The following is a 288,358-nucleotide window of genomic DNA, read 5'->3' on the forward strand; positions in this document are numbered from 1 at the left end:
GTAAGCACTGAATATATTGGAGATTACAGATCCAGCTCTTCTAATAGGGGAAATACCATAAGTACATTTAAAAAGTGTCATTTAAAAATACAAGTAGTGGCTGAGTGCAGTGGCTCACATCTGTAACCCCAGGACTTTGGGAGGCCGAGGCAGACAGATTACTTGTCGTCAGGAGTTTGAGACCAGCCTGGCCAACATGGTGAAACCCCGTCTCTACTAAAAAAATACAAAAATTAGCCGGGCATGGTGGCAGGCGCCTGTAATCCCAGCTACTCAGGGGAGGCTGAGGCATGAGAATCTCTTGAACCTGGGAGGCAGAGGTTGCAGTGAGCCAAGATCACGCCACTGCACTCCAGCCTTGGGGACAGAGCGAGACACTGTCTCCAAAAAAAAAAGAATTACAAGTTGTCTGAGCAGGAAGAACCTATCTCCAGCTGAAAAGACTCTCAGGAAGTAGTATTGGGTTGGGGTTTGAGTAATGCACTGAATTTGCAAAGGCAAAGAGTGACACAAGAAGGATGAGGCTCTATAGATTAAGAAATCAGTATGAGCAAGAAATAATAAATGCTGGGCATTATTATGAACCAACAAATACACCAAATAGGCTAGAGTGTAGGGCTTATAAACAGGAGACAACTAAAAGAATGTGATTCTAATAGAAAACAGTAATTCCCCAAACTTGCTAATCATCTAAGGAATTTCTTGAATATGTATTTATAGATGCCACCCCTAGAGACAGCTGGCTTGGGAAGCCTGAGATGGGATCAGAATTTGATCAGCTCTACATTATGTGCTTTTTCTGTTGTTGTTTCTCTAAAGAATTCATCTTGTCTTCCTGTTTTCTTTATTCTTACTAATATGCAAATGATTTTTACAGCTCATGCAGTCCTGTAATCATGATTATTGCTATGCTGCTTTGCAAAAAATAAAAACAAAAAATTCATACCAAAACAAATACAGACTAGATTTGGGGTGGGGAGGGGAAATAAGTGAGTCTTAAAAGTAGTTTTGTTACTTGTAACAAACTATATATATAGAAACTTTGTACAACCTAGGGTGACTATTTCCAAAGACTGTTACCTATTTGTTGAACAACAGTGGAGAACTACTTAGCCTAAATGAGGAGGAGGAATATTGTATGCTTCCATCGTAACCGTATGTGGGTAAATGGACAAGGTCTGTCATCTATTTAGGAACTTGTTTTGCATGCCCCCCACTCTGTATTCATCTTTTGTTGTGCCTTGTTTTTTGAATGTCCTTTAAAAAACACAACACAGAAACTCACTAAGATTGTGGAATTACAAAATTCCTTCAACCTTAGACTCTTAATTAGGATGCCCTCAAATGGACTTGTTTTTAATTTTTATTTATTTATTTATTTATTTTTGAGACAGGGTCTTGCTCTGTCTCCCAGGCCGGAGTGCAGTGGCATGATATCTCACTGCAAACCTCTGTCTCCTGGGTTCAAGTGATTCTCCTGCCTCAGCCTCCCTAGTAGCTGGGATTACAGGCGCCTGCCACCACGCCTGGCTAATTTTTGTATTTTTAGTAGAGACGGGCTTTTGCCACGTTGGCCAGGCTGGTCTCAAACTCTTGACCTCAAGTGATCCACTCGCCTCAATCTCTCAAAGTGCTGGGATTACAGGCATGAGCCACTGCACCCGGCCAACTGGACTCCTTTGAGTCCTTAGGGAGTCAATGTGTGTGTTGCTGCTTATTTAAATACAGTTCAGTTGGAGCCCCAAGAGTGCCAATGTGCTCCTCACAATTCCCAAATGCCTCTGTCTTCCTGAACACCAGAAGTGGTGGGCACCTGAGTGGGAAATTTCAGGCAACTTAATTTAGTTCCTCAGTGCCTACTCTTGAAGAACTGGGTTTTCATTCTAGAGGAGAAACTCAGGGAAGGGCGTGTTTCCTATCACAGGTTCACATACTAATTTTTAAAAACTTTTATTGGTGTGACTTATGCCAAGGAATTATGAAGACTTCTTCCTTGAGTATTGCATGAAGGCTACAAAGTTGGAACAGGCATGTCCTGGGTATGAAAGTTTTAATTTCCCTACCTCATTTATTTATTTAATTTAGAGATGGGGGTCTCACTATGTTGCCCAGCCTGGCTTCAACCTCCTGGGCTCAAGCAATCCTCCCATGTCAGTCTCTCAAATAGCTGGGACTACAGGCCCACGCCACCATGCCCTACTTCCTCATTTATTTTAAATTTTTTGTACCACAGTCTCTCTCTTTAATTTTATGACTGCTGAGTTAATCCTAGACTCTGTCTTAAAACTAAGAATTGACATATTGGCAGGAACAGCTGAACATTCAAGATGTTTTTGTGATTCCTTTTTTAAAAATCCTCTTTTGTACCTGTAATATCTACAATATATAATCTTTCTTTATCGACTTAAGGAGGAAGGAGAAAGGAAGAACCTGACTTCTGTGTGAAGGACCTTACTGCAATGTCGATCAAGACTGTTACTCAAAGTTGTATCTCTTAGTCATTGCACCTGACCTGATCCGAAACATATATATATATATATATATATTTATATGCACCCCTAGAGACAGCTGTATATATATACAGTTTTGCCAGGTTGTGCGTTTTTTTCTCGAGTTGTAAGTGAACACAATAGCACTTGTTTACGTTGTCAAGGGGACATCTTTAGAGAACACATTTTCTCACTGTTGAGCTAATAATGCTTTGTGAATGTATGATCTAAGGAGAAACCCTTGTAGTTATACCCGATGATGCTGTCTGTTGGAAAGTAAATTCTGAATGTCTTTTTCCAAAAATAAAAACTAAAAACATGCTTTCAATAAGTTCTTTCCCCTCTCTGGCGAGGGCTAAATTTGCTCAGCATTTAATACGTAAAATTGGCTAACAGTGTCTGCACAGCCAGAGAGAAGCTGTCTAGCAAATCGGGTCAATGACACACAGGAAACAAACATCAAGAAAGGGGTCCTAGATTGGTGCAGTCAGGAGGCGTTAGGTGACCAAGGGGTCGTGGACCCAGAGGATAGGACCCAAAGACACAAGCGTCGCGCGCCCAAGGCTCAGCGCGCCTGCGCAGGGTAGCTGCCGTTCAGCCCGCGGCTCGGGGGCGGAAGCACGGGAGCCCCGAGTCACGTGGCTGCGGGCGGAGATGCGCGGGGCGTGGGACGTGCTGCCGCGTCCTAGCTGGCTTGCAGGGCGGTGGCGGGGCGTGTGTCCTCTGTTAAGAGTGCTACTCGCCCGGGGTTGATCTGTGCATGCCACTTCTGGGTCAGACGGTGAGGTCGGCGTCTGCGAGGACGCGGCGTTGGAGGAGAAGCACAGCCGGAGACAAGCCGGGCGCCCCTTTGGAGGCTAGACGGCCCCAGCTTCTCGGGGATCATGGCATTGCTGGTGGACCGAGTGCGGGGCCACGGGCGAATCGCCGCCGGGCTCCTGTTCAACCTGCTGGTGTCCATTTGCATTGTGTTCCTCAACAAATGGATTTATGTGCATCACGGCTTCCCCAACATGAGCCTGACCCTGGTGCACTTCGTGGTCACCTGGCTGGGCTTGTATATCTGCCAGAAGCTGGACATCTTTGCCCCCAAAAGTCTGCCGCCCTCCAGGCTCCTCCTCCTGGCCCTCAGCTTCTGTGGCTTTGTGGTCTTCACTAACCTTTCTCTGCAGAACAACACCATAGGCACCTATCAGCTGGCCAAGGCCATGACCACGCCGGTGATCATAGCCATCCAGACCTTCTGCTACCAGAAAACCTTCTCCACCAGAATCCAGCTCACGCTGGTGAGTAGCTTCAGCTTCCCAAGGCGCCGCTCTCCCGACCCACCTCCTGCTCTGGCCCCGGGAAATTCGAACGCACACTGGTCTTTCCCTTCATCTTGAAATCCACAAATGAGTCATCTGTGGGCATGTGAACTTTTAGGCTTATTTTGGGGAGGGGGAAAAGGCCATCTTGTCAACCCAGAAGAGTGGGCTTGTGTGAGTTTTAGTAGCTGCCATTTGATGGAAATCGTTAAATGCTGTGATCGATAAGAAAAAAAGCTGTATTGGGTGGTACAGTCCAGTGTTATCAGAATATCTGCAAAAGCTCAAACTGAAAAACAGCCTTTCTCTCCCAGGGGAATCAAATCATGTATGATAAAACGTGAAAAGATTTAGCATAAAGTAGGTCTCAAAACGTCTGCAGCACCATACTGCAGAGCTGTCTGCATCTTTAAATAAAAGGAGGTGGACTCAATTTTAGCACTTAGTCACTTATTATATTTAAGGTCTTTTTCTTCTTTTTTTCTTTTTGAGACGGAATTTCACTCTTGTTGCCCAGGCTGGAGTGCAATGGCACGATCTCGGCTCACCGCAACCTCCACCTCCCGGGTTTAAGCGATTCTCCTGCCTCAGCCTCCCGAGTAGCTGGGATTACAGGCATGCGCCACCACGCCCGGCTAATTTTGTATTTTTAGTAGAGACGGGGTTTCTCCATGTTATTCAGGCTGGTCTCGAACTCTGAGCTCAGGTGATCTGCCCGCGTTGGCCTCCGAAAGCGCTGGGGTTACAGGCGTGAGCCACCGTGCCCGGCCTTATATTTAAGGTCTTTATGCTTTTATTGTTTTATATTTATGCTTATGCTGTTTAGACACTAGTTTGGGGATGCATTAACTCACCTTTGTATTCATGTGGTATTTTCTTGCAAAGTGCAATATATTTACCACAAATTTAAAATGGAATTAAATGTGAATATCAATATAGATTTGTCATATTTCACGTTTAGGAAATAGGATTAACAACCAGTTTTCCCAAGTCAAAAAAGAAAACATTTATACAGGTTCATTGTTTCCCAGTTATGTGTTTATCATTAGCCTTGTAAGACGTTGTGAAAGGAATACTAAATTTTTGTCTCTTGAATTTAATCTGAACAACATTTACCTCTTTTTCGTTACAGATTCCTATAACTTTAGGTGTAATCCTAAATTCTTATTACGATGTGAAGTTTAATTTCCTTGGAATGGTGTTTGCTGCTCTTGGTGTTTTAGTTACATCCCTTTATCAAGTGGTTGGTAATTTTTTTTTCTTTATGTGCCTTTTTAGCAGATTTCATAAATTTTGAAGCTGTATTCCAAGGTTTAGAAAATACAGTATAGAGACAATAGACTGTTGGGAAGAAAGCGTAATTGCATAAGTTGTCTGACTCAAGGTGAAGAGAAGAAAGGAGACAGAGAAACTTGGGTGTGTGATGCTCACCAAATACCTACCTGTTTGTAAGTGTATAATATCCATGCTTAACAGTCTCAGCTTGGGGTGAAGTTATTTTCTGGGAAATCTTTACAAAATACCTAGTAAGACTTTTTACTTCCTAAGTTTGTTATGTTTTCTGTTTACTTTTTACTTTTAACATTGTTGTGAAGGAGTGAGTATACTTCCAGAAATCTGAACAGTAATGAAAAATTTCAGATTTTTAGATGTTTTTGCCTCAAAAATTATACTTCTGTTACAACTTGTTTATTGGCTTTTAATAATTTGTCTAATATAGATTATTATAATATTATTAATATAATAATTTATATTAATGAATATTTTTCCATTTGTGCAAGCACAGTGCCTTGCCTATAGCAGATATTCATTAAAAATATGTTCATGGATTCACTTACTTCATTACCATAAAATCCTAACAAGTATGGTTTTTGATTCTTATTTAGTGGAGAAAAAATAACTTGCTGTAGGGGACAGTGAAACGGTATTCTCTCTATACTGAAAACCTTGGTCTGGAAATTCTGGGTGTGCCTGCATGGGGAATCAAAGCCAAAATGTGTAACCAATTTTACTTTTTTCACAAACATCCACTGGTTATTAAACTAAGGCATTCTTGTTCGAAATTTTAGGAGTTCAGTAATAGAGCCCTGGCATCTTAAACATTCTAGTAGTGATCATGTCAGAGACAGTGTTTGAAAATATTCTACAGTGAAATACATTTTCTAGTGGCAGAGAAGCAGTTTAAATAAAAGAAGAGGCTAGTGAACATTCCTATTCATCTTTCTTATTAAATGCACTTGTTTTTGCCGAGTATCGGCAATTTATTAAACAGAGCAAGAAATTGTACTCCTTATACATAATGGATTCAGAGTACTCACCATCTCTGTCACTATGACCATTTTTGTTCACACAAGTCTCAAAATTGCTATAGATTAGAATCAAAGGATTCTATATCCCTAAGGTAGATATTTGAAATGAGATTGACCAAGGAATGATTGTAGATCAATGGACAGTTTCGTATCAGTAAATGGTAAAGGTACTATTACAAAATCGGTACATTCCCAAAACATTCCTATTAAATAAAGTTGTATCTGCCCACAGTATCTTGGGATAATTTCTATGTTGTTTCTCTTATACTGCTGGAGACATTAAAAGGAGTTAAAAGACAAGTGACCAGCTATTAGCTTGAGTTGTAGAAAGATGGTTGACTCATTCATTCATTCAGCAGACATCTTTTCTGCATTATGTTCACCCTTGAGGATACAAAGATGAAAAGCAGCTACAGTCCAGCAGTGTAGAAACACAAGGAGACAGCTGTTCACAGTAGCATATGTACCCCAAGGTAGGAGGAAAATTCTGAGGAACACCAAGGAGGAAGTGGCAGCTCTAAAAGAGGGGCGGTGAGGTAAGACTTTACGGAAAAGTTAACAATTTAAATTGAAGGGCACACAGAAATGAGCTCAGCAGGGAAGGACAGCTGGTCTTTTCCTTGCAGTGCATTTGAAAGTCTGGAGCATTTTTGGAGAACTTGATTTGTTTGGTGAGGCTAGGCTGTAGGTGCATTGTGAGAAGACAAGGCTGAGGAGTGGGTGAGACCAGATGTCAGGGTCATGAAGCCATGCTAAGGAAGTGTATCTTTATTGAGCACGCACCAGGAGAGCAGTTCAGACAGGGACTGACTTGATCATTCCTCTGTCTTTAGAAAAGTGACTGATGGCAGTGAAGGGTGGGTAAGAGGGAAGGAAGGGTGAAAGGCAGAGCAGTCAGGAACCTACCCGTACTTCACGGGACAGGCAGGAAGGGCCTGAGCTAGGGCAGTGGGAATGGACAGGGAAAGGTTAAAAGGCACTCCAGGGGCGTTTTGGGGAACATAGGAGAACCTGACTGAATGTGAGAGTGAGGAAAGTAAGGCTCTGATCCCTAAGGGAGATTATATCATCAATTATTGGAACCACACAAAAGGAGCCCATTTGTAGAAGAAAGGCACCAGTTGATTTTAAACAAGTTCCTGCAGATTATATAAGTAGAGATGGCCAGGAGACTGTGGCCAATATAAGGTTAAGGATGCTCAAGCGATGAGGGAAGAGCAGTAGATCTCAGCAAATAGTAAAAGACATCAGTCAGAGCGATGAAAGAGGAAGGCTGGCATCTGCCTTAAAAACTCTTAAGTGCAGGAGGCAGTGAGGGAGGAGTACAAACCAGAGGGTAGTTCTTCCAAGCAAAACTTGCAGGTTCTGCAAAGAGGGCTCGCAGGAAGGGCCACAGGGAGTCTGGACATGGCCATGGAGGTCATAGTGCCCTTAGGAGAGCATTAGAGGGGTGGCAGCAGGAGCCAGGCTATGCTGCATTGAGGGACAGTGGAGGCCTGAGAGCCCGTGCTGTTCCAGGCAGTCCTGTGGCGAAGACATGCGGCTGCCTGGAGAGGCTGCAAAAGGAAAAGGGGGTGAGCACACACCCTCTGTATCCGTTTTTGCTTGCTGCTGTGCCCCGAGGAGCAGGCAGCAGAAGAATCAGTTCTTTGTCCTTCATATTCACAGAGGACTCTTAGTTAAAGCTGGCAGGAGTATGGTTCAAATTCCCTGCTCTTCTATTTTTGTCTTGATGAATTTCTATAGACTTAGAGTTTATGTAACAAGATACCCAGACCTACAGGAACAAGAAGTATGTAGAAGTCATTCAAAAGCCTAGCTGTTCTTGCCAGATCTGATCCAAACAGTCCTGTTAAAGCTTCTTCAAAGCCTCTTTTTCAGTTATATTTGTGAAGCATTTTGTGGACAAATGGGATTTGAGGTCTTGAGATGTTGTTTCTACTGAATGGTATGGTATTTTAGGGTTAGTGATTATCCAGTGTATCTAGGTGTATTGGTGGGGGATGAGGAATAGTATCCACAGAAAAGTCATCCAGAGAGAGGAAAATTTCTTCTACCATTGATTGGGTTTTCCAAAGCAACTGACAAGACCACATACCTTTTCAAGCCACACACATTGGCAGCCATCTCTAACCTGCCCCCATGCCCCATTGTCATCGTGTCCCCCCAACCTCTGTCTTCGTTTTTTTTTTTTAGACAGAGTCTCGCTCTATCACCGAGGCTGGAGTGCAGTGGCGCGATCTCGGCTCATTGCAACCTCCGCCCCCTTGGTTCAGGTGATTCTCCTACTGAGCCTCCCGAGTAGCTGGGACCACAGGCACGTACCACCACGCCCAGCTAATTGTATTTTTAGTAGAGATAGGGTTTCACCATGTTGGCCAGGCTGGTCTCGAACTCCTGACCTCAGGTTATCTGCCTGCCTTGGCCTCCCAAAGTACTGGGATTACAGGTGTCAGCCACTGCTCCTGGCCCCTGTCTTCCATTTTTAAAATTTTGCCATTTTTAGAAAGAAATGAAGTCCAACACTGCATCTGTATTCCTAATCACCTGAATTTCCATTTCTCCCTTATTTTCCCAAGATCTTTTATCCTTGTAGGCCCTTATATGCATTTATTTTTCCCTATTTACTAGGATCAGGTAGAAGGAAATAGAGGACTTTTCTCCTCCTTCTAAGAATTAAGAAGAAGCTAGATTATCAGAAATTAAATTTATAGAGCTATTTTCATCCATGGTGCTTAAAGGGCATTCATATAGCTTACTGGTCTTTGAACTCTTGTAGAATAATTAGACATTTTATCTTCCCCTAGTCTATACCCCACATTCCCATCTTTGTGACTCTAGTTGTCGCATCTTTGATTATGTGATACTATTTCTTTTGTGCCAGACATGTTTTATCTCCTAATTTTCAGTGGGTAGGAGCCAAACAGCATGAATTACAAGTGAACTCAATGCAGCTGCTGTACTACCAGGCTCCGATGTCATCTGCCATGTTGCTGGTCGCTGTGCCCTTCTTTGAGCCAGTGTTTGGAGAAGGAGGAATATTTGGGCCCTGGTCAGTTTCTGCTTTGGTAAGTTCTAATTGTTTTGATATCTAAGAAACAGTATAATAGTAACTCCTCCATTATTAATGTAATTTTTAGTTTTCAGAGCACTATGTCTGATCCATTCTCACATTTATCGTCATAATCACCATATAAGGAGGTAAGGTAAGGATTCTTTTTCAGATGAAGAAATTGAGGCACACAAAGGTGAAGGGACTTGCCTAGAGTGAGGCAGCTACTCAGTGGCAAAAGCAGAACTACAATTAATGTCTTCCGATGCCTGGTTACTGTTCTGACCATGTCAAGCTAGAGCCCACAAATAATTTGGACATTTAGATTAAGTTAAATTTTTTTACAATGAAAACATAGCTTTATAATCACTATATCGATTTTGAACATACATAAAAATATAAAGAAAGTGAAGGGGCCAGGCACAGTGGCTCACTCCTGTAATCCCAGCACTTTGGGAGGATAAGGTGGGCAGATCATTTGAGCCCAGGAGTTTTAGACCAGCCTGGGCAACATAGGAAGACCTCATCTCTACAAAAAATTTAAAAATGGGCAGGGTGTGGTGGCTCATGCCTGTAATCCTGGGACTTTGGGAGGCTTAGGTGGGTGGATCACTTGAGCTCAGGAGTTAAAGACCAGCCTGGCCAACATGGCGAAACCGTCTCTACTAAAAATACAAAAAAATTAGCTGAGGCTGGGTGCGGTGGCTCATGCCTGTAATCCCAGCACTTTGGGAGACCAAGGCAGGCAAATCACCTGAGGTCAGGAGTTCAAGACCAGCCTGGCCAACATGGCAAAACCCCGTCTCTACTAAAAATACAAAAATTAGCCAGGCGTGGTGGCACACACCTATAATCCCAGCTACTCAAGGAGGCTGAGGCACGAAAATCACTTGAACCCGTGAGGCGGAGGGTGTAGTGAGCTGAGATCACACCTCTGTCTCAAAAAAAAAAAAAAAAACAACAACAACAACAACAGAATTAGCTGGGTGTGATGGCATGCTCCCTGTAATCCCAGCTACTCAAGAAGCTGAGGCACGAGATTTGCTTGAACCTGGGAGGTGGAGGTTGCAATGAGCCAAGATTGTGCCACTGCACTCCAGCCTGGGCCATAGAGCAAGACTCTGTTTCAGAAAAAAAAAAAAAAAAAAAATCAAAAAATTAGCCAGGCATGGTGGCACATGCCTGCAGTCCCAGCTACTTGGGAGGCTGGGGTGGGAGGATCACTTGAGCCCAGGAGGTCGAGGCTGCAGTGAGCCAAGATAGCACCACTGCATTTCAGCCTGGGCAACAGAGTGAGACCCTGTCTCAAAAAAAAAAAAACCAAACCAAAACAACAACAACAAAAGAAAGTGAAGGGCCCCTGGAACCCTATCACACTAAGGTAATTACCTTTACCATTTCGGTGAGGATCATTTCATGGATCTCTTTTTTATAAACACATAGGTACATATGCATGTGTGTATAATTTTAGATATGGAATGATATCATAGATGCTGTTTTTATTGCAGATTCCTCTTCCCCAGCCTTCCTAGCCACACACTCTTCCACATTCCATTACCCCCTAATCCGTGCTCCTTGAAGTCATGTTAACTTTCTAAGTGCTTGTTCTTCCATATTTTTCTCCATGCCGTATATATCCATATAAACACACACACACACACCAATTAAACATCTATTTCTTTTCTTTTTTTTTTTTGAGAAGGAGTCTCACTCTGTCGCCCAGGCTGGAGTGCGTGGTGCAATTCTTGGCTCACTGCAAACTCCACCTCCTGGGTTCAAGCGGTTCTCCTGCCTCAGACCCTAGCTGGGACTACAGGTGCACACCACCATGCCCAGCTAATTTTTGTGTTTTTAGTAGAGACGGGGTTTCACCATCTTGGCCAGGATGGTCTCAATCTCTTGACCTCGTGATCCACTCGCCTCGGCCTCCCAAAGTGCTGGGATTACAGGCATGAGCCACCGTGTCCGGCCACATCTGTTTGTTTGACAAAAGTGGAATCCTATTACATATGCTTTTCTGTATCTTGCTTTCCTGACTTAATATCTCCTAAAAATCTCTCCAAAGCATTCTTTTCAGGGTCTGTTTTGTTGTTATTTTGTTTTGTTTTGTTTTGAGACAGAGTCTCACTGTCACCCAGGCTGTAGTGCAGTGGCGTGATCTCTGTTCACTGCAACCTCCACCTCCTGGGTTCAAGTGATTCTTGTGCCTCAGCCTCCCGAGTAGCTGGAATTACAGGTGTGCGCCACCACGCCTGGCTAATTTTTTTGTATTTTTGGTAGAGACGGGGTTTCACCATGTTGGCCAGGCTGGTCTTGACCTCCTGACCTCAAGTGATCCACCCACCTCGGCCTCCCAAAGTGCTGGGATTACAGGCGTGAGCCGCCATGCCCAGCCAGTGTCTATGTAATAGCCCCTCTGCATATTCACTTTTTTCCCAGTTCTTTACCACTACGAACAATATTGTGATAAACATCCTTGTACATCATGTGTTCTCATGTACTGATAACTTTTTTTCCTATGGAAATGAGTCCCAGGAGTGGAATTGGCAAATCAAGGGCATACGTATTTTGGGGACTTTTATTTTTTAGAGACAGGGTCTGGCTATGTTGCCCAGGCTGGCCTCAAGCTCCTGAGCTCAAGTGATCCCCCCAACCTCAGCCTCCCAAGCAGCTGGGACTAATGCTTTGGGGACATTTTAAGTTAGAATGTATAATCCTCCTATGTCTTAGTCAGTTCAGGCTGCTATAACAAAACTACAATGGACTGGGTGGCTTAAACAACAAATAACTCATTTCTCACAGTTCTGAAGTCTGGAAGTCTGAGATCAGGCTGCCGGTATGGTTGGGTTCTTGGTGAAGGCTCTTTTCCTGCTTTATAGATGGCAGTCTTTTTGCCATATCCTCATCTGACAACAAGGAAGAGGAGAAGCAAGCTCTCTTGTATCTCTTCTTATCATAGGGACTAATCCCATTCATGAAGGCTCTACCCTTATGCCATAGTCACCTCCCAAAGGCCCCACCACCCAATACCATCACCTTGTGGGTGAGGATTTCAACATAGAAATTTTGGGGGGACACAAACATTCAGTCCATAACACCTTACTTATCAGGAATTCCTGCTTCCCACAAGAGTTCCCACAACTCTTGGAACACAGTCAGTGGGAATATCTTTTTTGTTGGTCGCATGAATTTGTCAAGCACCTATATAGCCCTTAGTCTGTTCCCAGCACTATTCAAAGCACTACGTAAATATTAACTTATTTAATCTTCATAACTTTATTAGGTTGATGCTATACTATTTGTATTAGTCCATTTTATGATGTTATAAAAGAATACCTGAGACTGAGTAATTTATAAAGAAAAGAGGTTTATTTTGACTTATGGTTCTGCAGACAGTACAAGAAGCATTAGTGCTGGCATCTACTTCTAGTGAGAGCCTCAGGAAGCTTACAGTCATGGTGGAAGGTGAAGGGGGAGCAGGCATGTCACATGGCGAGACAGGGAGCAAGAGAGAGAGGGGAGGAAATGCCAGTCTCTTTTAAACAGCTAGCTCTCATGAGAACTAATAGAGCAAGAACTCACCCATTACCCTGGGGAGGGCACCAAGCCATTCATGAGGGATCCAGCCCCATAACCCACACACCTTCTACTAGGCCACACTTCCAACATTGGTGATCAAATTTCAGCATGACAGTTGGAGGGAACAAACATCCAAACTATATTACCATTGTTATTATTTTTACTGATAAGGAAACCGAGAGATAGAGAGTTAGTAACTGGCTTGCAATCCCACAGCTAATAAGCAGAGCCACAATTTGGATACATGCCTTCTGGGTCCAAAGTCTGTGTTCTCCAGTGCTCCGCTCTGCTTCCCCTAAGTAGACCAGTAGTTGTTTCAAATTTATATATTTTACCATATACACTTTTTTTCTAAAGTAGAGGTCATTGGACCATCTATCAGATAATATTTCCACTTTGCAAAAGTCCTAGCCATCCTGGTTATCTGGTTTCAAACCATTGCAGCCTAGAGACCTTATACTACAAGGAGAGAGGATTTTTTTGGTAGCCTTCTAACAGGTTTTAAAATGAGGACAGCAGCAGAAAAGCCATTAAAAAAAAAAAAAAAGGCAAAGAAACCAAGACCACAGCAGGCTGAGGCCATTTAGTGTGAGGGAAAGTCATCTTCATTCCTTAATGTCCCTAGGAGGCATCCTTGACTCAAAGTAGAGCATTGTGTCAACTGCCTTTTTTTTTTTTTCCATATGAAGCCAGCATTACCCTAATACCAAAACCAGGAAAGGACACAACCAAAAAAGAAAACTAAAGACCAATATCCTTGATGAACATAGATGCTAAAATCCCTAAGAAAATACTAGCTAACTGAATCCAACGATGTATCAAAAAGATAATCCACCATGATCAAGTGGGTTTCATACCAGGGATGTGGGGATGGTTTAACATACAAAAGTCAATAAATGTGATAAACTATGTAAACAGAATTAAAAACAAAAATCACATGGCGCGGTGGCTCCTGTAATCCCTGTAATCCCAGCACTTTGGGAGGCCGAGGCGGGCGGATCACAAGGTCAGGAGATCGAGACTAGCCGAGACCATCCTGGCTAACACGGTGAGACCCTGTCTCTACTAAAAATACAAAAACAAAATTAGCTGAGCATGGTGATGGGCGCCTGTAGTCCCAGCTACTCGGGAGGCTGAGGCGGGAGAATGGCGTGAACCCACGAGGCGGAGCTTGCAGTGAGCCGAGATCGTGCCACTGCACTCCAGCCTGGGCGACAGAGCGAGACTCCAAATAAATAAATAAATAATCGCATGATCATCTCAATAGATGCAGAAAGAGCATTTGACAAAATTCAGCATCGCTTTATGATTAAAACCCTCAGCAAAATCGGCATACAAAGGACATACCTTAATTTAATAAGAGCCGTCTATGACAAACCCTCAGCCAACATAATACTGAATGGGGGAAAGTTGAAAGCATTCCCTCAGAACTGGAACAAGACAAGGATGCCCACTCTTACCACTCCTCTTCAACATGGAACTAACTTCTTTATATTCTTCAAAGTCCGTAACAAAGACCCTAACAAAGTAGAGTAATTGTGTTTTTAATGATGTGCCAAGTATCAAGACATAGGTACGTAGCATTCTGTGAACTCAATAAAATTAGCAATGATATATTTGAGATATATTTCTAGAAACTCAAAATCTCTAAGCAAATTTCTCTATGTTGGCTATTTAATAGACCTCACTATTGTAAATTAAATGAGGTATTACTGTATTTACCTAAGTAGGACACAAATCTAATTCCTCTGGCCTTTTTAAGACTGCACTGATTTTAAAACTGATAAAACTTACATGGGGCTGGGCACAGTGGCTCATGCCTATAATCCCAACACTTTGGGAGGCCAAGGTGGGAGGATCACTTGAGCCCAGGTGTTTGAGAACAGCCTGGGCAACATGGTAAAAGCCTGTCTTTACAAAAAATAAAACAAAATAACAAAACCCCACACAGGACAAAAAGCATCTTCAAATATGACATGTTTTCTTTGGAACTTAAACTTCTTAATAGTTTAGATCATGAATATTATTTTATCTAAACTCAGAAACAAAATGATTCTATAACTTTTTGGATAAAATTATGGGATAGATTTGAACAGAACTTTGTATGTGTATATAGTGGTCCAACCCATTTGTCCCCCTGTGCCCAGCCAAGTTATCTATAAAAAGGAATAATATTTTTACAACTACTTTGTGGATGTATGTGAAAATTAAATGAGTGAATACATGTAAAACAGAACAATTATTGGTGCATAATAAGTGTTATGTAAGTGTAAGCTGTGATCATCATGACTTTTATTATGTCCTCAAGTAGTTTCTAAGCTCTTTGAGGGCAGGAACTTTGTACATATTGCGTTCCTCACAAGGCCTGGCCTAACTTTGTAGATATCCAATGAATGCTTATTGAGTTAAATAAGAATAAAAGTGAGGCCAGGTGCAGTGGCTCAGGCCTGTAATCCCAGCACTTTGGGAGGCCAAAGGGTGCAGATCACCTGAGGTCAGGAGTTCGAGACCAGCCTGGCCAACATGGTGAAACCCCATCTCTACCAAAAAATACAAAAAAAATTAGCTGGGTGTGGTGGCATTGGCCTGTAATCCCAGCTATTGGGGAGGCTGAGGCAGAAAAATCACTTGAACCTGGGAGGCAGAGGTTGCAGTGAGTCGAGATTGCGTCACTGCACTCCAGACTAGGCGACAGAGTGAGACTCCGTCTCAAAAAAAAAAAAAAAAAAAAAGAATAAGAATGAGCAATTTAATAGAAAAATATCTTGGCCAGGCGCAGTGGCTCACGCCTGTAATCCCAGCACTTTGGGAGTCCGAGGTGGGTGGATCACGAGGTCAGGAGTTCAAGACCAGCCTGGCCAAGATGGTGAAACCCATCTCTACTAAAAATACAAAAAATTAGCCGGGCGCGGTGGCAGGCACCTGTAGTCCCAGCTACTCAGGAGGCTGAGGAAGGAGAATCATTTGAATCTGGAGGGTGGAGGTTGCAGTGAGCCAAGATCATGTCACTGCACTCCAGCCTGGGTGACAGAGTGAAACTCCGTCTCAAAAAAAAAAAAAAAAAAGAAAAGAAAAGAAAAAGATCTCGAAGGATGTATGCCAAGATGTTAATGTGTGGGTGGTTGGGATTGTAAGAATTCCTTGTATTCTTTTTGCTTTTCTTTATTGTCTGATTTACAATAATAATAATGCATATGTATACTTTTTCTTTAGATTAATAAGAAAAATGAACCTGGAAATTCACAATCACAGAAAGGATGTTACTGCAGTATTTTTTTGTTGATTCTTGTGGAAAAAATTACGTTTTTTCTAAACCCTGTTCATTCTGCTTTTTTACTTGCAATTCTTACTGTCTCCCAAATTCTCTTTCTTTTTTTTTTTTTTTTTTTTTTTTTTTGAGATGGAGTCTCACTCTGTCGCCCAGGCTGGAGTGCAGTGGCGCGATCTTGGCTCACTGCAAGCTCCGCCTTCCGGGTTCATGCCATTCTCCTGCCTCAGCCTCCCAAGTAGCTGGGACTACAGGCGCCCGCTACTGTGCCCAGCTAATTATTTGTATTTTTAGTAGAGACGGGGTTTCACCATGGTCTCGATCTCCTGACCTCATGATCCGCCCGCCTTGTCCTCCCAAAGTGCTGGGATTACAGGCGTGAGCCACCACGCCCAGCCCTCTCTTTCTAATCTTATTTATTAATGGTTGATATTTGAATTTTTTAAAATGCCGAATGAAATGTATCTTTGCTTGATTATTATGATTGCAGTGCTTTGCATTAATGGTTCTTTTGGTTTATTTGTAGCTTATGGTGCTGCTATCTGGAGTAATAGCTTTCATGGTGAACTTATCAATTTATTGGATCATTGGGAACACTTCACCTGTCACGTATCCTTTTCATATAACTTACAAATGCATCATCTTTTATATTTTCCAAAACTTTTACATTCATTACCTTATTTGAATCTCACACTAACTATTGCATGGCCTAAATTGAGTAGAGAGAGTTATTTTTAGCCTTTTACTGTATCTTTACACACTAAAGGATTTTAAAGAAATATGAACTGAAGGGGCGAGTGTGGTGGCTCACACCTGTAATCCCAACACTTCAGGAGGCCAAGGCAGGTGGATCGCTTAAAGCCAGGAGTTCAAGACCAGCCTGGATAACATGGTGAAACCCCGTCTCTACAAAAAATATATAAATTAGCTGGGTAAGGTGGTGCACGCCTGTAATCCCAGCTACTCAGGAGGTTGAGGTGCAAGAATTGCTTGAACTGGGGAGTTGGAGGTTACAGTGAGCCAAGATTGTGCCACTGTACTCCAGCCTGGGCAACAGAGCAAGACTCTGTCTTAAAAAAAAAAGAAAGAAAGAAATATGAACTGAGGAAGTGGGTTAGCTTTTTGTGTCATGAATGTTTCTGAATTTTCTTATGTAATAGTTGACCTTTTCCCTTACAAAAATTAACTCAGAGTACCGTTTCTTACAGACAGTGAGATTAAATATTTTTTGAATGAATAGTGAGGTGGAGGTTTGGATTTTCAAACAGTTTTCAGGTATTTATAGTAACAAAGTAGAGGAATGGTTAACAAATAACAAAAGATAATTTCAGGCCACTGGCATCTGGCTATGGAGTATGTGTTTGTACTTATTTGGATATGGGTGTGCCTGTTTTTCTCAATATTATTTCAAGTCAAGAAATGAAGTCATTGGCCGGATGCCACGGCTCACGCCTGTAATTCCAACACTGTGGGAGGCCGAGGCAGGAGGATTGCTTGAGCCCAGGAGTTCAAGACCAGCCTGGGCAACATAGGGAGACCCTATCTCTACCAAAAAAAAAAAGAAAAAATAGAAATGAAGTTATATGTTAAAGGTCAAATTCAACTGTCCATTTATACCATTCTGCTTGTCATCCTGTTTCTCTTCACATTTCACTCTGCCCCCACCCTTAGGCAAATGCAACGAATGAATTTCCCCAGGAAGTAAACAAGTAGGATATTTGCCAACTGTCAATAAAAAACAACAATGATAAGTTTTTTAGAAAACCAATACCTAACAAATATTTATTTTGTGTCAGACACTGTTAGAAACATTTTGTATGTATTAGTCCATTTAATTCTCACAGCAGCTCTGTGACGTAAAGTCTGTCATTTTAGTTTATAGAAAAAATAGAGGCACAGAGAGGTTAACCAACTCACTTAAGGCACAAAGCTGACAAATGGGATGTCCAGATTTGAACCCATGCAGTCTAGTCCCCAAATTTGTACATCATACTACCCAATCAAGGCATCCAAATATGTGCTCTGATTTAAAACATTAATTTATTCAATAAGTATTTATTGAATACCCACTAAACCATTCCTTGATATAAAAATATTTATATACTGAACATCTACTATGTGCCAGGCACCGGGGATACAGTAATGAACCACATAGACAAAAGTCTTTGCTCTCACAGGCTTGAATTCTGGTGAGGAAGACTAGAAATAGAAAACAATTAAATATTTATATACAGTGTTGGATAGTGTTAACTGCCAAGGAGTAAAAATAAAGCAGGGAAGAGAATGTGAAATGTCATAGACAGCATTGAAGTTCTAGGCAGGGCTAGTTAGGAAGGCCTCAGTGGGAAGACAACATTTGAGTAAAGACCTGAAGGAAATGCGGTTGCTCCATGCAGATCAGGAGGAAAGAACATTCCAGGAAGAGGCAAGAGCAGGTGCGAGGCCCTAAAAAAAACAAGGAAGCCTGTGTGGTTGGAGCAGGTTGAGCAAAGGAGGGAATGTGGTGGACTGAGAAGTAACACAGAACTGAATTGAGTAGGGTGTTTACGTAAGGACTGTTAAACTGAGTAAGATGGGAAGCCATTAGCATTTTGAGCAGAGAAATAACATGATTTTACATACGTTCTAATAGAAGCACTCAGTGGGCTGGGCGCAATGGCTCACACCTGTCATTCCAACACTTTGGAAGGCCAAGACAGGAGGATCCCTTGAGCCCAGGAGTTCGAGACCAGTCTGGGCAACATAGTAAGACCCTGTCTCTACAAAAAGTTTTTTAAAATAAAATAAATCATAGAATCACTCAGAGCTCCTGTGTTGAGAATAGACTTAAGAAGGATTTCTCAACCTCTGGGCTGTTGACTTTTTGGGCTGGACGGTTGTTAGTGCAGGCCTGTTTAGTACCCTGTAGGATGTTTTCAGCAGGCCTGGGCTCTACCACCAGATGCCAGTAGCATACATACCCTTTGCCCAATTGTGACAACCAAAAATGCCTCCAAAGATTGCCCACAAAGCAGAATCACCCATGGTTGAGAACTACTGGACTGAAAGAGGCACAGGAAACTCAGGAGACTGCTACGATATTCTAATTTAGAAGTCATAGTGGCTACCAGTATAATAGCAGTGGATATAGTGAGAAGTGATTGGATTCTGGATATATTTCTAAGAAGAGCCAACAGGTTTTGCTGCCTAGTTGGATGTGGAAAAAGAGAAAACAAGGCTGATTTACATGGTTTTTGACCTGAGCACCTGGTAGAATGGAGGTGCCATCAACTAAGATAGCATAGCCAGAAGGAGGTTTGGGGCTGGTGAGGAAGATCAGGTGCTCAGTTTGGGGAGTATTTTTTTGTTGTTTTTGAGACAGGGTCTTGCTCTGTCACCCAGGCTGGAGTGAAGTGGTGCGATCATGGTTCACTGCAACCTTGAACTGTTGGGCTCAAGCGTTCTTCCCACCTCAGCCTTCCAAAGTGCTGGGATTACAGGTGTGAGCCACTGCGCACAGCCAGGTGCTTAGTTTTGGATAAACAAGTCTGAGGGTTCAAAGGTGACGTCTCAGTAGGAGGCATCACAGGGAGTCAGCAGTATGAAGCTGTGGTTTAAAGTGGTGAGACTAGTTGAGATTACCAAGCAGACAAGTAGAAGAAAATAAGTCCAAAGATTGAGTGTTGGGTTTGAGTCCAGTATTTGGAATTCGGAGAGATGAGAGAAACTAGGTGGAGGATGAGAAGGAGCAGTCAGAGGTGGAAGGAAGGAGGAGAGTGGCACAGAACCAGAGTAAGGAGGAGGAGGCAGGGTCAGTGTCTGTGTCAGATGCCGCTGGCAGGCCAAGTTCAAGGAGACTGGTCAGCATTGAGGGACTGAGTTAGGTGGAGGGCACTGGGTTTGACCAGAACATTCTGAGGGTTGGGGTGACAGCCTGCCTGGAGTGAAGTGCAGAACTGGAAATACCACATGTAGACTGCTCTTTTGTTGTTGCTTTTACAAAAGGATTCATAAATAGTTTCTTTAAATTTGACTTCCTTCTAGTATAAATGTACTTAAAAGAGAAGCTGAGGAATAAAGAAATTTAAAGTGTTAGAGCCAGTGCACATGAAGATAGCTTATAATTGAAAATAAAACATATTATGACTATTGCCAGCAACCTTGGGAAGATCCTCTGTGTCTCAAGAAGTCACCTTCATGGGATCAAGCCACCACATGCACCTGGTGACACGGCCTGTGCTCTCCTGAGGCACTGCTGCTGCCCAGCGGGAACCTCCAGGCTGCTTAGGTGGGCTTGGAGGTCAGACAGGTCCAGGTGTGAACACCGAGCTCTGCCACTCCCTGTGGGCCTGACTAGTGTGGGAACTCTCAGGGTCTCACTCTGATCACTTATGAAATGCATGAAGTGGAGGAAGTACGATCTATGATGTTGGGTGGTTGTATTTGAGAGAATGTGTCAAGCACCAAGCAGGTGTTTATGATACATAAGTACTGCTGTTGGTAATGTTATTATAGCTAGCACATATGGTGCTTACTATATGCTAGAAGCTTTGTGTATATTAACTTACTTAATCCTTACAGTAACCCTGGGAGGTATTATTTTGTTCCCCTTTTATACAGTGAGGAAACTAAGGCATAGAGTGGTGGCTGTTTCTAGTGTTGTAATTAGGAAAAGCACATAGGCACACATCGTACATCTGAAGAACAAGAAAGTACTCATTTATATAGAAAAAATAATTATATTTAAATATAAGTAATTGTGTGTGTGTGTGTGTATGTGTGTGTGTCTGTGTGATGGAGTTTCGCTCTTGTTGCCCAGGCTGGAGTGCAATGGTGTGATCTCAGCTCACTGCAACCTCCGCCTCCTGGGTTCAAGTGATTCTCCTGCCTCAGCCTCCCGAGTAGCTGGGATTACAGGCGTGCACCACCACACCCGGCTAATTTTGTATTATTAGTAGAGACGGGGTTTCTCCATGTTAGTCAGGCTGGTCTCGAACTCCTGACCTCAGGTTATCCGCGTGCCTTGGCCTCCCAAAGTGCTGGGATTAGGATTAGAGGCGTGAGCCACCGTACCTGGCCACAAGTAATTTTTAAATGGTGTGTGTGTGTGTGTTTAGTTTGCTTTTTAAATGAACAATGATTTGGAACCTTAATCCAGGGGCATGTTACTGGCAGTATTTTGGATTAGAACATGTGCTTTGGAGTTAAATAGACCCATTTATGTTTGGACTCCAACTCTGCTACTTAATAGCTCTGTAATCTGGGGCATGTTAACTTAAAATCTCTGAGCCTCTACAACCGTAAATAGGAAGAGTGAGCCTGCAGTGAAGGTAAACGTGATGCCTAACTTCGACGATTTCATGTAAATCGCCCAGCATGGTATTTGGTATATAGTTGGTGCTCAATATTACTCCCTCTCCCTCTCCCCCTTTTCCCTCCTAAACTCGTTAGCTCTTTGGTACCTTATAAATCTCACTTCATTTCCCAAGGAAACACCACTGTAAAACATAATTATAAATTGCTGTACAAAATACCTTCCCTGGACCTTGTTTGAATGTCTTTCCTTTTATATTGTATCCCTTTTCTTTTTCGGAGGTCAGTAGGAATGGTTGAGGCAGTCTTGTGTCTCTGATTAATCAATCGCTAAAACCTACCTGAAGAAACTAAGAAGTTCCCATTATTTTCTTTTTTTAGACAGTCTTGTTCTGTCGCCTGGACTAGAGTGCAGTTGTGCATTCTTGGCTCACTGCAACCTCCACCTCCTGGGTTTAAGCGATTCTCGTGCCTCAGGCTCCCGAGTAGCTGGGATTGAAGGCGTGCGCCACCACGCCCAGCTAATTTTTGTATTTTTTGTAGAGACAGGGTTTCACCATGATGGCCAGGCTGGTCTCAAATTCCCAGCCTCAAGTGATCCACCACCTCAGCTTCCCAAAGTGCTGGGATTACAGGCATGATCCACCGCGCCTGGTCCCATTGTTCTTTATGTGGGATGGGCTGCTTTTGGGTTGTTTTATGCAGTGTGAGTGTGTGTGTAAATATAACATCTATCTTGTTATTCCTTTTTATCCTTATCCAAAAACCTCAGCTATAACATGTTCGGACACTTCAAGTTCTGCATTACTTTATTTGGAGGATACATTTTATTTAAGGATCCACTGTCCATTAATCAGGCCCTTGGCATTTTTTGTACATTATTTGGCATTCTCGCCTATACTCACTTTAAGCTCAGTGAACAGGAAGGAAGTAAGAGTAAACTGGCACAACGCCCTTAATTGGGTTTTTGTGGAGAAAAGAATGTTGTCCCAAGAAGATAAAAAATATTGTTAAGTGTGCAAGTTATTAAAAAAAAAAAAAATTGGGCCAGGCATGGTGGCTCACGCCTGTAATCCCAGCACTTTGGGAGGCCAAGGCCAGCGGATCACCTGAGGTCGGGAGTTCGAGACCAGCCTGACCAACATGGAGAAACCCCGTCTCAACTAATAATACAAAATTAACCAGGCGTGGTGGTGCATGCCTGTAATCCCAGCTACTCAGGAGGCTGAGGCAGGAGAATCGCTTGAACCTGGGAGGCGGAGGTTGCAGTGAGCTGAGATCGTACCATTGCACTCCAGCCTGGGCAACAAGAGTGAAGCTCCGTTTCAAAAAAAAGAAAATTGGTGACTGATTCAATGATGGAATGATTTGTCGGAATTAACACAAAGGAAATTTTATTCATATAATGACTTTTTTTTAAGAGTCTCTTTTTTAAAAAAACTTAATTCTCTAAAACCAAAATGGTTCATGCTTCTTTTTAAAAATGATTGTATAAAATGTATGGGATGGTTAGCCTGGTGTGGCGGTGCACACCTGTAATCCCAGCTACTCGGGAGGCTGAGACATGAGAATCACTTGAGCCTGGGAGGCGGAGGTTGCAATGAGCCAAGATCGCACCACTGCACTCCAGCCTGGGCGACAGAGCAAGACTCTCTCTCTCTCTCTCCATATATATATATATGTGTGTGTGTATATATATATATGTGTGTGTGTGTGTATACATAAATATATACACATATATACACACACACATATACATGTGTATATATATACCATCCCATATGTATGTGGGAGATATATATATATGGATATATATATGGGATGGTTTGGTTGGTCCCAGCAAAGTACATGAAAATTAAAGTTCTGTGATAATGACAAAGGAATTGCTGTTATTGTACTGCAAATGTGCTGTGGCTTCTCAGTGTTCATACTCTTCTAAGGAAGGACACACAGTAGCTCTCTGCTTGCTGATAGATGGTTTCCCAGTGTGAGATTTGTTATTTTGATCAGAGTATTCAAATCAGAATTTAAATCTAGTGTTTCTATTTTAGTTTAGCTTCCTGATTTATATAAATGAAATCTCATTTATAACGTATAATAAAGATGACTGTAAGACAAAATCCAATTCTAAAAGTATGATTTTTTTCTAGTAGAAAATTGATGTAAGAAATCATACATTATTCATACATTTATAGGTCATCTCTTTGAGTTTTCAGTGAACTACAGAAACTATATGGAGTTAAAAAACAAAATGGCAGCCAATCTCGGTGGCTCACACCTGCAATCCCAGCACTTTGGAAGGTTGAGGTGCACAGATCACCTGAGGTTGGGAGTTCAAGACCAGTCTGACCAACATGGAGAAACCCCGTCTCTACTAAAAATACAAAATTAGCCAGGCATGGTGGCACATGCCTGTAATCCCAGCTACTCGGGAGGCTGAGGCAGGAGAATCGCTTGAACCCAGGAGGCAGAGGTTGCGGTGAGCCGAGCTCATGCCATTGCTCTCCAGCCTAGGCAACAAGAGTGAAACTCCATCTCAAAAAAAAAAAGCCCTATGTTTAAATGGCTCAAAGAAAAGACTATAAATGGAATTGAACATGTTTGTTAGCTGTTTGAGCATTTTATATTGGTAAATTTTTTATTTTTTTATTTTTTGTCTTACAGTCGACCAGGCTGGAATGCAGTGGCACAATCATGGCTCACTGCAGCCTCAACCTCCTGGGCTCAAGCAATCCTCCTGCCTCAACCTCCCCAGTAGCTGGGACTACAGGTGCACACCAACACACGTGGCTGATTTTTATATTTTTTGTAGAGACAGAGTTTTGCTATGTTGCTCAGGCTGATCTCAAACTCTTGAGCTCAAGCCATCTGTCTGCCTCAGCTTCTCAAAGTGCTGGGATTACAGGCCTGAGCCACCACACCTGGCCAGTAATTTCTTAATCCTACCTCCCTGCTTCTGTTGCCTAGCCCGTACATTTGAGTCTTCCGTAGAGCTTTCTGTGGTACTGAAACACTTGGAGTGAACTGCAGACTTGGAGTCAACTACATCCAACCTTTCTAAGGTGGCTGGGGAAAATTCTTGTACAGCAAGTTGGGACAAAATAGCCATACAGATACTAGGCAGAAAAATTGGGATATTAGAGGAAATACATGATTTCCATTTATGGAGTGCCACATGTCTGCAAAATATATTTCTGCTTTTCATCTTCTTGACATCTGCATATTAAAAGCAGTTGTTGATAATTTCATATAATAAATTCAGACATATCATTACTCTTGTAATAAATAATTCATTTTCTAAATGTTATTTATCAACTTTGATGGACAAAACAACTCTTAGGAGAACAAAGACCAGCCCGGGCAACATGGCAAAACCCTGTCTGCAAAAAATACAAAAATCAGCTGGGCCCAGTGGCACGTGCCTGTAGCTCCATCTACTCAGGAGGCTGAGGTGGGAGGACTGCTTGAGCCTAGAAGGTGCTGGTTGCAGTGAGCCAAGATCGTGCCACTGCACTTCAGCCTGGGCGACAGACTGGACTCTGTCTTGGAAAAAAAAAAAGGGAAGAGCCACAAAATATACCTTTTGGTAAGACAGTAAATTTTATGTTTTATGTTTTTTAACACAATAAAAATATATATACACACATATAATATACCTTTGGGGTTTTTAGGATTTTTTTTTCCTGGACTCTGAAATGAGAAGCCTCGCTAAAAATCTGTTTTGGAGAATTCCAGTCTGTCAGTCAGTCTCTTGTGTAATTAGTACGTGTGGCTTCCTGCTTTGTTTTAAATATTCTTTGGTTCTTCTCATTTTACAAAGATATATATTTTTTTGTGCTAAGAAGGACAGAGCAATTAGTTTTTACCAGATAAGCCTTGAGTATTATGTTTGTCTAAGAAACATTCTCTGTGTATGTTTAAATTGTAATTATTTCCCAAAAGCTGAGGAAAATGTTTCAGCACAGTGAGGATTTGACGTCTGCACTGAGAACAGCTGAGTTAATTTGTGCCATTTAGAAATTCTTAACTGTAGGCTGGGCACAGCAGCTCACGCCTGTAATCCCAGCACTTTGAGAGGCCAAGGTGGGTGGATCACCTGAGGTCAGGAGTTTGAGACCAGCCTGGCCAACATGGCGAAACACTGTCTCTACTAAAAATATAAAAATTAGCTGGGCATGGTGGCAGGCGCCTGTAATTCCAGCTACTCGGGAGGCTGAGACAGGAGAATCACTTGAACCTGGGAGTTGGAGGTTGCAGTGAGCCAAGACTGCGCCATTGCACACCAGCCTGGGTGACAAGAGTGAAACTCCGTCTCAAAAAAAGAAAAAAAAAGAAATTTTTAACTGTAAATAGAACTTGGGGAGGGTGTTACAATATATGTGTCAGTAGGAATGCAGTAAGAAGACTGGAGTAAGACAGGATGGGGTTACGTGTATGTAAATGAATAAAGTAAGTACTGCTAAAACTTGAGTCTGATAAACTTTTTTGCCCTGAAGATAATCATCCCACTGAAAAGAAAACTCCCAGGGAAAATGTGCCGGATACTAGGACCAAGCACGGAGACAAACCACATACAGTGCTTTCAAAGAAAACATGCTGTCCTTTGTTACCAGTGTAACTGTAATTATTGTTTATTCTGTGTTAAGTGACTGAATTTCAGTTTTTACCTTTTAAAAATAAAGAGAACCTCTTTTTACTTCTGTATTGCATATGAGAGCCGATGGAAGAAGGATGGCATCTGTGTAACATATGCATGGTAACGCTGGCGTGTTCAGCTGTTCATATTTGGCCTGTCCAAATAAGCAGAAATGAATGAAACAAAATTCCATCTCCTTTTAATAATAACATAAAGGAGAAATCTATCTCTGTGAAATGAAGTAAGCATTCTTTTGTTTCACTTTTTAAAATACTTTTAAAATCTTGCTGTTTTCAACCTATTAATGACTTTTTAAAATTGTATTTCAAAGCAGAAACATTAGGTTGGGCACGGTGGCTCACGCCTGTAATCCCAGCACTTTGGGAGGCCGAGGTGGGCGAATCACCTGAGGTCAGGAGTTCAAGACCAGCCTGGCCAATATGGTAAAACCCTGTCTCTACTAAAAATACAAAAATTAGCCAGGTGTGGCAGTGCATGCCTGTAGTCCCAGCTACTTGGGAGGCTGAGGCAGGAGAATGGCTTGAACCCAGGAGGCGGAGGTTGCAGTGAGCCGAGATCACGCCACTGCACTCCAGCCTGGGCAACAGAGCGAGACTCCGTCTCAATAATAATAATAATAATAACAAAGCAGCAACATTAATCAAGCACTCTGTATGCACTCCGTCAGTAAATACTGTTGGGTGAATGACTATGCAGAATGGCCAAAGGTGAGAGTCTGATTAAAAGAAAGGAGACCTTGGCCAGGCACGGTGGCTCACGCCTGTAATCCCAACACTTTGGGAGGCTGAGGCAGGCGGATCACCTGAGGTCAGGAGTTTGAGACCAGCCTGGCCAACATGGTGAAACCCCATCTCTACTAAAACTACAAAAAAATTAGCTGGGCATGGTGGTGGACGCCTGTAATCCCAGCTACTTGGGAGGCTGAGGCCGGAGAATCCCTTGAACTCGGGAGGCTGAGGTTTCAGTGAGCCAAGATCATGCCATTGCACTGCAGCCTGGGCAACAAGAGCAAAACTGTGTCTCAAAAATAAATAAATAAATAATAAAAGAAAGGAGACTGGATTCATTAGATGTGGTCTGTTTTGTCTTTCTGTTGCCAAACTTAAACTGGATTGTACCTGCTAATATCAGGAATATAATGATAACTGCATTCATTCAGCAAAAATTTATTGAGCATATACTGTGTGCCAGGTACTATCCTAGGCATTATGGATATAAAACAGTTTTTATGTAGAGACAGTCCTGTATTTCCTATGATCTTAAGGAACATTTGTCTAGTATTAGAGATAGGACTAATTAAACAAAAACAAGACAAGAATAATTAAACAGCAAACTCAATGAATGCTAAAGGGAACATGGTTCTGTGAGCACATAACAAAAGAATCTGGCCCAGGCTTGGCACTTGTGGAGGGAGTCCATGAAGAAAGTTTGAGCTGCAGTCATAGATATATAGAAGTTAGCTAGCTAGGCAGAGGGAGGGTATTGCATTCTGGAAAGAGGGAATAGCACATACAAATGCCCAGTGGTTGGAGGAATTGTGATGATTTTAAAGAACTGTAAAAAGGATGGAGTCTGGAGACTAAATTTGGGAGTGGGGAGATATGGTGTGTCATGCATCTGGAAAGGTAGATAGGCCTCAGGCCATACAGTACCTGGAGGCTATGGTAAGCATCTTTAGTAAGAGCAAGGGGGAGTGTTGTGAGCACTGTCACAGTCAATTTCTTTGTTTTGAAATTAGTGGAGGAGAACCAGAGAGATGCCAGGAGACCAGTTAGTTGGGAGATGACTGTAGTTAGAGATGGTGGTAGCTTGAAAGGTAGGGGAATGAGATAAGTGGAAATATTCAAGAGAATTGAGTAGCTGGAATCAACTGGACTGGAGATGGATTGGAAATGGAGGGCATGAGAAGGGGTGAAGTTAAGGATCACACTTCAGCTGGGCGCAGTGGCTCATGCCTATAATCCCAGCATTTTGGGAGGCCGAGGTGGGTGGATTGCTTGAGTCCAGGAGTTCGAGACCAGCCTGGGCAACATGATGAAACCCCATCTCTACAAAGAATACAAAATTAGCTGGGCATGGTGGTGTGGGCCTGTGGTCCCAGCTACTCAGGAGGCTTGAGGCGGGAGGATCTCCTGAGCCCAGGAGTTTGAGGCTTCAGTGCGCTATGATCACACCACTGCACTCTAGCCTGGGTGACAGAGTGAGTCCCTGTCTCAACAACAACAAAAAATCACACATGTCTGATTTGCACAGCTTGATAGAGAATGGTGCCATTCTCTGAACTGGGAAACACAAGAAGAGGACTGAGGAGAGGGATGAGGCAGAGGAATATTATGAGCCTTCTTGATACTGAGATATCCAATTAAAGATGTTGGCCAGGCATGGTGGCTCAGGCTTGTAATCCCAGCACTTTGGGAGGCTGAGGCAGGCAGATCACTTCAGATCCGGAGTTCGAGACCAGCCTGACCAACATGGTGAAACCCCGTCTCTACTAAAAATACAAAAATTAGCTGTGTGTGGTGGCGCATGCCTATAATCCCAGCTACTTAGGAGGCTGAGGCAGGAGAATCGCTTGAATCTGGGAGGCAGAAGCTGCAGTGAGCTGAGATTGCACCACTGCACTCCAGCCTGGGTGATAGAGAGAGACTCTATCTCAGGAAAAAAAAAAAAAAAAAAAAAAGATGTTAATCAAATAATCAGTTTATAGAGGCCCAGAACTCAGGAAAATGTTTAGTTGGAGTGGAGATAAAACAGGAGTTTCTGGGGTATGCCTGATAAGGAGGAAAACAGACCAAGATGAGCTTGCTGAAGAAGATAGCATAAAGCAAGAACAGACTATAACTGAAGTTGAGGAACTCTGGTATACGATGATAGAACATAATGCTGCAAAAGAAACAGAGAAGGAACAAAGAGGCAGGAGGAAAATGGGCTGGGCACTGTGGCTTATGCCTGTAATCCCAACACTTTTGAGAGGCCAAGGCGGGTGGATCTCTTGAGCTCAGGAGTTCAAGACCAGCCTGGGCATCATGGCGAAACCCTGTCTCTACAAAAAATATAATAATTAATAGTTTCGAAAGAAAGAAACCTGCCAAGCAAAAGGCCGGTCTCAGCCCGGGAGCTAGTAGCATGCAGTGGAACAGGTCTAGCCTGGACAGCAGCACTGGGGACTTCCAGTCCAGACTCTGCCATTCACTGGTATAGCCTTTGGCAAAGCCTTTGGGCAAGTTGCTCGACTCTTACTTCTCAGTTTCTTCACCTATAAAATGAGGGCTTTGATCCAAATAATTTCCAGGGGACTGTCCAGTGCCAAAATCCCCTGATTCTGCTTTTTCAGATTAAAATTATAATTTCTCATTTGCTTATAATAAAAGCAGATTGAATAAATTAATCAGAAGGGTTTGGTTTGTTTGACCTTTTTTTAAATTTTTATTTTTATTTTTTATTTTTTGAGACAGAGTTTCCTCTGTCTCCCAAGCTTGGTTGCTGTGGCTCAATCTCAGTTTACTGCAACCTCCGCCTCACGGGTTCAAGTGATTCTCCCGCCTCTGCCTCCAGAGTAGCTGAGATTACAGGCACCCACCATCATGCCCGGCTAATTTTTTGTATTTTTGTAGAGACAGGGTATCACCATGTTGGCCAGGCTGGTCTTGAACTCCTGACCTCAGGTGATCCGCCCGCCTCAGCCTCCCAAAGTGCTGGGATTACAGGTGTGAGCCACCACGCCCGGCCTGTTTGACCTTTATAAGATCAATTTTTTTGTTCACAAGCATTTCTTTACTCATAGATACCATTTTTATAACTTATATGAGACGCATTTAATGTAATCATATTATTTTCTTATATTAGAAGATAGGATTTCTTCTGATGTATCCAAGTTACTTTATACTTCATATGAAGTCATTAGGAGGTGAACTATTGCCAATTTAATGAATTATTCATGAGTATTTGGGGAATGTTTTTGTTATGCTGCTTTTAATTTGGAAAGCAGCATATCACTCAAACTATAGTAATTCACATTTTTCCATTTAACTAAAAATGTCTCATAACTACTCTGCCACAAGAACAAGCATGGATATTTATTTAACCAGCCAAGACTATGCATTTCTAAATATTTATTTTTTTCAGTTATCCATAGACTTTTCCTTTTGAAATCCAACGATCTGTATCAACCACATGTCTTCATTTTCCTTTTCCTGTTTGTCTTACTCTCCCCACAAAAAAAGTCAGTTTCCTGTTTTCTCAATTTCTCAGTTTAAAATTAGAGCCCTATGGCAGGTGCCATGTACAGCTGCAAAGGTGGCAAGAAGCCCTGAGAAAGCTCAAGAAGCAGGTCAAGGGGGTGGATAAGGAAGATGGGACGTTCAAGCAGAAACAAAAAGAGGAGCTAAAAGTGAAAGTCCCCCCGCCACCAGCGCCACCAGCCACAGGTGGAATTAAAGAAATCTGGCAAAAAATAAATTTTGTTATCTGTGTTTGGGGCGGTCCTTGACTCCATTCCTATTTAAACATCTGGATTCTCTGCCATAACATCTTTTGCCACCTATAGCTACAATAAAGTGTCGTCTTGGAGTCTGTTGTACATTTAAGAATAAAGTTTCATAAGGAAGTAAAAAAGAGTCTACAGTTCAGTGCAGGATAGGGATTGGTGAGCCTTAATTCAGGAGGTGGGAGGCTCAAAATCAACTACTCTGTTGAGGAGATGGAATCTCCTGGAATCTCAAAAAGGATTTCCTTTAGGAATCATCAGACTCATCTGTCTCTTCAAGTCTTTCTCTGCTTGGAGTTTTATTTTGTTTTGTTTTAGAGATGGGTTCTCCCTCTGTCACCCAGGCTGGAGTGCAGTGGTGCAATCACGGCTCACTGCAGCCTCGAATTCCTAGGCTCAAGTGATTCTCCCACCTCAGCCTCCTGAGTAGCTGGGACTACAGGTGTGCACCAACAGACCCAGGTAATTTTATTTTTTGTAGAGACGGGGTCTTGCTATGTTGCCAGGCTGGTCTTCAACTCCTGGCCTCAAGTGATCCTCTTGCTTCTGCCTCCCAAAGTGCTAAAATTACAGCTGTGAAACACCGCGCCTGGAGTTTAAAAGCAAGATTAACCTTTTTGGACTGGAGTTCTTAGAGAATTATGGTGTGACTCATTGACCATATTTGTTAGGATCAGCATTTTTATATGATTTAACACAAAATTATACAGAAAAAAGTGCAAAAATGTTGTAAGGCACAGTTGGTTTCCTAAGCAAACGCCCATTCATATTCTTTGTTCATCTCCACTCTAGAGGCTAGAAATGCTAAATTCTCTTTTTACCTTGTTGCCTTGTAGAGGGATGATCATATGACATCTCACCAATGGCACATAATTCAAAGTCTGCTGAGGATTTCTAGGTTATCCTGATTAAAAGGGACAGATGTGGCTGGTAGTGTCTATTACCACCTCCTTCCTGCCTTAAATGTAGCTGCGGATGTCCAGAATTGTGCTAATCAGCTTATGACTATAAAAGAGAGGTGAAGAGAGCCAGATCTGACAGTGGTGAGCTGACCAGGCACAGTGGCACACCTGTAACCCCAGCACTTTGGGAGGCCGAGGGAGGAGGATCATTTGAGCCCAGGAGTTTGAGACCAGCCTGGGCAACATGGCAAAACCTGTTCTCTGTGAATAACTTAAAAATTAGGTGGCCGGGCGTGGTGGTTCACACCTCTAATCCCAGCACTTTGGAAGGCCAAGGTGGGTGGATCACCTGAGGTCCGGAGTTCGAGACCAGCCTGACCAACATGGAGAAACCCTGTCTCTACTAAAAATACAAAATTAGCCAGGCGTAGTGGTGTCTTCCTGTAATCCCAGCTGCTCGGCAGGCTGAGACAGGAGAATCGCTTGAACCAGGGAGGCAGAGGTTGCAGTGAGCTGAGACCACGCCATTGCACTCCAGCCTGGGCAACAAGAGTGAAACTCCGTCTCAAAAAAAAAATTAGGTATATTGGTGTGTACCTGTGGTCTCAGCTACTCAGGAAGCTGAAGGAGGAGGATTGCCTGATCCTGGGAGGTCGAGGCTGCAGTGAGCTATGATCATGCCACTGCACTATATGCTGGGCAACAGAGGGAGACCCTGTCTCAAAAACAAACAAAACAAACAAAAACAAGCCAAAAAAAAAAAAAAAAAGTGTTGAGCAGCTAAAACAATGCCGTTAGATGCCCTATCTCTTAAAAAAAAAAAAGAGAAAAGAAAAGAAATTGGGTCTTGTGGCCGGGTGCAGTGGCTCACGCATAATCCCAACATTTTGGGAGGCTGAGGTTGGTGGATCACTTGAGCCCAGGAGTTTGAGACCAGCCTGGCCAACATGGCTTCTTGTTCTAGATGAAAAGTAAACCCCTATTTGGCTTACTCACTTAAAAAAATAATAATAATTAGAGACAGGGTGTTGCTATGTTGCCCCGGCTGGTCTCACTCCTGGGTTCAAGTGATCCTCCTGCCTCAGCCTCCCAAAGTGCTGATATTACAGGCGTGAGCAACCACGCCAGCCTGGCTTAGCCACTTTTAATTATTACTTGTAGCTGCAAGAATGCCAATGAGCATTTAGGGTAAAAAAGGGCAAGAATGGAGGACCTGCTCTGTCTGTTGGACTTTGGAACTCAGGAAGCAACAACTAAGCGTACTCATTGTCTTAGTCCATTTTCTGTTGCATAGAACAGAACACCTGAAACTGGGTCATTTATAAAGAAAAGGAATTTATTTCTTACAGTAATGGAGGCTGAGAAGTCCAAGGTACAGGGGCCACATCTGGTGAGAGACTTCTTGTTTCTGGGAACTCTCTGCAGAGTCCTAAGGTGGCGGAGGGCCTCACATGGTGAGGGGCTTGAGCATGATAGCTCAGGTCTCTCTTCCTTTTCTTATAAAGCCACCAGTCTCACTGGGCAGAGCCCTCATGACCCAATCACCTCTTAAAGGCGCCATCTCTCAATATTGCCACATTGGCCAACATGGTGAAACCCCGTCTCTACTAAAAATATAAAAATTAGCCGGGCATGGTGGCGTGTGCCTGTAATCCCAGCTGCTCAGGAGGCTGAGGCAGGAGAATGGCTTGAACCCGAGAGGCAGAGGTTGCAGTGAGCTGGAATCACGCCATTACACTCCAGCCTGGGTGACAAGAGCGAAACTCTGTCTCAAAAAAAAAAAAAAAAAAGGCCAGACTTGGTAGCTCACACCTGTAATCCCAGCACTTTGGGAGGCCAAGGCAGGAGGATCACTTGAGGTCAGGAGTTGGAGACTAGCCTGGCCAACATGATGAAACCCTGTCTCTACTAAAAATACAAAAATTAGCCGGGCAGGGTGACGTGTGCCTGTACTCCCAGCTGCTCAGGAGGCTGAGGCAGGAGAATCGCTTGAACCTGGGAGGCAGAGGTTTCAGTGAGCCAAGATCACGCCATTACACTCCAGCCTGGGTGACAAGAGCAAAACTCTGTCTCACAAAAAAAAAAAAAAAAGGCCAGGCATGGTGACTCACGCCTGTAATCCCAGCGTTTTGGGAGGCCGAGGCAGGCGGATCACTTGAGGTCAGGAGTTGGAGACCAGTCTGGCCAACATGGTGAAACCCAATCTCTACTAAAAATGCAAAAATTAGCTGGACGTGGTGGCGGGCGCCTGTAATCCCAGCTACTCACTCAGGAGGAGGCTGAGGCAGGAGACTCATGAACCCTGGAGACGTAGGTTGCAGTGAGCCGAGATCACATCACTGCACTCCAGCCTGGGAGACAGAGTGAGACTCCGTCTCAAAAAAAAAAAAAAGAAAAATTAGCCGGCTGTGATAGTGTGCACCTGTAGTCTCAGCTACTCTGAAAGCTAAGGCACGAGAATCGCTTGAACCCGGGAGGCGGAGGTTGCAGTGAGCTGAGATCATGCCACTGTACTCCAGCCTGGATGACAGAATGAAACTGTGTCTCAAAAAAAAAAAGACTAGTAGCTAGCCCCACCCCTGCCATTTTTCCAAACTCCAGAGAGTGGGGTGTGTGGAAGACAGGGACTGGTCTGGTGGCATGTAGATTCATAAATGGCGTCCAAACCTGGAGCTGTTGCTGGCTTGGAATGAATGAACCAGTTCCAGCCAGGAACAGACTTTCCCACCAAGTGGGAGGTGGCCTACCTGCCCTTCACCATCGTCTTTGTGCTCTCTGACACTGGTCATCCTCAGTTACCCAATAAACCCCTTGCCCCAGCCCCAGCCCTAGTCACCCCTCATTCCTAGTAGTACCCCCAGTTCTGCTTCAAGTTGAGTCAGCAGATCAAGAAAGCACTATCACCAATGGTCGCAAGGTCATGCTTAAGTCTTGGAACTGGCCATCAGTGTGAAAGTTCAACAGGTATTCAGTAAGCAGATCTAGGAAAAACTCACTCTAATAATGTTCCAGGAATTTCCTAAGACCATAGTGGGAGCCAGCTGCATCAGAGGCCTCCCAGTGCCATAAGACCATAGGACCATGGACATTGGTGAGCAACTGTGTGCTGGGAGGAAATGGCTGCTTATTGGCATGGAGTTATTGAATGCAGAACTTTTCAGCCAAGCACAGGGCTATTCTTCTGAAATCATAACATCATGAGGACATCCACTGCTTGTACTCAAATAGCATTCCTCAAAGGGATGTCAAAACTGTGACTCTCTCATACCTCCAAAATCTCACTGCTGTTCTGAAACTCAAGAGATTTTGCCAAGGAAACGCTGACATTCCTTCTGTCCACTCCTCTCCCCACACTGGACTGTGTGGCCCCAGAGAGGAAAGACAAGGGCTGTTACCATGGAGCCCTTGAATTTCATTATTTATCTCCCAACACAACTTTGGCCTCACCCTCTTCCCCAGTGTGAAGATGCACAACCCAAGTGGGACAGTCTGAATTTCCCCACCCTCAGGTGTCAGAGAATCAGAGGAAGTCATGCTGCTTATCTAGAATCTACTAGAAACGGAGTTCACCCAAAGAATGACCATCACAGAATTTATGAACTACTCCTAGATCATGCAATTAATAAGTCCTCTAGACCAGTACCACTCAAGGTAGGGTCTGGGCCCCAGTGCCAGTCCATAAACAGTTTGCTGCTGGCTGGGTGTGGTGGCTCATGCCTATAATCCCAGCACTTCGGGAGGCCAACGTGGGCGGATCACTTGAGATCAGGAGTTCGAGACCAGCCTGGCCAACATGGTGAAACCCTATCTCTATAAAAAGTACAAAAATTAGCCAGGTATGGTGGTATGTGCCTGTGATCCCAGCTACTCGGGAGACTGAGGTGGGAGGATCACCCAAGCCCAGGGAGGTCGAGGCTGCAATGAGCCACTGTGGTGGTGAACTGCACTCCAGCCTGAGTGACAGAGTGAGATCCTGTCTCAAAAAAAAGGGCGGGGTATGGGATTTGGGGTAGTAATATCAATAGCAGACAAAATAGAATTTGAGGCAAAAAGTATAAATAGGATCAAGATTTTTTTTTTAAAGAATAATCCACCACGAACATAGCAATCATGAACAACCCAGAAAACAGTATGAAAATTAAAAGGAAAATTGAGATTTTAAATACTTCTAGTAGAGGTGATACAGCAGGCAGCAGGGAAGTTAGTAACCTTGTCTAATAGGTTATCTGTACTCAACAAGCATAGAACACACACTCCTTTCAAGTACCTGACGAATGTTTATAACAGTAAAGATGAACAGAGATCATATTATAAATAGTTGGAAGATTTATTTTTTATTTTGTTTTTTAGAAACAGGGTCTTGCTGGCCAGGCGTGGTGACTCACGCCTGTAATCCCAGCACTTTGCAAGGCCGAAGCGGGTGGATCACCTGAGGTCAGGAGTTTGAGACCAGCCTAGCCAACATGGCGAAACCTCGTCTCTACTAAAAATACAAAAATTAGCTGGGCGTAGTACTGGGTGCCTATAATCCCAGCTACTTGGGAGGCTGAGGCAGGAGAATTGCTTGAACCTGGGGGGCAGAGGTTGCAGTGAGCCATGGTCGCACCTCTTCACTCCAGCCTGGACAAAAGAGCAAAACTCCATCTCCAAAAAAAAAAAAGAAAAGAAACTGAGTCTTGTGGCCGGATGCAGTGGCTCACGCCTGTAATCCCAGCACTTTGGGAGGCCAAGGTAGGTGAATCACTTGAGCCCAGGAGTTTGAGACCAGCCTGGCCAACATGGTGAAACTCCATCTCTACTAAAAATACAAAAGTTAGCTGGGTGTGGTGGTGTGCCCCTGTAATCCCAGCTACTCGGGAGGCTGAGGCAGGAGAATCGCTTGAACCCAGGAGGTGGAAGTTGCAATGAGCCACTGCACTCCAGACTGCATTCCAGCCTGGGCGACAGAACAAGACTCTGTCTCAAAACCAAAAACAAAAAACTAGGTCTTTCTCTGTGGCCAATGCTGGAGTGCAGTGGCTTTTTGCAGGCACAATCATAGTGCACTGCAGCCCTGAACTCCTCGGCTCAAGTAATCCTCCTGCCTCAGTCTCCTGAGTAACTGGGACTATAAGTATGCCCTACCATGTGTGGCTATATTTGGTTTTAAATGAAAAGATTTTTTTCTGTACATTTATTTAAATTTAAAAAGTACTTAAGCCATCTTTAAGAAACTTAATGTTGAGAATGTTCTAGAATAGTGAGTCATTAGATTTCAAAATATTGGTATTGAACCAGATGGTCTTGTGGCTTCAAAGAAGTCTCTGAAGTCACTCCAGGTGATATTAAAAGTGCAGTGCTAGGACTAGACTGTCTGACCCAAAATATGTGGCTGGAGCCAGAAAGGATATAAGCATGGTTTGAGAAGGAAAAAAAGCTTAACAAGGGGGAATTGAGGAAGCCATTTGCAAAACTTCACAGGAAAGTTAAATGAATGAATGAATAAAATGTGATTAATAAATATGGGGGCCAGGTACAGTGGCGTGCATCTGTAATCCCAGTGTTTTGGGAGGCCAAGGCAGGAGGTGCACTTGAGGCCAGGAGTTCAAGACCTGAGCAACACAGCAAGACGCCCGACTCTATACAAAATTTTATAAAATTAGCCGGGCATGGTGGTAGACACCTGTAGTCCCAGCTACTTGGGAAGATGAGGCAGAGGATTGCCTGAGCCCAGGAGTTTGAGGTTATAGTGAGCCATGACTGTGCCACTGCACTCCAGCCTGGGCAACAAAGTGAGACCCTGCCTCTAAAAGTAAAATTAAATTAAATTAAAAATAAGTGGATAAATATGGGTTATGCTGTGAAGCATAGAGGGAGGGATGAAGAGGGACATTTTAAGCCACTTCTCTGTCCCCAGTTTCTAATATTATTTCTAAAATGCAGGATATCTAGTTATTCCAGACCAGTTATATTTTTATTTAAATTTGCTCAAAATTTTTATTTTTAAATCTTAACAATTTCTAAAATCACACTTTTTAATTTATTTTGTATTTTTTTGAGACAGGGTCTCACTTTGTCACCAGGCTGGAGTGCAGGGGCACAAACATGGCTCACTGCAGCCTCGACCTCCTAGGCTCAAGTGATACTCCCGCCTCAGCCTCCAAGTAGCTGGGACTACAGGCATGCACCACCACACCTGGCTAATTTTTTTATATTTTGTTTGTAGAGACGGGGTTTCACCATGTTGCCCTGTCTGGTCTTGAAACCTTGAGCTCAAGAGATCTGCCCGCCTTGGCCTCTCAAAGTGCTGGGATTACAGGCGTGAGCCGTCCTGCCTGGCCTAGTCACATTTTTTTTTTTTTTTTTTTTTTTGGAGATGGAGTTTCACTCTTGTTGCCCAGGCTGGAGTGCAATGGCATGATCTGGACTCACCGCAACCTCCACCTCCTGAGTTCAAGCGATTCTCCTGCCTCAGCCACCCAAGTAGCTGGGATTATAGGCATGCACCACTGTGCCCAGCTAATTTTGTATTTTTAGTAGAGACAGGGCTTCTCCATGTTGATCAGGCTGGTCTCGAACTCCTGACCTCAGGTGATCTGCCCGCCTCGGCCTCCCAGTGTTGGGATTACAGGCATAAGCCACCGCGCCCGGCCAGTCACACTTTTTAGTCAAGATTTTTAAAAATGTCTGCATGATTTTCTGAGAGCCTTACCTCTCTTGTGATTTGAAGCATTTTCTCCACCAGGCCTAAGGCTGAAGGAATGTAGTTTGCTGCCCTTCAGTCTATGACAAGGAGGTCTGTTTCCTCCAACGCCTGCCTTTTAGACAGAGCGTTGATTCACAGGGAACAGAGGCAGACCTGGGGCTGACACTGAATGAATGCTACTCACAGCAGTAAGGGGAAAAGTGGGAAGGTCTTGTTTATGCTGTGGTTGGTGTGGATGTCTTTGGGGAAGAAAAATTCAGGATGAGTTTATTAAAGCATTATTTTTGAAAGTATAAGATTTGTGATTGTAATATAAACTTAAATCACTTTGGGAATGAATAAAAAAATCTATGTGACACAAATTAATCATCATTCTCATTGTAAATTTGGCAAAGTATTTGTAATTAGGACTATCTGTCATACTGGCACTGGGCAATTAATTCTGAATGTTCCCATGCTGAAGATTCTCTCGAAAAGGGAAAAAACAAGATCCTTTATTTGTATAAGTACAATCAGTTTGCTGAATAAAACCTTTATAGCTACAATTGTAACAGGATTGTTTCTACATTTTAGCTTGGAGATCCCATGACTACTCTGTTTTGCTAATAATAAACCAATACTGTGCTACAGAGATGTTTCTTTCATTAATGTGTTGCCTTGCCTTGCCTTGCCCTGCCTTGCCCTGCCTTGCCCTGCCCTGCCCTGCCCTGCCCTGCCCTGCCCTGTCTTGCCTTGCCTTGCCTTGCTTTCTTTTTTTGAGACAGGGTCTCACTCTGTTGCCCAAAATGGGATGCAGTGGCATGATCTCGGTTCACTGCAATCTCTACCTCCCAGGCTCAAGTGATCCTGCCACCTCAACCTTCCAAGTAGCTGGGACCACAGGCATGCGCCACCATGCCAAGTTAATTTTTTGTATTTTTTTTGGTAGAGATGGGGTTTCTCCATATTGCCTAGCCTCGTCTTGAACTCCTGAGCTCAGGCAATCTGCCTGCCTCGGCCTCCCAAAGTGCTGAGATTATAGGAGTGAATCACCGTACCCGGCCTCATTACTATGTTTTCTAAAGTTGTTTCATTCCTACCTTTCTCCTCGAAGCCCCTCAGCTTAAATATTCAACAAACCATGATTCTGACCTCTACTCTTTCTTTATTCTCTTAGTAGCTCTGTGAGAGCAAAAAACTTATCTGTCGCCAGTGGGTAAAACAGTGTTGCACACAGTTTAGACATTGTCTTTATCATCTCTAAGCTGATAATTCTCATATCCAAGTCTTCAGTTCTATGCTCTTGTCCATAGTTTACTGTTGTTCTTTCAAGAAAAAATGGTGTCCCATGAGAAAAGCAGTGTACTGCAGCACAGAATTCAATCTCTAGAAAGGTTATTCTTGAGATAACCAACGTATATACTTTGGTGTGCAGAAGTGCTTATATGTGCTTTCCATTGTATCACACAGAGTACTAAAAAGATGTGCACTCAAGGATCAAGACTAAATAAAATTAATAACTGTGACTGCTTCTTCAAGGACGTTCTTCAGTGAATTTTAAGAAAAACTGGCTTTTTAAACTGTTGAGTACATACTGATGAACAACGACTGCTAATACAGCTAGTGCCACGGCTTTGATTCATGCCAAGGTAACAACAGTTTTACCTACCACTGCTTTTGTGCCATCATGCAAAGGTCCAAAAAGTGCAAAAAGCAAGTAAAATCTTAGTATTATTATAAGAGCTCTGACCTCATGAGACCTTTTTGGGGGTCCATGAACTACACTTTGGGAACGGCTGCCCTAAGCTTTTAAGGTCCCTGTCCTCATAGAGCTTAAGAAGACAAACACTTAACAAGTAGAGAAGTGACTAAGATGACTTCAGAGTATGATCAGGTCCATGAAGAGAATAAACAAAGGGAATGTGATGGATAAACTAGGGGTTGGGGGGCTGGGGGGGTGCGGCTTTTGAAAGACTTCCCTAAGGAAGTGACATCTGAGCCCAAAGCTCAAGAATGAAAAACTAGGTCTGCCATGCAGAAAACTCGGAAGAAGTTTCTGGAAAGATGACATAGCAAGGAAAAAAGTCTGAGGCAGGAATGATCTTGGCATTTGGGAGACAAGAATGAGAGCAGTCAGGCTAGATAACAGCAGTATTTTTATGGCCCTTAAAACTCCTTCAAGGCTGGGGGCCATGGCTCACGCCTGTAATCCCAGCACTTCGGGAGGCTGAGGCGGTTGGATCACCTGAGGTCAGGAGTTTGAGACCAGCCTGGCCAACATGGTGAAACTCCATCTCTACTAAAAATACAAAATGAGCTGGGCATGGAGGTGCATGCCTGTAATCCTAGCTACTCAGAAGGCTGAGGCAGAAGAATTGCTTGAGCCTGGGAGGCGGAGGTTGCAGAGAGCTGAGATCGCGCCACTGCACTCCAGCCTGGGTGACAGGGCGAGACTCCATTTCAGAAAAACAAACAAAAAGAACAAAAAAACTGCCTTCAGTGAGGATTCCATGTTATTATCATTAAAAATGATATTAACATGTTTAATCCTTGCAACAACCCATTTTACAGATGCAGAAACTGATGTCAGAGCTAGAATACCAATGCAGTGCAGCCACAGAACCTACACTCATAATCTTTAAAGCCTCTTTTAGAGAAAATCACTCAATGGATTAAAACTGCCTTGTTAATGCATATAAAAGTGTGTGTGTGTGTGTGTGTGTGTGTGTGTGTGTGTGATCTTATTTATCCCTCTTTGCCTTAGGTCTGGGGAACTGGAAGCTATCAAAGCCATTCTGACACCTTGTTGGAATCTATCACTTGAGGGAGGAACAGTAGCCATAAGCTCAGTGAAAAGGAGTTTGTGAATAATTCCCCTGAAAAGTGTCTCTCTCAATTTGAGCAGTCATAGATGCATTGCTTCTTTTTGAACCTCTGTCTTATTCTAATTGAGTTACAAACAAACAACAATGAACTGTGGAAATGAACAGTCCACTCTGTGACAAGTTCCTCTGTATAGGTTGGTCATTGTGTGACTTTTCTAACTTCCATTATGGTCCAAAAAGGGGGTTACAAGGGTATGATGGCTGTTGTCAGATCTACACAGACAGGCAAGAAGGATGTAATTCCCTCTCTAGGAACAAACATCAATCACCCTCAGGGGTGAGGGAACCCAGCTGTCAGCTTTGGTAGGAAAATGCAACCTTCTCCAGAACAAGGAAAATAAGACTACCCACCACGTCACATTCTTGAGGTGTTTGTGCTGATCCTTCTCTTTAATCTTAACATTGTGGAATCTCCACGGCTTTGCTTCCTCTCAGCCCGCTCTCACCCACTCCACCCATTCCAATCCACAGGCACTGGGTGAAGGACGGAACTTAGCTCAAAAGGTCTCTATCGCTTGAGGTCGGGCTTGCTCCTTCATGGTAGGCATTCCATCATCTGGATTGCAACAGAACTGCAAACCACATTGCTTTCTAAGAGACTAAACCCAAGAGACTAACCCCAGTCCAGGGCATAGCCACCTGCATCTCAGCTCTAATTACAGACTGTACCTTCTGCTCATGAAGGAGCCCTGCTCTAACTTCTGGGAATTATACGGTTGCATTAAGGTATGGACACATTCCTTTTCTCTCTCGACACCAAAAAGGGTACTATATCTGCTTGATCAGTAGTCTACCTCTGACTTTAAAGTACTTACTAGAGTGTAAGTTCCACAAGGGCAGGATCTTGTCTGTTTCTGTTTACCTTTGTATCCCCAGTACTGGCACAATGCCTGGTTCTTAGTATGTGTTCAATAATTATCTGTTGAATAAACGATTAAATGAGTGATTTAACTGGACACGAAAACAGGCATATCAGCTGGGCCCAGTGGCTCACACCTGTAATCCCAGCACTTTGGGAGGCTAAAATGGGAAGGTCTCTTGAGCCCAAAAGTTCAAGACCAGCCTGGGCAACATGGCAAAATCCTGTCTCTACAAAAAATACAAAAATTAACCAGGCATGGTGGCATGCACTTGTGGTCCCAGCTACGCAGGAGGTTGAGGTGGGAGGATCACCTGAGCCTGGGGAGGTCAAGGATGCAGTGAGCCATGATCGTGCCACTGCATTCCAGCCTGGCTGACACAGTAAGACCCCATCTCAAATAAAATAAAATAGGTATATCAGTATAGTGAAAAAATTAATCATCCATTTGGTCTTTTATTCACTATTCCACAGATTTCATTGAGCACTGATTATGTCAGGCACTCTTTTCTTTTCTTTTTTTTAGATAGAGTCTCACTCTGTCGCTCAGGCTGGAGTGCAGTGGTGTGATCTCAACTCACTGCTACCTCCGCCTCCTGGGTTCAAGTGATTCTCCTGTCTCAGCCTCCCAAGTAGCTGGGATTACAGGTACCTACAACCACGCCCAGCTAATTTTTGTATTTTCAATAGAGATGGGGTTTCACCATGTTGGCCAGGCTGGTCTCAAACTCCTGACCTCAGAAGATCTGCCCGCCTTAGCCTCCCAAAGTGCTGGGATTACAGGCATGAGCCACTGCACCCAGCTGTCAGGCACTCTGAGATGCTAGGAATACAAAATTCTTAGGCAAAGCAATCTAACCAAGGGGACTTTCCCAACTAATTAGACTCAAAGAAATAGTCTTTTATTCAGTCAGGAGCATGAGTCCTGCATACAGCACCCTGTATTATACTCTGAAAATTAGGAAGAAGTGGAAGATAGTACCTTTCACCACAAAGCTTTCAATTTAGAGGCCAAAGAGCATGGCCAAATATTAAAAGGTTATGCAAGGACACAGATATGAACAAGAAAATATTAACATACCACCAGCTGTACCAAAATGCTGCACTTCTCTGAGTAATCAAGTGATCCTTACTCATGGTATCTCAGTCAGATTTCAGACTAGCAAGATCAGCCTTGCTAATCTCTCTTTTAGGAACTCAGTTCTTTTCCTTCTAATGCCTCATTGCAGTTTGCAATTATGTATTTATTTGCTTCTTGTATTTCTCCTTTACTATACTGCAAGCTCAAAAAAGGCAAAGGTTATATATGTTTTAATCAGGCTATATTTTAAATGCCTTGCACTGTGCCAGTAAATATTCATTAAATATATGAATTGCTGGGTATGATGGTGTGAGCCTGTGGTGCCAGCTACTTGAAAGGCTGAGGTAGGAGGATCGCTTCAGCCCAGGAGTTCAAAGTTGTAGTGCACTACAGTCATGCCTCAAATAGACATTGCACTCCAACCTAGCCAACATAGCGAGACCCTATCTCTAAAAGTAAATGAATTAATTAATGAATTAAGGGTCACAGCCGAATTCATGCTTAAAATATTTTGATACTTGGCCAAGAGGATAGTGGTGGTAAATCAATAAACTGGTTGATGGTGAACTTCTTTTTTGTTGTTGTTGTGGGGTTTTGTTTTTTATTTTTTGAGACAGGGTCTCTGACCCCCAGGTTGGAGTGCAGTGGCACAATCACAGCTCATTGCAGTCTCAAGCCACCCTCCTGGGTTCCAGCAACCCTCCTGTCTCAGCCTCCCAAAGCACTGGGATTACAGGCATGAGCCATCCCGCCTGGCAATGATGTGTGTACTTGTGACATGATGCATAGGATTTACCTTTCCACACTCAGTTAATAACTGTTTTCAATTTTGCTAGAAAAGTTCTGGTCTAGTTTGGTCTGGACTCTAGTTTACTTTTCTTTCTTTTTAATTTTACTTACTTTTTATTTTATTTTTATGTGTTTATTTTTTGAGACGTAGTCTTGCTCTGTCACCCAGGCTGGAGTGCAGTGGCACGATCTCGGCTCACTGCAACCTCCACCTCCCAGGTTCAAGCGATTCTCTTGCCTCAGCCTCCCGAGTAGCTGGGACTACAGGCGCCTGCCACCACGCCCGGCTAATTTTTGTGTTTTTAATAGAGACGAGGTTTCACCATATTGGCCAGGCTGGTCTCGAACTCCTGACCTCGTGATTCACCCACCTTGGGCTCCCAAAGTGCTGGGATTACAGGTATGAGCCACCGCGCCTGGCCTAACCTTACTTACTTTTTAACTGTGGCAAAGACTCTAGTCTTCTTTTAAGAGTAACTACAATTTACTTTTTAAAATTATTAAATAATTTTCTATCATACTTTTATGTGCTGTGTTTTATGGATTATGTGTTTTATGTGCTGAATTTATGTTTTTAAATCACTTTTTAAGTTATCTGCATCACTTTTAAGCAAGGTGATGAGAAATAAGAACCATGTCGCTTTACTTTTAAAGTGAATGACCACCTCTAAGCTTGAAAACATCACAGTTAGACTGTGTCATTTTCTGGTCCTTAGGTGGAGCCACTGCTATTGCAGGTTTCCTAAACCTAAACCTATTTATAGAGAAATTCCTCTTCAGTCATTTTATAACCAAAGCCTCTTGTAAGTATTTAACATTACATTTTAGCTCCGTGAATTTCACTATATAGGAAAGATCCTGAGAGAACTAACAATATAAAATATGTAGCCAATTCATACATATTTTAACATTCAGAAATGCTGCTTATTAGAATTTGAATTTATTTCTCAGACTTTTCTGAGAGATTAGAAGGGCCCTGTTGTGTTTAACCCAAAGACCAGTTCAAAAACTAGGGAGGGAACTGTTTAAGAGGAAGGAATGACTAACGTCTGAAGGTCAGAGGACTAAAATCCTGGGGATTGAACAAGTTGCAACACATGGGTTTTCCCTCCAAAAAAACAAAACAAGCCGGGCAAAAAAAAAAACAAAAAACAAAAAAACAAAAAACATTCTGTGCTGGCCCCAGTAATTACTTTTACCCTTGCTCTTTCATTTCCTCTTCTAGTGATAAAGGAAGCTGCAGTTGCTCAACTTGTGAACTGAAAACATGGGACAGCAATGACACAGGAAAATGGGCAAGTCCAGGCAAAAGCCCATGTGGTGGCCGGAGTCTGGGCCCACCTGCTTTCCCATCATTTTCCTTTCCCATGTTTGTTCTTTTCGCCTTGATTTCTTATCATGTTCCTGTTTTTTTTTTGAGACAGAGTTTCGCTCTGTCACCCAGACTGTAATGCAGTGGCACGATCTTGGCTCACTGTAAACTCCTCCTCCCGGGTTCAAGCAATTCTTCTGCCCCAGCCTCCCAAGTAGCTGGGATTACAGGCGGGTGTCACCATGCCTGGCTAATTTTTGTATTTTTAGTAGGCACGGGGTTTCACCATGTTGGCCAGGCTGGTCTCGAACTCCTGACCTTAAGTGATCCACCTGCCTCGGCTTCCCAAAGTGCTTGGATTACAGGTGTGAGCCATCACAACCAGCCTGTTACATTTCTTTAAAAATATTTTCCACCACCCCTTTTTCCTTGTATCACACCTCTCCATTAAGCCCACAAGTTAAAGCATTGATGAACACTTCTGCTTCAACTCGGGAATATTAATACAAAAAAAAGACCCAGCACTCACTGAAGTACAACACAAAGCAAATTCCTTTTACTACAAATTCCTTTTTCTACAGCTCTTTCCAATGGATTGAAATTGTTCTTAAATGAAATTTTTAAACATATAAAATTGGGAAACATTTTAATTTTCATAGAGACCTATAAATCCATGTTTTCCCAAATTTAGCCCTGTCGAGGGTATGGGAAAACAGGTACCCTCTTACATTCATCATGAGACCATAAATTGCATAGCCACAAAAATGCTCATGCCCTGTAACCCAGAAAATCCACTTTCAGGAGTTTATCCTAAGAAAGTAAAGATGTGCAAAAAGATTTTCTTTGTAGATGGGGTCTCACTGTCACCCTGGCTGGAGTGCAGTGGCAAGATCATAGCTCATTGCAGCCTCAAACCTCCATGGTCAAGCCATCTTCCCACCTCAGCCTCCTGAGTAGCTGAGACTACAGGCTTATGACACTGAGTCTGCCTAAGTTTTTTTTTTTTTAATTTTTTTGTAAAGACAAGGTCTCTCTTTGTTGCCCAGGCTAGTCTTGAGCTCTTGGCCTCAAGTGATTCTCCGGCCTCAGCCACCTGAAGTACTGGAATTACAGGTGTAAGCCACCACGTCCAGCCCTGCATAAAGATTTTTGTGCAGAGAAGTTTATCACAGCATTATTATTATCATTTTTAGAGACAGGGTCTTGCTCTGTTGCCCAGGCTGGAGTGCAGTGTTGCGAGTATAGCTCACTGCAACCTCCAACTCCTGGGCTAAAGCAATCCTCTTGCCTCAGTCTCCTAAGTAGGTGTGCACCATCACGCCGAGAAACAACATTATTGATAATAGCAAAAAAATGGGAAAGCAACTAAATGTCCAACAGTTCTTGGTCCACCCGTCTGTGTGACTCACCAGTCTTCTGGAAAGGCCTGGGATTTTTAACCTTATGCTTGCCACCTAAACCTCTGCTGGATGAGTGAGGCCCTAGAGATCAATAAACCTCTCTAGTTAATGATTACTACTCTTCTCCCATTTCTAAGTACACACAGCTTGGTTTCCCCACCTTTATCAACATGCTGCTTAGAACATCTAACTATTTTCAGTTGTAACTCCTTCCACCTTCCACTGTAAGAACTATAGTTTTTGGGCTGGGCGCGGTGGCTAATGCCTGTAATCCCAGCACTTTGGGAGGCCAAACTGGGTGGATCACCTGAAGTCAAGAGTTTGAGACCAGCCTGATCAATATGGTGCAACCCCGTCTCTACTAAAAATACAAAAAAAACAAATTAGTCAGGTGCGGTGGCATGTGCCTAGGTGACAGAGCGAGACTCTGTCTCAAAAAAAAAAATAAATAAAAATAAGGAACTATAGTTTTTGTTTTGTTTTGTTTTGTTTTTTGAAACAAGGCCTTGCTCTGTCACCGAGGCTGGAGTGCAGTGGCACCATCACGGCTCACTGCAGCCTCGAACTCCCTGACTCAAGTGATCCTCCTACTTCAGCCTCCTGAGTAGCTGGGACAGTTTCTTTTAAAAATTATGATTATTGGCTGGGCACGGTGGCTCACACCTATAATCCTAGCACTTTGGGAGGCCGACACGAGTGGAACATGAGGTCAGGAGATCAAGACCATCCTGGCTAACACGGTGAAAACCCGTCTCTACTAAAAATACAAAAAATTAGCCGGGCATGGTGGTGGGCACCTGTGGTCCCAGCTACTCGGGAGGCTGAGGCAGGAGAATGGCGTGAAGCCAGGAGGTGGAACTTGCAGTCAGCCAAGATCACATCACTGTACTCCAGCCTGGGTGACAGAGCAAGACTCTGTCTCAAAAAAATAATAATTAAAAAATTTTTAAAAATTATGATTATTGTATTTCCCAGGGCAGAGCATCCAAGTTAATAGGCACTTAGCAAGTTTTTATTGAATGAGTGAATAAATGAACGAGATGTTTACAATCTGCCTTGAATATAATTAGCTCTACTTCAAACTGTTGGCCTATATCCCTCAGCAGAAACAAATCATTTACATAGTAATCCTATGGGGAAGAAAATGACTGTGATTCATAACATTTAAAATTTTAAACGAAACAACAGTAATGGTTTGGTCATCTATTCCTTCAACAAATGTACTAAGTACCTTCTATGGACCAGATGCGAAAGCCCTGGAGATGGAATCATAGAATTAGAAATTAAGAAAACTGTATGGATTATGCCTATAATCCCAGCACTTTGGGAGGCCAAGGCAGGCGGATCACCTGAGGTCAGGAGTTCAAGACCAGCCTGACCAAAGTGGAGAAACCCCATCTCTACTAAAAATACAAAACTAGCCGGGGGGGAGGGGGGTGGCGCGGTGGTGCATGCCTGTATTCCTAGCTACTCAGGAGGCTGAGGCATAAGAATTGCAACCCAGGAGGCGGAGGTTGCAGTGAGCCGAGATCACGCCATTGCACTCCAGCCTGGGCAACAAGAACAAAACTCTGTCTCAAAAAGAAAAAAAAAACTGTACGGGTTAAGATGTTTAAACAATTAGAGGCCAGGCATGCACGCCTGTAATCTCAGCACTTTGCGGGGCTGAGGCAGGACTGCTTGAGCCCAAAAGTTTGAGACCAGGCTGGGCAACACAGGGAGATCCTGTCTCTACCAAAAATTTAAATATTAGTCAGGTGTGGTGGCGCTTACCTACAGTCCTAGCTACTTGGGAGACTGGTGAAGGAGGATTGCTTGAGCCCAGTAGGTCGAAGCTGCAGTGAGCTGTGATTGTGTCACTGCACTCCAGCCTGGGCAACAGCAAGACTCTGTCTCAAAAAATTTTCTTAAAAAGGCTGGGTGCAGTGGCTCACATCTGTAATCCCAGCATTTTGGGAAGCCAAGGTGGGCGGATCACCTGAGGAGTTCGAGACCACCCTGGCCAACATGGTGAAATCCACTAAAAACACAAAAATTAGCCAGGTGTGGTGGCAGGTGCCTGTAATCCCAGCTACTCGGGAGGCTGAGGCAGGAGACTCACTTGAACCCAGGGGGTGGAGGTTGCAGTGAAACGAGATTGCGCCACTGCACTCCAGCCTGGGTGACAGACTGAGACTCCGTCTTAATAATAATAATAATGATGTTAAAAAAACAATGAAAGAGACTGATTTATACACCGGAATATCAGTTCCTTAATTTGGAAAGGTGGATCTACCTGAACAATGCATTTCCCCTCCATGAGCATCTCCTACTTTGCATCAAGGTACCTGTGAAATTAGATAGGTTAGCAGGAAGTTTATTTATTTACTTATTTTTATTTTTTTTTGAGACAGAGTTTCACTCTTGTTGCCCAGGCTGGAGTGCAATGGTGTGATCTCAGCTCACTACAACCTCCACCTTCCGGTTTCAAGCAATTCTCCTGACTCTGCCTCCCAAGTAGCTGAGATTACAGGCACCCATGTAGCTGGGATTACAGGCACCTGCCACCACGCCCAGCTAATTTTTGTATTTTTAGTAGAGATAAGGTTTCACCATGTTGGCCAGGCTGGTCTCAAACTCCTGACCTCGTAATCTGCCCACCTCAGCCTCCCAAAGTGCTGGGATTACAGGCATGAGCCACTGTGCCCGGCCTGGTTAGCAGGAAGTTTTTAAGGGCCATATAATCAGAGGTAAGGGAGTGGACTAATTTAGGAAGCTATTTCTTTCCAGCTATGGAAAGGCCTAGAAATTTTTATGTATTTTTCCGGTGAATTGATTATTCCTATGCTAGACAATCACGATCAAATTCTTACTATTTAATTGCCCTACTCCCTGTTTTTTTTTGAGACAGGATCTGGCTCTCTCACCCAGGCTGGAATACAGTGGTGAGGTCATAGCTCATTGCAGCCTCGGCCTCCCAGGCTCAAGTGATCCTCCCATCTCAGCCTCTTGAGTAGCTGGGACCACACACATGCACCACCACACCTGGCTAATTTTTTTAATTTTTGTAGGGATGGCGTCTCCCTATGTTGCCCAGGCTGATCTTGAACTCCTGGGCTCCAGCAATCCTTCCACCTCAGCCTACCAAAGTGCTGGGATGACAGGTGCAAGCCACTGCACCTGGCCTAATTCTCATTTTTATATATTAATACTTCCTGTATATAAATGTGCTATGGAGTGGGCTGCAGTGGCTCCTGCCTGGCCTCAGTTACTTGGGAGGTTGAGGTGGGAGGATCGCTTGAGCCCAGGAGTTTAAGACCTGCCTGGGCAATGTAGTGAGACCCCATCTCTACATCCAAATAAAATAAAATAAAATGAAACAAAATAAAACAAACTAAATAAAATAAAATAAAATAAATAAAATAAAATAGTAAAAAAAAAAAAGAGAGAGAGAGAGAGAGATAATTTTTGTACCAGGAATGAAAAGGGAGCCCAAAAATCTAAGCAGTGAGCAGGTGCTGAAACCAAGGGACTCACAGAGCAAGCCAAACAGGATTAGACTTTATTACTGGGGACTGGGCTTGAACCTCTGGGCTGCAGCATCAGAGGCTAACAGAATGGAGAGTTAAAAGGTGGACAAAAGACTTGGGGCTGGAAAGCAGCAGATGTGAGCAGAATTGACAGAACAGCACATGGCCAGGATATCCCTCCCCGCTAAAATACTAGGATACTGACTTAGAAAAGCAGAAGGTCAGGGAAATCTAAAAAAAAAGACTGACATTTCTATTTAAGAGACATTGCCTAAATTGCTGATTAAATAAACAGATCCAACCAGATCTAAATAATATTGGACATTTAATTAGTTTTCCTATTACACTGCAGGTACAGCCTCAGGAATACTTATAGGCAAAATTAAAGTGCTACTTTTCTATCTGCCTCTCTGAGTTGGAGTGAGTTAAATGTGCAACCCCCACATTGTATATAATAATCTCTTACAATCTTGTTCATAGTGCCACCTATGGTCACGACCAATTAGAGCTGGTAAGGCAGCGGCACTGTTTGCTGCAGCCAATAAGGGTAAATGTACTATGTTGCTAAGACTCTCAGCCAATGAGTACGCTCCTGAGCTATCCTCAGCCAGGCATGCACTGCAAGATGGGTCATTTGTGCTTCTTTGGCTTAACTTTCTGCCATTGACTTTGGGTTCTAGGGAACAGATTGACCCCAAACATCTGACATAACCTATGTAAGTGACAGTGTTGGCTTAGAATAAAGAAACAAAGACTATCATGGCATTTTTTTTTATAAAGCAAGTGTTACAGTGACCTGTTTTGGGGACTGCCAGAGGTTAGTTGGCAGTTGCCTTCTAGATCTAGCCACAGGAGAAAAAATTAAAGAGCCATATGACTGTGAGGCAGATCCTCATCAGGGAGGAGGCGCAGTGTCTTTTTAACCACTTTGAAGACCAACAGCCAAGACATCTTGAGCTAGTTGTAGTGGACAGAGAGTTCCAAACACCTCAGCCACCAGGAAAAGGGAGTGGCCAGGAAGAGGCTGCAGGCTCAAGGGCAGCGATTCTCCCACCCACTCAAGGAACCTACTGAGCATCGAACCACTCCAACTTGCCTTGGGAGGAGGACTTGAATGCTACCAAAGACTGCTCAACAGGCCTGCAAGGCAGGACTACTTTTGTGAGAATTTGAAGACCATGCCGACCTGTCATTTAAAGACATCCATCTCTGCCTAAGCTGTCAGATTTGCCAAGTTCTGGGTTGTCTCATAATTATTTACTCGGTACAGAATAATACCAGCCATGATCCTCAGTGGTAAGTAGCAGAAATCAACTGTATTTGTTTGCTAAGGCTGCGCTAACAAAGTGCTGTAAACCACGTGGCTCAGAACAACAGAGTTTATTATTTCCAGTTCTGGAGGCCAGGTCTGAAATTAAAATGTCGGCAGAGCCATGGTTGCTCTGAAGCCTCTAGGGATGGATCTATTTCAGATCGCTCTCCTAGCTTTTGGTATTTCCTTTGATTTGTGCAACATAACTCCAATCCCCACATACTGTTCTCCCACTTTGTGTGCATCTGGATCCAAATTTCCCCCTTTTATATGGACAGCAGTCACACTGGATTAGGGGCCCACCCTGCTCCAGTATGACTTCATCTTAATTGCATCTGTAACAACCTAAATATGGTCACATTCTGAGATACGAGGGATTAGGACTTCAACATAAGAATTTTGGGGTTCACGGTTCAACCCATAACACCGACCTTGTATGCTTTAGGGAAGAAATGTATTTAAATGATTTTGGCTTAAAGAACCATTGGAAAGCCTGAAGTAGCAGCTTGGAAAATGAGCAGGTACAGGGGAGGCTGGGTGCAGCTGTTTCCTCAAATCATGCCCCAAAGCAGCCCAGTGAGGACATCCTGACCTCTGCAGGACCCTGGGCACCACAGCTTGGACTATTCCAGTATCTCTGACCTGCTATGCTGCGACTCCCAACTACCTTCGGGCACCCCACCCAAGAATGGAGCTACTAGATCTTGGCTTTTATACCACTAGTTCCCAATTTTAAGTCTAGGCAACAGCCTCTGTCCTAACCGCAAAGGAGGATAGGAAAGTAAGTACAGTCATGTGTCACTTAAAACAGGAATATGTTCTGAGAAATGTGTGCTTAGGTGATTTCATTGTTGTGTGAACATGATAGAGGTGTACTTACACAAACTGAGATGGTAGAGCCTACACATTTGGAACATGTGGTGTAGCCTATTGTTCTAGGCTACTATCTGTACAGCATGTTACTGTACTGAATACTGTAGGCAACTGTCACACCACGGTACGTATCTGTGTGTTTAAACATATCTAAACATAGAAAAGGTACAGCAAAAATGCAGTATAAGAGATAAAAATGGCACACCTATATAAAGCACTTACCATGAATGGAGCCTGCAGACTGGAAATTGCTCTTGGTGAGTCAGTGAGTGAGTGGTGAATCAATATGAAGGCCTAGGACATGACTGTACACTACTGTAGACTTTAGAAACACTGTACACTTAGGCTACACTAAATTTATTTAAAACACTTTTCTTTCTTCAATGATAAATTAGCCTTAGCTTACTGTAACTTTTTTTTTTTTTTTTCTTGAGACAGGGTCTGGCTCTGTTGCCCAGGCTGGATGGAGTGCAGTGGCGCTATCTTGGCTCACTGCAAACCTCTGCCTCCTGGGCCCAAGCCAACCTCTCACCTCAGCCTCCTGAGTAGCTGGGATTACAGGCACATGCCACCACACCCAGCTAATTTTTGTATTTTTTGTAGAGATGGGGTTTTGCCATATTGCCTAGACTGGTCTTGATCTCCTAAACTCAAGCAATCTGCCTGCCTCCACCTCCCAAAGTGCTAGGAATACAGGCATGAGCCACCATGCCCGGCCAACTTTTTTACTTTATAAGCTTTAAAAATTTTAAAAAACTTTGTAATAACACTTAGCTTAAAACATGAACACACTGTACAGCTGTACAAAAGTATTTTCTTTCTTTATATCTTTATTCTATAAGCTTTTTCTATTTATTTATTTATTTTTAAGACAGAGTCTCGCTCTGTCATCCAGGGCAGAGTGTATTGGCGTGATCTCCGTTCACTGCAACCTCCGCCTCCCGGGTTCAAGCAATTCTCCTGCCTCAGCCTCCCAAGTAGCTGGGATTACAGGTGTGTGCCACTACGCCCAGCTAATTTTTTTTAGTAGAGATGGGGTTTCGCCATGTTGGCCAGGCTGGTCTTGAACTCCTGACCTCAGGTGATTCACCCACCTCGGACTCCCAACGTGCTTGGATTACAGGCGTGAGCCACCGCACCTGGCCTATTTTTTTTCTTTTTAAACATTTTTGTTAAAAACTAAAACACAAAAGCACACCTAGGCCTATACAAGGTCAGGATCACCAGTATCACTGTCTTCCATCTCCACGTCTGGTCCCACTGGAACGTCCTCATGGGCAATTCCACTCATGGAGTTGCCATCTCCTATGATATCTAGGCCTTCTTCTGGAATACCTTTTTTTTTTTTTTTAAATAAGTAGAAAGAGTACACGCTAAAACAAAAACAAATAGTATAGTAAATACATAAGCCGGTAACAGTGGCTTATTATCATTATCAAGTATGCGTACTGCACATAATTGTATTTTTTTTTAGATGGAGTCTCGCTCTGTCGCCCAGGCTGGAGTGCAGTGGCGCGATTTCAGCTCACTGCAAGCTCCGCCTCCTGGGTTTACACTATTCTCCTGCCTCAGCCTCCCAAGTAGCTGGGACTACAGGTGCCCGCCACCATGCCCAGCTAATTTTTTGTATTTTTAGTAAAGATGGGGTTTCACTGTGTTAGCCAGGATGGTCTTGATCTCCTGACCATCGTGATCCACCCACCTCGGTCTCCCAAAGTGCTGAGATTACAGGTGTGAGCCACTGTGCCCGGCTGTATGTGCAATTTTTTTATACAGCTGGCAGCACAATAGTTTTGTTTACAGCAGCGTCACCACAAATGTATGAGTAATGCCTTTCGTTACAGTATCAAGACAGCTACAATGGCAACAGGTGATAGGAATTTTCAGCTCCATTATAATTTTATGGGACCACTGTCGTATATGTGGTTTACATTGACTGAACCGTTGTTATGTGGTGCATGACTGTATTTGGGCCATAAATATCTCTTCATATTGCTGGGAATAGGCCTCCATTAGGACTATGATCACCCACTCACTCTAGCTTATTAGAACACATCCCTATTATTATTATTATTATTTTGAGACACAGTCTCACTCTGTCACCCAGGCTGGAATTCAGTGGTGTGATTTCGGCTCACTGCCACCTCTGCCTCCTGGGTTCAAGCAATTCTCGTGCCTCAGTCACCCGAGTAGCTGGGATCACAGGCATAAGCCACCATGCCTGGCTGACATCCCTAATATTAAATAACATATAATAAGATTGAAAAGGACAACATAATTACAGATATAGTAGAGACATACATCAAAAGATCATATCTAAAAAATAGAAAGTTGTGATAAATAATTTTCTAGAAAAATATAAACAAAATTGACTTCAGGAGAAATAAATCTAAATAATAATAATTATTATTATTATAGTTATTATTGTTATTATTTTGAGACAGTCTCACTCTGTTGCCTAAAGCTGGAGTGCAGTGGCACAATCTCTGCTTACTGCAACCTCCGCCTCCTGGGTTCAAGTGATTCTCATGCTTGTAATCCTGAGTAGCTGGGATTACGGGCGCCTGCCACCATGCCTGGCTAATTTTTGTATTTTTAGTAGAGATGAGGTTTTACCATGTTGGTCAGGCTGGTCTTGAACTCCTGACTTCAGGTGATCCGCCCGCCTTGGCCTCCCAAAGTGCTGGGATTACAGGTGTGAGGCACTGCGCCCGGCCCAGCGGCTAATTTTTTTAAAAAATTGTTCATAGAGACAGGGTTTCACCCTGTTGGCCAGGCTGGTCTCAAACTCCTGACCTCAAGTGATCCGCTTGCCTCAGCCTCCCAAAGTGCTGGGATTACAGGCGTGAACCATTGTGCCCTGCCCTAAACAATAATTATTTAAAAAATTAAAAATGGTAGTCAAAAATCTCTAATACCAAGACATCTTCAAGCCTAGTTTCATCAAACCTGCAATGAACAGATAATTCTAGTTTTATACAAACTGTTTTGGAGAATAGAAAAAGCTACTCAACTCATTTTATAACACCATTAAAACCTTGATCTCAAAACTGGACAAGAGTATATAAGGAAAGAACAACACAGACCAATCTCTAAAACCTACACAAAAAAGCCCTAATTTAAAAAGATCAATATAAAGGGTTCCTTATTGGAGTTTTACTGCAACCAGATGTGTTTTGGTGACTGTACCATGTACTACCCTTTTTCTTTGGGAAGCAGCCTCCCTCAATGACATCTAATCCGAATCCATAATCTTTCAGTTCTTTTAGTTAGTCAGTTTGTTTGTTTTTTTGAGACGGAGTTTCGCTCTTTCGCCCAGGCTGGAGTGTAGTGGCACGATCTTGGCTCACTGCAACCTCCATCTCCCGGGTTCATGCAATTCTCCTGCCTCAGCCTCCCGAGTAGCTGGGATAACAGGCACCCGCCACCACACCTGGCTAATTTTTGTATTTTTAGTAGAAATGGGGTTTCACTAGGTTGGCCAGGCTGGTCTCGAACTCCTCCTGACCTCAGATGATCCGCCCGCCTCGGCCTCTCAAAGTGCTAGGATTACCGGCATGAGCCACCGCACTTGGCAGTTCTTTTTTTTTTTTTTTTTTCCTTTGAGATGGAATCTCGCTGTGTCGCCCAGACTGGAGTGCAGTGGTGCAATCTGGGCTCACTGCAAGCTCTGCCTCCCGGGTTCATGCCATTCTCCTGCCTCAGCCTCCGGAGTAGCTGGGACTACAGGCGCCCACTACCATGCCTGGCTATTTTTTTTTGTATTTTTTTTAGTAGAAACGGGGTTTCACCATGTTAGCCATGATGGTCTCGATCTCCTGACCTCGTGATCCACCTGCCTCAGCCTCCCAAAGTGCTGGGATGACAGGTGTGAGCCACCGCACCCGGCCAGTTCTTTTAGTTCTTAAAGCAGTCTCATTTTAGTTATTAATATTGACTTCTTCATTTTGAAACTTCAAATAATATTTGGTTCAAAGCTTTCCTCCTCTTACCAGAGCAGGCTGGACCTGTGGCCCTAGTGACCTGGAAATGGAAATGGGGGTGTGGGATGTAGGGCATAGGTCTTCTTGTCACATCCCATTCTGTCTTCCCAATTATTACTTGTGGTACTCAGAATTCCAAGAATGACTCCGAGTGACCTTGCCTATGGATGATCCCCTCCCCTTTAAGTGTGGGAGGAACCTGTGAATATGAGGAGATATTACTCCCATCATTCTGTTACATTACATGGCAAAAGGGAGATGATCTGGGTTGGCCTCATCAAATCACATGAGCCTTTAAAGTCAGAGTTTTTTTCTGGCTGATAGCAGGAGAGTAAGTCAGGTTCGAAGCACAAGGGCGATTCAACACCCTGTTGCTGGCTTGAAGATGGAGGGGAGTGTGTGGCAAGGAATGCAGGAAGCCTTCAGGAGCTGAGAGTGGTCCTCACTGCTAGCAAGAAAAAAGGGGACTACTGTCCTACAACCGCAAGGAACTGAATTTGGCTGACAATTTGAATAAGCTAGAAAGCAGGTTCTTCCCTAGATCCTCTAGCTAAGAGCCCAAGCTGGCCCACACCTTGATTTAGGCTTTATGACACCTGGAGCAGAGGAACCAGGTGAGCCTACCTGGATTTCTGATATATGGACTGTGAGCCAAAAATTTGTGTTGCTTTAAGCTACTACATTTATGGTAATTTGTTACACAGCCATAGAAAACCACACATGACTCCTGCCATCCCAATACCAGTTGGGGTGGCAAGGAGGAAGGAGAGGAAAATTACATTTCTATACATAATTGTCCTTCAAAATTAGTTGCCCTTTTATTAGTAGGACATAACTGTGGTTCATTGTATGAACAACCTCAACTAGATGATGGGAAACATTTCTGTCCCTTTCTGTTGGTTGTCCCAGTTTCTCTGATTATTACCAATTGACCATCAGTAACCTCCATCTGGCAGGTGTCCAAATGATATTTCTCCAGAAAGACTCGTGGCATGGTCCTGGTAGGAAGTTGAGCAGTGGTATATGAATGAAGCTCAACTTCTTTCTCCCTAGTCCAGCACATTCTACCAATAGATAGTCTATGTCTTTTGCTTCTAGGGTTCTATTACCCAGGTAGTGGCCATTTTAGGAGTTACCAGCAGAACTGCTTATACTCCTTCCATCTTCTCCAGGAACCACTTAATCTGGTGGAAACTCCAGCAACCTTTCCACCCCAAAGAGTGGGGATGCTGTTCAACTTCACTACCTTTCTTCTGCCAGCTGAGTGGCTCTGTAACTTTCAGACAACATATGATCACAGATCTCAGATTTAGGTCAGCTGGGAGATTATAAACTCTTCATTCCACCAAAAGATGACTTCTATTATTCCTGGTCCTTTCTTAAAACTCTCAAACGTGGCCGGGCGCAGTGGCGCACGCCTATAATCCCAGCACTTTGGGAGGCTGAGGCGGGTGGATCACCTGAGGTCAGGAGTTCACTACCAGCCTGACTAACATGGTGAAACATGTCTCTACTAAATATAAAAAATTAGCTGGGTGTGGTGGCACATGCCTGTAATCTGAGCTGCTTGGGAGGCTGAGACAGGAGAATCACTTGTACCTGAGAGGCGGAGGTTGCAGTGAACCGAGATCAAGCCATTGCACTCCAACCTGGGCAATAAGAGCAAAACTCCATCTCAAAAAAAAAAAAAAAAACTCTCAATGGTAAAAGTTATCAAACCAGTTCAGCCTGTATTGCCCCTGTGGGAACCAGAGTCTCCAGCCAAGAATTGGGCCTTATTTGAACTTAGCTTTAGAGAATTGAGCTTTCTTAACAGGGCAATATTCCTACTAAAATCTCTGAAATATTTGTTATCTTCTAAGAGCAGGAACTCAATTATGCTCCCATATCATTGTGTAATATTTTTCCTCTTAAAAATTCAGCTCATAAATGTCCAAAAAAAGAGATCTATTGTAACTAAGTAGAATTTTATCTGAGTAAAACAAGGAAGGTCAATATTAGAAATCTATCAATATAATCTCACCACATAGACAGATTAAAGGAGAAAAGCCACAGGATCATTTCTAGATGCATAAAAAAGCAGTGTATAAAACTGAACACTCATTCATACTTTTTTATAACCTCAAAAAACCAGGAATAGAAGGAAACTTTTATGTAATAAAGAGCATCTACCTAAAATTTACAGCAAACGTCACATTTTAAAAGCATTTTTACAAATGTCATGAATAAGATGAGGATACCCACTATCATTGCTACTATTTCATTCTAATGGTTGTAAGAAAATGAAAAAGAGGTTTAAGGAAGAGACAAGTTAGTGATTTTTGCAAATGATATTATTAACATAGAAAATCCAAGAGCATCTACTGAAAAACTAATAGTACTGTATAATAAAACAAAATGCAGCCTGTAATCCCAGCACTTTGGGAGGCTGAGGTGGGTGGATCATGAGGTCAGGAGTTCGAGACCAGCCTGGCCAACATGGCAAAACCCCATCTCTAGTAAAAATATAAAAATTAGCCAGGTGTGGTGGCATGCACCTGTAGTGCCAGCTACTCAGGAGGCTAAGGCAGAAGAATCCTTTGAACCAGGGAGGCAGACACTGCAATGAGCCAAGATTGTGCCACTGCACTCCCGTCTGGGTGACAGAGTGAGACTCTGTCCCAAAAAAAAAAAAAAAAAAGAAAGAACAAAAAAGCAGTATTGCTGGCTGGCTATAAGATCAAAACACAAAAATGAGCAATTGTTTCATATGTCAGCAATAACCAAATAGAAAATAAAATTTTAGGGCCGGGCATGGTGGCTCACGCCTGTAATCCCAGCACTTTGGGAGGCTGAGGTGGGCGGATCATGAGGTCAGGAGATCGAGACCATCCTGGCTAACATGGTGAAACCCTGTCTCTACTAAAAATACAAAAAAATTAGCCAGGCGTGATGGCAGGTGCCTGTAGTCCCAGCTACTCCAGAGGCCGAGGCAGGAGAATGGCATGAACCCGGGAGGCGGAGCTTACAGTGAGCTGAGATCGTACCACTGCACTCCAGCCTGGGTGACAGAGTGAAACTCCATCTCAAAAAAAAGAAAAGAAAATTTTAAAAGGTATAATTTAAAAACAGCAATAAAACTTATAAAGCACTTCAGAAAAAAGCCAGCCAAACATACAACAGCTTTAAGGAGGAAACGATAAAGCATTATTAAAGGATGTTAAGAGAGACCTAAAAAATGGAGTGATATATCATGTTCTTATCTGGGAAGAATTCATACTGAAAAGAAGTCAAATTAGTCTAACAATCCAATGCAACGAAAAGCAAAATCCCAAGAGGATTCTTTTTGTGAATTAGACAAACTGGTTCTAAAAGTTAACATCCAGGAAGAGCCAAAACAATACTGAAAAAGATAAGGAGAACTTTTCCTGCTACATATTGAAACTTACTCTAAGGTTTACTATTCTATTGCCCAGCAAGTCCTCTTATAGGTATGCAGCCTACTGTCCGTGTTGTTTATGGATTCATAAATTTACAGTGAATGTATAAAACACAGACTTAGTGGACAGGCATCAAATTGATCATTATCAAGAGAAGGGAGGGGAATGGGATAAAGAATAACAGTGAAATTTTAATTTTTTAAGCAATGTTTCATTAAAAAAGTATATTTAGGCCAGGCTCAATGGCTCACACCTGTAATCCTAGCATTTTGGGAGGCCAAGGCAGGTGGATTGCTTGAGTTCGGGAGTTTGAGACCAGCCTGGCCAACATGGTAAAACCCCATCTCTACTAAAAATACTAAAAATTAGCCAGGCATGGTGGTACAATCTTGGCTCACTGCACTCCAGTGTGGGCAACAGAGAAAGACTCTGTTTCAAAAATAAATAAATAAATAATGAAAAAAATATGTTTGATGCAGGAACGACAAATGTGAATTCTGGGTAGTGGTTTCTTTTTTTCTTTTTTTTTTCTTCAGAGCAGAACTTGAGGTGGTTTCTTTTGTTGAATATTAATTGTTCTGTGAATGTTTCTGCATGTTTCAGTCAAACAAAAAGTTGATTAATTTTCAAAGTAAAAACAAAAAGTCTTTGTATTCACTATTTGCTGGGATTTTGCTTTTTATTTTTTACTTTATTTATTTATTTATTTTTTGAGATGGAGTCTCGCTCTCGCTCTGTCTCCCAGGCTGGAGCGCAGTGGCACGATCCCTGCCTCCCAGGTTTAAGCAATTCTCCTGCCTCAGCCCCTGTAGTAGCTGGGATTACAGGCGTGTACCACCATACCCAGCTAATTTTTTGTATTTTTAGTAGAGACAGGGTTTCGCCATGCTGGCCAGGCTGGTCTCGAACTCCTGGCCTCAGGTGATCCACCCGCCTCACCCTCCCAAAGTGCTGGGATTACAGGAGTGAGCCACCATGCCCGGCCTATTTTTTACTTTTTTATTTTCCAGGACAGAGTCTTGTTCTGCCACCCAGGCTCGAGTGCAGTGGCGCGATCTCAGCTTACTGCAACATCTGCCTCCCAGGTTCAAGCGATTGTGCTGCCGCAGCCTCCCGAGCAGCTGAGATTACAGGCTTGCACCACCATGCCTGCCTAATTTTTGTATTTTTAGCAGGGACGGGGTTTCACATGCTGTTCTCAAACTCCTGACCTTCAGTGATCTGCCTGTCTTGGCCTCCCAAAGTACTGGGATTACAGGCATGAGCCACTGCGTCCAGCCCGGATTTTGCTTTTTAAATAACACTACTCAGTTCCAGATGTTTGGAAAGACATATGGAATTTGAACTACTTCTGTAATTTTAGATAGTCTCATAAATATTGTGAAACTCAGCATTCTAAACACGGTTTCTGAGCTAAATCTTGTTTAGTTTTCACCATGCTTTAAAGATTAGTTGTGGCCAGGCACAGTGGCTCACGCCTGTAATCCCAGCACTTTGGGAGCGTGAGATGGGTGGATCACCTGAGGCCAGGAGTTTGAGACCAGACTGGCCAACATGGTGAAATCCCGTCTCTACTAAAAATACAAAAATTAGCCAGATATGGTGGCGCAAGCTCGTAATCCCAGCTACTCGGGAGGCTGAGGCAGGAGAATCACTTGAACCCAGGAGGTGGAGGCTGCAGTGAGCTGAGATCGTGCCACTGTACTCCAACCTGGGTGACTGAGTGAGACTCCATCTCAAAAAAAAAAAAGAAAGACAAAAGATTACTTATGACTAATAAATACAAGTACAAAGTGGCCCTTGGGTCAAGATAAGTCTATTGTAGACTTTTTTTTTTCCTTGAGACATGGTCTCACTCTGTCACATAGGCTGGAGTGTAGTGGCAGGATCACACCACAACCTATCTGGGCTCAAGCCATCCTCCCAGCTCTGGCTCCCAAGTAGCTAGGACTATAGGTGAGTGCTACCATGGCTGGCTAATTTTTTTTGCAATTTGTAGAGACAGGGTTTCGCCATGTTGCTCAGGCTGGTCTCAAACTCTTGGCCTCAATAGATCCTCCAGCCTTGGCCTCCCACAGTGCTGGGATTACAGGTGTGAGCCTTGTTTGCAGAGTTTATGTCCCAAAGAATATAAAGACACTCAAAGTATCTCAACCTCTTGGAACACCTCTTGGGCATCAAGAACAACACTACTAAAAATAAGCAGTTTGCCTCTAGAGAAACTTCAAGTACGCACAACATAAGGGCAAAGTGACACAAGATAACTGTGGAATGCAAGCAAACAGCAGCAGCTGGTCTGTATTTTTTTAAATGGCAAAGTCACAAACAATAGCAACTGCTTTTAGAGTGAGCAGATAGTTTGCTTTCTTTTTTTTCAAATGGAACTCACTTTTTAAGTGATGACATGCACTTGGGGGTAGGTAGGTGTGAGTTCATTTGTGTTTTGAAATCCCAAATTAATGAGCATGATAAACTGCTATTGCTGGCCCTGTCTGACTCTCTACTCTGAGTAATTGGTGGGTTCCCCCCAACCTTCTCCTAACCCCCACCCTTTCCCTTTCCATTGACTTGGGACAGTCCTTGTCGAAGTGCCAATCACAGTGGGGAGGAGGAGAAGGGGGGAGGTCACAGTGCATGGGGTTCAAGGTCACAGTGGGCGGAGCAACGGGGATCACCAGGGAAGTAAGTCAGATTCCCACTGCTCAAGTCCAGCTGTCTGCCACGGCAGCGCAACCCTTGGCGGACGACCCAGGACGCGCTGACGCGGCAGTCGCGCCATCTCTTCTTGACTGCATTTATCTGAGCTGTTTGAAGCCGTGTGACACATCAGGACCCAGAGGCTGTCTGATCACATTATTGGGCTGCCTGCTGTCTTCGGGTTAGGAGATCCTGGTTGGCCTGAAGGGAAGAAGATCAGAGGAAGACCTATCGAGGATGGGTTTCTCCTGCTTCTCCTCGGGGCCGGTGCTGCCCAGGATCCACTTCCTGGCCTCGGTGTACTCGGCCTCCCACTGTGCCAGGGACTTGACTGGAAGGGCGGGCCTGCTAGCGGACTTGGGGCTGCTGACCACACCGTTGCTGGTGGGCCTTTTGAGGATGCCGACCTGTGGAGGGGCTCTTGGGGGAAAACTATCGTCCTGAATCACAATGGGCACTTTGGGAGATTTGGATTTCCTGCTCTCTTTCTGTGTGATCTTCAGTTTTTTTTCCAGACGTCTATTTCCCCACTGTCTGCTGCCTCCACTCAGCTCTCAGCGACCTCCTCATATTCCATCTTACTCGCCACTTTCCAGATCGCTTGCTTTCTTATTTCCACATTTTCTCTGACTTTTGCAGTATTCAATATTATTACTTGATTCTGATTTTTCAGACATCACTATATGGTCCTTGGCTTTTTGGTCGTTCCTCTCATTCCTTTGCTGTTTCAAGCTCTGTTCCCAGCCTAAGCTTTTTACCACTGAATTCTGTTCTGTGACACATTACTTAAAACTAACCCAACTTTTCATTCCCTCCAGACTTTTTTTGGTAAGCAGTATCATCATGCTTTAGGTGGACACTGAGTCATACTGCTGTGGTAGTGCTGGCACACGTAGTTTTGAATACCAGGTTCTTGAGTGAATCCTTTTTGCTTCTCTCTTTCTCTCCCCCACCCCTGCTTCTCCCTTCTGCCTTCATTTCTGATCCTTCTTTTCTGGTTCCATTAGAAAAGGACTAATCTTATCAGTTCTGCCTTTTTTTCCTGCTCTAATAATTTTGTCAAGAGAATTTTTTCAAAGCACAAGGCTAATGAGAAGGCGGAAAGTCGGTCCAGAAGGCAGCTAGCCCGACTATTCTGAGTCTGAATCTACTCTTGGTGGTCCTGTTAAAATACAGTTTGAAGCAAATCACCTGTTTTTATGCTCCTAATGTCTACTCTGTCAAAAGCCCAAATTTCCTTGCTTGGCATTTAAGGAGACTCCAAGTTCTTAAAACTTCTTCTTGACTTTCATGCAAGTCAAACAGATTTATTTATTGTATCTCAAACAGTCCTCTTATATTTTCCTTTCTGTATTTTTTGATAGTTTTCTTGTGCCTGGAATATTCTCTGCTTTTATTTAAGTCTCACCATCTTTCAAGACACAAAATATGTGTGATCTCTGAGGCCTTTCTGAACTGCCCCTAGCATTTACTAAGCAATTAATTCTGTCTCTGAACTTTTATAGCACAAACCCATTCGTTCACTTGATATTTAACAAATATCAACCTCTATCACTTATCTCTTTTTTTTTTTTTCTTCTGAGATGGAGTCTTGCTCTGTCACCCAGGCTGGACTGCAGTGGCTCGATCTCTGCTCACTGCAACCTCCGCCTCCCGGGATCAAGCGATTCTTCTGCCTCAGCCTCCCAAGTGGCTAGGATTACAGGCGCCTGCCACGGCGCCCGGCTAATTTTTGTATTTTTAGTAGAGACAAGGGTTCACCATCTTGGCCAGGCTGGTCTCGAACTCCTAACCTCGTGATCCGCCCACCTCAGCCTCCCAAAGTGCTGGGATTACAAGCGTGAGCCACCGTGCGCAGCCTATCACTTATCTTTTCATGCTTACATTTTCTCACTGCTTGAGATTTTCTTTCATCCAGGGTCAAGCACTGAGTCTATTAGAAACCCCACTGTATTTGATCTGATGAAGATGAGATAATCTTTTTAAAAGCCACATATTAAATCTCTTAAGTTAATAATATTGGCGATCAACTTAAATCAACTGAGTGACCACTATGTTTAAGGAAGTTTCCTTTCTGGTAGGCTGGGAAGCGGGAGAAGGGAAGGATATAACTTTATTAAAAAAAAGCTGCAGAAGGGAAGGATATAACTTTATTAAAAAAAGGTCCTTGTTCACAAGGAGCTAATCACTTACTGGCCAGAGAAGAAAGGTGTTCCTTCTTTGCAATGGCTGTGTTTTTGGGTTTAGCTAACTCAATTCTTTATGTCCTCAATTTATGAGACCGCATCAAAAACGTTTTTGCCACATCTCTGTGGGCAAGTAGGTGAGTCAGAATGAGTGCATAATATATAAATATATATTTTAATGATAATGAATGTGTAGATTAACAAACCCAAACTTTTTTTTTTTTTTTTTGAGAGTCTTGCCCTGTCGCCCAGGCTGGAGTGCAGTGGCATGATCTCGGCTCACTGCAGCCTCCGCCTCCCGGGTTCACGGGATTGTCCTGCCTTAGCCTCCGGAGTAGAGTAGCTGGGATTACAGGTGACCGCCACCACGCCCGGCTAATTTTTGTAGTTTTTAGTAGAGACGGCGTTTCCCATGTTGGCCAGGTTGGTCTTGAACTCCTGACCTCAAGTGATCCACCCGCCTCGGCCTACCCAAAGTGATGGGATTACAAGCGTGAGCCACCGCGCCCAGCCAAACCCAAACATTCTTAAAAGCGCGGAGTAACCGCTCCCCTCCCCACCAACGGTAACCAGCGTTTTTCTTCTCCAACCAGAGCAGCTGTATGCACCGGTGTATAAGCCTGCCTTAAGTGCTATTTTTAATCTTTTTTAAAAACAGGCCTTAAAATAACTCATTTGTGTACAACTCCAGCGGCTGGTGGAGTGGGCTTAATATATTAAACAGCTGTTAATTTTGGTTTCTTTTTGGTAACAGCGACACGGAGATCCATATTTGTCGCGGTTTCCACCGCGAGCGAGAAGTGTAAACACAAGAAATACAAACATAGCGCAACGGCTAAAGGAGTGTGACAGCGCCAAACCTGGCTGGCTCCGCGCCGGGCCGAGCCCCACCCGCTCAGCTCGCGGCCAAGACCCCCACCCCGCCTCAGAGCCCGCCGCGCCCGCGGGGCGACACCCCCCACTCAATCATCCGGGAGGTGGTGCGGCCGAGCCCCGGACTCAATTGGCGGAAGCGGGGCCGGTTGTGTGCGCGCGCACAAATGCCCGGATGCGACGCGACGACCCGCGCGCTCCCCTCGGGCGGTAGGGGGCGAGCACCGAGGCACCGCGGCGAGCTTGGCTGCTTGTGGGGCCTGTGTGGCCCTGTGTGTCACGATGGAGCAAGAAGCCGAGCCCGAGGGGCGGCCCTGACCCCTCTGACCGAGATCCTGCTGCTTTCGCAGCCAGGAGCACCGTCCCTCCCCGGATTAGTGCGTACGAGCGCCCAGTGCCCTGGCCCTGAGTGGAATGGTCCCCGAGGCCCAGGGCGTCGTGCTTCCGCGCGCCCCGTGAAGGAAACTGGGGAGTCTCGAGGGACCCCCAACTCCAAGCGCGAAAACCCCGGATGGTGAGGAGCAGGTACCGGCCTGGCAGCGAGCAGTTACTTTTGGGTCTGGGCTCTGACGGTGTCCCCTCCATCGCTGGTTCCCAGCCTCTGCCCGCTCGCAGCCTTTGTGCGGTTCGTGGCTGGGGGCTCGGGGCGCGGGGTACGGGGCACGTGGCTTTGCGGAGGTTTTGTTGGACTGGGGCTAGGCAGTCGCCGCCAGGGAGGAGGGCGGGATTTCGGACGGCTCGCGCGGCGGTGGGGGTGGGGGTAGTTCGGAGGTCTTCGCGGGAGTCCAGGGTAAAGGTCACGTGGGCTGGGGGCTGCGGGGCCGCTTCGGCGCGGGGGGTCTGGATGATCGCAGGTGCCTGTCGGGTCACTAGTGTGAACGCTGCGCGTAGTCTGGGCGGGATTGGGCCGGTTCAGTGGGCAGGTTGACTCAGCTTTTCCTCTTGAGCTGGTCAAGTTCAGACACGTTCCGAAACTGCAGTAAAAGGAGTTAAGTCCTGACTTGTCTCCAGCTGGGGCTATTTAAACCATGCATTTTCCCAGCTGTGTTCAGTGGCGATTGGAGGGTAGACCTGTGGGCACGGACGCACACCACTTTTTCTCTACTGATCCAGGTAAGCACCGACTTGCTTGTAGCTTTAGTTTTAACTGTGCTTTATGATCTTTATATATGATGTATTTTCCACAGATGTTTCATGATTTCCAGTTTTCATCGTGTCTTTTTTTTCCTTCTTGTAGGCAAATGTGCAATACCAACATGTCTGTACCTACTGATGGTGCTGTAACCACCTCACAGATTCCAGCTTCGGAACAAGAGACCCTGGTTAGTATTTTTGTCTCGTGTAACTTTTAAGAATAATTTATTTTATGAAGTGATAAACTAAATTTTATATACCTCAATTGTAGCATGGCTCTGTAAATGAAATTGTATGTGCATAGCTTAAAGTGTGCTACCTCTGGCGTAACTGCGTGGAGTTAAAAACTGTTAAGAACTGGTCAGTATTTTCTTAGCCATTTGCCACATTTGCTTTAAAAATTAGTTCCATTACATTGTTAAGCGTGGTTGAAGTTATGTTTGTTACGTGACTGATTTTTTTTTCCTTTTTGACCTCCCAGTATTTAATTTTTAAAAATGGTTTCTAAAAGTCACAAAAATTATTCATGCTTGTTTTAAAGATTTTTGTCATTAGAGAAATTTTAAAGTAAAACCTGAAAATTCCAGTCTTTTTGCTCCATGTTTCCTTTTAGATTTTTTGTGTGCATACCCACATATATTTACATTTGAATTTAAATCTATGTTATTGTCCTGTTTGTTGTACTAACAAGATGAAACTATAGTTGTTCTGTGACTTGCATCCTTGTCAATAAATAAAGTCTACGGAATTCTTTTTAATGGCTGCATAGTATTCCACAGCATGAGTATACCATTTTAAAAATTATTTATGCCTTTACTGATAGCTTTTTAAAAATTGCCTCCTGTTTTTGAGTATTACAGATAGTGCTGCTTTGTACATGCATCCCGTGTGACTATTTCTGTAAGAAAGATTTTATAGAATTATAGGCTGGGCGAGGTGGCTCACCCCTGTAATCCCATCACTTTGGGAGGCCAAGGCAGGCCGATCACCTGAGATGAGGAGTTCGAGACTAGCCTGGCCAACATGGTGAAACCCTGTCTCTACTAAAAATACAAAAATTACTTGGGCATGGTGGCGCACGCCTATAATCCCAGCTGCTGAGGAGGCCGAGGCAGGAGAATCACTTGAACCCAGGAGGCAGAGGTTGCAGTGAGCCAAGATTGTGCCATTTCACTCCAGCCTGGGCGATAAGAGCGAAACTCCGTCTAAAAAAAAAAAAAAGAGAAAGATTTTATAAAATTAGAACTCCTGAGTTCTCAATTTTACTCATATTTGATTGCTACTGGTAACTTGCTCACCAAAAGGCTCTAACAGTTTCACTCCTGCCAATACTGAATATGACCAATCTTTAATTATTATTATTATTATTTTTTTTTTTTTGAGGCGGAGTCTTGCTCTGTCTCCCAGGCTGGAGTGCAGTGGCGCAATCGCGGCTCACTGCAAGCTGTCTCCCCTGGGTTCACGCCATTCCCCTGCCACAGCCTCCCGAGTAGCTGGGACTACAGGCACCCGCCACCACGCCTGGCTAATTTTTTGTATTTTTAGTAGAGACAGGGTTTCACCATGTTAGCCAGGATGGTCTCGATCCCCTGACCTCGTGATCCGCCCGCCTCGGCGTCCCAAAATGCTAGGATTACAGGCGTGAGTCACTGTACCCGGCCTCTTTTATTATTATTACTATTTTTTTGATAAAAGGTACTGTGCCATTGTTTAAATTCATTTTTCTCTAGTTTCTTGGTGAGGCTGGGCACCTTTCCTTTTCTGTTTTTTTTTTTTTTTTTTTTTGAGACAGAGTTTCACTCTTGTTGCCCAGGCTGGAGTGCAATGGCGAGATCTCAGCTCACTGCAACCTCTGCCTCCCGGGTTCAAGCGATTTTCCTGCCTCAGCCTCTAGAGTAGCTGGGATTACAGGCACGCGCCACCACGCTCAGCTAATTTTGTATTTTTAGTAGAGATGGGGTTTTTACATGTTGGTCAGGCTGGTCTCGAACTCCCAACTTCAGGTGATCCGCCTGCCTGGGCCTCCCAAAGTGCTGGGATTACAGGCGTGAATCACTGCACCAGGCCTCTGTTTTGTTAAGTCATTTATTTCTTCTGGGATTTGCCTGGTCTTATCTGTCCATTTTCCTTTTAGTTTTTTAAAATTTTTCTTAGTAATTGGAGTAGCTCTATGTGTTTCAAGTATATTTAACTTTTGTTGTTTACTAATGTAGCATTTAATTTTATGTTGTCTTTTCCCCATTAAGAACAATTCTATGAAGTAAAATTTGTTGGCTTTTGAATTTCATATCATGCTTTGGAAGAACTCTCCTGTCCCAAGATCTTGCAAATATATTCCTATATTTTCTTCTAGATTTAAATTTTTCAAATATTTAGATCTTCACCTGTAATTTATCTTCTTGTTCTTCAATGTAAGATTACAAATGCTATTATCTTTTATAGCCGTTTTCTCATTAATACATGTCTTTTAAGTCACTAATATACTGATGACTTTCCGTTATAGATTTTTTTTTTTTTTTTTTTTTGAGACTGAGTCTTGGTCTGTTGCCCAGGCTGGAGTGCAGTGGCGTGATCTCGGCTCACTGCAACCTCCGCCTCCTGGGTTCAAGCAGTTCTGCCGCAGCCTCCCGAGTAGCTGGGATTACAGACACCCACCTCCACACCCGGATAATTTTTGTGTTTTTAGTAGAGATGGGGTTTCACCATGTTGTCCAGGCTGGTCTTGAACTTCTGACCTCGTGATCTGCCTGTCTTGGCCTCCCAAAGTGCTGGGATTAAAGGCGTGAGCCACTGCGCCCAGGCCACACCTGGGTAATTTTTGTATATTTAATAGAGACGGAGTTTCGCTGTGTTGGCCAGGCTGGTCTCAAACTCCTGACCTCAGGTGATCTGCCTGCCTTGGCCTCCCAAAGTGCTGGGATTACAGACCTGAGCCACTGCACCTGGCTTCCATTACAGATTTTTACTTCGAATTATTTTATCTAATTTGAAGCTAATATAGCATACAATACACATTCAGGAGAAAAAAGGTTATTTTTAAATCTTTTTTGAGAGAGTTCATTCTTTAGCCTGAAAGTAAAGTGCGTATGTAAGCACAGTTAAAAAAAAAAAGTGATCAGAAAAATTAATAATTCAATTCTATATGTATTTTAAATTTTTCAGTTGTTAAATGATATTTGTTTTATTGATTAGCTGGAAATAGGCAATTTTTAAAAATCTGTTTTTAAGGCATCCCCAATGGGGGTGCTGTCAGATTTTAAAGTTAGACGCAGGACCGGGGCATATCGAAGAGAGGTGCAGAGGTACCAGTTTGTGTGGTAGTGGCAAGCTGTAAAGATACTTGAGTTTTGCAGATTTTGATAAACCAAAAGGAAGGGAGAAAGTGTGTAAGTATATTACATTCCCCTCCCCCATGGCAATTATTTTCTCAATACCATTTGTAAAACCTCTAGATAAGGGGCAGGCAAATGTTAGCCTGTCAGTCAACTTTGGCCTGTTACCTGTTTTTGTTTTAGTTTTTAAATTTTTTTGTAGAGGTGGAGTCTCTCAGTGTGGCCCAGGCTGGTCTTGAACACCTAGCCTCAAGCAAAGCTCTAGCACTGTCTCCCAAAGTGCTGGGGTTATAGGCATGAGCCACCTCGCCCAGCCAGTTTCCTTTCTTTCTGTAAAGAAAATTTTACTGGAATGCAACCATGCCCGTTGGTTTACATAGTAGCTATGCTTTTTACTTAGATAGAACCATTTGTATGAAAAGCTTAAAATACTTACAGTCTGGCTCTTTACAGAAAAAAATTGACCCCTAATCTAGTTGGCAGGCTCCTTGAATACAGGTCATATGTCTTATTTATAATTTTTTTTGCAGTACCTACCACTGTCCAGTGCATAGTAGAAGCTCGATAAATGTTTGTCAAGTAGATATTTGAAATGTAGACTAAGTAAGAGGCAGCATGATATAGTAGGAAGAAAATGCTGAGTTGTAATTGAGGGACCTGGGTTGTTATCTCTGATCTGTTCTTAATTACCCTTGTCAGCTTGGGTTAGTTAGTTAGGTTCTCTAGCCTTCAGGAACCTAATCTTTAGAAAGAGAAGATTGATAACAGGACCCACTCTAAAGATTTATTCATTTCTCTTTGATTCTCTAAGTTAGCTTGCAATAAGCTCATTGGATCTCAGTAATTTATGGTTGGTTGTAAGGCAGTAAGCAGGTAATATAAATAGCTGAAGGAAAAAGTAATCTTTGCTGTTTTGGATTGGATACTGTCTGTGATCACAACTGATACTTGATGATTCCATGATACTTGCATAATAATTAGATCCTCCCCAGCATTTTTTCCAAATCCCCTTTATTGAACTTGATGGATATGTTTGCTGCAGGGCCTATAGTTCTGGGATAATTTTGGAAGTATAATAGCAGTTCTTTTCTCTTTATAGGTTAGACCAAAGCCATTGCTTTTGAAGTTATTAAAGTCTGTTGGTGCACAAAAAGACACTTATACTATGAAAGAGGTAAGCTGAATCAAGAGATAAGTAGTATCTTACTAGTTACATATAGCCATACTTAAAAGTTTTCAAGACCATGGGGAAAAATTGGCCATATAGAAGGATTTTTCATTAAGCAGCAACATTTAGTTTTGTGGTCATTTGGACTATATTTTAAAGCTGAAAATTCTAATTATACTCGAGTTTCATTTCTCAGCTAGGAACTCAGATAAATGGAAGCCCTGTAGGGGTGCTTGACCATTTTATGCTGTGAACCCTTTGGTAGACTCCTCAGAATCATGTTTTTAAATGTATGAAATAAAATGTATAGAATTACAAAGGAAACATACTAAAATACGGTTACCAAAATAGTAAACTAGTTTGTGATATGTGTGCTTTTGTTATTAACACAATAAATACTAAGATTCAGAAGCAGGTATAATAAATATAGTGTTTTTTTGTTTTTTGAGACAGAGTCTCGCTCTGTCACCCAAGCTGGACTGCAGTGGCACGATCTCGGCTCACTGCAACCTCCGCCTCCTAGATTCAAGCCCTTCTGCCTCACCCTCCCAAGTAGCTGGGATTATAGGCGCCTGCCACCATGCCTGGCTCATTTTTTGTCTTTTTAGTAGAGATGGGGTTTCTCCATGTTGGCCAGGCTGGTCTTGAACTCCTAGTCTCAGGTGATCCACTTGCCTTGGCCTCCCAAAATGCTGGGATTATAGGCATAAGCCACCATGCCTGGCCAATAAATATAATTTTGATATAGTGAGGAATATAAGTCATATTTTGAAATGTTTGCCATAAGCACAGTATGATAGGAAAACACCTCTGATTTTTGTTGGTCATGAAATCACAGGTATTAATACTGTTGTGATTTGTTGCCTACATTTATAATCGAAGGAAAAGCTAAATTCTAGTTAGAAGTTTGTGAAAATAAAAATAGAATTTTTTTTCCCCATCCAAATTAATGGACCCCTTGAATTCTATCCAAGGACTTCTTGGGCATCCCTGGATCCCAGGTTAAGAACTTCTGCACTAGAGATACATGAGTACAGTATACTGATCTTTCTGGGATAGAGGTGAGCTGATTCATGACCATATATTCTATTTAATGGATCCAGCATTTTAGTGCATTCCCCACCTTTAAATTTGTGCACAGAAGCATGATTTTCAGTGAGAGATTGAGCCACCTTAGGCAAAATTTCAGTGTGATTGAAATATGCCTGTTCTCTGTCTCTCCCATTTAGTTTCTGGGACTCAGATTACTTAAAACATTTACGTTTCTTTCTTACGACAGTATAGTGGGGCAGGAAGAGCTTCCATTTTTCTTTTTCCTCTCCAGCTATACTTTTAGAAACTTCCTTAAAGGATGTTTGGTAGAATAAATCTAAGTTCTCTTCCTTTTTCCTTTCCCACTGCTGGACAGCAGTCTGTCCAATCCACAGTCACATAAGAATATTCCTTTAAGGCCGATGCCTGCTTAGCCAGTTAAATCCAAAGACAGTGTTTGTAGGAAAGGGACAGGTTAAATGGTATTTTTAGGGCTAATTTAGGATTGACCTTATTATCATTGTATAATCAGTTAAGGAAACAAAAAAGCGTGGATTTAGCAGTAGATAGAAATGAGAAAATTGGCCAAGGCCATCATAAAGACTTAGAATGCTTATACGAAACTATGTAACAGTAGTGTATGTATTGTCTGATGTAGTTCTCAGTTATAGGATCTTTGTTCTGGGACACACAGGAAGGTAGTGAAAGCTAGTATGGGTAGTAAAAAGAGCATTGGATTAAGAGTCAGAAGAGCTGGGGCCAGTTTCTTCTTTTTTTTTTTTTTGTGACAGTTTCTCACTCTCTTGCCCAGGCTAGAGTGCAGTGACATGATCACTGCTCACTGCAGCCTGGACCTTGTGGGCTCAGGTGATCCTCCCACCTCAGCGTCTGCAGTAGCTAGGACCACAGACTTGTACCACCACGCCTGGCTAATTTTTGTATTTTTTTGTAGAGATGGAGTTTCACTATGTTGCCCAGGCTGGTCTGGAACTCCTGGGCTCAAGGGATCTGTTACCTCAGCCTCCTAAAGTGCTAGATTTACAGGTGTGAGACACTGTGCCCAACGCAGTTTCTTCATTTCTAATACAGTGATAATAATCCTATGAAATATCAGAATGAGATAATACTTACAAAAGTACATTGTAAACTGTAAAATGCCGTATGTATTTAGGTAGTTGTTAATAGGTTTATATCTGGATATCTTAAAAATGTATTGCCAACTTCTTGTCTTAATGCAGCACAGGGAATATAATTTAACTTTTATTAATGGTTCAAAGTCATTATTTTGATTATTTATCATAATATAGAGTAAATTGATACCTTAGAGGGTTTATTTCATTCTCAGAATTCTCTCAAACTGTTTTGTAGCTGTCATTGATTGATTGTTTTTCTGTCTTCCTCCTCTGGTGACCTCAGAGGCTATTGGGGTTTATAGTGTTCATGACTATTTACTAAGTGGCTCCAGACCACTGCCATATTTTAGTTGATTTTTGTTTCTGCAACTTTTTGTGGCTATCAGTTTTTTATTTTGCTGCCTTTTTCCCTTCCTAATATGTTAGTATCTAGGTATCTGGGCGGAGTTAAAGTCTACAAGGAAAGAAAAACCTCACATTTTAAGGTTTACTTAAATAAATAGAGAAGCAGTTATTTCTGCTTCCATCAAATTAAATGGAAAAGGCTTAAAAGTAGCTTTTTTTTTTTTTTGAGATGAAGTCTCACTCTTGCTTAGGCTGGAGTGCAGTGGCGCAATCTCGGCTCACTGCAGCCTCCACCTCCTGGGTTCAAGCAATTCTCCTGCCTCAGCCTTCCTAATAGCTGGGATTACAGGTGTCTGCCACCATGCCCGGCTAATTTTTGTATTTTTAGTAGAGATGGGACCAGGATGGTCTTTATCTCCTGACCTCGTGATCCATCCGCTTTGGCCTCCCGAAGTGCTGGGATTACAGGTGTGAGCCACTGCGCCCAGCCGAAAGTAGCTTCTAAGTACAAAATGGTTGTTGTTCTACATAGTTGTGGATATGGTTCCTGGTTGTTTACCCCTGTTCAGGTAAATAGGATATTATTAAATGTATTTAAAACTAACATTTAGTTTTCTTTAATGCTCAGAAATCATATTTCTATTTCAGGTTCTTTTTTATCTTGGCCAGTATATTATGACTAAACGATTATATGATGAGAAGCAACAACATATTGTATATTGTTCAAATGATCTTCTAGGAGATTTGTTTGGCGTGCCAAGCTTCTCTGTGAAAGAGCACAGGTAATTCTTCAGTTTAGTCCATTGTAAAAAGCCATTTGGGCTAACATTTCAGTTCACCTCTACCCTCATTCACTTTTGTCAGAGAAAAGCTGTTAAAACATATTAAAGACATGCTGAAACTTAATTTTTTAGCTCTGTGGCATATTATTTGAGAACCTGAGCTCTGGCATCTTAGAAACCAGTGTTTGAAACCTAGCCCAGTCATTTACTAGTTTTGTGACTAGGTAAATTAACCTTTTTAAACCAGTTTCCCCATTTATAAAATAGGGATAATTAAATACTTCATGTGGAGGTTAAAGCTCTTGAAGAGAGACGTTGTATAAAAAAAGCATAGTTTTTGGCACGTACAAAGCATTCAAGTATTAGCTGTACCTATTATATTATAACTTTTCATTCCAGTCACTTCCAGAAACAGTATACCACCAAGTGGTAAAGGCTTAAATTTGAGCCTTAGTTATTTTGGAGATCATTTTCATTGTCACCTATCATTATGGCACTTAACCAGCAGAATTTAACCCAGGTAATATTTCTAGAAATAGGACTGGTGTGGTGGCTCACACCTGTAATCCCAGCACTTTGAGAGGCCGAGGCAGGTGGATCACCTGAGGTTGGGAGTTGGAGACCAGCCTGACCAACATGGAGAAACCCCGTCTCTACTAAAAATACAAAATTAGCTGGGTGTGGTGGCGCATGCCTGTAATTCCAGCTACTCGGGAGGCTGAGGCAGGAGAATCACTTGAACCAGGTAGGTGGAGGTTGTGGTTGCAGTGAGCCAAGATGGCGCCATTGCACACCAGCCTGGGCAATGAGCAAAACTGCATCTGAAAAAAAAATTTTTTTTATATATATATTTCTAAAATTATTCTTTTGTTTGTTTGTTTTGAGAGGGAGTCTTGCTCTATGGCCCAGGCTGGAGTGCAGTCGCATGATCTTGGCTCACTGCAACTCCGTCTCCTGGGTTCAAGTGATTCTCCTGCCTCGACTTCCCAAGTAGCTGGGATTACAGGTGCCCGCCACCATGCCTGTCTAATTTTTGTATTTTTAATAGAGACAGGGTTTCGTGATGTTGACCAGGCTGGTCTTGAGCTCCTAACCTTGGGTAATCCACCTGCCGTGGCCTCCCAAAGTGCTGGGATTACAGGTGTGAGCCACCACACCCAGCCTACATTTGGAATTCTTTGTCACATTTGGTTTACCACAGGCAATCTATGTTGAGCCTTAGCATCCATTACATTAATAAATGGAATGAATACGTTCGCCTGAAACAATTAACTAGCTTCTGCTAGTATTTAATGCTCAATAGTATAGCTGAAAAGATGATAATTAAATGGGATTTTATTTTATTAAAAAAGATAACTTCCTCAGCTGAGCAAGGGATTTTATAACTTTAAAACAACCTCGTTATTATAAACATAGTATATATTATTATTGAACATTAGGAGATGACAGAAAACTAAGAAAAGTAGAGGAAAAAAAAAGGACTATAGTTTGTTAACAAAAGGTATTTTTACCAGTCATTTGTGTATTATGTGCAACTGTGTGTTTTAACCTAGTTATGAATATAGTACTATATTTAATTTCATCTAGCTTCTTAATTTATATTATAATTTGTATATTATATATTATAATATACATATAATTATATGTAATATATATTATAAATGTATCTATAATTATCATTTTTTATTGATGAATCACTTCTGTTTAATATCCATATATGTTGTCATTTTATACGTGGCCTTGGTATATATGGTTTAATTTTATAAATTTAAAAAATAACTATATTGGTATATTGGTGATTTCTTTACCTATTGAATATTGAATCTTCTATTTTTTTTTTTTTTTTTGAGATGAAGTCTTGCTCTGTTGCCCAGGCTGCAACCTCTGCCTCCTGGGTTCAAGCAATTCTCTTGCCTCAGCCTCCTGAGTAGCTGGGATTACAGGTGCACACTACTATGACCAGCTAATTTTTTGTATTTTTAGTAGAGATGGGGTTTTGCCATGTTGGCCATGCTAGTCTCAAACTCCTGACTTCAAGTGATCTGCCTGCCTCAGCCTCCCAAAGTGCTGGGATTACAGACGTGAGCCACTGTACCTGGTCTGAATATTGAATCTTTGGATAATGTTTGGAAGTATGATTTCCTTGGACTTGAATTCTAAATGTTGAGAGATAAGAAATAAGAGAAATTACTGACTTGAAAAGGATATGAATTAAAAATATTGTGGGTTTAGGTTGCTGTATCCTTATTCCCAAGGGTGAAAAAGGATAGTTGGGATTCATATTTCCTCTTAATTGAGTGAGGAACAATATTTTGTGACAAACATTCTCATAAGTCCTTAGTTTAAAAACAAAAGGAAAAATCCATTTTGACATCAACGAATACTGGGGTAAATGAATTATCCTCCTGTTAGGATATAAACTTCATCAGGGCATATACGTTTCTGTTTCATTCTTTGTTTTCCCCCGTGTCTGGTACATAGTACCAGTGACTGGTACAAGGTAGGTTTTCAGTCTGTATTTATTGAATGAATGAGTACTGCTTTAACTGTTAATAAGTTTTTTTTGTTTTTTCTTCCCTGAGTCGGAGTTTTGCTCTTGTTGCCCAGGCTGGAGTGCAATGGCACGATCTTGGCTCACCGCAACCTCCGCCTCCTGGGTTTAAGTGATTCTCCCGCCTCAGTCTCCTGAGTAGCTGGGATTACAGGCATGCGCCACCACGCCCAGCTAATTTTGTATTTTTAGTAGAGATGGGGTTTCTCCATGTTGGTCAGGCTGGTCTTGAACTCCAGGCCTCGGGTGATCCGCCTGACTCGGCCTTCCGAAGTGCTGGGATTACAGGTGTCTGTGAGCCACGGTGCCCAGCCTCTGTTAATAAGTTTTAAGATCAAGAAAGGAAGTTGAAGCTTGATGAAAGTCAAGATTATAATCAAATTCCTATTTAATGGATTTTGCGTAACTCAATACTTTTTTTGGCAGTTTGTATTTAATGGATTTTGCATAACTCAATGCTTTTTTTTGGCAGTTTGCTACTAAGCACAGAGCTAAAAACATTCCTGTTTGAAAATAAGTATGTTCAACCTCTTCCTGCTTGCATACTCATTTTTTTGGGGTCTTCTGGTAAAGTCCAAACAAAGCACATTTCAGGAATTGGCAGTGTGAAATCTTTCAGCTAGAGAGACTTCAGTAATTATTAAAAGTAGCTGTATGTAATCATTGTGCTACTAATTATTGTGCTTTTAAGTGCCTACAAGCTTACCAATGATAAATTTGGTTTTGAATGTGTGCAGTAGTTCATACTAAGTATGTATGTAAAAGTCTGGTTAAATCCAGCTTAATACAAGTTTTTATTTTAAAATGTACATCTCTTGTTATTTTTTTTTTCTGTCTACAAGGAAAATATATACCATGATCTACAGAAACTTGGTAGTAGTCAATCAGCAGGGTAAGTTAATTTTGAGCATCATGGATAAATACCATAAAAACATTTTAAAGACATTTTTGTTTATGTGCACATGTTTTATAATTGTGATTCTCTTTAAAAGTTGCTTTAATTAAATATTACAATAAAAGTATGATAAATTTATTAGAAGTACATATGAACTAAAACCACATTATACTGAGGTTCTAATGTAAAGTTAAATATCCTGTTACATCAATTTAAGACTTGGGATATCAGAGTTAGGATTTGTTTTGAAAGGTTATAATTTCAAAAGCTCCTGTTTAGGAGTGATCTACCTTGAAAATGTATTGGAAGGCTTTGGGAAATAATATTGTTACCTAGGTAGGACCATCTGTAAGGATGAAGGATGGGTCTTTTTCTTTGGTTATAGACAAAATTTTGTTTACCAGTTTGTGGAAGTGGAATTTTATGTTCCTACTTCCAGTTCTTAACTGGTTATTTTTGGGTCACATCTCTTTAATAAGCTGATAAAAGCATTGGGTTCTTGTTCCAGAAAGATGCACATGTATGTATACATGGATAAGTCAGTAAGTGTTTTACAACCTACTTTTCATGAGAAAAGCCCTGATTTATGTGCTTGCTGACTTCCATAGTATAATACTCTCATTTGAAGGCTAAAAACAAACATGGAGTTGGGAAGAGATGTACACAGTTTGCTTTTTTTTTTTTTTTTTTTTTGGAGAAGGAATCTTGCTCTGTCACCCAGGCTGGAGTGCAGTGGCATGATCTTGGCTCACTGCAACCTCTGCCTCCCAGGTTCAAGCAATTCTTCTGCTTCAGCCTCCCGAGTAGCTGGGACTACAGGCATATGCCACCATGCCTGGCTAATTTTTTTATTTTTAATAGAGACGGGGTTTCAGCGTATTGGCCAGGCTGGTCTCGAACTCCTGACCTCGTGATCTGCCTGCCTTGGCCTTCCAAAGTGCTGGGATTACAGGTGTGAGCCACTGCACCCGGTCCCACAGTTTGCTTTTGAGTGCTGGTTAGAGCTGTCTCTAATACACTACACCCCTCCTAAAGCCCATCCTCGAACTACAGTTAAGAAATGCTGTTAGGCCAGGTGTGATGTCTCATGCCTATAATTCCAGCGCTTTAGGAGGCTAAGGCAGGAGGATCACTTGAGCCTAGGAGTTCAAGACCAGCCTGGGCAGTATGGCAAAATCCTACCTCTGCAAAAACTACAAAAATCAGCTTGGTATAGTGGTGCATGCCTGTAGTCCTAGCTACTCAGAAGGCTGAGGCAGGAGGATTTTTTGAGCCTGGGAGGTCAGGACTGTAGTGAACTGTGATCATGCCATCCAGTCCGGGTGACAGAGCAAAGACCTCATCTCTTAAAAAAGACAAAAAAAAAAAAAAAAAAAACACCTCTCAGGAGCTTGTTTAGTTCCTAGAATGGATTGACCACTCCCTTGTACTTCCTCTATTCCATATTCAGATTTTATCGTAAAATTGCTTTGTTATACTTGTGGGTTTTTTTGTTTGTTTTTGAGATGGGCTCTCACTCTGTCACCCTGCTTGAAGTGCAGTGGTGATCTTGGCTCACTGCATCCTCCACCTCCAGGGCTCAAATGATCCTCCTCCTCAGCCTCCCAAGTTGCTGGGACTACAGATGTGCTCCACCACGCCTGGCTAATTTTTCTGTATGTTTGGTAGAGATGGTGTTGCTATGATGCCCAGGCTAGTCTTGACCTGAGCTCAAGAGATATTCTCGCTTCAGCCTCCCAAAGTGTAGGGGTTACAGGCGTGAGCCACTGCGTCTGGCTGTTATGCTTGTTTATATTTTTGTTACCTATGTCCTATTCAGGTTTGCATTCTGCATCATAGACTATAGTGTTTTATTAATATGGTATTTAATAAATGTGTTGAATTGAATACTTATTCTTCCAAAGTTAGGATTTAAAGCCCAGAAAAGTATCTCCATTTTATCCCAAAATAAAAGTAGTTATTAGGCTGATGATTTGGCATTTTATTGTTTTAAAGCTCTTTAAGAAATTGTATGATAGCTAAATATACAATCGTAGTATTTGTAGTAGTATTTTGAGTTTTCTGAAGTATGTATCCCTGATGTATTCATTCCTTCATTTGTTTAAATAAACTTTGGCACGTTACTAGAAAAATTGTATTATTGAGATGGAAACTTACAAATTACTTATTTGCAGTCTGAGTTTGATTTAGATATCAGTAGAATTAACTTCAGAACGCCTATTCCATGTTCTCAACTTTGTCACTTTTTTTTTTTTTTTTTTTTGAGATGGAGTCCCACTCTGTCACCCAGGCTAGAGTGCAGTGGCGCGATCTCGGATCACTGCAACCTCCGCTTCCTGGGTTTAAGTGATTCTCCTTCCTCAGCCTCCCGAGTAGGTGGGATTACAGGCGCCTGCCCACCACGTCCGGTTAATTTTTGTATTTTTAGTAGAGAAAGGGTTTCACCATGTTGACCAGGCTGGTCTCAAACTCCTGACCTCAGGTGATCCACCCACCTTGGCCTCCCAAAGTGCTGGGATTACAGGCGTGAGCCACTGCACCCACCCGGCCTAGGGCTTCCTTTATATTACATCTTTTTTGTAGCATCTGTTTATACTAATCCAAAATTCCTGGACAATATAACCTATTATGTACAACTTAAGAAAATTAGTGTAATGCCTTACCCATAGTCTAAAGAGAAAATTATGATAATGCATAATTTCAAAATGTTAATGTCCAGGCATGAGTTCACTGTTAAGATGAAAATGTTTCCAAGGGGATAGTAAAGGGTATTTGATGATGATTGTCTGTATATCCCAAATCTGAAACTTTGACTTTTGAGCTCAAAGTCTGTATATCCAACTGCAAATGAAGACTATGTGCCTGAATACCTCCGTTTGTTATCTTCCCATTCAATCTGTTTATCTTTCTAAAGTTTCTCTTTTAGTGAATGATACCACTCATGTATTCACCCAAGGTAGAATCTTGGAATCATCTTAACTCCTTTCTTCCTTGCCTTCTGTATCAAATACCAGCTCTTGTTGGTTTTTACCTATTTACTTTCTCTGGAATTTGTCTTCCATGCCTTAGTTTAGGCTTTAATAGCTTTTAGTTTGTATTATTGCAATTGTCTAATACTGGTCTTCCTGCCTCTGCCCTCTTTTTCTTATGTTTTGCCAGAGTGATTTGTCACTCTTCTGCTTAAAATTACCATTTAGGGGTTCATTATTGCTCTCTGGATGTAATATTTCAGTTTTATTTCTTGGACTAAAATCCTTTTTAATGGTGAGTGGCTGCAGCATCGCATTAGGGAAGATTCTGAAGTATCTGCTGGGAAGAATGCAGTGATAAGGGAATGACAGCATGAGTCCTGCTTTGGGTGGACACACAGGATCCTTTACAATCTGAACTTGCCTACCTTCCGGTAATAATGAACTGCTTGTGGTGTCCTGCAACAGGAGCTGTTAGTTTGCTTTTGGATACTTTTTCACATGGCATTTTCTTGGTCTGGAATGGCCTTTCCTAGCCCTATTTTCACATTGTCCGACAAAATATTTCCTGATTCTTTGTTTCTCAGACACTCCCTGTCCCTACCAAAATAATGACTGTCCTGTCTCTCTGCTAATTTATCTAGCAGTCTTTTAATGTCTTGATTATACTTTACTCTTCTACATTAAAGTTGAATTATTTTATTTACATCTGCAACATTTAGTATGAGGGTGCCACCTGGAAAATACATGTTTAATGTTTATTGAAAGGTTAAATTGCGTAAGGGTTTGTGTTAGACTGATAGCATATCTACTGAATAGTGCCCCCGCCCTGCCACCAAGTTTCTGATTCTTTTTCTTTTCTCTCAGAATCATCAGACTCAGGTACATCTGTGAGTGAGAACAGGTGTCACCTTGAAGGTGGGCGTGATCAAAAGGTAATCTAAGTAAATTTCTCATTCTAATGTAATATTATTTGCAAATTGGAAAGGTTATTTACAACAAGTTAGCTTACTGGTTACGTTAAGTTTGTTGTATTTTATTTTTTTCCTAAATGCTTAGGACCTTGTGCAAGAGCTTCAGGAAGAGAAACCTTCATCTTCACATTTGGTTTCTAGACCATCTACCTCATCCAGAAGGAGAGCAATTAGTGAGACAGGTATATATGAGTATTTATTCGACGCATTCACACAGCTTTTTGATATTCTTTCTCTAATGAAATTAGTGCTTTTAGACTTAATTAAATTGTTCCCTTTTTTTGGTTGAGATGAATTAACCTCTGAGTTTTTTTCATTCTTGATTTTATTTGATTTACAAATTGCTTATTTAGCAATATTTTTCTGGCTGACTACAGCAGGCACAGTTTACTGTGCCCCACTGGAGTTTACAGTTAGCCAACTCTCTGTTAAGATAGTAGGAGGTGGCTGGGGTGTGGTGGCTCACGCCTGTAATCCCAGCACTTTGGGAGGCCGAGGCTGGTGGATCACAAGGTCAGGGGTTCGAGACCAGCCTGACCAATGTGGTGAAACCCCATCTCTACTAAAAAAAATAAAAAAAGTAGCTGGGCCTGGTGGCGCGCACTTGTAATCCAGCTACTCAGGAGGTTGAGGAAGGAGAATCACTTCAACCTGGGAGGTGGAAGTTACAGTGAGCCGAAATCGTGCCACTGCACTCCAGCCTGGGTAACCATGTGAGACTTCGTCTAAAAAAAAAAGATAATAGGAGGCAGGCGTATAAACTCTATTTTCACCATTATTCTTCGTCACCTTAACAGTTAAATTTTTAAATTGTTGTTTTTAATAAATGGTAGTACATACCTATGAGTTTTAAAACAGAAAGTAAATAGCATTTTAGAAATGAAGAGATAAGGGCCGGGCGCAGTGGCTCACACCTGTAATCCCAGCACTTTGGGAGACCGAGGCGGGTGGATCACGAGGTCAGGAGATCGAGACCATCCTGTCTAACACGGTGAAACCCCATCTCTACTAAAAATACAAAATATTAGCTGGACATGGTGGCGGGTGCCTGTAGTCCCAGCTACTCGGGAGGCTGAGGCAGGAGAATAGCATGAACCGGGGAGGCAGATCTTACAGTGAGCCAAGATCACGCCACTGCACTCCGCCTGGGCGACACAGTGAGACTGTCTAAAAAAAAAAGAGAGAGAAAATAGTTGAGAACAGTTAGTAGAGGAGAAGACTGTTGCCTGAGGAAGTCACAGTAACTAAGACCGTATGATTCAGATGAAAGAGAATGTCAGATCAGTGAAACTAAATAAATGAACCCAGACCAGAATCTTGTACATGCGGGCAGAAGACAGGAAGGGCAGAGGTGTCCAGGGCAGAGGTGGAACTAGAACAAATGGTAGTTAACTTGGGGAAAAGGTGAAGTTACATCTGTACCTTATGCCAAAATGAATTTCAAATGAGTTTAAGAGTTAAATGAAAAATAGAATACAACATATTTGAAAGATAGTCACTTTAAATTTGACTGTTAATATCTGTATTACTTAAAAGGTCTTCCCAAATCAATAAGGAAAACATTAAAACTTCAAATAGCAAAAAGGGCAGACAGTTCACAGAAATTTCTCACAGTAAATACAAATGACTAATAAATATGGGGAGAGGGTGAATTTTGGTGATTTTTAGCTTTACAGATAGTAAAAAATGCCAAAAGGGTGTCCTTTTGGTCTATCAAATTAGTAAAAATAAAATTTTTACTCATCCTTACTCATCAGTGCTAATAACTTGTGTATTAGCACTGATAAACTGTTGGTCTGTAAATTGGTAAAAGTGGGTAAAAATTGATTAAATTTTTCAGATTATAAAAAAGCTTAGATGGCCTAGTGCGGTGGCTCATACCTGTAATCCCAGCACTTTGGAATGCCGAAGCGGGTGGATCTCTTGAGGTTAGGAGTGTGAGACCAACCTGGCCAACATGGTGAAACCCCATCTCTATTAAAAATACAAAAATTAGCCGGGTGTGGTGGCGGGTGCCTGTAATCCCAGCTACTTGGGAGGCTGAGGCAGGAGAATCGCTTGAACCTGGGAGGTGGAGGTTGCAGTGAACCGAGATCGCACCACTGCACTCTAGCCTGGGGTACAGAGTTAGACTCCATCTCAAAAAAAAAAAAAAAAAAAAAAAGTCTTAGAGTTCTTAACATTATCCTAGTAACTCCATTTCTAGGAATCTATCCTAAGGAGGTAATAAAAAATTTAAAGATTTATATGTAGAGATATTAATTACAGCATTATTTATAATTGCAGCCCGGCCAAGATCACCTTTTTAGAAATAGGGAATACGAACATGATTAAGAACTCACGTGCAGAATTCATGATCTAGATAGAACATAAAAATCCCGGCTGGGTGCAGTGGCTCACGCCTGTAATCCCAGCACCTTGGGAGGCCGAGGAGGGAGGATCGTGAGGTCAGGAGATCAAGACCATCCTGGCTAACACGGTAAAACCCTGTCTCTACTAAAAATACAAAAAAAAAATTAGCCGGGCACAGTGGTGGGCGCCTGTAGTCCCAGCTATTCAGGAGGCTGAGGCAGGAGAATTGCTTGAACCTGGGAGGTAGAGTTGCAGTGAGCCGAGATTGTGCCATTACACTCCAGCCTGGGGGACAAGAGTGAGACTTTATCTCAAAAAAATAATAATCCTTTCTCAAATCTTTGATACTATCTCATTTTAATTTTTGTCATTCTCATGGGTGAAAAATGATATCATTTCACTTTGCATTTCTTTGATCCCTAGGAGATAAGAGTTTTTTTTTCTATTACTCAAGTAAATGACTCAAGATTTTTCATATGTTTATTAGTCATATGTATTTCTTCTGTGACTTGCTTTTTCCTGTTTCCTTAAAAAAAAATACAGTCTATCTTGATTTGATAGGACTTTGTATAATATGTATGCTATGGGTAATTTTTATTATATATGTTGCAGATATTATCTTCGAATTTGACCTTTGCCTTTTAACTTTTGTTTGGTATTTTATTTTGCCATGTAAACCTTGACATGGTCTAATCTTGATAGTCTTTTTATTGAGGGCTTTGCAGTATTATGAAATACTTCTCCACCCCAGCATTATAAGAATATTTTGTTATAGGTACTTGAATGGTTTTGTTCTTTATATTTAGATCTTTAATCCACCTGGAATTCATTTTTATGTCTAGTATAAGGTAGGATTCTCATTTATGTCTAACAGATTTGTCTAACATTCTGACCCATTCAGAGATAATTTATTATTTAAAATAAAATGGAAAATTTTTACTGGTTTTGATTTCTGTTTAAAATATAGGGTACTGAAGAGCCGGGCTTAGTGGCTTAGGCCTGTAATCCCAGCACTTTGGGAGGCTGAGGCAGGGGGATCACTTAAGGCCAGGAGTTTGAGAACAGTGTGGCCAACATGGTGAAACCCTGTCTCTACCAAAAATACAAAAATTATCCAGGCATGGTGGTGTGCGCCTTTAATCCCAGCTACTTGGAAGCTGAAGTCACAAGAATCACTTGAACCTGGGAGGCAGAGGTTGCAGTGAGCCAAGAATGTACCACTGCACTCCAGCCTCCGAGAATGTGCCACTGCACTCTAGCCTGGGTGGTCGAGTGTGACTCCGTCTCAAAAGAAAAAATGTAGGGTACTGAAGAAATTGAAACATTAAGAATACTATATAAGTAAATTAAACACTTTGGCTCTTTTCGGAAAAAAACAGATGAGCTCTTATATTTTAAAGTTTGGTTTTGACAGAAAAAAAATTCCTAGATTTTTTGGTTAATAAAAACTTTATTAGATGGATTAAATTGTGATGTATGGAGATAAAGTTCTGAAAGAAGAATAGAAAGCTTTTAAAAAATAGTATTCTCAGCCTAGGCAACATGGTGAAACCCTGTCTATATAAAAATACAAAAATTAGTGAGGTGTGATGGTGTGTTCCTATGGTACCGGCTACTCGGGAGGCTGAGGTTGAGGTGGGAGGATCGCTTTAGCCCATGAGGCAGAGGTTGCAGTGAGCCGAAATTGCGCCTCTGTACTCCAGCCTGGGCGACAGAGCAAGACCCCTTCTCAGAAAATAAATAAATAAATAAACAAATAAATAAATACACACAGTGTTCTGCTGTAACTCTTAGTTGGACAGATTCAATAAAACAGTGTTAACTTTTGAACTAATTTTATTGAAACTAAGTTTCTGTACAAATAGGTACTCAAAACAGCTCAATTTTCTAAATCACAGTACAGCAATTTATTTTTTTTCCTTACATATCCAGAAGAAAATTCAGATGAATTATCTGGTGAACGACAAAGAAAACGCCACAAATCTGATAGTATTTCCCTTTCCTTTGATGAAAGCCTGGCTCTGTGTGTAATAAGGGAGATATGTTGTGAAAGAAGCAGTAGCAGTGAATCTACAGGGACGCCATCGAATCCGGTAATGTTCTCATTTTAAGTAAGGCAAGACTCTTACTGTTCAAAGTCTAGTCCTGGCAGTCCTGATAAGCATACCGATAGAATGTGTACACGTGTCTTACGAGATTGATGGAAAACACAGTGCTAAATTTTACTTTAAAATAAAACTACTATATTGATCTCCACCTTCAACCCAAGGTATTGTGAGAAATGTGGAAAATAGTGGAGTAACACTGGTATTGGTAAAATTAGTAGTAGTATTAGTAATTATCAGTGTCACTGTATGTATTAGAGAATATTTGTGGACCACTGCACCAATAGTACAGTCAAATAAATTGGAGTATAGAGTTGTTTGAGAATTTTAAAGTTACAGTTTTTAAAAAAGGAACAAAACCAAAAATTTGGTTCAGTTAAATATTTTAGCATTTTAAGGCAAATTTAACTATTTAGAGTAAAAATATATTTTATTACAGCCATCAGCAAAAAAGTCAGCATAGTCTGAACTTAACATTTGCCAGATAGGTCTAGACATCAGGTAAGTTCTATTTACTTATGCTGTAAAATACAGGTTTATACTGGGCTGGGTGCGGTGTCTCATGCCTGTAATCAGTACTTCCGGAGGCTGAGACGGGTGGATCACCTGAGGTCAGGAGTTCAAGACCAGCCTGGCCAACAAGATGAAACCCTGTCTTTACTGAAAATATAAAAATTAGCCAGGTGTGGTGGCGCATGCTTGCAGTCCCAGCTACTCGGGAGGCTGAGGCAGGAGAATCGCTCAAACCCGGGAGGTGGAGGTTGCAGTGAGCTGAGATCGTGCCACTGTGCTCTAGCCTGGGTGACAGAGCGAGACTCCATCTCCAAAAAAAAAAAAAAAATGCAGGTTTATTATTGCATGGATGACGGGAGAGTATCAGTACTTTCTCATTACTAATATAGACTTCCAAAATATTAGTGAGCAGCATTTCTTAAGAGATGTCACTGAAAGAAGTTTGGTAAAAAATTTTTTTGTTAACAAGAATGCTTGACAAATGGAATATTTTGTTGTATGTCTTTAATCAAGCTTGTCCAACCCATGCCCTGTGGGCCATATGCCAGGATGGCTTTGAATATGGCCCAACACAAATTCATAAACTTTCTTAAAATATTATGATTTTTTTTTTTTACAATTTTTTTTCTGCTCATCAGCTATTGTTAGTGTATTTTATGTGTGGCCCAAGACAATTCTTCCCATGTGGCCCACGGAAACCAAAGGATTGGATACATTTTTTGGTAATATGGCAGTGTCTCATGGCCATTATTCTGGATATTAGTAATCATTGTATAGTTCTCTAGAAGATGTAGGAAATGGAACCAATTGTGATAGTAATCCTAGTCTTTTACCTATTCTTGTTACTTCCTGTATTATCTTTTAATTTTTCTCTTCCAAAGCAGTGATTGTATGAACGCATACCTGCCCTCTAGAGTTACTGTACCTAACGGAGCTGTTACTCATGTAGACCGCTAGATGGCATGATGAGCTCCTGCTCAGTCTGAGAGCAGGTTCTTCATTTGTAGATATTTAAGTTTATACCAGATTCCATACAGTTGAGATGGCACTGCAGATACAGTGGTAGTCAAGGTAGTTATGGTTCTTGCCTTCATGGGGGGATAGATCATTAATGACAAAAATGAAAACATTTAATAAATCCAGTGAAAAAATAGGCTCTTGAGAGGAAATATGTGTGATAAAATTGAATCCAATTAAAACTTGATGAGTATCCAACCTACAAGTTTGGTTAAAAAGAGAATTATTATACTCTATTTATTTATTTATTGAGATTGAGTCTCTCTATCGCCCAGGCTGGAGTGCAGTGGTGCAATCCTGGCTCACTGCAACCTCCGCCTCCCAGGTTCAAGCGATTCTTATGTCTCAGCCTCCTGAGTAGCTGGGATTACAGGCTCCCACCATCACAGCCGGCTAATTTTTGTATTTTTAGTAGAGATGGGGTTTCACTATGTTGGCCAGGCTGGTCTTGAACTCCTGACCTCAAGTGATCTGCCTGCCTTGGCCTCCCAAAGTGTTGGGATTACAGACGTGAGCCACCTGCCTGGACCCCCATTTAATGTATAGTTTTTGTTAAAGTTATATCAGAATTCTAGCTGAATAATACTGAGAGTCCTTGTTCTTGCTTTGTACCTGGGACACTGCCTTGTTACCAATACGGCTTTGAGGAGTAGAGGAACACCAGGTTTTTTGTTTTGAGTTGAATTAGATAAAACGACACAGACACACGTGGAGTGGTTTTAAGGAGCAGAGTGTTTAATAGGCAAAAAGGGAGAAGGCAGAAGGAAGAAGCTCCCCCTTACACAGACAGAGGGAGGGGGGCTCTAAAGCTGAAAGAGGAGACCTCACATTCTGACAATACTAGCCAGTTTTATGTGATGGCTGGACGGGGTGGTGTCTTATTTGCATAGGGCTCAGAGGATTGGTTTGACCAGGCATGTCATTTAGCCCTCAAGAAAACTGGCCCTCCCACCCCAGTCCTTTAATACACAAATGCAGGGTGCCATGACATTTTACACACGTGGGGTTTTGTGGGGGCAGCCATGCTGTTACGTACCTGTTGGGGCAAGAGCAAGAGGACAACGGTGGGAATCGCCATGTTAGGTGGACCCTCTTACATTTGCATCTTAAAGGTTGCCAGCCTTTAAGAGCCAGGGCTTTTATGCTAGACAAGAAATGTTTCTGGAGCTACGAAAAACCTTCCAAGGATCACTTTTCCTTTCCATTTGCCTAAAATAATTTCTTAATAACTCGTGTGGAGTAGAGGGGTATTTCTTTTTTTCTTTTTGTTAGTCCTGTCCTGCATTCTCTTAAAAAATCCTATCTATTAAAAAATCTCAGCCGGGCGCGGTGGCTCATGCCTGTAATCCCAGCACTTTGGGAGGCCCAGGCGGGCGGATCACCTGAGGTCAGGAGTTCAGGACCACCCTGGCCAACATGGTGAAACCCCATCTCTACTAAAAATACCAAAAATTAGCTGGGCGTAGTGGTGGGCACCTGTAATCCTAGCTACTCAGGAGGCTGAGACAGGAGAATCGCTTGAACCCGGGAGGTGGAGGTTGCAGTGAGCTGAGATCACGCCATTGCACTCCAGCCTGGGCAATGAGAACGAAACTCCATCTCAAACAACAACAACAAAATCTCGTTTTTCAGGTTAAGTCCCTAGTTGTGAAAGCTTTTGGTAGGGCCAGTTTTTTTTTTTCTTCTTCATTTTAATTTCCCTCATTTGAGAATGTTGTAGTCATCATTGGGTGTCATCATTCACCAGTTTGTGAAGGGAGCTAAAGGAAAGTGCATTCCTCTCCCATCTTTTCTTTCTTTGGGGTTTAATAAATTGTGGGAAACTAAGACTGTGTTCTAGACTGTACACCACACAGTTTATATTATGATCTTCTGTCATCTTTGCAGCCTCAGATTCCATTTTTAGCTAAGACTGGGGTTTTAAATAACTTGTTTAAGGTTCCTACAACTAATTGTCACAATTGGAATTCAAACAATTCTAGGTATTTTTTACTACAAAGATCTGAGATCTTTGCAGAGCAAGCCTATCTGATGCTTAAAAAATATATATTTTTTAAATTTTTGAGACAGTCTCTCACTCTGTTGCCCAGGCGGGAGTGCAGCGCATGATCATGGCTTACTGCAACCTCAACCTCCTGGCTTCAAGCAATCCTTCCTCCTCAGCCTTGAGAGTTAGCTGGGACTACAGATGTGCACCACCACATCTGGCTAATTTTTTTTACTTTTTTTTTCAGAGTTGAGGTCTCGGCCTGTTGCCCAGGCTGGTCTCAAACCGCTGGGCTTATGTGATTCTCCTGCTTTGGCTCCCAGAATATTGGGATTACAGGCATGAGCCACCACCTCCAGCCTGATGCTTTTTAAATATATAGTATTTAGGCCTGGTGCAATGGCTCATGCCTGTAATCCCAGCACTTTGGGAGGCTGAGGCGGGCGGATCAAAAGGTCAGGAGATTGAGACCATCCTGGCTAACACGGTGAAACCCCATCTCTACTAAAAATACAAAAAATTAGCTGGGCGTGGTGGCGGGCACCTGTAGTCCCAGCTACTGGGGAGGCTGAGGCAGGAGAATGGCGTGAACCCAGGAGGCGGAGCTTGCAGTGAGCCGAGATCATGCCGCTGCACTCCAGCCTGGGTGACAGAGCAAGACTCTGTCTCCAAAAAAAAAAATATATATATATATATTTTTTTTAAATAATATATATAATATAAATATAAATCTATTATATATTAATATATATTATATATTACATTGTAATATATAGTATATATAATTATACGTTATATATTTATTTATATAAATATAAATATATATTTATGTAAATATAAATGGGTGGGCACCTGTATATATTATATATATTATATGAATATATATTTATATAAATATAAATATATATTTTAAATATATTTAAAATATATATATAGAGAGATAATTTAATAGTTTCTGGGGCATTCTTTTGTGAACATTAGCCAAAACTTTAAAAACCACTCCCAATATTGCATTTCCTCATGGTATTTTTTATAGTATTTTTATAGTATCCTAGGACAGGAGTTGGCAGACTTTCTGTAAAGAGCCACATAGTTAATTATTTGGGCTCTGCAGGGCCATGGTTTCTGTCATAGCTTCTCAGCTCCGCTCTTGTAATGCAGGAGCAACCATAGACAACAAGTCAACAAATAGGCATGGCTGTGTTCAATAAAACTTTATTTATAAAAGTAGATGGGTGATGGGCCACAGTTTGCAGACCCCTACCATAGAGTATGTTTTCTGAGATTTAATGTTTCTTGTGACTTACCCCCTTATTCTAAAATTAGTGCACTAAAGACTTTAGTTAGTTGAAGTATTTGGTTTGTTGGGTTACTTTGTTAGTGTTAATTGTATCCTAACTTGACTTGTGATTCTAATCTGATTGGTAGTAGAGCCCTTGTTAGGAATTTGAGCCGCAACTTGATGAATGTTGCTTTTACTCTCCTTCCTAACATTACTCTAAAAAAGTCTTTTGACGTCAGAGGCTGTAAAATAATATACTTTGTTTCTGTTTTTAAAGCTGATATAGATATGGAAATCATTTAATCTAAGCTCCTTTTCTAGATGAAGTAGCTACAGCCTTTAGAAGTTAAATGATATGGGCTGGGCGCGGTGGCTCACAGGTGTAATCCCAGCATTTTGGGAGGCCGAGGTGGCGGATCACTAGAGGTCAGGAGTTCGAGACCAGCCCAGCTAACATGGTGAAACCCTGTCTCTACTAAAAACATAAAAATTAGCCGGGTGTGGTAGTGGACGCCTGTAATCCCAAGCTACTTGGGAGGCTGAGGCAGGAGAATAGCTTGAACCCTGGAGGCGGAGGTTGCAGTGAGCTGAGATCACGCCACTGCATTTCATCTTGGGTGACAGAGCAAGACTCGTCTCAAAAAAAAAAAAAAAAAGGGCCGAGCATGGTGGCTTACGCCTGTAATCCTAACAGTTTGGGAGGCCAAGGCGGTTGAATTGCTTGAGGTCAGGAGTTCAAGACCAGCCTGACCAACATGGTGAAGCCCTGCCTCTACTAAAAATACAAAAATTAGCCAGGCATGGTGGCATGCGCCTGTAGTCCCAGCTACTTGGGAGGCTGAGGCAGGAGAATCGCTTGAACTTGGGAGGTGTAGGTTGCAGTGAGCTGAGATCAGGCCACTGTACTCCAGCCTGGGCGATGGAGCAATATTCCGTCTCAAAATAAATAAAATAAGTTAAATGATGTGTTTAAGGTTAAATTAGCTATTTAGTGGCAAGTGTAGAATAAGTCATATCCTGACTTCTAGACTTTTTCCAGTTGTAGCCTTCTGCTTAATATATCCTCCTACCCTTAGCCACTGACAGCAAATATTATTGCCCTGAAGGTCTTACTAGGTTCTTATACAATTTATTGAAGTCCTGAAACGAAGAATCAGATGAGCAGCTACAGAATTTTTTTTAAATTGTCTAAAGGCTGTTTAAAAGAAAACCTCAAAGTTTATTAAAAAGCATAAGTATCTATGACTCAAGAGACATTTTTCTAAGAAAAAAAAACCCATAAGTATTACAAGTGTTGTGTCTTGTTACTTGTATTCTACCAATTTGGACATAGAAAGATGAGTGACAGGTTTTAGCTCAAAGTATATATAATTCAGATGAGAAACATGCCTGCAAAATTATGTTTTGCATAATTTATGTGTGAGACTATATAATTCATTATTATACAAGTAGTAAGGATAATTAAAGGTGGAAGAGCCTTTTCAGTTTAACAAAGGCTTAGCCAAAGAAGGATGAATAGGATTTTGAAACTGAAATTATTCTAGTTAGAGGGGGAAAGTGTGGAAGTTGAAATGCCAAGATTAGTTGAGGAAGCAATCTAGATCTGACGGGATTATCCATATTTAGTAAGGGAGGAGGGGTGTCTAGTTGAAGACAGACGAAGATGTTAATACAGTCACACTGTATGTACTTTCGATACCAAGAGGCTTTGGCGTTTTTCCTTTATGCAGTGGGGTTTTGAACAGGGAAAATAATGTAGTAATAACCTTGAAACCTTAATCTAGTTTCAGTGTGCAGGATGGATCTGAGGAGGAAATGTGCGTGGCAGCTGGCTCCGGGATGGCTGGTGGGGCGGGCCCAGTCCTCTCCCCGCCAATCTCCCTCGGGAAGTCCCGGATCAGAGCAGCAGCCCCATCCCCCAAGTGTTACACCCTGCTGGCAGCAGCAGAGGCACAGGGATGAGTTAGGAAACTGTTACAGAGGTCAAGAGGTGATGTTTATTAAGTTATATATATTTTTTTCTTGTTTTAGGATCTTGATGCTGGTGTAAGTGAACATTCAGGTGATTGGTTGGATCAGGATTCAGTTTCAGATCAGTTTAGTGTAGAATTTGAAGTTGAATCTCTCGACTCAGAAGATTATAGCCTTAGTGAAGAAGGACAAGAACTCTCAGATGAAGATGATGAGGTAGTATTTTTTTTCGCCTCTAATTATATTGGAAAATTATTAAATATTTTCCATGTTCATTGACTTTGAGATTGAAATAATAATATATTCAGATTTCACTTGAAATCTTTACTCTTGATTTGTTTAAACTAACACATTGGTTTGTGGACTTGAGGATTTCATAGTTCTTTATCATCTGATTTATATTATTTTATCACTACTAATTGCCAAGAAGTCAATAGACCTCAATGAACATGCTTATTATAATGGTCTGTTCACTTTTAAAAACATAGAATTCAATTACTGTTTTAATATTAACTTACTTTTTATAAAAGTAAAACATGCATACAGTTAAAGTCAAGTAGTACCCTCAGAGATCTGTTTCCCAGAAGTGACTGCCTTTAACATTTCTAGCTATTTCCCTATTATTTAATATCTCCATATTATTTATTTATAAAGTAAAACCACTTAGCTGAATGTTTTGTTTTATTCATCCTAAACATCCTTTGTATTGACTTTTACCATTGTGGGTAAGGATTTCTCTCTCCTCCATTTTTTCCCCCTTTACACTCACTTACTCTATTTGATATGTCTAAGACTTTCTCATATATTGTAGCACATGATATTTGTTTAGGACTTATTACTAGGAAGCCTTCTGATTGAAGGAAAAAGGGTGATGAATTGATGCTAATGAATGTGTTTTATTAGGTATATCGAGTTACTGTGTATCAGGCAGGGGAGAGTGATACAGATTCATTTGAAGAAGATCCTGAAATTTCCCTAGCTGTAAGTATATATTTACTTTTTTAAGAAATAAAAAAAATTTCATTAAGGTCAAGATTAGGAAAATATGTCTAGCCTCCTTTCTGAAATGAGCTGATTTTTATAAAGTTAAAATGTTTTTGTAAAGTCTGAATAATTTAAAGCATTTTTCTTTTATTTGTTGTGATGAGACCTGTAGCTATAATTTTTATTTGTAGGTGCTGGAATTTGAACTTTTTTTTTTTTTTTTTTTTTTTTTTTAAACAGAGTCTTACCCTTCTCCCAGCCTGGAGTGCAGTGGTGCAATCTCAGTGCACTGCAGCCTCCACCTCCCAAGTTCAAGTGATTCTCGTGCCTCAGTCTCCCGAGTAGCTGGGATTACAGGCATGTACCACTATACCCCACTAATTTTTTTATTTTTAGTAGAGATGGGGTTTCACCATGTTGGCCAGGCTGGTCATGAACTCCTGACCTCAAGTGATCTGCCTACCTTCGTCTCCCAAAGTGCTGGGATTACAGGCATGAGTCACTGCCCAGCTGAATTTGTACTTTTTGATGTTATTTTGGAAAATTTCAGTGTATCTCCAGTATACTCATCACCCACCTTTAACTATTACCAACATTTTGCCAACCTTGTCAAATGTAAACTCTTTTTTTTTTTTCCAATTGAGATGGGGTCCTGCCCTGTCATCCAGGCTGGAGTGCAGTGACGTGATCATGGCTCACTGCAGCGCCCACCTCCCAGGCTCAAGTGATCCTCCCACCTCAGCCTCCTGAGTAGCTGGAACAACAGGTGCATGCCATCACACCCAGCTAATTTTTATATTTTTTGTAGAAATGTCACCATGTTGCCCAGGATGGTCTTGAACTCCTGGGCTCAAGTGATCCACCTGCCTCAGTCTCCCAAAGTGCAAGGATTACAGGTGTGAGCCATCACGCCCAGCCAAATGTAAACATTTTTATTATTGATTTGTATTATAGAATGTGGTAGGATTTGCCATTAAAGAAATTAAGACTTAAATGTTTACATCTCATGCATACTTCACTGAGTTCCTGAGGTATTATAGGTTTTTTTAAAACTATTGTGCTTTAGTTTTTATTCTTAATATTGCCTTTATTATATTTGAATAGGAAATAAATTCCATTTTTTTCTGAGTTATAAACAGTTACTAATTATTCAAATGCAAAAAAGGATGAAAATTCAAAAGTTTCCAAAATTTTTACTGTATTAGAAAATAAATAACTAGTTGAATCATTTGATGTCAAGTGAGTAAAATATTTTAGATACTTTTAATTTTTTAAATCTATTTTAAGACTCACAAATTATTTTAGATATTGATCTTGGAATTTATTGGACTTTTTGATGCACTTTTATTCCCATATTGCAAGACCTTTTTCTTTGGTTTTATGAGCTGTGAAAAACGCCCTTCTATAACTTGAAAAAAGAAGAATGAATAGTCTATCTTTATTGCTCCTGTCTTACGTCATTTGTGAGGCAGTCTCAAAATGGTTACGGAAAGACCTCTTAACTTACGAGTTTTCACTTGTTAAATGTCCTCAGGCAAGAACCATGCTTCAGCTAAGGCAAGAAGATAGGTTATGTAAAAAGGCTGGGGATGTGGGAGAGTTTGTTATCCAAATTGCATGGTGGAAACGTTTGCGGGATAAAACGTTGGGAAAAGGAAGAAGCATTGAGCAGTTACAGAGATGAGAACACAGGAAAGGATAGACAAGTAAAGGGCATATATTATGGTTAGTGACCAAGGATGATAGGTTTTAGCAGCAATGCTTGTTGTGAAAAATGTTTTAGCATTTCTCTTGTGGATGGAGTTAGGGAATACTCAGTTAAGCCATGGTTTTAGAGCACTTCTAAGGTAGTTCTAGTCACTGGTGGATTAGGAAGTCTTTCTCGAGGAGGCAGGTTTCATCTAGATTGATTGGATGGACTCTTGGAATAGCGTCTAGGGTCGAGCCTTTAAGGAAGTGGATATAGGCTGCATGACAGAGTAAAAGATCCCATAGACTTGCTTCAACTAAAGGAAGCAACTGCATTTGTATCCTGAAACAGATAACTTTATAGGTACATGATTAATATCACATCACAGTTAATATATTTTTAGTTTAGAATTTTTCAGGATGGTATGGGTGAAAAAAATGGGTGTACTTACTCTACTTTAGGAGAGACTGTTACATATTGACTTTTTAAAAATCTGTTTTGTGTATAATTGAGACATATAAATGATGTTTTGACACAATGTAAAAAGCGAAATATCACTACAGTCAAGCAAATTAATGTAATCTATTATCTTGAATAGTTAACCTTTCTTGTGTGTATGGTTAAAATACCTAAAATCTACTCTTTTAGTAAATTTCCAGTATACCAGTATATAACTAACTATAGTCCTCATGCTGTTCACGGTGACTATTTTATATAAAACATGAAACACTGAATATTGAGCTCTATGATATATTTTACCTTAGACATAGCAAAGTTGCTAGCATTCCTGTGACTGAGCAGTTAAAGGGTTACAGAAACTGACTCTGTGTCTTATTTCATTGAAGGACTATTGGAAATGCACTTCATGCAATGAAATGAATCCCCCCCTTCCATCACATTGCAACAGATGTTGGGCCCTTCGTGAGAATTGGCTTCCTGAAGATAAAGGGAAAGATAAAGGGGAAATCTCTGAGAAAGCCAAACTGGAAAACTCAACACAAGCTGAAGAGGGCTTTGATGTTCCTGATTGTAAAAAAACTATAGTGAATGATTCCAAAGAGTCATGTGTTGAGGAAAATGATGATAAAATTACACAAGCTTCACAATCACAAGAAAGTGAGGACTATTCTCAGCCATCAACTTCTAGTAGCATTATTTATAGCAGCCAAGAAGATGTGAAAGAGTTTGAAAGGGAAGAAACCCAAGACAAAGAAGAGAGTATGGAATCCAGTTTGCCCCTTAATGCCATTGAACCTTGTGTGATTTGTCAAGGTCGACCTAAAAATGGTTGCATTGTCCATGGCAAAACAGGACATCTTATGGCCTGCTTTACTTGTGCAAAGAAGCTAAAGAAAAGGAATAAGCCCTGCCCAGTATGTAGACAACCAATTCAAATGATTGTGCTAACTTATTTCCCCTAGTTGACCTGTCTATAAGAGAATTATATATTTCTAACTATATAACCCTAAGAATTTAGACAACCTGAAATTTATTCACATATATCAAAGTGAGAAAATGCCTCAAGTCACATAGATTTCTTCTCTTTAGTATAATTGACCTACTTTGGTAGCGGAACAGTGAATACTTACTATAATTTGAAATGAATATGTAGCTTATCCTTTACCCCTACCCCTAATTTTAAATAATTTCTACTCTGTCTTAAATGAGAAGTACCTGTTGTTTTTTTTTTAAATATGTATATGACATTTAAATGTAACTTATTATTTTTTTTGAGACGGAATCTCACTCTGTCACCCAGGCTGGAGTGCAGTGGCGTGATCTCGGCTCACTGCAAGCTCCGCCTCCCGGGTTCACACCATTCTCCTGCCTCAGCTTCCCAAGTAGCTTGGACTACAGTCGCCTGCCACCACACCTGGCTAATTTTTTGTACTTTTAGTAGAGATGGGGTTTCACCGTGTTAGCCAGGATGGTCTCCATCTCCTGACCTCGTGATTCGCCCACCTCGGCCTCCCAAAGTGCTGGGATTACAAGTGTGAGCCACCGCGTCCGGCCTAAATGTCATTTAGTACCTTTGATGTAAAGAGAAAATGTGTGAAAGATTTAGTTTTTTGGTTTTTTTTTGTTGTTGTTTGTTTGTTTGTTTGGTTGTTTGGAGATGAGTCTCTGTCCCCCAGGCTGGAGTGCAGTGTCATGATCTAGCAGTCTCCGCTTCCCGGGTTCAAGCCATTCTCCTGGCTCAGCATCTGGAGCAGCTGGGATTACAGGCATGCACCACCATGCCCAGCTAATTTTTGTATTTTTAGTAGAGAGAGGGTTTTACCATGTTGGCCAGGCTGGTCACGAACTCCTGACCTCAAGTGAGGTCACCCGCCTCGGCCTCCCAAAGTGCTGGGATTACAGATGTGAGCCACCATGTCTAGCCAAGAATTAGTATTTAAATTTTAGATATTCTTTTTTTTTTTTTTTTTTTTTTTTTTTTTTTTTTTTTTTTTTTTGAGACAGAATCTTGCTCTGTCACGGATGCTAGAGTGCAGTGGAGTGATCTCGGCTCACTGCAACTTCTGTCTTCTGGGTTCAAGCTATTCTCCTGCCTCAGCCTTCCAAGTAACTGGGATTACGGGCATGTGCCACCATACCAGCTGATTTTTTTGTATTTTTAGTAAAGACAGGGTTTTACCATGTTAGCCAGGCTGATCTTGAACTCCTAAACTCAAGTGATCTACTCACCTCAGCCTCCCAAAGTGCTGGGATTACAGATGTGAGGTACCGCAGATTTTTGATACTCTTAAACCTTCTGATCCTTAGTTTCTCTCTCCAAAATACTCTTTCTAGGTAAAAAAAAAAAAAAAAAAAAAAAAAAAAAAAAGCTCTTATATTTGGTGCTATATAAGTGAAAATGTTTTTTAGATTTTCTTGATGTAACAATAGAGACAGGGTCTCCCTATGTTGCCCAGGCTGGTCTCGAACTCCTGGGCTCAAGACATCCTCCTGTCTCGGCCTCGCAAAGTGCTAAGTAGGATTACGGGCGTGAGTCACCACACCCAGCTGTAAAAATGTACTTATTCTCCAGCCTCTTTTGTATAAACCATAGTAAGGGATGGGAGTAATGATGTTATCTGTGAAAATAGCCACCATTTACACGTAAGACAAAACTTGTTAAAGCCTCCTGAGTCTAACCTAGTACATCAGGCGCTTTTTCACACACAAAAAAATCCTTTTTGGGATTTAATGGAATCTGTTGTTTCCCTCTAAGCTGAAAAACAACTCTAAGACACTTTAAAGTACCTTCTTGGCCTAGGTTACATGGTTCCCAGCCTAGGTTTCAGACTTTTGCTTAAGGCCAGTTTTAGAAACCCATGAATTCAGAAAAGTTAATTCAGAAATTTGATAAACAGAATTGTTATTTAAAAACTAACTGGAAAGATTGTAAGTTCTTTCTGAATTATTCAGAAATTATGCATCATTTTCCTTCAAGAATGACAGGGTCAGCATGTGGAATTCCAAGATACCTCTTGACTTCCTCTCAAGCTCTGTGTTTGGTCAGTGGAGGCCTATCCGAGCTCAGCACTGAGAAGTGTTAGTTTCTTTGGGGCCCATCTGCCCTGACCACATCATGATGTTCATCTGCAGCTATTGCAAGGTGTTCAGACTGTGTAAACATAAATGTCACAAAAACTTTAAAAGAAGTGCAATTCTCACAAGATTAGGTGAACTAAAGCATTCTGAAAAGCAACTGCTAATAATGAGCTTACAGTGGATTTGAATTTGAAAAATATAGAAACAAGCCTGTCAAATATCTGCAAGAACTATGGAATAAAACTACTGATGCAGTGAAGACAGTTGAAAAGATCAAACAAATGCCAAGCTAAATTTATAATGAACAAATTGAAGAAAAAGGACTACAGAAAGTTCAGGACATCAAAGAAGTCAGGCAAAACTCATCTTGACCCCTCTTGCAGGCAAAGGAAAGCAGCTGGAAGAAAAGATGATATAACAGTTACAACAGGATGCAGACATGGCAGAGGTTTCCTAAAAATCTCATTATCTATAACCATTTCTATATTTACATTTGAAAATCTCCTTTGGAGACTTAGAACCTCTAAATTATTGACTTATTTTTTATATAAGGTCACTCCGATGAAAGGTGATTACAAAATCATCTACATTGCTGTCTACAAAACATCAGATAATATGGATGTTTGATCGCATCTCATTGTTAACTCTTTACTGGTAGATATGTTTGTAAATACAGAAGTGAAATGTGGATATAAAATAGTTAACGCTATTTGGTTAATGGTACTAGACAACATGTAATTAATGACATTCAAAAATTTATGGCTAGTGATATATATAAAGTAAAATTTTCTTTGCAGTAAAATATGCCCTTTATTATAGAAGGGAGGATATAAGGAACCAACAGTTTGTATGAAAATAGCTCAAATAATATTTTAAGATTTCTTATTTTGGTTTATTAGCATCTTAGAACAAAATGGCCTTATATAATGAAGCCTAGTTAGGCTGGACTGTTTTGATCTCTTTTAATTGTTCTGACAGATAGTTGGAGATGAGAGCCGAATAACGTTTGCCTGAAATGACTGACACTATATAATTTCTGCTTTGGCAAATACTAAGTTCTAACTTGTCATTCCTGGTAGAACAAGCTTTATTTTTTGAGCCTAGCAATGATCTAGAAGCAGGTGTTATCTCAGTGCCTTTTACAATTTGTTGTGTGGTTTGTTTTTTTTTTTTAAAAGCCACACAATAATTTTGGAAAACAGTGTATGGGTAGAACATCTGTCTGTTAATTGCACACAAAACCACTTTTAATGGGTACAAAGTTAAATTCGGAGGAATAAGTTCTAGCTGAAGTATTATGAACTCCAAATAATGCTTTGAGGACCTCCAAAGGTAAAAGTACTAATCCCTTTGGCCATTTATTGAGAGAGAGAGAGAGTAGGGTGACTATAGTTAATGTATTGAATGTTCTTGCTACAAATAAATGATAAATGTTTGAGCTGATGGATGTGCTGATTACACTGATTTGATCGATACCCATTGTATGTGAAACAGTACACACACCATATTTACAATTATGTATCAGTTTAACATTTAGAATTTCTAATATAAGTATCTCTCAAACTGTGGATTAACTTCTTGATTTATATTTAAATATGAATCTTAAGCAAAATAGTGAAAATAACCATCTTGATTTAGTGTTTTTCTCCCATATGTGAATTGTATATACTTAGGTGAGGACAATCAAATCAACTGAACTGTAAGCTTAGAATAGGACTCAGGGGTAATTTTGCACAGCAACTTTACTAATGGTACATTGTTGCTTCAAAACTCTCTCTCTCTCTCTCAATAAATGGCCAAAGGGATTAGTAGTTTACCTGTGGAGGTCCTCAAAGCGTTATTTGGAGTTGATAATACTTCAGCCACAACCAAGCAGATTTTTTTTTTGGAGGTCCTCGAAGCATTATTTGAAGTTGATAATACTTCAATTTGGAGTTGATAATACTTCAGCTAGAATCTAGTAGAATCTGTTTTTTTCCTTTGGAGGTCCTCAAAGCATTATTTGGAGTTCATAATACTGAAGGTAGAACAAAGCAGAATCTTTTTTTCTGAGGAGTGTCGGTAGCATAAATGTGATTATAAACAAAGTACACTTGATATATGTAGGCAATGACAGCTATTTATACAAAATTTAAATCTGCAAATGGATTCAGCATGTTTATGGGTTATTAAAATTGTCTAATTTCTTAGGTTCTTTATAGTACACGTGTTGAAAATAAATGATTAAGAATTGTTTCAAGAATGCAATTATTTGATCTTAAATTTTTATGAGTTGTTAAAATAGAAATTATTTGAATATCATATATTTGGGTAACAAAAGGCACAAGTCTGAATATGTTTCTTTTTCTGGAATGGCCATGCCTGCCCACTTTAGAAATACAAATACCACTGGGCAGCTTGAAGCAGTTGGGAGCCTCCAATGAGAGCAACTTGAGAGAATGATGTTGCAAGTTAGTAAGAGTAAGAAATGCTGTGTTCTCCCTGTCTTCACTTAGGTCACGTGGCAGCCTGGCCTAAGTGACCGTGAATGGTTCATAAGGGAGGTAGCTGGGACAGGGAGGGGAGTTTGGGCTAGCCACCGTGCCTCTTGTCAGCATGAAAAGTAAGATTGTAATTGCCTGTTTAGTTTTCTGCCTTATCTTTGAAAGTTCCACCAAGCTGGGAACCTCTTGATTGTGATGCACAAATGTAAGTACATCAGAAAAAAACTGGCTTTAAAGCAGGAGCTTGTGGGCCCCTAAGCCAGACAGGGACTAGCTTTTGGCATTATATAATTAAGATTTTTTAAATCCTTAATAAGGGTTTTATTTTATTTATTTTTTGAGACAGAGTCTTGCTCTGTGGCTCAGGCTGGAGTACAGTGGTGCAATCTTGGCTCACTGCAACCTCCGCCTCCTGGCTGCGTTCAAGTGGTTCTGCTTCAGCCTCCCGAGTAGCTGGGGTTACAGGACCCCATCACCACACCCCGCTAATTTTTGTATTTCTAGCAGAGATGAAGTTTCACTATGTTGGCCTGGCTGGTCTCAAACTCCTGACCTCAAGTGATCTGCCCGCCTTGGCCCCCCAAAGTGCTGGGATTACAGGCGTGAGCCACCATGCCCAGCCTAACAAGGGTTTTAAAGATAATTAGTGTGTAGGTCTATAGGCTTATGATGGTAACCACAAGTTGTTAATGGCATTGTGAAAAGTTTGTAGTTGTGCTTTATGGTTGGATGCTGAATTACATTTTGATACTTATAAAGTATTTCTTCAGCTTAAAAAATTGTTTAAAAGTTTGTGATCATATTGTCTACCATGTAGCCAGCTTTCAGTTATATGTAATAGGGACTTTTTGACATTTACAAATAATACTTTGAGATAGATAATGTGAAAGCACCAGCACATGGAAGGTGTTCAGAAGTAACAAATTATAAAATGAGCTAACAAACGAAAGGCAAAATAAAACCGTAAAGGAAGCAGATGGGAGGCGTGTTCAGTAACTTATTCATAATGCATCTGAAATGATTGCTGTACTCAAATATTTAACGCTAGAGGAATAGTATTTTGAATGAAAACCATAGTTGATTGTCTTTAGAGAGAGGAGTGGTACTGAAACATACTTGAATTCGTATTGCTTTCCTTTAAAGCTCTCCTTTAAAGACTTTTTAAAAAAATTCGATAGGCATTTTCATCTGTTTCAGTCCTACAATCCCACATCTCTACTGCCTTCAGAAAGCTACAACTTAGATGTCCAGCCAACAGCTTAAAGCCAATTTATAAAAATAGCATCTTTCCTAATTCTAAAATTTTACCTTTTGTTTGTTTTGTTTTGAGATGCGGTCTTGCTCTGTCACCCAGGCTGGAATGCAGTGCTGGAAACATGACTCACTACAGCCTCAACCTCCTGGGCTCAAGCAGTCCTCCCACCTCAGCCTCCCAAGTAGCTGGGGACCACAGGTGCAAGCCACCAGGTCCAGCTAACTTCCCCCCCCCTCCCTGCTGCCCCTGCCCTGAGACAGAGTCTTGCTCTTTCACCCAGACTGGAGTGCAGTGGTGCAATCTTGGCTCATTGCAACCTCCACCTCCCAGGTTCAAGCAATTCTGCCTCAGCCTCCTGAGTAGCTGGAATTATAGGTGCTCGCCACCACACCTGGCTAATTTTTTTTGTATTTTTAGTAGAGATGGGGTTTCAGCATGTTGGCCAGACTGGTCTCGAACTCCTGACCTCATGATCCGCCCACCTCAGCCTCCCAAAGTACTGGGATTACAGGCGTGAGCCACTGCGCCCGGCCTAATTTTTGTGTTTTTTGTAGAGACAGTTTCACCATGTTGCCCAGGCTGGTCTCAAACTCCTGGGGTCAAGTGGTCTGCCCGTCTTAGCTTCCCAAAGTGCTGAGATTACAGGTGTAAGCCACCACGCCAAGCCCAAAATTTCACCTTTTAAATTTATTCCATTTGTGTTCTAGGTGAATTTCATTTATTTCTCAGGGTTAAATTTTAGCGCTTTTGCATGTGTCTATTTTTGGTTCATACCTCCCCAGCCCACTGTCCTGTATTAAGTAGGCCTTCCTTCAAGATCACAGTAATACCTCCCTAAATGGATTTCACTACGTTTGGTCCTATTTTTGGTTCAGTTATAGTTTACAGATATCATGTTGCTTCCCTGATTTAAATATTGGGGGAAAAACTTGATTTTTGGATTTTATCTCTGATGTTGTACTGGATTATTTTAGACTTTTAGAACACTATGAAATGGGTGCTTGCTCTTCACTTTTCAAACCATTTTTGCTTAAAGTTCATAAGCTTATTGTAGTGGGAAGTTCAAAGTCACAGATCTGGTACTTACTTGCCTAGTGACCTTAGAGACAATAAATATATAGAGCCTAGTATGGGGTCTGGCAGGTAGTAAGCACTTTTAATGAATGCAAGTTTAATATTCTGTTTGCATCCACTCGACCATAATCACCCCAAATCCAGCTTAGGTAGCCTTGAATTAACCCCTACTCCCACCTTGAAGTTTTTTGTTTGTTTGTTGCTGAGACAGGGTCTCATTCTGTCACCCAGGCTGGAGTACAGTGGCACAAACATGACTCACTGCAGCCTCCTGAGTAGCTGGGAACCCAGGCCTGTTGCCACCATGCCTGGCTAATACATATATATAATATATATAATATACATATATTACACACATATATATAATATATATAATACATATATATGTGTTATATGTGTATATATATTTTTTTAGAGGCAGAGTCTCGCTATGTTGCCCAGGCTGGCCTTGAACTCCTGGGCTCAAGCAATCCTCCTGTCTTGACCTTGACCTCTCAAAATGCTGAGATTACAGGTGCGAGCCACTGCATCTGGTGAATTAAGCCTTTTTTATACACTCAACTCTGAGGTATTCTGTTCATACCAATATGTTCCTTTGTATCTTCTTGCCATACCATAGCAGGTCGTAACATCCTTTTGTATCTCCTTTCAAATGTCAAATAAATACATTGTGTATACAGTAGTAAAGGATGTTGATTGGCATTGAAAGCAACTATGAAGTTATTGTTGATTTAGAAGACAAAAAGACAATTTTAAAATAACATCCTGGGCCAGGCTCTGTGACTCACGCCCGTAATCTCAACACTTTGGGAGGACAAGGAGGCAGGATCACTTGAGGCCAGGAGTTTGAGATCAGCCTGGGCAAAATAATGACACCCTGTATCCAAAAAATTTTGGTGGCATGCACCCATAGTCCTAGCTACTTGGGAGACTGAGGTGGGAGTATCACTTGAGCCCAGGAGTCCGATGTTACAATGAGCTATGATTGCGCCACTACACTCTGCTTAGGAGACAGAGGGAGACTTGTCTCTTATTTTGTTCATTAAACATTAATCTTACTGATTGTGATTTTTTGTTTCTTTGTTTTTTTGAGACGGAGTCTCGCCCTGTTGCCCAGGGTGGAGTGCAATGGCGTGATCTTGGCTCACTGCAACCTCCACCTCCTGGGTTCAAGTGATTCTTCTGCTTTAGCCTCCCAAGTAGCTGTGATATTTCAGCTAATTTTTTCATTTTTAGTGGAGATGGGGTTTCGCCATGTTGGCCAGACTGGTCTCGAAATCCTGACCTCATGTGGTCCACCTGCCTCAGCCTCCCAAAGTGCTGGGATTACAGGCATTGAGCCACTGTGCCTGGCCTGATTATGATTTTTCGAAGTCTCCTCCAAATTATTGTTTGTGCAATAAATGGCAAAAAAGAAACATTCTAAGAAAACAGTAGTCTTAAAAGTTGATATGGTGTCAGAATTGTAACAATCCTTTTTTTAAGAGAGAGGGTCTTGGCTGAAAAACCTTTTTAGAAAAAATTGCTCCCTACAAAAAAGGCCTTTTCTACCTTTTCTCACATTTGTTTCTTTTTATAGGAGGCATTTGAGAAGACCAAATCTCTTCAAAGTTAAGCTTTTTGTTTGTTTTTTTTTTTGGGACGAAGTCTCGTTCTGTCGCCCAGGCTGGAGTGTAGTGGCATGATCTCGGCTCACTGCAACCTCTGCCTCCTGGGTTCAAGCGATTCTCCTGCCTCAGCCTCCCGAGTAGCTGGAAATTCAGGCGCCTGCCACCATGCCCAGCTAATTTTTGTATTTTTAATAGAGGCAGGGTTTCACTATATTGGCCAGGCTGGTCTTGAACTCCTGACCTCGTGATCCGCCCACCTCTGCCTCCCAAAGTGTTGGGATTACAGGCATGAGCTACCGCACCCAGCCCAAAGTTAAGCATTTTTTAACCACAAGGTGGGAGGTGGAAGTATCTTGTTGGAAGACTAAAGGTGTCCACTAACTGTAGACTCTTTTTTTTTTTTTTTTGAGATGGAGTTTCACTGTCGCCCAGACTAGAGTGAAGTGGCGCGATCTCGGCTCACTGCAACCTCCGCCCCCCAGGTTCAAGTGATTCTCCTGCCTCAGCCTCTAGAGTAGCTAGGATTACAGGGGTCCACCACCACACCTGGCTAATTTTTGTATTTTTAGTAGAGACGGGGTTTCACCATGTTGGCCAGGCTGGTCTCGAACTCCTGACCTCAGGTGACCCACCCGCCTCGGCCTCCCAAAGTGCTGGGATTACAGGTGTGAGCCACTGCGCCCGGCCGTTTTTTGTTGTTGTTGTTTGTTTGTTTGTTTTGAGACAGTCTCTCACTCCATGTTGGAGTGCAGTGGCACTATCTCGGCTCACTGCAAACTCTGCCTCCCAAGGTCAAATGATTCTCCTGCCTCAGCCTCCTGGTAGCTGGAATTACAGGTGCATGCCACCATGCATGGCTAATTTTTTGTATTTTTAGTAGAGACAGGGTTTCACCATGCTAGTCTTGAACTCCTGACCTCATGATCCGCCTGCCTTGGCCTCTCAAAGTGCTGAGATTGCAGACACGAGCCACCATGCCTGGCAAATTTTTGTATTTTCAGTAGAGATGGGGTTTTGCCATGTTAGCCAGGCTGGTCTCGAACTCCTGACCTCAGATGATCCACTCGCCTCGGCCTCCCAAAGTGCTGGGATTACAGGTGTGAGTCACTACGCTAGGTAGACTCTTAACAGCGCTGAAAAACCACTACAAGACAGCAGAGAAATAATAGTTCTATTCTCAGTTGTCAAACAGCAAACAAACAAAAAACCCTTGGCTGGGGGGTGATGGCTCACCCCTGTAATCCCAGCATTTTGGGAGGCTGAAGTGGGTGGATCACTTGAGGCCAGGAGTTCAAGACCAACCTGGGCAACATGGTGCAACCCTGTCTTAACTAAAAATAGAAAAATTAGCCAGGCGTCATGGCGCGTGCCTGTTAATTCCAGCTGCTTGAGAGGCTGAGGCATGAGAATTACTTGAACCTGGGAGATGGAGGTTGCAGTGAGCCGAGATCCCACCACTGCACTCCAGCCTGGGTGACAGAGCGAGACTTCGTCCCCCCCCCCAAAAAAAAAAAAGCTGCAAATTTAAATGTTGAAGTCTAGGTAAAATATACCAGGGAACTTCTGCTTAAGGGGTTTCTATGTAATGAATTCTCTTGAAAACAGAGAAACTATTTCCTGTTTATTTTCTAAATTGAGACATCACTTTTTAAAAATTGGTACCTGTAATTTAGTCATTTCCTTCTCAGCAATGTCTCATTTAAACTATTATTTGTTTAGCGTGTTTCAAAGAGCAGATGTAAACTTGAGCCCATCCTCTGTCCTATGACTAAGTCGATATTAGCAGGGGTTAGGACTGTTAGTTTTCCAGTTCCTACTGGAGGCAAATTCTTTGTTTACCACTGTTCTCTGTATTTCAAAAGCACCTGGAAATCAATGAAATTTGTTATTCAGAACAAAAGACTTCTCTATATATCAGTATTTCCCAAAATGTGTTTGGAAATATAGGTATGTTAGTCCAAAGGGATGGTACGAGGCTGTATTATTTAAGGAAATGGTCCCATAGCTTAGCATGTTTGGGAAATCCATTTCTTTTCTGCATTTCTCAGATTCTTTATTACATTAATATAAATTGTGAATTTTCAAATATTTTTTCTGACCAGAAGGCATACTTTCCATCCATCATCTTGTCCATGGAACACACTGCCCCACAACACAAATTAATTTGGAATGTATTATATATAATATATAAAACATATGGTATATATAACTAGTTCTGGAAGAACTATCTGGACTTTGAAGAGTTGTTGCAATGTTTTTGCCTCATAAAAGGTCATTAAATTTGGTCTTTCCCAAGCTTTATTTGGTGGTAATCAGTTATTTTTAGTGGACTTTGTTATACTTGCATAAGTACTTATTTTCAGGTAACGTAATGGGAAAAAAGCATTTATTATTTATATGAATATTAGTTCTTTATTGAGAATCAGAAATATTTTATATTTACTAAATTCAGAGGTAGTCATGGCCTCTCCCCAATAAACTTTACAGTCTTAGACCATTTGTGCATTTTAATAAATTCTTAGTTATACTATTAAAGAAAGTGGCTGGGCGTGGGGGCTCACGCCTGTAATCCCAGCACTTTGGGAGGCCCAGGCAGAGGCAGGCAGATCATGAGGTCAGGAGATCGAGACCATCCTGGCTAACACAGTGAAACCCCGTCTCTACTAAAAATACAAAAAATTAGCCGGGCGTGGAGACAGGCACCGGTAGTCCCAGGTACTCGGGAGGCTGAGGCAGGAGAATCGTTTGAACCCAGGAGGCAGAGGTTGCAGTGAGCCGAGATCACGGCACTGCACTCCAGCCTGGGCGTTAGGGCGAGACCCCGTCTCAAAAAAAAAAAAAGAAATAAAAAAAGTTACCAGGAAAACTGGTAAGGTCAGCTATAAAACATCTATAAAAGGCTATGGAGTAGTTCATATGCAAAAGTATGATAAAATGGTGAGCAATACTGTACAGTATCTGCTTATTAGTTGATATAATGTAAAGTCTATAACCCAAACTTCTACTTTAGCTACAGTACTGTGGACTTTCAATGCTCTTTAACTAGTCTGGTCATCATAATTTTCTCCCCCTTCCCCCTTCTAAAGTCATGAGGAAAATATAAAGGATCTATCATAAAATATACATCAACTGTATTGTTACCATACAGAATAACAACCATACTTCTCAATAAGCAACTTATCTGTTGCAATAAGACAATATGCTATGCTTATCTTTCTGGATTCCCCAGGAAGAGATACTTCCAATCTAACATCAGATATTTTTACTTTCTAAACAGAGCTAACTTATACCATTTTTAGAAACAGATCACAAATGCAAATTTGCTTCTGGAACAAAACATAACATTGATTTCTTGGAAAGGCTTTTGGAAATGTTGAGAAAAAGCTTTTAACAGTTCTGATACATCCAACAGTTCAAGTCTGAATGTAATTAAATTAAGCATCCAAATCAACACTGTCATTTATCTGCAGGGACTTAATGTTTTTCTAAAATACTCTTTGCCATTTAGATTCAGTCATGTCAACATTTACCAACATTTGAGTAGGTATACTCTTTAAGAAGGTATATTATACTGTCTTCAAAATAGTTATTACCTGAGTATTAACTATCTTTCCTCCACCTGAACAAACACCAAAAATGTAGCATCTCTTACCACTGTTTCTAACAGTCACAGAATCACCGTTCAGCGGCGGGGTCGGGGGGTGTCTCCATTTTACAGATAAAGAAACTGAATGTGTGGTGGATTTGAATCCAGGGCTTCTGCCTTTTTTCTTTTCTTTTTGAGACAGAGGTTCGCTCTGTCACCCAGGTTGGAATGCAGTGCAGTGATGTGATCTTGGCTCACTGCAACCTCTGCCTTCTGGGTTCAGGCGATTTCTCCTGCCTCAGCCTCCCAAGTAGCTGGGATTACAGGTGCCTGCCACCACGCCTGGCTAATTTTTGTATTTTTTTTAGTAGAGATGGGGTTTCACCATGTTGGCCAGGCTGGTCTCGAGCTCCTGACCTCAAGTGATCCGCCTGCCTCAGCCTCCCAAAGTGCTGGGATTACAGGCATGAGCCACCGTGCCTGACTGCTGCTTTCTAAATATCATTTCACTCCCACGTTTTTCTCCCATCATGAAAGTGTGTATCAGGTTGGTTTCTCTATAAAAGGAATTATAGCTGAACTAGAGCTGGAGGAGCATAACCACCAGCCCAAGAGGGAGGGGAAAAGCCGGAAAGGTGTTGGGCAGGGAGGTGGTTTGGGTACCTGGTTTGACCACAGTTAGAATACCATGATTGTGTTTTGTTAGTCTTTAAATGATTTTGAGTCTGATACTAAATTCTGATTTTAAAAACATTATTTCAGCAAGAGATTTACATTAAGGCTCATGAACTAATTCAGATTTTAGTTCGTGTCCCTTCAAAAATTGCTATCTTAGAAAAGTTAGAATTCAATGCCCAGTTGAAAAATTGCTTGGGGCTTGATAGCAAATCAAGTTTCATCTTATATACTTTTATTTGTAATATACCAAAGTCATTTTTGCAATATTATATTATGTACTTTCAAGTATATAATTACTGCTTCTTTAAATAAAAATGATCAAGATATTCAGATTATTATGAGATTTTTTTTGGTTATCTATTGCTGCTGCACAAATTACCAGATTTTATAAGTGGTTTAAAGAAGCCTCCAAATTTTATTTATATTAACATGTATGATTTTGTGCATGTAGAATAAGCTTGGCATAGAAATGGCCTAAATGCTCCTGTAGCTCTTTATTCCTTTGTGGTTCTCACTTTCCATGCCAGTATGTTTCATTTCTAGATCCCATAGAACTTTCAATTGAAAGTAATAACCAAGGCAACTCACTTTCCACGAGTAATACACCACACTTCTAGAAATCAGCCTATATTACTATCACACTGGGGATTAAGTAAAAAAAAAAGAGAAAGAAGGATGGGAAGGGGAGGGAAGGGGGGGAGCGGAGGAAAGAAGAAAAGGAAGAGAAGGGGAGGGAAAGGGAGAGAAAGCGAGGAGAGGGAAAGAAAGGAGGGAGGAAGGTAGGAAGAGGAGAAGGAAGGAAGGAAGGAAAGAAATCTGCTCACCAGAGTTGCTATTTTTTTTTCTTTTCTGTTTAGTGCTTTATCCCTTAATTCTTATAGGTAACGGTTTAATACAGGGTAACTGTCATAGTGGAGAACTTGAGAAGCATTAGTACTTCAAATTGAGTCCTAATGGTAAAATTTTTTTCGGATAAAAAAGGTAGTTGGTAGTGCTGTTAAGAGGTAACATAATACCTTTACTACCAACCTTAGGATCAATTCAAGGTCCAGTAAAAGGAATGTATCTGGAATTCTTGATTATAGACATGAAAACACTCTTCTGTCAGTGTTCATAGTGAGCTGGAGGTTGCTTACGCATAAGACCTAGCTTCAGAAAATGACTCAAAGCCCTAGGCAGTTTCTGGGAAGGACTGGGAGTAGCAGTCTCTTGGCACCCCTTATTCATTCATTCATTCATTCAGTACCTACTATGTGCTAGGCTTTGAGGATATAACAATGAATTTTTCAAACAAATTAAATAGACCTTGGCCTCAAAGAGCTCACATTCTACTAGAGAAGGCACACATGGAAGTAGAAGATTATAATACAGTGTTGTAAATCCAATAGTAGAGATAACCAGTTTATTTTGGGGAGCAAAGAGAAAGGGTCCCTAACCCCAGACTGCCTGCAAAGAGGTGGAATGGAATTGAATGGGATTATGGTCAGCCAAGGCTTCCTAGTGGAGCTGCTACCTGAACTGAGTTTTAAGAGGGGTAGGAAAGAAAAAATGTAGTGGGTCATAATGGCATTCCAGATACGGGGGACACAAACAGCTCTGTGTTTATGAACTACAACCAGTTGTTGACTTTTGTTTCAAGTGGCTCCCCTTCCCCATTGCTGTGTGGAGGGTTGACTGAAGAGGAGAAGGCTGGGAGCAAGGGACCAGTAAAGCTGTTGCAGCAGTGCAGGTGAGATATGAGGCCTCAACTCTGCAGTGTTGACAACCATGGAGAGCAGAGAGCAGAATTCATCAATATTTATCAGCACCAATTTTTTTTTTTTAAGACAGAGTCTCGCTTCTTCACCCAGGCTGGAGTACAATGGCGCAATCCCGGCTCACTGCAACCTCTGCCTCCCGGGTTCAAGCGATTCTCCTGCCTCAGCCTCCCCAGTAGCTGGGATTACAGGCACGCACCACCACGCCCAATTTTTTTTTTTTTTTTTTTTTTAGTAGACATGTGGTTTCACCATGTTGGCCAGGCTGGTCTTGAGCTCCTGACCTCAAGTGATCCGCCCGCCTTGGCCTCCCAAAATGCTGGGATTACAGGCGTGAGCCACCATGCCCGGCCAACATCAACCTTTAGTTACTTGCTGAATACACGGGATTGAGGGGGAAGAGAAAGTATCAAGGATGACTCCCAGGTTCCTAGCTTGGTGGTCCCAGTAATTGAGAGAGAGAATGCAGCAGGAAGAGCAGCTGTAGGGGGAACAGGATGAGTATCTCCACATGATGGGTTTGAGGTACCTGTGAGTCACATCCAGGTGGATGTGTCCTGTGGGCAGTGGGACGTGAGTCTGAAGCTCAGGCAAGAGGCTAGAGTTACATCTTTGGAGTCATCAGCCTAATGGAGGACTGTGGCATCCAGGTGCCAAAAGCTAGGGAAACTTGGCTCTGGAGGGAGAGGGGCTTACTTAATTGACCTGTATGCTTTGAAGCTCTATAGAGACACAATCTTATCCCTTCAGGCCTGTATTTTCTTGGGCCACTAAGATGTGGTTACATATTTTCTCTCATATCTCCTAGAACGTTTGCAAAACAATTCCCAGTCCTATGATCATTTCTTCCTTCTTCTGAGAACTAATTATATATGGCACTTAATATCTATTCACATATAGCACTCATGGTGAGGTTTGTTTGTTTTTTTTTTTTTTGAGACAGAGTCTTACTCTGTTGCCCAAGCTGGAGTACAATGGCGCTATCTCGGCTCACTGCAACCTCTGCCTCTAGGGTTCAAGCGATTCTCCTGTCTCAGCCTCCCAAAAGGCTGCGATTACAGGTGCCCGCCACCATGCCCCGCTAATATTTAGTAGAGACAGGATTTCACCATGTTGGTCAGGCTGGTTTTGAACTCCTGACCTCAGGGTGATCCGCCCACCTTGGCCTCCCAAAGTGCTGGGATTACAAGGTGTGAGCCACTGCTCCTGGCCTTATGGTGAAGTCTTGTATGTAGAAGATCAATAAATGTTCATCTTCATTGCTTATATTCATCTGGTTCTCTGTATACAAAATGATCTTCTTTTTGCAGGCATTTTTTTGCGTCTCAAGTTTTAACTTCTTACACATTTTAAGACTACTTCAAGATTAATTTGAGTGTAAATGAGCAGTACTTGTTAGGTAAGTGTCTTCCATTCATTGTCAAGACTGAATCATTCTTTTCATTATCACCACATATTGCTTATTGTGGAATTTGGAAACATCCATTTCTCTTCTTCAGGAAGATCATGGAGTTTCTCCAGTCAAGGTCCCACTAGACTGACTTAGGGTTGCAGGAACCTGGAGTGAGCAATCCCTGATTCCAGGTGGTGATGTGGGTTGAGTTCCACATTTTACTTTATTTGAAGAATATGTGCAAAAGACTCACTAAAAATAAGAACAAACTAGGCTTTGTTGCAGCTGAGTGGTCTGGCAAATTTCTGTACAGAGGAATCATTGGGCATGAAGGATTTGATACTGGGATAGAATCCAATTGCCCTTGGAATGGAAGTAGAATATCCTTTTTAAGAGCACTGAAGTTCTGGGATTTCTCTGGAATAATCACCTTTGTGAGGTGTGGATCATGTCCAGAGACTGTAACCTGAGAAGAAACAAGAGACAATTATATGAGTGACTTAAGATGTTTCGTGGTGCCCATACTGAAAACACTGATATCCACCACTAAAATGCAGCCTTTGTTCAATGCATGTAACAATCTACCAGACCTCTGGGCCAGCAACAGATTTGGTCCTGCAGACTGAGTTATCCAACGCCTGTTGACAAAGACCAGCGTTGTGAATGCTGTTGCCAAGAATTACAAAATGAAATAAGGACAGACGGGTACCTTATCTGGCAATGTAAGTCAAGAGAAGGAAGCAGCAGATGTTTCTGCCACCATCCTTTTCATGGGGCACAAGGGTAAAGAGATAACTGTTTCCCTTTGTCCCAAGTGTGTATTTAACATCCTCCTTGGATATCAAGATTATTTTCAAGTAGAATTATTTTCTCAACTTACTAATTTCTTTTCAGCTGACCTACAAGCCTATTGCTTCCTTTAAAAGCTTTTCTTTTCTTTTCTTTTCTTTTCTTTTTTTTTTTTTTTTTTGAGATATATTCTTGCTCTGTCACCCAGCCTGGAGTACAGTGGCTCAATCTTGGCTCATTGCAACCTCTGCCTCCCGGGTTCAAGCGATTCTCCTACCTCAGCCTCCCAAGTAGCTGGGATTACAGGCACATACCACCATGCCCAGGTAATTTTTTTTTATTTTTAGTAGAGATGGGGTTTCACCACGTTGGCCAGGCTGGTCTTGAACTCCTGATCTCTAGTGATCCACCTGCCTCTCAGCCTCCCAAAGTGCTGAGATTACAGTCATGAGCCACCATACCTATCCTCCTTTAAAAGCTTTGATTTTACCTGGTTTTGTTCATATCAGCCTGAATCTTTGGTTAGGCTTTTTTTTTTTTTTTTTTTTTTTTGGAGGAAATGATCAGGACAAGACAAATGCTAAACTAACTACAGGCAATGTCTACTGAGAAATGCTTTTATTATATATGGTGGAGAAGGGAAAAAATGGGGAATGACATTTACATAACCACTCATTGGTATGTATTTTACACATTCATTTCAATGTTCAGAATCTTACCTTCAAATATTGTCCTAGAACTAATATCTAGGGTCAATGTGTACTGTGTTAGTCTAACTAATGGGAAATGAACAATTCATAACTTTATTCTAAAGGTGTGGCTTATTTATGAGGTTGCATACAAGTAATTAGATTCACTACAGGGAAAATCATATTTTTAAATAGAATAGAAATATCACAGTAAATAGCAGGAAAATAAAGGGCCTTTTTAGACAAAGATTCACAGTGAGTTGAGATTTTTCAAGCTCTATCCATTTTCTCGGCAGGAGTAGAAATTCCTAAAAGGATTAGCAATTGATAAGCCTCACATCTAGGCACTTTGGGGAGAACCCATGGAGCATGGAGGCTCTGAATTCTATAGTTTTATAAACTAAAAACCATGTTTTTTCCATGATGTCCTCAAGATGAAATAATAAAATACCAACTCAGTTTTCACTACAGAAGAGATGACTACCTTCTCCCAGGATTAGCTCTATATAGAATGACTGCTATGGTTGGCATGAGACCCACTAAGCAAAATAGAAGAATCCTGAATTTCTCAGAGAAATTCACATCAAAGAGAAAGAGGCAAAATCTGGCCAACTATATCAATACTTATTCATTTAGTTCTTTCACATAAATCCACTCGGCTCAAATTAGTCCATGCCTTCCTGTCTTAGGATAAAATGACTCAGAAATATATATTTTATGGAATTAAAGACTGAAATTTTACTTGCATTGATTGAAAAAAGGGCTGCAAAATATGTTTATCATTTGCTGAATATAGTGTTAAAATTTGTGGATCAGATTTCACTTATAAAATGAATTCTAAGGAACTTTTCCCAATTCATTTTTTATAGTAGAAAGTGTATGCCATGGAATGGGTGTTATATCGTATCCCAGGAAACTATAAACTACCTTTACTACATTGCTTATTCTTTATTATTAATCAGGTTACATTTTAATCATAAAAGATATCACAAGAAATAGGATTTGGCTTCTATTTTTAAAAAATTGCCATCAGGGAAAAAATATGAATTTTTCTGGGGTTTTTTTTCGTATAATTTCCACCTCTTCCACGTCCTGCCAATTGCAAGTCTGACACTATCCTTTGTTTCTGTCTCGATGGAACTACTTTCGAACTTCCTAGACTTATTTTGGATTCCTCCTGGGTGAATAAGTATTATGAGTTCTATAATATTTTAATAACAATAACTAGCATTGCATACTTACATTTATTATATAGGACCCAGGCAAGAGAAGGAGATAATACTCTCCATATTTGTTGGTTCTATAGGGGCAGATATGTTTTCTGTCTTGGACTTCCACAATTACATTGGGTAATGGATTTCCATTCTGATCAAAAACTTGACCCTTTACACCTGCAAGACAAAAATAAAATTAAATATTAATACCATATTTTATGGCATATAAAAATTATTATAAATATTTAAGAACAATATATTCAATATTTATTAGCTTACTCAATGTTGTGAGTTAATATTAAGTGTTAGAGAGGGAAAAGAAAACTTATTTTTGATGTAACTTAAAATACAGTCAAAATTTACTAATCTGATTTATAGCTTAAATTTGTTTGTTGTTGAATAGCCCATTTATATTAGTACGTATTATCACAGTGAGAGAACACAGATGACAACCTAAGATCCATTCCTGTTACTTCCAAGTTATTTACTCAGTCACCAAACTGTACTACAACCATTGGTGGATTCCATAAAATCCTAAATAAAAATGGTGTCAATGTATTCGTTACAACAAAATATTTACATGTGCAAGGGACTCAATAGTTTTGTCTTGTAGTCCAACTACATGGGAAGCAAAATTATAATCACAAGCCTTCTTGGAAGCATGGACTCGATTGACCAGTAACAGCAGCCAATATTTATTGAGCACTTAGTATATTCCAGGCTCTGTACTAACTGCCAAATGTGCATTTTCTCATTAAATTCTCATATCAGCTCTGTGTCATCAATTATTATCATGATTTTACAGATGAAAAAAACTAAGGCTCTGGCTTATTAAAATAACCTCCTCAAACTCACACAGCTAATGAAGTGGCCCAGCCTAGCCGTCAACCCATGATAGTCTCGAGAGCCCCTATCAAAATTTCAGGAGTACAATTTTTAAAAGGCCATTTATATTTTAAGACCTTTCTTATTTTAGATCCTACATGTCACATCTAGTTTGTTTACTCCAGCGTCAAATCATATTACCTTAAGGTGAAGCTGCCTAAGTCCCCAATAACATAAATGAAAACAAAGAGCTACAATAGTAAGATGATCTTGAACTCTCCCCAAACAGTTATGCTCAATAATTATTTATTAGGGCAGAAAAATATGAGGCACACGTAATAGTTTCCCCCAGAAATGGTTAAAGTGAAAAATAAAAATTTTGGCATTTAGCAAAACAATGTTTATCTTGAACTTCAACAAACTTCTATCTGACCTAGGTTGCCTTTTATTATACTTTCTGTCCTATTTAATTCCTGACTCTTCATTTTTTGTCTCCTGAAGAGGAAAATGCCACATTTCCTTCTGCCTTTCTCTATACAACTATGTAAACTTCTATTTTCACGTCGTGTGTTCCTCTTTGCCCTCTCTTTTTTAAACACAGTTCCATTTATATTTATTCCTACTGCTTGATACATTTCCTTTTCATGTTTAGGTAGTACCCAATCATAAATTGGTAATAATTTGGTAACCTGATTATGTATTTATTCCTTGGATTTCAGTGGCATTATTTTGTTTTATTTAATTAATTAATTTGCTTTTTGTAGAGATGGGGTTTCACCATGTTGCCCAGGCTTGTCTTGAACTCCTGGGCTCAAGCAATCCACCTGCCTAAGCTTCCCAAAGTGCTGGGATTACAGGTGTGAGGCACCACACTCAGCCTCAGTGGCATTATTTTGAAGAGCTATTTACACTGTGCCCCCCTTAGGAGGTCCTTTGATATGTGATAAATATAGCGTGTACCCATCATCATAGCTTGGTGTGACAGAAAGAACCTAGTCAGGTTTTGATTTGAATTCTAGTTCTCAAGTCACTAAACATTCCCAAGCCTCAATTTTATCACCTATGAAATGGGGATAATATACCACCACCCAGGATGGTTGTGAAGATTAAATGTAAGTGACACAGAAGAAGAGGATCAACAAACATTAATTATTTCCTTTCTTCTTCTTCTTTTTTTTTTTTTAGACAGGGTTTTGCTCTGTCACCCAGGCTGGAGTGCAGTGGTGTGATCAGGGCTTACTGCAGCCTTGACTTCCCATGCTCAAGCAGTCCTCCCACCTCAGCCTCCCAAGTAGGTGGGACTACAAGCACACACCACCACACCTGGCTAATTTTTGTATTTTTTTGTAGAGGTGGGGTTTCGCCATGTTGCACAGGCTAGTCTTGAACTCCTGAACTCACATGATCTACCTTGGCCTCCCAAAGTGCTGGAGTGCTGGGATTATAGGTGTGAGCCACCAGCCCTGGCTTTCTTTCCTTTCCTCTTATTTGGATTGGGGGGGAGGGATAGCATTAGGAGATATACTTAATGCTAAATGGCGAGTTAATGGGTGCAGCACACCAGCATAGCACATGTATACATATGTAACTAACCTGCACATTGTGCACATGTACCCTAAAACTTAAAGTATAATAATAATTTAAAAAAATCAAAAAAAAAAAAAGAAAAACTATGCGGTGTGGCGGGGGGAGAATATATTAGATGAATTTCTGGAGTCTTAATTCAACTTTGTTCCACAAAGCAGGAATATGTGAGGGAAGAAGCTATGCATATTATTTCCTTCTCCAGGGCTCTGAGCTAGTTTACAGTCTTCCTGCCACTTAGAAAATCCATGCGTTTCAGCAAGGTAACTTGTGCTGGATGGTGTTGTGTCTGTTGGCATCTTTTGTATTTTTCGTTGACTTCCCCAAAATGAACCAAATCGAAGAAAATCAAGTGCATAAAAAATGAAGCAGAGCTATCATTGAAACTGACATTACACAATTTTTTGGGTTTTTTTTTGAGATGGAGTTTTGCTGTTGTTGCCCAGGCTGCAATGGCACGATCTCAGCTCACCGCAACCTCCGCCTCCCGGGTTCAAGCAATCTCCTGCCTCAGCCTCCTAAGTAGCTGGGATTACAGGCATGTGCCACCACGCCCATCTTATTTTGTATTTTTAGTAGAAACAGGGTTTCTCCATGTTGGTCAGGCTGGTCTTGAACTCACGACCTCAAATGATCCACCCGCCTCAGCCTCCCAAAGTGCTGGGATTACAGGCGTGAGCCATCGCGCCCGGCTAACATTACACCATTCTTTAACATTGGAGATAATGATGAAATAGAATTCAGGGTACTAGTAATAAGTAGTTGGCAGAAGACACCAAAAAAAAAAAAAAAAAAAAAAGTCATGGTACCCTTTAAAAAAAAAGGCAGCAAATTTCTTCTTGGCTAGAAGCAGTTACACTTTAATAGAACAGATTTGACTTTTTTGACAGTCACATGACAGTGATTTTGGATGGCCTCAGGGACTTGAACAACACCTATGTATCAGCATGTGCTGCAGCTGAATCAAGGCTCCAGTCAACCTGCGGTCTGCCTACCCTCAAAGATAGAAAAAGGAAGAACAATTTGCATTTGAAGAAATGTCTGAAAGTCTTCATATTCCAGTTTGACCCTCATTCATCATCCCCTAATAACCCAAAGATTCACTTTCTTTTTTTTAAATTGAAGTCTCCCTCTGTTGCCCAGGCTGGAGTGCAGTGGCACCAGTTCGGTTTACTGCAACTTTCATCTCCCGGGTTCAAGCGATTCTCCTGCCTCAGCACCCCAAGTAGCTGGGATTACAGGTGCCTACCACCACACCTGGCTAATTTTTGTATTTTTAGTAGAGATGGGTTTCACCACGTTGGCCAGGCTGGTCTCAAACTCCTGATCTCAAGTGATCCGCCCACCTTGGCCTCCCAAAGTGCTGGGATTACAGGCCCAAAGACTCACTTTCATATGACTCTTACCTAAACCTAGAGATGGTTCTTCCAGCTATGGAAGCCTGGGGTATGTGAATATCACTGCTACTGGGCAAACACAGACCATGCTTATGTATGGAATTTATATTCAAAGGAAAACCCCTTCCATCAGCCAAATAAAAGCGTGCTTTAGCTTGTATATGTCTTTACAATATTTTGTCTACATACCACCAAACCTTTCACTTAAGAGGGAAGTAATTGTTTTACCAGAAAATGTGATTTATTTCTATATGCTGAAGTTGAAACATTGAAAAAAATACTAGTAGACCCTAAGAGGCACAGAGAGAGCCAACACTATATTAAAAAAAAAAAAAGGAAAATTTGAAAAACGCTCAGATACAATACAAATGAGAAGACATAAAATCTGAGACATAAATTCTGTGGCCAGATGGGGAGATACATGGGAGAAATGTAAAGCTCTTTTTCCCTTGGAAATGGATTAGAGCTTCATGAATGAAAAGTCTTGGCTGGGCAAGAACTAGAATTCTGCATCTGTTGGCCATGATTTAGAGTCGGAGCTGGGAAAGTACTTAGAAGACTGCTTGTTTGTGCCCATGTCCCCACCGCATGGTCACAGTTGCCTCCTATTTTGGATGTGATGACAGATCCACATCTGTGGCCCACAGGCTTCTGGAACTCAGCACATACCAGATTCTTTTATGCCCATTGCTTAGGTTTCTGGATGCTGTGAGCCATTCCCTTGCTCTCTGGGTTCAGATCTGCTTTGAGGAGTCTAGGGGAAATACAGGGCCGCAGCAGGCAGGTAACACCGTGTCTGGCTCATCTTTGCTTCTCCTCAGAGACAGGGACAAGCAAGACATTTTAAGCCTCTAGAATTCAGACTTGCCCTCCTTTGCTACCTTGGTTTTAATGTCTGCCGACACCCTCATCTCAACTTGAACCTAGTAAATCATCCTCTAAGCAGGACAACACAGCACCAAGGGGCCCGAGTTTCAGTTGAGGTCTGCAGTGAGTTCTAATTGAAAGAATAACACCACTGAAGCCTTAGAACAGGCTGGTGGGAGGCAAGGCTGATGCTATTACTCTCAACTTTCTGTTGACTACACTGAGATTCAGACAAGTGCTTGCTTAAGATTGCAAACATCGCCAGATGACAAAACAGCTTGGGACCTACCTAAGCCTCTACCCTCTTGGCAAGGCCCTTCCACTAAAGCAGAAGGCCTTTCCTTCCCAGACAAGGTGACTTAGAGACTTCCAGATGGGTCAAAACCTCAGAAACTCAGAAGCATCCTAGCAATTGGTAAAATGGAACCAGTAAATGCAATGCAGTTTGACGAATATCAATAATGTCTTTAAACCAGAGCAATACCAATAAAGGGGTGTTTGCTGCCATTCTTCACAAACAAAATATTCATTAGTTTCTTATTGGGCACTAGTAGGGAGAGAACCTTTCTATTAAGTAGTAATAACCACACTGTATTGGTATTTTGAAATATGGTTTCATTATTAAACCATGTTATGCAACTGTCTTAAACCACAAGGGGGCAGGGTTGATGTGCCAATATATGTATTTTTTGAGTGAGTTGTTTGCATCTGATTATAGAGACAGGCAGATAAACATTCTTTATAAAACCTAGTGCAAATGGGCTGGGCGTGGTGGCTCATGCCTGTAATCCCAGCACTTTGGGAGGCCGAGGCCGGCGGATCACCTGAGGTCAGGAGTTGAAGACCAGCCTGGCCAATATGGTGAAACCCTGTCTCTACAAAAATACAAAATTAGCCAGGCATGATGGTGGGTGCCTGTAATTCCAGCAAATTGGGAGGCTGAGTGGGAGAATCACATGAACCCGGGAGGCGGAGGTTACAGTGAGCCGAGATCATCACACCATTGCACTCCAGCCTAGATGACAGAGCGAGACTCCGTCTCAAAAACAAACAAACAAAACCTAGTGCAAATGTACTGGTAAGCCTTCCAAATTATTAAAAATAATAATAGGTATGCTGCAATTTGTATTGCCCTTTCCCTGGCAATATTACATCAACATGATACTTCAAAGCCCACCTTAATTCAGTGCTTGGTAAATAATCTTTACAGCTAGATTGAGGTTCTGAAAATAGTAGTGCAGTTACATAGAGCATATTTGATGTTGATACTGGTGAAGAATGAATTTCAGAAAAGAACAGGCAGAGCCAGTCACGGTGGCTCACACCTGGGATCCTAGCACTTTGGGAGGCTGAGGCAGAAGGATCGCTTGAGCCCAGGAGTTTGGGACTCACCTGGACAACATAGCAAGATTCTGTTTCTATACAAAATTTTTTTTAAAAATTAGCTGGACGTGGTGGTGTGCACCTGTAGTCCTACTTACTTGGGAGGCTGAGGCAGAAGGATCACTTGAGCCCAGGAGTTCAAGGTTACAGTGAGCAATGACTGCGCCACTGTACTCCAGCCTGGGTGACAGAGTGAGACCCTGTCTCTAAAATAATGATAATGATAACAATAGTAATAGATTAACAAACCAAAGGATCAATAGAGGTAGAAATATAATAGAAATGTTAGACTAATACATGACATGCGTCATGAGGAAAATCTAGTGGAGAAAGAATTACCAGAATACTAAGCAAGAGAGAACCCAAGACAACGTTTGATGACATAATGAAGAAGGTGAAAGTCCCAATAATAAGTTTATAATCTTTATTAAGATGCTGGTGAGAAAGAACGATATTTCATAATATCCCCTATCATAGGGAGTCAACCTAGTCCATGAACGACTCAGCCAGTTAGACATAGCCCTGTGAGTTTACCAGTAATCTTTGTGTACTTCTGTTCAGGTCAGGGGATGGAGGCTGGGGATACAGGTATGAAAGGGGGCAGGGGCATCCCTTTTAGGGATGTGTGGCCAAGGAAGGGTCCTAATCATCCTTGCACTCAGCCCTCTGGCCCTGTGCTACCTTCCCTCATCCTTCTCCATCTTCTTTGTAGCAGGAGGAAAGCTTTGCTGTGAATCATGCAGAAAATTCCAGGAATTATGCAATTATGCAGTAGGCCCATGCAGCAAACCTTTTCAACACACACACACACTCTCACACACTCTCTTTCTCTCTATGTGGTATCATAGCTATTATGCCAATTCCTGATATGTTTCTCTCCCCAAGCCATTCTGAATGGAGAAAGATAACTTCACCTCTGTAAATATAGAAGAGCCTTCCACACCTTGCCCAAACACCACCTGGTTAATAAACTTGAACTGTACAAGATTCCATCATCATCTCAAGCAGTGTGTTTCTCTAGTGCGATGGCTTTCTAAGTATAGCCGCTGGACCAGCAGCATCAGCATCACGTGGTAAGGTGGTTCAAACAGAAACTCCGGGTTGGGGCCTGGCAATCTGTTTTAGCAAGTGCTCCCGGTGAGTCCGCTGCACGTTTGAAAGCTACCACTCTCTGCCACATTTAGTCTGTCTATCTGTGATAAGGGCCAGCCAGCCTTCAGCAAACAGGCTGGCAAGATTCCTAGCACCAGGACATCTGGCAGAGTTCAGAGGTGAGAGGGGTTGAAGGTAATGGTGCTAGCTCACCACGCCACTTCTGGAAAAAATGCAAAGTGGTATGTCCAGTGTTCTCAGGGTCCTTGGTACTGCATGGTGAGTGACAAGCAAACAGTATTTTTCTAAATGGGAGATGATGTAACAGAGTAGCAGCCTGTTTTCCTGATATTTTGCCAGATTTCTAGATCATTCAACATGTAAAATTAGGGGGACTCTGGATGTTTGTTTGTTTGTTTTTGAGATGGAGTCTTACTCTGTCACCCAGGCTGGAGTACAGTGGCACCATCTCGGCTCCTTGGCGGAGGGAGCAACCTCCGCCTCCCGGGTTCAAGTGATTCTCCTGCCTCAGCCTCCCAAGTAACTGGGACTACAGGCGTGCGCCACCACACCTGGCTAATTTTTGTATTTTCAGTAGAGATGAGGTTTCACCTTGTTGGCCAGGCTGGTCTCGAACTCCTGACCTCAGGTGACACACCTGCCTCAGCCTCCCAAAGTGCTGGGATTACAGGCATGAGCCACCACGGCTGGCTGGTACTCTGGATTTTTATACCCTCATATTAAAGGAACATTCATCATGCTTCCTTTTCTATGAATGAGTGGGCACTGCATTTCTCACACACTGCAGATACTCATGTAGAGAGAATTCTTAACCATCAGATCTGGCACTGAAATGAGGCTATAACTACAAAGCACAAATAAAGGCTTGCGTTTAGTCAACCCAGAGGTCTTGCCAGATGCTCTATTTTGTATTAATAGGGAATTAATAAGAAAATTTTACAAACCTAGGTGCACCTGCTTTATATATTCAATTAATGAGGCTTTGTTATTATTCCAAAAGGATGGAAGCTTCTCCTCACGAGGATATTTACAGCATGACAGCTCCAACGTAATTTCAAAACACTGGGCCCAGATGTAGTTGTAATCTTGCATTCCACCTAAACACAAGCATATTTAATTTTTGTTAGGGTCTAAAATTGGAGTGGAGCCAAGTATCACGTGCCTTGGGGACAAGTGAATCAGACAGCTACATGTAAACAGGAAAAGATGAATTTGACATATTAGCTTGTAAAATCAGGGCTTGACATTCTGTTACCCAGGCATGACTAGACAATCCTAAATATTCCCATATGGGTAACTGGATCAGAGCTGACTGAAGTTCAACTGTGCATCAAAATTAAGTGAGGGGTGAAGGAAGGGTCATTTTTTGTTTTTATTTTTTGAAATCCTACATTACAAAAATGATTCTTTGATTTTCATTTCTTTCTTAAATTACATTTTACATGGATATAAGCTAGAATAAGATTCCTTTAAAATATTTCTACAAATCATTTATAAATACACTTACTAAGTAAAGCTAAGCAGGCTAATTTGGGGGAATCATGGGCCAACATTCACTATTGCCAGGTACTGTATGAAGTGCTTTGTATCAGCTCATTTAATCCTCACAGCAATTGCCCCCACTTTACAGATGAGGAGACATGATCACAGATGTTAAAGAAAAGTGCTCAGGGGTTTCGGCCAATAAATGACAGACACTGGAGTGCAGGCCACCTTCCGCCAGCACCTGTGGGCTTCCCCAATATGCCAGAGTGCTCCTGGGGATCAAAGAAAGAATGCTGCACTGCCTCTCAGAGGTGAAAGGCCCGGCCCCCTGTGGAGCCCAGGCTGCCACTGCTCATGCTGACTTACCGGTTCTCTCCTCTGGTCCCCTACTTTCAAAGGGTTATAATCATTTCATACTTTCTTTTTCTTTTTTTCCTTTTTTTGAAATGGAGTTTCACTCTTGTTGCCCAGGCTGGAGTGCAATGGCGCGATCTCGGCCCACTGCAACCTCCACCTCCCAGGTTCAAATGATTCTCCTGCCTCAAGTAGCTGGGATTACAGGCATGCGCCAATACGCCCAGCTAATTTTGTATTTTTAGTAGAGACAGGGTTTCTTCATGTTGGTCAGGCTGTTCTTGAATGCCCGACCTCAAGTGATCTGCCTGCCTCAGCCTCCCAAAGTGCTGGGATTACAGGTGTGAGCCACCGCGCCTGGCTTTTTTTTTTTTTTTTAATAGAGACATGGTCTCACTCCATCACTCAGGCTGGAATGCAGTGGTGCAATCACAGCTCACTGTAGGTTCAAACTTTTGGGCTGAAGTGATCCTCCTGCCTCAGCCTCCCAAGTAGCTGAGACTACAGATGTGTGCCACCACACCTGGCTATTTTTGTTTGTTTTGAGACAGGGTCTTGCTCTGTCGCCCAGGCTGGAGTGCAGTGGCACAAACACAGATGACTGCAACCTCAATCTCCTGAGCTCAAGCAATCCTCCTGCCTCAGGCTCCCAAGTAGTTGGGACTACAGATGTGCACCATCACACCTGGCAAATTTTTGTATTTTTTGGTAGAGATGTGGTTTTGCCATGTTGCGGAGACTAGTAATTTAAAAAATTTTTTTTTGTGGAGATGGAGTCTTACTATGTTGCCCAGGCTGGTCTCAAGCCCCAGACTTTAACTGATCCTTGTGCCTTGGCCTCCCAATGTGCTGGGATTATAGGCATGAGCCACTGTGCCTGGCTTTCATTTTACATTTTCTAAGATGCAACATTTTTTTTTTTTTTTTTGAGACGGAGTCTCACTCTGTCACCCAGGCTGGAGTGCAGTGGCTCAATCTCGACTCACTACAAACTCTGCCTCCCGGGTTCATGCCATTCTCCTGCCTCAGCCTCCCGAGTAGCTGGGACTACAGATGTCTGCCACAACACCTGGCTAATTTTTTGTGTTTTTAGTAGAGACGCGGTTTCACTGTGTTAGCCATTTTTTTTTTTTGAGATGGAGTCTTGCTCTGTTGCACAGGCTGGAGCACAGCAGCGCAATCTCAGCTCACTGTAACCTCTGCCTCCCAGGTTCAAGCAATTCTCATGCCTCAGTCTCCCGAGTAGCTGGGACTACAGGCGTGCACCACCACGCCTGGCTAATGTTTATTTTGGTAGAGACAGGGTTTCACCATGTTGCCCAGGCTGGTCTTGAACTCCTGAGCTCGGGCAATGTGCCCACCTTGGCCTCCCAAAGTGCTAGGATTACAGGTGTGAGCCACTGCACTTGGCCTAAGAGGCAACATTTTTTATACTTTAATATCTCTGAATTGGGATGTGTCTTAAACATTTTTATGGCTAAAACATCATGTCTTTAGTTTAACTGAAAATATTTTCTTTTCTTTCTTGGTGGTACACTGGGTTTTATAATCAACAGTATCTTGGATTTGATGAAATATAGTAACTTTTAAGGAAGTAGTTTCTGACAGATTTTAATTTGTTACACTTGATACCTGCCCAATAAAATATGTATTCTCAGTTTCATCAGGATATTTTAGAAGTACTGAAGTAGAAAAAAATTTTAGGCCAGATACTGTGGCTCATGTCTGTAATCCAAACACTTTGGGAGGCCAAGGTGGCAAGATTGCTTGAGGCTAGGAGTTCAAGGCCAGCCTGGACAACATGACAAGACCCTATCTCTAAAAATGAAATAAAAATAAAAAAGCTTTTTTCTTTAAAAAAAAATTTAATGGTAAGAAAGTGGTCAAAATATGATATAAAACTATTATTTAAATATTAAGTAATATCTATGTAGGTCAATATGTAGGCCCAGATTCCAGCCAGGAAGAATTTCTCTGTCCTTTCTATTTCCTTTACTTACCTTGCAGGTTTTGTATTTCTCTTTGACCTCATTTTCACCAAAAAATAGTAGAAGGTAAAATAAGAGAGGAAAGAAAACAAGACAAAGTCTATGGCTGGACATGTCTCAGGTGGAAAAAATTTAAATAGCAAAACAGGCGTGCATTATGGATCCCTAGCAAATAGCCAGGACTGAGAATGCCAAGCATGGAGGGGGCAGTTCTGGATAAGGTGGGACAGGCCTGGCCAACAAAACATCCAGGCCAGGCCTGGCCAGGCCAGGCACATTCTTCTGGGCTCCTCAAGGCAGCTGGCTTCACCTGTTTTTTGTCTGAGAAGGATACACAGCTCACACACAGGCACACTGGGGAACAATTCCCAGCAGGAACCGTTTCTAGCTAATTTCCTACAAATCTGGATTTGCCTTCGAAAGTTAGACAGTGAACATGAAGGACAGCTCTGCCACTGGACAGGATGAGCCCTTTCTTAGCTACAAATTGTGGAGAGCAGGGACGATGCAGAAGCCCTAAGGTAGGAGAGGGGGCTGTATCTTGGACACCAGAGAGAGGTTTGGAATGCTGCCTGGACCTGCTGCCTATCAGTTGTGGTCTATGCTTATTTATATTACCTGGAAAACTGACAGAGAGCCACCCAGGCATAAAAATACCAGCTTGTGCAAATTACCTGAAAGCCTGTGCATCCAAAGTGACAATTAGGGAAGGCACCTTTGGAAGTGGCCTGCACGCAGAAATGCATGCTGCAGCTTGCTGTTGGTGGGGTCAGGCTAACAAGTCTAAAAGGGAATGTTTTCCCCTGAGGCATGGAAATCCAGTTCCAGTCCACCGTCTCTCCTCCTGTCCTTCCACCCTAGGTCCCTCCTACCCCGGGTTTCTGTTTATATTATTCCCTCTAATAAGAATGTCTCTCCTTCCATGTTGCCTACATGGCAATCTCATCCTGTCCCTTACCCAGCTGTCTTATTCCAAGAGTGGAGAACTGGGGCCCTCCTCCCACTGTATCCTGTCTGAAGAGCTCTTTTGTTGAGCCTGCAAAATGGCTTTAAAATCATGATACTTCATGTAAAAATTCAGCTTCTTTTTACAAACTGCAAGATCTGGCAGTATTGGCTCCCCAAGGCTGCATGGCAATAATTAGCTAGATCTAGTAGCAGCCGTCCCTGTTAGACGGGATGTAAACATCACATTTCTCCAAGCTCTTCACTACTCCCTACTGTATTTTGGCTCTGCGCACCCTTGGGGTACACTTTACCTTCTCTAAATCTGTTTTTATTCTAGTTACACTGCTATCACAATTACTTATCTGCGTGTCTGTCTCCCCTATTCACCTCCAGGGTAAGGTGTGTGTCTTGTTCATCTTTCAATTCCTGGCTCACAGTAGGCAGACGCAGAATAAGTACCTGAATGAATGAAGAAGGCCCTTGGTAATGAGGAACATGTCTGAGCATCTCTCAAACAATCAGTCATCTCCACTGCTCTTATGATATTAGCTGATAAGGACAGAGTGAAGGGCCTATTGTGCCTAAAGTTCTTTTAACAACTGCTGGATCAAAATAAACCAGCTGGCACTTCTGGGTGAAGGCAATAAGGAGAATGGAAGAAATGAAGAGAAACTCACCTTGGAGTGGATACCAAGAGTATCCATTTGTAACACCATTAGGAAAGTTCATTTTGTTTTTACACTCGTCTCCTTTCTTCATGTTGGGATTTCTTGAAGCGTAGGTATGTGCAAGATATTGAAAAACATCATCATCAGGTGTTAAGCTTCGGGAGTATAATGCCCCAGTTGCTGCATTTAAAAGATGAACCAAGACATTTAAACCGACTTGAGAGTAAGAGGAAACACAAACACCATGTTAGCAAAGACATAATCACATCACACACACATGCTCTAATTTCCCTAGAGAGAAATCCTTCATCCACCTCCTCTATTCTTCTTTCTACTTTATAATAAACATATGCAAGGTGATAGCCCCCAAATAAGTCAGATACAAATCCAAACTCCTAAATCAGCTTAAAAATTAAGTGTCCTCTTAGTCACTCTTGCTAATTTCTGGAGGTAAGGACAATTTCGTTAGGTATTATAGGGGTGAATAAGGCTACTGTAATATTTTGGGTCCTCATCCCTCAGAGTTTGAAGAGGAGTCAACAGTTATTGTTCATATATGATTAGCAAAAAAAAAAAAGTGAGTTGTTCCAGTTTTAAATTATTTTAGCCATGTTGTCTCTTGTCAGAGAATCAAAATCTGACTATTTAGATGGTATTTTCTAGAATCTAAATTTCACTAATTCACTGATGCATGTCCAGCTGTGGGTTGTCAGTTCAGCCACACTGCCCATCTGCTGTTGAAGAATTACAGGAAGGATGGCTAGAGTTGGGAACATGAAGCTCTTTTCACCCTGCCAGAGAAGTTAAGTGGGGAAGGGAGAGTTGATCCCCATCCAGAGGCAGAGAGTTTCCAGCCCCACTCTGGACTTAAGAAGCCAGAACTGGGCCCACACCTGCTTACCTTGAACGCCATTATCAAATGGGTAACTGGCCACGAGGGCACCACCATGGAGGTTTGCAGAGAGGACAAACGTCTCTGTTTTCAGCCACTTCATGACTGCCACAGTTTCAGGCTGCCTTGAGACATTATTATATTCAAAAGCATCGGGGAAATTTCGATTCAAGTCATACTGGTTATAATTTTCCCTTTAAAAGAAATAATATTTCAGGGCTTATTGATAGAGCATGAGGGAGTGGATTCTTACAATGTCTTGCCCTTTGGTTTAGGCTCCAGGTGTCTTTCCAAATGTGAGTATGGGTGTGGTGGATGGCTGCCCTGGTGGCCTGCCATGACCCACACCTGGCACTTACACCCCATGGCATCCCCTCCCTCGTGATCTGCTCTCACCAATGAGGTATTAGCTATTGTGATACAGGCAGAGGTTTGATAAGTGTTTGTATTTTGGGACTTCTGCTCTTAGATGCTCCCTTTTAGGACCTTGAGATCCCAATGGTCGCCGCGTGGAGAGTCCACGGAGAGTCCATGGCTCCAGGTAAATTGTCTCAGAAAGACCAGAGCTGAGCTCCAGACCTGTGGCACAGACAGTAGCCATCCCTGCTCTGCCCTGCCCAAATTCCTGACCTATGGAATCAACAGTAAATAAAAAGGCTGTTGCTTTAAGTCGCTAATTTTGGGATGGTTCGTTAAGTAGCAACTGATAACAGAAACAACAGTAAACACATTACACAAAAGTATTTGTGAAACGTGGAAGAGCCATGTTTAAATATGCTAGAAAAACTTAAAATTGGAGGGAATCAAGTAGTGAGATTTTGTTCAGCTTTGGTAAAGCAAACACATATATGTAAATTGCATACACATGAATGTATATTAGACATCTGAGAAATTCCAAACCTCCCAAGGCAGCTTGAAACAAAATAAACTGTTTAAATCAGAGCTCCTTCAAGACCTGCTCTTGGTTATGGTTAGTTCTTGGACTACTGGCCTAATAAATCAACCAGTCATTACCAAGGGCCTGGGTGCTCTGCCAGGCACTGGGGATCTAACAACGACAAATACAATGGACAGGAATCCTGCCTGCAGGTAGCTTGCAGTGTAGTGGGGAGAGAGACATGAAGCAAGAAATTAGATATTAAAAGTTGTGCTCTGACAGTAAAGTGCCAGGTGATGTGAGAGTTTATCAGGGGATCTAGTGTATGAGAGGTCGGGAGAAAGAGTCTTGGAGGAAATGCTATTTAGGCAGGGGGAGGAAATGGTGTGTGTAAAACGCTGAGGTAAGAAAGCACCTGGTAGTTCCAGGAAGGAGGCCTAGAGGGGAGGAGGCAGGGGAGAGAGAGGGAGTGGCAGATGAAGATGGAGAGGTTAGGTGGGCACCAGTGCAAAGTAGCCTTATTTGCATTTCTTCCTGCAAGCTGGGGGCAGCCCTGATGTGCCTTGAGCTTTGGCACATCAGCGACATGACACCGGCTCTGAGGGCTCTCACCATGACACATCTCCTCTTGCCAAGGCCAACAGGTGCCTGTCGGGAGCCTTTGTGTTGTGTTGTTTGTTTTCAAGTAAAGATAGACCAGCCCCTCTTTACCTTCCGATGCTGTAATAACAGTCAGGCTTTTTGACGGCTTCGAATCCATCTGGGTTCATGGAAGGCATGATGTGTATCCGGGTACTATTGATCAGATTTGTGATTTCAGGGTCTTTACCATCACTGGTTACGAGATAGTCAATCAGATGGAGCAGCAGCTCCCGCCCAACAGTCTATATGTGTTAAAGAGAAAAGAGGATATTATTAGGTCAGAGGCAATAAGGAAAGCACTCCCTACAGTACAAATTCCCCAACAGGGGTCTCTACACATGATATCTCAGACCCAAACTAGTTTGTAAGACCAGTCTTTCTCAAGCATGCTTATGCTCTGCCAAGTGGCAATCAGGTGGCGATCAGTCATGAGGTGTGCTGAAAAATGCTAGTAAGAGTGAAAGTACCTATTTGTAAATAGTTTACACATTGCAAAAATGAATTAGAGTGGAATAATGCTGCTTCTGCTTCTTCTTCTTCTTCTTCTTCCTTTTTTTTTTTTTTTTTTGAGACAGTCTCAACTCTGTCACCCAGGCTGGAGTGCAGTGGCGCGATCCTGGCTCATTGCAACCTCCACCTCCTGGGTTCAAGCGATTCTCTTGCCTCAGCTTCCTGAGTAGCTGGTATTACAGGCATTTGCCACCACGCCCAGCTAATTTTTGTATTTTTAGTAGAGATGGGGTTTCACTATGTTGGCCAGGCTGGTCTCGAACTCCTAACCTCAAGTGATCCACCTGCCTCAGACTCCCAAAGTGCTGGGATTACAGGCATGAGACACTGCGCCCGGCCAGAATAATAATAATTCTTATTATAACATTTTTCATTTGGTTGTCCTCCAAAGTATCTTCTGGAGTGGTAGAGCAAGAGGTCAAGTTACAGAGAAGCACAGGAATCACATATTTCCATGAGAATGCATGGTGCATATGAAGCTTATCATGTATGTATTGGTGGATAACCGACTTAATATCATCGCATTGTAGATTTTTTTTTTTTTTTTAAGACAGGGTCTCGCTATGTTGCTAAGGCTGGCTTCCAACTCCTGAGAAACTTCATATCATTATCACTTTTCTACATATACATTTCTAATATACATTAAGTAAAAGCATGACTATTAAAATGTTAAAAACTGTCATATTCACCTAAATTAGCTTGCATATCAATAAGGCTTGGGAAACTGAAGGCCTGTGAGAGATCTTGCTTTATAATCCCTCCCCAGGAGAGAGATTCATTATTTTTCTTATTTAAAAAAAGTAATTTAAATGTCAGCCTTATCATAGGAAGATCTGCTTAGACTACATCAAGTTCTCCCTATCATTCTAGGTTCAAGGAATCTGCTTCAGAAGAACAGATGTTGTTGAGGAGTTAGTAAATGAGAACTCAGGGGCAGCAGGTGAGAAAATCAGGAGAGTGCTGCAGGCACATTCATATAGATACTGTGCAAGAAAAGATTTCATGGAGCCTCAGAAGAATTTCCAGTCATGATTTTACTGTAGGACTTCAACATTGTGACAAAGGATTAAGTGATCCTTGGATGACCACTTCTCACTTGATTCCCTCACTGGCACATAAAGAGACCACACTTTAAACATTTGTTATCCTAATGAACATAGAATAATTAAAATTGGGACTAAGAAAATTTGGGGCTGGTGGCAGTGGCTCATGCCTGTAATCTCAGCACTTTGGGAGGCTAAGGCGGAGCCCAGGAGTTTGAGACCAGCCTGGGCAATGTAGCGAGATCCCATCACTACATAAAATAAGAAATTAGCCAGGCATAGTGACACAGACCTGTGGCCCCAACTACTCAGGAGGCTGAGGTAGGAGGATCGCTTGTGCTGCCCAGGAGGTTGAGGCAGCAATGAGAAGAGATCGCACCACTGCATTCCAGCATGGGTGACAGAGTGAGACCCTGTCTCAAAAAAAAAAAAAAAAAAAAGAAAGAAAGAAAATTTGGGATATATGAATTATAGATTCATAGGCAACCATAAAATTTAGAGTCAGATTATGTCCAATCCTGACTTCAACTTTTTTTCCTACTCATTTTTTATCTTCCTCTTCCACTACCTTGATTTTTTTTTTTGAGACAGAGTCTCACTCTGTCACCCAGGCTGGAGTGCAGTGGCACCATGTTGGCTCACTACAACCTCTGTCTCCTGGATTCAAGCAATTCTCCTGCCTCACCCTCCCAAGTAGCTGAGATTACAGGTGCCCACCAGCATGTCTGGCTAATTTTGATATTTTTAGTAGAGACAGGGTTTCACCATGTTGGCCAGGCTGGTCTCGAACTCCTGACCTCAGGTGATCTGCCCGCCTCAGCCTCCCAAAGTGCTGGGATTACAGGTGTAAGCCACCGCACCCAGCCAGATTTTTGTTTTTTAGTCAAAATTGTCACTGGAAAAAGTCCTTACAAGCTAATAACCAAAAAAGTCACTGGGTTCCAATTTTAAGATATAATAGGTTTTTAAAGGTCCAGCACCTTTGGAAGTAACCTTGATGAGCTACTTATGACCTGCCCTAAAGCCAGTGGGGAGGAGCTGGTAACATAAAACTGTGACAGTAACTTTAAATGTGAAAAGGGGCCAGGCGTGGAGGCTCACGCCTGTAATCCCAGCACTTTGGGAAGCCGAGGTGGGCGGATCACCCGAAGTCAGGAGTTCGAGACCAGCCTGGCCAACATGGTGAAACCCCATCTCTACTACAAATACAAAAATTAGCTGGGCATGGTGGCGGGTTACTGTAATCCCCACTACTCAGGAGGCTGAGGCACGAGAATCGCTTGAACCTAGGAGGCGGAAGTTGCAATGAGCCGACATCGCACCACCAGCTTGGGTGACAGAGTGAGACACCATCTGGAAAAAAAAAACAAAAAAATGTGAAAAAGATCGTTGGTTTAAGAAGCTTTCTCAGAAGGCTTTGGGGAGGAATAGGTACAGGAAGGTGAGGAGGAAGTGACCAGGAGTCCCATCGTTCCTTAAATGTCTAAATGCTGGTTAGAGGCCATAGTATGGTTCAATCGGCAAAAATCCCTGGCCTATCTGAGTCCCAAGTCAAGAACAGAGAGGAAGTGATATCAGAATCCCCATGTAACTCTAAATGTGAATTTGTCTCTTAGCTATCTGAATCATACATTCTTCAGCATGCAAACAATCAAGACATGAGTTGGCAATGAAATTCACCCAACCGACAGAAAGTGAAAAGGAAGAGTAAAGAAGCCATGATTAGGAGGCTAGGTTGAGTTGGTATTCTGTTAGATACACAATTAGATTAAACAGTCTTGGTAGTATGGGTATGGAACAAAATATAAAAGTTAAGGCCGGGCACGGTGGCTCATGCATGTAATCCCAGCACTTTGGGAGGCTGAGGTGGGCAGATCACCTGAGGTCAGGAGTTCGAGACCAGCCTGGCCAACATGGTAAAACCTCGTCTCTACTAAAAATACAAAAATTAGCCGGGCATGGTGGTGGGCACCTGTAGTCTCAGCTACTCGGGAGGCTGAGGCAGGAGAATCGCTTGAACCCGGGAAGCAGAGGTTGCAGTGAGCCGAGATTGTGCCATTGCATTCCATCCAGCCTGGGCAACAGAGCAGGACTCCACCTCAAAAAAAAAAAAGTTGAGGGAGAAATTTTCAAAGTGTTAATTTCATAGTTCACATTTCATAGTAAGGGGTCATAAAATACTATCAAAAGTTAAAATATATACACATAAAATGACTACAGTTTCAAAGTTTTTAATAATCTTTTTTCTTAACTTTAGAAAAATCTGATCATCAAGCTGGGCACGGTGGCTCATTCCTATAATCCCAGCACTTTGGAAGGCTGAGGCAGGTGGATTGCCTGAGGCCGGGAGTTTGAGACTAGCCTGGCCAGCATGGTGAAACCCTGTCTCTACTAAAAATATAAAAATTAGCCAGGTGTAGTGGCAGGTGCCTGTAATCCCAGGTACTCGGGAGGCTGACGCAGGAGAATCACCTGAACCTGGGAATTGGAGGTTGCAGTGAGCCGAGATTATACCACTGCACTCCAGCCTGGGCAACAGCGAGACTCTGTCTCAAAAAAAAAAAAAAAGAAAAACAAATGTGATAATCAATTTCTTATTTTGAGAAAGTATCAATTTCACCAGTTATTTTAGTTTCACTTCAGTTTTATTCTTCTGTTAATTCAAATAAAATAAAATTTCATACAATATAACATATGACACATTTTATTTTATATTCTTTTAATTCCTCTGATTCTCTTACTACAGAAATATATAGATGTCTAGAATGATGTCTGGCAAATATTAATGATGGCTATTTCCGGGTACAGTATTCTGAATGATTTTTATTTCCTCTTATTCTTTTTAAAGAAAACCTATGTCATTTTTACAAAAATATTAAAATCATGATCTTTCAGGGAAACAAGTATGTAACCAAAGTATTTTCTGTGTGTCTCAATAGTCCACAACAAATCACAAGTTCTCAATTGCAAGGGTAAATAAAAATCTTGAAAATAAGATAAAGAACCAACTAAGCGTCAGATAATTTTTTAAATGCTGAGGTAAACAGATGAAATTTCAGAGGCAGTTAAACAAAATCCTCCTTTCTTTTTGGGCCATCTTTTCCTGCCTCTGTAACAGCAGATTTATGCCAAATATTATTCAAATTAATTCTTTCCAACCTTAATATAAATGTTTCAAACACTCATTCATGTTTTATGTATAAACCTCCCTTCATTGAAAATTAAGTCTTTGACAGGAAACCCTGGAGAGTCCAAATTTTAAAAAAGAATGTGGTCAAAAGAGTCTCCAATTGCCCAGGCAGCCTTTCACCCAGCATGCTGGCTTCCTTCCTGTGAGAGCACAGACTCAGGGAGAAGCCCTCATGAAGAAACGGGGGCCTGATGGACATACCGGCCTCCGGAGACTCTCACTCCATCTCCTTCATCCGGTGGTTAAAATGGCAATCACCCAGAAAGCAGAAAATACATTCTCTATCAGCTACAGTTCAATTCAGTCAAGTTGGAATTTGCCACACAGATACAAATGAGTGTTCTGGTTCTTCACAGAATGTTTATTTAAAAAAATAGAAAAAAATTTTTGAAGGAACAATCCACAACCCAGGCAGTGTTGTGGGGTGTGTGTGTGTGTGTGTGTGTGTTTGTGTGTGTGTGTGTGAGAGAGAGAGAGAGAGAGAATCTTCAGCTCTCCTAACAATGGAATCTGTTTTTGAAATGCTACCCTGTGATGCAGCTTCTTGGGGGAAAGTCATCGGGCTGTGGGGCTCCACAGTGGTGTGTGTGTTATAGATTAAAGTTATTTGTCTGACCTGCCTAGCTAATCCTTCTTCTTCAAATATCAGCCTAAACATGACATTTATCTAGCATACTTTTCTTGGCCTCCCAAGTCTGGGTTCACCATGACACCTGTGTTATCTAATGCGGGTCACACACATTACAATCACTTGGCTGACCTTGACTGACCTCCCCTTCTCCAACTCCACCGTTGAAGCCCCAAAGTCAGGGACCCTCACGGTTTTTCTCTGTATCCCTGTGTTCTTGGTGTAGCTTGTCCAGCTCCTGGTATATCATGTATTCAATAAATAATTGCTAATAAACTACTGTTGAAAATTCATTATAAGATCAAGACTATCCTGAGGAAGAACTTTCTAAAATTCACATGAGGACTTCAGGTGCTTTGTAAGGGGAGATGTACAAATGATCAAGCTATTTTATCTGAAGGATTTTTAAATACCGAACAAATTTTACAGAGGTACAGGCTAACAATTCTGCTCATGACAGGCACTTGGGATATCTGGTCACCCTGGCCCAGCCTCACCAAAAAGTTAACTAATTTAAAACATGCTTAAAATGAACTAGATATTTCACTTGGAAAACAATGAGCTCTGCCTAAATCTAAAAAGAAAGAATTTAATTATGCAAACCACATAGTGTTACTGAGGACATTTTGCTATCACCTGGGATAGTGGTAGAAAAAGGAGCTTGGGAAGTGGCATTTAGAAAGACAAGCTTTAATGTTGTGTTTTGGTTTAATGATAAGTTGGGAACCTCTACTGCGTGTTGACTGTACTTCCCAGATTTTCCAGAACGGCCATAATTTCACATATTGTGTCCCACTGTCTGTGTAAACCATTAAAATACCCCCTAAGTAAAACATTTAGACATGCAAACTACATCTCATCAACTGTCTCTTATACTTAGAAGGTGTGTGAAAATCATTTATCCTTTATCTCTTTATTTTTAGGTTGACAAATATGGCCACTATTACCCAGGGAATGTTTTTTCTTTTCAACCTATATTTCTGGAATACAATAAACTATAAACCAATGCCACAATCATAAAATTCTAAATGTGATGCGAATTTTTCAAAAGTGAAACTGCCTTTGCAAAAATCATAACAGTGAGAAAATTATGGCAATGAAAGAGATCTGATGAAACCAACTCCATCTTGCGTCTAACCTTCAAGCTATCCTTGTTCATTCCTGGGCATAGGCTAAACTAACATAGTTCATAGTTTGACTTTGAAACAAAGATGATAATAGCCTTTTCCTGAATGTAGGACTAACAAATTAGCCACAAGGTTAGAAATTACGGTTTAGGAGTTATGCAGCCAGAGGCCACAAGATTCCAAGCCTCCCCAATTGCTCGGAGGGATAATATCACTATTGTAAAACCTAAGATATTTTTTAGACCCTGCACTGGATGGATCTGCTGGCACCACCCACATCGATAAACTGGTTCATCTGGTCTTGTGGCCCCCACCCAGGAACTGACTCAGCACAAGAGGACAGCTTTGACACCCTATGATTTTGTCTCTGACCTGACAATCACCACTCCCTACTGTCTCTCCCCCAACCCACAAAATTATCCTTAAAAACTCCCAGTCTCTGAATTTTCGGGGAGACTGACCTGAGTAATAGTAAAACTCCGGTCTCCTGTTCAGTTAGCTTTGCATTAATTAAACTCTTTCTCTATCGCAGTTCCCCTGTCTTGATAAATCTGCTCTATCTGGGCAACAGGCAAAATGAACCTGTTGGGCAGTTACAAAAGCCCATATGAAGTCTATCTTAGTAAAAATACTTCATTGCTCTTTAAGAAATTAAAGCTTAAAAAAATTCCTACCCCCCATCTCCCCAAAAAAGCAGAATTGCAATTTAGGCTGGGCGCAATGGCTCAAGCCTGTAATCCCAACACTTTGGAAGGCCAAGGCCAGAGGATCGCTTGAGGCCAGGAGTTTGAGAACAGCCTGGGGAACACTGTGGGACCCCATCTCTACAAAAAATAAAAAACTTAGCCTGGTGTGGTGGCACACACCTCTAGACCTAGCTATGTGGGAGGCTGAGGCAGGAGGATTGCTTGGACCCAGGTGTTTGAGGTTACAGTGAGCCATGATCACACCAATGCATTCTAGCCTGGGTTACAGAGCGAGATCCCAACTCTAAAATAAAAAATAATTGCAATTTAGTTAAATTATTTTACAAGTATATTCAATAGTTACTCCTACAGTACAGTATTTAAGACCATTGGCCCTGAGGTCAAGGAAACCTGGGTTTGAACCCAGGCTCTGATCTATGATACTTTGCTTAATGTTACTAGGGTTGGCTTAAAACTCTAGGCACTCAATTCTTTTTTTAGGACAGGGTCTTGCTGTGTCACCCAGGCTGAAGTACAGTGGTGTGATCATGGCTTACTGCGGCCTCGACTTCCCAGGCTCAAGCAATCCTTCCACCTCAGCCTCCTGAGTAGCTGGGACCACAGGTATGCACCATCCCACCTGGTTAATTTTTAAATTTTTTTTTAGAGACAAGGTCTTACTATGTTTCCCAGGCTAGTCTTGAACTCCTAGCCTCAAGCAATCTCCCCATCTTGACCTCCCAAAGTGATGGGATTATAAGTATGAGCCACCATGCCTGGCCTAGGCACCCAATTCTTTAAGCACACAGTCATGCCTTGCTTTAATATTTCCATTAGGCAGGAATTAAAGATGTCTTACCAACCTAGAGATTACCCAAGAAAAGTATTTTTTCTGCAAAATTTGAAAAACATGGGATAGAAGACAAGCACAAAACAAAGAATAGGGAGGGCTGGGGAAGATTTTCCCAGGCTTCTCTTCTGCATCCACATTTAGGCTGAGGATGTTAGATGCTCCTGGTTTCAGGGCATGGTCCCAGTTTTCAGTACAGCTCTGATTTTAGAGTATTGGTTATAGTCTACTACACAGCAAGCCAGGAGCAGAATGAGGTGATGGGGGAAGGTGAGGAGACAAGGATCCTGTTCCCAGGCAATCTGAATATCTGTAGCATATGGGAATGGCAAAGAACCCCATTCAGCCTGCACTGGCATCAACCCTTCCAATTAAAAAAAAAAAAAAGATTCAACTGTAGGTATGCCAAGTGATGCCAATTAGGAGCTTGCGTAAATTAAACCTAGAATTGAGGCTTCAATCCAACATGTCAATATGTGTGCAAATAATGTGTGTGCCTGGATGAACCAGAAAAACACCTACTAGTCTTATTAAAATGAGAAAGAACCCCAGAAATGTTTCTCCCATCCTGCTCCAAAAAATGAATAAACATTGGTGACAAAGGCTCACCACGAGTGCTTTGTCTGTTAGCTCCCCAGCAGTCAAGGAGAGAGAAGTAAAGAGTAGGGGAAAGAAAGGGACAGGTAGGTGACTGGAAGATACTTATTCCAGTGTTGCCCTCTAAGAGCTTGCTGCTCTTTTACATAACAGCAAGCCCAAATCCTCTCACCAAATGGTGCTGGAACAACTTAGTATCCAACCAAGTGAAATTAATTTGAGATAGATCATAGATCTATACTTAATAACGAAAACCATAAAACAGAACATTTTAAAAACAGAGAAGAGAGAGTAAAGGAGTGGATCCACAGCTGGGCAAGGCTTAGTGTTCAGGCTCTGGGTTCCCACAGCTGGTGACCAAGCACAAACCTGGGCCCCCTTCATGGTACATGGGACTAATAAACATGCCTTCTGCAGAGGTGATCCAAAGAAGCGAGGCCTAAAAAGCACTTATTGTCATCTGTGCTCCATAAATGTTAGCTATTGTTATTATTTTCTTGTAAAGCACTGTTTGAGGAGGCAACTTGCCAGCCTGATTAATGTGGCATAGTGAGCCTGTGCCATAGAAAGCATGTGAGACAATGGAAGGTCACTGAAGACAAGAAAAATATCTACAGTATGAGCCATGATCCTAGTAGAACAATGACCTTTGCAAGAATAAGAGAATATGTGAAATTCATGCAAAATGAGGAGTGAGTTTAACTTTACTTATTTCGTAACAATACTTGGCTGAAAATGGGCCATTTTAAGTTGATTTTGCTACCCAAAGTTTGCTTTTGGCATTCCTGAGTGTAGCCAGGTGAATTAGCCTGAACCCTCAGCATCAATCAAATGAACCTATCGTCACAACTCGTAAGATGTGTATTAGCCACATTAAATTCAACAAACGTTTAGATTTAATTTCCAGTTTGAAGTAAAGACAGGGACTAGAGGTACAACTGCAATGATACTATAAAGAAGCAAACCAAAAATCCAGAATATGTGGCATTCTACAGGGCAGACAACTGATTGGGCCCTTTATCAAGCCTAGTATCATAATAAAAAGATACTGGATTAAATGAGATCCAATAGATCCAACATATCCACTAAATGTGATGCATGGGCCAGGACTGGATCCTGATTTGGGTAATTTTAGAGATATTTGAGGACAACTGGAGAAACTAGAAAGTGGGGGATAAGATAAAGATAGGATAAAGATTTATTGGTACAAAAAGGTAGCTAGTATTTACTTAAAAGTGTTGCAAATAGCATAGTCTCTTTTGGTAAAAGTACATGCACACACAAATATCTGGAAAAACAAATAAGAAATTAAGAGCACTAATTTTGGGAAGGTCAGTATATAATGTTTTGTTTATACTTTTTCTAATATGAACATATGTTGATTTTTTAATAATTTTTTTCTTTTTTTTTTTTTTTTTTTGAGACATTCTCACTCTGTCGCCCAGGCTGGAGTGCAGTGGCGTGATCTTGGCTCACTGCAACCTCTGCCTTCTGGGTTCAAGTGATTCTCCTGCCTTAGCCTCCCAAGTAGCTGGGATTACAGGCGCCCACCACTGCACCCAGCTAATTTTTTGTATTTTTAGTAGAGACGGGGTTTCACCATGTTGGCCAGGCTGGTCTTGAACTCCTAAACTCAGGTGATCCACCCACCTCAGCCTCCCAAAATGCTGGGATTACAGGCATGAGCCACCATGCCCGGCCTGCTGTTTTTTTTGTTGTTGTTGTTTTGTCTTGCTTTTAACATTTATTTTAGTTTCAGGGGTACAAGTGCAGATTGGTTCTATAGGTAAATTGTGTGTTGTGGGGATTTGGTGTATGGATTATTTCATCACCCAGGTAATAAGCATAGTATCTAACAGGTAGGTTTTTTATCCTCACCATCCTCCCACCCTCCATCCTCAAGTAGACACTGGTATCTATTGTTCCCTTCTTTGTGCCCATGTGTATTCAATGTTTAGTTCCCACTTATAAGTCAGAACATGCGGTGTGTGATATTCTGTTTAGTTTGCTTAGGATAAGGTGAAAAGTGCATGATCTTGTTCTTTTTTTATGGCTGCATAGTATTCCATGACGTATATGTACCACATTTTCTTTATCCAGTCTACCATTGATGGGTATCTAGACTAACCCTATGTCTTTGCTATTGTGAATAGCGCTGCAGTGAACATATGTGTGAATGTGTCTTTATGGCAGAACAATTTATATTCCTTTGGGTATATATTGGGATTGCTGGGTTGAATCGTAGTTCTGTTTCAAGTTCTTTGAGAAATCGCCACACTGCTTTCCACAGTGGATGAACTAATTTACATTCTCACTAGCAGTATAAGTGATCCCTTTTCTCTGCAGCTTCATCAGCATCTGTTATTTTTTGACTTTTTATTAATAGCCATTCTGACTGGTATGAGATGATATCTCATTGTGGTTTTTGATTTGCATTTCTCTGATGATTAGTGTTGTTAGACACTTTTTCATATGCTTTTTGGCCACCAGACAATTTCTAATTTAAAAAAAGACCCAATTCTAAAACAAGGCATAAATAAGTAAAATAAAAATACATGGGGGAAAATGGCAGGTGTAATCAGCAGAGCTGAGTCTCCCTGATGCCCCTGATGCTCCTGTCATCTAGCCATAGTATTAAGTGTGGAAACACACACACACACACACACACACAGTGGGGGTGGGGTCCCATTTTAAAAATAGTGTGGCCAATTCTGTCCACCCTGCCACTCAGTGTGTATGTGTTCCCTGCTGGGATTCTCCACCTAAGGTCCGTAAACTCCTAGGTAATCCACAGACCCTGAAGTCAGGTCAAATTTATAACAGAATAACAAGGAATACATCCAAAAAAGGTTAAGAATCACTGCCCTAAAATGTTAGCTCCATTGCTTCTTAAAAATGCTTTCAATTTCAAAAGATCTATGGGAGGAAAAAGGGGGTTGTTAGATCCTGTATTCAGAAGGACTTCTCTGCTCCAATGTTAAGCCATCACTTTCTTCAGCTCCTAGCGGCATGGGGAGGGCAGAATAGATAAGGTCTCAAATTCAGAATAATAAATCTTACTAGCCCCATAGAGCCCCCAGACATTGCCACGAGCTGGGTCACATAAGGGGGTAAAAGTGCTTCAGATTCCCACCCCAAAATACACTGGGACTTTTCCCCGCTGCCTAGTCTCAGCCCTCAGCATTTCTCAAAGAATCAGAGTGCACTAGCGAGCCCTGATTTGAACGATACACCAACTACCCAGACAGCAAGATGCCAGAAATTTAGGAAAGTGCATGGAAAGAATAAATAAATTTGGGGGTAGGTGACGGAAAGGACTCTTGCTTATCTTTGGGAGTTTCAGTTCTGAGGACTAATTTCTGAGTAGATGGCTAGAACCTCTGAAATGCTAGCAATAAATAAACTACTAAAGACAATGAATGCCATATGTCTCTTGTTACAAATGCATTCTGAGTCAGGCGCGGTGGCTCACACCTGTAATCCCAGCACTTTGGGAGGCTGAGGTAGGCGGATCACCTGAGGTCAGGGGTTCAAGACTAGCTTGGCCAAAATGGTGAAACCCCCATCTCTACTAAAAAAAAACAAACAAAAAAACAAACAAAAAAAATTAGCTGGGCATAGCGGTGCACGCCTGTAGTCCCAACTACTTAGGAGGCGGAGGCAGGAGAATTGCTTGAACCTTGTAGGCGGAGGTTGCAGTGAGCCGAGATCATGCCATTGCACTCCAGCCTGGGAGACAAGAGTGAAACTCCATCGCAAAAAAAAAAAAAAAAAGCATTCTGAGGGAACTTGATCAAGGGACCTTGATCAATAGACAAGATAGCAAAAGGAAAAGGCATTCTGAGCTGCTGTCTATAACGAACAGTTGTTTTATTAAAACTAACTTTGGTCAGACTCCTTGCAATGTAGTCTTTTTTAAAGAAACCACCCGTGATGCTCAAAAAGTCACAGATGGACTAAACTTGCACCCACCCCAAAATCGGGTTCAAAGACTTTTCCTTTGCTAGGGGCAGGTGCTTGCATCTTAGCTGCAGCTGCAAGAAGTATCCTCTCTCAGCAGGACAGGTTGGGCAGCATGTCCGGCAAGGGCAGGCAGAGTGTACCATGAAGGGTAGATCCAGTTCCTGTAGAGTTTGGGGAGGGCTTAAGCCAGATCAGGAAGCTCAGCACTGATTAGAGCATGCCACCTGTACTATTGCAAATCCAGAAGTGTGTTAACAAGTCAGCAGGTAGTACTTACTGGAATATGCATGTAAATGAGAAAGTCCCTAAAGTTATAAGTTATGTTTTACAGGGTAATACCCATATTCCTGTGCAAAGTTTCCTTACTGTGATGGATGAGGACTCTTTGATTGCTCAGTTTTATAGAGTCCTGGTAAACAGAAAATATTTCAGTTGTCATGGTCTCAAAATATTCTGAGGAAGCAAGGTGAGAAACAGAGGTGAACATCTTCAACTGCCTGGCAAGAATGGCTGGGTAGGTAACAGTGGTAAATGGTATTTTGTAGAACCTAAAAATAAAAGGAGAGTTTATCTCTGCTAAGTTGGAAAAGAGGCAAGGTATTATTAAGGAATTTAAAATTGTGTTTTGTTTTTTTTTTTAGATGGAGTCTCACTCTGTCGCCTAGGCTGGAGAGCAGTGGCATGATCTTGGCTCACTGCAGCCTCCACCTCCTGTGTTCAAGCAATTCTCCTGCCTCAGTCTCCCGACTAGCTGAGATTACAGGTACGCGCCACCACACCTGGCTAATTTTTTGTATTTTTAGTAGAGACAAGGTTTCACCATGTTGGCCAGGCTGGTCTTGAACTACTGACCTCAAGTGGTCTACCTGCCTTGGCCTCCCAAATTGCTGGGATTATAGGTGTGAGCCACTGCACCCAGTCAAGTGTTTGTTGAATGGTGAGTAGGAGAGAATCATAAGTGTGACTGTCTAAACTGGAGCACTGAAGACACTGAGTATTAGATTTAAGAGAGAGTAACAAAAGCATTTGAAAAGCCAGATCTCAGGAATTTGGGTAGCTATTTGGGAGTTTCTGATGGTTGTGGGTTCGGATACAATACAGCTCCTTTGCTGGGTCACCTTCATCCTGACCAGGAGGTGGGAAAACTCAACCCAGAAAGGAGATGCAGGGATTGGCTGGCAGAAGTTCAGGGCTGGGGAACTGTTGTTCTTCCGGCCCCAAACACAAAACAAGCTCCAGCTACTCTGACAGGGTGCCGGGTACACAACCATACAGCTGTGGTGGTTGTTGGACCCTGATTCCTTAACTTCCCACAGGTCTCACAGGAAGACCTCTCTGGGCCTTGCTTCTTTGCTACAATGCATGCTGGAGACTTCTCCAAGCTTCCTCGGTAGCATTTATACAGGGCTCAAGAGACCCTAGGGGAAGCTTCTCTGGTGACATTTCAGAAATTCAAGCCACATACGTACCTCATCTCCATGCATATTTGCCACGTATTTGAACTCTGGAATCCCAATTCTGTGTTCCTTTGGAAACCGCCCCACAACAAGAACCCACAGGTTTCTACCTTTACAGGAAAAGAAGAAAAGATGGAAAAGTAAGTTGTCTCTTAAAATGACAAATGAACTCTGGTGAGACTAGGAAACAGGATGCTGCTTCCCCCACTTGATCGCCTGTTTCACGGTGACTTAAGTTTGACTAACATCTCCGGGCTTAAAACACTCATCGTTCACTGCCAGAATTTATGGAAACCCTTTCAATTCAGCACAAATATTTCACTTATTATTTTAGAATGTGATTTTTAAAAGCTGAAGACTTATTAGGCGATGTAGATCTTACTCTTCTAAAATGTGTATATACTTTACTCTGAGATCCTGGAGCCTCTGAGATCCTGGAGCCTCCTAGGATCTTCTAATTCACACAATTATATAAAGTTAAATTATAATTGATGGTTGACTGGGAGGGTGTCATAACTCGCAGTACAAGGAAAGAAAAAAAACAACAGCAATAAAAGTAACTCAGGGCCAGGCACGGTGGCTCACGCCTGTAATCCCAGCACTCTGGGAGGCCAAGGCGGGCAGATCACGAGGTCAGGAGATCGAGACCATCCTGGCTAACACAGTGAAACCCTGTCTCTACTAAATATACAAAAAATTAGCCGGGCGTGGTGGCGGGCACCTGTAGTCCCAGCTACTCGGGAGGCTGAGGCAAGAGAATGGCATGAAACCGGGAGGCAGAGCTTGCAGTGAGCCAAGATCGTGCCACTGCACTCCAGCCTGGGCGACAGAGCGAGACTCCGTCTCAAAAATAAATAAATGAATAAATAAAATTAAAAAAAAGTAACTCAGAAGGGAGATTGTTTTTAAAGCAGGAGATCCTGAATTCTGTATTTAAATGCTGATGTGACACAGCCCCTTGGGAGCATCCTTGATATGTGTGAATCCTGTCAGGTGAACTGGGAACCACAACCCAAAGAAAGCGTCTAAGTCTTAGCTCTGTGTGATCTGGGCAAGAAAGGGCAGAGACGAAAGCTCACTGAGGATTTGCTTTGTGCAGATATTATGTGTGCTGCTTTGGCTCAGGTAATCTCAAGTAATCCCTTGTCATGACCCACTGAGACGGATTATTAACCAAACTTTACAAATGAAAAAACTGATCTTCAAAAATATTAAGTAAAGGGCTTATGATCACACCGCCAGTCAGAGGCTGTGATTTGAGCCCCTGAGCCAAGAACTGAACTCTGGTCTATTTGACTTCAATTCTAGTGCTCCTGCCACTAACAAAAACTGCTTCTCTCTTAAGAGGCTTGGTTTCCTAACCAGTAAAAATGACGAAGTCCCTTTCAATTTTAAAATTGTCTGGCACTTTTAATACAGTTTACCTTAGAGATGTGGGCATGTTTGACACCCGTCATGTATGTACAAAGTTTAAATATCTGGAATAATTAAGCCTCTGTGGAATTTAAGAGCCCAGGAGAGGAATTTCACAGCAACCAATGGGCAAATGTTGAGCAGGTTTCTGCAGAATTTCAGATCTAGCTCTTTAAATCAGGAGTCCCACAGACTGGGGAGCATGCAATTGCCATCAGGGACTCAGGGAACAGCAGATACTGGGCTTGTTATTTTCAACATTTATTCATAATTTATTATAACAATATTTTATGGAAATTTGTCATAAGGTGATGCTTTAAATTTAACTGCAGGAGTTCTCAGAAAACACCCACAAAATGCAGTTTATATGATTTATGTCCCCTGTTCAGTGCAGTATTCTTATTCATACATCTATTTAATGAATACTACTATAACCAGGCACTGAACCTGGATCAGATTGCACAAATAAGCCACATGCTCTATGCCCAATGAATTTCTGATCTATCGGATAACAGTAACACACAAGCATACACTAGAGTGTGACATATCATAGATGTGTGTGTAGTGTACTGTTGTGGGCACAGAATTTAAAAAGAAATTTTTTCCAAGGAGGGGGCTGATGAAAAGCCTTACAGATGCAGGGTTTTACAGATGATGCCTCTACTCAAGGTTCTGAAGAGTGATTCCGAGTTTGCCATGTGGACAAGTACACTACATGTGGTGATTCCCCATCAGAAGCATTTGATTAACCAATTTCATTAACCTTCCATTCCCCAACCCTGTCAATTCTTTGTTGTCTGGAGCTTTACTTCTACAAAGTTACCATTTTCATATGAAACAAGGGACTTTTCATGAGTGAGCTGTTATACCTGGCTTTTAAAGTTTGTTTCTGAGGAATTCTTTTGTGTTAACTAATTATACAGAATATGATCTAGTTCTCTTACAAGCAAGGAAAAAATTTCAGTGTCATCTCAATATAATATTTATCAATAGTTATTTATAACTATGCATCTGCAAGCTGGCCTATTACATAAAAGATAATGTAAGATGACATAACCTGACTTGATATGGATATCCAATATTATTTAAAGAAGGAGGGAAATCACACTGATAAAAATCTAAGTGAAGAAGTACTTTGATGAGTAACTCAATCTCAATTTTAGCACAAGTGGCCCCTAAGTGAACTGCAAGATAAGAATCTTCCCTTGAACAACCTCAGTGACACAGTCTGAGAATGAAAACCAACCAACAGACCTGAAGAAAACTATTCTTTGGAATGACAAGCCTCTTGAAGGGTTTTAACTGCCCTCTCCAACTTACTGGCTATCTCTGGCCTAGACCAGAGCAAATGCACAAAGGACAAACTATTTACTTTTCACAACCTGACTGTCAGGGTAAGTAAAACTAATCTAAACAAGGTTTTGTTTTTGTTTTTGTTTTAAATCAAGGTTAGAAAGACCACCTTTATTCCCAAAAGTTCCTGCTATAACAGGTGTTCTAAAGAGTTCTGAAGTACTCAGCCACTCTCTCTCCACCACAAAGTAAATGAAGTTTGGATTCCAGAGATTTCAGTATCTATATTCAGCAACTCACACAGGGTTTAACACAAATTCTGGGGCTGTGACATGGGTGCACAACTAGGTTTGTTTGGAGGATCAGGAAAAGTTTCACAATTTAGAAGCGTTCGCTAAGATCTCTAAGACAAGAAAGCAGACAAGTGCTACAAAATACTACAGGAATTCAGGAGAAAGTAGAAGGAGAAGCTTGGAAAATTAAGTACAGCTTCAACAGGCAGAAATAGGTGAGGTGTCTTTCCCACATCAGAGGCACCTGGGATCCTTGTAAAAGTGCCAATTCCTGAGCCCCAGTCTCAATCAAACTCTTGGGGTAAAGTGTGAAACTGGCATTTAACAAGTTCCTTTGGTGATTGGGAGGCTCATTAAAGTTTGAATGTTGCTAAGACTGTAGTAGGAAAATGTCCAGACAGACTTGAGAGGTAGTTGATATTTAGGTACACTCATTTCATTTTACATATAATCGTGAACATGTTTATATGTTAAGAAATATACTTCTAATCCACCTTTTTAAATGGCTGATTAATATTTTATTATATGAATGCACTACCATTTATTCAATCAATTCTCTATTGTTAGGTGTCCAGTGATAAGTAATTTTATGTAAATTATAGCATGTTCACTAAAATTATGTACAGAATTTATAACATTAAAATATTTTATAGTGTGGAAAAAGAATGCAAAATTATATAATTACAACCATGTAAAACAGACTTTCTATTAAAAACCTATAGCTTTGTAGCATATAAAGCCTTAAATTAAATAATGGATGAGGCCAGGTGTGGTGGCTCATGCCTGTAATCCCAGCACTTTGGGAGTCTGAGATGGGAGGATCACTTGAGGCCAGGAGTTTGAGACCAGCCTGGGCAACACAGTGTGATGGCATCTCTACAAAAACTTTAAAAATTAGCTGGGTGTGGTGGCATGTGTCTGTAATCCTAGCTACACGGTGTAAGATTCTCCCCGGGGCCTGAAAGCTTAAGGAGATGAATAACTCCTCCCTTCTCAGGCCCAGTCCCAAGGCGCAAGGCCACTTGCGTCAGCAGCGTGTGTCAGCAAGATAGCAGAAGCAGAAGAGAGCTGGCAGGAAGACACCTACCCTGGACGAAGACATGTACCCCTGAAGATCGAGAAACAGGCCATCTGGGTACAACATAGCAGTTACGTCAGACTAGGACACTTCCTGTTTACAGGAGACTATAAAACCTCTGCCCTGTCCTCACTTGGGGCTGATGCCATTTTAGGCCTCAGCCTGCCTGCACCCAGGTGCTCATCAAAACAGCATGTTGCTCCACACCGCCTCGTGTTGTCTGTTGGCGCGCTCTCAGGGTTCCAACCAATACAAGAACCTTACACTCAGGAGACTGAGGTGCAAGGATCCCTTGATCCCAGGAGTTCAAGGTTACAGTGAATTATGATTGTGCCACTGCACTCCAGCCTGGGACACACGAGACCTGTCTCTTAAAAAATTAATAATAATGAATGCATCCCTACAGGATTGAAAATGGCACATTGTCAGGGATAAGAGGCTAAATGATAGGATGATAAAGCTGAGTAATTATTTTCACCTTTCCATCTTTCCAGTTTTTTTAATTAAAAAAAAAAAACCAAACCCTATCATTCATTAAGTGCAGATACTATGTGCCAGGCACTCTGCTAAGCACTTTATGTTATATGATCTTCACAACACCTGTGAGGTGTGTGATAGCCACAATGTATAGTTGAGGAAACTTAAGTGGCAGAAACAGGGTTCAAATCCAAGTCTGTCTGATTCCAAAAATCTGTGCTCTTCTGAGGATCTAAGGCTGCCTCAATGTCCCTGAAAGTACTAGACAGGCCAAAGCCAACCCCACTCTGGGGAAAAAGTCCCCAGGTAGTTCTTTCAGCATCATGTTGCTACAGTTTGCTCCTAGAGCAAGACTGGGCTTTCTTCCTGGCTATGACTGATTACAGAACAAGACAACTGAATCCGAGGCTACCCCACTGGGACATTCCACATTGGGTGTTAATGTCACAACTCCATCAGACTATCTCTATGTGGAAGTCTCAATGGGATATGCCTAGGGAGAAGCAGAGACCTTGGGTGGCCCAGTCACTGGGACAAAGCTGCAGTGATGTGAAGCACATTCCAGTTTTTCGTGAGGCTTGTTGTGTGTTTGGTCTGATACATAAAGTTCTGGTACACAGAGTAATAGATCAGCTGGTTTCCCAGGCTTGCATGTTTCTCTGTGTATCCTTACAAGTCACCTCTGACCTAAGTCCAAGCTTGAGAGAGTTTCCTCAATGAACTGAGTTTCAGTTTCTTCCACGTAAGTGGGAATAACAGCCCTATTGGCAAGGCTGCACTGTAGTGTGAGTTCCTTTTATTTTCCCTAACAACGATCCAAAGATCTGACATCAATTTCATGTATGCACATTCCCACTATACCCCACACACAAGAAGTTTATCACATACGGCACGCAAAGCCCACATTAAATAATGAGTGAATCCACAGAAGAGTTGAAAATCACATATTATTTAGGTCAGTTTAAACACTCAGTCTCCAAAGTTCACACGCCCTCTGTATTTGAAGGAGAGGAAGAGGTACCTGACTAAGTGGTTTATTACAAACTAAACAAATGGAGGTTAACAAACAAAACAGAGACAAAAGGCATGGGCGAAGTTTCCAGACTAGCTATGCTTGCATTTTATTATTCACAGCTCAAAGCATTTTATGTATATTCACTCATTTAACCCTAACAGCCACAAGTGGTAGGTATAGGGTTATCCTTTCACACACAAGTCAACCGTCTTTGGGAACTTCATAAGGCAGAGGTTCTCAAAGTGTGGTCACGGTACCAAGAGTATCAGTATCACCTGGGAACTGGTTAGAACTGCACATCCTTGTGTTCCATCCTGAATGTGCTGAATGAGAAACTCTGGGGTTGGGGAGCAGTAATCTGTGTTGTTTTGTTTTTTTGGTTTTTTTTTTGAGGCAGAGTCTCGCTTTGTTGCTTTGTCCCCCAGGCTGGAGTGCATTAGAGTAATCGCGGCTCACTGCAGCCTCCACTTCCTGGGTTCAAACGACTGTCATGCCTCAGTCTCCAGAGTAGCTGGGACTACAGATGTGCGCCACCACGGCCAACTCATGTTTGTATTTTTAGTAGAGATGGGGTTTAGCCATGTTGGCCAGGCTGGTCTCGAACTCCTGACCTCAAGTGATCTGCCCGCCTCAGCCTCCCAAAGTGCTGGGATTACAGGCGTGAGCCACTTCACGTGGCTGGAAATCTATGTTTTAATAAGCTCTCCAGCTGATTCCCAGTCACCTGAAAGCTTAAGAACCACTGTAACAAAGGATAAGACTGGGTAGCCTATCCATGGAGTCCCTGCTCTGCTCTTAACCACTATGCTGTACTACTAATCACCTCAGAGATGGAAAATGGAAAACATCAAAGAAAAACAAAAGAAACATGAACGTGTGAAGCAAGCTTGCTGTGTACTGGCTTCTGTTGTTGAGGTTATTGTCTGTCTCCCCTCTGGGGAGAACTGGAAATGGAAGGAGGGAGTCGAGGGGCACAATGAGGATGGTTTGAGAAGTGACGACTATTGTTTGCTGCCTTGGTTTTGTTTGATTAGCTGGTACATCCCAAATTGCTCCCCATTTAAGGACTACAGATGAGCCTTAGTCACTTTGCGCCAGAGCTGTGGAATGTGGAGTAGCTGCACTTCTGGGATCAGGCTGCTAGATGTTCTCCCTGTACTCAGTTTGAATGCTAGTCAGCAAATAGGCTAAGAAAGTAGGGTAGGTAGGCCGGGCGTGGTGGCTCACACCTGTAATCCCAGCACTTTGGGAGGCTGAGGCGGGCAGATCACCTGAGGTTGGGAGTTTGAGACCAGCCTGCCTAACATGGCGAAACCCTGTCTCTACTAAAAATACAAAATTGGCTGGACGTGGTGGTACATGCCTGTAATCCCAGCTACTCGGGAGGCTGAGGCTGGAGAATCCCTTGAACCCAGGAGGCAGAGGTTGCACCACTGCACTTCAGCCTGGGCAACAAAAGCAAAACTCGTTTCAAAACAAACAAACGAAGAAACAAACCGAAAAGAAAGTAGGGTAGGCATGTTCTCACTCATAAGTGGGAGTTCAACAATGAGAACACATGGACACAGGGAGGGGAACATCACACACAGGGGCCTGTTGGAGGGTTGGGGGCAAGGGGAGGGAGAGCATTAGGACAAATACCTAATGCATGCGGGGCTTAAAACCTAGATGGCAAGTTGATAAGGTGCAGCAAACCACCATGGCACATGTATACCTATGTAACAAACTTGCATGTTCTGCAATGTATCCCAGAACTTAAATTTAAAAAAAAAAAAAAACTGACAAAAAAAAAAAAAAAAGAAAGAAAGAAAGCAGGGTGGCTGGACTGGCAAGGGAAGGAAAGACATGGACAAAATCCATTTGCACCATACACACCCTGTCTCTGGGACACACACCTTTTTTCATGGCAAACCACCTGGCATGCACTGCGGTTTCTGTAGAGTTTCAGGTTTGGGCCAGTCCACATGAACACCCAGTCTGTTTCTGAACTTGCAAAGCTGAGAGCCCGTACAGATGTGATGCCCTCTAGCCTGCCCCAGGTCAGCCACAGGATCCCAATGAAGCTTAACTGTCATATTCTGTGTAGTGGGCTGGGAATTCCTGACTTTGTTTATGGACAGGGGAACCTGTCAAGGAAGGGTCTCAGGGAGTCAGGTGTCCCAGGGGTCTTGTGCTGCTGTGATAAGAGTAAGTGCTCTATTCTGCTCTGAAGTAATGAAGGGGCTGGGCTATTTCTTCTGCCTAGGTCAATTCTAAAATCTACTTAGAGCCATGAGTTTTGCAGTTCAGTTTAATATGGGAGTGAGAGGAACACAGGAGGCTTCCCTGTTTAGGCATCCCAAAACGGAACGAGAAATAGGCATTTGACTCCAACTTCTGCTGCACTGGAATTTCCCGTTGCACAGATTCTGGTGTGGGGTCTAAAATGAGGCCACCTGCTGTGTGAGTATAACCCTGGGCCTTGTTGAGGTTGTGGGACTCAGTGGTCCCCAGGGGTTCTGCATGGATCTGGGAACCATGTCCCCTGCACTTTTCTCTCTGGCCCACCTCTTTGGGCCCAGCATTCCTGGCTCTTCTAACTGATCGCCTGGACAAGGAAGACAGCTTTACTCAGTGGAGTATGCTAACCCTGGAATGGCACTCTGAGGGTAGGGTGTGGAGCGCTGGTTGTTACCAGGGACTACCTCATGCTCACCAGTCTTCACAGCTGTCTTGTCCTCCACCCCACCCCTTGGCTGTACCACCACCACCACTGCCACCATATACACCCTAGTCACTCTCTAATCTTGTGTCATCTTTCTTCATAACTTTTTCACTCTTTGAGATTGTATATTTGTTTATCTATATACCATCTGTCTCACCAAAATGTAACCCACAAGGGCACTGCCTGGTGTGTTCACCATTTTGTTTAGGTTGCTGGTTTTGTTCACTGCTAACCTAACAGTGCCTGGCGCACAGTAGGTTTCAATTAGTATCTACTGTAACATTTCAAAAATTATTGGTGTATCTCCAGGACTGCTTTTTCTTGATAAATACTAGCACATAACATCCAGATTCTTCCCCTGGGCGTTCAGGATCCTCCATCACCTGCCCTCCACCCGAATTTCCCACTACCTGCTAACACAAATGCGCCCACAGGAGGCGGGTTCCTTTCTGCACCCTAGTACCCTAGGCACAGCCCCACCTTATTTACGTTGTTTTAGCTTAAAATGGCTTCATTGGATTTTCTGCCTTTTAAAATCCTCTGAGTTCCACAGAATCCTGGTTCTAAGAAGTTTCCCCAGGCTGCTCTGACTCACCTGGGTTTTTCTCTCTTCAGAATATTTCTTTAGAGTGGCATCCTAAGATTTGTCACTGCGAAGCATTCTGCCTTGAAGTTAGTTTTCTAAGGGTGTCACGGCCAGGTGTGGTGGCTCATGCCTGTAATCCCAGCACTTTGGAAGACTGAGGAGGGCAGATCACTTGTGGTCAGGAGTTCGAGACCAGCCTGGCTAACACGGTGAAACTCTGTCACCACTAAAAATACAAAAATTAGCTGAGCATGGTGGTGCGTGTAATCCCAGCTACTTGGGAGGCTGAGGCATGAGAATCGCTTGAACCTGGGAAGTGGAGGTTGCAGTGAGCTGAGATCGCACCGCTGCACTCCAGCCTGGGTGACAGAGCGAGACTCAGTCTCAAAAAAAAAAAAATGTTTCATGTGGCCAAGTCTTGATTTCACAAAAATATTGTCATATTTTCCTTTTGCTCCCCTGCTGTGTCTACCAGGTAAATCATGGCCATTCCCTAAGGCCCAGGTCATCTTCTTAGTAAAGACCTCGGTGGTGGGTTGTATTATTGGTTGCCCAACATCTGGTGCCCTGATGAATTCAGGCATATCATGTGACCTGCTCTGGCCAGTGAAATGTGGGCAGAGATGATATGTACCACTTCTGGGCAGAGCTTTAAGGGCTGATGCATGATTTGCCATCTCCTTTCCCTCTGACATAAGATAGGCAATGATTGGATAGAGGGTGCTCTGTCAGCTTCGGTCCTGGAGGGAAGGTGACAGGGAGCAGAGTCACAACTGTTCAATAACGGACATATGACATCTAAATCTTTATTTTTCTGTTATAAGCCATAGCAATTTGTGGGTCTTCTATTTCTGCAGTACAGTGCAGCCCTTTTCATATGACACTGCTTCCATAACCAACCCAAACCAAAATGACTTCCCTCTAGTCAATGTTCATTATACTTACTGCTGATACCTGTGCTTTTTCAGATAGGGGTTCCCAGAACCATAAAATTTTGTGGAGGTGGCCCATAAGTAAAGAAAGCTTAGAAAATGTGTTTTAGGCCAGACACGGTGGCTCATGCCTGTAATCCCAGCACTTTGGGAGGCCGAGGCAGGTGGATCATTTGAGGTCAGGAGTTCTCTGCAAAAAGTACAAAAATTAGCTGGGTGTGGTGGTATGCCATGAAGACACTCATTTTTATTTCTGACATCACTTTCATGCTTTGACAAAATGAAGTCCAAATGAAAACATGTCGTTGAGTAAACTTTCCTTTGTTTGGGTAATTGATCAAATGTGAACTGGATCCCATGGCTCTAACTGCTTTTCCTTCAATGACTTCCCATGGCATTGAGATGGCACCTGATCCCCTCAGCATGCACACCAGACCTCTTGGGATCTGTCTTCTTCCTGCCTTGGGTTTCCCACCCCAATCCCATACACCAGGCCCTAGCCATTCTTCATTATGTGTAGTTCCCAAAGGAGGTAACTCCCTGCCTTGACACCTTTAATACCTGCTCTTTCTTCTGCACGGATAGTCCTTAGCCCACCCCATCAAAGCGGCCAACCTCCCCTTGTCTTTTCAAGGCTCCGCTAAAAGCTTCCTGCCATCCAACACCTTCCTGATCCTTCTGCTCAGCCCCATCCCCTACCACCCTAAGTTAGATGTTTCCTTTGAACTTTCATAGATAGTACCCCTGCAACCCCTCTCCTATCACCTATTGAAACCAAAGGTTTTCCTGCAAGCAAGGGATTTTGTATCTCTGTGCTTGCAAAATCTAGTGTAGTGTCTGGCATATACATAGCAAATGATTGATAAATGTTTGCTGAGTGAATGGATGATTGGATAAATTAACAAACAAACCTGAGGAAGTTCACTTGGAGTCCGAGTCACCTCTAGTCCAGGGATTAGATGAAACTGTTTTCCAGTATTGATGGAAAAGTCCGTGGCTAGTCTATAAGGTGCCATCTTGGGTGGGCTCTGGAAAGAACCCAATTTTCTAGATTTAAATCAAGAGTCAATGGACCTTCTTGGAATATTTCCATGCAAGAAAGTGCCAAGATCCAAACCAAATGTCTGGTTTCAAGTTATATTCTTCCAACATTATGGGGAGATAGAGTTGCATTTGCTTACACGTTCATCCTCATAGTATTAAAGTTTTGATATTATACCCAAGAAATGTAGATGTTAGGTTCCATTTCATTTCTTCCCGAATAGGTGAATGGAGAGGTTTGGGAATTTCAGTTCCTAAATTAGGGACAGTTACTTTTTTAATTGAAAAAAAAATAGAGGAAAAATCTGAAGCTGCATTGGGTTGCAATAAATTTTCTTTTTTTTCTTCAAGACAGTCAAGACTCCCAGAGAAACAGAACAGCTTGTCTCATTAATCACTAACCATCAACAAAAAACAGGAAGACGGTAGGAAATTCCTCTGCCTTTCTCCTCTTGCAACCCCACCTTCTGTATTCCTCCCACTCCATTCCCAGGTCAGAGGCTCATAAACCTGTCCTCCTTCCTCTAAACATTTAAATTTTTAACCTGTAAATTATAAGACATTTTTAAGAATGGAGTTTTAAAAACTGGACATAATTATCATGCCCCAATCATTATAATTCTTCCATGTTCCCCTCTAGGATTTTTTTTTTCCTTCATATAGCTACAGGAAACTTGTTTTTAAATCCCCAAAGTGAAAACCTCTAGGGACCTCATACTATAAAAAGCTGAGAACTTCCCTTTTCGGTCCCTTGGGGAAGAGGTCAAACATAATCAGATCATCTTTTTGAAGGGCAATTCAGCTGTAATAAGAGCGAGATTGAGCATTATCTTAAAGTACAAATGAATACTTAAAGGTATTTCTTGGCCAAGGTGGGCAGATCACGAGGTCAGGAGTTCAAGAGCAGCCTGGCCAATATGGTGAAACCTCATCTCTACTAAAGATACAAAAAATTAGCCGGGTGTGGTGGTGTGTGCCTGTAATCCCAGCTACTCAGGAGGCTGGGGCAGGAGAATCGCTTGAACCCAGGAGGCAGAGGTTGCAGTGAGTGGAGATTGTGCCATTGCACTCCAGTCTGGGTGACAGGGCAAGACTCCGTTTCAAAAAAAAAAAAAAAAAAAAAAAAAGCACGATCATTACAACTAGTTATTGTCCATTTGAGGTTTCTCTTTTTACAGTATGTCATGGATATTCTGGTTCAGTGTTGAGGTTTTGTTTCTTCCTGCCCTATTGGTCTCACTCTGTCAGCCAGGCAGGAATGCAGTGGTGCAATCATGGCTCACTATAGCCTTGACGTCCCAGGGCTCAAGTCAGCCACCTCAGCCTCCTGAGTAGCTGGGACTACAAGCATGGACCACTATACCTGGCTAATTTGTGTATTTTTTTTTTTTTTGTAGAGATGGGGTTTTGCCATGCTGTCTAGGCTGGTCTTGAAATCCTGAGCTCAAGCAATCCACCCACCTCAGCCTCCCAATATGTTAGGATTACGGGCATGAGCCACTGTGCCTGGCCTGGCGTTCTTATTTGTTATGAGTGCCTGCAGGTGTCACAGAGCTGTAATTTAAGAAGAGGTTAATTCAGATCCCTTTTGACCCCAGAAAAGACAGTTTGTTGGAGGTCTGCACAGTCCTATTGTCTATTTATTGCTACCATAAGAACTCATCCTTTAGTGGCAAGGAATAACGGCAAATAATTTACTGGTTTCCCCATAAGCTACTGTGGAGAAGAAAGGCTTTTCTTTCAGTCATCCTACTTCCTGAGTTTTACCCTAAAAAGCTCTCATTCTAAAGTGAAGCAAGTGAGAGTCCAGAGTGAAGGATGCTTAGCTCCCAATAGCAGGAGAGGCCTTGAAGTTACCAAAATTAGGTTCCCTAACCGGGACATTTGGTGGATTAACAAAGGTGGACTACTTCTCACTAGTATCACTGTCTTGAGATTTAAATCTCAAAAATAGATCAGTAGTTTAGCAAAGACATCAAAACCAGCATTTGAGCAGCACGTCATCTGCCTGAACACAGCATGTGAGATGAGATGATATACAGTATCCTCTTCAGGGCATCTGACATAATGATGAAATGTGCAGGTTCCAGAAACAAAGTGTCAGGGCTAAAACCCAGCTCTGTCACTTACTAGCCATGTGGTATTGGGCAAATTGCTTAATCCCTCTAAATGAATCAGTTTCCTCATCCATATTATGGGATTAACGGTACTTACCCTCATGGGGTTGTTGTGCTATCTCATTTAATTCTTACAAGCTTTAAAAATAGTGCCAGAAACATTGTAAGCACGTGTTTGTTTGAGGGCCTCAGGTGTACAAATTGGCTGATGACAAACTACTGGCCCTAGCAGATGATGTAGTATCAGACCAATTAAAGACAAATTTTCAATATAAACGGTGTACATAACATAAGGATAGACTGCCAACTTGTTATGCCAAGAGACAGCAGAAATATACGTGCCAGAAGATCTGCACATCAGGTCAAATAGACCAACATTCACTGAAGTTAAAAAGAAAACTGGAGTGTGGATTCAGAAAGTAGAAGGGGCTATTTTGAGAGAACATGTCCTTCAAAATGTATTAGCACAAAACTGTCACAAACATTCACACCACCAAGCATCAGGTAAATTACCTTTTCAACTCCAAGGACTGAATCTCCTTCAGAATTCCAGGCCCTAACAGCAGAGAACAGTGCTGAACTGGGAAGCTGCATGTTGCCATGAGGGCAGGGCAGAAAGCCAAGTCACCTCTGTTAACTGTGTTGAATCATTAACCATAAACACATCTTTCACAACATTTTCTTACATGGCCTGTTCCCAAAATTATTGAGGACATCGTGTAGATTTTGACTATCTCAATGTTAATGAGACTGGAAGCATGTTAAGAATTTCCAGTCTGGTGCTGTCATGGAGAGACTCCAACTCATCACTGTAAGAGGGCAAGCCAAGAACTTGTAGACAAGGAAACGGTTCATTAGGAATTAACCAATGACATAAAATTGGTTCAATATGAATCGGTCAATGCCAAAAAAAGGCAGGGGAACTGTCCTAGATTGTGAGACTGTAGACGATGGGTGAGCCTTGCTTGATTTGATTCTGGGAACTACTGGAAAACTTTAAAAATGCAGTATGTTGTTCGATATTATTGAGTTATTATTATTTTTAGTTTAATAATGATGTGTCATGATTAGGCAGGAAGAAGTCATGCTTAGGAGATGCATATTGGTGTTTTTTGGAATGATGTGACATGCCATTTATCACTTCTAATGGTTCAGTAAAATCAACAGATGGAGCTCATGAGAGAGATAAAGCAAATGTGGCAAAATATTAATAACTGGTGGATGTATATGAATAATGTGTGAGTGCTTATTTTACTATTTTTGTATTTTTTTTCTGTAGGACTGAAAATTTTCTAAATACAAAGCTGGAGGGATCAAGAGAATGAAAAGGTAAGCCACAGACTTGGAGAAAATGTTTGCAAAAGACATGTCTGATGAAAGAGTTATCCAAAATACAGAAAGAACTCTGAAAACCCAACAATAAGAAAATAAACAACCCAATTAAAAAATGGACAAAAGATGGAAACAGCAGGCATTTCACCAAAGAAGATAAACAGAGGGCAAATAAGCATATGAAAAGATGTCATCATATGTCACATCATATGTCATCAGGGAAAGGCAAATTAAAACAACAATGAGATATCAATGCATTCCTATTACAATGGCAAAAATTCAGAATACTGACAACACCAAATACTGGCAAGGATGTGGAGCAACAGGAACTCTCGTTCATTGCTGGTGGGAATGCAAAACGGCCAATTTGGAAAGCAGTTTGCAAGTGTCTTACAAAACTAAACCTACTCTTGCCATATGATCCAGCAAACAAGCTCCTTGTTATGTAACAAAATAAACTGAAAACTTATGTCCATATAAAAACTATACAGCTATTTACATTTTTATTTATCATTGCCAAAACTTGAAAGGAACCAAGAGGTCCTTCAGTAGGTGACGGGATAAATAAACTGTGGTACACTCAGACAAAGGAATACGAGTCACTGTTGAAAAGAAATGATCTATCAAGCCATGAAGATACATGGAGGAAACTTAAATGCATATTACTAAGTGAAAGAAGCCAATCTGAAAAGGCTATACTATATGAGTCCAAGCATATGACATTTTGGAACAGGCGAAATTATGGAGACAATAAAAAGATCAGTGGTTGCCAAAGGCTAGTGAGGAGGGAGGGATGGAAAGATGGCACATAGGGTATTTAGGGCAGTGAAACTCCTCTGTATGATACTACAATGGTAGATACATGTCATTATACATTTGTCCAAACCCCTACTTCAGTGTAGGTTTATTAGTTGTAACAAATGTACCACTCTGGTGGAGGATATTGATCATGGGAGAGGCTATGCGCGTGTGGGGATAGGGACAAGGGGTATGTGGGAAATCTCTGTACCTTCCTCTCAATTTTGCTTTAGATAATTTTGCTTTTGGGTACTGGTTCTTGGGTTTTAAGTAAATATTTATATTTGTATTGACTTTGCACAGTAGGTACAGCAAATTTGCTCTAAAACTGCTCTAAGAAAATAAAGTCCTAAAAAAAACCTGGTGAGGAGGGAAAGGTTTGAAAAAGGTAAAGGTAAGAAACTATGCCCCCATGCACCGGCTCCTGCGGCTTGTAAGGGTGGGATTTAGGAGCCAGAGAGGTCAGGTTGTTCACCGGAAAGGTGAAGCCACCTGGAGGGAGAATGGAAGCCCCAAGGTGAGGAATTCACAGGCTGCCTTCTCTCTGATGAAAATACAGAGCTGTACTAACCATATTAGAAAGGGGTTAAGAAATTAGTATGTAAACTCTCCAAAACCTGGTCAAGCACATTAGCTTTATTAAACCTCTCCATTTGGAAAAGAAAATCATTTTAAAATTTTTATTACAACTAGCAAAAGCTACAAAAATAGTTTAAAATCATACGATTTATGGGATCATTGAGACTTCTGATCACTCAGTCATTAATCTAGCAAAGGCCAAGAGTCCAGCAGTCAGTCAAGTTTGGGTGTTGGGCAAGTTTAATCATAACTTTCATGTCTTCCTCAGGATTGGACTTTGGATGGAGTGAAGGGGAAGGAATATAAATGTTCGGACTTATTCAGTCTCAATTAGATCGCCACTCCCCTTCAGTCTCTGGGTAGAACAGAGCAAGTAGCAGAAGTATTACAGGAGAAGAAGGGGAGAGAGGAGAGGGAAGGGGAGAGGGGAGGGGACGGCACAGGGGCTGGGAAGGAGAGTATCAGAAAGAGGCACCTGTGTGTCACCCAGCCTGAGAATGCCAACTGAGGAGCTCTACTTTACTTAATATGCATCAATGCAGGACCAAACCTTTGGTGCTTTAAGAATCCTTTCAATTTATCCTTTAACAAAATCATAACACATACTTGATAAATGAGAAGCTACATGACAATCACGCAACCTCTTTCCAAGGAGAGGTAAATATGAGATTTGTTTACCTTTTTGTTTCTATTCATTTTTAAGATAGCCAAGAAGAATATGAGCATACTATCATTCTACATAATTTAAACTATGAGTGGGTACTAATTAATTTCTGTAGCAAGGCACCATGTGAAATTTGCTGTACCTGCTGTTGCAAAAGTCAATACAAATATAAGTATTTTACTTTAAAAAACTCCCAAGAACTAGTACCCAAGTATTCCACACACTGAAATACCATGCCTCAAGAAATTATCAACAGATTTCTTTAGCTTATCAAAGCACTTGGCAATGATGCTCTGAGCAGACCCATTAACAATGATCACTAATTGAGGGGCATAATAAGGGGATCTGCTTTAGAAATCTCTATTGGTTTTGGATTTTCCAGTGTTTCACTGAGATTTGGGGTATTAGGATAGCAGAAGGGTGGCATATTTAAGTGGTGTCATAATCATGGAATCAGAGGAAAAACAAAGATTTCGGGAAATCATACCTGCTTAAAATACTGATATTTTACATAATTTCCAAAGTGCTTTATCATTTCATCCTCAACAGAAACACCATGAGATAAGTAAGGCAGGTATTATTATCCTTATTTTACAAATGATGAGATGGGCTCAGACAGCCTGGGCTTTGAACTGTGTTTTTGTTTGTTTTACTCTAAGGTTAATGTTTCTCCAAAGTAAAACAGACCTTCTTCTATTACTACCTCAGAGGCAATTGATGTTTACCTTTTTTAGAATAAAGAACTTGAGACATCTCACTCCCAAAATAAAGTAAGAGCTTCATCTCCCGTGTCCCTTTCCCCACCCTACAAAAGTGACAAAAAGTCACTACTAACAAGTTGCCTCTCCAATAGATGAGCTTTATTTAGACTCATCGATGAGAAGATGCTTTCTGGAAGTTGTAAGTTTATTTTCTTTTGTATCTATAAGAGCTTTGAGACATTAACTGCCTAGAATGTTATTATTAACAAACGTTGTTAATAAAGTCAATGTTACCTGCAAGTAGGCCCACATTCTCACAAAGAAACTTGAACCTATTTTGGGAGTTGCTAAATTTCTCAAGCTGTGCATTTACAGTTGGCTAATCACATGTTTTTTCCTGAGCTGAAGACAGTAGCTTTAATAAAGCCATCTTTCTCTTATTTTCCCCCTTTGGAGCTATTGACGTCTCAGTCAATAATGCCCTCTCATACCCGTAAACTGTAGTTTATGTTCAATATATCCAAAGGACCAACATTGAATGTTAAGGCTCCAAACTGTCTGTCAGAGTAGGCCCAAGATCACATGGGCACCGCCACTGAACATTTTTAGGTCAGAAAATCTCCCAAGCCCAACTCTTTAGCTTCGACAAACTGTATAATTAACTTGCATCTCAGATCAGCTCCTACCTTAAAATGTAAGTTGAGAAATGCCCATTTCAGAAGCAGCATGAGGAAATGAAGCTGTTAATAAGCCATTTGAGTTTACCCATTCATTAAAGCACATCTTATCTTGATCTTAGTTTGTAGATTTTAAATTAATAACTTATACTCTGCCAGTTTCACAAAGGACACGAGGCACATTGCTCACTGGCAAACTATTCTCAAGAAAGAGTGGGCCAGGTGCCATATTCAGAGGCCTAGAACTGATCTCATGCACATAAACATACAAGTCAGGCCTCCCACCCTCTGTGTCTCCTTCCCTCCGTCCGTCCCTCCGTCCCTCCCTCCCTCCCTCCCTTTCTCTCATTCTTTCTTTCTTTCTTTCGACTGGGTCTTGCTCTGTTGCTCAGGCTGGAATGCAGTGGTGTGAACATGGCTCACTGCAGCGTGGAACTCCTGGGCTCAGGTGATCCTCCCACCTTGCCCTCCCATGTAGCTGGGACCACAGGCATGCGCCACTATACCTGGCTAACGTTTTGTAGAGATGGGGTCTCACTCTGTTGCCCAGGCTGGTCCTAAACTCCTGGTTTCAAGTGATCCCACCGCCTTGGCCCCTCAAAGCACTGGGATTACAGGTGTGAAACACTATGCTTGGCAAGTCAGGTCTCTTGAAAGGAGTCTACTTTTCCATAGGCTGTGACGCAGAAACCTTGGTAGAAAGTCCAAATAATTATAAGAAGTCATTCCAGAGACACTCTTGACTATGACAGATACCGTCTCATAATGGATCGATGTATCCCTAGCTCATCTCAAGTCTGCAGGACAATCACAACTCTGTGTCCATCATTTGCAGTACATAGTGGCCAGTCCTTTCTGACAATGTGCATCTATTTACCTCAATTGAGATTAAGAAATTGGTAGACACGGACCTTACTCAAGTTACTTCATTTTACCACAGAGTCAAATGGTTGGGCTTCAGGATGAGGCAGATTCTTAGGGGAAGATGGCAACAAGATTCGCCAAAGTTTTCACATTGCTCAATACATCAGCAATGCTGAGCAACAGAATTGCTAATACCTTCAGACATGCCCAACTACCATTCAGAATTAGATGAGCTCTTGAAGACCAACCATAAGGGTACTGTTCAAGCCACTCTCTCCATTTAACATACAGGGAGGTGGGCACAAGATCACACAACAGAGGCCCAGTGAGAAAGCAGAAGGCAGTCTGAACCACAGGCTGGCATGTAGATGGAAAGGGAAGAAGAGAGAGGGGAGGATGCTCATAGTGATTCAGTCATACATGAATGACTCCTATCTAATGAACATAAACCTAAGTAGAATAGAGCCAGGCCTGGCATTTTTAAACTGTGCATTAAAATACAGAAAAGTGGTGTTTGTTTTTTGGGATGGAGTTTCATTCTTGTCGCTCATGCTGGAGTGCAATGGTGTGATCTCGGCTCACTGCAACCTCCACCTCCCGGATTCAAGTGATTCTCCTGCCTCAGCCTCCCGAGTAGCTGGAATTACAGGCATGCACCACCACGCCTGGCTAATTTTTGTATTTTTAGTAGAGATGGGGGTTTCACCATGTTGGCCAGGATGGTCTCGAACTCCTGACCTCAGGTGATCCACCCGCCTCAGCCTCCCAAAGTGCTAGGATTACAGGCGTGAACTACCACACCCGGCCAAAATATAGAAACATTTTAAAACATCTCTCATGATACGCTTGAGAAGGATTCAGAGAAATCTTTTTTTCTCTCTCTCTCTCTTTTTTTAAACAGGGTTTCACTCTGTCACCCAGACTACAGTGCAGTGGTGTGATCTCAGCTCACCACTGCCTCCACCTCCTGGGCTCAAAGAATCCTCCCACATCAGCCTCCTGAGTAGCTGGGACTACAGGCACATACCACCATACCCAGCTAATTTTTGTACTTTTTGTAAAGACAGGGTCTTGCTATGTTGCCCAGGCTGGTCTTGAACTCCTGGGTTCAAGTGATCCACTCGCCCCACCCTCCCAAAATGCTAGGATTCCAAGCATGAGCCACCGTACCTGGCCAACAGAAATCTTATTGTAGGTATTTTATATAGTGCTTCTACATTTTTGTGCATTAAAAAAAATCATGGAAACATGTAAGATATAGCCTTGTTTCTTGGTGAGTAGGTCTACGCAAACCTACCCACAAAGGCAGAGGGAACTAAGAGGCTTAAGAAAGAGGCTGATAAATCCAGTTCTTCAGAGAAAAAATTTAATAGGGACTTAACAAATAGAAGCGATGTCTTGGGCTGCTCCAGAAAGTGAGTCCCTATGTTCACCCACCAGAAATAATCTTTTATATAGCAAGTGTTTAGAGTAAAGACAGCTGGTCATGTCTCAGATCCTCCTGGGGAACACTGGTGACCACTGGGGAAGTCAGATAAGCATGTTTCTGAGGGGTTATCTGTGCTACAGGCATTGTTTCTTGGCCTTGCTGCAGGAACACCTTGGCATGCAGGACTCAAGCATCGGTCATCGTGGTGGTTTTGCTTCAAGATGGTGTTACCCTTGCAGTGCAGCAGGCTGTTTTCCTACCATCCCAATGTGTGAGCCTAGTCATTCTCAAGTCATTCTTTTGCTCTACTTATAGAGTCCTATTGATGCCCAGTATTAAGCACATCAACAGCAGACCAGGTCTGCAGCTTTGCTATGTTCTTACAGGTATATCTTCAGATGACCCGCAGCAGAATTACCTGAGGTATTTGTAAAAAACTGCAAACTCCTGGGCCCCATCCAGAACAGGAATCTTGAGGCGTGAGTTCAGGAGTCTGCATTTTTCACAAATACCTCAGCTGACTCTAATTCACGCTGTTAAGAAAAAAACTCTTCAGTGAAATAACAATATATACAGAATACTCTATATTGAATCCAGTACAATGAATACATGGAATACAATATGCAGAGAAAGCTATATGCTGAAGAGCTCACTGTAGTTTTTTTTTTTTTTTTTTTTTGAGAGACAAAGTCTCACTCAGTCACCCAGGCTGGAGTGTAGTGGCACAATCTTGGTTCACTGCAGCCTCTGCCTCCTGGGTTCAAGTGATTCTCATGCCTCAGCCTCCCGAGTACCTGGGATTACAGGTATCTGCCATGACACCTGGCTAATTGTTTTGTATTTTTAGTACAGACGGGGTTTCACCAAGCTGGTCTTGAACTCCTGACTTCAAATGATCCACCCGCCTCCGCCTCCCAAAGTGCTGGGATTACAGGCGCCACTGTGGATTTTCATAAACTAAACACACACTTGTGTAGACAGCAGCCTCGAAGCACCCTTGTGCCTATTTCCAGGCACAGTCTCCTGTGGTGCATCCATGCATACTGTTGTATAAATGTAAATCATTCATTCTCAGGACTGCATAGTATTCCGTCAGGGAATGTGAACCAAATCAAGAACACTGGCTTCCAGAATTAAGCCTAAACAGAGCTAATCCCTGCATGAACACACCATGTCTTATACCTGAAGGCACGCTTCTCCATTTTTGACCCCATGGCTAATGTTTGCCAGGAACTATAGAGCTCACACTGTGACTGAGATCAGAGGGCTGGGTGAGAGTGCTGCTTGCACCAGAGCAGTGGCTCTGTTGTTCGACTTTAAAGAGGCTCCTTCTAGCATGGTCTGATAACCAGTAAGGTGTCATATCTTTTCCTGACACAGGTTTTTCAACCCTGCCTCATGAAGGCTCATCAGAGTATAATTCTTTCCTGAACACTGCAGTTGCTGAAATAGCCAATTTGGAGGGAACATTATTAGGGTGATTCTGCGAACCTGGAGCTAGACAACTTGAGTCCAAATCCCAATGCTGCCACTGCTTGTGGGACTATGGGCAACTTATTTAACTCTCTGGAGCCTCAGTTTCCTCATGTGTAAAAGGAGGTTATAATAGTACCTCATAGGGTTGTCACAAGCAGTGAAGGAGCACTTAGAACAACATGCACAGTAAGCAAACATATGTGTTTGATAGATGCATTGGAACTTCTGAACTCATGAGTGCAACACAGACACTAAGGGGTCATATGGTTTTAATGACAAGGGAAGAAAGGAAGTGCAGTGACTTGGGGTAGGTTAGCCCAGTGGCTCCCACTCCACCTGCCTTTAAAGAATCATCTACAGAAGGCTTGCACATTTGTACCCATATTTCTGCCACACAACATTCTTTTTCCGGAATCTAAAAAGTGTTAATTAACATGCCTACATGTAGTCATCCACTTTTGCTAACCTTTGCTAGCCAGAATGAAAATTCATCATTAATCCAGGGCTGGGTTGGTTATTTATTTATTTATTTATTTATTTATTTATTTATTTTTGAGATGGAGTCTCACTCTGTTGCCCAAGCTGGAGTGCAGTGGCACGATCTGGGCTCACTGCAACCTCCGCCTCCCAGATTTAAGTGATTCTCCTGCTTCAGCTTCCCAAGTAGCTGGGATTACAGGCTCCCGCCACCACACTCGACTAATTTTTGTATTTTTATAGAGACGAGGTTTCACCATGTTGGCCAGGCTGGTCATGAACTCCTGACAGGTGATTCCCCTGCCTCGGCCTCCCAAAGTCCTGGGAATACAGGCGTAAGCCACCACACCGGCCTGGGTTATTTTTAAATGGGCTATTATCTCAAACTCATTTTTGTACCAGATGAGGGATTAAAAATTCCATTACAAGTAGAAACACTGAAGAATCCCTTCTCTGATTCATTCTGGCTTGTCTTCTAGTTCTTGCAAAGCTGTGACATTTCATGTATTTTATGTATTTACTAAGGTGCTGTAGGTACCAGGATACAAGGCCAACCCAGGGCTACTCTTTCTGCTGTGTCTCTACCTACAGCCATTATGACCTGAATCTACTCCACAGGACACAGCTTTTTTTTTTTTTTTTTTTTTTCTCTCATCACTTTCTCTTTTCTCTGGAGGTATCTGCTAAAATTGCAAACTCCTGGGCCCACCCAGAATGTACATCCACTTTCTGAGTGTCTCTTCAAACTCCTCATGGCTCTTTCTGCTTACCAAAGTCATACATACTTTTTAAAACTTTGAGCGCTCAAAAATATATACTGTCAGACATGAACTCTATCTACACACCACTCGATTCCCAAAAATAGATTCCAGATGGAGTTAGGTGCTAAACGTAAAAACTAAAACCATAAAAATATGGAAAAGGGTATAGAATATATTTACGACCTTGGGGGAAAGAGGGCCTTTTTAAGTGAGGCATGGAACATAAAAGCATAAAGAAAAGGACTGACGAATAGGATCTCATAAAAATTAAAAACTTCTGTAAGGCCAAAGATACTGAAAATGGAGCTTAAAAGATAAGCCACAGAAGAGGTGAAAATATTTGCCACACACATAACAAAGCATGAATAAATAGAAAAACAGGCAAATGGCATGAGAAAATAGAAATGACCAATAGAGTTGAACAGAAGTTCCACAGGGGCAGGGGTCTGTGTTTGTTCGTCCGGGGCAGTACCTCAATGTTTATCTAATGTTGAATTAATGTGAAAACATGTTCATTCTGATTTTCAATCATGTAAATGCTACTAATTATTAATTAGAGATAGGTTCTCACTCTGTCATCCAGGCTAGAGTACAGTGGTGGGACCATTGCCCTGGGTTCAAGCAATCATCCAGCCTCGGTGTCCTGGGTAGCTGGAATGACAGGAATGCACCATCATGCCTGGCTAGTTTTTAAAAAAATTTCGGTTAAGATGGGGTCTTGCTATGTTGCCCAGGCTAGTCTTGAACTCCCGGCCCTGGCCTCAAACAATCCTCCCATCTCGACCTCCTAAGTCGCTGGAACTGTAGGTGTGTACCACCATGCTCAGTGAAAATGCAACTTAAAATGGAGATTTTTTTTTCACCCATTAGAATGGAAAAAAATTAGTGTTGGTTAGGATGTGGGGAAATACACATACTCATGTGGGGCTGGGAGTGTAAATAATACATCCTCTTGTAGGGTAATCTGTCAGTATCCATCAAGCACAAAAATGCATATACTTTTTATGCACACATATGTTTATTGCGGCACTATTCACAATAGCAAAGACTTGGAACCAACCCAAATGTCCATCAATGATAGACTGGATTAAGAAAATGTGGCACATATACACCATGGAATACTATTCAGCCATAAAAAAGGATGAGTTCATGTCCTTTGCAGGGACATGGATGAAGCTGGAAACCATCATTCTCAGCAAACTATCAGAAGATCAGAAAACCAAACACTGCATGTTCTCACTCATAAGTAGGAGTTGAACAATGAGAACACATGGACACAGGGAGGGAAACATCACATACTGGGGCCTGTCGGAGGGTGGGGGGGCTACAGGAGGCATAACATTAGGAGAAATACCTAATGTAGGTGACGGGTTGATGGGTGTAGCAAACCACCATGGTACATGTATACCTATGTAACAAACCTGCACGTTCTGCACATGTAACCCAGAACTTAAAGTATAATATAATAATAATAATAATAATAATAATAAAGAAGAGGAAGAAGAGGAGGAAGAAGAGCATCATCAATGAAAGAAAGAAACTTGAGGAAAAAAATGCATGTACTTTTTGATTTAGCAGTGCCTATCTTGGGAAATTATGGAGCTAATGTGCTTGTTTAACGGTATCTATTGCAGCATTCTTCGAAATATCTAAAAGTTATAAATGACCTAAAGATTCATCAATATGGAAATGACTAAATAAACTAAGATAAAATTATACCACGGAATAGTTTGAAACAGTTAAAAAAATGAGGTATCTCTATATGTACTAACCTCTAACATAACACACATAAGTGAAAAAGCCAAGTTGCATAATGACATTTACAAGAGTGTTACTCATAAGACAAAACTGTAGACGTGTGTATACAGCATATGGAAATGCACATCAACTGTTTTTTACTTCACAATATATTCTGGACATCTTCCCATGTCAAAACGTACAAATCTACCTAATTCTTTAATAAAGGTTGTAAAATACTCCATTGACTGGGTCTGGCATAATCTGACCAATTCTCTACGGATGAATGTATGGGTTTTAAAAAATATCTTTATTGAGACATAATTTGCATACTATACAATCCACTCAGTTTAAGTATACAAGTCACTAGTTTCTTAAACTATTATTTCTTTAAAATATGGCAAAACACACATAACAAAATTTGTTATTTAACCATTCTAAGTGTACAACTCAGTGGCATTAACTAGATGACTGTATCATTTCATTTTTTTACTATTATAAGAAATGCTGCAAATACAATGCTGTATATCCTCATATATACTTTGTGCAAATGACTCCATAAGATAGAAAGCTCTCATCTTTGATGGCCCAATGATAAAGAGTGATAAAAACGGGTTGGTCTTTTTCCTAAGATAACTACATTATTGTTAAACATGATTTTTAAACCTGTAAAAGACACGGAGGAATTTCCCAAGCAAATTTAGAAGTTGGAAAAAAAAATACCTTGTTTTTCTCTGTTGATTCACATTGTCGAGTATATAACTATAAGTTAATTAAAGTGAAGGATGATTTGCTATACGGCATCTGGGCATAAATATGCTAGATGTCAATATGTTATTTGGTATCTGACTTTAACCTGAGTCTTTTTGACCAAAAATACCACAAGCAGTTGGATCTTATACAGAAAGACACAGCTTCAACGTTAGTTCAGGTTTCCTAATCTGGACCTCAGAGTCTCTTTGGAGAGTGACCTCTGGCCATTCATTTAATCCTAGGGCCTCAGGTTCCTTTTCTACAAAATAGAGGGTCTGTCCAGGATGCTATAACTTGTATGGCCCAGGTCCCAAAGTGTGCTGGCAGGAACAAGGTCAGCCCAAACTGCAGCTGTGGCTGGAGCCAAGCTCTCTGGACTTAAAGCTTCTGTCCTGAATCTACCAGGTACTTGCTTTGTGGCCTTGGGCAAGTTACTTAACCACTGGCAAGTCAGTCTCTAAAGCTGTAAATTGGTATTTACCTCATAGGGTGTTGTGTAGGTTCATTGAGATACAGCAGAAACATTGCCTAGCCCTGTGCCTGACATCAAAGATGCCCTCAATAAACAGTAGTTTGAGGGTTTTAAACACAAAGCATATGGCAGGGCCACACTTCAAGGCTGCCAAATATCACAATTTATGTAACAGCAGTAAGAGTAGGATATACTTCTATAGCACTTATGTGCCAATCATATTCTGAGCACTTTATGTTTATTAACTTATTTAGCCCTCTCGACAACATATGAGGTAGAACTATTATTTCTATTTTACAAAATAGGAACTAGGCACAGATAGGGTAAGACAGTAGTTCAAGATCACAGCCACTGAACAGCAGAACCAGGATTTGAACCCAGGCAATCTGTGTTCTTCGGGCTCTGTGTTCTCAACCATTATTAAACAGTCTTATTATAGTGTTACGGCTCTTTTAAAATTCGTCTAATAGGCTTTCTGGTTTTTGCTGGAAAGCCCCCCCAAAGGGAAAAAAATAAGTTGTATTATTATTATTATTATTATTTTGAGACAGAGTTTCACGCTTGTTGCCTAGGCTGGAGTGCAATAGCATGATCTCAGCTCACTGCAACCTCCACCTCCTGTTCAAGCAATTCTCCTGCCTCAGCCTCCCAAGTAGCTGGGATTACAGGCATGCGCCACCACACTCGGCTAATTTTGTATTTTTAGTAGAGACAGGGCTTTACCATGTTGGCCAGGCTGGTCAAACTCCTGACCTCAGGTGATCTGCCTGCCTCAGCCTCCCAAAGTGGTGGGATTACAGGTGTGAGCCACCACGCCTGCCTATCTCATTATTGTTTATAAATATTTGTGTATTTGTGAGTATGGGCATAAATGGGGAATTTTTCCCTATTCTGATAGCTCCTCAATTTCAATACCTGATACCAACATCTTTTTCATATCAAGTTTTAAAAAATTAAGATGACTTTGCCAAACACTTCATTTGGACCCTACCGTCTAACTTAGAAACCTATATCTAAAATGACTGCCAGATGATAACTTGGTATAAAGGCTATGTAAAAAGAGGGAGTATAAGAAAAGGCGTTATTAAACTCCTTGTTGGTCACTTATGACTTCTAAGATCACACCATGACCTATGAGCCCAATGAGTTTTGGAACTCAAAGTCCAGGAGAGTTGCCTTCTCATACTGGCACGCTCTACTCCTTTAACTTACTCTATTTCCCTAGAGTTTCCCCCTCAAAATTGAATGGTTTCTCACTAGACTGCGTGTACCTTTACAGCAGCTCATAATTTGTCCCTTAGAGGAAATACAGTTTGGACTGCTGATTGAGCAAGCCTCAGAGTTTTGGCAGCCTGGGATTCTGTTAATTTAGCAGATGTAAAAGCTTATTTTGTTTTCCTCCATTAATACACTTCTATCTCCACTGCAGCACACAGGGAAAAGCCTTTCCCTCTGTAGCAATGATCCCAGTGGTGAGGACTGATGTAGTTACTTGCATGACCCGATCACTTCACTCCCAGGATGCACAGGAGCTGAGGCTGCTATGGGCAGGGTCAAGTGTCCCTACACGGCACCATCATCTCCTCCCGGATGTTAAGGATGCTGGGTAGATGCTGTCCTGCCAATCAGCCTTGTTGTTGTCTGGTGTACAGTCTTCCTCCAGGGGTGCTGCAGTCTTAGCACCTGAGGTATCTCAGTCTGTGCTCACTGGAAAGTCCAAAGTTGCTGATGACCAGATTCTGCCCCCTACTGTCCCCTACCCTCTCATTCACCTTGTCCCTCAATGAAGTCTGAATCTCAGCTGTGAAGGAGGCTCCTGAATACAGGCAAATCAGTAGAGGTGGTTAAGGGTTTCTGGGCATTTTGAGATAGTTGGAGTAACTCTGTCTGCCCAGAGCATAGTAAGGATGTGGGTGTGGGGAGGGCCAACAGTGGGATCTTTTGCCTAACCCAACACCCATGTGATCCACCAAGATACTCTGTTGCTTACACAAGCTCCTAGTATTTGGCTTGATATGTAGAATATATTTAATATTTTCTAACAGATGCAATTTTGATCAGTTTCAGAGGGCTCAGAACCTTTACAAAGGATCACGTGTACATCAACTAGATGTAGTTGATGGGGACTCAAGGATGGGGACTCAAACTCCTTGGCAACCCCAGAGAGCCTAGCACATTCACCTGCAGAGGGCACATCCTCGGTTTATTCTTGCAAAGGTTCCTGGTCAATGTGGCAGACTTCAGGCTACTCACTGCTGGTAGTGGAACCTTTATTCCTATAAAATCCCATGTGGAAACCCAATGTAAAAAGTTAATCCATCTCAGCATTTGTTTTCCAGAGTATGATGGTAACAACTCCTATGAAGATGCGGGGAATTACATCAAGAGCCAGTTCCTTGACCTCAGTATGCAAAAAGATACCAAAAGAATTTACAGTCATATGACCTGTGCCACAGATACACAGAATATCAAATTTGTGTTTGATGCAGCTACAGATATTATTATCAAAGAAAACCTCAAGGACTGCGGCCTCTTCAAATCCTCACCATTCCATTCCTCAGGTATAAATGCTATAAACAGGCTTGGAATCTGGGTAATTACAAACAGAAAATTATAGTCAGTATACTATGGCCTGAAGAATGAATCCATTCTTTGGAGATGGAGTATGCATGACTGCAACTGTGTTTCACACATTCTTTTCAAAGTGGGATAGCTAGTGCAGCTTAAAGAGCACAAGGCCAGTCATTAGAAGACCCCTGCCCCGCCCCACCCCCAGGTTCCAGTACTGGTTTTCCAATTTAATACAAAAGTCTGAATACTTAAAAAAACTTATCACAGAGTTTTTATATAATTTAAAAGAGGAAAATGTGTAAAGAGCCTAGCACAGTGCATGGCACATAAAGGTGTTCAATAATCAGCAGTGGCATTGCTTTCATATTCCCATTCTCTTTGCTGCTCTTGAATGGCTTGCCTAGAAAATGAGATCAGGATACATTCCCTCTCAAGTTCCTGCTCATGTACACAGCTGTTACACACTACCTCAAATATAAGTGGTTGTAATTAATAATAATTACAATATTCAAGAATTATGTTTAAATCTAGGTGTCTGTTCCTTGATACTCTGGCAGTTTTCTTTACATTCTGAATAATTAATGTTTGTCAGTTTCTGTATTAGGTTGGCATTCATAGAATCAGCTGCTCTGGTTTAAGGAATGCATCCCCAAGTGGTCCTCTGTCTCCTCACCTATTGAAGTGGCCTAGGTCACCTCCACAGAAGCCTCCAGGCTCTAGAGACTGGAAGAACTGGGGTTTGAATTCCCAGCTCTGCTCCTTACTAGCTAAGTAGTCTCAGGCAAGTCACTTTTTTCTGAGCCTCAGTTTCCTATCTGTAAAACAGGGATAATACTACCTAATTCACAGGGTTGGTGTCAGGATTTAAAATAATATGGATAAGTAGCTAGTACACAGTAACACATTCAATAAAGTATACAACTTTTATTACTGATCCCCAAATACCTCTTTTTATTGTGTTTTTTTTTTTCTTTTTTTAGATAGCTTCCCAAGGACAGCAAACAGAATGTCCTATGGAAACACAGTTCCCATGGGGCTACAAATATTGCCAATTTTAGTGAGAAATTACGTGAGTCAAAATACTTTCCCTATGTATCACTGTTCTTTGAACCATCTATTTTTTTCTTTTAAACCACAGTGACAAAAGCCTTCTAAAACTTTGTGGTTTCCAGTGAGCACAAATTAAGGGAACTTAGATGCTAAGATACATTAGAAATTGTCATCAAATTCTTATCCTTGGCCGTATGTACAAGGGAAGTCTCATCACCTTGGCATACAAGGCTTCTTGTAGCACAGTCCCACCATGTCCTCCCTGGACTGCTCCTGCCACCCAAGCATAACATGTGTTTTCCCAGTCGCTTTACCTGGAATTCCTACCACCTCCATCTCTCTGCCTGGTAATATCCAAACCTTTGTTCAAATGTCAGCTTCCCTGATAAGCCTTTCTCAACTTTACCAAGCACCCCGTAGGCCAGCTTACAAAGCATCCCTACACTGCACTGTTGACTGCAATGAACAAAGCCCCATTACAATGCTTTTCCCATTATGGCAATTGGGTGTAAGGCCCACTGCCCTAGTTCATAAAGGGAAAGACCCGGGTCTGTTCTTCTTTGCATCCCCTTACAAAAGTTCTGGTAGACAGTAGGAACTCAATGAATATTTGTTGAATGAATACATAAATTGCTAAAAGACCGATTTGGGTTACTGAACCAAATCTATCACCTACCAAGATATCATTTTGGGACATCAATTTCTTCATCTGTAAAATCTATTTGCTCTTGCCTATAAAATGGGAATGTAAGTAACTTATCACAGAGTTTTTAAATAGCTTAAAGGAGGAAAATGTGTAAAGGGCCTAGCACAGTGCATGGCACATAAAGATGTTCAATAATCAGCAGTAGCATTGCTTTCATTTTCCCATTCTCTTTGCTCCTCTTGAATGGCTTGCCTAGAAAATGAGACCGGGTTACGTTCCCTCTCATGTTCCTGCTCATGCACACAGCTGTTACATACTGCCTCAAATATAAGTGGTTGTAATTCATAATAATTATAATATTCCAAAATTATGTTTAAATCTAGGTATCTGTTCCTTAATAATCTGGCATTTGTCTTTACATTCTGGATAATTAATGCTTGTCAGTTTCTGTATAGGTTGGCATTCATAGAATTTGTCTCCAAAATTGCTGATTAAAAAAAAAAAATCATTCCTTTCTGTGTGATCTGTGCTCTGTTGAAGGCAAAAGAGAAAAGAAACTACATATAATCACCATTGAAACATTTCTAATAAGTTTTAGACATAAAAAAAAATCCACTTGAAGGTTTAAATGAACAATTCCATTCAATTCTGGCATTCAAATAAAAACTTTTCACACTGATAGCTCTCAGGGATTGTTATTATTTTTACACACTTAATATTACATTTTGTGGTGCTCTGGTATATTTACCCTGGTGTGTTTGTATTTTCTCACTACTTTTTGTTCCAGAAATGACTGCTGCACCAAATTTCTTAAAGAGAATCTCTGGGCTAGGCACGGTGGTGCATGCCTGTAATCCCAGCACTTTGGGAGGCTGAGGCAGGCAGATCACAAGGTCAGGAGTTCGAGACCAGCCTGGACAACATGGTGAAACCACGTCTCTACTATAAATACAAAAATTAGCTGGGCGTGGTGGCACATCCCTGTAATCCCAGCTACTCGGGGGCTGAGGCAGGAGAATCGCTTGAACTCGGGAAGCGGAGGTTGCAGTGAGCTGAGATCCCACCATTGCACTCCAGCCTGGGTGACAGAGCAAGACTCTCGTCTCAAAAAAAAAAAAAAAAAAAAAAAAAAGAGAGAGAGAGAGAGAATCTCTGTTGCAATGCAAAACAAATTGTAAAATTATCAGAAATTTTTCAATCAAGAAAACAAATCTGTCATTTTCCTATCAAACAAAAACCCTTAGGATTATATCTCCCCGTGGATGAAGCAAAACGTGTTTAACAGCCTGTATAAGGTCCTCCATAATCTACCCCACACTCACCTCCTTTCTCCCCTCCAGCCACACTGAACTTCTTTTGCTCCTCAGAGTCAATATGCTCCTCCACCTCCAGGCCTTTGAACGTGCTATTTATTGCCTTGCCTTTCCTTTTTCACCTGGCTGATCTCTCTTTATCCTTCAGGTCTCAGCCATGAGACCTCTGTCATATTCTCGCACACAGCTAATGACATCTGCATTTATTGAATTGTCAGCTCCTTCAGGGCAGGTGCCATGTCTAACTTCTTACCCCTATAGTCTTATGCTAGCACATACCATGAACTATATTAGGCATTCAATAAATGTTTACTAAATAAGTGGAATGAATCTATCTGGAGAGAAATGTAATTTCACTAACTATACTTTGGGATATAGAAATTAACTTTATGGCTCTCAGTTTTGACTTTCACCTGCATTCAACATTAACCATGACCTCGAGAGGAAAGAGTTAACATAGCCAGTATATTTTGCTCAGTTCTTGCTTGTCTTTAGGAACACCTGCAGTCACAACAATGACCCTGACCCAAATCCTGAGCACTAAACTCCCTGAAATGCTTACTAATTAGTTATGTTATTTTTGTGCCCTCAAGGCAGTGGTCAAAATATATCAAGACAGTATCATTGTTTAAAGTTAACGTGAAGATTCCTGATGCATCCTAGTACCTAGTTTGGGGTCTGCATCCTGGCTGGTTACATAGCTACACGACCAGTTCCCTGACCAGCTCTGAACTCCTAAGACTTGAGTGGGCTTTCCTGGGTGGAGGCGTTTTGCATATGTCTCTGCAGTTTACAGCTGGAGAGAAACATGCATTCCTGAGAAACATGTGGAATCCCTACAGGGAGAGGACAAGAAAGCCTACTACAACTTCTCTAGTTTTGCCACCATATATCTGTATCCTGCTGTTCCTGCACCATACCCTTTGCTGTAATAAATCTTAGCCTTGAATATGATTTTATATTGAGTTGTGAGTGAGTCCTTCCAGCAAATCACTAATAGGTGGTCATGGTACTCCCCAAAACATCCACCTTCTTGAGCCACTCCCCTTTTTGACATCTGTGACACCACTCTTGGTTTTCCTTCTACCTCATTACTGATTTTTTCTCATCTCCATTCTTGGCTCCTCTACTCTATCAGACTAACTGTGTGAGGGTGCTATAGCTCGATTCTGGCCTTCTTTTCTTTATCTCTACTCTCTTGCTAGGTTATTTTATTAGTCCCGCAGGTTTCAATGCCATTTCTATGTTGATGACTCCCAACTTTCTTTCTGCAGCCAAACTTCTCTCTTGAGCTCCACTTATATACCCAACTGTATCCACTGGATACCTCCTGAGGAGTTCACAATTTCTAAAGAAAATGTCTGAATCAGAGCTCTTGATTTCATCCCAAATCTGTCCTCTTCCAGTTTTGTCCATCTAACATAAGAACACTTCATACACTCAGTCGAGCACAAAACCTAAGCATCATCCTTGATTTTCCTCTTCTGCTCACACGCCTTCCTCCTCCAATCCAATCCAATCCAATCCAATCCAATCCAATCCAATCCAATCCAATCCAACCCAACCCAACCCGTCAGCAAGTATTCTTGGTTTTATTTCCAAAACAGATTTCCAATCCTTTCACTTCCCTCCATTCCTAACAGAGCATCTTAATCCAAATCACCATCATCAACATTTGCCAGGATTACTGTAACTGGATTAGTCTCCCTGCTTCTATTCTGGCCATTTTCTGTATTCAGTAGCTAAAGTTATCTTTCTAAAACCCACATCAGATTGCATCACTCTCTTCTTAAAACCCTTCAGTGGTTTCCCATTATTCTCAGAACAGAATTCAAACTCTCCACTTTAGAACTGGCTTAGAAGGCGCTCTATGTTGTCCCCTGCCTACCTTCCAACTTCCTCAAAGACCACTTTCCCCTTGCTCACTGGGCTCCCGCCACCCTGGTCTCACTTCTGTTCTACTCTTTCCACCTCGAGGCGTTTGCACATCACTTGCACTTGGTGCATTTTGTAATCAGGCTATAAGATCTAGCTGATTGTCACCTTTCAGATCTCCGCTTCAACCTACCGTCTTTTCAGGCAGGCCTCCTGTCATTCTTTCCATACAACATTCTCTCAAAGAGTAACTGCTATGTTTTAGGCACTGAAAATACGTGACAAGCAGGACAGGCTCCTTGCTTTCATGGAACCTATGTTCCACAGTAACTGTCACTCTCCATTACGTTAAACTACGTATTTGCTTCATAGCAATGCTCAAAATCTGAACTTGCCTTGTTTTTTGTTTGCCTCCCTCACTAGCACATGCAAGAAACATCAGAGCAGAGATGCTGTTTGCTCATGACTCTGTCTCTAGCCTAACACAGTGCCTGGCACACACAGACTGGGATTTACTTCCAAGCAAGAATTATTTGACCAAAGAGCTCTCAGTGTAAAAAATGTTCAGAAGTTTCTGCAATTGACTGACATGGTATTATGCTAGAACTGTATGCCATAGAGTTTGGAAACACATTTTGTACACTTAGAAGTACATGTTCTTAAAACTCAAAAGATGGCCAAGTCCAACTAAAGGGTTCGTTAAGGCTAGAATGTGACATTTCCCAATTTATCTTTCTGTTTCTTCATAAATTGAAAGGAACTGACAGTAACAAATGATAAACCAGCTAGGTTTATCTCTACCACACTAAGATTATTCATCTGAGTCCCAAAGAGCAATGGAAAAAATTACATGTCTGCCCCAATTGAGCAATCTTTATCTGAAATTTAACTGTGAACATTTAGTATTATTAGTAAGGTGTGAACAGTTTGGATATTTGTTCCCCCAGATTTCATGCTGAAATGTCATCCCCCATGTTAGAGGTGGAGCCTGCTGGGAGACGTTTGGGTCATGGGAGTGGATCTCTCATGGCTTGGTGTTGTCCTCACAATAATGAGTGAGTTCTCATGAGATCTGGTTGTTTAAAAGTGTGTGGCACCTCCCACCCCCTCTTTCTCTTATTTCTGCTTTCACCATGTGACATGCCTGGTCCTGCTTCACCTTCTGCCATGAGTAAAAGCCTCCTGATGCCTCCCTAGAAACTGAGCAGATGCTGGGGCCACGCTTGTGCAGCCTGCAGAACGCTTAGCCAATTAAACCTCTTTTCTTTATAAATTACCCAGTATTTCTTTCTAGCAACCCAAGAACAGCCTAACACAAGCTGTAAATAAATCTCTCTAATTAAACAATGGGAAAACTGCTGTAGAATCACCACATGTTAAATGACCCTACGCTTCCCACATGTCTCCAGGTGTCTATGTTTTCATAACAGTGACTATCCCCGTGAAAAGGATTTTAATGAGTGGGCTCAACTGAGTCACCAACAATGGACAAGGGAATAAATATTTAACAAGGACTAAAAATTAAGGTGAAACTACCTTCAACAGTTCATCTGTGTATTTCCAAAACTGTGCCCTTCTGGACCACTCACAGCAAGAATAGTTAGACATATCATCTGCCTTCACCTAAAATAAGTACAACATTTCTGAGTATGGAGAGGGGAAAAGACACTTAAAATGGAAGGGTTTCATATCTCTGCTTAAGTTTTTTTTTCTTTTTCTTTTTTTTTTTTTTTTTTTAAGACAGAGACTCACTGTCACCCAGGCTGGAGTACAGTAGCACAGTCTTGGCTCACTGTAACCTCCACCTCCTGGGTTCAAGTGATTCTCCTGCCCCAGCCTCCAGAGTAGCTGGGATTACAGGTGTGCACCACCACGCCTGGCTAATTTTTTTTTTTTTTCATTTTTTTAGTACACACAGGGTTTTGCCATGTTGGCCAGGCTGGTCTCAAACTCCTGGCCTCAAGCGATCGGCCAGCCTTGGTCTTCCAAAGTGCTGGGATTACAGGCCTGAGCCACTGTGCCTGGCCCCTGCTTAACTCTTGGGGGAAAAAAGGCCTTCTTCACATGATCCCTCCCACCTTCTTTTCTTTGTCAAAATTCTGTGACAGACCCTTGAATTATTCCTGGACTGTTCAAATAAAGCCAGAGGCATTTATTTAAACACTTTTTTTTTTTTTTTTTGAGACAGAGTCTTGCTCTGTCACCCAGGCTGTAGTGCAGTGATGTGATCTCAGCTCTCAGCTCACTGCAACCTCCACCTCCTGGGTTCAAGCGATTCTCCTGCCTCAGCCTCCCAGGTAGCTGGAATTACAGGCACCTGCCACCATACCCAGCTAATTTTTGTATTTTTAGTAGAGATGGGGTTTCACCATGTTGGCCAGGCTGGTCTTGCACTCCTGGCCTCAAGTGATCCACCCGCCTCAGCCTCCCAAAGTGCTGGAGTTACAGGTGTGAACCACCGCAACCAGCCTAAACACTTCTTAATGAACGCAGGGGTGAGGGTGATGGTGGTAAACCTCCTATAATTACTCTTTTCTTATTACATGTTTGGTCAGTGTTTTAGGGGGCTGAAGGCAAGGGGTGGGGGTAGACCCATTTTAGGCTAGCCAGTGAATAATTCAACTGTGTCCTTTACTGCCTGAAAGTCCCTAACTTCTCTGAGGCTTTCTCCTACATGCCAGTGACTTATCTTGAACTGGGGCATAATTGTGGTCCCCCAATTCTACCTCTCTAAGTTATCGTATTATTTACTATTAATATAATACTAATTTTAACAAAAAGTTTATAAGAAAACAATGTCATTTTCTTGAGGGACTGAAGTACTTACATACAATATAGGTAACTACATAAAAGTGTATAAAGTTACATATAATATATGTAACAATATAAAAGTATATTTTAAAATGTACATCCTATATACTTATGTATTATTTAATATACTACATACAATATATTTGCATTCATATGTTTCATTTAATAAGCACATAATAACTCTTAATCTTTGTCCCTGAGAGTATCTGTTACATGTAATAAGCACATCTTAGTGCCTAAGATACAAAGCTGAACAAAGCCTGGTCCCTGGCCTCTATGTGAACATGGAGTTACTGGAAGATGCTCAAGAGGAGAAGAGGTGTGGAAGGAGATTCTGACTCTGCCCAGGGGAATAGAAAAAGGCTTCCTGGAGGAAGCAACATTTTGAACTAAGTTTCAATTAACCTAATGAATGATCAAATGGTCTCTAACATTTATTCGTGCCCTAACAACATGATGTTATGCTAAATTTCACCTGCCTGTATTTGTATATGTATGTGTGCATTAAGTGGGAAAGGAGGCTTAGTTATGTGTTTGAATAACTGTCAATTCATGTTACTTTAGTTGTGATTTTTAAGTGTGGTTCTAGTTTTCACAGATTCGCATCAGAATAATTTAAAAACTGGATAAGCAACTAATTGAAAGTTCTTTAAACAAACAGAAGGATTACTTAATTGGCTTCTCCTGAATTCCTGATAGGCTAAAGACTGGAGTAGTAAGCACTATCATTACTGCCTTTGTATCCCCACTGTCAAGGTAGTTATCTTCAACTCCGGGTAAGTGCATGATAACTCTGTGAAGCCAGCTCCAAGGCAATTTGTTTGAAGTTGGCAGCATTTTTTTTTTTTTTTGATGCAGTGGAGATTAAGCCCTCCAGTTGAGCTTGACAAAGGTATGTATGTGAAAGGTCACAGAGAGAAAACGTGTATTTTTAAAACCTGTGACATGCAGCAGTCCTCAGAAAACAGAGATGAGAAACATTTTTAATATGCATTTTGTGTCTGTTTTATTTTAACACAAATTCAAATTAGGACTTACTAACCTCTTCACAAACTACTATACAGTATTACATTTAATTGCTAGGAAGAATGTCAATTGTTTTGAATCACTAGATAGAAGTGTTTTTTGTTTGTTTTAAAGAGACAGACTCTTGCTGTGTTGCCCAGGCTGGAGTGCAGTAGCTGTTCACAGGTGCGATCATAGTGCAGTACAGCCTCAAACTCCTGGGTTCAAGTGATTCTCCTGTGTAAGCCTCCCAAGTAGCTGGGACTACAGGACCAAGCCTAGCTCCAAACAGGAAGATTTGACTAAATTTGACTTAGTCTCCTTCCCTTAACCCAAATGCATGTTGGTATTTGATATAATGTGTGTGTGGTTTTTTGTTTTTTGGTTTTTTTTTGAGTAATTTCACTTTAAGGTTTTTTTTTTGTTTTTTTTTTTTAACATCTTACTTTCTTACTTTGCACTCTTAGAGAAAGGGGTGTTCTAAACACACAAACTGAAAGGAGGAATCAGGGCTAATGGCAGTTATCACATCTCAACTCTAGATACTGCTGTCACCACAGTGTTACCGTCAGACACACACGTTCAGGGATTAAGAACAGAAACTAAGCACCTTTTGGATGCTGGCTACATGAACTTGAAGTGGGTCCTTATCAGCTCTCTTTGTGCTTTTACACTAATAGTTCTTAACCCTATCAGATGATGCCTCTTGTTTTCACATCCAATATTTTGCAACTTCTATTTTATTATGCTGGCATATAATTCTAACACATTTACATACATAATTTCAAAAGATCAATATAGTGTTCAAACTATATAAAGCAGAAATAAAAAAGAATGCAATTTACATAAAATATGGTATCCATATGCAAAAACTTGGGTACTCCACTAGAAAACAAAGAAGTCACATGCTTGTATCTATACTTGAGAGTCACCGTGAACACATAGATTACAAATGCAGATTGATTTGGCTCTTTGTTCACTGTTGTCAGGATTCTCTGAATATGAAATATCTCTCAGTCACGTTGAGAGCAAAACAAAATATAATTTCCCCTCAATTTACATGTAGCAGCATCCCTGAAAAGTTCAGTATATATTCAAACTGTTGAGGAGGGGGAATATTTTGTATTTGTATATAAAAAAGATTTTGGTTTTAGGCTCAGATAATTGTAAGCTCATCTTACCCTATGGAGGACATTAGAAAATTGTGGGCGGAGGGCACAGTGGCTCATTCCTGTAATCCTAGCGCTATGGGAGGCTGAGGCAGGAGGATCACTTGAGCTCAGGAGTTCGAGACCAGCCTGGGCAACATAATGAGACCCCTGTCTCTACTGAAAAAAAAAACAACACACCTAAAATTGTGGGGAACAATGTAAGCATGACAAGATAAGTGATAGGAGGGGCGCGGTGGCTCATGCCTGTAATCCCAGCACTTTGGGAGGCTGAGACTGGCAGATTATGAGGTCAGGAGTTCGAGACCAGCCTGGCCAACGTGGTAAAACCCTATCTCTACTAAAAATACAAAAATTAGCCAGGTGCAATGGTGGGCGCTTGTAATCCTAGCTACTCAGGAGGTTGAGGCAGGAGCCTTGCTTGAACCCAGGAGGCCGAGTGAGCCGACATTGTGACACTGTACTCCGGCCTGGGCGACAGAGCGAGACTCCGTAAAAAAAAAAAAAAAAGGCAATGTCTTTAAGAAACCCTGAATGTTTCAAGAATAAGAATGAGGCTGATAGCTGATAAATGTCTCAGAAAGGGACTCTGCGTATTATGTTGAAGGGGAAAGGCTTACTAAACCCATATAACTTTAAATCACAAATATGTATATTATAGCTGAAGTTCCTAGATTTTAGTGGTTTTCTTCATATTTATCCTCAATATGTCAGTATTTGCCTCACAATAGGCATTTTTTACAGGATCTCAAGCAAACTGGTTTTACGAGCATATTTGGGAAATGAGCAGAGTGTGACAGATGACCACATGTTGTGCCAAAATTTTATATACAATGCTGTTTTCTGAAGATAAATCACCGGCTAAAATCTATCCAGTTGAGGGCAAGTGATCATGAGAGATCTGTGTATATGAACACAGTACTTTCCTCTTAGGAGCAAGAATCTTAACCAATGTTAGGGAGATTTCTGAACATCTGAAATGGTATAGGACTCCTAGTAGAGGAATTCAGTGAATGTTTGTTGATTATGGGAAGGTGAGAGTTCCTAGGGAAAGACGCAAGAGAAATAAATTCTCCTTCATACTTAAAACATAACAATGAGAAATACATACTACAGTCATCTCTCAAAGCACTAATGACAGTATTGATTTATGACTAGTGTAAGTTTTAGAAGAGTTGTTTTATTTTTCTTAATATGCATTTCCCAAGAGATTATAAATCAACACAATCTTTTTGGAAGGCAATTTGGTATATATATCAAATACTTAAAATGGCTTTAGACTTAGTAATTTCCTTTTTGGGTATGTATTCATAATAATAATAATAGCAGCTTTTACATAGCACTTACTATGTGCCAGGAATTATTCTAAAGACCCATGGTCACGTAGCTACAAAACTGAGAATCCAGAATTTGAATTTGGGCATGGTGGTTCCAAAGCCTGTGCTCAGATTTTTGCTGTCTTAGCTACAAGGATATTCACTACAGCATTGATCATAACAGCGAAAGTTTAGAAACTAACTAAATATTCACCAGTGGGGCATAAGTTAAACAGTAATATATCTATTGACAGGACACAAAACAGAAATTAAAAATCAAGTTTTAGAGATAACATGTTTGCATGGACAAACAAAATAAGATATTTGACTTAGGGGGGTAGAAAGGCTCAAAACTGTGTAGTATGATTCCAGTCTACTAAATGTTTCCTTTGGATGGTGAGATTTTAATTTTCTTTTTGGTGCTTTGTTGTATGACCCAAATTTTCTAAATGAACTAGAATTCCTTTTGTACACAGGAAAAAATCAATAATAACAAATTGTGCTCTATAGCAGCACAGTCCGACCAAAATATAATGCAAGTCATATATATCATTTTAATCTTCTACTAGTTATAATAATGTAAAAAGAAACAGGTGAAATTAATTTTTATTTATATATTTATTTATTTTTGAGATGGGGGTCTCACCCTGTCACCCAGGTTAGAGTGCAGTGACACAATTACAATCTTGGTTCACTGCAACCTCCACCTCCCAAGCTCAAGCAATCCTCCCACCTCACCCTCCCAAGTAGCTGGGATGACAGGCATATGCCACCATGCCCAGCTAATTTTTTATATTTTTGGTAGAGATGGGGTTTTGCCATGTTGCCCCGGTGGGTCTCAAACTCCTGAGTTCGGGTGATCTACCTGCCTCAGCCTCCCAAAGTGCTGGGATTACAGGTGTGAGCCACTGCTGTTGGCCTTGAAATTAATTTAAAAAAATATTTCTTATATAACATATCTAAAATATTATCATTTCAACATGTAATCAATATAAAACATTATTAGTGAAATATTTTCCTTTTTTGTATTAAGTCTTCAAAGTCACTTTCTAGCACACCTCAGTTTGGTCTAGTCATATTTCAGCTCCTTAAATGCTTAGTGACTAATGGCTACTGAATTGAACAGCTCTAGATCCTTGGTAGAGCTATACCTTCAGGTCAAATGTGCCCAAACCATGGTCCTAAAACCCTCTACTAATGACCTCAACTTCCATGGAATCATCCCCATCTGTGTCAAGCTGCTTTTTAAAAGAGAATAGAGAGGTGCTTGGGAAATAGGGAGATCTGAGTTTGAATCTTCTAACACTTAGCTATGTTATCTTCGGCAAGTTAATTAACCTCTCTGTGCCTCATTTTACCTGTTTTGTAAATGAGGATAATGCCTACTTTGAGTTGCTGAGATCGAAATAATGTATTAAACTATCTACTACATGGAAAGTACTTGATAACAGAGACTACTAAATTTGACTGGCTTTAAAAAATCTCTAATAATATTATCACTAGTAAGGAAGGTGTTATTATCCTGCCTACTGTATTCAGATACAATGATGATTAGACTTAGCAGGAGGCAAGACAAGATACTTTTTTTTTTTGAGACAGGGTTTTGCTCTGTAGGCCAGGCTGGAGTACAGTGGCACGATCATGGCCCACTGCAGCCTTGAACTCCCAGGCTCAAGTGATTCTCCTGCCTCAGCTTCCCAAGTAGCTGGGACCAGAGGCATGCACCATTATGCCTGATTAATTAAATTTTTTTTTTTTTTTTTTGAAGAAATGGAGTCTCCCATGTTGCCCAGGCTGGTCTCCTAAAGTGCTGGGATTATAGACATAAGCCACCACACCCAGCCAATGCAAGATTCTTAAAATAGATGGTAGGAAATCTCATTTAAAATGGCTCTTTGGGGTTTTGTATGTAGCAGAGCAGCTCTTTCATTGCTATCTATTGAAAGTCAACCCTCAACACAAGGGTTCATTTTTTAAAAAAAATATTAAAATGTTCCTAAACTAATTTTGAGGTGTGTGTGGAGAGACTACCCTGAGAAATTCACAGTAAATACATTTGTATTTGAAAATGGGCTACCTAATGGCAGGCAATGAATGACACACACCTTTGTTTGCTTCCCATGGCTTTTGCTCAGCAAATATTCGATCCATTAAATAAATAGATATAGATTATTGATTATGTGCCAGGCATCCTTCTAGACAAAGGGGTTAGGGCAAAAAATGGGAGGTGCTTCCTTAATTGAATGGAGGATTGAATGAACGAACTGATGAACACTGTACCTTTTCTGATTTTTCTGAACTAAGTCATCAGTACGTTTTTGCTTCTCTTGTTTCTCCTAAGATTTTCTTTACTATGTCGCTAGGCAGTGGCATTTCCTTCAAAAGGCTCAACTGAAATATGGTCTACTATGGCTGAAGCTGGGTATAGGTGTGCTTAACTTTTGTGTGGGTTTTAAAAGTTTCAAAATAAAAAAGTTTTAAAAAATCACCGATAATAATAGAAGGTAATTATCATGACATGTATCAATGGTTTTATAGCATCCCTGTTTATAACAGAGTTAACCAAAAACTATACAGATGCTCAAAGAGGTGAATGACTAAGAAAATTCACATAATCAAGAGGATAAAATACTATACAGCAACGAATTCACATCTACAGACTGTGTCAATTCATGGAAATATCTAAGGAAATAACATGAAATGAAAAAACAAGCAGAATATAATCCACAATTACAACAAAGAAAATATGTGACATGCATATATTTACATAGGCATATCACATATATTTAAGTTTTTACAAAAACTAAACATGTATTTGGTTATGTAGGAATATTACTTTCCCTTCTGGGTAAGACTGTCCACATTAATACATGTAATATAAATAAATAAATAACACGTGTATAACAAATTCTGTTTTATTTTCTTTTATTTTGAGATGGAGTTTCACTCTTGTCGCCCAGGCTGGAGTGCAGTGGCATGATCTTGGCTCACTGCAACCTCTGCCTCCTGGGTTCATGCTATTCTCCTGCCTCAGCCTCCCTAGTAGTGGGAACCACAGGTGCACACCACCATGCCTGGCTAATTTTTTGTATTTTTAGTAGAGACAATGTTCCACCATGTTGGCCAGGCTGGTCTCAAATTCCTGACCTCAGGTGATCCTCCCACCTCGGCCTCCCAAGGTGCCGGGATTACAGGCGTGAGTCACTGGGCCTGGTCATAAATTCTGTTTTCTAAGCAAACATATCTTACACCAGAGGGCAGAATGGTTAGGGAAAATATCTAGTGAAAAAGAGCACCGACAAAGGAGCACCATCTCTCAATTGTCACACTAATGTGCAGTGACACTTTGGCAACTGACTCCCAGTTACTGGCATACAGTTTCATCTACCAGGTGGAGCCAAATGGCCGATTTGGGATTTTTCTTAATCCGAGTTATTATTCAGAACAACATATTCAACACAAATATTTAACCACTAGCGTCAGATTTTATTTTTACATGATAACTCCTCAAGCCTTTAACCGCAAGAGTGCATACAAGGTAAAATTAAAAACAAAATTAAGCCTGCTGACTTTCACTGTGATTGTGGTTTGATATCATGCAGGATAGATCACAACTGCTGATTCATATTAGGAAAGAGAGCCCCCAATTGTCACAAGCACATTGTGTTTGAAAATACAAAACCTTACCAAATCACTTAGTACTCAAAATTAACAACATCCTCATCATCTTGTGGTTGAAATGATGACTGAACAATAACTCAAGCTAGTTGTGTTCTATATATTTTTTAATTAATATAATTAGTATTCCTAGATCTTTTTAAATTGCTCTACTCTAGCCCTAGGGAAAAATGATTTCAGAAGGCTGAATACGTATGCTGATTCAAGACATGATTTCTCACACACCCAACCTCTATAATTTTGGATTACAGAGCAATATAGAGTAATTCTGGCACCAACTCTTTGGCAATGCTGTTTAAAAACAAAGTTACTATTACACACAGCCCAGGATATTGACTTCGCATTGCACATAAATACATTTATATAATACTTTTTCTTTAATATAGAAGCCATAGCCTTGATTTTTTTGAAAAATGATTAAGAATATGGTAATTATGAGACTCACAATTGACTCAAAAGCTCAGAGCTAAAATCCAGGTAGAGTTTGAACACATCTTACAAAAAGTTGAGATCCAAATTGCATACAATTTATGAAACTTTTGATTTAAGGACTAAGTTTTCTGGTAACCTCTTTGGGAACATCAGGATAATAAAAGATGACTAAGTAATAATGGTATCTCGGCCGGGCACACTGGCTCACACCTGTAATCCCAGCACTTTGGGAGGCCGAAGCAGGAGGATCACAAGGTCAGGAGTTCGAGACCAGCCTGGCCAATGTGGTGAAATCCCGTCTCTACTAAAAATACAAAAAAATTAGCCAGGCGTGGTGGCGCATTCCTGTAATCCAAGCTACTCGGGAGACTGAGGCAGGAGAATTGCTTGAACTCGGGAGGCCAGAGGTTGCAGTGAGCCGAGATCACGCCACTGCACTCCAGCCTGGGCAACAGAGTGAGACTCCGACTAAAAAAAAAAAAAGAAAAAAGAAAGAAAAAAGAAATAACGATATCTGATCAAATTATTTGCCTTGGCCGGATGGGTGCCAGTCCTGGCTATAAAATTCACCATCTGGGAGACCTTGAACAAATTATTTAATTTATCTGATTCAAACATGCTGTCTATAAAAATGAAAATAACTTTATGTAGTTTCTAACTTAGAACAATAAAGTATTAATGATAAATATGAAAATGCTGGGAAGAGTTTCAATCACTACTAATATATATTCATTATCTAGCATTGTCTTCCTCAAATGGATACATTTTTAAAACAGCCTTTAATCACAGAACCACTTTTTTGCATAACTTTAAGCCATAGGGCTAATTATACACGACACAAATCTAACCAACGGAACTGTACTACTTAGATTAAAAGAAACTTGCAGAATGATAGTTTTGCATAACTTTAAATAAAAGGCTAATTACATATGACATAGAAATCTTACCAACAAAACTGCATTATTTCAGTTTAAAAGAGACATGAAGAAATGACATTAACAGTCCAAGTCACATATAAAGAAGCCCACACAAAGAGGAACTGAAACGGATAAACGGACTTACTTGGGAGTTTATCTTGAAAAGGAACTAAAACACACATCCCAAATAACCAATATCTGCAAGATCCAAAAAGACAGAACTCCAATAATGGAAAGGACTCAGTGACACTGAATTACAATGGACAAGTCCAGTAAAATTCAGTTCTTCTTACTATTCCTCCCAACAAAAGCAGAAAACGACCAACACGCACGGTACCGGTTGACCTGTTCTGTGCCACTCAGAGTAGGTGGGTGGAAGAGCAGACAGGAAGCTGGGGCATATTTAATGAATACTGAAAGGGAGGACTGAGGGTTTGGCAAAGTGTGAACGAGACGGACCCTACCTTTCACAGATTTCCCAATACTGTGTAAGTGAGTGATAGAACTGTAGTTTTGGGCAACAGTCTTCAAAAACGCTTCCATCCCTTCCTGGTGGTGGTAGTTGAAATCCAGCGCAGCTACCAAAGGCAGCAACAGCCCTAGCCAGAGGCACGGGAAGTCCATGTTCTAGAGATGAATAAAAATAAGAAGAACCTGAGAACACATGAGGGCAGGCGGGGGCATCACCAGCTACGTCTCGGCACTCCGGTCTCAGGGTCTCCCGACACTGACGCTCCTTGCCTCCTAAGGAGGCAAAAGCTGGAAGCAACACCTTCGGGAGTGAGCCGTGCAACCAGAGACCGGGAGCACGGGCAGCCTCGGTGCCCTCGACCCAGCCGCCCGTGCCTCCCTCTCCTCCTCCTCCTGGCGCCTCCGCCGTCCGGCAGCTGCCGCAGCTGCGCCCGGCCCCGCGCACCCCCAGCCTCACCAGGTCCCAGGCGCGCACCTCTACCCACCCGCGGCTGCCCGGCGGGGCCGGGTGTTATAGCCCGGTCAGAGGGCGGGCGCGCCCGGGCCCCGCCCCCGGACGTCCCTCCGGCCCACTCCGGAGCCGCGCGGGTGCCTCCCGGGCGGGGCCTCAGCCGCCTTCGCACCTAGGAGAGACGGCGCCCGCGCGGTGCGCCCTTTCGTGGCGCTGCTGCTGGTACCGGCGGGCGGGCGGCTGAGCGGGGCGGAGGGCTGCGGGCATGGAGTCGCCGCCGCTCGCGGACAGTCTTTGCTGGAGCCCCAGGTTAGAAGTATGTCCTCGCCTCGGCCACGGCTGTAGCCCGGGCAGCCACAGGGCGCTCCACTGAGGGACACTCTCTGTCGCAGACTGCAGCCACTTGGGAGACGTTTAGGGCTCGGCGGGTTTCCTGCGGTTGGCGGTGCCGGGGCCCACCTGGAGCCGGGACGCGTCCGGAGTCCTGGGTGCCCTGAGCCCCGCGCTGGCTCCTGCGGGATGGGCGACGTCGGCCCCGGCAGGGCGAGCCAAGCTCCCAGCGGTGCCAAGCTGCACAGCGAGACTAAGCAATCACGGGTCTTCAAGAAAGAACGCGCGCGTGTGTGGAAGTTTTAAATGCCACGAAGTGCAGAGTGCAGGACATTTTCCGACAAGTTTACATAGTGGGTGGAATTTGTGTAAATTAGAATTGAATTTAAAACTGGAAGCCACATCGAAGAAGGCAGGACCACTGTTGTAAATCCGATGCTTCCTCCACCTGCACCTGAGTCTTAGGCCAATTCCAGGTCTCTCGTCCTAAAATGCTCCTTTCTGGAAGGATGGCATGGTCTCTGCACGAGAGAGAACGAAGGCTTCACTTAAACCTGACAGGTGGTTTGTGACACGGGCCAACCCTCTCTACCTCTCTAAAAGATTCATTCTCATTCATTCTCTCTCTCTCCCCTCCTCCTCTCCCCCTCTCTCTCTCCCCCTTTCTCCCACCCTATCCCGGATTGTAAGTAACCGTGTCAGGGTATTGGGGGCCCGTGTCAAGGTCCGCAGAATATAAAAAGTTTGAAAACCACTGATTTCAGATAACATTCCTCTTTTACAGACTAAAAATACGAATGCAAGCCCCTGACTAATTGAATAGAATTTTTCTCGTGGAGGCCCAAGAAAGTGTATTTTTAAAGAGGACCTTGAATGAATCTAATGTGCCTTCAAGAGCTGAGAACCGTTAGATTCCCTGCCCCTTCTTTCTTACAGATACAGATACTTTTCCTAGAATTGAGCACTCAGGACTCCCTGAGACTTCCTGTGATTCTGCCGCAGCATAGAAGAGTGGTTTAAGAACTGAGGCGCTCTGTCCTTGCGATAGTTTGCTGAGAATAATGGTTTCCAGCTTCATCCATGTCCGTACAAAGGACATGAACTCATCCCTTTTTATGGCTGCATAGTGTTCCATGGTGTATATGTGCCACAGTTGTGCACATGTACCCTATAACTTAAAGTATATATAAAGAAAAAAAAGAACTGAGGTGCTCACGGGATGAGTGCCAATTCTTGCTGTGACACTCAGTGGCTGTGTCGACTCTCTGTGCCTTATTTTCTGGTGTGTAAAGTGGAAGTCTTAATTGTACCTACCTAAATAAGGTTGGCAGGCACATTGTAAGAACTGTGCGAAGCGTTTATTAAATAAATAAACCAGCTTAATTCGTAACTTTTTAAGGGGAATTTTCCAAGAGTTGGAAATTTTTTTTTAATTTTTTCTTTCTTTCTTTCTTTATTTTTTGAGATGGAGTCTCAATTCTGTTGCCCAGTCTGGAGTGCAATGGCGTGATCTCGGCTCACTGCAACCTCCGCCTCTCAGGTTCAAGCAATTCTCCTGCCTCAGCCTACCGAGTAGCTGGGATTACAGGCACCTGCCACCACGCCCGGCTAATTTTTGTATTTTTAGTAGAGACGGGGTTTCACCATGTTGGCCAGGCTGGTCTGGAACTCCCGACCTCAGGCGCTCTGCCTGCCTCGGCCTCCCAAATTGCTGGGATGACAGGCGTGAGCCACCGCGCCCGGCCATCTTTTTTTTTTTTTCTTTTGTTTTATTATTTGTTTGTTTGTTTGTTTGTTTTGAGATACAGTCTCACTCTGTTGCCCAGGCTTGAGTGCAGTGGTGCAATCTGAGCTCACTGCAGCCTCTGCCTTCCAGGTTCAAGCGATTCTTGGGTTTCAGCCTCTAACGTACCTGGAGTTACAGGCACGCATCGCCACACCTACGTAACTTTTGTATTTTTACACCACACATGCCTAACTTTTGCATTTTTAGTAGACTCCAGGTTTCACCATGTTGGTCAGGCTAGCCTTGAACTCCTGGCCTCAAGTGATCCTTCTCCCTCAGCCTCCCAAAGTGCTGGGATTACATGAGTGAGCCACCTTGCCTGGCCTAAGAGTTGGAAAGTCTTAGTATGACATTGTAGAGTCTTTGAGTAGGGTTTTTTTTTTTTTTTAAATTGTGCAGTAGTCACTATGCTAAATGTTATTTCCACTGGATGGGTTGAAGAAGTTTCCCTTTCATTGTTGTTCATTGACTAAGAGGTCTGAGAGGAGGGGGATTGGAGCTTGAGAAGATTAAATTTAGGCAAAGTTACTCTAGGAATGGGAAAGGGAACTGAGTGGGAACAAAGTGAAGGCTTGCTGATGTACCTTAGAAATCCTATCTTTTTAAGAGAAATACGTGGACACTATCTGATTTCCTGCAGGGTGCTATGGCTGGAGACTGGAAGAAATGGTGGCTTCATCAGTATCGGAATGGAGATTGCCAGGATTCTTGTTCTGGAAAAACAGAGATGAGCTATAGTTGAAATTGCTGCCATTGAGGTTCACGCTAGGTAGGAAGGGAAGCAACTTCAGGAAGGAGTCAGAGAATGGAGGTAGGGCGTACGGAAGACTGAGTGCTGAAGGTTTAGGAGCTAGTAACTCAGAGTGCAGGCCAGGGACAGCACTGGCATCACCTGGGAGCTTGTTGGAAATGTAGAATCTGTCACTCCATTCCAAACCTACTGAATCAGAACACACATTTTAATAAGATTTCCAGATGATGTATATGTACATTCAAGTTTAAGGTGCACTGGTCGAGAGAGAAAAAAGATTTAGTGTTAGAGTATGAAAGATAACAGCAAAATAAAAGGTTAGCCTAATAGAGTAAAATACTGAAATTTAGAGATTTTAGAGGTGATCTTTCTTTCTTTCTTTCTTTTTTTTTTTTTTTTTTTGAGATGGAGTCTTGTTCTGTTGCCCAGGCTGGAGTGCAGTGGCACAATTTTAGCTCACTGCAACCTCCACCTCCCAGGTTCAAGCAATTCTCCTTCCTCAGCCTCCTGAGTAGCTGGGATTACAGGTGCCCGCCACCACGCCTGGCTAATTTTTGTATTTTTAGTAGAGACGGGATTTCACCACGTTGGCCAGGATGGTCTCGAACTCCTGGCCTCAAGTTATCTGCCTGCCTTGGCCTCCCAGAGTGCTGGGATTACAGGTGTGAGCCACCAGGCCTGGACCTAGAGGTGATCTTTCTAAGCATGGCACCATTAAAGGTAAAACCATAATAAAAAGGCTAACAATTTGAAAACATACAAATGTATGACTTCTATACAGAAAACCTTATAAAGGTTATAAGAGGAAAGGTTTAAATCAGGTTATGAGAAAAATTACAAGCTGGAAGAAGGAATTAATAGCTCTTACAAAATAAAGAATGAGCAAAGGAGATTAATAAGCAGTTCATAAAAGCAGTAATACAAATAGCTAATAAATATAGTAAAGGTTACCAACCTGGTAAGCAATCAAAGAATTACAAGTTAAAAGGGTAAAGTAATACTTTGTTTTGCTTATCACAAAGCAAGATTAAAAAGATTGACAATACCTGGAAGTAGACAGGATCTCAGGAAATGACATTTATGCTGTTTCAATGGTATTCTAAATTAATACAATCTTTCTGGAGGGAAATCTGGGAATAGACATCAAAATTTTATATGTGCCATTCCTTGCTAGAAATTTATGCTATAGAAGTAATTTGAAGATGTGTTGAGTTTGTATATGTTAGGAGCTTCATAAGTGCTGCTGCTTTAAATTGTGACAAAGTAGATAAAACCTAAATGTCAAACAATAGCAGATTGGTTAGATCAGTGGTTCTCAACTTGAGGCAGTATTGCCCACAGCAGACATTTGGTAATATCTCGAGACATTTTTGATTGTCATAACTAGGGATGGAAGCTACTGGCATCTAGTACTGATACAGAGGGCAAGGAGGCATTAAATATCCTTCAATGCACAACACAGCCTCCCACAACAAAGAATTATTCAGCCCAAAATGTCAATAGTGCTGAAGTTGAGACACCCTGGGTTAAAGAATATTATAGCTGTACAATTAATTGTTTTTCAGCCATAATAATGTCAGTGTAGATCTGCATTTATTCACTTGGAAAGATAAATTGTTCAGGCAAGAAGCAGATAATAAAAGTAAAATGAATAGTAAGATCTCATTTAGATAAAGCAAACAAACAAACAAAAAAAAACTATTCCCAGCAATGTGTTTCTAAGGTTACCAACATGCTGAGTGCTAATCCACGAGTTGCAATGTTTTAATTTTCTTTTTTACATCTTTCTGTATTTTCTGAAAAGTTTTTCCAGCAAACATGCATTGCTTTTTTAAATTGGAAAAACAATGAAGGCATTTTAATTTAAAAGCAAAGCAGAGGAAAAAGCACAAAAGTGTTAGGGAGGACCAATGACTAATTCTGAATGAAAACAGGATCAAAATGTCTTAGAGTGAATTACAAAAGTGAAGAGGAGGTAAAGATCACTGGAAATGGGAAATTAAGGAATGAAAAAGCCAGAGTGTTGGATTGGTTCTGTTTAAGGACTCTGAATTTCCCTAAGATAGTAGCAGAAATTGGGACAGAGGGAATAACTATAGTCAGGGGCTAAGTACCTCAATAGATGTCAGCAAGAATGAGAACAGTATAACTAGACTTTGTGACTTTCAAACTTTTTTCTTTTGAAAGTGTCACAAGAAAATCTGAACAAGATAAAAGAAAAATTTTAAACTTACAAATTTCACATACCTGGAAACAACCATTCTTAAAACACATTTAGGGGTGGGGCAAGGTAGTCCCAGCTACTGAGGAGGCTGGGACAGGAGGATTGCTTGAGCCCAGGGATTTGAGGTTGCAGTGAGCCATGATCGCACTGCACTCCATTCTGGGTGACAGAATGAGACTCTGTCTTAAAAAAAAAAACAAAAAACCCAAAACCCCAAAACAATCAAACAAACACACACACATTTAGGTATTAATCAGCGCCCTAATGTGGCACATTTGTTTCTGATATTTCTTTATTATACACAGCACATCTATAAACATTCTCAGAGCTAAACCTTTGAGCACGTCTTTACCTCCTTAGGATCGTTGCTTAGACATGTAATTGCTAGGTTAAAAAGCATGTACACTTTTAAGACTTAAAATATTTGGCCAAGTTATACTCCTATAAAATGTCAAATGTATAATTTTTAAAATGTTAAAAAGTATTCTCATACAAATATAGAATAAGCACAGGTCAAGTTTTAATTTTAACTTATTAATGAGGAAACCAGCAGGATAACAAAGCCAGTTCAAAGAAAGACATGAGAAAATATGTGTGTATACACACACACACACGTGTATCTATACGTGTACATATATTATGTATATCTATTTATATGTATATACATATGTAATATGTGTATATATCTATATATACATAGATATGTACATATATCTGTAAGTATATAGATATTATATAAATATATCTATGTATATATATAGATATTATGTACATATATCTATAAGTATATACATAGATATATGTACATAATATCTATATATGTATACACATGTAGCTATGTATATAAATTTACTACATACATATATCTATGTATATATGTACATATATCTATAATAATATATACATAATATATGTATATGTTATGTATATATGTATATATACCTCCCATAATGTATATGTCTATACATATAGACATCATATATGTATATGATATGTATGTATACATCATATATGTATATGATGTATATACTTATAGTATGTATATTATGTACATATATACATATAGTATATGTATTATGTGTACATATACCTATATACATATAGTATGTATATTATGCATATACATACTATATAATATACATATAGTATGTATATTATGCATATACATACTATATAATATACATATAGTATGTATATTATGCATATACATACTATATAATATACATATAGTATGTATATTATGCATATACATACTATATAATATACATATAGTATGTATATTATGCATATACATACTATATAATATACATATAGTATGTATATTATGCATATACATACTATATAATATACATATAGTATGTATATTATGCATATACATACTATATAATATACATATATAAATATACATCCTATATATACACATAAATATATAAAAAAGAATACTAAAATCATTCTACATTAATTGCTAAATTAGATATAAATCTGATTAATGTCTTACAGGGTGATAAACTATAATGTTTGGTGCTATCTTTACAGAGCAGAAATTATTTTCATCTGTGCAGGACAGAAATTGTATATATCTCCATTGGACAAAAATATAGCGTCTCACCAATTTTCTACAAGCTAACATTTGAATTTACAGTTGTAAAATGTGCAAATCCGTAATAACAAGTCAGGATTCAATTCACCTTAGATGGACTGGTTAGGCAATGCCTAACATGAAAACAAATTATGCAATCATATTTTGCTTTCCAAGTTTTGGAAAATTTTTTCTGACCAAAGATCATTCCAATTTGCAGTCCTCACTGGTGATATGTGAAAATGCCTGTTTGGCCCCTCATGATTACTCTTATCTCTTTTAAAAATGTTTGCCAATTTCATAGATAAAAATGAAATCTCATAATTTTAAGTTTTAGTATTAATGTGACTGAACATTTCTCTCATAGTCTTATTGAACATTTATTGTTCTTCTTTTAAAAAATAGTCTATTAATAGCTTTTGCTCATTTTTCTGGTTGTGTATTAGTCTTTTCCTTCTGGATTCATAGTTTTTTGATATATTCTTACAAAGTTTATTCTTAAATTATAAATTAATTCATATTTTCTTCTATTTTTATTTCTTTGGTATTTTTATTTTTTTCATTTTTCTTCTTTCATCTCATTTTTTAAAATTAATTTTTTTTAGAGCAGTTTGAGGTTTGCAGAAAAATTGAACAGAAAGTATAGGGTTCCCATATACCCTTTTCCTGCCCTACCCACATACACAGTTACCCCTGTTATTAACATCTTGGGTTAGTGTGTCATATCTGTTAAAATTGGTGAGCCAATATTGATACATTATTATTAACTAAATCTCTAGTTTACATTGCATATGCTATGAGTTTTGACTAATGTATAATGTATGATGGCAGGTATCCAACAGTACAGTATCATACAGAATAATTTCATGGCCCTAGTGATCCCCTGTGCTCCACCTATTCATCCCTCTCTCCCTCCCCCAGATTTATGTTTTTAGTGCACTGGGAATTTGTTTTCATCTAGTATGTGAACTATGTGTTAATTGTGTGAAGACATTGTTCTGTCAGGACAGATTCCAATCCTTAACTCCTACCTACGAAAGGTTCTCCTGAAGTGTATGTGCCCAGAGCACCAGGCCAGGCAACACATCCTTCTTATTACCAAATGGGGCTTTGGTCTCCAAACGTTTGAGCAGGACCACCATCCAAATGAGAAGGGCACTGAGACTTTTAGCAGTTCTCAATGAAACAAGAAGAGAACACCTTAACATGTTGGAATTGGGTTGCAAATTGTTCTTTAGGATAAAAGATGGCCCTTTATTCTGAGATCATGTCCTTCCTATATTTTTTAAATTATTGTGGTATAAAACATATAAAATTACCATCTTAACTATTTCTAAGTGTACAGTGCAGTTGTGTTAACTCTGTGAACACTGTTGTGCAATAGAGCTCTAGAACTTTTTCAAACCTTGCAAAACTGAAACTCTATACCTATTGAACAACAACCGACCTTTTCTCTCTCTCTCCTGCTCCTGGCTACCACCATTCTTTCTAAGAGTCTGACTAGTTTAGATTCCTAATATAAATGGAATCATGCAATATTTGTCTTTTTGTGACTGGCTTATTTCTGTTCCATTGGTCAATTTGTCTGTTTTTGTGCTACAGAAGTAATTTGAAGATGTGCTGAGTATGTGTGTGTGTATATATATATGTGTGTGTGTATATATATATATGTGTGTGTGTATATCTATATCTATATCTATATCTATATCTATATCTATATCTATATCTATATCTATGTTGGGAGCTTCATAAGTGCTGCTGCTTTAAATTGTGACAAAGTAGATACAACCTAAATGTCAAACAATAGCAGATTGGTTAGATCAGTGGCTCCTAACTGGGGACAGTATTGCCCTCAGAAGACATTTGGCACTATCTTGAGACATTTTTGATTGCCATGACTAGGGGTGTGTGCTACTGGCATCTAGTACTGATACAGGGGACAGGGAGGCTGGTTTTATTGTTTACTTTTTGTATTATTTATTTATTTATTTATTTTTTGAGACATAGCCTTGCTCTGTTGCCCAGGCTGTAGTGCAGTGGCGTGATCTCGGCTCACTGCAACCTCTGCCTTCCGGGTTTAAGCAAGTCTTCTGTTACAGCCTCCCAAGTAGCTGGGAGGGTTTAAGCAAGTCTCCTGTCACAGCCTTCCAAGTAGCTGGGACTATAGGTGCACGCTACCATGCCCAGCTAATTTTTGTAGTTTTAGTACAGATGGGGTTTCACCATATTGGTCAGGCTGGTCTCGAACTCCTGACCTCAGGTGATCCACCCACCTTGGCCTCCCAAAGTGCTGGGATTATAGGCGTGAGCCACTGTGCCCAGCTGAGGCTGTTTTGATTTTTGTAGCTTTGTAATATGTTTTGAAGTCAGAAAGTCTGATGCCTCCAGCTTTGTTTTTCTTTCTCAAGATTATTTTGGTTACTTTGGGTAGTTTGAGATTCCATTTGAAGTTTAGAATTTCTTTTTCTGTTTCTGCAAAGGAATACCATTGGGATTTTGAGAGGGATTGCATTAAATACATAGTTTACTTTGGCTAGTATGGCACTTTTAACAATATTAAATCTTTTAATCCATGAACACGGCATGTCTTTCTGTTTATTTGTGCTTTCCTTACAGCTTTTTGTTGTTGTTTTGTTGTTGTTGCTAACATATGTTTGCATGAGTGTGTGTATATGTATGAGAGAGTTTTAATAGTTACTAAGGCAGTTTAATGACTATTTTTAGTAGTTGGTAGTTGTTTTCTTAAGTCCACACGTTTCTTAAGTCCACATTTAGAAAAATGTTGTTGAATGCTGTGTTTCCCGTTTTGAGGACTTTGTGGGTGAGGTGATAATTTTACTTGACTATTGCATTTCAGTGTCAAGAACACATTGGCCTAGATTTTAAAAGAAAGTAAAGCTTGTTGAAAGCAGTCAGGGGGTCTTCTAACTCTTCTTACCCAAGTGTAAACCTTAATAGATGTTACCACTCTAATATCAAGAAAATCTGAACCTCAAGGAGGTGCATTAAGAAAAAGTAAGGGGAAAGGGCATTTGCTAAAAAAAAAAAAAAAGCTTTATTTTCCTACTAAGGATCCATCTCCTAGTGAATGTCAATATAATGAGTACTTACTATGTGGATACAGATAAACAAAGTTCAAATCCCAATTCCATGACTATCTAAACTTGAGCAAATCACTTAACTCCCCTCAGCCTCTGTCTTCTCATCTATAAAATCTTGTCTATAAAATTGGGAAAATCATAGTATGTACCTCATAGGGTTATTAAATGAAATAATATATGCAACAGTGCTTAAAACAGTACCTCATAAGGTAAAATATTAATAAGTGTCACCTATTATTGTTTTAACTCCACACCAACTCATCAATTCATCAAACATTTAAACAGCACCTATTCCTCTGCTCATTCCACTGTTACAACTGTCAATAAAAATAGCTTACACTGACTACATTTTGTACCAGGTATTGCTGACTTTTTTTTTTTTTTTTGAGACAAGGTCTGGCTTTGTTGCCCAGGCTGGAGTGCAGTGGTGTGATCACAGCTCACTGTAGCCTTAACCTCCCAGGCTTAAGTAATCCTCCCACCTGAGCCTCCCGGGTAGCTGGGACTGTGTACCACCACGCATGGCTATTTTTTGTGTATTTTTTGTAGATACAGGGTCTTACCATGTTGCCCAGGCTGGTCTCAAACTCCTGGCCTCAAGTGATCTGCCTGCCTAGGCCCCCCAAAGTGTTGGGATTACAGGAGTGAGCCACCACACCTGGCCTAATGACTTCCTTAAAAGCCTAGTTGCCCCAATTTTGGTATAGATTTTCTCATTTAATTCTTACAATATTTTTATGAGTTGGATGCTGTTATTATCCCTGTTTTACAGATGAGGAATGTTGGGAGAGGCAGTTCATTGTGAGCCCTGAGTGTCCCTGCATATTCTTCCTGGGTATGCCAAGATTGCAAGACTCTGACAGCTATTTCTCATGGTTATATTTGCCATGAGCAGCCTTGCAGTGAGGCAACATCTTACTCTAAGACAAATAATAGGCTGTTTTCTGCTTACTATAAAAGAAGTGAATTTCGGCTGGGCGCAGTGGCTCATGCCTGTAATTCCAGCACTTTGGGAGGCCGAGGCAGGTGGATTACGAGGTCAGGAGATTGAGACCATCCTGGCCAACATGGTGAAACTCCATCTCTATTAAAAATACAAAAATTAGCTGGGTGTGGTGGTGTACACCTGTAATCCCAGCTACTCGAGTGGCTGAGGCAGGAGAATTGCTTGATCCCAGAAGGCGGAGGTTGCAGTGAGCCAAGATTGTGCCACTGCACTCCAGCCCAGTGACAGAGTGAGACTAAGTCTAAAAAAAAAAAAAAAAGAAGTGAATTTCCAAGCTCAATGTTTCTCAGCATCCACCTGGCCCCTCCACATTGCCCCTGCAGAACTTGCAGAGCAGGAGCAACCAATGAACATGCCATCCATGTGGCTTGCTTGTGCAATGCATAATAAAGTCATCTGTCTCTGACGCAGGAGTCTCATGTCTTCTGCCAGCATCTATGAAGCCTTAACTGGCTAGCTTATTATCTTGCAAGTAGGGTAAAATTGCAGACCCTGACAAGGAATTAGCCTGTTTAGTTGGCAGTGTTCCTACTGGATTCCAAGATCTGCAAGATGAAGAACTTATCTGTCTTCTTCACTCTTGTATTTGGAGAACAGAGCAGAGTGCCAGATGTACAGCAGGGATTTAATGAATGCTTGTTGAATAAAAATGTCAGATGATGCATTAAGTGATTTACCTATGAATCTAATGCAATCCTTATAACAACCCTGAAAGGTAAGGATTAAATATCTTTTTACAGATAAGGAAAATGAGCCTCAGAGAGCTTAAATACCTTATCCGTGGTCACACACAACTAGAAAATGGTACAGTTAGGTTTGAAACCTAGTCTTGTCAAACTTTAAAGCCTGTTGCTCAGAAATAACTCACCCAATAAGGTAAAACTTATTTTACATTATTTTGTTGTTTTTTTTTTTTTGTTTTTTTTTTTTTTGAGATAGGGTCTGGCTCTGTTGCCCAGGCTGGAGTGCAGTGACGTGATCACAGCTCACTGTAGCCTTAACCTCCCAGGCTTAAGTAATCCTCCCACCTGAGCCTCCCAGGTAGCTGGGACTACAGGTGTGTACCACCACGCATGGCTATTTTTTGTGTATTTTTTGTAGATACAGTGTCTCACCATGTTGCCCAGGCTGGTCTCGAACTCCTGGCCTCAAGTGATCTGCCTGCCTAGGCCTTAAAGACACATTTTCTTGAAATTTCACATGTATAATATAATGCCTTATACTAATGCTGCTCAATGATTCTTTCTACTGTCTGCTGCTTCTCATGTATCTGAGGGAGTTTGGGTATTTATCTTAAGCTGGGATCTCCTGGTACCTCCCCCAGTACTAAACCTACCTCCTTGAAAGTAGCTCCCCCAACTCAGATCAGTACCCCCAGCAAAACTGGATTTGTTTGTTTTTGATAAAAATAAAAAAAGAAAGTGACCTTGCAATTCTTCAGAATGGAAAGATTGCTATTTATAGCTAGAGATAAGAAAATTGTTAGTGAAAAGCTGGATGGTTTTTGTTAAGGTCCAAGATGATCCTTTCCCTAAACTACCACAGGGTGATGTCACCCTGTGGGACATCAGAGATTGAACAGTGGGACTCAGAGATTGAAAGAATATATCTCAACTCAAGCACTCTCTGTTTAAAACAAGGACTCTGTAGTCTTGGCTGTGCATCTTTTAAAAATTGTTCCTTTATTTTTTTATTAGTAGACTTTGTTTTTTAGAACTGTATGTCTTTTTAATAAGCATTTCTCTACAAATTGTGACTGTGTTTTCTGTTTGTTATGCAAGTTGTCTATCAAAAACCAAACAGAGTAGTTCTTTTATTTTGGATGTGCAACTGTAAATACATTAGTATTCCTTTGAGAGATTTAGAAAGGATTTGTATACACATTTGTGTTCATGATAAATTTCTGAATCCTAGAATTTTTCATGGCACAAAGAAAGAAAAGGACTAAAAAAATGCTATCTAAATAATCAAAAAGCGTACCATAGGAAGAATGTAAAAATACACAGCAATGACTATAAAATCATGCACCGTTATCACACTATTGTCCCTTGTTGGCACTATGTCACTGTGAGAGTAAACCTATTTCTGCTTTGCCCCACTCTCTGATTTTTAATTATTCATTCATTTCCTTACCAATTATTTATTGTTTACTCTGTGTCAGGCACTGCACTAGCTCCTAGGGAATACAACTGTAAACAAGATAGAACAAATCTCTGCCCTTGGGTAGCTTACATTCTACAAGAGCCAAAAATCTCCACTAAAGAATTTCATATGTTCAAAGAAACCTGTGATCTTTCTTGGGGGGCTGGCATAGTATTACTTTCTGCTTCTTGTGTCTTATCCCCTAGTGGTTTGTACCACATTCTGTACTGCATAGCATGACCTTCTTAGCTTCACATTCGATCTACTGTTGGTGAAGCAAAATTAAAATGTAATCAGATCAAAGTTTGACACTCCAGTATGCCCTAACACATCAGCTGAGAAACAATGTCGGGAAAAATCTAAACGTTGAAATTAATTTCAGTTCAGGAAGACACCCCAAATACAGTGAGTGAAGCATCAAATTGTGTCATTTTTTGTTTCCCCCTTGGCATCTAGGTCAGTGCTCAGTGCATGCTTGCTGATTTATAAGTGTTATTCTAGGAAGAATATAGCATCAAGAGATTATATGTAATAACTAAAATAGTAAATTACTAAAAGCAAGGTCTGTGGAACCACACCATCTTAGCTTAAACCCCAGCTCTGTCGCTTACTGTGTGCCCTGAGCAAGTCACTGCACCTGTTGGTGCATTCATGTCCTTTTCTGTAAACTGGGCTAACTCATGGTATTGATCTTAGAGGATTATAGTGACCTTACAGGGTTGCATATATTAAATGAGTTAACATATACAATGAGTTTAGAACAAACAGTGTCTGGCGTGTTATAAATGCTTTATAAGTCCCAAGCTGAATTCATTTTTAATATTATTACCATCTAGTGAAGATGAACAAGACAGAAAGGGATACAACAGATAGTATATGTTTATATTTATCTTATTTATTTCCACATCCCAGCTCCTTCCAACATATTTCCAATAGTGGAATAGACCTTTATCAATGATAAATTGGTGATAATTTACAATTACAAAGCAATTGTTACAATAGTGACTTTTTCTCTTAAACTCATGGTCTTTGAGTGCAAAAGTAATGCTTTCTTCTCCTACTATACTTTGTTTATATTACAGATTTGCAAGAAAGCTTCTTGGCTCTAATAAGGCCGATTTCCAAAGCAAAGACAGTCCTATTTAGCTGCATTTAATCTGGATTGTGTGATATCAAACAATCTGACATAACCGCAGATGAAAGTCATACTCTTGTCTCTTAGGAAACAATATACTTACTGAAATTTATTTCTTTTCTAGCTTTGTTTCAAATGTCGAGAAAACTATTTCTGGATTTTTTTTAAAAAACTGTATATTTGAGAAAGAATCTGCGATCTTTGTTAATACTCTGTACCTGTAGCAGAAAGAAAGGTGAGGGGGAGTGTGGGAAGAAGGGAAAAATGTATATATAGCAGAGTGACAAAGAGACTGTTTGAAGATAGTTAATAATTTGTAAGTTCATGTAATCATTTACTTTTCAATGACCCTTTTGAAAACAGCATACATCATATCTATTCAACAATGACCTCTGGAAAGTCAAATTATAAATATACTCAGACAATAGCCAAACAAATTCTTTTATCTCCTCATGACTCATGATTAATTGGTTCATTCATTCCTTCTGTTGATAATTATTTAATGAACATCTAATAATATGCTAAGCATTATGAATACCATAGTGTAAAAGAGAAACATAGTCCTCACTTTGATAGAGTTCGTATTGTATTGGGAAATATGATACAGAGATAAGCAGTCACTCAGTTGCCATTTTGATGCATATTACAGAAAGAAAATTACAGGATATTATGAGACATACTATCAGAACGTACTTACTTTTTTTTCTTTTTAGAGATAGTTTCTTGCTCTGTTGCCCAGGCTGGAGTGCAATGGTATAATCATAGCTCACTGAAGCCTTGAACTTCTGGGCTCAAGCAATCCTCCCATCTCAGCCTTCCGAGCAGCTGGGACTACAGACACATGACACAACACCCAGCTAATTTATTTTTTGTAGATATGGGGCCTCACTTTGTTGCATAGGATGGTCTCAAACTCTTGGCTTCAAGTCATCCTCCCAGCTCAGCCTCCCAAATACAGGAATGATAGGCATGAGACACCATGCCTGGCTCCTTCACCTTGTTTTTTGTTTTTTTAAATTGCAATAAAGAAATGACAAGGCAGCAGAGCAGAAAGACTGGAGTTACCACTCAAATCAGTCTTTCTGAGAACTCAGAGGTTAGGATTTTTAAAGATAGTTTGGTGGGCAGGGGACTAGGTAATGGGTACTGCTGATTAGTTGGGAAAAAATCATAGGGGTGTAGAAAACTGTCCCAATGAGCTGAGTCTGCCTCTGGGTGAGGGCCACAGGACCAGTTGAGTCATGAGTCATGAGTCCAGGTAGGATCAGTTGATGGCCAGAATACAAAAATCTGAAAAACATCTCAAAAGACCAATCTTAAGTTCTACAGTAGTGATGTTATCTATAAGAGCAATTGGGGAAGTCACAAATCTTGTGACCTCTGGCCACATGACTCCTGAGCAGTAAGGGATTATAAAACTATACCTATACTTTAGCAGAATTCAGGCCCCTCCAATAACCCTAATCTTGTGGCGTTTCATTAGTTTTCACTCTCTAAGCAAGGAGGAGATTAGTTTTAGGGAGGGACTATTATCATCCTTGCTTCCAAGTGAAACTATAAACTAAATCCCTCCCATGGTTAGCTCAGCGTGCCCCCAGGAATTAGCAAAGACAGCCAGCCTGTGAGACTAGAAGCAAGATGGAGTCAGTCAAGTTAGACTTTTCTTGCTGTCATAATCTTTGCAAAGGTGGTTTCAGTTCCCTCCCTTGTGCTTCAGCACACCTCAATCCTGAGGTGTGAGCTGGGGAGATGGGAAAAGGCTGACAACTGCTCTAGCTTCTTCCTGTTGACAGGAGGTATAGTTGGGGCAAGGGTTGCCCCCAAGGTAGGAGGAGTGAAACCATTTTGCAGTTGTTTGTATGTATTCCCAGGTGCCTTGTTGGGTCGCCAATGTTGGTATAACAAAAACATTAGTATTCTTATCCACACCGTTAGTATAGCACTTAAGAGAACAGTAAACTACCAGAGACCTAATGCAAGGTGTGAAAGCCTTAGCTTCAGGAGTCCTTGCAGAACTGATCTGAAGCCTTGAGGGATTCAGGTGAATAGCCCCAAGAACCAATCAGATGTGAGTCATTAGTATAGGCTCAAAAACAATGGACAAGGCTAGCATTTTTTTCTTTTCTTTTCTTTCTCTTTTTTTTTTTTTTTGAGACAGGGTCTCACTCTGTTGCCCAGGCTGGAGTGCAGTGGCATGATCAGAGCTCACTGAAGCCTTGACCTCTGGGGCTCAAGCGATCCTGCCATCTCAGCCTCCCAAGTAGCTGGGACTACAGGTGTGCACCACCATACCCAGCTAATTTTTAAATAATTTTTTGTAGAGATGGCGTCTCCCTATGTTGCCCAGGCTGGTCTCGAACTTCTGGGCTCAAGTGATTCATCCTCTTGCCTTGGCCTCTCAAAATGTTGGAATTACAGGTGTGAGCCACTGTGCCCAGCCAAGGCTAGAATCTAATAACAGGCATGCTATAGGTTTTTTTTGAAACATAATTTTTCCCTCTCCAGTTTTCCATTTTTACCAAAGACAAATCATAGCAGGACCAATTTATTTGAAAAATAAGCTTTGGTTTTATTTATACTAGGCCTAATTGTTTGCATGAAACATAACATGAATAATTATTTGCTATATAGGCCTTTTTAAAAAATTGGCTTGCTGGATCTTTTTTTATAAGGAATCTCAGATTAGACCTTTTAAAAGCATCTTGAGCTCAGCCAAAGATTTATTTGTGCCTGCAGATAACTGTATGAATTGAATGAATTCCTCATTTCTAGAGGTACCAAAATAACTTGGGATTCCTAGGCCTATCAGAAAGGGACATTTTTACTTACCACAGGTTGGGAACCTTGTAAAAACAAGGTGGCCAGTTTTTCCAAGGAATTTTTATCGGCTCTGTAGCTCAACCTCAATTCCTCAAAGCAGTCTGAAAAGTCTGAAAACATGTCATTCCAGTCAAAGCCTTGGTAAAATAACTAGTGTCTCTAATAGTGTCCTGTTACAAAAGAAAACAGATGCTTACTGAACTTATGCAAATAGCTATACTACCATAAATTAAGTATACTTACAGATAGTTTCCAAATTACAGAGAAGTAAGGTAGAGAGAAAGAAATGTGCTCCAAATTTTGCTTACTGGAGTGTATTTCACTCAGTTGTTAAAAGCTGTAAATAGCTCCAAATAAAAAAGTTTTCTTGACTCTGAAAAACACAAAGAATAAGCAGTGTTTTAAGCAAAAAATCATAAAAAGATTATTTTGATCTTCTGTTTGCTCAGTCCATGCAAGTAACTCCTGTTCTGCTCAATATTCATGAACACATAAGCTCTCCATGAAAGTCCTAGAAGTTTTTCCCTCTATTCCAGTGGCACAACCTCCAAAGTCATCAGAAACCTGCATTCGAGTGCACAGAAGGTGCTCATTGAGTTGAAACGGGGTTAAGTGGAGTTCAAAAAAGCTTCCAGAAGATGGATCCGTTTAAGCTATAACTTGAAGGATGAAGAAATAGAAAGTCCAGGCAGAGGAAATAGTATATTTTATTTTACATATTCATGTAGTTTTTATCATATATCTTTGCACACATTAGAAATAATTTTGAGGCCGGGTGCAATGGCTCATGCCTGTAATCCCAGCACTTTGGGAGGCCAAGACGCATAGATCACCTTAGGTCAGGAGTTCAAGACCAACCTGGCCAACATGGCAAAACCACATCTCTACTAAAAATATGAAAAATAGCTGGGCATGGTGGCATACACCTGTAATCCCAGCTACTCAGGAGGCTGAGGCAGGAGAATCACTTGAACCTGGGAGGCAGAGCTTGCAGTGAGCCGAGATCACGCCAATGCACTCCAGCCGGGGCAACAGAGTAAGACTCTGTCTCAAAAAAAAAAAAAAGAAAGAATTTTTATATAATGACTAGTTTTATTTATTATTATTTTTTTTGAGACAAGGTCTTGTTCTGTTGCCCAGGCTGGAATGCAGTTACACAATCAGGGCTGACTGCAACCTTGACTTCCCAGGCTTAAGGGCTCCTACTGCCTCAGCCCCCGAAGTAGCTGGGACTACAGGTGTGTGCCACCATGGCCAGCTTTTTAAAAAAATTTTTTTATTTTATTTTAGTAGAGACAAGGTCTTGCTATGTTGCTAAGTCTGGAAATTTGAGTTTTATAAAAATTTATACTAATGTCATAATTTCAACCCATTTCTAGCATCTCCACTCACCAAACAGCTCTAATAGCTGTTCCCCATCCCAAAGCAAACTCTCAAGATCCAAAATAGTCTAACAAACAAACAAATAAGACCCAAACCTTAAGGACTTCGAGCTTTGCCAAGACAGGCTTTTATCTAACTCCTATTGGGAATGATATTCAGGCTACAGATGAGTTATTTTAGTTTTGCCTTTCCAGAGTCAACAGAAACACTGAAGCTTAAGTTTTCTAATTGTCCCCTTGATCTGTTCCCTCGAGCACCCTGGATTTTATTATCTGACTATAATAGCTAGAATATAGGGGTCAGATAAATACTGCTAACAATTTATTTTTTGGAGTTTATATTGAAAGTGTGAAGCTATCTGTTTTATGACCTTAAATTATCATTCATGAGGAAGATGGAAGAGAGATGAGGGCCTGAGGGGGTAGGCATTAGGGAAATGAGAATTTTTGACATGAGAGACTGACATGAAAAAGTAACCCCAAAATATTCAGGTAATAAAACCAATGCATTATTGATCAGCCCATCAGATTATGTGTTGTTTAGTTTCTAGTGTCTGTCTTTTAGAGTATATAAGGAGTTGGGAAGGCTTTGGAATTTTGGGGGGAGGGTAGGGAGGAGGTCCCTCTACTCCATTTATCATCTCTCTTGAACTGCAGAATTGGGTTTTAAAATCCAAGTTAGTGTAACCCCCAGTCAGAATGAAGCTTGGTTGCCTGCATATAGCAACAAAGTTAGGAGGAAATAGTCTCAATGATTAGACTCCCATCATCTCAGTAATAAGAGAAATTGCAATTAAGGGTAATTCAGTAAGGATTTGGAAGCCTGAAATTGCTCCAGAAGTAAAAAGTCTTGCTAGACTCCTGCATCTTTTGGTTCAGGGGCCATTTATTGCTGCCACACAACCCAGTAAGCATGCCAATGTATACTATGGCTAAATATGATGCTCTAACCTTGGACCATTGCTCAGTAGCCAGTGGCAGATTGGAGTGGAGGTAAAAGTACTCATAACTTGGTGCCCCACAGTTATTTGTGGGAATACATATTTCCTCCACTAAATGGTAAGCTCCCGGAGGACACAAGATATACTTTATTAATTCCTTTATCCTCCATCAGGCCTATCAAGTATTTTGTATGTATTAGAAACTATTTTTGTTGTTAGAAGTACAGATTCTGAGCTCACACCTGTAATCCTACTACTTTGGGAGGCTGAGGTGGGTGGATCACTTGAGTCTAGAAGTTCAAGACCAGCCTAGCCAACATGGCGAAAGCTCATCTCTACAAAAAATACAAAAATTAGTTGGGCATGGTGGTGCACACCTGTGGTCCCAGCTACTCAGGGGGCTGAGGCAAGAGGATCACTTGAGCCCGGGAGGTCAAGGCTACAGTAAGCCGAGATTGTGCCACAGCACTTTAGTCTAAGCAACAGAGAAAACCCTGTCTCAGAAATAAGTAAATAAATTAAAAAGTACGGATTCTGGAGCCCAGTAGATAAGGATTCAAATTCTCAGTGCCAACGTGACTGTGGTTTGGTGTTTAAAATTGTAATTAGGAATTCACCACTTACCACCTTCATCCTCTTCCTGGCATTAACTCCTGTAAGCTTCAGTTTCTTCTTTAGAAATGTGGATAATTGATAGCACCTACCTCATAAGGATGTTGGGAGGGTTAAATGAGATTGTTCACATAAAGCACTCAACAATGTATCTGGCATTCAGTAAATGTTGCTATTATCAATGGAGGTTGTGCAGTAGGTTTTCAAGGAATGTGTATTAGGTTGTTGAATTATGGGTCATGCTGGTGGTGCACAAGCAAGCGAACACAGTTGAGGTACAGCAATGGAAAATTGCAGGTGAAGCTGGCTTCAGAATGACATGCCCAGGGACTCAAATGATGGCACCCAGACCTGGTTTCTTTCATTTCATAATCTAGTGTTGCATTCACTGTGTTTGCTCCATTCTCAGACAGCCTCTCCTCTCCAGATCAAGACCTGGAAGAGTCTGCTTCCCTTGAAGTCAAATCAAAGCTTCAGCTAGGTCTTGTTGGCTTGCATTGGGCGAATGAAGATTATGCACCTGTGCCTGAGCCACTCTCTGAAGCCAGAGGATGCAGTGTGCTTGGGCCTTGTTCACGTGCTCATGCCTGGAGTGAGGGGGCAGACAGCCACGCCTAAACCATATTGACCAAGAGTAGAGGCAGGGCTGGTTCCTCAGAGGGAAATTAAGGTGCATATTCTAAAAGAAGGTGAGTAACTGCTGTGTAGAAAAAGGTTTTGAACGGTGGTAAATAATTAATATAAATAGCATTGATGCTTCAAGAAGATATACCACTAAGGTATATCTTCATTCGCCCAATGCACGCCAACAGGGTATTGAAAAAGGTAGGAAATAATTAATATACTACATTATGTTATATATTAGTGTTATAAATCTTGGATTTCAGGAAATGGAAATCTTATTTTGTAATTTTTAACAGTAAAGCAAGTAGGAGAGAAAGGGAAATAGATTTATATTGTGTCAATTTAGCTAAACTGGAACTGGGTTTCCCTGAATTTTTTTCCCAGCATGGCTGTGGATTGATTGGGCCACAGCAGAAGCTTTGTCCAAGATTGGGAAGGTAGGAGTTAAGTGCCTATTCTTTTTATGCTCAGAAGGTCAGTCCAGGGCATTAGAGCCACCGTAGCTCACACACATTGTTGCTTCTCTGCTGGCTCACCTGATAGGCATGGGGCAGCATCTGGGTCCACCAGCGCTTACAGATCCTGCCAGATTGCTCCTTCAGCTTCCGCGACCCCCAGGCCAGGTGTGTATTTACTCCTGACTAAGGTGCCGCTGTTCTTCAAAGTGATCCTCAAGTGGAAGTGGTAGGCCTGGAGGTAGGGAGATACCATCATGGATTCCAGTCTGTCTGGAGGCCCAGCTCATCCCCACAGGCTCCAGTTTGTCTTTACCTTCTCCAACTTCATGTCCATCTTTCCTGGCCAACTACCTTCCCTGCAGACTGCAGACACAAGCACCGGGTGCAGAAGCCATAGCATAGAGCTTTTAATGAGCTCCCACAATTGCATAAGGTCCAATCCTTAAAACAAATCCATTAGTCTATATCACTCCTAGTGGTTCTGCTTCTCTGATTGAATTTTGGAATATGGAATGAAACATACGGACTTTAAAGTCTGACAGCCTGGCTGTACCACTTACAACTGTGTGATCTTGGGCAACTCACTCAACCTCTCTGAGCCTTACTTTTCTCAAGTGTTAAATGAGAACACTAATCCTTTCCTTTTAGGATTGTTGTGATATAATAAATAAAAATCACTTAACAATGCTCAAACTTCAACAGCATTCAACAATGTTTTTGGGGCTTTCAGGTTTTGGGAATACATTGAAGAGCAAGGCAAGCATATCCCTGACCTGATCATGCTTAGGGTTTAGCTGGGGATACAGGCAAGTTAACCAGAGTGTGGTAAGTATTCCTACAAGGAAAAGAAGGAGTAGGATGGGAGGACTAGCTTCATCTTGGTGGTGAGTAGGGGAGAGAAGTATGTCAAGGAAGGATTCCCAGAGGAAGTGGCATCTACACTGAGCCCCAGGGACAGATGGGAATCTTCTGTCATTTTAGGAAGAGGGTATTGTGTGTGCAAAGCTGATAGGCAAGGGAAAGCCTGGAGGTTCTCATCATCGTTAGGGTTCATGTTGCAGATGCCAAGTGCTGGCCGTGCCAGCCCCCACCACCAGCAAGCGGGTCATATGTCCAGAGCAGGGAGGAGGCATGGAAACTGGGAGGTGGCAGAGCCCATGGAAACTGGGAGGTGGCAGGGCAACCACGAGCCCGAGGCCTCATGGAACCACCTAGACTGGCTGTGAGCACACCCTGGACTGGGAATGGAAATATAAAGCTAATTTAGGGCAGTGTTCTAGCAAGTAAACATGACTTCCTAAGAAGAGGAAAAGGACGAAGGGCAGAAAGAAAGGAGCTGGATGCCATGAGTTACACCATGTGCCAGTGAGGGCCATGGGGAACCATGCGAGGGGAGGCAGGAAGCTGCAATCCGTGGGTGGGTTTTTGCTGAATTGGAGTTTCCTCTCTCATCTCCGGGACATGTTGTGCTATGCCATGTTGTGCTATGGCATTTGAGATTATCTGGGGGCCAGAAGGACTTCATATCCAAGTGATAATAAGGGTATATCTTCTTGAAGCGTCAATGCTACTTAAAGATTGCTTTTTTGGGGGAAAGCCTATCTTATTTTTAAAATGTATCTGATAGATATTTCATGGAACAGAATGCAAATATGTTTTGGGTTTTTCCTTAGGATAAAATATGGGCCTTCAAGGAAATGCCTCCGCTGGGGAGAGTTGTTCCCTGTTCTTCCCTTAGACCCAGGTTAGCCAGTACAAGATTACTTTGTCTGGCTTTGAGAGTACTTGGCCAGAGAAAGAGAAGTTTAAAGCCCAGGTGAGAGTCTAGCCTGAACTTTCTTTTCTCTGAAGGCTACGTCTTGCCGGCCCCATATCTCCAGGACTGGCTACATGATCTGTGGGACCCAATGCAAAATGAAATTATTAAAAACTTCAAGATGGGGACAGCAGTGCACTAAAAGCATGGGGCCCTTCTAAGCAGAGGGCTCTGAGTGATCGGGCGGGCCCCACACCTAGGAAGCTGGCTCTGCCCACCTCCCTCCCCTCATTCCAGCACATATCTGGGACATTTCTGAGGTACAGTACCAGCTGAAGACAGAAGAGATAGAGACTTTCCCCTCGTATGTCCTATTTATAATCTTTTCATGCCTCCCACAGGGTCTCTGTCTTCTCCAAATTGTTGGGAAGATGGAGGACAGGGCGTGATTCCATGGAGGTTTCATTTTGTTGATTAGTTCTGCAGATGTCTTTGATGCCTGCCTGCGTTTCTTCACAGAAGTAAGTAGAAAGAGAAACCCTTTGTGGCCAACCACGTATCCCTCCCCTGTGCCTGCAGGTGGATCTGGAGAACATGAGGCTTGAGCTCTGTTGCCTATGTTACACCCTGGCCTATCTGTGTGATTCTGGCTAAGGGTGAATGGTATTTTCATCCAAAATTTACCGGTGACCTAACCAAAATCACTATTTCCCAAGAAGGTAATGTCAGGCCAGGAAGGCAGGTACTGGCTCATAGAGAACAGCCTTCCATGCAAGTTATAACTGTGGGAGCCAGCACGGGACATTCATACCCATTGCTCCTATGGAATACTTGGCTCGATATTACAAAGGAGCTCAAGGTAGTACACTTCACGTGCCCTGGTAACGGTGAGCCTCCTTCAGCAGGTATGTTTTTTCTCTTTTTTTTTTTTTTTTTTTTAAGCAGGAATGGAAGAACCCAAGGATCTCCATTTGTGGTTAAAAATCTTACAGAAGCAGTTCTTTCTTATTTCCGTGTGTGGAATATTCTTCCTCCTGACTCTTCTGCTGGAATTCTATCTAGCTTTCAGGGCCTATTTCAGAAGCCACAATCTCTTCAATAATCTTTTCTGACAGTCCTATATCCCTGTATTTATTTTTTCCTTATTTTGTAACATCTTCTAAGATGTTTATTCCATAATTTACTAAATACCTACTATGTACTCGATATACTTATCATTCTCTGTTTTGAATTCATTTATTCATTCACAAACATTGCCCCATGAGTGCCTTCTCTGCCCAGGGGCTGTGTAACAGTGGCAATCCAGACAAGCTCAGTCCCTGCCCTGATGGTGGTGCAGCCTGGAGGCAGAGAGAGTTCTTGTTGGCGACAAGGGCTACTTGTGACTCATCTGTGTGTCTCCTTCAGTGGCAGGCACAGCCTCTTCTGTTTACTATCGCCTCAATAAAAATATTCGTTGAATTAAATGGAACATGATACGATGCCAGTTGCACTTTGTGATAAGTGAAATAAAAGTCTGTCACAATTCTAGACAAATGTTTTGCTAGTTGTGGGATGGGTTATAATATAAATGCCTTCACCACAGAAGTCATTGCTGTGTGTTTATGGTGGCTTTGTCAGCATTACAACATAGAAATGCATCAGGTGTGAGTTATTCCCAGCCAGATTTCCTATTTTTGTTAGGCTTTTTTTACAATTGCTTTTATTAGTTATTCCTTCATGATGTCTTGGAGAGCCACCCCATAAAGTTATTCATGCTGGTTAATTTAGGAGCTCCTTCATGGCATTTCAAGATTTACCAGCTATGTAGGTGGTGATAAAAATGTCATGAAGTGTTTTTGTTGTGTATTATCTCTGTGCCACATCATTTAGAAAAACAAAAATAAAAACTTTGAAGAACATCGTATGCTGCTAGTCTAGCACAACTTTGGGGGTATTGCCTAACCTGGAAGCGTATGACATACATTCCTTCAGTCCCCTCACTCTGTTCCCATCTCTCTGAAACTGCCCTGTCAAGGTTGCCAAAGACCTCCAAGGAGCAATATTTTGTCTGCCTCTGTGGCAGCCTCTCATCAGTACTGGGCATAGTTTACACTCCCTCTCCTTGAAGCACTACCCTCTCTTGGCTTCTGAGACACACACAGTCTGGATTTTTCTCTCTCTCAGGCTCCTGTGCTGACTTCTCTTCTTCCCCAGGTGAGGGCCTTCTTGGCTCTTTGCCTTCTCTGTGTACCCGCCTCCTTAGATAATCTCATCCAGCCCCTTGGCTTTAACTCCCATCTATGTGCCAGTGACCCCTGATTTAAATTTTCATCCCTGACCTCTCCTCTGTGCCCCAGATTGACATATCTCAATGCTTACTTGACATTTCTACTTGGATGTTTAATAGGCCTCTCAAACTCAACATTTTAAAAAAGCAATTTTTTTTTAGCTTTCTTAGGTAGTGTGTGTTTATATTTTGGCTTCTGATCATGAGAAATGCAAACTACTGCCATCTAATTTTCAAACAGTAATACCACCTTACATTACAGTTGAAAAGTACAGATGAAAAGTCCCCTCATCCAGACACAGGTGCCTGCAGCAGAAGCCATGTGCAGTACGTGTGGTCCAGCCACAGCCTCACATGGAGCCAGCACCTGTGCCAGTGCCTGGAGCTGCCTGCCCTGCAGTAGCAGCCGGCATGCCTGGCTGTGTGCAGTGACTGGACCCTGCGCTTGCTTGCCCACACACCCCTTGCTGCTCCACACCTGGCTCATGTTTGGCAGGTGTGGAATCCGGCCCAGTAGCACAAGCTGAGCACAGCCTGCAGGGCCGAGTGGGCAGAACGAGCCCAGCAGGCCCAAGTAAAACTCAGGCAAAGGTGCCGCCAGCCACAGAGGCTTCCGTCTGGAAAAGTGACACCCCTAAGGATCCCAGGACACTGACACCTACTCGCTTAGTGATTGTGGATATAATTTTAAATCTTTACGAAGCTCATTTAAAAAAATTTGTAAAACAAAGTACTTAGCATGCTGCCTGGTGAATAGTAGAAGTCCAGTCAATGGAAGCTTAGAGCTGCCAGGACCACAGAACCGTGGGTGTCACAGCCCTGGGTTCAGGAGCCCCCAGGTCTGTGCTCCCCAAAGGGCCGCAGCTCTTCTCGTCTTGTCGCTTACAATATGGTGAGTGTGTTGGGGGCATGTTTCAGCCCTGTTTGTGTTATACCTCTTTTAGTTCTGCCACTTGGTGGGTCCTGAGTTCTTGTGCTGCATTCAGAAAGAATGAGGTACTCAAACAATTGGAGGATGAGCAAGGGAGAGAGGAGCTTCACTGAGCAGCAGAACAGTTCTTGAGGAGACCCGAAGTGGGTAGCTCCTATTCGCAGACAGGTTGTCCTGAGGTCTGTGCAGCCCTCAGCTGAGAGGAGACCCAGAGCAGGTAGCTCCTATCCTCAGGCAGGTTGTCCCATGTCTGCCTGAGTCTGACTGAGTCTGGGGTTTTTACAGGCTTTAGAGGGGAGAAAGTGTGTATGGATTGGTCCATGGGTGGCCATGGGTGGCCAAGAAAAAGCACCACAAGTTCTCATTCCAGTCTGCAGAACTGAAAGCCCAGCCCCCAGGCTTCAGGCCGCCCCTAGCTTGGAGGTGGGGCTTCACTGGGTACCTGCCCCTTTCCACCCAGGAGCCTGTCTGCCTCCAGCCACCATCAACCTGCCCTCCACGGCACCCACAGTGCCCAGGCTGTTCCTGCTAAGGGGCTCCTGCAGGCCTACACTGCTTCCCATGCTCGTCAGTGCCCAAAGTGTGGAGGGGTCCTAGGTGGCAGGGTGCTGGCATGTCAGTGCCTCAGAGCACGCACACTTGGCCAAGTCATGTCAGCACCCAGGTTTGGCCACAGTTTGCTCCAAAATCAGAGCAGGTGCCAGAAGCAGGGAGAGGCCAGACAGTGGGAGCAGTCATCTCTGAGCCTGCAGGGGCAGGGGGAATTCCTGGGCCCCAGAGTGCAGGGATGCCAGGGTCTGTAGCCAGGGCTGGGCAGCTGCAGCTGCACCCAGGAGGGCAGGGATCCCATCCCTCCAACTTGGAAGGGTCTGCTTCCAGCTCCCACTGGATCCATGGAGCCCGCTGCCCCAGCCACACCTCCCCCACTACAGCTGGCATCATGGCAGCAGCCACTCCACACAGGCCACTGCTGCCATCACCAGCACTTGGATTCAAACCTAGGTCTGTCTGACTCCCAAACCTGGACTCCTTGCACAAAATTACCTTGTTTAATCATCACAGCCCATTGGCCAAAGGACCTGTGCTTGATTATCCCCATTTGCCCAGTAAAAAACAGGTTAATGATTTGCTCCACATCATAGAACAAGTTATCAGGAGCCAAGGTTAGAACCTTCCTTCCCACTCTTCCGTGTTTTTTCAGAGCACCAAATCACAGTTCACATGTTACGTTGTAAAAGCTCTATTAATGGCAGTTCCATTTTACTTGTGGATAGACATAAAATTTGATTTCTGAGAATCTTAAACATTGCGATAAATATGGCTTAGCTTCAACACAGGTCAGGTAAATTCCTGTTTGTTCCAGTTCACCTATGAATCAGGTACTGTTTCTACCCCTTTACTGATTCCAGAATCCTCTCACAAGTCCTATGAACAATGGTGCTAATAACATAAGGGCACAAACACCCTCCTCTGCTTTTATCCTGTCTTTGGCTGCCCTGACGCCATCACCAGACAATCAGTAGAGCACCCCGAGGAAGGATAGACATCATCTTATCTGGGTTTTATTCCTTTATTTGTAAAATCGTAAAGAGATTGTGTCATAAAAATCCAGCAAGAAGGTCTCATGTCCTTGAATCCCACTATTCAAAGCAGGTTCCCAGAGGAGAGTATCATTTTATGTCCTGGCAAGAAGGTCTCTTCTTCTTGAAGCTGCTGATATGGTATCCTCAAACCTGTATTCCAGAAATGGTGTCTATGATGTGCTGTGACCAAGCAGTGATTCTCAGAAAAAAAAAAAAGTGGTCATGGACACAGCTCTCTGGTGATTCTTTATTCAGCTAAAGGGGCACCATACTGTTCCTTTAGCAGCATCTCCACGATTCAAATTCCCTTCTGAGCTCCCTGTCTTAAGAATGTGCTGGCAAAAGTTTTCAAAATGCAGTTGAGAAATACAGCTCCAGTGACTGAAATCTTGCCTTTTTCTTTTTTTATTTTATTTTATTTTATTATTATTATACTTTAGGTTTTAGGGTACATGTGTGCAATGTGCAGGTTAGTTACAGATGCATACATGTGCCATGCTGGTGCGCTGCACCCACCAACCCATCATCCAGCATTAGGTATATCTCCCAATGCTATCCCTCCCCCCTCCCCCCACTCCACAACAGTCCCCAGAGTGTGATGTTCCCCCTCCTGTGTCCATGTGTTCTCATTGTTCAATTCCCACCTATGAGTGAGAAAATGCAGTGTTTGGTTTTTTGTTATTGCGATAGTTTACTGAGAATGATGATTTCCAATTTCATCCATGTCCCTACAAAGGACATGAACTCATCATTTTTTATGGCTGCATAGTATTCCATGGTGTATATGTGCCACATTTTCTTAATCCAGTCTATCATTGTTGGACATTTGGGTTGGTTCCAAGTCTTTGCTATTGTGAATAATGCCGCAATAAACATACGTGTGCATGTGTCTTTATAGCAGCATGATTTATAGTCCTTTGGGTATATACCCAGTAATGGGATGGCTGGGTCAAATGGTATTTCTAGTTCTAGATCCCTGAGGAATCGCCACACTGACTTCCACAAGGGTTGAACTAGCTTACAGTCCCACCAACAGTGTAAAAGTGTTCCTATTTCTCCACATCCTCTCCAGCACCTGTTGTTTCCTGACTTTTTAATGATTGCCATTCTAACTGGTGTGAGATGGTATCTCATTGTGGTTTTGATTTGCATTTCTCTGATGGCCAGTGATGGTGAGCATTTTTTCATGTGTTTTTTGGCTGCATAAATGTCTTCTTTTGAGAAGTGTCTGTTCATGTCCTTCGCCCACTTTTTGGTGGGGTTGTTTGTTTTTTTCTTGTAAATTTGTTGGAGTTCATTGTAGATTGTGGATATTAGCCCTTTGTCAGATGAGTAGGTTGCAAAAATTTTCTCCCATTTTGTAGGTTGCCTGTTCACTCTGATGGTAGTTTCTTTTGCTGTGCAGAAGCTCTTTAGTTTAATTAGATCCCATTTGTCAATTTTGGCTTTTGTTGCCATTGCTTTTGATGTTTTAGACATGAAGTCCTTGCCCATGCCTATGTCCTGAATGGTAATGCCTAGGTTTTCTTCTAGGGTTTTTATGGTTTTAGGTCTAACGTTTAAGTCTTTAATCCATCTTGAATTGATTTTTGTATAAGGTGTAAGGAAGGGATCCAGTTTCAGCTTTCTACGTATGGCTAGCCAGTTTTCCCAGCACCATTTATTAAATAGGGAATCCTTTCCCCATTGCTTGTTTTTCTCAGGTTTGTCAAAGATCAGACAGTTGTAGATATGCGGTGTTATTTCTGAGGGCTCTGTTCTGTTCCATTGATCTATATATCTCTGTTTTGGTACCAGTACCATGCTGTTTTGGTTACTGTAGCCTTGTAGTATAGTTTGAAGTCAGGTAGCATGATGCCTCCAGCTTTGTTCTTTTGGCTTAGGATTGACTTGGTGATGCGGGCTCTTTTTTGGTTCCATATGAACTTTAAAGTAGTTTTTTCCAATTCTGTGAAGAAAGTCATTGGTAGCTTGATGGGGATGGCATTGAATCTGTAAATTACCTTGAGCAGTATGGCCATTTTCACGATATTGATTCTTCCTACCCATGAGCATGGAATGTTCTTCCATTTGTTTGTATCCTCTTTTATTTCCTTGAGCAGTGGTTTGTAGTTCTCCTTGAAGAGGTCCTTCACGTTCCTTGTAAGTTGGATTCCTAAGTATTTTATTCTCTTTGAAGCAATTGTGAATGGGAGTTCACTCATGATTTGGCTCTCTGTTTGTCTGTTGTTGGTGTATAAGAATGCTTGTGATTTTTGTACATTGATTTTGTATCCTGAGACTTTGCTGAAGTTGCTTATCAGCTTGAGGAGATTTTGGGCTGAGACGATGGGGTTTTCTAGATATACAATCATGTCGTCTGCAAACAGGGACAATTTGACCTCCTCTTTTCCTAATTGAATACCCTTTATTTCCTTCTCCTGCCTAATTGCCCTGGCCAGAACTTCCAACACTATGTTGAATAACAGTGGTGAGAGAGGGCATCCCTGTCTTGTGCCAGTTTTCAAAGGGAATGCTTCCAGTTTTTGCCCATTCAGTATGATATTGACTGTGGGTTTGTCATAGATAGCTCTTATTATTTTGAGATACGTCCCATCAATACCTAATTTATTGAGAGTTTTTAGCATGAAGGTTGTTGAATTTTGTCAAAGGCCTTTTCTGCATATACTGAGATAATCAAGTGGTTTTTGTCTTTGGTTCTGTTTATATGCTGGATTACATTTATTGATTTGTGTATATTGAACCAGCCTTGCATCCCAGGGATGAAGCCCACTTGATCATGGTGGATAAGCTTTTTGATGTGCTGCTGGATTCGGTTTGCCAGTATTTTATTGAGGATTTTTGCATCAACGTTCATCAAGGATATTGGTCTAAAATTCTCTTTTTTGGCTGTGTCTCTGCCGGGCTTTGGTATCAGGATGATGCTGGCCTCATAAAATGAGTTAGGGAGGATTCCCTCTTTTTCTTTTTTTTTTTTTCAAAATACATATTATCTTTATTTTTGTAAACTTTTATTCTAATATATATTACATGCACCTTTTTTTTTTTTTAAATTATTTATTGATCATTCTTGGGTGTTTCTTGGAGAGGGGGATATGGCAGGGTCATAGGATAATAGTGGAGAGAAGGTCAGCAGATAAACACATGAACAAAGGTCTCTGGTTTTCCTAGGCAGAGGTCCCTGCGGCCTTCCGGCCTTCCGCAGTGTTTGTGTCCCTGGGTACTTGAGATTAGGGAGTGGTGATGACTCTTAAGGAGCATGCTGCCTTCAAGCATCCGTTTAACAAAGCACATCTTGCACCGCCCTTAATCCATTTAACCCTGAGTTGACACAGCACATGTTTCAGAGAGCACGGGGCTGGGGGCAAGGCCATAGATCAACAGCATCCCAAGGCAGAAGAATTTCTCCTAGTACAGAACAAAATGGAGTCTCCTATGCCTACTTCTTTCTACACAGACATAGTAACAATCTGATCTCTCTTTCTTTTCCCCACATTTCCCCCTTTTCTTTTCAACAAAACCACCATCGTTATCATGGCCCGTTCTCGATGGTTGCTGTCTCTTCGGAGCTGTTGGGTACACCTCCCACATGGGTCGGCCAGGCAGAGGTGCTCCTCACTTCCCAGACGGGTCGGCCGGGCAGAGGCGCTCCTCACTTCCCAGACGGGGCGGCCGGGCAGAGGTGCTCCTCACTTCCCAGACAGGGCGGCCGGGCAGAGGCGCTCCTCACTTCCTCCCAGACGGGGTGGCCACCGGGCAGAGGTGCTTCTCACTTCCCAGACGGGGCGGCTGGGCAGAGGCGCTCCTCACTTCCCAGACGGGGCGGCCGGGCAGAGGCGCTCCTCACTTCCCAGACAGGGTGGCCAGGTAGAGGCGCTCCTCACTTCCTCCCAGGTGGGGTGGCAGCCGGGCAGAGGCGCCTCACCTCCCAGACTGGGCAGCTGGGCAGAGGCGCTCCTCAGTTCCCAGAAGGGGCGGCCGGGTAGAGGCGCTCCTCACCTCCCAGAAGGGGCGGCCGGGCAGAGGCGCTCCTCACTTCCCAGACAGGGCGGCTGGGCAGAGGCGCTCCTCACTTCCCAGAAGGGGTGGCCGGGCAGAGGTGGTCCTCACTTCTCAGACGGGGCAGCCGGGCAGAGGCGCTCCTCACTTCCCAGAAGGGGTGGCCGGGCAGAGGCGCTCCTCACTTCCCAATGGGGCAGCGGGGCAGAGGCGCTCCTCACTTCCTCCCAGAGGGGGCAGCCGGGCAGAGGCGCTCCTCACTTCCTCCTAGACGGGGTGGCGGCCGGGCAGAGGTGCTCCTCACTTCCTCCCAGACGGGGTGGCGGCGAGGCAGAGGCGCTCCTCACCTCCCAGACGGGGTGGCCAGGCAGAGGCGCTTCTCACTTCCCAGAGGATAGGCGGCCAGGCAGAGACGCTCCTCACTTCCTATACGGGATGGCGGCCGGGCAGAGGCGCTGCTCACTTCCCAGACAGTGCGGCGGGGCAGAGGGGCTCCTCACATCCCAGACGATGGGCAGCAAGGCAGAGATGCTCCTCACTTCCTAGACGGGGTGGTGGCCGGGCAGAGGCTGTAATCTTAGCACTTTGGGAGGCCAAGGCAGGCGGCTGGGAGGTGGAGGTTGTAGCGAGCTGAGATCACGCCACTGCACTCCAGCCTGGGCAACATTGAGCATTGAGTGAGCGAGACTCCATCTGCAATCCCAGCACCTCGGGAGGCCGAGGCGGGCAGATTAGTCGAGGTCAGGAGCTGGAGACCAGCCAGGTCAACACGGAAAAACCCCATCTCCACCAAAAATACAAAAACCAGTCAGGCGTGGCGGCATGGGCCTGCAATCCCAGGCACTCGGCAGGCCGAGGCAGGAGAATCACAGGAGCCCGGGGCAGGGAGGTTGCAGTGAGCTGAGATCACGGCAGAACAGTCCAGCTTTGGCAACGGAGGGAGACTGAAGAAAGAAGGAGAGGGAGACCGAAGAAAGGAGGGAGGGGGGAGGGGGAGGGGGAGGGGGAAGGAGAAGGGATTCCCTCTTTTTCTATTGATTGGAATAGTTTCAGAAGGAATGGTACCAGTTCCTCCTTGTACCTCTGGTAGAATTCGGCTGTGAATCCATCTGGTCCTGGACTCTTTTTGGTTGGTAAGCTATTGATTATTGCCACAATTTCAGCTCCTGTTATTGGTCTATTCAGAGAGTCAACTTCTTCCTGGTTTAGTGTTGGGAGAGTGTATGTGTCCAGGAATTTATCCATTTCTTCTACATTTTCTAGTTTATTTGCGTAGAGGTGTTTGTAGTATTCTCTGATGGTAGTTTGTATTTCTGTGGGATCAGTGGTGATATCCCCTTTATCATTTTTTATTGCATCTATTTGATTCTTCTCTCTTTTTTTCTTTATTAGTCTTGCTAGCGGTCTATCAATTTTGTTGATCCTTTCAAAAAACCAGCTCCTGGATTCATTAATTTTTGAAGGGTTTTTTGTGTCTCTATTTCCTTCAGTCCTGCTCTTATTTTAGTTATTTCTTGCCTTCTGCTAGCTTTTGAATGTGTTTGCTCTTGCTTTTCTAGTTCTTTTAATTGTGATGTTAGGGTGTCAATTTTGGATCTTTCCTGCTTTCTCTTGTGGGCATTTAGTGCTATAAATTTCCCTCTACACACTGCTTTGAATGTGTCCCAGAGATTCTGGTATGTTGTGTCTTGGTTCTCGCTGGTTTCAAAGAACATCTTTATTTCTGCCTTCATTTCGTTATGTACCCAGTAGTCATTCAGGAGCAGGTTGTTCAGCTTCCATGTAGTTGAGTGGTTTTGAGTGAGATTCTTAATCCTGAGTTCTAGCTTGATTGCACTGTGATCTGAGAGATAGTTTGTTATAATTTCTGTTCTTTTACATTTGCTGAGGAGAGCTTTACTTCCAAGTATGTGGTCAATTTTGGAATAGGTGTGGTGTGGTGCTGAAAAAAATGTATATTCTGTTGATTTGGGGTGGAGAGTTCTGTAGATGTCTATTAGGTCTGCTTGGTGCAGAGCTGAGTTCAATTCCTGGGTATCCTTGTTGACTTTCTGTCTCGTTGATCTGTCTAATGTTGACAGTGGGGTGTTAAAGTCTCCCATTATTAATGTGTGGGAGTCTAAGTCTCTTTGTAGGTCACTCAGGACTTGCTTTATGAATCTGGGTGCTCCTGTATTGGGTGCATATATGTTTAGGATAGTTAGCTCTTCTTGTTGAATTGATCCCTTTACCATTATGTAATGGCCTTCTTTGTCTCTTTTGATCTTTGTTGGTTTAAAGTCTGTTTTATCAGAGACTAGGATTTCAACCCCTGCCTTTTTTTGCTTTCCATTTGCTTGGTAGATCTTCCTCCGTCCTTTTATTTTGAGCCTATGTGTGTCTCTGCATGTGAGATGGGTTTCCTGAATACAGCACACTGATGGGTCTTGACTCTTTATCCAATTTGCCAGTCTGTGTCTTTTAATTGGAGCATTTAGTCCATTTACATTTAAAGTTAATATTGTTATGTGTGAATTTGATCCTGTCATTATGATGTTAGCTGGTTATTTTGCTCGTTAGTTGATGCAGACTCTTCCTAGGCTCGATGGTCTTTATATTTTGGCATGATTTTGCAGCGGCTGGTACCGGTTGTTCCTTTCCATGTTTAGCACTTCCTTCAGGAGCTCTTTTAGGGCAGGCCTGGTGGTGACAAAATCTCTCAGCATTTGCTTGTCTGTAAAGTATTTTATTTCTCCTTCACTTATGAAGCTTAGTTTGGCCGGATATGAAATTCTGGGTTGAAAATTCTTTTCTTTAAGAATGTTGAATATTGGCCCCCACTCTCTTCTGGCTTGTAGAGTTTCTGCCGAGAGGTCCGCTGTTAGTCTGATGGGCTTCCCTTTGAGGGTAACCCGACCTTTCTCTCTGGCTGCCCTTAACATTTTTTCCTTCATGTCAACTTTGGTGAATCTGACAATTATGTGTCTTGGAGTTGCTCTTCTCGAGGAGTATCTTTGTGTCATTCTCTGTATTTCCTGAATCTGAATGTTGACCTGCCTTGCTAGATTGGGGAAGTTCTCCTGGATAATATCCTGCAAAGTGTTTTCCAACTTGGTTCCATTCTCCTCGTCACTTTCAGGTACACCAATCAGATGTAGATTTGGTCTTTTCACATCGTCCCATATTTCTTGGAGGCTTTGCTCGTTTCTTTTCATTCTTTTTTCTCTAAACTTCCCTTCTCGCTTCATTTCATTCATTTCATCTTCCATCGCTGATACCCTTTCTTCCAGCTGATCGCATCGGCTCCTGAGGCTTCTGCATTCTTCACGTAATTCTCGAGCCTTGGTTTTCAGCTCCATCAGCTCCTTTAAGCACTTCTCTGTAATGGTTATTCTAGTTATACATTCTTCTAAATTTTTTTCAAAGTTTTCAACTTCTTTGCCTTTGGTTTGAATATCCTCCCATAGCTCGGAGTAATTTGATCGTCTGAAGCCTTCTTCTCTCAGCTCGTCAAAGTCATTCTCCGTCCAGCTTTGTTCCGTTGCTGGTGAGGAACCGCGTTCCTTTGGAGGAGGAGAGGCGCTCTGCTTTTTAGAGTTTCCAGTTTTTCTGCTCTGCTTTTTCCCCCATCTTTGTGGTTTTGTCTACTTTTGGTCTTTGATGATGGTGATGTACAGATGGGTTTTTGGTGTGGATGTCCTTTCTGTTTGTTAGTTTTCCTTCTAACAGACAGGACCCTCAGCTGCAGGTCTGTTGGAGTACCCGGCCGTGTGAGGTGTCAGTCTGCCCCTGCTGGGGGGTGCCTCCCAGTTAGGCTGCTCAGGGGTCAGGGGTCAGGGACCCACTTGAGGGGGCCCGTTCTCAGATCTCCAGCTGCATGCTGGGAGAACCACTGCTCTCCAAAGCTCAGATGGAAATGCAGAAATCACCCACCTTCTGCGTCGCTCACACTGGGAGCTGTAGACCGGAGCTGTTCTTATTTGGCCATCTTGGCTCCTCCCCTCCGAAATCTTGCCTTTTTCAATGAGCTCTGTCCAATTTGGATTTTCCACACTTTCCCAAAAGACAGACTTTTCCTTCCTAAATGCATACTGTGTCCACATAAGGCAATGACTCCATATAACCATGTTTCTTTCTTAAGGATTGAGCCATGACTCCTCTTTTAACTGGATGTTAGGTACTAAAAAGGGGATTATTATTATTATTATTATTATTATTATTATTATACTTTAAGTTCTAGGATACATGTGCACAATGTGCAGGTTTGTTACATAGGTATATATGTGCCATGTTGGTTTGCTGCACCCATCAACTCATCATTTACATTAGGTATTTCTCCTAATGCTGTCCCTCCCCCAGCCACCCACCCCCGATAGGCCCCGGTGTGTGATGTTCCCCGCCCTGTGTCCAAGTGTTCTCATTGTTCTGTTCCCACCCATGAGTGAGAACATGCAGTGTTTGGTTTTCTGTCCTTGTGATAGTTTGCTGAGAATGATAGTTTCCAGCTTCATCCATGTCCCTGCAAAGGACAAGAACTCATCCTTTTTTATGGCTGCAAAGTATTCCATGGTATATATGTGCCACATTTTCTTAATCCAGTCTATTATTGATGGGCATTTGGGTTGGTTCCAAGTCTTTGCTATTGTGAATAGTGCCGCGATAAACATACATGTGCATGTGTCTTTATAGTAGCATGATTTATAATCCTTTGGGTATATACCCAGTAATGGGATCGCTGGGTCAAATGGTATTTCTAGTTCTAGATCTTTGAGGAATTGCCACACTGTCTTTCACAATGGTTGAACTAATTTACACTCCCACCAACGGTATAACAGCATTCCTATTTCTTCACATCCTCTCCAGCGTCTGTTGTTTCCTGACTTAAAAAGGGGATTTTTAAATGCCTTTTTTGATTTTCCCCTCAAACCTCTTCCACCCAGTCCCCTCCACCCCCAGCTTTTCTGTCTCAGGAAATGAAACCACCTTACACTGTTACTCAAACCAAAACCCCAGGAGTTTTTGACTCTCCATCCACCCCAACCAATGCAATACATCAGGAAGTTCTGTTAACTCCATCACCAAGATATCTCCTAATGCTGTTTAGGACACCTCCACTGCTGCCATCTTTGTCCAAGATACCATCGTTTCTCTCCTAATCCCCTCCCTGCTTCCTCTCTGGCACCTGTAGTCTAGTTATAGCTCAAATGCCAGAGGGGTGTTTTAAAACATAATCAGAACATGTCCTTTTCACTCCAGGGGCTTCTAGTCACACTCAGAATCAAACCCAAAGCCTCTTCCTTCCTGGCCCCTGGGACCCTACATGAACTAGCCCCACCTGCCTCTCCTCCCTTGGTAACATTACATTATAGCCACACATGCCCTGAACACAAAGATCTGCCTCTCACCCAAGGGCCTTTGCACAAGCTCTGCCCTGTGCCAGACACATTCTTCTCCTAAGTCGTCCCATGTCTGTTTCCTTCTTATTCAGGTTTCAACTTCAATGCCATCCTCTTTGAGAGACCTTTGACCACTTAGATGTAGCCCCCAGTTCTTGCACCCCAGCTGTCATTTCCTTGCACATCTCTGTCTTATCTTCGTCATACCATTTACTATTATTACGTATTTTCTCCTTATTTATATATTCCTGCCACCACCACCCTCAGAATGTAAGTGCCATGAGAATAGGGTCCTGGTCATCCTGTTGAGTGTTGCATCCCAGCACCCACAGCAGTCCCTGGCACAGAGTAAGTCTTCAGGATATGTTTGATGATTAAATGAATGAATGAATATCTTTTAGAAAGAGCCAGTCCTCTCCATAGACGGCAACCTAAATGATGAGACTCAGAAGTATTTCAAAATCCTCATTGCCTAATAAGACATTTCAACTTTTAGGTTAATTCCACTAGCCACTGCCTTAAAATATCATTGTTACTGTAAAAAAAAAAAAAAAAAAATTACCTAGAGGAGAACTGAGGTCTTGTGCTATGCTGTTAATTCTTCAAAACATAAGACTGAGTTAGTTTTCAAATCATTTTTATCTTAGAAATCAAAGGCAGTGGGACCAAGGACAAATACATTATAATGAAAGTGTGAAGGAGAGAATATGAAAAGTTGGCTGCATGGGGACATTGCCCAGTCAAGACAGATGTGGGTGAAACATCATGGGCAAGGAGGGCGTTTCCCCACGAGAGGCTAAAATTGGAGAGAGGGTGAAGAGAGGGTTTGCTGGGTACTTCTCACATGCTAGCATCGTGTTAGATGCCTTAGGAATAAGGAAGAAGTGAAGCACAAACTCTGGCCCTCAGAATCTTCTGGGAAACCTGATGCTATGGTAATTTCTGGTGAGGATGATCATGTTTAATAAACAAGGCACAAACATTTCAGCTCTGCTATATCCCCAGGCGTCTCTCCCAAAATCAGTTTACTTCTCTACTTTACAAGAAAAATCGGTTAGCTTCAGGGTTTATAAAACCCACTAAAACATACAAATGTAAAAGCAAATGTTACCCTGCTGATTTGAAAGGGATTCTGGCATGACTTCTCAGATAAAGATACAAATACATTCTTTGTTCATTTCCATGAACGGCCTTTTTATGGCTTTTGAGACCTAGTCTAAGTCAGTAAAAGTCAGAATTTGTGTTGCTGATAGGTGTTGGCCTTGTAAAACTGGAAAAAAGGAATCACATTTTCTATAACATATGAATGCACAAGTGATTCATTCTTTGGCTCAGGATGGAAACATTTATTTTTGGCACTCTTGATTCTTCTTTCTGCATTAGCTTCACAGATTTTTCTCAATACGATGTTGACGTTGGATGGGCTTCATTCACAAAGAAACACCAAGATAAATGGGGTGACTAACATCCAACTATTTAAAACTTGTAAATATTTATGAGAAAATTATATCCGTCTTTGTGGGGATTTCTCTCTGAAACTTGGATGTAACTATTGAGGGCTCTAGCTTCCCTTTAAATGGTGGATTCTAGTGTTAGTATTGCAGTGCTCTACAGCAAAATCAGTATGACCATTGTGTATAAAATAGCTACGCTGAATCTTGAATAAAAGGGATAATGCTTCTTCACTTGTACGACCCTTCCCACTGCTGAGCCTAGAACATCATATTTTGAGATCAGTGACCTAAGTCCTGGACCAGCTAGATAATTCGCAGGGCCCAGTGCAAAATGAAAATATGGGGCCCTTTGTTAAAATATATATATATTAAAAATGTCAAGATGACAACAGCAGAACGTTAAACAAGCATGGAGCTCCTCTAAATGTGGCAACCTATGTGACTGTACAGGTCTCAAGCCCAGAAAGCTGACCCTGCATAAGCCCTCATTTGAGACCTTTGCTATGACTTGTTCAGGTGAATTAACCATTCCGCACCTACTTTGTCCTATCTGCAGAACAGGTGAAAAGAGTAACGTATTTTCTATTAATCATGATGATTACCTATAACAACTGAGAGTTGATTTTTTAGTATACCAGTCAGGCAGGTAAAAGGCGATGCAACTTAGCATTGGGGACTTTCATCCCCAGTAAAAACTAGGAAATTTGTTAATGTCCACTTACTGGTTGTTACCCAAATAGAATAGACAGGGACAGTGGTCTGAGGATTGAGGTACAAATGTCAGAAGGATGAGAAGAGTCATGAGACAAATAATGAAAATACCTATAGTCTTAAAAAAATTTTTTTTTGAGACAGAGTCTTGCTCTGTCACCCAGGCTGGAGTGCAGTGGTATGATCTCAGCTCACTGCAACCTCCAGTGAGCTCAAACGATCCTCTCGCCTTAGCCTCCCAAGTAGCTGGGACTGGAGGCACATGCCACCATGCCTGGCTAATTTTGTGTTTTTTGTAAAGATGGAGTTTTGCCATGTTGCCCAGGCTGGTCTTGAACTCCTGGGCTCAAGTGGTCCACCTGCCTTGGGTCTCCCAGAGTGCTGGGATTACAGATGCAAGAAACAGTGCCCAGCCTAAATTTTTTATTACATATATTTTATTTTAGAGAAGAGGTTTCACCATGTTGCCCAGGTTGACCTTGAACTCCTGGGCTCAAGCAATCTTCCCACCTCAACCTCTGAGTAATCAGGACTACAGGTGTGCAACACTGTGCCTGGCTTATGTATATTTTATTTTAAAAACAACTGTATAAGTTGAATGGGCCAGGCATGGTGGCTTACACCTGTAATCCCAGAACTTTGGGAGGCAGAGGCAGGTGGATCACTTGAGGTCAGGAGTTCGAGACCAGCCTGGCCAACAGGATGAACCCCCATCTCTACTAAATAAGCAAACAAACAGACAAACAAACAACAACAAAAAACCCAACAACTGTGTAGGTTGAAAAGCCATCATAAGTCTATTTAAATGAGCAATTAAAAAATATTTGATTATTTTTGATGTTTAAAGTGTTTCATGGTCTTTTTAAAACAGGTTTTAAAAAATTGTGGTAATAATGGCCGGGCGCGGTGGCTCACGCCTGTAATCCCAGCACTTTGGGAGGCTGAGGTGGGCCTCCTCGAGGTCAGGAGATCGAGACCATCCTGGCTAACGCGACGAAATCCTGTCTCTACTAAAAATACACAAAATTAGCCGGGTGTGGTGGCGGGCACCTGTAGTCCCAGCTACTCGGGAGGCTGAGGCAGGAGAATGGCATGAACCCGGGAGACGGAGCTTGCAGTGAGCCGAGATAGCGCCACTGCACTCCAGCCTGGGCGACAGAGTGAGACTCCATCTCAAAAAAAAAAAAAAATTGTGGTAATATACAAATAACACAAAATTTACCATCATAACCATGTTTAAACCTACAGTTCAGTAGTCTTAAGTACATTCACACTGTTGTGTCACTGTTGGGACATGGAAGACAATATCCTAAAATGAAGGCCTCAGAAGCAGCCTGAGAAGTAAAAGTTTTTCTCTGACCTTCTGCTGCTCGCCTCCTGTCTCTCAGTCCCACTCTTCCCCGAGGGCAGCCATAGAAACTAGAATCCCTCTTCCCCAGGTGGGTCCTAGAAACCAGAACCCCTTTTCCCGAAAGCCAGCTATAAAACTTAAAAATATTATCAAACTTTTCATCCGCCTTTCTTGTAAACCAAAAATAAAATTCTAAGTACTCCAACCATCTGAACGGACTCCTCCTCTTGGCAACGGCATCCCAAAGTTAACCTGAAAAACAAGTTCAGGCCATGGTGGGAAGGGGGAGCCAGACATGCCTCATTATACCCTCTTCCTTTTAGAATTATTGATAGAACAGACTCCTTAAGTCTGACAAGAAACATTTACAATCTGTTCTCTCTGAAGGCTTAATCTGCACGATAAAACCTTTATCTCCACAATCCTTTATCATAACCTAGACATTCCTTTCTATTGATAATAACTCTTTCAACCAATTGCCAATCAGAAAATCTTTAAATCTCCCTATGACCTGGAAGTCCCCGCTTTGAGTTGTCCCACCTTTCTGGACCAAACCAGTGTACATCTTACACATATTGATTGATGTCTCATGTTTCCCTAAAATGTATAAAACAAAGTCGTGGCCTGACCACCTTAGGCACATAGGCAGGGCCTCTTGAGGCTGTGTCATGGGTGTGTCCTTAACCTTGGCAAAATAAACTTTCTACATTGATTGGGACCTGTCTCAGATACTTTTGGTTTACATTCTGTATAAAAACTGGTCATAAGGAAATGATCGGACCTACCTTGTCTGACTGTAGGTCATAAGACCCCCATTCCAGAAAGGGTCCTGTCCCATACCCAGAAGGAAGAAATGCTGCTCAGAGAGGCCAAGAAGAATCTAGACAGACAGGCCTTGCTGGGTTTCCTCACTCCATCTGTCAAAGTTAGATCATACCCTTTTGTCCAGTCATATTTCTACACAGCTCTACATATTTTTTGAACCTAAGCATAAAAATGTGCACTTTCCCCTGTCTTCATTCTGAAGGTTCCCATGTACACATTAAATGCATTTGTATGTTATTTCTCCTATTAGTCTGCCTTTTGTGAGTTGATTTTTCAGTGAAACTTCATAGGGAGAAGGGGAACTTTTCCCTTGGCCCCTAGATAACTAATCTCCAGAACATTCTCACCTTGCAAAACTGAACTTCTATGGCTATTAAACAACAACTTCTAATTTCCCCCTCCCCCTAGTGCCTGACAACCACCATTCTACTTTCTGTCCCTATAAATTTGACTATTTTAGGCACTCCCACCAGTGGAATTTTATAGTATTCATCTTTTTGTGACTGGCTTATTTCACTTAGCATAATGTCCACAAGGTTCATGCATAGTACAGCAAATGTCAGAATTTCTATCCTTTGAAATGCTAAGTAATAATAGTTCATGGTATGCATATACCACTGTAGGGGAAGAAAAAAATGTTTTCCTTTACCTTCTTAGGTTCAGTATCTGGGGCCCTGCAAATTAGACTGACAAAAGACAGATTAGCAGGAGGAAAGGTTTATCATGTATATATACAGGGGCCTTCCTAGAAAAGTGAAGGGGCAGAGAAGCAGTTAGGCCTAAGAGGTGACACAGCATTTTGACAAACAGTGATACATTTGATACATTGCAGATACTGACAAGACAAAGGAAAAGGGGGATTCCTAAGGGTGGTAACTTGTGGGAAGGAAATATATGGGGAACTAAATAGAAGAAAAGGGTGGTTTAGTAAGGTTTGTTATATACATTCCTCTCCAGGTCTTTGGGCTGAAAGAATCTGGAGTCATCTCCACTGATGAAGAGTCCCGATGATTAATGAAACCACCTTTGCAAAGATTATGACAGCAAGAGGAGTCTAACATGACTGACATCTTGCTTCTAGCCTCACAGACTGGCTGTCTTCACTCATTCCTGGGCATAGGAAGCTAACTATGGAAGGGATTTAGTTTCTAGTTTAATGTGGAAGCAAGGATGGCAGTCCCTCCCTAAAACTGATCCCCTCCTTGTTCAGGAGCTGAAACCACCTTTGTAAAACTGATGAAAGACTGCAAGATTAGAATTATGGGAGGGGCCTAAATTCTGCTAAAATATAGTTCCTATAATCCCTTACTACTCAGGAGTCATGTGGCCAGAGGTCACAAGATTTTTGACTTCCCCTATTGCTCCTATAGATAACATTATGATTGTAGAACTTAAGATTGATTTTTTGAGATGTTTTTCAGACTTTTGCATTTTGGCCACTGACTGACCCTACTGATTCATGACTCAGCCGGTCCCATGGCCCCCACCAGAGGCAGACTCAGTGCATAAGGACCATTTTCCACAATCCTATGATTGTATCCTCAGTCAGTCAGCAACATGCATTCCCTAGTCCCCTACCCACCAAGCTATCCTTAAAAAACCCTAACCTCCAAGCCTTCAGGAAGACTGATTTGAGTAATAACTCCATCTTCCATGTGGCCAGGCTAGTGTTAATTAAACTCTTTCTTTACTGCAATACCACAATCTCAGTAAATTGGATTTGTCTGTGCAGAGGGTAGACCAAACCCGTCAGGCAATTGCATTAAGAGATGTTCTCTTCCTTGGCAAGGGAGAGGACACCTTTATAAACGCATAACCTAAAAACAAAATCCTAAGCCCACACTGACTGAACAGATCCTTCTTGGCCATGGAGACCCAAAAAACCTTAAAAACTGAATTTCCAACCATGACAGGAAGTGAGGTTGAACACACTTTGTTATACTCCCTCCCTTCTGGAGTTTAGGCACAAATGACCAGTGTTAATGTTAAAATAGAGATCATAAGACTGACAAAACAGACTCTTTGTGACAGTAAGATACTAAATTATAAACGGAACCTATGACCATGCCAGACAAGGTTTAAGTCACATCCCTACAGGTCACTCTGACCCAGTGTATTGGGTAATGAACCTCCTTAACTTAAACATTCCTTTCTACCGACTTCAAGTCTTTAGACAAAGCTTAATTTTTTCAACCAATTTCCAACTAAAGAATCCCCAAAACCCACCTATGACTTGTAAGTGTTCTTCTACCCACCTCAAGATGTCCTGCCTTTTTGGGCTGAACTGATGTTGTCTTCCATAAAGTGATTTATGTCTTTAGCTGTAATTCCTGTCTCCTTGAAATGTATAAAACCAAACTATAACCCGACTGCTTTGGGCACACTTTCTCTGATTTTTTTTTTTTTTTTTGACATAGTCTCACTCTGTTGCTCAGGCTGGAGTGCTGTGGAATGATCTCAGCTCACTGCAGCCTCCACCTCCCGGGTTCAAGTGATTCTCATGCCTCAGCCTCCCGAGTAGCTGGGACTACAGGTGCCCACCACCACGCCCAACTAATTTTTGCATTTTTAGTATAGACAGTGTTTCACCATGTTTGCCAGGCTGGTCTTGAACTCCTCACCTCAAGTGATCCACCTGCTTTGGCCTCCCAAAGTGCTGAGATTACAGGTGTGAGCCACTGTGCCTGGCCATGAGCGCACTTTCTCAAGACCACTTAAAGTTGTGTTTCTCCAGGTCACGGCCCCTCATGTTGGCTTAGAAAAATCTCTTTAAACTGTTCTGCAGACTTTGGTTTTTCCATTAAAAATGGAAAGTGATGTCCTGCTTTTAGCCAGATAGGGGGAGGGCATGATTGTCTTTAGCTCAAAATAATTCTTATGCCAAAGTGGCATATTTTGGAGTGACATATTCTGGTTCCCTTCAACACATTTTGTTTATCCATTCATCCATTGATGGACACTTGGGTTGGTAGTCTTTTTTAAAATACTCCCAAAATGTCTTATCAAGACATTCATTTGAAACAAGTGCAGTGCTCTCCCTAAAAGGAATTTTACTGAATAAAATTTCTCCATTGTTACCAACAGCAGACTGTGTTTTGGCTGCCAAGTTAAAAAAGCAAGTTAAACCAGCATTAAGTAAATAATCAACCATTATTTCAGAAGGGTGTCTTCATCTATCTGAGAGTTCCAGAATCCGCATCTGCAAATGCTGGCTAAATAGTGATCTTGACTTGTCATTGCAACTCATTTGCAACTTGGTAGCTTGGAACCAGGAGAATTAGTGGAAGGTCCAGCAAAGAATGAATTGATCTTGAAGGCCATTTTTCTTGCTAATATGACTTCATGGATCAATGAAGTTCATCAAATGAAATCTTTGTAGACATATGCTAGAGTTAATGGAGTCCATAAACTTTTCATAAACATACTGAATATGCTGTGTTATGGAACTCCAGTGTTCCTGTGAGTTCCTTTGCTTCCTTTTCCCTTTACCTCATTTCCTTTAATCAGAAATACATGTGACTTCAGTCATATGTGAGGCTTCTGCTTGTCTTGTGTAAAGGAAATAAGTAAGGCCTATCCTACATAAGACAGCTCCTGTCCTAAATATTAATAAGAAGAGAAGGTGTAGTTCATTTGGGGTAGAAGGATGAAGAAGAAAGAGAGGGGATGTCTGAAGCCAGAGATCCATATGGAGCATATTATAGACTTAGGTAAGTGAACAGCCATATCTTAATATTTGAGTTGATGAATGGAGCCTAACAATGATCAGCCAGACTGTTGAAGGGAACTAGCAGAAGTTGGAAGCATAGATAGAAAGAGAAGACAGGACAAATAATCAGCTTTTTGCTTCTATGTCTTGAACTGAGCTAACTTGGACATAAATTTGCTCCTGAGCCTGAAAGGCCATGTAGAAAAGTTAATAATAAGTCTGCTGAATGCTAATGACTAATATTCTGACTTCTGATGCTTCCCTGGGTGAGTACGGGGTGGTGCAGTAAGGTGCGTCATATAGACTGTCACTGTGATAGGAAACAGAGCAACATTAATATCTACTGGTATTTAAGAGCTTCTCCAAAAGACTTAGAACTTTTTTCAGTTGAAGCTATGAATACTTTCACCTCATAACAGGTGTGCTTAGCTGAGGTCCTGGACCTTAAGTAGTGAAAGACTTGAGTAGACTTTTAGTTCAAATGGGACCTCTTCAAAAGAGATCTTAGGACCAGGGCTGAGCAAAGGTTGAGGCTGTGCAGAAACATCCCCAGGCAAATTGTCAAGTAAATGGGTTTCTTTTTTTTTTTTTTATTTTTTTGAGACAAGGTTTCTGTCACCCAGGCTGGAGTGCAGTGGCATGATCATGGCTCAATCTAGCTTTGACCTCCGTGGGCTCAGGTGATCCTTCCGCCTCAGGCTTCCTGAATAGCTGGGTCTACAGGCACTCACCACCATGCCCGGCTAATTTTTGTATTTTTTGTAAAGATGGAGTTTTGCCATATTGCCCAGGCTGGTCTTGAACTTCTGGGCTCAAGCAATCTGCACATCTTAGTTTCCCAAAATGCTGGGATTACAGGTGTGAGCTCTGTGCCCAGCCCTGGGTTTCTTTTCTAATTCCTCTGACCTCCTCAGAGAAGGTTTGGAAACCTGGGTTATGGGGGTGGGGAGAATGAGCTACCCTCCTCAAATTAACAAATATTTCCTTAAACACAGATAATACAAATTTTTCATAATGCCATCAGAAATGTAATTAGTATACTTGTCAAAGTGCTACAAGAATGTTGTACAAGTGTAATATGTCAAACATTTAAACCCAAACTCTTCTCCCCCCATTGGGAACACAGATTCAGACTTTAGGTCAATGCTTAGCTTAGCATTTAATGTCTTATCATGGGCCTCTTATTTAGTATGCCCTAAAAAGCACATCAAAAAGAGAACAAATGTTTATGAAGGCAGGTGGAGCTCTTTTCTTTTAATGGATCGTAAAGCAATGAGCTTCCCTGGATTTCACTGGCGTTAGCTAATGTGACAGGGTGTAGATTAATAATTTAAAATAGAAATATACTTGGAACTGGTTTACTGTTGGATCAGAGTCATCAATGAAATAAGGAAAGGTGATTTTCTCCTTCACTCTCCCAGGAAGGCAGGCAGGCTGGCTTTTGTGTTCTGGAGTTCTGGGCTCTCTCACCTCTTGCCCCACTCACTCCAGGTCACTGGGTGGCTGAGGCTACAGCCCCTTGAAGACTGGAGGTTTATCTTCTAGACAGGGCAAAATAGAGTCTCTGGAGTGAGAGATATCAGACATAGGTGAAGGAATGGTACCCTCTGTGGAAAGCAGAGGTGTAGCGGCTGCTTGCATTTTAATGTCCATGGTGCAGGTACTCCAGACCTCTCTCCCACTCAGCTCCCAGAATCTGACAGTTTCCCAGACCTTACCCTCCAGGCAAGAGGCTGGAAGACTCTTCTCTGGGAAATTTCCAACCAGCCCAAAGGGAAATACTTTTAAATACTAACATGGAGGTTAAGGGTGGGGATGAGGGGAGTCAAAAAATAGTCTACCCAAAGCACCTTGGACCTAGAGTAAAGGTCAAAATTAATAAGCCTCAGCCTTGAACTTCCAATCAGTCTTTACTCCCCCATCCTCAATCTGGAGCATTAGTAAGGAAAATAGGCAAAATTACTGTACTCCATCAGCTTACATTCTAATGGCCATGGGAATGGGTTGGGGGCAGAAAATAACGAAATAAAATATATAGTATATTAGAGAGTGATAAATGCTTTTGGACAAAAATTGGGTGGTGGTAGTTATGAAATGCCATTTTTGGAGGGCATTGCATTAGTGGATTAAGTTTGGGTCAGGGAGAGAGATAACATGATCTATTCAACCTGCCCTCTTCACCTGGAAGCTTCGCATCTGAACTACTTTCAAGTTCCTGAAACAAACCTGCCAGTTTTGGCCTTGAGGCCTTTGCTGTATTCAGTTCCCTTGGTCTGGAAAACTAGACTCTTCTGCTCCACCTTGTGTTCTAACTTCTGCAGAAGAATGAGATTTGGGGTTGTGCTTGAAATTAATTGGCTTAGCCTTACCTATTTATTTTTATTTGCATAAACTATACAAGGAAAAAGCTTCAAATACCTTCCTTATGTCAAGAAAACCCACAGGCCTTTATACTGGTTGAGTTCATTATAACAACACCAGTGAGGCCTTACTGGTTAATTATCATGGGTTGGTGAGCAAGTTTAACCTCGTGTGACAAACACAGTTTGCAACCTCAAGTGAACAAACACGATTCTCTACAACAACATTCGACAGTGTAGACTGCAGTTCTGCAGTACAAACATTTGCAGTCTCCAGATTATAAATCAACAGCCCTTCAAACTGCAAAAACATACCTCTGAATATGACAGGGACACTCTTTGCCCTTCTTAGTAAATAGAGGGAAATCTAAGTTTATGATTACAAGATACAGAATGATTATAGATTTAATGTAAATTTAATGGTAACAAGCGTGTAAACATTCTCTAAACTTCTGTATTTTTTAAATTGGGGGTAATGACTAATCTAGTGAAGTTAAAAGTACTTTTGTCACAACTCAAAATTTCTTATTAAGCACCGCTAAAAGCCTATGGCCTCAATTAAAATTTAAAATGAGCATGTGTGCAAAAATTTGAAATTTAATTTAATTTTACCCTCTATATCTCAATTTAATCATTATTCCTCCAGGAAGTCTTCTCTGATCTTCCAAGAAGGGAACTGCAATCTGTACTAACCCATGACCCACTTATGACTTTGGAATTGCCTATTTCTTTTCTTTCTTTTTTTTTTTTGTACACACCAGTGTACAAAAACCTCCACCCCCAGGATTCAAGCAATTCTCCTGCCTCAGTGTACACCTCAAGAGGCCAGACACTTCTAAGAGCAAGAAATAAGTTTGTCTTTTCCTCAGCTCAATCCCCAAGGCTCAGTACAGTGGCCAGCCCTTGGTGAGCACAAAATAAATATTTGTTGAGTAAATGACTAAATATACAAATGAACAAAAAGTTAAGCATCATAATAGGAAATGAAATAGTTTATAAAATTTTAAATCTCAGCAGTTGTTAGCTATTTATCAAAATGTTCACTTAAATTTAAAATAACATTAAAAATGCTAGATTAAAAACTTAAATATTGGACTTTGTTCAAATGTCACTTTCTCAGTGATGCCTTCTTTGACCACCCTACATAAAATTGCACCTGAGTCATTGCCTTGCCATTACGCTTCTTGTTTTCCTGATGCTTGCAGAACAACTTGACTCTGTATTTCATATATTTCTTCTGTCTTCCCAACTTTATGGAAGCTGTATGAGAGCTAGGATCCCAATTTATTACCATTGCATCCTCAGGGCCTAGAATAGTGCCTAGCAGATGGTAGCAGCACATTTAACTTTAAATTTACCTTATTAAAGGCTAATGTTAATGGAGAGTAATCACTGGGGTGAGGATAGAATAATTTAAGACTTTTTAAAAATAAGAAGTGTACTAGCTATTATGTAAAGTCTAGTGCTTTAAAATGTTTAAAAAGCAATTATTATTATTATTGTTTAGGGACAGGGTCCTGCTGTACCACCCAGGCTGGAGTGCAGTGATGCAGTCACGTCTCACTGCAGCTCGACCTCCTGGGCTCAAGCAATTCATTCACCTAGCCTCCTGAGTAGCTAGGACTACAGGTGTGTGCCACCATGCTAGACTAATTTTTACTTATTATATATTTTTATTTTTATTTTTTTATAGAGACACAGTCTCACTATGCTGCCCAGAGTGATCTTGAGCTTCTCAAGTGGTCCTTTCTCCTGCCTTGGCCTCCCAAAGTGGCAGGATTACAGGCATAAGCCACCATGCCTGAATTCCGGTGCTTTTTAAACCAGTTTGACCACAGTCTTACAATAGGGATGCATTTTACATAGCAACGTGGCACATCCACTTGAAGTAATACTTACCTTTATTATATGCAATGCTCTTTTCTTTTCCCTTCCATTCTATTTTATTAAAAAAAAAAAAAAGACTGGGAGCAGTGGCTCACACCTGTAATCCCAATACTTTGGGAGGCTGAGGTGGGCGGATCACAGGAGGGCCAGGAGTTCGAAGATCAGCCAGGCCAATATGGTGAAACCCCATCTCTACTAAAAATACAAAAATTAGCTGGGTGTGGTGGCGTGCGGCTGTAATACCAGCTACTCGGGAGGCTGAGGCAGGAGAATCACTTGAACCCGAGAGGTGGAGGTTGCACGCCATTGCACACCAGCCTGGGCAACTAGAGTGAAACTCTGCCTCAAAAAAAAAAAAAAAAAAAAAAAAGCCAGTCTGATCCACTAACTTCATGACTCACTAATGGTCATGATCATGATTCACAGTTTCAAAAGCACTGATTTAAAGTGCTTTTACTTAATAAAATACCCAACTTATGAAAACAAAATAATGACTGCCTTCCCTATGACACCATAAGTATGTCCTGAAAGTTTTGCAATAGTTCTATTGATGGCTGAAAATAGATCAAGAATTAGTTTCAGCTCATTCAGTTTCTTTTATTTTTTAAGGTTTTTTGGACCACAATACAATCCAATTAAAAAATATTTTGTTCATTCATAAAGGAATTTTATCCTGTGTAAATAAAATTTCTTAATGGCCCAACATATTAGTTACAATTACTTTTATGGCATTTAGGAAAAAGAGGAAATTAAAAGGTCCTTATATGTGAAGTATCAGCATAAATGAAAATGTCTTTGGCAAGAAATGATTATAATAAATTTGTAGGGCATTACATTTCTTTTTTTTTTTTCTTTTGAGACGGAGTCTCGCTCTGTCACCCAGGCTGAAGTGCAGTGGCACAATCTCGGCTCACTGCAAGCTCCGCCTCCTGGGTTCATGCCATTCTCCTGCCTCAGCCTCCCAAGTAGCTGGGACTACAGGCGCCCGCCACCACGCCTGGCTAATTTTTTTTGTATTTTTAGTAGAGACAGGGTTTCACCATGTTAGCCAGGATGGTCTCGATCTACTGACCTTGTGATCTCAGCCTCCCAAAGTGCTGGGATTACAGGCGTGAGCCACTGCGCCCAGCCTACATTTCTTAGCTATCTTAAAACCTTTCATTACTTTATGATAAGATAGCACTTTCGATGGGAGAAGGTTTTAGACCCTGAGTTTTGATATGAGATTATATTATACTACATTGTCTAGGAATGAAAAAAATCATATCATAGTAGTCATCATCTATTGTATCATAGTAGTATGATAGTAGTTTGAGGTCTGTCTCATCAAAGCATGGATGAAAATGTTCTTCATTTGACCAGAATGTCCATGTCCCTTAGAGCCAGCATTCTTATTCTCTGGACAGCCCTGGACTCACAGGTCAGACCTGCCTCAAAACAAACGATTCTGTCCCTCTGCCAGGAAAGCTACTACCCAATCTCTCTACTTCCCACCATCATCATTTGAATATCCACTCAAAGGTCACTTTCCAGCAGACAGACCTCTGTTGCTTCCTCCCACCAAGCCCAAGCTGAATCAGCTCTCCTGTCATAGTAGTCATCATGGTAGTTAATGTTGATTATTACTGAAAAGGAAATGGTCCTTTTCAGGCAAAATGCATGTGCAACAATACACAAAGGAGGAAATACAAATGACTAAATAACATATGGAAAAGTGTTTAATCTCACTGTAAATAAAAATAAGTACAAATTAAAACAACAGTGAACAAAATTCTTAACTTATTAATGTATCAAATATTTTATAAAATTTTTTTGTATGTATTCATTTTTGAAAATGAAACACCTAATATGAATGAGGGAACAAGGAAGTGGCTATTGATACATTGCAGGTAGGGATGAAAATTGCTACAAGCCTTTTAGAAAATAATTTTGCAATGTAACCTTAAAATGTTTATTATGGTAATTCCACTTTGTGAATCTATCCTAAAGGCATGACCTGAAATTTGGAAAATGTTTTTTTCATAAAGTTAGAAATCATAATATTGTTTAAAATAACAAAAAAATTGGAAACAAGCTTTACAAAATGATTTCCTAATCACATCTTAGAATATTATTCTGTCATTAAGATGAAGTTTGTAAGAGTTTTTAATATTATGAGGCAATGTGTACTGTTACAGTGTTAACAGTATACATTGGTATCTTTACATTGTATACTGTTAACATTGTATACTGTTAACATTGTATTACAACGTCCCATATTGCCAGATAATGTGCTAGAGAATGTTCTCACTCAGTACTTCTATTTAAAATCATCTCATCTAGTTCTTTCAACTTACAGATGTACAAAATTTTGGAATGAATGAATTCCGAAAACAGTGAAATTGTAACATTTCTTTTTCTTTTTTTTGGAGACAGAATCTCGCTCTGTCACCAGGCTGGAGTGCAGTGGCATGATCTTGGCTCACCGCAACCTCCACCTCCCGAGTTCAAGCTTTCTTTTCTTTCTCTCTGTTTTTTTTTTTTTTTTTTTTCACTGAATCTATATGCCTTGAAAATTATAACATTTCCTGATATAGAAGTCTAGAACAAGAGACATGAACTATGAAACTTATTCAGTTTCTACTCTTGGAAGTGTCATTATTTTAAGAGAGCATGAAATTGGCCTTATATTCACCAACAACTCTTTTCTAGGATATTTTTGACTTGAGGCTAATATTTTGTGGAGTGGTTGACAGACTGTTATTCTGGTCACTCAATTATGAAAGCAGACAAAAGTGAAATTCAGGGCAGCATTTGGGGGGAGAAAATCAATGACTCAGGTAACTTTACCAGCCACAGCTAAAGAGGGAGGTGCACACTGGAAATCTGCAAGCATCATCTTCCCTCACCCGTGTCTCTTCTTCCAAGACACACGTCCAACTCCAGACTTAATGTGCTTGTTTGTGACTTCTCCCCTTAAAGGTTGCTTGGGTTTACTTGTACCGGTTTAAAAATGTCCTTATGAGTAACTGCATTATTCAGCAGCCCCGGCATAAATAAATCTTGACTTCTACCGTTCTTGGTTAGAAACAACTTTAAGCCTGGATGGCCCACTCAACCCAGCAGGTTGGTAGCGTGACAGGAGGCACAGTGTTACAATAGCCACTAGAGCACCTCGACTCAAATACCCAAAGCAGCAGTTTAATGATGGTATTTTTTCCTTTAAAGGCAATGATAGCTAAGCAGCTGTTTTATTCTTAGAGAAGTTCTATGACAGGAATTGGAAGAAGTGTTTCCTATTTTGCAGCTAAAAATATGATTATTTGGATTGAGGATTGCTTACTGCTGTAGACTTAATGTTAAAGAAATCAAGAATGTTTCATTTTATCATATCTTCTGTCAAAGAAAATGACAGAAAATATAATAAAACTGCAGTTCATGACCTTCAGTAAGCTATGAAATAATTTAGGAGGTCATGACTAGCAAACTCATTTATTATACTCTAAGTACTATAACTTTATAATATCTTTGCTAAAAAATCGTGTAATGGATATTAATTATGTATTAAGGACCAAATCTGCATTTTTCCTGAAAATTAGACTGAAAATAATGAACAAAATCTATGTATTATGTAACAGTCTAAAATGTTTAAAATTCATATTTTAAGTACTAATGCATATTCATTATAGACAGTAGAAAGATTACACTTGCCCATAAACCCAGCAGCTAGAGACAAATGGGCTATTGTTAATATATTGGTAATTTTCTGTCCATATGCTTTTTTTCTGCATATATGAAAATATATGATATTTTTTCCTTTCAAAATAGGGTGAATCTAGTAAATTTTTCACCCACATATTGTCAACATCTTTCCATACCGATATAGTTCTACCCCATTATTTTTAATAACTGCATATATTCTGCATTATGACTGTATTATAATATATTTAACGAAACTGCTCAGTTTTGGATATTTATAAACCAATGTCTTTTAGTCTGCAGTTCATGACCCTTAGTAGGCTATGAAATAATTTAGGAGGTCGTGACTAGCAATCTTATTTATTATACCTTAAATACTATAGGTTTATGGTGTGTTTTATTAAATAATTAACCATATTCTTCTGATTCTTCTAAATGATATGGGTTATTTTTATAAGTTTAGTCTTTCAGATAATGTTTAAAATTATTTTGAATAGGTCCAAGAAACATGTTGTGGAAATTTTCACATTAAATTTATAAATTGACTTGGAAATTGATGCCTTTATAACAATGAATCTTTTCATCCAGAAATAAAGTATGTCACTTCATTTGATAGTTTCCTTTTTTGTCTCTGAGTAAAATTGTAAAGGATTCTTTACATAGGCCTTCGTATTTGTTGTTAAGTTTATTCATGGGTATTTAATATTTAGTTTTGCTATTGCAAAATGATATTCATTATTTTTTTTCCAACCGAACAGAGCCATATATAGGAAAGATACCAATGTTTATACACTTATTTTGCAACTGTGCATACTGAATTCTAAAAATGCTTTCCCACCCAAGTCGTGTAGGTGAAATAAGAATGAGAGCCATGAGATATAACTGGAAAGTCTTGCTCCTATCCTTCTTCCTTCTTCAATTACACATTATTTGAGTTTCTTTTATTTCATTAAATATAAATGGCTGTCCTATGAAAACAAAAATAACAGCATGACCTAAGGTCATCTGTATGACCACATCTCCTTGAAAAAGCAGAGTGAGTTTCCAAGTGAACATGATTAAACAATGCATAACAGGACCCACCTGCAGTTGCTTTAGCTTTCACCCTTTTGCCAGCAGCTGCACATCCTGAAACCACATTCTCCCTAAACAGGAAGAACATAAAGGACCCCTTGGCTAGGTAAACCCTGTTGCTGCATTCTGACACTGGTTGCTACCTGTGTAGATGTCATACTGAGTGCTGTTATTACCCTCGTTTTACAGATGAGAAAACTAGGCCCAGAGAGGTTAAACACTTCATCCACTCAGTCACTTATTCATTTATTCTTTCAATAAATTTAAACTAAGTACTGAGCACCCACCATGAACTGAGACCTCTTCTATGGCTGTGAATGAAAGTTGCTGCCCTCATGAAATTTACCTTTTAATGGGGCAGACATGTATAAACAAAAAAGTACCCCCTCCTAGGTGGCACAGCTGAAATTGTAATTGAGCAATGGACCTCAGTCTGGTTGCAGAGCCCATGGGTTTGACCACGACTGCAAGGCCACATTGAGAGAGAAGAGAACACGCCCTGGAGAAGGTGATCCGGCATCACCTGAAAAGCCTTCAAGATGGCATGACTGGGGTGAGATGACCACAGACCAGGGTGTCATCCAGAACCACCTCATTCTACAAGTTCCACCCAGGGAGAGGATATTTCTCCCAGGGACAGCTGCCTTTACCACTCTTAGGATACCATTTTATGTGTTCAACCTTCCTGACCCCTGTAGCCACATACCAACTCTGTGTTCTTTCTTTCACATTCTTGCTAGTGCAAATGTCAATTCAATAAGGTATTAATGATTAATAAGAACTAACTTATTTTAGCAGAGCTAAATGAGGCTGATGCCAGGGTTTTCACATACATAGTACAACAGTGGGCAGAAATAGCTAAGTGGAGTTAGACAAAAACTTTTAATATCATTAAAAATTATCCATAGAAGTAGGGCAGTTGGTGACAGGGCTATCACCTGATGCTACGTGGATTGACCTTTACTTAATAAAATTCCATTTGCCAGCCCCTGCTATTCCTTCCTTAATGAAACCAAGGCTCTTCTTGCCTTACAAACGTAGATGTTTGATAGATAAAGATCTTTTCTAAATATCCAGAGTTAATCTTCAATTACTAGTTTCGAGATTCATCTCAATTTTAACTTTTAAGAAAATATTTATATTGTTTAACTTCTTTGAAACATTTGGAATTAACTAGGCCTTTATCGTAGTCCAATGTTTATTTAAGAACTCTAGAAACTTTATAAAGGATTTAATCATTTTGTTAAACACTGTTGGTAGTTTCAATACAGGAAAAAAATATTTTCTCTGCTATTAATTCAGCTTGGTGTCAGATGTTGTCAGTCCCTTGGAAATCAGCTTCAACTGTTCAGCTTTAATTAACTTTGTTTTTAATTTGTGAAAGATAGAGAGGAAAGAGGAGACCCCAAGGAAAAGACACCCAGACACCCTGAAGCCTTTCTAATAGCACCACACAGAACTCTGGGTTTTCCCTCTGAGTCCTCTGTAATTAAGCAGTACAGCCAAATTTGGTTAGCACGCTTGCTATGGAAAACTTTACATGCCTCTTCTTTCTTTTTTTTTTGTAACATCATGTGAAATCCTTGCAAATACAAGGGCCTTTTATTTATTGACAAAGGGAACAGTGATTCTAGACAAGCAGCTCTCTTGTCCTTCTCAAAAATAAGAAAGAGAATCTGTTGCCTTTTTCAGTGCAGAGCACCCAGAGTGAAAATTGCATATTGTATGTTATTTCTCCTTGATTTTGTGAATGCTTTCTATCAAAGAGTGAAAATTATTTATGTAAACTCGCTCATGCCTTCTGCAAATGATTTGAAAAACAGAAATATTTTTAGGTGATTCAGGGTCAAACATTGCATTACTGACCAAATTGAACAAAGTATTAACTTACCTGTTTTGGAGAATTTGAGATGAAATCAAGAAATGGGTGGAATGATTTTTTTTTCTTTCATACATTCCTGGATAGGCAGTTATGTATTCATCTGGAAACAAGAATGGAGTGCCCTCTGTGTGCTAGGCTGTGTGCTAGGCCCTGCGGATGCAAGCATAAATAAGATAGGGTCCTTGCTTGGCACAGCTCACTTTTGCAAAGGAGATAGGCAGGTAAACAAATAATTACAATGCTGGGAGCCCCAAACTCTAATCAAGAGCACCTGGCAGGCACAAGGGACTCCTTCCCCCAGAGACCCAGAGCCAGCAAAGAAGAAGAGGATGCAAATCACAGCCAAATAAGGCATTGATTTCAGATCTTTATAGATTCCAACCAATGCTGAAGAGACACTCAGACTGTTACTGTGCATTCCCTGTATGCATGGATGGCCAAAGTGCGGTAATTTTGGGATGGTCTCTGACACAGGCAGCTTCCATTTTTAAAGAGGCCTTCCTGGGGAAGTGCTGTCTTCCTGTCCTTGTATAAGTTAGTCTGAGACTCAGGATGGAGCAAGAGATCTCTGCTTTCAAAGACTGCAGTAGATTTACCATGAGTCTCCAGTTAATAATAACTTACTGAATGTCATCTAAGTGCTTTCAGCTACATGTCATCTCCTCAAAGAGTCCCTCACTGACAGAGGTGGATTTATGGTGAAAACAATGAGGCTTACATTTCAGAGCCCCTCACTTGCAGGGGTCCTTTGTAAGTACTGGGAGGGAACCTAGTGATCTATTCACATGCATGTGTGTTTTTGTAAATGTTGCAAAAGTAAAATATTTTAACACAATCTGTTAAAACTTAAGGCTACTCTCTCTTTTTATTCCAATTTTCTCTACCTCTTGCCTCTCTTCCATTGGCATTGGAGTGGCTATAGGCCTTTGGAGGACCTGGCAAAGGGGAAGTTGATTTAGGGGTTCATTGAATTGAGGGGAAGTATGTAAGTGGTTTGCAGTCACTTCCTTGTGTGGTACCCTTGTACAGTAATGATTTCCTGGAATACTCATCACTCACTGCCGACCACCTGTTATTGTCACACGAAGACATCTCAACATGAAAATGTCCTACAACACCCAGCACCAGAAGACAAGGATAGTATGGGAGGAAAGTGAGCTTGTTTTATTTTTATTTTCTTTTTCTTTTAATTTTCTTTTCTTTTTTTTTTTTTTGAGACGGAGTTTTGCTCTTGTCACCAAGGCTGGAGTGCAATGACGCGATCTCGGCTCACTGCAACCTCTGCCTCCAGGGTTCAAGTGATTCTCCTGCCTCAGCCTTCTGAGTAGCTGGGATTATAGGCACCCACCACCGCGCCCAGCTAATTTTTTTTCTATTTTCAGTAGAGATGGGGTTTCACCCTGTCGGCCAGGCTGGTCTCAAACTCCTGAACTCAGATGATACACCCGCCTTGGCCTCCCAAAGTGCTGGGATTACAGGCGTGAGCCACCACCCCCGACCAATTTGCTTTAAGAGACAGGATCTCACTATGTTGTCCAGGATGGTCTCAAACTCCTGGGCTCAAAGGATCCTCCCACCTCGGCCTCCCTAATAGCTGGGATTACAAGTGTGAGCCACTGTGCCTGGCAAAAGTGAGTTTGAAATGTGTGGAGTCAGAAGCTATCTGTGGGGCATCTTTTCAAAGCTTATAGCTCATATATGAAAGAAGCTTAATTGAGGGTTTCCCAATCTTGATAATCACCCTCAAAATTCACATAATTTCACCAAATAACAAGTTGTGAAGCTGAAAAACTTTTTAAAAGTATTAACAACAAATGGTTTACCACTTTAAGGGAAAGACCAAAATGTCTCTCTAGTCTCTTAATAAAAAGCAAATACCAAGCCATTATCATATAAGGAGGTAATGAAAATATATATGGCTGAATAATGTAGGAAAAGGTATTGTAGAGGTATGTCAGAAAGTTTTATTAACTTTAATTAAATATTAATTATTTTTTCTGGATTTTGCGATGCTTATTTGTTAGCTTTTATTTGTAATTCTTTGTCTTCTCATTTTGAATAAATTTTCATGTTTGTACTAACTTTGTATTCATGATTTCATAGTCTTTTACTTTAAAAAGGCGCCTCCAAATTGTAAGTCTCAAAATCTATAAAATCTGAATCCACCTATTTCATGGCCATGCAGTCTAAAGCAACGGTACAGTCCCTCTGCTGTCGCTGAATTTCCATTCTCTCCTAGCAGTTCCCACTGCCTGACTTTTCCCCTTATGAAGAGATGTAGCTGATGTTGTTGACAATCTGCGCATGCCCCATAACCAGCCCGTGTGCCCCACTCCTGTGCACACAGCAGCTAACACCTTACACCGATGGCCTTCTTCTAAGAAATGCTCTTGCCTAAGGAGCCTCTTTACCTGAGAGGCTACTACAACACCCTGGGGTGGCCAATGACCGACAGAGACAGGTACAAAAGCTCCCCACTCTTGCTTTCAAGGACAACTCTGAAGGTGCGATTTGCACTTCAGGGCCCCCAGGGATCAGGCCTAGGCTAGATTTTTCTACAGCACCCCTCTGCTTGGCTTCTTCCCCTTCCCCATCCTGATTTCCTCACCCTTTACAGGTTTTCCTGAGGAGAACATCCTCAATAAATCACACGCACCCAAATCCCCATCTCAGTACCTGACAGTCTGTTTATCTGCTTACTGTCTGTCCCCACTTCTCAAGAGGATATAAACTAAGAGAGCAGCGGCTTAACCCAGCTCCCTCACTGCTGTATTCCTGTTGCCTGGAGCTTGGCATGAAGTAACTACAACATGTGATGAGATGAATAAACATTGAATGAGGATATGAATTCCAGTCACTTTGCACATCTTTCCTCTAAATCTAGTGACAACCAAGAGGGAGATATTGCTTCTTTTCATATTACAAGATAACACCCCCTAGGCAGTGCTCTGGCTGCCGCTGAGCTCTGTTGTCCTCTGTTGGCACCATCACCTGACCTCCAGGGAAGGGGTCCAGCATTTCCCTGCACGGTCCTGACAAAGGTGTGGGTGTGGACCCCTCCCTGATCCAATGCAGGACAGACTGTACTGATGATGAAAGGACACATGGCACAGAGCATGATTCAGACGCACTGCCGAGTCAGGACCCAACCCGAGGCCCTTTCCTTGGCACATTCCCGGGTTCTCTCGCAGGTAATCGCCCAGGGACAAGGAAAGCCACCCTCCACCAACAGAAATGCTTCCGGCAATTGCATGACCCTGAGACTGCCAAGCATTGGCCAGATCTAGAGCAAAGAAAATATTCCTCCTACCACTACCAGATAAGCTCCTTCCAGAGTCTCTGTTCCCTACTCTCAAACTGACCTCTTCCCAATGACAAGGGCACATTCCCTTCAGCAGACACCCTCATCATCATGGGACCATTGGATATTGGATATATGAGGTTATTAGGATAACTTCATAATATCTGGCAGTATATTTCCAGAGTTTTTGCTGTTTGCTCTTAAGTAACTCTCTCTACCCCAACAAGTAATCTATGAGTACCTACCCCAAGTTCTGGGCAGAGTTTTTCAGTTTCTTCTCAGAAAAGTCTTATACAATTTTGTAGTGTGCTTTCATCTGTGACCATCTACTTACAGAAGAGTACACCAAAATGCATGCATTTAATATTTTATAGCTTGGGTGTGAGAATAAGATGAGCCCACATGAGACAATTACCAGTACAAAATTAAACTGTAAATAAGACAGGGAGTTAGAATCTACCTAGAAGGCTATAGTGCTTTTGTTGGAGCTTCCAAAAGGAGAGGGTGAGATCAGCTCTGGTTAGCTTGAGTTTGTGGGAAGTCACAGACATGATGCATTTCCTTTTGGCACTAGTTCGTTTGGCAGGGACATGTCACCTAAGGTGATAAGGTGATAAGGATGAGCTAAGGGGGCTGGCTCTCCACCAGCCACTGCAAGGGATGGAAGTGGAGGAGCTACTTGGCATCCCCCTGTTGTTCCATTATCTCTTCTCTCTCCGGTCTTCCTCCTTCCTATCTTTCCCTCTTTCTCCTCCACTTTCCATTCATCTGACCCCTCTTTTCTTCCCTTTTCCTTTTGAATTTAAGGTTTGGTCAGTTTGAGACATACACTCTACTTGTGAGGCACAGCAATTTGTGGAGGAGAAAGGGCCCCTGAGTGAAACAGACCTGGATACCAACTCAGATTTGTGCCTTACAGGCAAGTTATATAACCTCTCATAGCTCTGTGCCATCCATAGAAGTGAGGACACAAAGCTTTCTCAAGTTATTTGAAGGAGTAAACAAGATGATTTATGTAAAGTGCCTGGCACATAGATAGCTCTCAGTAGATGTTTATTTTTCCTTACTTCCTTCCTCATTTATTTTTGTAGTACTATGCACATATTAAATAGTAGTCATTAAATGGATGCTTATTAAATGAGTATTTGGAGTTCAATTAGTAAACTGTCAAATACTTAGAATTATTAAGATTGGGAGGGATTTAATAATTATATTATAATACCTTGTGCTAGGCACTGGGATTAGAGAAGTCCTTGTCATATAATATCTGACATGACCCTCCCCAAATGCATAAGGTAGGCATTATTTTTATTACCCAAGATGCAGTCTTTATGACTCAGGGTCCACATTTCATTTCACAGATTAAGAAGCTGAGGCTTAGAGGGGCCAAGTAATTTACGTGAGGTCACAGAACGGAATCTTGACACCATAACCAAACCCTTGGACTGCTAGGTTAGACTGCAGAGTCATTGAATATTTTTGATCCCCTACAGCCCATAAGGAAGGTAGAGCCCAGCAATCGGAGCATCATTTGTTTCCTGACTGCAAAGTGAATCATCCTTCTTAAAGATAATATAAGTAATGTGCAGTTATGCAAAATTGAAAGATTTGAGACAGAGCCATATTATTCTCACAGGAAACGATTAAGGGGTGGGGGGATGTGGAAAATTAGGAGTATGGGAGGAAAATGGATTAAGCAACATGTTCTAGGGCAGCCCAGAGCTGGTGGATAACAGAAAGGTGTAATGGGGAATCTTATTAGGTTGTTTGCAGTTTAAGATGAGTTAAATCAAGTTTAGCCCAAAGCTGCCTCCTTACATATATTAAGTTCAGCCTGAGGGCATCTCTGTACATCGTGAACTATAACAAGTGGAAGTAGAAATAGATCATAGCCTACACTTGCGCCAATCATCAAGGTTTGGCCAATCAAATGTAGCCAATTGTTTGAACCGTATTCAAATAAGGCAAACACCGAACTGTAACCAATCCAGCTGTTTCTGTACCTCACTTCTTTTTTCTGTATGTCACTTTCCTTTTTCTGTCCATAAATCTTCTTCCCCCATGTGGCTGTGCTGGAGTCTCTGAGCCTATTCCGGCTCAGGAGGCTGCCCAATTCACGAATCGTTCATTGCTCAGTTAAACTCCTTTAAATTTAATTCAGCTGAAATTTTTCTTTTATCAGATGGTGTCAGAAGTGGACTCCGAAGTAGAGCTTCTAACATCCCCTAGGAGCACTGAGTGACCAAGTGAGGAACTCTCGGGTCCGATTGTGTCCATTGATCTCTTGGAGCAGCTGGGGATTGTGGTAAGTTCTCTCTCAGATTCCAAAGCTCCACAGATTTGTGATTTTAGCTCTCTGAGTTTCTTTGAGCAAGTTTCTGATCCAAACTGGATTTGGAAGTTGTGACAAGAAACTGGACTGGGTCCAGTAATTAACTGGTTTGGATCCAGCTAGAGGCTTCTTACATCTGACTGGGTCAGAAGGAAACCGGTAGTAAATGGCAATATTGCAGGGGGTATAAAATTTGGCTTTTGGAAATTCACAGGGATTTCTGTGTTCTACCCCTTTGGTTCATTTTTCGTGTGCACTTAGGTAGGAAAAAAAATCACTGGCTAAGTTGATCAAGGGAACCTGAAAGCAAAGCCAACATTTGAGGTAAAAATGAGATCCTTAATTTCTGAAGAACTGAGTTCCTTCTGGCTTATACATGCACAAGTGTTAGACCTTATAAGCAGCAAAGTCTTAAAGAAATGGCAAAATCTTGCTAAATCTTACTGAAGATAACTTACAGTGGAACGTTCCAAATGAACAACACTGCACTGAAGTCTGTTAGAAAATGAGGGCTTCCAAATTAGTCTCATCTAGGGACGTGTATTGATATGCAGAAGCTGGTAAAAAGATTTCAGTATTTTTATCCGAAGACTTTATAAAAGGCAAATAAAAAGCTTAAGTGACTAATTGATTAAAAAAATTAAATCTACTAACCTTTTGGCTTAGTTACTATTCTAATCCAAAGGAAGTAACTGTAGCACCAATTGGCTGACTTTGGGTAAGTAGTGGAGTACATTTTACCTGTATTGGGTTAGAGAATTGGGTTAGAGGCCCTCCCCTCAGTAAAGTCCCTCTTGGTTAAAAATGGATTTGGCACTATGGGCTGTTAACTGCTATTCTCTTTGGATTAATCTGTCTTGTACTTTTTGCTGATGACAATGGGTGACAGGATTAGGCATGTACAGGATCATGGGACCTGGGGAAACTTCCCCAAAGGGGGAAACTTGAGGGCTGATGGGATTGCTGGAAAATATCCCTTCGCAACTGACACGTGGCCATCTGAACTTTGATTCAGCGTTGCTACAATGGGTGGGTCTTACTCTGGCCTCCCTGAGTGGCTTGCCTTCTTTACCTTGCTGTAAGCAACGCTTTTCTCCCTTTCCTTTCCTCTCTCTCTGTGTAAACTGGTTGTAGGCATGGTAAAAAAAAATTACTATCCCTTGTAAAGTTTTAATTAATGAGAAAAGGATTCGTGAGGCTGGTCTTAAGCTGTAGCGAATCTGCTGTACTTTGTGCTATGAATTGTCTTTCTGCATCATTCAGTCATAAAAAGGGGTACCATAAGATGGAATGCAGGCCTAGGCCCCCATAAGCTTGCTGCTCAAGCCAACCCAGCAAACCGGTCGTTATATACTTTGCTGCAGGTCCCTGAAACAAACATCATCATCAACAACAACAACAACAACAACAAACTGGATGAGGTTTCCCTCTTGTCTTGTTTCATGCCCTTGGGAGCTTGACCTTGTAACCACAGGGTGGTACTTTCTCTTGGCCTTTGCCATCCAGGAAACAGGAATTTGGGGGTTCATGTGACAGTTAGTTCTAAAAATTATTGTGAACATTTAAAAGTCATTGCCTCTCAAAATTGACTGCTCTAGGCCCCTTCTGGGAAGAAACAACGGAAACTGCCCAATGCTGTAGCTTCGTGGTGAAGGCTTTGTCTCTTCTCAATGGCAGCCAGGATTCAATTCCTGGCTTAGGGGATGAGTCCTTTCTGGTTTGATACCTAAGTGGCTATTGCTATTTATTGATTCTCTCCCTCTCCTTTTGACTTCCCATCTTGAATTCCTCTTTCTCTGAGCAACTGGGAGGTTACCTTTGGTAAAGTTCAAAAGCCAGAAATATTTGCTATTTGTTCTGGCTAGAATCCGGTTAAAAAAAAAATTTGGTTAAAAGTCAGCATAGGCCAGGTGCGGTGGCCTATGCCTGTAATTCCAACACTTTGGGAGGCCGAAGAGGGCAGATCACTTGAGGTCAGGAGTTCGAGAGCAGCCTGGCCAAAATGGCAAAACCCCATCTCTACTAAAAATACAAAAAAATTATCCAGGCATGGTGCTATGTGCCTGTAATCCCAGCTACTCAGTAGGCTGAGGCAAGAGAATCTCTTGAACTCGGGAAGCAGAGGTTGAGGTAAGCCAAGATCGCACCGCTGCAGTCCAGCCTGGGTGACAGAGTGAGACTCTGTCCCCCAAAAAACAAAACAAAACACTCAGTTAAAAGTAGATATTCAAGCTACAGGTATATTTAAAAGGCCTTTATGGTTTTTTTCTCTTTTTGGATCTTTTTTTTTTTCTTTTCAGGCAACTGAATTGTTTTTCTCCATTTTTTTCTTCTTGCCACTCTTGATGCATACATGAAAGGACCTAAGATAACTTCTAGCAGCCTGGGACTCCTTGGGAAAAACAGAGGAGGTGCCACAGACCCCATTTTGGGAAAAACCTCTGTTTTCCTCATGAAACCCCAGGAATTAGAAGCAGATAGATCTCTCTCAAAATCTAAGGCTAAATATAATTTTAGGGATGGCAAATGGCAGTTGGGGAAATACTCAGCTCTTTGCACATTGGATCAGAGAAGCATGCTCTTGGCCATCTGGAAAGTATGGAAATGTCCCCATCCCCCACCAAGAGATAAGATTCCCATTGGAGTGGGCTAATCACAGAATGGGCTGATCAGCTTTGGGTGGCTTTGCATTGAAATGCACGGTCAAATCATTGCACTGTCTTGTTCCATAGCATTTCTCTTTTGAGGATCCAGGATCCAATATAAAATTGGGATCCTTTATTTTTGGAGATCTGTTTTGCATTCCAGCTGTGCTTACTTATTAGGACCTAGAAACTGCATGTTTTCTTAGCCCTGTTCCTCCAAGGACTCCACCCTGAATCCAGTAATCCAGTTAAGAAATTTAAAAACTGGCAAATGAAACATCTTACAACTACTGGATCTTCTGTGTTTCTATGTATTTATATGTGTTCTGTGTGTGACGTTTGTATATAAAAGAGCTCTGATTAATTGGCTTAAAAAGAAAAGCGCTTAAATAAAAAAATTTTGTAAGAAAAATTAAAACTGTAATGCCTTTTAGTTCATGTGACTTTAGTAAGCTTTGGGAAATAAGTAAAGACATTTGGTCTAAATTAGGCAGGTCACATATTAGATTTGCTAAATAACCCCCTAGGTTGGGGTGCAGTGGCGTGATCTCGGCTCACTACAACCTCTGCCTCCCGGGTTCAAGTAATTCTTCTGCGTCAGCCTCCTGAGTAGCTGGGATTACAGGCGCCTGCCACCACGCCCAGCTAATTTTTGTATTTTTAGTAGAGACGGGGTTTCACCACGTTAGCCAGGCTGGTCTCAAACTCCTGACCTGAAGCAATTCACCCGCCTTGCCTTCCCCAAGTGTTGGGATTACAGGCGTGAGCCACTGCACCCGGCCTAGATTTGCTAAATACTTTAAGGTAATAAACTGCTTATTTGACTTTTGAAAATTTTTCAACTTACCTGCTTTGGAGCCTGCTTTAGATTCGAAGTAAGGTCTGAGGACATGCAAATTTAGCCAAGCCCCCTGGCTATGCTAAAAAGAGTCAGACTTTATCTATACTTCTCTTTGGTGTCCTTGGCTCCACACCTGGTACATAATTAAAATCACCTACTTACCAGGGTTTTTCACCAAAAATAAAAATTGCTAAGAGTTAACATTGTAACATGTAACTGAGACCACTGAAAAAACCATTTTACATGCAAGATGTTTGAGGAAAGTGAAATATGCTTTTAGCAAAAGATTATAAGAAGGAGCAGGAATGTAAATTTTTGTCTAGTTTAGAGGGTTAAAGGATTGTTTTAAATTAGATAGGATAAAGCTGAAAGTTTGAGCAAATTGTAGAAGATTTATGAAAAATTAATCTTGTAAAAAAAATTATTGGCCAGGCACAGTGGCTCATGCCTGTAATCCCAGCACTTTGGGAGGCCGAGGCAGGCGGATCATGAGGTCAGGAAATCGAGACCATCCTGACTAACATGGTGAAACCCCATCTCTACTAAAAATACAAAAAATTAGCCGGGCCTGGTGGCGGGCGCCTGTAGTCCCAGCTACTTGGGAGGCTGAGGCAGGAGAATGGCATGAACCTGGGAGGTGGAGCTTGCAGGGAGCCGAGATCACGCCACTGCACTCCAGCCTGATGACAGAGTGAGACTCCATCTCAAAAAAAAAAAAAAAAGAAAAGAAAATTCTGTGTGTGAACATATTGTCTACATTTAAAGGGGTATTACTTGTTTTTTCTGTAAATTGAACATTGAAATAAAGGCAAAACAGGGTTTTCTTAGAGCACTGATCTGCTCTTTAACAAATATTTGTAAAGAGTTATAAAAGATTTATGAGAATCTCACCTTATGATCAAACTAATTAAGATTGGATAAATTTGCCTATATGATTTATTAAAGATTGGGGTTGACATTAATAGTATGCTAATGCAAGGGTGAAATTTGGCTTTCTCTTTTGAACAAGATTTTCGCATACTATTGAAGGATAATCAAATATTTTTGTTTGCCTTTTGAATAAGCTACAGGAAAAAGAAGAGAAACACAAAAGACAGATTGTTTGGAAAACTAAGTCTTCAGTTAGTAAAGGTTTCTGCCTTTTTTAAATTTTTGAGTCATCATTTTGGCTAAATGAATGACTTATGGTGACCTGGAATTCTATCTCATAATATCAAGTGTTTTAAACCTTAAACATATTTGACAGGCTTCCCAAAATCAAATTTCAGCTTCAGAATGGTCTTTTCTGACCTCCAACTTTGGGATACTACAGAGGGCCCCTGAAGCATCAAAAAGAGAGGTAAACAAGACTACTTAGCATGTTAAGTTACATGGGAAGCATTGTCAAAATAAAAAACAATGTTTAACCTTCTTCAGGTTAGATTTTAGTGAATGTTATTAATATATGTTCCAAAATTGTATGGGATTTCTAAAATTCTAATATGTTTGAATATATGCTATCAATCATAAGTATGGTTGTTATGTTAAATTATTGTAGACCATGGAAATAACCAAATATGCTTGTCAACTGTGTCTTTATGACTACTTAGTCATTTCCACAGTTAATTGCTTAATGCTGATAGTTTCTGAAAACTTCACAAGCATGCAAAATCCTAGAATATGGCATATTTTAGGAGGTTCATGAAAGAATGGAAAGGACTCTGAAAAGTACTCTTGAATACAGGTTTCTGGTAACTTTAGAATCATATCATCTGGACTAGGTAAGAATTCCTGGAGATTTAATGAAAGATTGGTTTACAAAACTGCTAACTCAAGTAGAACAAAAATTAATTGAATACCAAGAAAATACTTTGCCATATTTTCATGCTAAATCAGCTGATACTGAAATTGTTTAGATATACAATTTGAATGAACTCCATGGTCTAAGTCAAATTACCTATGATAACCCATTAGCTATCAGTGCTATGCACCTAAGTTGGAGAAACAACTGGTATTCAAGAGGACATATGTCCAGTGTTAAGCATGGAATCACAGAGAACCAGGACAGCTGCCTTGTCCTTCCTGAGTTCTTAAAGCTTTTGTTATTAAAAGTTCTGCATTCCATGACTCATCATGGGAAAGACACAATGATCCAAATTAAACATATATTGTTGTGGTGATTTCTAAATTACTAAAATAGTTTATGACCAGTGTTTGGTTTGTTAAACCCATATTCCTGGGAAGACAATCAAAGCTTCAGGTACATTCAGCTACCTGATGGGCCATTTAAACGTTTATAGAGGGATTTCATTCAACTGTCATTTTCAATGTGTGTTTTCTGGTTATATAAAAGGTCTCCCATGCAAGAGGGCTGATGTTATAACAGTAGGTTATTATGCCACAGTATATTTTCACTAGGTAAAGAAAACTTTTCATGGTTTACTGACTGAGGACGATCAACCCCTTCACAATCTAGAACCTGAAGCCTGGATCTTCTGGGAACATCAGAGAAAGCCTGCCCTTGCCATCCACACTGCAGCAAAACTTCGGGACCTTGAACCTTGTGGTCATAATCTCACAACTGAGAAGGGTCCCTCCACACTCTTGGAGCTGTACACCCACTGGACCCTTTAGGTAATGCTAACCAGAGAAGTTTCTCCCCAGAAGAAGATGGCATACTTGATGTGAACAGCTTTTCCCAAGATCACAGATCATGACTTCTCTACTATCATGAGACTCTTATCTTTGGATATTTTTTCCTTGGTTATGCTTCTGTGGACAATAGAAGTGAAAGAGGGTTCTGTTGTGTGCACTCATGAGTTATACTTTTATTTGTGAAGGATTTTGCAGCCAGCCTTATACCTTGATAGATGAAAAATTAAGGCCCAATGTAGATGAAAAACTAATGGTACATGTGTTGCTTCATAATCAGTCAGAAAGAGAACACTGGTTCACTTCTCTTAATCCATATCATGGGTTAAAGAGAACATTGCCAGGAGGCCTTCACTCTTCTATAAGGGCATCATTTGCTAGGTCCTTTTTCCATGGTTTAGAGTAAAAGAGGCAATGATAAGAAATGTATCCCCCGTGATAGGCTCTATAGCAGATTCTACTGTAAAGGCTATGGTTACACAATAGACTTTAAATTCTCTTGTGAAAGTTATGCTAAATAACAGAATTGCTCCAGATTATTTAGTGTTCAGTGGAAAAGTACTTGTGCAGCTGCTGGCATTTGTGGTCTGTGGAGACATACATCAAATGTAGATTATAGAGATTCAGTTGTAGGGGATTAATGAAGAGACTGCTTAGTTAAGTGAGTCAATTCTTTATCTGGCTCATTCTTCGATGTATTTAATTTTAGATGGTTTGGTTTAGTGGACCCTGGGTAAGGAGCATACTCCAAACATTTGGTATTATCCTCCTGATAGTCATAATAGTAGTCCCCTTGGTGTGCTGTATTCCCTCAAAAGTTTTAAATGTTTGCATGCAGCCATCTCAAGAATGTCAAATGGTCTCTCTTTAACTGGAATGACAAGAGCTGAAAGGAGTAGGTGAACATGAGGGCACCATAACCTATGAATAATATGCTGAGACCAGAAACCCAAAATTATGGGTGACGCTAAGGTCCTAAGTTTTGATCACACTCTCACCTAAGTAAGAACCTGATCAAAAAGGGGGAATTTTTTAAAGCAAAATTATGGGAGTCCATTGTTTTGAGAGCTTGTTTGGAGGTTCTAGCAGAAGGGAAATGTGGGGTGGGACCCCCCACACAGAGTCCCTACTGGGGCACCACCTAGTGGAGCTGTGAGAAGAGGGCCACCGTCCACCAGACCCCAGAATGGTAGATCCACTGACGGCTTGTACTGTGTGCCTGGAAAAGCCACAGACACGCAACGCCAGCCCATGAAAGCAGTCGGGAGGGAGGCTGTACCCTGCAGAGCCACAGGGGCAAAGCTGCCCAAGATCATGGGAACCCACCTCTTATATCAGCGTGACTTGGATGTGAGACGTGGAGTCAAAGGAGGTCATTTTGGAGCTTTAAGATTTTCCTGCCCTGCTGGATTTCAGACTTGCATGAGGCCTCTAGCCCCTTTGTTTTGGCCAATTTCTCCCATTTGGAATGGCTGTATTTACCCAATACCTGTACCCCCATTGTATTTAAAAAGTAACTAACTTGGCTTTGATTTTACAGGCTCATAGGCAGAAGGTATTTGCCTTGTCTCAGATGAGATGTTGGACTGTGGATTTTTGAGTTAATGCTGAAATGAGTCAAGACTTTGTGGGAATATTGGGAAGGCATGATTAGTTCTGAAATGTGAGGACATGAGATTTAGGAGGGGATAGGGGTAGAACGATATGCTTTGGCTGTGTCCCCACCCAAATATCATCTTGAATTCCCACGTGTTGTGGGAGGGACCTGGTGGGAGGTAATTGAATCATGGGGGTAGGTCCTTCCTGTGCTGTTCTTGTGATAGTGAATAAGTCTCACGAGATCTGACGGTATTATAAGGGGGAGTTTCCCTGCATAAACTCTCTGTTTGCCTGCTGCCATCCATGTAAGGTGTGACTTGTTCCTCCTTGCCTTCTGCCATGATTGTGAGGCTTCTCCAGCCACATGGAACTGTGAGTTCTCCGTTAAACCTCTTTCCTTTGTAAATTGCCAAGTCTCATGTATGTCTTTATCAGCAGCATGAAAACGGACAAATACTAAGGCCAAATAAGTACATTTACAATGGTGATAGTGACATCAATGACTAAAGCTTTGGTCAACTTCTCAAAATTGAAAAGATGATCAAAAGGGGAGAATTGTTAAATCAAGTTTAGCCTAAAGCTGCCTCCTGACATATTTAAGTTCAGCCTAAAGGTTTCTCTGTACATCGTAGACTATAACAAGTGGAGGTGTAAACAGACTGTAGCCTACACTTACGCCAATCACTGAGTTTTGGGCAAGCAAATGTAGCCAACTGTTCAAACCATGTTCAAATAAGGTAAATGCCAAGCTGTAAACAATCCAGCTGTTTCTGTCCCTCACTTCTGTTTTCTTTGCATCACTTCCCTTTTTCTGTCCATAAATCTTCTTCCCCCATGTGGCTGTGCAGGAGTCTCTGAGCCTATTCTGGCTTAGGGGGCTGCCCAATTCCCAAATCATTCATTGCTCAATTAAATTCCTTTAAATTTAATTCAGCTGAAGTTTTTCTTTTATCAGATGTGATATAAGCCATCTCTTTGTCTTCCACAAAATATCTGATAAGATTGACATTGTTCTCTGAAGCTTTATGAACAGCCTTTGCTTGATGCAGATGTGATGTAGGCTGAACCCTGTTTTCAAAGCTGGAGGAGATGGCTCCCAAGGACCCATCACACCTGGGCTACAGATAAATGAAGTCCAGGCCATCTTTTTCTGTTTGCCCCCCTTCCCCCACCATTATTTATTTTCCTTTTCTTCTACATGTACAGCCTTATTTTCTAAGCTTGTATCCTTAGTAATTATACTTCTGCTACAAAATACTTTATTAGGCCCTATAGGGGATCTAGATGTGGATATCATAGGGTTCCTCTGGAGTTCACAGGAACCTCATACATCATTTAGATGAAGCAGAGTTGGATACGAGGTTCTACTATGTAAAATAATCATTAAGGATATCAGCATTTTGGTCATTGCAATACTGCCAAATTGGTGTTGGATTGTAACTATGTCCAATCAGTTCCTGATTAACTGTTTTCTAATGAGCAGATCACAAGTGAAACCTTTAAAATATAAGTTGGTAAAATCCTAGCAATGTGCTCTCTCATCTTACATAGAAACTGCTAATAGATCAGACTGTATATTGCTGTCAGCAATATGAAATTGAAACCGCCTTTGCAAAATTATGACTGAGACGGTGAAAGAGATCTAACCTGACCGACTCCATCTTGCTTCTAATCTTTAAACTGTCCTTGTTCCTTCCTGGGCGTAGGCTGAACTAACTTTGGGAGGAGCTTAGTTTATAGTTTAAAACAAAGACGACAACAGCCCTTTTCCAAAACAAACCTTCTTCTTGCCTGGGGACTAGACTGCCTTTGTAGGACTAACAAATTAGCCACAAGATTAGAAATTATGGTTTAGGAGTTATACAGCTGGAGACTACAAGATTCTGACCCTCCCTAACCTACTCCCAAGATCAGTGCTTGAGATATTTTGCAGACCCTGCATTTGATGGATCAGCTGGCACCACCTATACATCGATAAACTGGCTCATCTGATCTTGTGGCCCTCAACCAGGAACTGACTCAGTTCAGAAGGACAGCTTCAACTTCCCATGATTTCATCTCCAACCCAACCAATCAGCACTCTCAACTCACTGGCCTTCCCCACCCACCAAATTATTCTTAAAATCTTTGCTCCCTGAATGCTCCAGGAGACTGATTTGAGTAATAATAAAACTCCAGTCTCCACACAGCCAGCTCTGCATGAATTACTCTTTCTCTATTGCAATTCCTCTGTCTTGATAAATTGGCTCTGTCTAGGCATCAGGCAAGGTGAACCCACTGGGTGGTTACAAAATAATGGCCAGAGCAATGCTTTTGGATCATGTTTAAAATGCTAGTAATTGAAACATGAATTTTCCATGCCTGGAAAATTTAGTGAAGCTTCTTAAACTTTAATGTACACTCAAATAATTTGGAGAACTTGTTAAAATGCTTATTCTAATTCAGCAAGTCTGAGGTTCAGCCCAAGATTCTGCGTTTTTAATAAGTTCTCAGGTGATACCAATGCTGGAGGTTCATGGACCACACTTTTGAGTAATAAGGGTTTAGTGGATGGCGGCTGTTTCCTCTCTTGCATTTTCTGCAGTTATGAAGAAGGGGAAGAGCAGAGCCTGCAGGTATGAGCTCCTGAATTGACATTTCCTATCTTTAGAGTCCAGGAAAATTGTATTGCATTTACTTTCTAAATATTTGCTTTTCTGATCCCAAGATTGTTCTTCATGTACCTGTAGAGGCCACACTTTTGGTAATCTGAGGACTCACACAATGATATTAGAATAAAGTTGTTTGTTTGTTTTGGGTGACCCATGATTTTAATATAGCAAACTCAAAGGAGCCAGAAGACATGAGGGTTGACTCACCAGTCACAATGGTGTTGTCACATTGTTTATCCATATGATAAGCCAGACAGCTATTGCAGGAAGCTGTCAGTTCACCAAGTCCAAGTTTGAGAAGATTATTTTTCACTTGAGATTTAAAGAAGGCAGAAATAAGATGCTGGGCCAAAACCTGTGTCAGAAGATGGACTGGAATAATTTCTTTCAAGAAGCTCAGTGGCAATACTATCTTATAGTCGTTTATTGATTTACCATTACAGAGCACCTTCATCTGAGTTATATCATTTAATCTTCATGAAAACCCTAGGAGGCAGCCTTGAAAAATAAAAATTAAAAAAAAAAAAACAGAGAAAGAAACAAGGGCCAAGAGACAGTGATTTGTTCAAAATCACTTGCTAGAGTGGAGCTGGGACTAGAACAGAAGTCTTCTAGCCTAGTCATCTTCTTATGACAACATTGGTAACTATATCACATGGATGTTTCTGTTATGCCTTCTCAAGCAGGCATCAATAATTGATCCCAGAAGTCTTTTTCACTTGAGCCCTTAGCTTCACAATCCTCCCGACTCTATGCCCCAGAAAGCTAAAAAGCCACTGCCAGGGAAATAGACGTGGTGTGGGACAAGAAACCTGTTTTCCTCCTGGCAACACTAACTTTTATTATCCACAAGGACTAATTACAAAGAGATTCACTTTTCTTGGATATCTGTATGAGGATAAGCATTCATTTTTCAAGTTTTGTTAAGGATTATTCATGTGGGGGCAGAGAATGACTCTGGAGGCCCTTTTCAACCCTGGAATTCCAGGAAGTTAACCTCATAGTTTCCCCATGGCATTGCCCTGATTTTACAGTGAGAGGCTATACAGGCTGAGGCAGGCTGAATTCTAAGATAGGTCCCAAGATTCCTACCCCCTGACATTCACCCCATGTAACATCCTCCTCTTGGATTTGATTGAGACTTCTGATCTACTTCTGATCAATAGAATATGGCAAAGGTAAAGGGATTTTTGTAGTTGTAATCAAGGCCCCAAATCAGTGTGTTTTGAGTTAATCAAAAGGGAGATTATCCTGCATGGATCTGGTTTAATCAGGTACTGGACTCCCTCTTAGGTCAGAGACTCTCTGCTGTTGGCTTTGAAGTACACTGCCATGTTGTGAGAGAAAGGAGAGGACCGCCTAGCAAGGAACTTCAAGTGACCGTTGGAGCTGAGAGTAGCCCGTGGCCACAGCCAGCGAGAAAAGGGACTTTTCCTATGGCCACAAGGAAATGAGTTCTACCTGCAATCTTTGGAAGCAGATCTTTCCCAGTTGAGCCCCCCAGATGAAAATGTAGCCTGGCTGACACCTTGCTTGCAGTCTTGGGAGACCCTAAGCAGAGGGCCCAGTTAAGCAATGCCCAGCCTCTTGACCCACAGAAACTGTGGAGTAGTAAAAGGGTGTTGTTTTAAGCTGCTAAATTTGTGACAACTTTTTATGCGGTGATAGAAAACTAACTCACGTGCCTTTTATTACATCTCGCTTAAATGTTAATCTTGACTCTATTTCTCAATTGTGGATGTATTTACCTATTCAAAATGTAAGGTAGCCGGGTGTGGTGGCTCATGCCTGTAATCTCAGCACTTTGGAAGGCCAAAGTGAGCGGATCACTTGAGGTCAGGAGTTCGAGACCAGCTTGGCCAACATGGCGAAACCCTGTCTCTACTAAAAATACAAAAATTAACCAGGCATGGTGGCACATGACTATGATCCCTGCTACTCCAGATGCTGAGGTAGGAGAATCGCTTGAATCCTGGAGATGGAGCTTGCAGTGAGCTGAGATCGCACCATAGCACTCCAGCCTGGGCAACAGAGTGAGACTCTGTCTCAAAATAATAATAATAATAATAATAATAATAAAAAGGTAAAGCTCATCTAGACTTAATTTTGTCTGAACTTGACAGCAACAGGACAATCAAGGTGGCAGAATCCTTCCCTGGAAAAAAGGGAAGACTTCATGTCACCACATTTCTACATATCCCCACATTTCTGAATGCTATTGCAGCCAAGCTGACAGCTGACCATGAAATCAGTACAAACACAGAACAATCCTTACACATTACCGTGATTTTCCAACTTTTACCAAAAACCACTAAGGCAAAAATGCCGTTTAATGGTATGCATTCTGGGCAGTCCTGCTTGAAAGTCCTGTTGGAGTAGGCAATGAAACTTGACTTAATATCTTGGTAATTAAAACTAAATTCTAAATTTTCTTTAGTAGGACTTCCTAGCACACTGTGGGCTGAGGGAATCCATCCATTCACTTAATCATTTAATGTTGACTATAAGGCCATGCACAGTCCTGGGCAGCAGGAATACAATGGTGATTAAGACAGGATACTTGCCCTCGAGTTGCCAGAGGAGAAGACAGGCAGGTAAACTGATAATTACAAATCAATACAAATGAAAAGGGCTATGTGACAATCAGGAGAATGGAAGAAAAACTTGTCTCCAAAGATCGCTATACTGAAATGTATTGTTTACCTTTGTCTGCTAAGCAGCTGTCATGGCAGCTGCTGCTTCTTGCTATTACTATTCTTTACATTCCAGATGTTTAGCAGTGTCTGCATATCATAGGTACTCAATACTGTATTGGAACTAAGACAACATTTATTAAGGTCATATAATTTTATATCTCACCTAAAAGAAAAAAAAATGCTGCTAATGAAACTTTGGCATAACAGAGTTCCTGAACAGATTCTGGTTTCAGAAACGTTAAAGTGTAGAGGGAAATGCTCACCTTAGAATTGATTTACAGTATGTAATCACTGAACTCTCTTATTGGATTTCTAGGGCAAGTATGGAAGGAACAAATAGTGATGTCAAAGTGGATACCAGAAATAAAATGTATGCTGTCGGCATGTCACCTAGCACTGCACACTGCTGACTCAAATCAGATTATCAAAAGAGTGACCTCCCAAGTTCTCACTGTAAGACAGACAAAGCCATGTGAGACATCTTTAAACAGTTCTAAAAGTTGCAAGGTCCTAAAGCTATGAAAGAATGCAAGATCCCATAAAGTTTAGCATTTTTTAGTTATTAGATAGAAAATACATTCACTTATCTTCTTAGAATCTCATCTGGTTCAGAGGTTGTTAAAGTTAAACAAATAGCCAAGCGTGGTGGCTCATGCCTGTAATCCCAGCACTTTGGGAGGCCAAGGCAGGAGGATCCCTTGAGCCTAGGAGTTCAAGGTCAGCCTGGGCAACATAGCAAGAACTCGTCTCTACAAAAAATCAAAAAATTAGCTGGTTGTGGTGGTGCACGCCTGTGGTCCCAGCTACTCAGGAGGCTGGGATGAGAAGATGGCTTGGACCGGGGAGGTTGAGGAGGCAGTAAGCCATGATTGTGCCAGTGTCCTCCAGCATGGGTGACAGAGCAAGACCTGTCTCAAAGAAATTTTTAAAGATTTAAAAAAAAGTTAAGCAAGCAAATAAAAAGCATCTACTGTCAAATTGGGTTACTTTGTGTCACCTAAAAATTCATATGTTGAAGTCCTAAACCCTTGTACCTCAGAATGGATAAGATCATTGCAGATGTAATTAGTTAAGATGAGGTCATATTGGAGCAAGGTGGGTCCCTAAATACCTGTTGTCCTTATAAAAGGGGAAAATTTAGACAGAGACATGAACAGGGGAAGAACACCACGTGATCATAAAGACAGAGATCAGGGTGATGCATCTACCAGCCAAGGAATGCCAAAGATGGCCAGCAAACCAGCAAACCACCAGAAGCTAGGAGAGGCATGGAACAGTGTCTCTCTCTCATAGCCCCCAGAAGGAACCAAATTGGCTAAGACCTTGATCCTGGACTTCTAGTCTCCAGAGCTGTGAGACAATAAATTTCTGTTGTGCAAGCAACCCAGACTGTGGTATTTGTTATTGCAGCCCTAGCAAATGAATATATCCACATAGCTGCAGAGCTAAAGAAAGGCCATATCCAATCACATGGCCAGCCTGGGTGGGTGCTGCAGACTTCTGTGAATAGGCAGAATCAAGTAGCCTGAGTCAGGAAACCAAAACCCTTTCAACATTGCAGAACCCGTGACACAATGTCTATAAAAAGACAGTCTGACAGGGAGAAGATCTCATGTCTGACCAAAATTTTTGATCACTAGAAACCTCTAATAATGAGGGTGGTAATTGCCATCCTTAGCAGATGGGCAACCTTAGTTGACCAGGATGGTAGCACTTTTCCCAGTTTTTCCATCCTGGGAAGATGAAGAATTAGGTATATGATGGTATATATAAGAGAATCAAAACCAAGATTAGTATTTTTTTAAATTAGTGGACTTTATTTTTATTTATTTATTTATTTATTTGTTTGTTTATTTGAGATGGAGTCTCGCTCTGTTGCCCAGGCTGGAGGGCAGTGGCGAAATCTTGGCTCACTGCAACTTCCGCCGCCTGGTTCAAGCGATTCTCCTGCCTCAGCATCCCTGTAGCTGGGATTACAAGTGCACGCCGCCACGCCCAGCTAATTTTTGTATTTTTAGTAGAGATGGGGTTTCACCACATGTTGGCCAGGCTGATTTGGAACTCCTGACCTCAAGTGATCTGCCTGCCTCGCACTCCCAAAGTGCTGGGATTACAGGCGTGAATCACCACGCCCAGCTGATATTAGTATGTTTTTTATGAAGTAAGAGTCAGTATATATTTGATATGTGCCAGGTGCCCTTTGTCCTCTCATAAAACTTACTAACATCCAAGCCGGAGAGGCACAGGGCTCATGTTGACCCATGAAAGCAGATTGTTTTTTTTTGTTTTTTTTTTTTTTCTCTGTTGTTTTATTTATTTATTTATTTATTTATTTATTTTATTTTTATTTTTTTCTTTTATTATTATTATTATACTTTAGGTTTTATGGTACATGTGCGCAATGTGCAGGTAAGTTACATATGTATACATGTGCCATGCTGGTGTGCTGCACCCACCAACTCGTCATCTAGCATTAGGTATATCTCCCAATGCTATCCCTCTCCCCTCCCCCCACCCCACAACAGTCCCCGAAGTGTGATGTTCCCCTTCCTGTGTCCATGTGTTCTCATTGTTCAATTCCCACCTATGAGTGAGAATATGCGGTGTTTGGTTTTTTGTTCTTGCGATAGTTTACTGAGAATGATGATTTCCAATTTCATCCATATCCCTACAAAGGACATGAACTCATCATTTTTTATGGCTGCATAGTATTCCATGGTGTATATGTGCCACATTTTCTTAATCCAGTCTATCATTGTTGGACATTTGGGTTGGTTCCAAGTCTTTGCTATTGTGAATAATGCCGCAATAAACATACGTGTGCATGTGTCTTTATAGCAGCTTGATTTATAGTCCTTTGGGTATATACCCAGTAATGGGATGGCTGGGTCGAATGGAATTTCTAGTTCTAGATCCCTGAGGAATCGCCACACTGACTTCCACAAGGGTTGAACTAGTTTACAGTCCCACCAACAGTGTAAAAGTGTTCCTATTTCTCCACATCCTCTCCAGCCCCTGTTGTTTCCTGACTTTTTAATGATTGCCATTCTAACTGGTGTGAGATGGTATCTCATTGTGGTTTTGATTTGCATTTCTCTGATGGCCAGTGATGGTGAGCATTTTTTCATGTGTTTTTTGGCTGCATAAATGTCTTCTTTTGAGAAGTGTCTGTTCATGTCCTTCGCCCACTTTTTGATGGGGTTGTTTGTTTTTTTCTTGTAAATTTGTTGGAGTTCACTGTAGATTCTGGATATTAGCCCTTTGTCAGATTAGTAGGTTGCGAAAATTTTCTCCCATTTTGTAGGTTGCCTGTTCACTCTGATGGTAGTTTCTTTTGCTGTGCAGAAGCTCTTGAGTTTAATTAGATCCCATTTGTCAATTTTGGCTTTTGTTGCCATTGCTTTTGGTGTTTTAGACATGAAGTCCTTGCCCATGCCTATGTCCCGAATGGTAATGCCTAGGTTTTCTTCTAGAGTTTTTATGGTTTTAGGTCTAACATTTAAGTCTTTAATCCATCAAGCAGATTGTTATATTTTCAAAAATTTTGCAAGCTCTTATTAAACACTGTTCCAGTCCTTACAACTATACAAAAATGATAGCTAGCATTGTTGAAAACAGCATGGCTGAAGCTGAAAGAGGTTTCAATTTAGGGACTAGAATTCATACAAGGGTGAGAAATAGTTTAACAGCAGATGACATCAGATCAAATGGCAATACTTTTATGGAGAAAAGAGTTAGCAGATTGGGAGCAACTCCATTTGTCAAATCATGGTTGAACGGCAGCCACAGTTGCAGTCACAGATACAAGAGTTTGGCAAAAATTAACAAAGGCATTCAGTGAGACTCAACTGACCACATGGAATTTACAATAAAGGGTATTGTATAGTTGATTATTACTTGGAAGTTGTGTGCTACATATATTTACTAACATTCTTTTTCTCCCACAGCCAGTTGTTAAACACTTACCCCACTGGGGAGAAAGACCATTAACAAATACACGGATAATAAATAAGGTAAATTCAGGTGGTAGTAAGAGTTGTGAAGGAATTTGAGCAGAGTGATGTGGCCGAGAGTGGCTGGTGGGTGGGAAAGTCTTATGACATGGGCAGGGTTGTGAATGGGGAGAGTTAGCCAGCACATGAGGATCAGGGGGGTTGTAGGTAGAAGGAAGAGCAAGCCCAAAGGCCATAAGGAAGGAAAAAATTTGCACGTTGCTATCATTGCTATTGTTAGCAGAATCTGCACTTGAGGCTCCAGATCCAAGGATTCCACTCATTCCTTTCTTTCCCAGTCTGTAGCTGGGCAATTGCTCAGGGTCACGATCTATTTGGTCCTGAAAGAAACACCTGGGGTTCCTGACTTCCTCCACAACATTTCGGATACTATCAGAGTCCTGTATGGTTTAGATTATAAATGTTCTATATATTCCTTTCTTGTTTCTCTTCTTTGGTGGAATTTGAAGCCATGGAACCTATATTTTTCCATTTTCCTTGTTCCTAAACTATCTTTCTTACCTAGGTCTAAACTAGATTCCATTGGTTGTCTGAGGTCCACCTCCAAATTTTCTCCCTTGGTAGAGTTGTGTAACCCAAAAATAAAATTCTAAGCCCTCCAACCTTCTGAATGGACTCCTCCTCTCGGCAAGGGCATCCTAAAGTTAACCTGAAAAAATGAGTTCAGGCCATGATGGGAAGTGGGAGCCAGACATGCCTCATTATACCCTCTTCCTTTTTGGAATTACTGACATAACAGATCTTTAAGTCTGATAAGAAACATTTACAGGCTCTCTGAAGCCTGCTACCTGGAGGCTTCATCTGCATGATAAATCTTTGGTGTCCACAACCCCTTATCATAACCCAGACATTCCTTCCTTCCTTTCTATTGATAATTACTCTTTCAACCAATTGCTCAGAAAATCTTTAAATCCTCCTATGACCTGGAAGCAGCCGTCCCACTTCCAGGTGCTTCCAGTTGTCCCACCTTTCTAGACTGAATGAATATACATTTCACATGGGATGATTGATGCCTTGCTTTATGTCTCCCTAAAAATGTATAAAACCAAGTTGTAGCTCAACCATCTTGGGCACATCAGGACCTCCTGTGTCAGGAGGTCACAGGAGGCTGTGTCACGGGCACATCCTTAACCCTAGCCAAAAAAATCTCTAAATTGTTTGAGACCTGTCACAGATACTTTTGGTTTACAGTTGTGATTCCTCCAAGTGCCTCATTGCTAGGTTCATTTAATATGTGGTTGGGGTGAGCAATTCTTTTTTTCAGTTTGGCTTTGGAAATTTACAGCTCCTAAAGTCAAACGAAAGTTTTGGGGCAGGTGTTTTGATTTCATATACCTCCAGTAATTGCACTTACTTGGTCCTTGTTGGTTCCTGAAATCCAGAGCCTGCCTAGGCTCTGGGGAAATGCTCAAAGGACGTTTCTCTGTCGTGTAACAACAACATAGTCAACTCTTAAATGCCATGACAGTAATTCATTCCTTAATGATGGTGCAAATGAGTTAAATCTTTCATATTGTAGACTTTTAACTTTGCAAACATCCTTTAAAAAGCCATTACAGGGATATGCTCGCTCCAACAGAGAAGTGCTTTGGCTGCAGCATGAAATAGCTAATTCACAATTTAAAATATGATGCCTCTCCCTTTTCCCCTTTTAGATAGTTTATAAAAAGGGAAACTTTCTCCTCTGTGTGCTGAGGGGCTGGTTTTTTTCACTGGCTGTTTGCCTTCCAGAGCACTTTCTTCATGGCCAGCACTTATGAGCAAGCCTGGTGTGTTTAACTTAGCTGGTGAAATGATCAACGGTAAACGTCAATTGCTGACATTAGAGCCAGCTGCTTGAAGTGTCAGCGCAGCTGCTTTGTGAGATGAGAACAAGATCTTACCGCTGCTCCTTGTTCCGTGGCGAGGCAACAAGAAAATGCCCATTATGAACCAAGGGGCTCATAACACATTCATTTTTACTCCTTTTACCACCAGCTCAGATTTCTATAGAGTGAAATCTAAGTTCGGAAATCTGGAAGCAAATGCAAAAAAAAATGTACCCCTGCTTCTGAAACTGTGCTCTATTACTCACGGATTTCAGGATCTGCTTTTTCTTTTTTTGATTGTATGACTCACATAGATTTTAAGGAACCACCCATGAGGGCCCCTGTGCATTTGGATAATTAAGGTTCTTCCTGGGTGAAGAGCAACAGTCCCTTCCTTCTGAATGACTGAAGATTTAAGAGCTCTGCATGCCCTGAACAACACTGTCCTGTGGTGAGGCTTTGCTTTCCCTTGTTCTGGTCCTGCTGGACCTAGAGATTGGGGTGCAAAGCTGCTTAGGGTGCAACAAAGGAAAGAAGTGAGCAGGCCTGGACAATGTCACCTCACCAAAGCGGGGGCAGAAGGCAGCAGAGGAAAGGTGCTTAGTGCAAGCCTAAGGATCTTGTAAGCCTTTGTAGCCTGGGCTCTGACCAGCCTGTTGTTTCTTTAACATCCTGCATTCAAGTATTTGATGCAAATATGATTGCCTCTAGGCAAGAGAATATAAATATTTGCCAAATGTATAATTAAATGGAAAAAATAGCTGTGTAAGTGAGGACAGCGATGATCTCTTCTTGCCTTCTTCTCTTTGTCCTGCTCCCTCTCCTTTCTTCCTTGGTTTTCAAAGATTCAAAACAAAACAAAACAAAACAAAACGAAGAAACCTTTTTTGTCCTGGGAGTGTAGTTTCACCAGCTCCCTGCTGTTCCAGTCTATCCAAGCTGTCAATCAAAGCAAACAACAGAAGTTGGCTAGCATTCAAAGGAAAAATGTGTTTTATGACACATTTTGACATATGTTGGATGATTTAGTAAGATCACGGTGCCTTGTCTCATATTTGAAGACTTCCTGAGTTCATTTTTTTTCTTTTTTTCATAACTTTCATTGAACTTTTAATGGCCTTTTTGTATTTTTCTCATGGAGGATGCTTCATTAATAGAGGGACTCTGTCCAGTAAGAAAATAGAGAGTGGATTTTATTTTTAGAGAAAACAGGTACTAATACGAAACGGATGAAGTGCCTTCCAAGCCCATGGTTTCCAGGCTGTGTACCAAGGTGCCCTGGGGTGTCACTGGATATTTTAGAATTGTAAGAGAAGCACAGTGATACTTGACATCCATTCAGGTACCACACAAACTATTAGCTCAAGGTAGTAGACAGCGTCACCATTAGATTGTGCAACATTTCAACATTTCTTTTGATTATGTCATACTACTTGTGAAGCTGGGTCTACTATGCCTATCCTGTGGCACTACGTGCAGAAACATGAAACAGGAAATGAGGGTGGTGGTGTCCAGTCTAATTCCAAGGCTTGAGAAGTGAGAAAAGAGGCTGGGCATGGAGGCTCACTCCAGTAATCCTAGCATTTTGGGAGGTCGTGGCAGGAAGATTGCTTGAACCTGGGAATCTGGGACCAGCCTGGGAAATACAGAGGAAGACCTTGTCTCTACAAAAATAAAAATAAAAATTAGCTGAGTGAAGTGGTGCACAGTGGTAGTCCCAGCTACTCTGGAGGCTGAGGTGGGAGGATTGTTTGAGCCCAGGAGTTGGAAGCTGCAGTGGGCTATAATCATGCCACAGCATTTCAGCAGAGCAAGACCCTGTTTCAAAACAAAAAAAAGAAATGAGAGAGAGAGAAAAAGAGAGAGAGAGAGAAAGAGAGAGAAAAGAAGAAGAAGCAGCAGAAGCAGCAGCAGCAGCTAAGAGAAGAGAAGAGAAGAGGAGAAAAGAGAAGAGGAGAAAAGAACTTTTATCTGAGGAATCCAAATCCTTTTAAATTACCAAGCCCAGAGAGACATTAAAATCAGACAGCAATCACATTCTATCGCCTCCTTTGAGCTACATATTCATCTCTTGAAATTGCTTGCTATTGCTACAAGTATCTATAAATTAACCTAATAATGTTGCATCAGACAATACAACCCATACCCTATAGCTGAACAATGTATAGCCTATCACTAATCAACGTTATTTCTGTAAACTAATGAGAATTCCTGATAAATAACTTTGTATCAGCTTACTCCCTGTTCCTTCTTTTTTTTTTTTTTTTTTTTTTTTGCCTTTAAAAACCTGCTTATTAACAAAGGCCAAAGGAAGCTTGTATTCCAGGTTCCTAGGGTGTGAATCTCTGGGGCAGTTGTCCTCACTTTCACTCAAGTAAACTCTTTAAATTATATTTTGTGCCTCGGCCTCTTCCTTTTAGGTTGACAGAAGTTATGCAGCATTCAACAGGAAAATGCATCCCATTAATAGGTAACTTTAATTATTTAAGAATGAAATAAAATTATTTTCTTTCAATGTTTATATACAGTTTTTCAGACCAAGTTGTAGGTCATAAATATTTATCAAGTTGTTTAGACCCAATTAACAAATAGCTCTGGTAAGTATTTCTTTTGGTCTAGGGACAGGGCACTGAAAAATTTACTGAAACTCTAAGAGTGCCACAAACAAACAAAAAAAAAGCTGGGTAATTTTAGACCAAGTTATCTAAGAAATAAATATGCATAACAGCATGAGAATAACAGGAATATGAAATAAAACTTATATTGGAGATGAATATGCAAGGTACTGGAAACCGAGCGGCATGTGGCAGCAGGTATAGAAATGCCAGCAGATCCTTGGGGTGGGACTTTTCTGTGGCAGCGTCACGACAGGAGTAGCGATACACGGCTCCCAGGCCACCTCTCACTTTTGCCCCACACTATTGGCGGATGTCACTGGTCCATTTGGACATACTTTCCCATGGAGTTTACATGCATCTTCAGAATCCTTCTCAACTTAGTGCTTCAAGCAGCCAGTGATCTATCAGAGGTGACACAGGAGATGAAACCTACTTACTCTTCCTGTTCTAAGTCAAATTCCCAGCCTTATAGTCTCAAAAACTGAAAATTTCTCATTCTGTCAGAACTTTTGTAGCACCTGTGATCAAGCCTGTCCCAGGCATGCAGATTCATACTTAAATAATGAAGGGAATCCATTGTAGGAGCCAAATCCCATCTCCAGAATGTGTCCTGTGCCCCTGACATACCCCCTGCCTGCTTTGACGGATACTCTTGGCTTCTCTCCCTCCCACCTCACCCATTCCGTGAAACCTCTTTAGTTGCGAGCTGGTGTTCAATCTTCTCCTCTGTGTTCAGTCTCCCTGGTCACCTCTAGACTCGCTTTTCTGGTGTTGACCTCAATAGCCCTCCAGGACATGGCTCTTGGGATCTATGCCCTGATGTTGCTGGGATCTTAGGTAGAAGCCCCACCCCTCATTAAGCAATCTCAGGTCCCACTCCTCCCCAAGACACTATTTCAGGGAGGATGGTTTGGATTAGACCTTGATATTCTCAAATTTGGGGGAATTTGCTCATACTAATAGAACTTGTTGTGATAGGTTAATGTGCTCTGTTAAGATGGACGGATTTTATTTAGTAGGCAATTAGTGTTGCTCAGGTCTATCTGGGGAAAGTAACTTGGATTGTATGATGGATAAATTGGAAAGAGAGCATTCTTAAGAGAAAGGACCTGATGTTTTAGCTGTCTGCAATCTTAATTACAAGCTCTGAGAATATAGGAATAAAAATCAAGTGTTTTTTCTCTTCTCTCCCTCATCAACAATCAACACAGAGACTTCTGTGACCTCTAGTCACTGAGAAGTATGAAAGGATTTCTCCCCACCAACAACCAATCAGTTCTGCAGTGAATGCCAGCTGTGTGTCTTATAATTCAACTCTAACACTATCTACCTGGAGATACCATCAGAACTCAGAGTTGAGGGCTCAGTCCCACAAGACTGTCTTCCACTTGTGATGCCAATCACATGCTCCGTACTGTTTGACCTGTCCTTCTGACTGACCGGCTTCAAGTTGGGGCTCTTACAATGCCCTCCTTGGATTTGATTAATTTGCTAAAGTGGCTCCCAGAACACAGGAAAACACTTTACTCAACATTTTTTCATTTATTATAAAGGACACAGATGAAGAGATGCACGGGGCAAGGCACGTGGGAAGATTCACGGAACGTCCAGACCTTCTCTGGGTGTTCCATTCTCCAGGAACCTCCACATGTTCAGCTATCTGGAAGCTCTCTGAACCCAGTCCTTTTGGACTTGTATAGAAGTTTCATTATGCAGGCATGATTGACTAAACCCTGGAAGTTGAATGGTGGGGCTGAAAGTCTGAACCCTCTAATCCTGCCTTGGTTTTTCTGCTGACCAGCCCCCATCCTGAAGCTCCCTAGGGGCTGCCAGCCGCCAATCATCTCATTAGCATAGAAAGATACTTATTGCTTTGAAGATTCCAAAAGTTTAGGAGTTCTATGCCAGGAAATGGGGATGAAGATCAAATATATAGTTCACTTTCACAATATCACACGAGCCAACCCATAATGGGGCTTCATGGCTGCACAGCAGTCCGATGTCAACATGCTAGAGAAATTTAGCATACGTCTCCAGAAAGGACATATCCATTCTCTATCCTGCACTGATCAGACTGTGTCTGTGTTGAATTGTTCAGTTTCAAGAGCTGGATTTTAGAACAGACGACGATGTGACAGAGACTCTCTCTTTGACCAAACTTTAGTCAGGCTCCCCTGAGCCCCTTTTTCAGTGAAGCTTCAAAGAACTTGGCATCCATCCTGACTTTGGCCTGCCTAGCTTAGTTATAGCAAGAATCACACCAAGTCAGTTTAGCAAGAATCTCTCCACCCTTGATATCTGACCACTCTGGCCTGCCTTCAGCAAGAACCCTTCTACCCCAAATGTCTCCTATTTTTACTTTTCTGTCCACTGACCCCTCTCTCTGCCCCTTGGCCATAAATCCCCAGCTATCTTTGTTGAGCCGGATCTCTCTCCCCTATTGCAGTTTTGAATAAAGTCTTCCTTACTGTTGGGGCTCACAACACGATACCCCAAAATATGGCACCTTGGAAACTAAGAAGACACCAGAAGGAAAAAGATCACACTCTGACCTTCTCCACCTTTCTCCCCTGAGGCCACAGAAAGACTTCTCTGATCTACTTCCCCTGAAAGTGGGTCATAAGACCTTCATTCCAGAGGGGGATCTGCCCTATAGCCGGGCAGAAGATTCTGAACAAACAGGCCTTGCTAAGTTACCCCAAGTTTATTACCATTAGATTTGTCAAACAAACAAAATTTCAACATGTGTGGTTTACAGATCTCATTGACTTTGATTATCAACTCATAAGATGAGCAGTATTCCATCTGAAGATGAGCTGAGCAGAGGAGATGGGCTTTATAGGCAAAAAAGGCAGAAGAAAGGAGAAATAAAGAACAAAAACTGGATTGGTCATCACGAAGTTACTTTTCTTATAGGCTTAAAACAGAGGGGACTTTCTTATCATGCTGGCTGAAGTAAACTGGGCCCTGTGTAATTGGTTGCTGTGAATCTCCTGTTTTTTGGTGCAGGAACTCAGTCCAAAACAGTGGCCTTCCATCAATTTTCTTTAACAGATTGATGAGGTTTGGATATTTGTCCCTTCCAAATCTCATGCTGGAAGGTGATCCCCACTGTTGGAGGTGGGGCCTAGTGGGAGGTGTTTGGGTCATGGGGGCAGATCCCTCATAAATGGCGTGGTGCTGTCATTATGGTAATGAGTGAGTTCTCACTCTATCAGTTCATACAAGAGTTGGTTATTTAAGAGCCTGGCACCTCCTCCGCTCTCTCTGGCTCCTGCTCTCGCCATGTGACATGCCTGCTCTGCCTTTGCCTTCCTCCATGATTGTAAGCTTCCTGAGACCTCACCAGATGCAGGTGCTAGCACCATCCTTCTTATAGAGTCTGCAGAAGAGGGTCAAATAAACCTCTTTTCTTTATAAATTACCCAGTCTCAGGTATTCCTTTGTAGTAAGGCAAAATAGACTAATACACAGGTCATACCCTTTGTCCTCTAATCACACTTCTGCATAACTGTCCATAAAAATACAGTTTTCCTTGGGTCATTGAGTCTTCATTTCTGAAGGCTCTTGTGTCACCTAAAAACTTTGATGAAATAAATTTGTTATGCTTTTCTCTTGTTAATCCATCTTTCATTATAGGGATGTCAGCCATAAATCTTGCAATGGGTAAGGAAAAGATATTACTTTTTCTCCCCTATATTACCATTTTAACAAGTGTCAGAATAATTTTTTTTTTACCAATTGATACACTATAAGGTGTTCTGAAGGGGTGACCAAGAAGTGAAAATTCTTAAAATCACATTACAGTTATGTGCTGTGTTGTGACAGTCCAGTCAATGATGGACCACATAAGATGATAATGGAGATAAAGAATTTCTATTGCCTAGTGACGTCATAGCCATCATAACGTCGTAGCACAACAAATTACCTTATGTTTAGGTATGTTTAGATACACAAATATGTAATCATTGTGTTACAACCGTATACAGTATTCAGTACAGTAACATGCTATGCACATTTTTAGCCTAGGAGCAATGGGCTAAAGCATATAGCTATAGACTAAAAATAAAATGCTAAGCCCCTGCTAACTGAACAGACACTCTCTTGGCCAAGGAGACCCCAGGAAACCTTAAAAATTGAATTCCCAGCCATGATGGGAAGGGAGGTTAGACACGTCTTGTTATATCCCCTCTCTTTTGCAGTTTAGGCACAATTGACCAGCATTAATGTTAGAATACAGATCATAAGATGAACAAAACAGTCTGTTTGTGACCACATTATAAATAGGACCTAAGGCCATACCGGACAAGGGTTAAGTCACACACCCCTTATAGCTCACTCTGTATTGGTTAACAGACTTCCTTATCTCAACTTAAAACATTCCTTTCTTCTAAGTTTTTAGACAAAGCTTTACTCTTTTAACCAACTGCAAATTAAAGAATCTCTGAATCCATCTATGACCTGTAAGCCCCCCGCCTCCCACTTCAAGGTATCCCACTTTTGGGGGGCCAAACCATGCATGACCCCCATATATTTTGATTTTATGACTACCTGTAACTTCCGCTTCCCTAAAATGTATGAAACAGAGTTGTGACCTAGCTGCCTTGGGACCACTTAGTGAAGGCTTCTTGGGTTTGCGCATTTCCCCAGACCATGGTCATGCATAATGGCTCAGAATAAACCTCTTTAAAATATTTTACAGAGCTTGGTTTTTCCACTAACATAGCCTAAGTAAGCTATACCATCTAGGCTTGTGTAAGTCCACTCTATGATTTTTGCACAAGGATGAAATTGCCTAATGACACATTTCTCAGTATGTATGCCCATCATTAAGTGATGCATGACTTAGATTTGAGTTAAAGGTTTAGAGTTTTTTAAGCCTTAAACCAATTCTGGAGAATTGAATTACTAATTTCAAAATTGCATCAGATTGTTTCAATGTTACTTTTAGGGATAAATGTTAAAAACACTAATTCATAATTAATCACCACAATTTAATTTTTATGTCTCTCAAACTGTTTAGTTGTTGAAACAAAAGAGAGAAACAAGGAAAGTGGGTGAATCCCATAGGGTTCCAATTAAATAAGCAGTCAATCTATAACATCAGAGATGTAATTTAAAATAGAGCATGGATTATGGTCTGCCTGTATTTTAGTTTCCTGTGCAGTAGGGGGGCTAAGGGCTCAGGAATCTGTCACATGGAGGCATATCTGAAAGTCTGGTGGGGGAATTTCCTTCAGGAGAAGCTCAGTAGGAAAGACCAAGGGGGCCTCAGGGCAAAAGAAGTCAGGTTGAGGGAGGAGAGCTGATGTAGTCAAGCCGGAGTAAAACAGGGACCATACTGCTTACAGGGACTGTACTGCTTACCAGATTTTCTTCATCAGGGACTGTTGAGAGGGACCTGGGGAGACAGGATGGTAAAAACCAAAACAGTTCTATCAGCAGCTCTAGAAGCCGTTGGAAGAGAATGGCCACTGTACCTCACTCATTCTCGTTTTCTTCACCCCAAGGGGGCATTTGTTTGGGAACTGCGGCCTTGTGTGGCTCAAGCTCCAGCCCAGGAACAGATGGTGCGGCAAGAGGGTCTTGCAGCAACTAGACCAAGAAGAAGGACACGCAGATGCCATTTGCTATCATGAGGTCTGTTTCTGCCAGCAGAAGAGTGGAGCTTCATGCCATGACTGAGAAGATGCCTTGGCCAGCAAAGGTGATGCATTGAACTTAGGTGGAATTTCTAAAGAGCTGAGGTTCCTATAATCAGATGGATGAGCAAGGATGTAGGAAGAAGAGCTCTAGGATTATAACTTTGACTAATTTTATGTTCAAACTGGTGTTGCCAAGGAAAACATGATTACCTTTGTAAAGATATGGGTAGTGATTTTTAAGAGCCTGGGAACAGATTTATACATCTTCCTAGCCCTAAAACTCCCTGCCTAGTGCAATGCCTTGTACCCGTAAGGGTTCGTACAACGTTTGTTGATTTAAAGTAGATTTCAGAAAACATTATACAACAGTCATTTGTCTTTAAATCCAGTTCAGCAGCAATTAATAATAATCATAGCCCAGGCGTCTAGGCAATTTGTGCTCATTGTCTCATTTAGTGCCCCAGGCAACCCTGTTGGATGAGTACAACCTCCTTTAACAAAGTAGAAACAGAGGCTTCCAGGTGGACAGCTTGATAAAGGCAGTGAAAGTCTGGCTGTCTTCTGTACATAGTACTTTTGAATGCAGATATATGTAGACGTTCCGTAAACAGCAGACCTCAATTGAAAACGGGAAGCCAAGATTTGGAGCCAGGTCTGTTTGAGCATAAAGTGTATTGTTTCTGTCACTCCTTTCAAAAATGAGGCCTTTCTGAGCTTCCTCTAGTCTGCAAAGTCCTGCATGATTGAAGAAAGAGGGAGAGAGGGTTCTTTGTCTAGAGGCCCACCAGATTGAACTAAACAGACAGTCAAATTTACACACGGAGTACTAGAGACTTCTGAGGAATAGAGATGGGTTGGAGAGCTCCCTTCATGACTGAGCACCGTCTGTGTGTCAGGTGCTGTTCCATGCACTGGAAACTATAGCTGCACAGCCACACTTTGGGTCCAGAGCCTCAGCCTCTTTATGCCTTTATTTTTGCAGCTGTGATATGTATTTTTAGGATTATTTAATGTATTTCTAGACCCCAGACAAGTCAATCTGATTTTAATGCTTCTCACTCGTGATTTCCTTATAATTTGGTGGATAATTGAGGTACAATGAAATAATTAAAAAATGTGGATACCTCATGCATAATTTTTTTTGTTTATTAATTTATCTTTGTAAAAAAGTAGAAAATGAAGAAAAGGCAAAGAAACCATTAAATTCACCTATAATCCTATCACTGGCAATGACCACCTTGCCAATGTCTTTTTTATACACACACACATACACACACACACACTTAGAAAACTAGGATTATTGTCTTGTAAATTTGTGTGTGTGTGTTCAAATAAAAATAGCTCTCCCCCCTCACTATAATCTATGCATATTGTATGAAAACCAGAAAACAGGGCCGGGCACGGTGGCTCATGCCTGTAATCCCAGCACTTTGGCAGGCCAAGGCGGGCGGATTGCTTGAGCTCAGGAGTTCAAGACCAGCCCAGGCAACATAGCGAAACCCCATCGCTACGAAAAATACAAAAATTTAGCCGGGCATGATGGTGCTTGCCTATAGTTCCAGCTACTAGGGAGGCCAAAGTGGGAGGATTGCTTGAGCCCTGCAGGCAGAGGTTGCAGTGAGCAAAGACTGCACCACTGAACTGCAGCCTAGGCAACAGAGCGAAACTCTACCTCAAAAATAAATAAATAAAAACAAAAGCAAAACCAGAAAAACACAGAAATGTGTAAAGAAGTTGTTCTTGTTCTGTGGGTGAGTCTAAAAGGACAGTTCTGGAAAACTGCCCTGTTTTGTGGGGTTGAGGGACAGGGAGGGCACACTTGGAAGAGGACGGCTTTTAGAGTATGTAAAGCTGTAGACCTGGTTCACGAAGGACTCCCTGCCGCTCAGGGTGTGTGCTTCTTCTTTGCTGTCCCTTTAAACTTTGAGATCATCCTCAGACCAGAAGGAGAAACCTGGGTTGTGGTCCAGTCAGGAAGCTGCTTATAAATAGAAAAAATGGAAAAGTCTGCTGGGGGAGAAGTAGGTGAGGGACTGACCAGAGGCCACATGATCATCATTGAGACCAAGTGCCCAAGACACTAGCTCAGGGCTGTGTGAAGGAGTAGAATCAGACCCCACTGTACTCTAATGAGGTCTGTAACCCAGTGGCTCTCAAACTTGAACGTGCATTAAAATTAACCAGAGGGATTGTTAAAGCACAGATCGCTGAGTTCCACTCCCAGAGTTTCTGACTCAGTAGGTTGAGGGAAGGCTTGAGAATTTGTTTTCTAAGAAATATCCAAGTGATGTGGATGCTGCTGGTTCCTGGAGCACTTTAAAAACTATCGCTGTAGGCCAAAAAGGAATCAGAGAAAATTCTACACATGCCTGAGGAGGCTACTGTTTAGGATAGCTTAAAACCCACAGAATGCATCTGGGGGTGGGAGACTGAGAAATAGTAACCTCTTCTCCTGGGGTGCCTCATACCTGGAGGCTGATCTAGGGGAAGACAAAGATTTCACTGGACCTATGTCAGTGCTCCCCCAGATGCCCTTGGGTGACGACCTGAGTGGCTCAGCCTAGCCTGTCATGAAACACTGGATGGGACTAATAGTTTGGCAGGGCAAGAACTAGGACATCTAGGTGTATGTTTGATGAGAGGCTAGGAATGATGAAATGGTAGGAGTGAACATGTATAAGACTCGAACTGCTAATAGGGCCCAAATTTTGCTTTTTTTTTTTTTTTTTTTTTGAGGCAGAGTCTCGCTCTATCACCCAGGCTGGAGTGCAGTGGCGCAATCTTGGCTCACTGCAACCTCCACCTCCCAGGTTCAAGTGATTCTCCTGCTTCAGCCTCTCGAGTAGCTAGGATTACAGGCACCTGCCACCATGCCCACCTAATATTTTTGTATTTTTAGTAGAGACAGGGTTTCACCGTGTTGGCTAGGCTGGTCTCAAACTCCTGGTCTCAAGTGATCCACCTGCCTTGGCTTCCCAAAGTGCTGGGATTACAGGTATGAGCCACTGTGCCTGGCCGATTTTGCCTTTTTATCATTGTCTCTATAGAGGCTAAAATAAAAACTCTTTAAGAACAAAACACTTGTGTCCTTAAACAGATCTTTTTTAGAAAGTAAATATAGAATGGTACTGATAAGTGTATGTGAATGTGCAAGAGTGTGCATGTACATGTGTTGTTGGAGAGGAGGTGGTATGGATATTTTTCTCCCTAACTTTGCACTCCATTCTGGGAGAAAAATAACTTTCTCAATAACCAGAGTGGCAGCAACTGGAAAGGACCAGATGGATTAGATGATCTGGTCAAGAAAGCAAGGACTGTAAGGTGAGAAAGCCTGACATGGAGAAATGGGGCTGCGAGCCCAAATGACTTTAAATATTTGAAAAAGACAGATCCTTTGGATTATTTTATTTAGATTTTGGACAAAAATAGGACAAATAAGTGAAATTATAGAGATGCTAATTTGGAGTTAATAGAAGTATGTTTTTAGTAATTAGAGCTGTCTGACCATAAAATGGACTGAACAAAATAATGAACTTTCCTAAATGAACATATATAAAAATATTAATAATATTATTTACCTGAGTCTTGGCAAAGAATAATTTTCAAAAATGATAAAATTATGACTGTCATTCAGGTAGAAAATGAATATATTTTAAAGATTCTGCTTAGCTCATCATTTACCGAGGGAATCAGGCAAATATATCATAATTGAGAGAACTCAGAAAGCAGATATAGTTCTAGATCAGGGATATCAAAATGAATTTTCAGATAGGTACAAAACTGGCTTTTGTCCCTCTACCACCAGATATAATTTATTTGCATGTCTGTAGACAAAAATGTTTTGCAATGCTATCATTTTTCTGTAAGTTACAGAGTTATAATATAGCCTACTCAAAAAAAAGTGCATATCCTTATCGAATGAATTTCTGAAGTCTCTAGCATTTTCGTGAAAGAATATCCAGTAGTCTCTTTTGCTTGTTTTAAAGTTTTAAAATTTTCCTTATAGTCTCCTCTTCTTAGTAGAAATAACCTCAAAAATAGGTTATTCTTGATCACTAGTTTTTAAATTTGGCCTGATTATTTACATGGGCATAACAAGAATGTAAATTTACCACATAGGCCGTAACAAACACATCTAAGTTTGTTTTGCTGAAAGTTTTCATGAAGAATGTGATTGGACTTTTAAAAGCCTATATTATTTCCTGAGGCTAGGAAACCAAGGCCAAGAAACTCTCCACTAGATTTCACTTGCAGTACCTATAAATTTGGACAAATTCCTTCTCACCTGTAAGACTAGGACCTTTAAGCCAAATACTGGGACAGTTTTCCTGGAAGGGCTTTGTGATTATTGGCTCCACACAGGCCATCTTAGTGCCTTAAAAGTGCTTGCTGTAATACCTGATTAAATGAACATTATTCTCAAAAATTACATTCTAGGTGTTGGTTGAATAACAGATTTTTCCAGTTATATTCTGGTGAAAGGACATATTATTAATGACTCTTTATTAGTGTCTTATTGCTGACAAAGCAATACTAATGTAACAAATGTCTACAAACTTACTGGCTTAAAATAACACAAATTTATCATTTTATAGTTCTGAAGGTCAGAAGTCTCAGATGGGTCTTAAGGGGCAAAAGCAAGGGGCTGCATTCCCTTTGGAAGCTCTAGGAGAAAATGCATTTCTTTGCCTTTTCTACCTACATTTCTTGGCTTGTGGCCCCTTCCCCTGTCTTCAAAGCCAGCAACTTAACATCTACAAATCTCTCTATTTCTGACCTGATTTAGCTGAAAATAGTCAAGTAGACATAAAAACAAAAGTAAAAAGTCTAACAAATAATTTAGAGAATAGATCTCTATAATTCAATAATTCATTTACAGAAATCACCAAATGGTCAAACCATAAACCAAATTTCCAGTCATTGCTGTCACCAGTGAGGAACAACTTATCAGCCATAAACAAATCAAAAACAAAAACAAGCCAGGCATGGTGGTTGCACACCTGTAATCCCAGCAACTCAGAGGTTGAGGGGAGAGGATTACTTGAGCCCAGGAGTTCGAGACCAGCCTGGGCAAAATAGAAAGACCCTGTCTCAAAACAAAACAAAACAAAATTGGCAGAGGGAAAATTAAAATGAGAAAAACAAGGAGTAACTTTGGGAGGTTTGAGGCAGGTGAATCACTTGTGCCCAGAAATTAGAGATCAGCTTGGGCAACATGGCGAAACCCTGTCTCTGCAAAAAAAAAAAAAATATATATATATATATATATAATATATATAAATATATAAAAAACATATAAATATATATATTATATATATATATTAGCCCAATATGGTGGCACATGCCTGTAATCCCAGCTACTCAGAGGGCTGAGGTAAGCCTGGTAGGCAGAGGTTTCAGTGAGCTGAGATCACACTGCATTCCAGCTGGGGCAACAGAGCGAGACCCTGTCTCAACAACAACAACAACAACAACAACAGCAAAAGAAAGGAGCAAGCAAAGTTCTGTTGTCATTCTGATTTTGCCTTTAAAAATTAAGAATGGATGTGCCTGGACTTAAGCTGCCCATGAAGCTGCCCATTTCTGTTGATGGAGTTTACCTGGCTCTGTCAGGTGAACACACTGAGCATCTCAATGGAAGACCTCCAAAACTGCTAGAGGATAATTTTAGTTTTTTAATTCAAAAAAGTTTTTAAAAAATTTTTTGAGACATCACTGTCGGCCTGGCTGGAGTGCAATGGTTAAGATCTCACTTCAGCCTCTGCCTCTGGGTTCAAGAGATTCTCCTGCCTTAGGTCCCTGAGTAGCTGGGATTACAGGCATGCACCACTACGCCTGGCTAATTTTTGTATTTTTAGTAGAGATGGGGTTTCACCATTTGTCCAGGCTGGTCTTGAACTCCTGAGCTCAAGTGAGCCACCCACCTTGGCCTCCCAAAGTGCTGGGATTACAGGTGTGCCTTTTCCTAGAGGATAATTTTAAGAAAAAGTAAAATCCTGATTCTCCTTCAGATATAAGGTGAATACATGCTAAAGATATTATTTCACTCATTATTTACTGAGGGAATCAGGTTGCTGTCACAACCAGTTCAAAGGAAAATCTAAAGAACAGACACATATATGGATTGGGAATATTAAAATAAATTTACAAATAGATACAAAACTGGCTTTTTCATGGAGGGAGGGGGCATTTTCCTTCCATCAAAAATTGTTTGCATTGCTGGCATAGTTGTGGTTAAGTGTGCAGACTCCAAGAGTCATGGTACTTGGACCTGAAGCTGGGAGCTACCATTTTAATTTATTTATTTTTAGAAATGGGGTCTTGCTATGTTGTCCAGGCTAGAATACAGTGGCTATTCACGGGTATGATCATTATGCACTACAGCTCGAACTCCTGGCCTGAAGTGATCCTCCTGCCTCAGCCTCCCAAGTAGCTGGGACTACAGGCACTCGCCACTGCTCCTGGCTGATCCTCCACTTTTAGCTATATGGCCTTCCAAAAGTGACTAAAACAGGAATAAGCAAACAGCCCAAGGATAAAATCCAGCTGCCACCTCTATTTATAGAGTTCTTAAGCTAAGAATAGCTTTTATATTCTTAAGTGAACGAAAAAAATAAAAGAAAAATAATACTTTATGACACATGAAAATTATATGAAATTCAAAATTCAGTGCCCATAAAATAAGTTTGGTGGGAACGCAACCATGTTCATTTGTTTGCATATTGTCTACGACTGCTTTCAGTTCTACAGTGACAGGGTTGAGTAGTTGTGACAGAAGCCATCTAGCCTACAGATCCTAAAATATTTAATACCTGGTTCTTTACAGAAGAGAGTTTTACAACCCCTGAATTATCAGTAATAAACTTCTCTAAGCTTTGGTTTTATCATTAATAAACTTGTCTAAGCCTTGGTTTTCCTACAAAGTGAGGAGCTAAATGATACTTACGTATGGGTGCAGTGGCTTATGCCTGTAATCTCAGCATTTTGGGAGGCCGAGGTGGGTGGATCACCTGAGGTCAGGAGTTCCAGACCAGCCTGGCCAATATGGTGAAGCCTGGTCTCTGCTAAAAATACAAAAATTAGCTGGACGTAGCGGTGTGCGCCTGTAGTCCCAGCTACTCGGGAGGCTAAAACAGGAGAATTGCTTGAACCTGGGAGGCAGAGGTTGCAGTCAGCCAAGATCCTGCCACTGCACTCTGACCGGGCAACAGAGAGAAACTCTGTCTCATGGAAAAAAAAAAAAAAAAAAGTACTTACATCATAGAACTGTGGTAAAAATTCACTAAGATGATGCATAGGAAGCACCTACCGTAGTGCCTGGCTTGTGGTGAACTCTATAACACATAGCTAATCAGTCCCTCCTGGAAATTGTTTATATAGATACTGGGATATAAATGTTCCCCTTTTTCCTTTGGGGTCTCTAAGTTAGGATGATATCACCCAGAAATGTCTATAGTCATGCCTATCTCTCTACCTCTTCCACAAAAATAGCAACACTAATAGTATATATTAGCATACATTTATTGAGCACATTCCATGTGTTGGGTACTGCTGTGAGTTGCTTGTGCCTTTTTTTAAAATTTTTGAGATAGCGTCTCTCTCTGTCACCCAGGCTGGAGTGCAGTGGCGAGATCGTGGTTCACTACAACCTCGCACTCCTGGGCTCAAGCCACCCTCCTGCCTCAACCTCCCAAGTAGCTGGTACAGGCATGCATCACTGTGACTGGTTAACTTTATTATTTTTAGTAGAACAAGGTCTTACTATGTTGCCCAGGCTGGTCTTGAATTCCTGGGCTTAGGCGATCCTCCTGCCTCGGCCTCCAAAAGTGCTGGGATTACAGGCATGAGCCACCATGCCTGGCTCTGCTTGTGTATTATCATCTCATTTAATCTTTACAACCACCTTATAGGGTAGGTAGGTATTATTATTGTTGTTGTCTCTGTTTTACAGATAAGGAAACTGAGACTCAAAGAGCTTAAGTAATTTATTCTAAGTAAGTGGTGGAACCAGATTCAAGCTGAGGCAGTCTGACTGAAGAGCCATCCGCTTATACTGTCACCCACATAGAGAACACCCACCTGCAGCAGAGAGAACAAGGCCAGTTCCCTAAAGGAGGCAGCCCCATGAGATGGAGGAAAGAAAGGGAATCCTGCTAAGAGCTCTCCCTGTTTTCCTGTCATTTTGTTTTGTTTTGTTTGACAGAGGCTAATGTGGCTTTCTGACACCAGAGACAGAAATATGCTCAGGAAAATAAAGGATGAAAAAGACATGGAGGTTTCCTTCCAATAGCTCACAGGACAGTGGGGGAGACAGACAGACAAACAAGCAAACGGAAAGAAGACAGGAAGCACTAAGGGCTAAAGTAAAGCCACCTTTTAAATGCTGCGGGAGCACAAGGAAGGGGACTCAACACAGCATCAATTAGAGACACATGTGTCTTCCATGTGTTGGGCACTGTGCTGGGTGCCCTGCGGTTGACTTTGTTAATATTTCAAGTAGAATGAAATAATTTGCGTCCTTTGCTTTTTGGGCCTTTTATTGGTGCATCTTCTGCATTGAATACAGGGTACCCTACAGTCTGCTAGGATTCAGTGTTGGTTCATCTGTGATGTGGCATTTCTTACTTACAGTTTAATTATGATTGTTCTATGCCAACAATGCTGCAGTGAGGTCTGCAAATGGGCTAGGGAAAGCAGTTGTTAAAATATAAAAATCTAATTTAAAAAAAGTCGGAGTTGTCTTTCCACTAGCCAAATTATATACTTGCTTACATTTTAGGTACTAACTTATTAAAGGGGGGTCCCAATTATGTCTCCCTTTCACAATGCAAGCATGTCTTTAGCCACAATTATTTGTTGTTGGAAAATTGCACACACAATTGCAGCCACAGTTGTCTAATTGTAGGCTGAAAATGAAGGGCAAGCAGTTAATTATTTCTCAGATGCCTGATGCTGCGTGTCATTAGCTGGCTGTGGCACAGGCCATTGCACAGGGCGTTCTTCAGCTACGAAAGGTAAGAGCCTGGGTGACGCACTCCACTGGGTGTGGACTCACCTCTGCCAGGGTGTGCTTTGCTCCGAAGAGAACTGACTTCCCTGTCAACCTTTCACTTAGTACTAGCTTACCTATTCTCTCTGTCTTGCTTCTTCATCTGTTCTGATTTCTTCAGGAATCATCTTGTCAGCTGAAGTGGATGTGCGCTTTTAAAAAAAACAAAAAACTTTATTCCAATTTAAATTGTTTTTTTCATTTCTGTCTTCCAGCTTTTCTCATATTAGAAAGATTGGAAAGAATTGTTTCTATGGAAGTGGTGAACATGGGACAGAAGTATTTCTCTCTTGATAAGACCAGCATGTGCAAACCAGGAAGAAAAAGTAAAATCTCCAATAATAGAGAGATAAATCAAACAGGAAAAAAAAAAAAAGTCCGGGTCTGAAAAACACATGCATACCTGTAGCAGAGTTTATACGAGGAGTTTTTTTTTTTTCTTTTTTGTGATGAGGTCACTATTACTCACACGGCTGTGTGGGAGAGATAGAGAACATGCCTAAATAACAAGAAAGCAAGCATTCTAAATTGCGCACCTCGTTTTTTTAAGAGTATAATCACTGGCTGGAATTAATAGGAGCAGCTCTGAATGAATAACTTACTCAGCATGTAAGTGAAATAACTGAGATTAGAATCCTGAATTGTTACCTTGGGCCTGGAGCATTTACCTCCTTCTCTACCTGCTTATCTTCAGCTCCTCCAAGGTGTGTTAACCTCATGATAATCAATCACTTCTATGATCAACAATCTCGCTTCTTTTGAGATACTCTTAGGATTTCTGCTCTAAAAACTTAGACTCCTGGGACTTGATTTTCTTTGCTTTTTTCTCAGAAATGTATCTCTTTCTTGTCCAGTTGCAGCAAAATCGAGTGTATGCGGAGT

At 41.5% G+C, this 288,358-nt stretch overlaps 3 protein-coding genes, 1 long non-coding RNA gene, 1 other non-coding gene and 1 pseudogene across 14 annotated transcripts; 4 read left to right on the top strand and 2 right to left on the bottom strand.

Moving 5' to 3' along the window:
• The first annotated feature begins 3,074 nt into the window (after positions 1–3,074).
• On the top strand, positions 3,075–25,766 carry SLC35E3 (solute carrier family 35 member E3). Of its 5 annotated transcripts, none has more exons than XM_002823503.5 (5): positions 3,075–3,775; positions 4,929–5,039; positions 9,015–9,173; positions 16,531–16,613; positions 22,069–23,416. In XM_002823503.5, exons 1-5 carry the CDS (start codon positions 3,374–3,376, stop codon positions 22,253–22,255), a joined length of 942 nt encoding a protein of 313 aa, XP_002823549.2. In that variant the 5' UTR covers positions 3,075–3,373; the 3' UTR covers positions 22,256–23,416. The 5 variants fall into 5 exon arrangements, with proteins under 5 accessions (XP_002823549.2, XP_009246285.2, XP_063568259.1 ...); XM_009248010.3 differs by lacking the exon at positions 22,069–23,416 and adding an exon at positions 17,417–18,275; XM_054527394.2 differs by lacking the exon at positions 22,069–23,416 and adding an exon at positions 24,637–25,766 and having other exon boundaries at positions 3,119–3,775.
• A 35,406-nt stretch (positions 25,767–61,172) lies between these two features.
• On the bottom strand, positions 61,173–65,200 carry LOC129049156 (SUZ domain-containing protein 1-like; annotated as a pseudogene).
• A 143-nt stretch (positions 65,201–65,343) lies between these two features.
• MDM2 (MDM2 proto-oncogene) lies at positions 65,344–107,653 on the top strand. Of its 5 annotated transcripts, none has more exon segments than NM_001131213.1 (12): positions 65,398–65,708; positions 66,421–66,505; positions 70,749–70,823; positions 73,976–74,109; positions 77,503–77,552; positions 81,392–81,459; positions 81,584–81,680; positions 85,783–85,943; positions 92,786–92,941; positions 93,629–93,706; positions 96,245–97,811; positions 97,844–98,193. In NM_001131213.1, coding segments are annotated over 11 exon segments (1,494 nt in total). In that variant the 5' UTR covers positions 65,398–65,694; the 3' UTR covers positions 96,821–97,811; positions 97,844–98,193.
• Positions 107,654–109,832: 2,179 nt separating this feature from the next.
• Positions 109,833–189,948, bottom strand: CPM (carboxypeptidase M). 2 transcript variants are annotated; one of them, NM_001131187.1, is given in 9 exon segments: positions 111,614–113,238; positions 115,493–115,641; positions 123,578–123,730; positions 128,086–128,256; positions 128,978–129,162; positions 130,557–130,729; positions 144,551–144,648; positions 189,455–189,617; positions 189,919–189,948. In NM_001131187.1, coding segments are annotated over 8 exon segments (1,332 nt in total). In that variant the 5' UTR covers positions 189,615–189,617; positions 189,919–189,948; the 3' UTR covers positions 111,614–112,995.
• Positions 170,644–170,705, top strand: LOC112135950 (U7 small nuclear RNA). The gene has a single exon (XR_002917169.1). It is a non-coding gene; the product is annotated as a U7 small nuclear RNA (small nuclear RNA).
• A 60,464-nt stretch (positions 189,949–250,412) lies between the features above and the next one.
• On the top strand, positions 250,413–257,607 carry LOC129049411 (uncharacterized). Its single transcript, XR_008512463.2, has 3 exons — positions 250,413–250,526; positions 251,131–251,253; positions 257,222–257,607. It is a non-coding gene; the product is annotated as an uncharacterized LOC129049411 (long non-coding RNA).
• The last annotated feature ends 30,751 nt before the right edge of the window (positions 257,608–288,358 follow it).

This window comes from Pongo abelii, chromosome 10 (genome assembly GCF_028885655.2).
Source record: "Pongo abelii isolate AG06213 chromosome 10, NHGRI_mPonAbe1-v2.0_pri, whole genome shotgun sequence".
In the NCBI taxonomy this organism is placed as follows: Eukaryota; Metazoa; Chordata; class Mammalia; order Primates; family Hominidae; genus Pongo; species Pongo abelii.

Bases quoted from the DNA above. Each gene is read 5' to 3' on its own strand.
- MDM2 (XM_054526249.2), top strand. The intron at 70,824-73,975 runs GTAAGCTGAATC...TTTCTATTTCAG, and splicing joins ACACTTATACTATGAAAGAG to GTTCTTTTTTATCTTGGCCA. The intron at 81,460-81,583 runs GTAATCTAAGTA...CTAAATGCTTAG, and splicing joins AAGGTGGGCGTGATCAAAAG to GACCTTGTGCAAGAGCTTCA.
- CPM (XM_054526246.2), bottom strand. From the start codon at position 130,624: ATGCCTTCCATGAACCCAGATGGATTCGAAGCCGTCAAAAAGCCTGAC. The intron at 129,163-130,556 runs GTAAAGAGGGGC...TTTCTTTTAAAG, and splicing joins TGTTATTACAGCATCGGAAG to GGAAAATTATAACCAGTATG. The intron at 115,642-123,577 runs GTTTGTAAAATT...TTTGTCTTGCAG, and splicing joins TATAAAGCAGGTGCACCTAG to GTGTAAAGGGTCAAGTTTTT.
- SLC35E3 (XM_002823503.5), top strand. From the start codon at position 3,374: ATGGCATTGCTGGTGGACCGAGTGCGGGGCCACGGGCGAATCGCCGCC. The intron at 3,776-4,928 runs GTGAGTAGCTTC...TTTTCGTTACAG, and splicing joins CCAGAATCCAGCTCACGCTG to ATTCCTATAACTTTAGGTGT. The intron at 9,174-16,530 runs GTAAGTTCTAAT...GTTTATTTGTAG, and splicing joins CCTGGTCAGTTTCTGCTTTG to CTTATGGTGCTGCTATCTGG.